We start from the raw sequence: 281,337 nt of genomic DNA, 5'->3' as shown, positions 1-281,337 counted from the left end.
AGTGTTAGTGGCCCTGTAAAGAGGCTTGCATGCCAAAGATTGGAGAGGCTACAGTTTCCAACCTTTCAGGAAAGAGGCGATCCTAGATCATGGAGACCCTCATGTCTTGGGCTGGGATCTCAGAGGGACATCACCTGTCGGCCTTCTTTGGTTCTCAGCGTAAAGCCATTCGGACTTTGTCTTCTGTAACTCTCCAGACACATAATCATGGCCCCATGGTTGTTCGCACAGCCTCGCTGGGTGTCAGTCTGAGTCATTCCTGAGGATGACTTCCATCTCTTTAAGGGATCTTACTAAGGGCAACTCATTCATGCCAGACAGCCTACACTTTCAGACAGCATCCTGATACACCCACCAAAGCCACAAACCCTCCAGCATTGTCTTCCTGTACCCTGATGGCTAAAAAGCTGGCAAACAAACAAACAATTTGATTAATTTAGAGTATATCCTTGAATACAGTGCAGTGCCTGGTGCCTTACAGTTGTCCAAGCTTGAATTTATTGAAAATGTTCTAGGCAAAGAGAAACTGAGTTCTTAGAAAGGAAACAGGTGAGGAGAAGTAATGTAATTACCTAAAGGGTCTGAAAATCCCCTGGTCCTACTACAGGAACAGAAATGAGGGAATTGCCAAGAAATCTCCTTAGCAGACCCTCTCTGTCAGTACCAAGACAGTAAGAAACGGATACTTGTTTTATACAGGCTGCCAACAACAACCTGTATTAGTAAGATACACCGTGTGTGTGTGTGTGTGTGTGTGTGTGTGTGTGTGTGTGTGTGCCTGGATTCTCTTCCTTGATCTCTCCCTACCTTATATATCGAAGCAACATCTCCCACTCGAACCCAGGGCTCAGAGATCTGGCTAGCACCTGGGATCTCCTCACAGCTTGCCATGTGGTCAGATTTCAGGCCCCAGACTCTCAGTGCTAGGGATCCGGAATCTTTCTCATGCTTGTACAGTAAAGGGCCTTCCCCACTGAGCCATCTCCCCCACCCCGCCAGGAAGAGATCTTATCTGTTCTGGTCATATATGGCCTTGTGATGGGGATGCTGTATCTCTGTGGCACAGTGCTTGTCTAGAATGCCAGAAGCTCTTGGTTTGATCCCTAACCTGTGAGAAAAAGAAAGAAACAAAGAAACAAAGAAAGAAGCAAGGAAAGATACAAAGAAACAAAGAAACAGGGAGGAGAGGTGACGGGACCTGGAAAGAAGGAAGGATATTACCTTGTTCTCTAGATACAATCAGTATTCAGCAAGCTCACACCCTGCCTGCCCCTGGCCTGCCAACATCAGGCCAGTGGCTGGAAGATCTTTGCTAAGCATTCATGTTATAATGCACCAGACACTGCACTGTACCCAAGGATACAATCCAAGTTCATCAAATTAAGTTTGTTTGTTTGCTTTGTGTCAACATTTTAGCCGTCTTATTTACACGAAGATACTAAAAGGTCTGTGGCTTTGGTGGGTGTGTCACCACAGAGCTCTGGCCTATCTCAGGGCAACGAAAGTAGGACCATGACTCTCCTCACATAGCACAGTGACCATGAGAAAAGACAGGGAAGATTCTGGAAGAATGACCAAAGCTGGCGCTGCAGAGAGGGGCCCTGTAAGCATCCGTGCACCTGATTCCTATCTAGGGCTCTTTCAAGGCTCTGCCAGCGGGGTCCTGGTGCGGGAGGGCAGGAGTTTGGTGAGAATGCTTAACATGGCAGACAGCCTGCACTTTCAGGTACAGCATCCTGACACACCCCTTGGGCTCAGGGGCCCACTCTGTTCTGTCTAGAGAATTCTTAACTAATAAAAAATTCTGTCATCTAGGTGGTGGAGGGAGGTGGCAGCACACATCTTTAATCTCAGCACTTGGGAGGCAGATGCAGGCAGATCTCTGTGAGTTCGAGACCAACCTGGACTACAGAGCAAATTTTAGGACAGTCAGGGCTACACAGAGAAATCCTGTTTCAAACAACGGCTAACAAGGGTTTCTTCATCTCCACATGCACATCTCTCTCTCTCTCTCTCTCTCTCTCTCTCTCTCTCTCTCTCTCACACACACACACACACACACAGAGAGAGAGAGAGAGAGAGAGAGAGAGAGAGAGCCTAATTTGGCTCAAAGTAAGGAGACTTTCGGAGAAGACAAGAGTTTATTTGGTCCCATTAAAAATAAGACATTCCTGACAGAGACAAATACCACATGCCAGCCACGGAGAGCAAAGCACTCTGGGAACTGCATGCCCTTTGGTAGAAACAGAGCTTTGAGTATAAGAGGAAGGTTGGGGCCGCTGGACGGGTTTTCTCTTCACAGACATGCAATGCAAAGATGTTCACAGTGAACCATGAAGCAAATACAGCATGCCAGGCAAGAGTATGTGTGGTGCGATCCCCTGCTAGGCGAGAATAGACCTGCACCTGAACATCAGCCATGAGAGCATGCAGAGAGATGGAGAATTCACCTGCCTCGAGGCTCCAGGAGCACACCTGCAATCCCAGCAGGAGAGGTCATGGGTTTCGAGCTAGCCTGAGCTACATAGTGAAGCTCTGCCTCAAAAATAAATGAAACACAGTGAAAAATAATATACACAAAACCAACAGCTTGTACTTCTGGGGAGATAAGACAGAAGGAGACAGGAGAGAGGATGGGGGACAGTCCCCACCTTTGATTCCCAATGACTTCGTATTGCTCGAATCTGCCTGCTGTAGAGAGCTCACACATTGAAATACTCTAAAGAGCTGAACAACCATAGTTGTTTTGCATAGTTACCTATTCATTCTTTATGGCATCTGGGGGATAATTGGAACATGGACTGGATATAAGATAACATTAAATGTTCTTAATTTTAACCATATATGAAAAGATTCTTGGGGCTGAAGAGATGGCTCAGCAGCTAAGAGCACTGGCTGCTCTTCCAGAAGACCTGGGTTCAATTCCCAGCACCCACATGGTAGCTCACAACTGTCTGTAACTCAAGTTCCACTGGATTCGACTCCCACATACAGACATATATGAAATGCAATTAAAAATAAAAAGATAAATACATTTTTAAAATTCTTGATTTTTCAGAAGAAATCACGATATTCCACAGAGGGCCCCTAAGCATGAGCATGAATCAGCAAAGGCTGCGTCTTAGCTAGGGTTTTACTGCTGTGAGCAGACACCGTCACCAAGGCAACTCTTATAAGGACAACATTTAATTGGGGCTGGCTTACAGGTTCAGAGGTTCAGTCCATTATCATCAAGGCAGAAACATGGCAGCATCCAGGCAGGCATGGTGCAGGAGGAGCTGAGAGTTCTACATCTTGATCTGAAGGCTGCTAGCAGAATACTGGCTTCTAGGCAGCTAGGAAGAGGGTCTTATAGCCCACACCCACTGTGACACATCTATGCCAACATGGCCACACCTTCTAATAATGCCACTCCTTGGGATGAGCATATACACACCATTACAGGTTGGAACCATTAATTTATCAGTTCTGCTGATGTATGGGTTTCTCCTGCGGTGTTCTGTGGCCTGATGACAGAAGGGGGGGTGCCTAGGAGGGTCCAAGACCAGGACTATGGGTCAGATAAAAGATCACACTATGGTTGCTGAGGATGTCTAAGCTGTATGGAGAAAAAAGGGGAGGTAAGGCAAGGAGGTCCCTGACTATAGTTCTAACGTTAGCACTCTCCTCTCTCTCTCTCTCTCTCTCTCTCTCCCTCCCCCCTCTCCTTTCTGTGTGTATGTCCTCCCCCATGTGAACCTTTAATTGACTGCATTGTGTGTATCATCATCATCTTCTTCTTCTCTTTGAGACAGGGTTTCTCCGTGTATCCCTCGGATATCCTGGAACTCACTCAGCAGATCAGGCTCTGTAAATCAGCCTGCCTCTGCCTCCCAAGTGCTGGGATCAAAGGTGTGCGCCACCACGCCCCTCTGCTTGTGTATGTACCTTGAAGGGAGGGAGGCAGAGGTTCATCCACCATAGAAGCAAAAGCCCCATTATCAACACACAGTGACTCACGTCTAGCTAGTTAATTTTTCCCACTCAGGATGATCAAGGACACAGAAATGGCTGTAAAAAAAAAAATTCAAGATGGGGCAAAGTGAAGTTGGGAACCTAGAACACATAACATTGAGTACTCAGGGGCAGGCACATCATCAGACTCCTAGCCCGGATAGCCTCGTCCAGATGACCTTGGCTGCCGTGCCCATCGTTCTGCGCACTGGCTCTCTGGCAGTTGCACAGACTCCTTGGCTAACCTAACATCCCTCCAACCTAACAACTCCCATTACTCTTTCATCTTTAGGGTAGTTGGTGTTAGTATCGGTACTCACTGCCAAGAATATTGAGTGGTATATAAATTGTATCAGATGATGGTAAGCCAAAGATTATCCGAAAGCTGGGAGAAAGAATTATTTGGCTTCGTTAGGGCTGTAGAGTTATGAGCATCCTGGAATTCTTGAATCCTTTGGATAGCCAGTAGCCTATGCCATATGATGTAAAACAATTAATTAAATTGTTGCCCTTGGTCACCTAAAATAAAGTATTCTCTGGGAACAAGGCTTCAGGAGACTACAGGTCAGAGTATCTACTACAATGCATTTTACAGAAAGTGAAAAAAAAAAAAAGCAAGCTGGAACCCTCAGCTGAAACCAACAAATTAAACCCCCAGGCCACACTGGAATTTACTTTATCATATTTTATAAGGGCTGGCACAAAAGTAAGCCAATCCCACCGCTGCTCCCCCACAGTTGAACAAACCACAGCTCTATCAAGTTCAAATGCTGGCTGGGAAAAGCAACGCCTTAGGGACATAAGGACATAAGAGAGACATTGAGAAGCTTTGGGTTGCCTTAAACCCCAGCTACCCTGTAGCTTTCCTAATAAACTCAAAGCACCCTTCACCCTTGTCTGACAATGTCCTGTTATCTGATGTTGTGATGACAACATCAGGGGGATCCCACTGAGCCTCAAGCTTCACCCTCTTCCCCAATATTCTTTTCAAATCCAGGGGAACCCAGGACACCCGCTGGAGAAGCAAACAGAGAGAAAGGACAGGCTTCCAAACCAGAGCAATCCAGGACTGAACATCTAGGGGACTTGAGAGTGTCCTCACAAGGCAAGAGTGACACATTTTAACGTTGGCTGATGTAGTGTAGGTGACCACTTTCTGAAGCTGCCGAGGTGAGCTTCTTAGCTGGACAGGAGGGAGGGGTTCTCTTTGGAAAAGTGGATAACTGGAAGAAAGCTGGGCCCCCACATCCCTAGTCTACCAAGAACATTCTACTAAAGCGCGTTCTCTCGACTGCCATTGCCTTGACAAAGCGCTTTTTAAAAGATTTTAGGAGGGAAACATCTGGGATTCTTTCTAAGGACATTGTGGCAAGGTGGTCCATGACCCACCAATGTAGGATAAATCCTGTCTTTACAAGATCTTTGGACTCTTGACATTACAACTCTAAGTCAGGCTGAATTTAGTGAACTTGGGACAAGGAAGTAGAAAGTATAGTCTCTTTGGGATGGACAGAGTCCGTTGTGTGAAACTGATCAACTACTATGTATGCTGTGATTCCTGAGTGGTGTTTGCAGATAGATCTAGTTGCTGCTGTCGATTCATGGGGACAGAACTGCTGAGAGCTGATATCCTGACAACGCAGATTGGATTTGCTCCAAAGAACTATTTCTAAACAGGCAGGTCCACATCCTCCTTTGCCCCACTAACCTTTCCTTTCCACTCCCTCTGGTGAGTGGTGGACTAGAAGAGATATTAAAACATTTCTAAACCCTTATTAAAAATAAGTTTTAGGGGTTCAATGGGTAAGAGCACTGACTACTCTTCCAAAGGTCCTGAATTCAAATCCCAGCTACCACACGGTGGCTCACAACCACCCGTAATGAGATCTGACGCCCTCTTCTGGTGCGTCTGAAGTCAACTACAGTGCACTTATGTATATTAATAAATAAATCTTTGGGCCAGAGCGAGCGAAGTTGACCCTGAGTGGGTGGGTTTGATCAGAGAGAGCAGGGGTCCTAAAAATTCAATTCCCAGCAACCACATGAAGTCTCACAACCATTTGTACAGCTACAGTGTACTCACATACATAAAATAATAAAGAAATCTTAAAAAAAAAAAACAAGTTTAAAACATCTAAGCCCACAATCTCTTGCTCTTATCTATCTATCTCTATCTCCATCTTTGCATTTTCAAGACAGGGTTATTCTGTGTAGCCCTAGATGTCCTGGAACTCTTAGACCAGGCTGGCCTTGAACTCACAGAGATCTACTTGCTTCTGTCTCCTGGGTGCTGGGATTAAAGGTGTGTGCCAAGACCAGTGGCCAGCCACTGTCATAGGGCAAAGAGTTTTAGTAACAAAGCCTAAGAAAGAGTTTCCTCTGGCCGTCAGTCCTTCACCAGGCCCTGTCAGGACCTGGCGATGCACTCCTGAGATAATGACCCAAAGGTCAAGGTGAAAGCCATGCTTGCACTTCAGCTTCACCTACAGGTCCTTCTCGTGCCCTGTGTTGTGTTTGTCAGGACATCAGTGCTGATAGTTGCTACCCAGAAATCTGGAGACTCAGCCACCTTATCCTTCCTGCCTCCAAAGACAGGAGGGCAGAGAGAGTAACCACTGTCTGAGGAGGAGAAATCAGGTTGGAATGTTGCCTCTTCCCTGTTCCAAGGGATTGAAAGGGAGTCAGCACAACATGGAGGAGGGAGGCAAGGCAGGAAGGAGACACTTAGGGCATTTTCTTTTCTTTTTTTTCTCTTTTCTTTCCTTTTCTTTTCTTTCTTTCTTTCTTTCTTTCCTTCCTTCCTTCTTTCTTTCTCTCTCTCTCTCTCTCTCTCTCTCTCTCTCTCTCTCTCTCTCTCTTTCTTTCCTTTCTTTTTTAAACAGGGTCTCTCTGTATAGCTCTTGCTGTCCTGGAACTCACTGTATACCAGGCTGGCCTCGAACTCAGAAATCTGCCTGCCTCTGCCTCCCAAGTACTGAGATTAAAGATGTGTGCCATTACCACCTGCCGCTTAGGGCATTTTCTTCTCAAGGGCAAGTAAGGGACTACATCTGAAATATGGCAGCCTTGCCCTTGCCCTTGCCTGATAGGGCAAATAAAGCAAGAAGTGGGGATAAAACTGTCCAACTCCACGGGGATCCTTGGGCACTCACCTTGGAATCAGGCCTTATTAAGCTCACCTAGAGCCATTAAAGGCACAGGATGCCATAGAGCTAGAGGGATGGATCATTGAATCCAAGGCAAAGTGTGAATTCCTCCTCCCAGATTCTCCATTGCAAACCTGGGCTCCATAGCAGGGTGAAGGCTGACCCAAAGGCCCCTGCCCACTTGCTCTCCAAGGTTTCTCTTCCTGTGGCTGAGGATGCAGGTTGTCATCTGGCTGTGTCTTGGTGTAGTGTGTAAGGTCAGGAGACCTGAGCCTTGAGCAGGAGTCTCTGCCAGGCAACTAACGTGAGCTCTAGGACCACCTCTGCAGTCACGGTCCCTATAATTCTGTCTGCAGAAAGAGAAGAAGGAGCCCACCATTAGGTGACACCCCGAAATGCAGCAGAGCCCAGAGGTGTGTGAGCTGAGCTCTGTGGTCCAGGGCTGTGGCTGAAAGGACCAGGTTTGATGGAGCTATCAAGCTGTGGCTGCTGTAGTTAGTGTCTTGTCGTCTCTGCTCCGGACATCCTGGTTCTGACAGAGTAGAGGCTCATGGGGCTCACTAGTCAGGTCCAAGCACACGGCTGCCTGGATTCCTGACAACCTCAGGGTCGTATGTTTAGGGGAATTGGTACCAGAGTTCTCCTGTTCTCCTCTCACAAGAACCAGCTTAGATACCTTCTCCCAATCATGGAGAAGTCAGATGCGGGAGGCAGGCTTCAAAATGAGAGCCCATTTCTCACCCCTCTGTGTGTTTCTGTTGAACTGTAATCTGATGTGGGTGTCTCCTAGAGGAACCCACTGCCCGGGGCCTGATGGCCTGGGACACGTGCCTCTGGATCTTCTCCATCTATTCTGACTTTTCAACACCTCGACCACTGCCAGGCAATAGTTAGGGTTAAGGCAGCCTGAATTAGAAATGAAAAATCTTTCTTTGGCCAGTGCTTTCTTTGGGGCACTACCTCCCCACCTGTACCGCCACCCCAGCACAGGCACCTGTTTGCCAGAAGATACTGACTGGAGCCTCCCTTGTTGGCCCTTGGTGTTGGGGAACTGGAAGTGATATCTACCTCCCTCTCACAGGAAAAGTCCAGGCTGCTCTGTGGAGTATCAGCAGAAACCATTCCAGAGAGAAAAGCTGAAAAATGTTGAGTGGCCTCTTTCCCTAAACTGGAGGCTGTAGATCACCTCAGTACGCATACCCACTTCCTCCGCCTTAACCTAGGAAAGAGAAGCCGGGTCTGTCTAGGCTGCTAGAGTCCCAGAGGCATGGAAATATCAGGCTTTTCCTTGGGGCTTCTCTGATGCAAACAAAGGAAACTTCCACTCCCTTGCTCCCTGTTTATCCTTGGGCAGAGAAATCACACTGCCTCTGTGAGAGCCAGGCTGGACTGGGAAGAGCTTGTCTTTGAACTTGTGGTTGGAAAAAGAAGTCTGAGCCTATGGATACAAAACCATCCATTTACAAAGCAGGACAGCCTAGAGCTAGTTCAGCCAAGCTGGAAACAAGGGGGCGGGGGTTCCTGTGGACAGCAAGTTAAAGGTGAGAAGCTGGGGGGAGGGCCCCTAAGCACTTTCCCAGTGGACTTGTGGGACTGGCCTCAGAGTCTCTGTGCATTCAGGAATGACCATGTGGGGAAAGCAGCCCTCTGTGCACGTGGGGTCCATGAACAAGGACTCTTAGTGGGAGCAAAGAGATAAATGTATGAGCATAAGTAGACTCCGGTCATCCTGAAAAAGACACAGCAGGAGCGTGCATGTGTGTGTGTGTGTGTGTGTGTGTGTGTGTGTGTGCGCGCGCGCGCGCATGCGTGTGCGCGTGCGCGTGTGCATGTGTGTGTGTGTGTGTGTGTGTGTGTGTGTGTGTGTGTGTGTGTAGATGCGGGTGGTGAGTGGTAGGCACTGCTTCTCAGCAGGTCCACGAAGCTCCTGTGAGCCTCCTAGGGCTGCATGGCTCTTGGCTAAGATAGAGCACTTCTCTTGGGTTCTCCACCCATCTCCTTCTGGGCCTTTGTAGATCTTACCACACAAACTTCCTACATCATCGGATGCTTGGGAATCAGGCGACTAGCTGACTAGACTTAGAGCACCTAACTAATGCAACCTTTGGAGTATTGGGGGGTCAGAGCCTCCAGCTGGAAAGCACTTCTTCAACCTCACCCTGCCCCCAAGAGTGGAAAACCTGGGTCTTTCCACCCCGGGGCGCTCGGAGCCATTCCTGGAGTGCCTGCAGAGAGCCAACACTTTTTACCAGAGTTATCTCCTTAATCCCCTCAGTAATCCGGAGATGGGCTGGCCCTATAATATACACAAGGAAATTGCAAGCTCCTAAAACTTAATTAACTTGCCCGAGGTTAGACAGCAGAGAAGACAGGCTCTGTGAATAGGCCGATATTCAAAGACACTTAAACTGTTGCCTGGGAGTGAGAGAGGGCTTTAGATGGAGAGCAGGTGCAGGGAAGGGACGCAGGATCAGAGGAACCTTGCAGAGAACCGGGAAAACAGCAGATCAGGACTCAAGCACGCTGGAGAGCACACTGAAACGTCCCCGTCCTGGCTGTCCGTCCCCGTCAGCCCGTCAGCCCGTCAGCCCGCCCATGTCTTTAAATAAAAAGCGCGTAGGGGAACTTGAACAAATGAACCAAAACTGGAGACTATGGTTGCCCGGCCAGTTTGAGACCTGAATCAGGACTCAGAGGTGGAAGTCACAGCCCCTGGATGCAGGCCAGCAGCTGCATTAGGTACTGTCAGCCCTCTGCCACTCAGAGTGCCGGGCCACACCCCAGCTCTCCGGCAGTGAGACTGTATTTAACAAGCTCCCTGGTGATTCTCACACACACTGGCAGTGCTTTGGACCCTGGCAGTGACCAAGCAAACTCACCTTATGCTGTGCATGAAAGAGCTCCCTAAAGACACTGTTCCACCTCCTCTGCCTCCTGCAGGAAGGGGAGAGCCTCTCCATTCATATTTTGATTGAAACTCACTCATTAGAAGGTGACCACACAGTGTGGTGGCTCATGCCTTTAATCCTAGCACTGAAGGGGCAGAAGCAGGCAGATCTCTGAGTTCAAGATCAGAATGGTCTACATAGAGAGTTCCAGGACAGTCAGAGCTACATAGTGAGACCCTGTCTCAAAAAAAAAAAACCCACCCTAAAATAATACATTATTATTATTATTTCTGTGCATCATTATTATTGTTACCATGACAATCTCTAGCCCCCTCCCTCCTGCTCTCACCATCCTGTTCACTCCCATCGCCCTCCACCCTATATCCCAGAGCGGCCTCTCCCATGCTAGCTTTGCATGAGCAGATGGAAGGGGAAGGATTTTCCTTCCTGGTTCTCCGTTCTTTTGTCTAATAAAGTATGATTCATTTGCTTCTATTTTTAACTTTCTGCTGGTTTGATCCTCCCATGTGTGAGACCCAGAGGCAGCAACAGAGGAAGGACTGTGGAAGACGGATCGGATCCTCCTTCCAATCCTAGAGGCTCCTGAAAGGAGTCAAAACCAGCTGGGCAAAGCCCAAAGCGTGGGCTCGTTTAGGTGTGTGTGTGTGGAGTCTCAGGCCTGACAGAATGGAGCCTACAAGCTCAAGAAGTGTGTGTGTGTGTGTGTGTGTGTGTGTGTGTGTACATGTATGTGTGTGCTATGTGTATCTATATATGCATGCTGTGTGTCTGTGTGCTGTGCGTCTGTGTATGTATGTGTATGCGTGTATAAGCAAGTGTGCATATGTATGTATATATGTGTCTCTGTGTATGTATATATATATATATATATATATATGATGTGTGTATGTGTGTCTGTATATGTGTGTGCTGTGTGTGTCTGTGTATGTGTGTGTTGTGTGTATATGTGTGTGCTGTGTGTGTCTGTGCATGTGTGTGTCTGTGTATCTGTGTATGTGTGTATGAGTTTTTGTATATGTATGTATGTGTATGAGTATATGTGTCTATGTGCATGTTGTGTGTGTGCATGTTGTGTGTGTGCATGTATGTGTGTGTACATGTGTGTGTACAGCAGACTGGGTTGGGCTGGAGGTGAGCTTCCCAGATCTCTAGAGGTCAAATGCCCAGCTCACTTTTCTGCTGGATGGTCCTTCCAAATTACAAGCCCCAACCCAGAGCTCGCTCACTCCAGTCCTCCTCAATCCACTGTGCCCCTGCACTTGGCCATCGCATCCAAATACCCTAGCTCCAGCGTTAGATGGACTCTGAATGCTGGAACCCTTGCCTACCAACCAAGTGCTCTCAGGCAAGGTTCTTTAACTTCTCCAGATGTATGTAAAGGAAAATAATATTTGTCTCATACGACGGTGTTTAGGAACGAACAGTATTTTTATATTCTAGTTCAGTACTCGGAACACTGCAAGTGCGCCACAATACTAAATTTTAGTACTATTTTTTATTCTTTTGTGCCTGATCCAGAAGAAGCCACTCCAGCCCTGACTCGCCTCAGAAGCTTACTCAAAGCGTCTCTCCTCCTGTGACCCCTAGAGGGCGCCGGAAACCCATTTGTCCCGAGTTTCTGAGTTTAAGCAAGGTCTAGTTCCCTTTTTAAAGCTAGAGGCCACCTTTGGATCACAAGGTGCCTTCCTCCCTGGGCGCAGGAAGAAATGTGGGGTCTGAAACCCCAGGGCTGAAAAAAAAAAAACAGCAGCAGCTCCCAGGACAGACTTCCTTTCTGAGGCGCACTGCGGCTGGGACGTTGCACCTGCCCCGATCCCCACGTCCCCTTCCACCTTCTCCCGCAAGGAGCTGGATCTCGGGCTTTGCAGGAGGTGGTAGGGGGCACTGAAAGGTCTGGGATTTTCTGGGGTCTTCTTCCAGAATTCAGGGCAGCCTGGCCTCCTCAAGACCAACCACGGGACCTCAGGGTTTCTTCCTTGCTAGGGCTGCAATAAGAAAGCTGAAGCTTGGGTTGGAGGAAGTCCCCACCCCCAGGCCCTCCTGCAAGAATTGGACCCTCCTCCCTCTGGGCTAGGGGAATCGGGGGAAGACCTAGAGAGCCTGTGGAACTAGCCAGGCACTGTGGCAGGCATCAGCTTGTGAGAGGGTAACCACAAGTCCCGGCAGTGAAACGTGCTTTCTGTGTGTGCCTGGCTCCACACACCCGCGGCTCCTCTTGTGCAACATTGCACATCCAGGATGTTGTAGGCTGTATACAGGAGTACAGGCTGGAATGAAGGAAGTGAGCACATTTATACTCATTCCCCAGCACAAGTGGGGTATCCCTAGTTCTCTATGCTTACCTGACTTCCCCATCCCCCATCCAACACCACTCCAGGTCTAGGTCACACCAGGTTTTCTCTGGGCTAATTGGAAAACCCGTCCTGGCTCCAGCCTGTTCCATCAGAATTCCCACAACCAGGAACCCAGAGGAGAGCATGGTGTGTGGGTACCTGAGAGAGGGCTTCTGCGAGCCAAACAGGCTCGAAGTAAATCAAAGCCAGTCTTGGCCAAGCTGGGATAGTGGTGGGAGCAACTGGGAGGGAGGGAAACCTTTATGAACTACACTAAAGTAGGAATGGGGAAGTTCCAGGGTGGGAGAAACCCGGGTCTGAGCTCAGGGACTCTAAGGAAAGGAGTAGCTACCTTCCAGCACTTCCAGCTGCTGAGCCCCAACTGCCTTAGCTTAGTAGCAGGCACCTGCTTAAATGTCTCAGAAGCCTACTACCTATACCAGAGTCTCTCAGCCTGTGTGGAGTCAAGATCGGGGGCTGAACTACCTTTTCAATGGAGTCACCTAAGACCATCAGAAAACACAGATATTTACATCCATGACAGTAGCAAAGTTACAGTTGAAAAGCAGCAACGAAAACATGTCTACTGAGAAACTGTATCAAAGGGTCACAGCACTACAAGGTGGAGAACCACTGACCTGTATTGTAACTCACAGGCCACAAAGGGACATTTATCTAAAGCAGGGCACCTCCCGGGAAGTCACGGGAGGACATCAATACTCATCCACCAGAGAGTGCCTGCACAGCCCCCAAGCACAGATCTGGCCACACAAAGCCTCCATTATAGTTAGCAGGTTGAGCCAGATTTTCTGTGTGTCGCCCACTGCACAACTTGGGGGCTCTTTGGTCCTCAGCTCCTCCTGGATTCCTGGGGCCACAGACTTCACAAAGTCTTAGCGGCTGCCCAGGACTCTGCGCTGGGGACTTGGTCATTGCCACAGGCTCACTCACACCTCAGAAGGAAATAGGCCTTTCTGCCTAGACAGGTTTGTTACTTCTGTTTCCTCTCTCAATGCCTTTACACACAGGTTATTATTTAGATAATTTTTCCCATTTCTGTTTTTTTTTCTTTTTTATGTGAAACAGAGTTTCTGACAGACATGATAGAAAACAGAGAGTTTCGAGTTTATTTTTTCTTGGAGCGTTTGGCCTTGACCCTCCTGAGGGGAGGGTGCAGCAGCTCTGTGCAGGCCTGGCCCGGCCACCGCCTTCCTAAGGTTGCAGCGCTTGGGAGCGCTCGGTGCACGCGGGATTCGCTGAGATTCGGGCCCAACGAATTCCCTGCGGAGAGGGAAAAGTACCGCGTTGCTTCTCGGCCTCAAGGATCCCCAAACTTCCTGAAGTCTGATACCCTTGGGAGGCCTCGCCCAGGGCCTGGGAATCCCCAAGCAGTCCCAGGAGAGAGCGAAATCCAGAGGCCCGGAGCAGGCAGGCGCTGTGGATAGTTCGTTTGGACTTCGTGCATCCGCCGCGGCGCAAGGAATGAACCCGGGATAAACTATGCTCTAGTCCCAGAACTTAGCAGAATCGAAGAGCAGCAGCGGGGCTTAAGGCTTGCATCTGCTGGTCCAATTATGAGCGCCAGGACAAAGCTATGAAGACGGAGAAAGTATCAGGCATGGGTGCCCAATTTTGTCTTCTCTCTCTTCAAGAGAAGGTGAGAATGGCTTTGGAGTCATTTGGGGGACTTTTATGTTTGGGCTCTGGGACCTCTGAGTTCCTCAGTTGGACAGCCTAGAGAGGAAATATCTATCGGGGCCCTCCAGTAAGAAAGGACTCGACCTTGTCCAGGATATCAAAAGGCACAGGTCGCACACAGAAGACTCTTCCATATTTCAAAGGTACAAACGGAGGGGATGGGAAACACCCGGGAAGAGATAAAGGTGGCGATCTAAAGCTGCAGCCCCACACCGAATTTAGAGGCAGCCAGTCTGGTCCAGTTTAGAAAAAAAAAAAAAAAAAAAAAACTCACGGCTCTGGGAAGTCACTTCTGGACTTTGCTTGGTACTGGGTGTTGCGTCTTTGAATGACTGCTCCTTAGAGATTACATGGACCCTCTCCTGGGTCTAATACAGAGCTTGCTGAAGCCAGTCCGAGAGCACCTGTGGCCAAGAAAGCCTGCCAGGGATCCTGGGTTTTCTTTTTACTCAGAACCAAGAGGCCCTTCCTTGGATGAGGGCGTCTCAGAGAAGCAAGCCCCCAGCCTACCCAGCCTCTTTTTCCTTGGGCTTTCTAGGTGGTAGACTCTTGGTCCCTGTATTACAACCTGCCATGAGTGCCAACAGCCACTGAACAGTGGCTTGGGTAAAGTTGGTGTAGGCAGTTCTGTGTGACTGTCCAGACCCCAACCACAGGAACTTCCCACCTACAAAATCCCCCCCCCCAAAGAACCAACTCCCAATCTCTTACTTAATTCCCAGTGAGTTCTTCCACCCCACTCCCACTCCCAGGCCCAAATCAGTTTCTTCTTGTTGTTTTACAGTTGGTCTGGTAGTTCAAAAAAAAAAAAAAAAAAAAACCAACCAACCAAACAAACCAAACCAAACCAAAACAAAACAAAACAAAACAAAACAAAAAAAAAAAAACAAGAGATGAGAGTGTGTGGGTATTGTAACCACTGCTCTGGCCCCAAGGTCCTTGGAAGTTCACTTTCATAGATTCCTGATAGTCCGGGCTGGTATTGAGAGTCTAGGTAGAGTACTAGGGAAGATTCTGGCTATACTTTTGACTCGGTGTCCTGTCTTGCTAGGAAAGGAACATAGCTCCTGCACTCCTTCATAGATGTGGAGCACCCTGAAGTGTACCCTGTACACTCACCTCACAACCTCAAGTGTGCACACACACACACACACACACACACACACACACACACACACCACCCCCTGCATCATCAGGGCTGACTTGCAGTTACTCACACCTAGCCACACACTCTCACCTGCAGGGCCAGCCTCCCACCACCATCCACACTTCCTGCAATTAAAATCACCATGCACAAGTACCTGCCCTACAGTGAAAACAGGGCACACAGGCACACACACGTGGTTATCCCTCGCTCTTAATTACACCTATACAATTAGAGATGATACACACTCTGAAACACATTTACCACAAAACCAGATTCACAAAGGAAAACTAATGTGTACTTCCACCATATTAACGTGATCCATATACAATCTTAAAACATGGATAATCACAAAATTACCCCCCAAATGGCTCATTCTTACATGGTCTCGCGCGCGCGCGCGCGCGCGCGCACACACACACACACACACACACCACTACTGTAAGCTCAACTTAAGGAGAAACAAACATTTTTTTACACTAGAACTTCGAACATAATCACGCCTTCAAATCTCATTACAAGCATTCACTAACACTAACAGGCTGGTTGCTCACACAAAACACACAGCTCTCGTTCCCAAAGACACCTATCCCACAGTTTCTCGAACTCTGGATGGCCTGGCTCCCCTCAGTGTCACCTTCTCCCTCTCTCTGATAATCTTGCCCACCCATCCCTTCCCCGGATCTAGGTTACTTGCTGCTGTTTCTGACGCTCCATCTTGCACCAAACCCAAGGAGCTGTAAAACGCTGGGCTCCTCGGCAGGGAGGAGACAGCCCCGAGTCCTGATCCAGAGGCTTTTATTATTTTTCCACATAAATTACACAAGCACTTTATAAAATGGTTACACAGAAAACACCTTATAAGCGCATAACTTATAAGGGCATAACTTACCCCCCTCCCCAAACAGGATCTGGAGAAATGGGCTGCATTTATGTGAAAGCCTGTCTGTGCATACCTGGGTGACCTGGGTGACCTGGGTGATGCTGGGATGTGTGGCTGAGGGCCTGACAGACCAAGTTTAGCTGTTGTGTGTGTCACAGTGTGACTATGGCCGTGTGTTTGAGGTCCGTGCTGTTTGGGTGAGTCTGAGAGTCACCCCAGACTATGCCCTACAACAAGGGTCATTTGCTGTGATCCTGTGTGTGCACTGATGCTCTGCGATAGGCCCCTGTGTGTAGCTCTGGGTGACACCAGGAGGGACAGTGGTATCACCTCTGTGTGGACCTCCGGGCTCTCCTCCCAGGAGAGGAACAGAGAGGTTTCCAGCTTTAGTACAGATGGCTGCCTGGGGATCCCAGAAGCCTTCCGGACCCTACTTCCTTTGGGTCTCTCTGTCCCATGTTAAAAATCAGTAAATTTTATGAAATAGAGGAAAACAGAGGATTCTGAACTGTTCCAGAGTGAGGGCAGGATCACACAGGCTTCTGGGAAGATGTCTCTGCCTGTATCCCCAGCCCTCTTCCACCGAAGACAGGAAGTGTCCGCAGGGGAGTGGAGGCGGTGCTTGGGAGCCTTGCTGAGAAGCCCCCCATTTCCCTCCTGCGTGCAGTCAGAAAGGGTGTCGAGAGTTCTGGTTCTCCGGAAAGTCCTCAACGGGCCTTGGGTCCTCACTCGCAGGCCGAAGCCACGGACGTGACGCTGGTGATTTTGGTGGAGTCGTCAGACCACGGCTGCAGGTTCTGCAGGGCGAAGAGCGAGGAGTTGTGCACGCACAGTGGGTCTGCAGGCAGCGGCTGGGCCAGGCTCTTCTGGAAGGCTTCCTGCTGCAGCTGCAGGAGGATGCGGTTCGCCTGCTGCCTCTCGGCCTCACGTTCCTCTGCTGTCTGTCGCCTGCGTGGGGAACAAGCAATTACTAGCCAGGACTCTAACCCTCTTCCCGCGCGCCTGCGCAGGCCCGGGAGCAAGCTCCCAGGAGACAGCCCCTTAGGCACCCCTCAGCTCTTTATGGCCCCATTAAGGCACTCTCCACTCTTGGGGGTCCTGACAAAAACATTGGAAACCCCAAAAATGGATGGAGCAGAAATGTCCCAGTCCCAGAGGAGCAATGAAAAAGCCCAAAACTCCTGGGCCTCCCCCATTAAGTCACATAGCCTACACTCTCAAGGGCACACCATGGATAAACTGGTCTATCCCAAGCCCAGATGCTATCCCAAGCCTGAAAGGCCCCAAAGACGTGCCTCTTTTTTCTCACCTCCAGCCTGGCCCAGGCCTCAGACCTCTGGTGCCAAACCCAGTGCCCCTAGGCTCTCTCCGGACTCACCAGCTTCCTCCCAGGCGGTCTAGAGAGGCTGTGACTCACTTATTCCATTTAATGCCGCCCCTCCACCCTGTCAACTGAGATCAAACGTCTGTCTCTAAGGTGGACAGACCTAATGGGAGTCCCCGGGGCCTCCAGAAGCAATTTGTAGGCGATCGATGAAACCGCTTGAAGCTCACGGCTCTTCCCGGGGCGAGGTGGACGCCCGCCTGTTCTCACAGCGCCTTTCTGACTTTTCCTTGTCTTTCTCTCTCTCTCTCATCTTCCCTGTCTCCCTGAATTTTAAACTACCCAAATGTTTTCCTCCATGCTCTGTTTTACCCCATGTTTTTTTTCTTCACCCCTTCTTTTCCTCTGAATTAGGGGAATTTGTTCGAAGTGAAAACTCACGTTTTAAGTGATCAGATCAGATACCTTCCTTCACACACAGATTTCTGGCTGCTTTCATTTTTCCCGCACCCCTCGCCCCACCTTTAAAAATATTTATTATAATTTTCTTCTAAAATGGACCATCTTTGTCCCTTCCCTTTGTGTTAAGTTCCCCTCCTCGCCTGTGGCTGGCTTTCTAAGCACCACCCCCCCTTCCACCGTCGAAAACTCGGGGGTACCAGCCACCCTCTTCAGCTAGCCCAGCTCTTCCTTTAACTAGCTTTCCAAAGGGCTGAAACCAGGTTCCCCACCCCTTCCCCAGCCACAGGAATGTTGGTGGGGGACAGAGGAGTCGCAGGGCCCGGGCTTCCTTTGTGGCCTCGAAGGCGGAATCTCGGGCAGATTCCTCGCCTTCATTCAGAAAAAGAGGAAACTCCAATTCCTTCCTCCCGCTCTAGGCCCGCCCGGAGCGGCGCCTCCGATTTTTGTTCCGACTCTTGCCACAGCACCTCCCCAGGGTCTGAGCTCAGAGACTCCCCGGAGCAAAGGGAGAATCAGAGGAGTGTGGAAAGGCTCAGGGGTGCACGGAGCTCAGGGAATAAAGCTGCTTAGAGTGTGTGGTGGCCTAATATTCGTAATAATTGGGGGGAAAGGTGAGCAGAAGATGAGGAAGGCCGAGGTGTATGCGGGGGGGGGGGGGGGGATAAAAGAAAATGAGAGCGTGGTGAGCGCTGTCGTCGGTGGATGACAGAAGGAAAATGTCTCTTTCTTCCTCCCTCACACCCATCTGCTTCTAATTGATCCTCCCCCTTTCAGTGGGACCCGAGAATCCCAGCCACAGCCGGCGCAGATTGATTTTCCCCTTCCAGGATGGGGGACGACTGCGCAGAGCTCAAGCGCCTGGGGAGGAAGCAGTAAGTAGCGGCAGCCGGCGGTCCGGGGCCCCAGACGCTCGGCGGAGAGTCCGGCTGGAGCGCGGAGACCTGGCGCGGCTCCCTCTGTCTGCACCGCTCAGGGTCAGGGGAGGTTCCACCCGGTAAAGGCAGGCTGGGCAATCAAAAGCCCCTAAAGGACTCCCTGAGTATTGAAATCCAGATCGCATAGACTGGTTTATAGGCCCATTTGCCTCAGCGGCAGAAATGAGCAGCGTCTACCCAGGGTAGACAGTGCTGTCCTGAAAGCCCTGAAGCGTCTCTTAAAACACAGGAAAGATTCTCCAACCCCACCAGGCTACTGCCCTTCGTTGTTTGTGGTCTCCAGTGACTGTAGGCGCTCACTCGTCTAAACCGATCGGAAACCAGCAAGCAGAGGGAGTGCGTGCAACCCGAGAGAGGCAGAGGAAGCCCGCTCCTCAGCCACCAGTCCGCCCCGTGAGCTCACCTCCATTTCGTCCTCCGGTTCTGGAACCAGGTTTTTACTTGCGCATCGGTCATTTTGAGCGCCTTGGCCAGAGCAGCGCGCTCCGCCGAAGCCAAGTACTTCTGGCGGTGGAAGCGCTTTTCCAGCTCACAGATCTGCAGGCGCGTGAAGGATGTGCGCGGCTTCTTCTTCTTAGGGGGCGTCCGGTTCTGATAGGGGTGACCTATACGGCGTGTTACAGTGAAGGGTGAGAGGGCCACTGGAGCGGGAGACAGACAGACGGCAGAGGCAAGCGGCAGAGCGTCAGGAGGCGTCCCAGGCCCGACACCCCGCGAGTCAGAGCGCACTGGCTGTACCCCCTAAAAGCAAGGCAGTGATCCACCCGGCAACCCTCCACCTCCAGCCCAGGATCGCAAAGGGCTCCCTCCTGCCCGCCAGGCTGACGGGTCCCCTAGCTGCCACTTAGGAAATCTCCCTAGCCCGGGGCTTCAGAGATCCCACCCGCTTCCTCTTTGACTCCCCTCTCCCTTACCTAGGGACAGCAATGCATCTCTCCTCCTCAGTCTCAGCCACTAAACTTAAAAGGGCCACCCCTTAAAGTAGGAGGCCCAGGGTGATCAGAGTTCCAGGCCGTAGGGCCTGTTCTGGTCTCAGTCACAGCCTCACCATCATACAGCGGATATAGCTACAAACTTCCAGATCTGTACTCCAACAGAAGAGAATGCACACCTAGACAAGCAACAGGACACGGGGCAACACAGGACTACAGTCACACACTCTCAGAACCTCCTTCAGGCCTGACGCTACAGTTGACTATGACTCCCCAGAGTAGGCCCATGCTGATATCTTTTGTATAGTACACACACACACACACACACACACTCAACAGTGGGCTCGTAGTGTGGGTTAAAGTCAGTCATCAACACTGACCTGGCCTTAAGTAGGGGAGACAGATAGGCTCTGGGTCCCCTACCTCCCTCAATGAGAGGACTTAGGTTGTATTACTGAACCCCCTTGACAAGAGTCCTTCCTCCACAGTAACACAGAGACTCCTTCCCATTTCTGCTGTGGCCCCAAAGTTTGGTTAGGGCCCCTAGGGACAGCCTCTCTGCCTGTGCTGTCTGTAACAGAAGCAGAGGGGCCTAGGGTAACTTTGGGTAGCTAGGACAGGTTTAGTTGCTGTAGACTGTTCTTTTCATTAGCCTGCTTCAGGAGCCCCATCCACAAGCATCGGCCTAAACCTACTACCTCCCCTCTCTAAGGCCCAGACAGCTAACTGGGGCCCAATTCCTAACAGCTGTGTGCCCATGGGGGCCTGAACCTTCCTGAGGCAGCTCAAGGTCTAAGGATCCAAGGACAACTAAAGGCAGCCAGCGGGAAGTGGGCACCGAGGAAGAGGGTACTCCAGAGCTAGGGCAGAGAGAAACGGAAGCCAGGTCAGAGGGAGCTAGGGTGGTGCAGAGAGCAAGGCCGCTGGGCCAAAGAGTTCGTCCTCCTCTCCGGGAGTTGTCCTCCAGCCAACCCTCTGGTCAGGCGGGTGCAATATTTACCACCCCCCAAATAAGAGAGCCGACCCCTGGGAGGGATACCGAGGATGAAAACGAAAATTGGCCCAGCCTTGCGCTGCCACTGACTCTGAAGAATCTCGGAGGTCCAGGAAGAAAGCTCTGCTCCTTCACCCGGGCTTGGGGCCTTTGCGGATCTGCAGCGGCCCGACCCGCACGCCACAACTCAGAGCACGTGTGTGTGTGTGTGTGTGTGTGTGTGTGTGTGTGTGTGTGTGTGTGTGTGTGTGTGTAGTAGGGGACGAGAGGTAGGAGAACCTTTTCTTATGTCTAATTATTCTGTCTAATTCTGGGGCTCTTGGCCTCCGTCAGGAAACAGCAGCCAGGACAGAAAAAAAAAATTTTTTTTCTCACACGGGCATGCAAAGCCTAGACTGTTGACAGAAGATGGTCCTGAATCTACAGTCCTCTACCTGACTGGGCCCTGGGATCCCGAGAGGGGACCAAGCTTTGCTTCCACGAATGGGGTCCTAGAGGAGAGACAGAAGAACCCAGGCTGCAAGAACTCTTGGAGCGATTCTGAGCACATAGAATCCTGAAGGCAGCTGAACTTAGGAAACGCACGGAGAGGCGCTAGGCGACCTGGCGCTCAGAAAGAGCTTCAAGGAGCCATCAAGCAGGGTAGTGGGTAGCACAGAGACCGAGCCACGGCCAGGCGGGACGCGCGCGGGCCGGACTCACCTGTGAACCTGTCCTTTGTGTATCTGCGGTTACTCTCCATCCAGGGAAAGGTGAGGCCGGTGAGGTTGTTGACACCCGGCACCGCAGGCACAGAGGGTACTGTAGGCAAGCCGGTGGCCAGGGGCTGGGGATGGGCCACAGCTCCAGCTAGCGGCCTGTGCGCGGGCACCCGGATCACCCCTGCAGCGCTCAGCGCCCCGGCGCCACCGGCACCCCCGCCACCGCCGCCGCCGCCCGGACCGGGGCCGCCCGCCAAGGCCATGTTCACGTTGTAGGAGCCGGGCAGTGGGCCCATGCTGCAGGCACCGCCGCCGCCGCCCGCCGGACCACCAGGACCACCTGGGCCACCCGCGCCGTAAGCGCCAGTGCCCCCGGCCCCCGCCCCAGCAGCGGAGCCCCCGCCGCCGTAAGTGTAGGCGCCTCCAACCAAACAGCCAAGGCCGTAGTCTCCATCCTGGAGGCGCGAAGCGGGCCCCATGCAGCCGCCCTGGTCGGGGCTGTTGAGGATCTGGTCGATACCGAAGCTGATGGGCTCCGCGTGGCCCGGGTGGAGATGGTGCGGACCCAGGTGCTCCATGCTGGCCCCGGCCCCACGCGGGGGCCCGGGCGCGGGCGATCGCTGCGCTGGACTACCCGGGCAGCGAGTCGGAGCGCGGAGGCAATCGCCACCCCAGGCTGCGCTGAGACTTGAAGGCGAAGTGCGCAGAAGGGCCAAAGTAGGGGGGAGGGGAAGGAGAGAGGGGGAGCTGTATTCTTCCCCTCTCCGGCTTCTCCTTCCCTTCTCCGGCTGCTCGCTCGCTGTTGACTCTGGGACATCAATCACCGGGCGAAAAAGCCCTGAGCGAGCGAGCCTAGCTGTTTCGGCCGGGTCTCTCCATTGGCTGTGCGTGGAGAGGAGCGGGGTGAATGACAGCGCGGGGGAGGGGTTGGGAGGGGGGAGAAGGAGGCCAGGAGCCCAGACAGATGCCGGAGCCAGAGACAGAGGGACGGAGATCAGAGCTCTGAGTAGTTCCAGTGAAGAGAAAGGAGGAGGGCTACAGAGAGAGGTTTAAATGAGAAAGAAAAAGATCAGGAAGCAGCCATTCCCAAAGACGAACAGACAGACGGACCAAAGGAGAGGGAAATCAGAACCTTTCCCAGACCTGGTAGGACCCACCCCCTCACTTTGAACAGGGCCGAAGGAGTCCAGCCCACTAGGCCCCTGGGGACAGGTGTCCTGCCCAACTGGAGAATCTCCCCAAGGGCTGAGCTGGGAAACACCTGTCACTCAACCAGGAGATTTACTGCAACTTCAAGTCCAGCTTGTTAGAAAGTAGAAGACTGTCTACTCCCCAGGTATGGAGCCCGGGCCCCGAGGCAGGACGGTGAGTTCAGGCTTGTCCTTTAAAACAGGTCCTATGAAGAGCTGGCTATATATTGTTATAAAAATTAGCAGCCACTCCAACTCAGTCTCTTTAGAGAATTTAAGGAAACGAAAGTCAATCCTGAAAAGCAGTCACAAGCCAAAGGATTACTTTGGGGCTTGTGCGAGGGTGCCCGTTCCTCAAGGTACCTCTTTCATTTTGAGTAAACAGAAGCTCGCAGAAGCAATTCCTACGACCCGACCCAAGTGAATGGCTCTGGGTTTGTGAGAGAAAGGACTTAGTTCCTTGCTTTTAGAATCTTTGGAGGGAAGCCTTGGGTCTTAAGGCTGTGGGGGCGGGGGCTGCTGGGACGAGAATCAGGGAAGTGCGTCCAGGACAAATTTAGGCCTTTTCAAAGTTATGCCTGTGGCTGCCTGGCTGAGAGCCCAAGAGAAAAGAAGGAAACTCCCTTCTTTTGCTTCCTCTCTTTCCCCTCTCCAGTCGGGAAAGGTCTGCTCCCTCCTAGGAGCCAAGTTCTGAGGGAAAAAAAAAAAGCATAGGTTATGAATTCTGATCTATTTCAGGTCCATTCACTGCTGAACCTTCTGGGAGGTCTCTAACAGGCAAAACGCTGGCCTCACTCCTCAGCAAGTCTCAGTGGAATCTAGTTGTTTTGGCCACTGTCTGACACTGTCACTTGAAGGGCCTTCCTCAAAGACAGGAAATGTCATATATATATATATGCGATGTTATATGTGCATATGTGTGATATATATGTGTGTATATATATATATATATATATATATATATATATATATATATATATTGATATATAATGTGTGTACCCCTCCTAAAACAGCCCCAACAAATCAAACATGTTCATCTTGAGTGACTAATAAATTAATGGAGACTTGACTTGCCCAACAAATATTTGTGTACTTAAAATGTACCTGGTACTTTCTAGGTACTGGGGAGACAGCCAAGTGTCTTGACCTCAGACCTGTGTTCTATACAGACAATAAACAAAGAAAAAGAAGGATAAGCCAGAAGTCAGTATTATGGATAACTATAGAAACTCAGAACTCAGTAGCATCTCTCTCAGATAAATACTCGCCCTATCTTCAGCCAGGAGAGCAAATGCTCATTCAAGAAGATAGAAAGCACGAAGCAGGTAGTTGTTCTCAACTCTTTTGTTTTGTTTTGTTTTGTTTTGTTTTGTTTTGTTTTGTTTTTCAAGACAGGGTTTTTCTGTATAGCCCTGGCTGTCCTGAAACCCACTTTGTAGACCAGGCTGGCCTCATACTCAGAAATCCGCCTGCCTCTGCCTCCCAAGTGCTAGCACTGCCCCCAGGTAGTTGTTCTCAAACCCTAAGCAAGACCAGGAGAGCAGAGCTCCAGCCTACTGCCTGGCTCTTGTTCCTCACTCGGCCTCCTCGATACCTGACTTACTTGAGAAGTTCTCTGAACCTGATGAGCCTTTTCTGCCCTTTATCTTGAAAGATCTAGAACAGAAAGCAGCCTGGGCATTTACTCCGCATACCACATCCCACACTCGTTTGAGACCCATAAATACCCTAAGAAGCTGATGGATATGGCCCGATATTTTTACCAAATAAAGCTGAGTGAACGAAAGCGCAGACCGTTCCATTTGTCCATCAACTGATGGACACATAAAATATGGCCTGTCCACGAAATGGAGCACTATTCCACCATAAGAGGGAAGTGTCTGCTTGCTCACACCACAACCTGGGAAATAGTATGCTAAGTGAGAGAAGCCAGGCGCAAAGGCATTAGATAGATAATTTAGGTAAACTGACCAAGACAGAGAACTCCATAGGACAGAACGGTAGACTTGTGGTTGCCAGGACTAGAGGAAGAGGGGAAGTGACTGCTCCTGAGTACAGAGTTTCTTTTTTAGGAACCATTAAAATTTCCCTGCAGTTTGGTAGTGGTGGTAGCTGCAAAACTCAGGCATATTCTGAAAGCCACGGACTAGTGCACCTTAAGTTTGAAAGTATGAAATGTGAGTCACATATCATTTAAAAACATTCAGATATATTTATTTTATGTGCACAGAGCGTTTTGCCTGTATGTGTACCATGTGCACATCTGGTACTCGCAGAGGCCAGAAGAGGGCATCTGATTTCCTGGGACTGGAGCTCTGGCTGGTTATGAGCTACCATGTGGGCTCTGGAAACTGAATCCTGGCCTTCTGCAAAAGCTCTAAGCTCTCTCAACCAACGCTGAGCCAACTCCCCAGCCTCTTGTATGCCATTTTAAATAAAAGGCAAATCTGTTCAAAGTTCCACAGGAAGAAGAGGATTGCACTGGGAGCTCAACACCTAAACCTTTTTCTATTTGCAGCTGAAAACCGTGGCAGTGGGCCCTGCTTGGAGCATCCTTGAGGCTGGAGACCAGTGGTCCTGCCTCTGTTAGTCTAACCACAGTCCTGCCACATTAGACCTGGGTTTGTTTTTACTTTTTGTTGGTTTGTTTGTTTGGTTTGTTTTTAGCTTTCTTCAGAGCTACATCTTTTGCCACTCTGAGGCCCTTGCTGGAAACCGGAAACCACTTCAGTCTTCTCCACCCTTCCCTCCCCCCTCCCACCAGTGCTGTACTTCTGTAGTGTTACAGACTATTCTTATCCTGCTTCTCCCAGCTCCTGACACCTGCTGGTCCACCTCCCAAACTCTTCCGAGGTAGCACCGGCTGTCCAGGGTAGCTGAGAGGACACTTCCCCATGCTGGCCCAGGCTAAGGTTGGCAGAGGTCACAACAACCCACTGAGATTGCGTGGTTAGCAAAAATCCCACAGCCAAGGAGTGCCTTGGCTTCTTCCCACTCTCCCAACCTTTCTGTTTTCTGAGTCAATTTGTATCCCAATCCAGTCTGCAAGGCTGGAGTTCTGCAAGTCCAGTATGCTTGCTGGTGCTTGTCCCAGGGTAGCTGGGATGGCCCCGTGCTTTGCTTGCATCTCAGTCTCTAGCTAGAAAGATGAGACCAGAAGATCTGGGTTTGGTGAGCTCAGCCCCCTCCCCCAACCCCCTTCTCCCTTCTCCTCCCAGTACACAGTTCATTTGGTGCTCCATCTGTGTTTCTGGAGCCCTTTCGTTTCTCTTGCCTTACAGAGTAGCCCTGTGGGGGGGGGGGAGTGGAGGGAGGGGGAGGGAGCAGCACTTAGGGGTCATCTGAGATGGCTCAGGTGCCCTTGACCACAGCAGTGAGCATTCCATCAATTCCTCACAATTCTGTGATGCCACCTTTGTCATCCATCCTGAGCAAACCCAGGCACTGCATGCTGGGAAGAGGCAGACTGAACATCAGCACTGCTTTCAGCTCCGCTTGTCACAGGGTACTTCCTCCTGATGAGCTTGATCCCTGCCTTGCACTGCGGCTAGGTGAGTTTCAGACCCTGCTCTCTCTAGTCCTCTTGAGGCCACCTGGCAACCACGCCCCGCCCCCTTAGTACAACCTCCCTCTGGCCGGCAAAATAAATTAAAAGGGGGGAGCAGCTGCAACTGAGGCTGGGTGAGGAGGTAGAGAAGCTGGAGTCCCCAGAGGGAGTCCTCTTTGGATCCCACACAGCTTCCTCTGGGAGAGACCCCAGGGGCAGGGGTTGTCCTTTAGCTCAGAGGTGTGTGGTGACTTAATTACTTTGTGTTTGTGGGAAAGTTGGATGGGAAAGTTCAACAGTGAGCACTGGGCAGGGTGTGACGATGTCCTGAGCGTGTCTTTAAGGGGCAATTTTGAGTGTTTTCTTGCGAGTGAATATTTATTGTTTGTGAAGGGTCAGGCACTGGGTCACATCGGAATGGTATCACCACAAGTGAAGCACTGGCAAGATTGTTGGAAGAGGAAGAGGGGTTCTGAGTTGTTTCTGCAGTGGTCACCTGGGGAGGTGTGCAACAGTGAGTGTGTAAGCAAGTGATGTGCTCATGGGTGCATGTGTGTGCATGAATGAGTGTGGTGATGATGTCAAGTCTGGTATCTATGGGAAAGGAGTCCTTTCCCCCCCTAATCTAAGAGTCAGGGAAATTGCCACATGTGGGCCTGAGGTGGGCCAGAAGGAGGAAAACCCATGCCTAACAGGAATTCTGCAGAGAAAGTCAGGTGGCTGAGAAGCATGTAAAGGGGGTGTAAGATGGTGAGACCATTGTCATCACGGTCAGCAAGGTAGAAGTGTCCCCTCTGTCTCAGCAAAGGGACCCGGAAAGATTCCCTTCCAGCAGACAGGGGCTGTCAGTGATGTGGGGACTCAGAGACACAGAGACGGGCACTGTGGCCTGTGGTAGGCTTGGGTGGGTGGCAGTACCTAGACTGGAAAAGAAGAGCATGAACAGGGCAGAGTGCTCCAGCTGTAAGACAGTGATTCATCCTTAGCTTTGGGGTTTGGGTTCCAGGCTCACCCCACAAGCCCCCACACAATCCTAAAATGAGAGACTATCAGCCTGTCTAGTATAAAAGATTGGCACACAGTTTCCCATCAGAGGGGGGACACTGACCTGGCAGAGGACAAAGGGACGGGGGGGGGGGTAGGCAGACACCTCACTGGTCATTGGGTCACACCCCAGTTGTCACCTGAGATTAGGTGACAGTTTTCTTTTCCCACTAGGCCTATCAAATCTGGGCAGGTAGGTGTTTTTGAGATAGTGTTCTTTCTTGGTACCCCATTCACCCTTGGGTAAATCTAACTAAAACCTCCCGCCTTTCTCTGACAAATTTCTTCCCAAAAGAATTGTGCAAAAAATGCTTTGGATATCTGTGATTCTAAGCCTCCTCCCAGCATGCCAGACTGCCAGAAAGGATAGGATTGTGTGTGGTCTGAGAAAACACTCAGGACAGAACAGACTCCCTTGGCCCTGCAGTCCTTGGAGAGCCTTCTATGCAAGAGTTCAGCTTGCCACCATTGAACCCAGAAGGGCAATTCAGCCTAGAATCCAAGATCAATTCTCCCATTCTTAGCATCCGCTCTATTGGCCGTGTAATTCTGAAGGGTGTCTATGCAGCGCATCAGAGAGCATCTGGGACCTGGACCCCAAGATAAGATGTGAAAGAAGAGGAAGGATCCTTAGGGAGCACCAGCCAGGTCCTGGCACCCCACCCGGACCCCCAGGACCAGTATCATCCTGATCTATTCCCTAGTAAGCTTCCTTTGTGTACCTCAAAGGTGAAACTTCTCAGCAAGGGCTGAGCAAGTTTTCACACTGATTCACAACCCTCATCTGCTCTACAGTATCACAGATTCCTCACCGTCTTCAGATCTGAGAGTTGACCGCTTGTGTGTCACAGCTGACCAGCTGAGGGGAGAGTGGATTGAATCCCGGGAGGCTGAGTGCCCCCTGAAGGCCCACTGTGTGGACAGGTCTAGTGGTCGGCATACCACGCCACAGGATATGGAGGTTGGAAGCCATGGCTGACTGCAGAGCTGAGTGTCTGTGCTTGGAGTGGAAAACTGGGAACACTGGCCAGGACCCACCCACTGCAGCAGGAGAGGGTTGGAGGTTGGTACATCCAAGAAGCAGACTCCAGTATAAGAGCCAAGCTGAGATTTTTGAAATTAACGCTGTAAGCTCCTTCTCCAGAAGGAAAGTACTGGGCTTGGTGAACGGGTAATGACTTAGCCCAGAAGCCTTAGCGGCTGGCAGCTGCTACTGGGAGTTAGTTGGTGGGGTAATGTGTTCCACAGTGTCTGACTGCGCAGGCAACCACAGTATATACACAAATGGAGAAACAGATCGGATTCAAACACCTGAAGCTTTGGAGATTCAGGTTGGCACCCTACATGCAGAGACACACACAGACCCTCTCTCACACCCACACAAGTGTATAGGCCCGACCTCCCAGTGTGAACATCCCAGACCCCACAAAGATTATGGTGCTGGCCAGGCTAACCTGAAATTCAGAGTAGTTCTCCTACCTCAGCATCCCAAGTGGTGGGATTACAGACCTGAGCCACTACTTGCTCTTGGTCCATACACGGGTGCCTGCAGATGCACTTTTCAGTTCAGACCAGAACAAAATTAAACTAACCCCCCTCTCCATCAACATCGCCCTGTGCACTCGGGTCACTGCACTTGGGCACGCGGGACAGTGGACGCACACAGCAGCACCCCTACAGAACCTACAGGTACCCGCAGTTCCACAGAGACCTTCCAGCTAAGATTCTTAAAAAACCAAAACAAGCAAACACCCCCACCCTTCTTGTGCGATCTCAGGCACAAATGGTCACGCTAAACGCAGATACAATTCTTACTTTCCCAACTTTCCGGGAAGGCCAAGGTCACTCGGGAGAGTCGGGAGGAGGACTGAGGCGGAGCAAGCCGCAGGTGCCAGAAGCCGGGTTGGGGGAACGAGAGGGAGGGACCGAATCCATATGCATGGGCTCTGAACACAAAGAGCAGCTGCGGGGAGCCGGAGCCCTGCGGGCCCAGAGTTACAAGGAAGCGGCGGCCGCCTAGCTAATTGAATTAGGTCGGCCTGGCCCCGCCACCCGCGCGCCACCAGCGTCCGCTCTGCCACCCGTCCCTGTCCGCCGCAGGCGCTCATAGGGTACCGAGGGACCGATTGAGGGAAGGAGGCTCCGCCGCCTGAGCCCCGGCCCGAGGCAACCTCTCCCCCCGGAAATAATCCTATTGTCCAGTAGGCTGTGTGCAGCACTGGGCGCCCCGATCCCCAACTGGACTGCGACTCGGTGATTAATGGTACTGTGGCGAGGGAGCTGACACAGGGAGAGGCCTCAGGCCTCCTTGGCATACACTTCTCTGGGGCTCTTTCGTATCCGGGTTCGGTGTCCCTACCTAGGTCTGGAAGATCTAGGGCCTCGGGAGAAGCAGGCAATTTACAGGAGTCTGGACCAGTGGGGTACCCTAATGAGTACTACTTGTGCAAGCGTGCGGAGGGGTCGGCGCCATGCTCAGCGGTCTGCTAGCTGTACAAGTTCTGTGTGTTCGTTTGAGAGATGTCCTAGGGACCTGGGAGAGGAAGACCCTACTCAAGCAGAAGAGGGCGCAGATCGGAACACAAGATCTCAGGATCAGCAGAAAGTGAGGCACCTTGGACTCTCTACGAAGAGATCTTGGCAAGAACCCTACTCAAGCAGAAGGGGGCTCCACACTAGTCCAACACCAAGAACCTGGACTAAGCCCAGAAAGACTCTGAGGCCCAGAAAGTTTCTGCCTCTATCCAAACAGACTTCTCCCAGCCTTTCCCTATGTCTCACCAGCAAGCAACTGACAGGTTTTCCCGCACTTCTTAGCCCTCTTTTTTAAAAATTGGTGACAGGAACTCCCCCATTTGTCTGTCTGTCTGTCTGTCTGTCTGTCTGTGTTTGCTTATTTGTTTGAGTTGCTCAGCTTTCCAGCCTATGGAACCCTCTGAATCAGAGCTATGGGACTATTTTCATGCAAACCGCTCTTTGTGGTTGAGATCACAGAGTCCTCTAAACACAAGGGGTGGGGATCTCACCCCCACCCCTGCCCTCCTGCCAAGATGTGACTGGGGAGTAATGCCTCTATTTTAGGTGGCCTAACACACTAGGCTCAGAGAGCCTGTCTGTGTGTCCGTCCTGTTCCTAAACACCAAATGCCTGTGTGCCAACCACAGCCCCTGTTTGTTCCCCACAAACTCTCATCTGCAAGCGCTCTTGATACTAGCAAGAGAAAGTCAGTCCCCTGGCTGGTGACCCACCCCCCAAGAGCAGCGGAGAGAACTATACTCAGGTGGGATGGGTACAAGTTACTGTAGAGAAGGGAGGCTGGAGAAGATGTTCTTTGAGAAGTGTCCTAGGCAGTTTGGAGGGGATACTGGCAGGATGGGAGATGGCTACCACCCAGGGTTCCCAAACTGCAGTAAGCTTTGAAGATCATCCCAGTGGCCAAAACTATTCTGCAAGCAGGCCCCAGGCCCCTGCTTCCCACTGTCATCCTTCTCACCGCCTGCTATGGCCCACTCCTCTCAGCTCTGCTGGTTTCCCGCCCCCCCCCCCCCATGCTTTGCAACAAAGTTCAAATCCTCTTCTCCCTTCCCTGTTCAGCTCTGAAGTACACTCACCTCTGGAGAGAGGGAAATCTGGAATGGAGGGAGAGGGAAAACTCCAACCCTGTGCCCAACAAAAAACCATGAAACATCTGAAAGCTTTGCGCTTGGTGGTGCCAAGAACCAAAACCAGGAGTTAGGCACTGTGGGAAAATAACCACTGCTTCTCCCTGTGCCCCCAGACTGCTACTCAAGCTCTTAGGAAGGTTGAGAAGAAAGCCCTGGGCTGGCAACCAGTAGGCAGGGCCACTCGGAGCCCACCAGACACCAACTGCTCGGGCCAGGCCTGGCAAGCCCCTGGCCAGGTCTCCTCAGGTCACATGGTATTTCCCGGGATTTTTACTGCAGAGCCGAGATGAACAGTGACATCCCCTCTTCCCTTTCATAAATATTGCATCTTCCCAATGCAATTACAGGAGACTGAACGGCATGAGCATTTAGTAAATGAGATTATGGGGTAATGCTAATGCAGTTTATGTCTGCGCTTTGACACCAGACAAACTCCCTATTAATAACCCTTCAATGAGGTGCAGGGCTCCAGTTGTAGAGCCCAAAGATCTAAGACTCACTGAAGTCCACACCATTACTGTCTCTTACCATGGGCTTGGAGGATCTGTGAACTCTCCCAGGACACCTGGGCATCTGGCTCTCCAGGTCACTTGCTTCCAGTCTAGACCCCTTCTAGGAAGCAGCCCCTTGAAAGAGAGAAGCTGTCCTTGTATCTTCTATTTCTATGTCCTTCAGCCCTAGCTGGCACTCTCCTCTCTCCAGTCCCCACAGACTTAAAAGCACATCTTTCCTCTCTAGAAGGCTATGCAGGACAAACCTTTCTTGCTTTAGTAATTGCATTTAGTAATCTTCACCACCCACAGAAGAGAAGCCAAAGCCTGTGCCCTTCCATTCAAGGTCCTTAACTTAGACTTTTGTGCCCTTATAGTACCAATCCCAATTGGGTGTCCACTAGCCATGATACATCCTACTGAGCACTCACACCTTTCGCCTCCATTCCTTGTATGGGAAGCCCTCACAACCCCACTTCCACTAAATAGAAAATGCCTACTGCTTCACAAGCCAGTTCAGAGTCTTACCCTCTCCAGGTATCATTCGTGAGTCTTATTGCAGGTACTCAACAGCACACAGGTTTTTAAAAGGACCTCTTTTGAAGGGTCCTGGGTTTGAAGTTGCAGGGGCATGAGTTGGAATCCTAGCCATTGCTTTTCATAAGTGAGCTCCTCGGGTCTGTGCTTGTCTGGTTTGTTAGAGAGCCATAACATCAAGAACCAATGGGAAAAGGTTTGTAACACAGTGAGCTTCCTGCTCCACTCTGTGCCTCTCAGTATGGCCAAATTTCTCATTATTGCGCAGATGTCTATGCAAAACATCGGCCATCCCTACACGTCTGAGAGCCTTTGAGAATAAACGCAGAGCAGCCCTCAGACATTGCCTCTATAGAGCTCCATGGAAAACGTGAGGCTGCAGAGAGAGGATACAGACAGAGAGGACATGGGCACTTCTCCAGGTGTCAGGTATTGCCCTGGTGAAGGCTGGATGTTAATCCAACCCCACAGTCTTCTTGACCTTCAATTAACAGAACTTCTCTGCCTGAGGACCCCTGCAGTGAGGCACTAGGAAGGGACTGGGAACGTGCAGTCTCAGCAAAAATTGCCGCCCTCCCAAGAGCTCCCTGCTCCTTTCTTCTGTGCAGCCCTCTGAAGTCAGCGAAACCTTCAAACCTTGGAAACCTTTGAGCAGCTTCTGGGAGGAAAAAAAAAAGATAATGAGGCAAAAGTGAGAGACACTGGCAAGCAAGCCAGGAGCCTACCGGAGCCCAAAAGACCAATGTCAAACTCCCTTCCATCCAGACAGGTCATAGGGTTGCTAGGACCACCTGGGACCACCATCACTGAATGGAAGAACATGGGATACTTTTATCCAATCCCTTGCTCTTAGAATTGGGGCGAGATCCCACCAGTCAGCACCTACTTACCCCCAACCCCTACCTACTGGTCTTATACTGGGCTGCAGCAGGTTCTGTTGACTGCCACACACCCCAATGCGAGTCTGTGAGTGTCTCTGGCTTGCATCCCTCTTAGTTACCAAACATCAGACCTGACTCTTTTTTATATTTCTCTTTTCACTCCACCTCACCTGTCCAGTTCCTCTTCCAAGTCTTTTCTTGATGTTCCAGCTTTAGGAAGCCTTTCTAAGCATCTTCTCATCCAATGTCTACATAGATGCACAAACATTTATACACAAACTTGCAGGGTCAGATACATGTCTCACTCCCAAAGTGAATACATAAACTCTTCTTTTTTTTTTTTCCTCTTTACTTTATACATTTTTGTGGTACTAAGGGTTGCACACTGTAGGCATGTACTCTGTCAACTGGGTTACATTCTCCAGCCCATGCAAATGTACATGTATATTGTATATGTCTCCCACAAAAGCATGTATTCAATACACACATGACCACACTAATGTGCATGTGTGTACAAGAGGATGTTCACACACACACACACACACACACACACACAAACTGAGTCAACTGGCCAGTCACAGTTTCTGAAGCCTGTGCTCCCAGATTTGCTAATGATGGGGGAGTGGCTTCTCTTATGCTTGGTGGGAATACATAATATAACATGTGCTCGGGGATTTGGAGCTTGTACAGTTGTGTGCTGGGATTGGGAAAAGCCACTCCCCAGCGGGTCCCTGAGCTATGAGTCAGTCATTCCACAGGACCCAAAGAAATAATAGGAAGCACAAAACTGAGCTGAGGGGTGTGGCCTCTTTGTTGGAATCAGAACCTCCGTACCACCTGCTTTGGTAAACTAACTGAAGATCCTCTGCAGGAAGTAGGAGCACAGTGGGCAGGTACCAAAGGGGTGTAGACTTTGAGACTGAGTAAAGGAGGGAGCTATTTGGGCCTCTCTCAAGGAGTGGCCCTTAGTTCCAGCAGGTAAATGGAAATGTTAATGCTTTGCACGGGTGATCTCTCTGTGATCGTAGCTCTGATAAAGCCAAGCTGATTGCAGCCAGGAAAAGCAGCTGAGCTAAACTAAATGATTTTATCTTCACACTTGTGTGATTTAGGAGAAATTAATCAGGACAAAGAGAAATAGACTAAGGTAAAGAATGGAGCCCTAGGGCCCCGGAAAGGGTCCAAGTGTGGATGGAAAGACCAGAGGCGCTGATAATTAATGAACGAACAGATTGAATTCTCCATGTACTTCTTCTCAAGCTGTGTGATCTTGGGCAACACACTTACCCTCTCTGATACTTAGTTGTGATGGCTGTTCCTGGTTGTCAACTTGATTATATCTGGAAGGAACTACAATCCAGAAATGGAGGGCACACCTGTGATACAGATCTTGAGGCTGGAAGACATGGGCTTCTGACCTGGATCTTGACATGGGATGACAATTTTGATATAGATTTTGAGGCGGGGTGGCCATGAAAATCTTAGGCCCAGGCAAGGTATTAAGTACATGCCTTTAAGGAGACAGAGGCAAGCAGGTCTCTGAGTTCAAGGTCAGCTTGGGACCCAGCAAGTGCCAAATCCAGGTGTGGTGGTATACACCTTTAATCTGGGCCATACCTTCTGATGGGGGCTACATAAGGACAGAGGAAGAAGGAAGGCCCTCTCTTCTTCACCTGTTCACACTTGCTTGGAACCTTCTTCTTCAGGATTCCAGCTTATGCAGAAGACCAGCTGGAACACCCAGCCTAATGGGACTGGGACTAAGCAACTACTAGATTCTTGAACTTCCCATTCACAGCTGCCCGCTGTTGGGTTAGTTGAACTGTAGTCTGTTAGACATGCCAATAAATTCCCCTAATATAGAGAGACATTCCATAAGTTCTGTGACTCTGGAGAACCCGGACTAATATGTTGGTTTTCTCCTCTGTAACCTCTACCTAATGAAAACATCAATTGACTTTGTATGATTGTGGTAAAGATTAAGAGATGAGGGAGCTGGGGAAATGGCTCAGTTGTCAAGAGAGCACTTGCTGTATCTCCAGTTCCAGGGACTCCAACGCCCTCTTCTGATCTCTGCGGGCACCCGGCATACATGTGGTACGAATATGTGTAGGCATACACGCATACATAAAATAAAAATAAACCTTAAAGAAAAGAGGGAGAGAGGGGGGGGAGAGAGAGGAGAGAGGGAGAGAGAAGAGAGAGAGGAAAGAGAGAGAGAGAGAGAGAGAGAGAGAGAGAGAGAGAGAGAGAGAGAGAAAGAACTAAGAATATGTAAAAGTGCCCAGGGCTGGAGAGATGGCTCAGTGGTTAAGAGCACTGACTGCTCTTCTGAAGGTCCTGAGTTCAAATCCCAGCAACCACATGGTGGCTCACAACCATCCGTAATGAGATATGATGCCCTCTTCTGGTGTGTCTGAAGACAGTTACAGTATACTTACATATTATAATAATAAATAAATCTTTTTTAAAAAGTGCTTAGTCCAATGGCAAGCGTGAATATATACGCTAAAGAAGTAACTGGAAGGTAGGGGTAATGTCTGAAACCCAGGACTTTAGACTTTGTAACTTAGAGTTACAGAAGTGATATATCACATGTGCTGGGACACTACACTCAGGCCCTGTGCAATCACAGCAAGTGCTCTTGACTGCTGAGCCATCTCCCTCTGTCCCCTCATCTCTCTCTTTCTTTTTTGTTTGTTTTGTTTTGTTTTGTTTTGTTGTTTTTGAGACAGGGTTTCTCTGTATAGCCCTGGCTGTCCTGGAACTCACTTTGTAGACCAGGCTGGCCTCGAACTCAGAAATCCACCTGCCTCTGACTCCCGAGTGCTGGGATTAAAGGCATGTGCCACCACGCCTGGCTTGTCCTCTCATCTCTTAATCTATCATTTGATAGAGGAGAAGGCCAACTATCAGAGAGGCTAAATGTGTTAAATCTAAATTTAAAGAAGCTTTAGATTTCCTTCCTTGGGACTGAGGCTGCCGGGACCAAGGCAGGACCAGGAAAAGAAAGGATGCCACAAGCCATACAGTATTCCCCATCCCCAGTCAGGCGATACTGTCCAGAGGTTGAGTTGAATGTCAAAGTGTCCCAAGTAGGCAGCTATGTGACAGCCAGCAAAGTCCTCCACAGTGGCTTCCTCACCTTCAGAGTGGGAATGGGAGTAAAAGGACCTGCCCTTTGAACTTACCATAAAAGGGAAACAAGTTAACATTTATAACCATGAATACCTGTCATGTAATAAGTACTACAGGAATGGATGCTAGTGGTGGTGCAGGCCTTTAATCCCAGCACTCAGGAGGCAGAGACAGGTAGACTTCTGAGTTTGAGGCCAGCCTGATCTACAGAGTGAGTTCCAGGACAGCCAAGGCTACACAGAGAAACCCTGTCTCAAAAAAACAAACAAACAAACAAACAAACAAAAAGAAAAGAAAAGAAAAGAAAGAAAGAAAAAAAGGAAGGGAGGGAGGGAGGAAGAAAGGAAGGAAGGAAGGAAGGAAGGAAGGAAGGAAGGAAGGAAGGAAGGAAGGAAGGAAGGAAGGAAGAAAAAGAAGAAAGAAAAGAGAAATCAGAAGACAGACACCCGGTCCTGGTGCACATCTTTAGTCCCAGCATTCAGGAGACAGAGGCAGGTAGATCTCTCAGAGTGTGAGGTCAGTCTGGGCTACAGAGTTCCAGGATAGCCAGTGCTATACAGACAAGCCCTGTCTCAAAACAAAACAAAACAAAACAAAACAAAACCCAAGCCAAACCAAACCCAAACCAGAGACCACAGAGGGCAGCCAGGCTTGCACACAGGTGAGTGACAGAGAATTGCTCCTGAGCCTTTCAAACCGGGATGAAGAGGGCAGCTTGCCTCTGACTGGGAGGGGCTTGCTCTCAGGCTCTTTTTTTGTCACCTCCCACAGTGGGGATTTGTTTGCCTTAGGAACAAACCACTCCTTTAGTGCTCAGGGGATTGTTAAGGGACTGGCAGTATTCTTCTTGCAGCAGCAGCTGGTGGTGGATTGGTCCCATCCTCCCTGAGTTGCATTAAAAAAAAAAAAAAAAAGAATGACATGACATGACACTGTTCATATCCTTTGATCAGATAATCCCACTTTTGGAACTATATCCCAAGGAAATAAAAAAGTAATTTGTACAAAGTATTTTTTTTCAGCAGAACTAATCATAATAGCTCAGTCTTGGAAGTTGCCCAGCGACCCAGCATTAAGGAAGGAGTGAAGCCAGCAAAGAGATATGCATGCGAACTGCTATGCAGTCACCAAAAAGATGGCATGGAGCTGTTAAATTGGCTCAGCAGGTAAAGGTGCCTGCTGCGCTGCCAAGGCTGAGGACCAACCAGTGTTCAGTCCTTGGGACCCACGTGATAGAAGGAGAGAATCCACTCCTGAAAGTTGTCCTCTCATCTCTACATGGATGTGAGGGTGCACGCACATGCGTGCCTGTGCACACCACACTCACAAATAAGTAAAATGGGATAAAAATCTTTTCTTAAAAGAATGACAGTTGTGGAGGGGGGGTGCGAAATAGGAGGTATGCATAAATACAGTGCAACGTATAAACTTTAAACTTTGTCAGTCTGGTCTCAGAGTTCAGCTTAGAGTGTGGCATGTAAGTATGTGTAAGGCCATAGGTCCAATCTCCAGCACACACACAAATGAAACATAATCTCCTGAGACAGTTTCATTTATTCTATGCCGGCATCCAGCTTGCTGTGTGGTAGAGGATGGTCTTGAACTCCTGATCCTCCTCCCTTCATTTCCAACGTAGTGAGGTTATAGGCACACAGCACTGTGCCCATTTTACACAGTGCCGGAGAGCAGACCCAGGGCTTTTGTGCATGCTAAACAAGAACTTGACTAACTTATCTATGGCATCAGCCAGAAAACTGCACTTTCTCAACTAACCACATAAGCATAAACCAAAAGAGACCTTAGCTGGTTTCACTTTATTTCCAGAGTGCTGGAAGGGGGTGTGTGTGCAGGGGGGGGGGGGCAAAGCCTTGTGTATTCTAGGCAGGCACTATATCATTCGGCTAAATCCCCAGCCCAAAGCCCAAGTCTCCACTTTGATTAAGGATCAAGGGATGCAAAATGATTGATATAAACAGTTGGTGTTCCGGATGTGTGGAGGTTTTTTGTTGTCACAAAGACAGGGTCGGGCTGGAGAGATGGCTCAGTGGTTAAGAGCACTGACTGCTCTTCCAAAGGTCCTGAGTTCAAATCCCAGCAACTACTTGGTGGCTCACAACCATCTGTGATGGGGATCCAATGCCCTCTTCTGGTGTGTCTGAAGACAGATACATTGTACTTACACATAATAAATAAATAAATCTTTAAAAAAAAAGGCAGGGGTCAACAAGATACATAAGGGTGACATTGCAGAGTTCACCTTTGCCTTGGGAGGCATCAGGGGCAAAGGGGGCCCTGATGTTGAAATTCTGGGCAGCAAGCTGTGGCTCTTCACCCCTTTCCGACTTCTGACCTGGCTTCCTAACTTGACTTTTCCTGCCCCTGAACCAGACTCAAATACCAGATAGAAGCCAGGTTTTAATCCCACTCTACCTAATAACTGACACCCTTGCACTGGTAATTTAGCAACCTGAGACCCTTGCACCAGTAACTTAGCAACCTCTTTGGGCTATAGTTCTCTCAGTTCTCTTACCTGTAAAGAGTGGGTGACATGGTGCTTTCATACAGAGCTACCATGAAGTTAAATCATGTAAGGCTAATGCCTGTCCCAGGGAAACTTCCCAGGAAAAACTGCTTACGTTTTGAGCTGGGGCCGAGGGACCTCTAAGAGGGGAAGCAGAAATAGAGTTTGATTTTCTTGATGTCCGTGTCGTCCTTCCTCATCCGTGTCTGGCTTTAAAGTTGAGCCCACCTGCCCTTCCCCTTCATCTCGGCTGACGAGACAAGAGAGACTTGGCCAAGAGGGAGCTTTTGGTATAGACCAAGAATCCTGTGCTGACACACAGGCCTCAGCTGCCTAGATTCCCCTCCCCTCCGTGGGACTCAGCTCTTCCCAAGTCTAAGATGAGTCACCATCAGTGAATTCAGGGAAAGTAGGCTTTATGCTTGAGGATGGAGCAGGGTCTGACCCTGGCCCCGTAGCTGCAGGCCACTCCTCAATGGACAGACAAGCACTGAAGCAACGAATGCCCTTACCCCAGGTTTCCTTCCGTAACACTGGGGCTCCTGCCCCAAATCTGCAAGCATGGAGACACAGATGCTTCCCGGAACTCTTCTCTCCCTCTCCCTTCTTTGGGGACAGATGTGGTTGGTGACATCTTATCATTTTCCCTGCCTGTCCATCACACAGAAAACCTAGGAGCCTCTTTATCTCTTGATGAAGATTGTGTGTGTTGCTGTATTTTATTATTATGGTATTGGCATTTTCATTTTCATATTTATTTATTTATTTTTGGGTTTTTCGAGACAGGGTTTCTCTGTGTAGCCCTGGCTGTCCTGGAACTCACTTTGTAGACCAGGCTGGCCTCAAACTCAGAAATCCACCTGCCTCTGCCTCCCAAGTGCTGGGATTAAAGGCGTACACCACCACGCCTGGCTTATTTATTTATTTTTATTTCACTTTAATTAGGATATACATAGTGGCCAGAAGAAGTTGTCAGATACCCTTGGCACTGGGGTTCCATGTGTTAGTTATCTGCCACGTGCTAGGAATTGAACCCTGCTCTTCTGGAAAAAGAAGCAGTGTTCCTAACTCCTGAGTCAGCACTCCAGCTCTAGATCTATTTTATTTTATATGCATGAGCGTTTTGCCAGCATGTTTTTGTTTGTTTGTTTGTTGTTTGTTTGTTTGTTTGTTTGTTTGGGGCAGGGTGAGGATTGAGACCTTGTATAGCCCTGGAACTCATTCTGTAAACCAAGCTGGCTTTGAACTCAGAAATCTGTCTCCCCAGTGAGTGCTGGGATCAAAGGTGCCACCTCTCAGCTTGCCCCTGTGTTTGTATGTGCATCACACTCACACCTACACATGGTTGTGAGCTACCACGCGGGTTCTGAGAGCCAAACCCAGGTCCTCAGCAAGAACAGCAAGTGCTCTTTACCACTGAGCCATCTCTCCAGTCCAAGAGTTTTCTTTTCTAGGGAACTGGACTAGATTCAAGAGCCCAGATGGCTGTTGAGCAGAGTGACTGTCAACCCTGTGAGAGGTCACCCAGAAGTCAGTTCTAAAGAAAGGGGATACCTTGAAAAGGGTACCACCAGGCCTAACTTCACAGCTGAGCAAGCCCCCTCGTGTGTACTGGCAGAGCTGGGAGGTGAATTTCCAAAACTGGTCTCATTCTTTCCCGGTTCCGGTTCCGTATTCTCTGCTTTCTCTGTCCCTCACTGCTAAGCTTTACCTTATATCTGGTGCTGAGCTGGACAGGTCCTCGAGAGAAGGGGTTTGGTGGGACCCACAGGGCTCAAGTCCAACAAGACTCATTCCTGCGTCAAAGCCAGAGCCAGCGGCTTCTCAGTCTTTCCAGGATCCGTGGAACTTGGTCTTTTCGCTGTTTTGTTAGTTTTGCTAACTCCTGTTTGCCTGTACTTCCTGGCGTCTAGAAAAGCAAGCAAAGCAAAACTCAAGCAAAGGAAGGGATGCATACTTTCTTCAGAGAGGAAGAGACCTGAAGAGGCTGCTGAGAGGGGCCCCCTCCTCTCCCCCAACCTGGGTCCTGTCCCAAGTGGCTCCTCCCTCCCTCCCACACCCCACACTCCGTTCTCAACCTGCTTCCTTTACACATCCCCACGCTCAGCTCATTGGGGAGTGGGGTTGGGGGGGTCTCAAATCGCTGGCTTCCCTTGGGAGTCTGGCCCAAGGCCTCGGGTCCTGGACAACTTGGGTTGAGCCCAAGTCCCTCTCCTTAATGAGTATTCATTCTGGGATGCGCTCTGGTCTTTAAGGGTCAGAGGTGGCAGCTTTATTTACTCACAGCTCTGCTCTCTCTGGGCCGGCCCTTTCATCATTTTTATAATGGAAACCGCCCGATGGCCACAGGCGCCCTGGGAGACCACCCCTCCGCCTCCCCTCCCTCTCAGCCCCAGACACAGCACTTGTAGCCTTCCAATAAGGGCTCGGATTTCTCAACAAAGTACAGCTTTGCTCTCAAGACAGCGTTCAGCTGTTGATTTTATCACATTCTGCTGTCTGTCCAGAGCCAGAGAATCTGGGAGTGCCAACTTGCGAAAAGAGCAACGCGCATGTGTATGAGAAGTGGGGCAACCCAGCCCGGTGCAGGAGGCTGGTTGCACGCGGCGTGAAAGTGCACATTCAGGAATGGAAATGGAAATGGAAATGGGTGTGATGTGTCTGTGTGTGAGAGAAGCTGCTTACATGTGTGTAAACACGAGTGCAGGATGCAAGTGTTTGCACACACACTAACACACATATTACATAACAGGTATACATTGCATGTATACCTGTGTGTGTGAGGACCACTCAGCATATGAGGCTGTGCTCATAAGTACTACACATGTATGGTGTGCACTGTGTGCATGGAGTGTGTGGGCCTGTATGTGTGAGAACCTGAGTGTGTTACATAAGCTTGTGTAAGCAGTGTAAGCCTGCTTGTGAAAGAGCTGTATGTATTAGACTTTCTGGGGTATGTGTTTTGGGGTTTGTTTTTCTGTTCAGTTTCTCTGACTTTTGTGTCTGCAGTGCTCTGGGTGTGAATGTTTGTAACTGTGTGTATGTCTTGTATGAATATTGTTTGAGTAACTCTAAATAACACAAACTGATTTCAGGGCTACAGATGAGTCAGAGAAGCTAGGCATGAAGGTTTTTCACTTACCCGAGTATTCAAATGGGCGGAAGTAATCTACAAGTTAGAGTAGGGTTGCACTGGAGGCTGCCATTGTGCCCAGGAAGAACGTGAAGTTCTTAGGGTGCCAATAGTGAGCTGTTCTTATGTGTGTACATCAGTATGTCTGTACAAGTTAGCTTTTATCCACTCCACACAAACTAGAGTCACCTGGGAAAAGGAACTCAACTGAGGAATTGCCTCTGTCAGATTGGCCTGTTGGTAAGTTGGTGGGACATTTTCTTAATTAATAATTGGTGTGGAAAGGCCCAGCCCACGGAGGGTAGCTCTCCTCCTGGACAGGTACATCTCGGCTGTGTAAAATAAGGTAGCAGAGAGAGCCAAAGGAAGCAAGGCAGTATGCAACATTCCTTAGTTTCTACTTCAGTTCTGCCTTGAGATCCTGTCCTGGCTTCTCCTGATGATGGTCTATAAGTTTCGAGCTGAATTAAACCCTTTCCTCAGCAGGACAGTGGTAGCACACACCTTTAATCCCAGCGCTTGGGAGGGAGAGGCAGAGGCAGAGGCAGAGGCAGAGGCAGAGGCAGAGGCAGAGGCAGAGGCAGAGGCAGAGGCAGAGGCAGAGGCAGAGGCAGAGGCAGAGGCAGAGGCAGAGGCAGAGGCAGAGGCAGAGGCAGAGGCAGAGGCAGAGGCAGAGGCAGAGGCAGAGGCAGAGGCAGAGGCAGAGGCAGAGGCAGAGGCAGAGGCAGAGGCAGAGGCAGAGGCAGAGGCAGAGGCAGAGGCAGAGGCAGATCTACCTAGTGAGCTCCAGGACAGCCAGGACTACACAAAGAAACCCTGTCTCAAAAACAAAACCAAAAATCTCTGTTCCCACGTCAGTGTTTTAACACAGTGATAGAGAAACGCTGACAACATCTACTATGGAAAACTTTGTTGAGCTCTAGACCCGTACAGCAATAAATCATGACGTGCATTTACAGTTTACACACTGTCCAACATGTTATTCAATAAAGCGTTTATCCACCAATGAGAACAGTACGGGGGAAGCAAACTAAGCCTGCACCCATTTCAGATCATGAGAAGACATTTGCCTGACATTGGCCCGAGTTGGAATTCAGAATCTCTGATTCCCGCAGTCCTCAGAGACACTCCATCTGTCTATACACGAAGGGAGCTTGCACCTGCAAATAGGAAGGGCTTATTCCCCATCTCCTGCCTTGTGGGGTGGGGGGTGGGGGGACAGGAGGAGATACCTGCTTACCCCAGGTTAGCCTTGACTGGGGACCTGGGCCCAAGTCCCTCCCCCAAGTCGGGTAGGGACCTTCCTATCTTCCAAACCTGCTCCACTTGCTTGGCAGCTCAGCCTCTCTCAAAGGTGCATCCCAGAGGCTGGGATGGATGGAAATAACTATACCACCAGAATCAGACAGCAAATGCTGGGCATAGGACAGATGAGGTCACACAGGTACTTTGGGAGGGTGTTGGGAAATTGACCGATCCTTTCGCTGGCCTTAGCTTGAAGAGCCCTATTCCCTTCTATAGCCTGAACTCTAACAATGAACTATTTCTCCTGTTCCCCATTCCCACACACATCTGGTGGGCGGCTCCCTCTTGGCTCAGCAGGCCTTTTATACCCGTGACCTAAGGGAAATAGGACGGTACTTCCACCCCTAAGAGTGTTTTAGATGCCCAGGAAGGAAGAGACCTCATGTGAATTACCTTGTCTTGCCCAAGGCTCCCTGTGAGGGTGGGCTCTAGTGGTAGAATCCCCAGCAGGACTTGTATCTTCTTCTAGTTGATGTCTTCAAACAGACTATAGAGTTCAAACAGATCCACCTCACAAACCTGGATGAAAGGCAAAACCTTTTCCAAGGAGGAGAAACGTTAATGTGTGTACACAAACACAAATAACACGCTGGTGACACGCTCCTGATGTTGTCAGGGGCCGGGTTGTTCTAAGATTTCGACATGACACGGCTAACCCTAACCAACAATGATTTGGAGCAGGCACAATGAATCTTCATCTCGAAGACAGAAAGGATAAAGCCGAGAAAGGTTAAATAAATTAGTCAAGATCATGTTTCCAGTGAGAACAGTTTTAGCCTTGAAACCTATACAACATAGCTACTGGGTCTGCTCTGCCCCAGCACCCTGAAGTATTTGCATAGCCACCCTTCAGATCAGATATAGTTATCCCCTGATGTTCAGGACCAGCTGGCTCACATATACAATGGCGCATAGACAGACCTCATTACCTAGATGTTAATCGTAACTAGCAATTATACAGTGATTTATTTACAAACCACTTCACACCTAGACACAATGCTGGGAAGGAATGATTGCTAGGAATTTAACAGATAACAATTAAGGCTACTGTTTGTTGACTCAAACAAGGCTCAACTACTTGGCTAGTAGTTCACCCTTTCTTCATTTCTTTCTCTCTTTCTTTCTTTCTTTCTTTCTTTCTTTCTTTCTTTCTTTCTTTCTTTCTTTCTTTCTATCTCTCTCTCTTCTTTCCTTCCTTCCTTCCTTCCTTCCTTCCTTCCTTAGGCAAATGTAAAATGGACTTAGCAATAAGAGTAAAGTGGTACAAGAGACAAGGAAGCGAGGAGCAAAAGGCTCCCTCCTTTCTCCAGGGATTTGCTGCTTTTGTTTCGTTTTGGTTTTGATGCTGGGCTGAGCCTTGGTCTTTGCTCCTGTGCAGTCTAAGCTGTACCACAGAGCTACACCCCCCCAACCCTGAGAGGTAACTATTGTTAGCTTTTTCTTTGCATATACTTTCTTCCAGAAGCAGTCAAAGTGCACAAAACCAAACCACATTAAGACGGAATATGTGGCTTCTAATTCTTGCAGCAAAGGCGTATTCTCCTCGTGCATTAATTAGGGAACTTCAGGGTGATGGTGATTCTCAGCTACAGTGCTTGGCTAGCGTACATGAGACCCTGGGTCTGGTCCCCAGCACAACATAAAAGCAGATGTGGCGATGCCTGTCATCCCAGCACTCAGGAGATACAAGTAGGAGGCATAGTTACATCGCAGGTTTGAGGCTGTCCTGGGTTCCATGAGATCTCAACAACAAAGAAATCTCCTTTTTTTTTTTCATGTGCTGGCTATCAAACCCAGGACCTCTGAAGAAACCTCTTAAAAATGGGATGCCTCTGAGAGGGAACAAATTAGGATTCTGACTTAAGCTTTCTTGACCTGTGCCTTCCTGCTTCCTGCACCCTCCATCCCATGATATCACCATGACAGCCCTACTTAGAGGCCCCATCTCCTCCAGGACTTGACTGATCTGTGCTCTTTAAGATGAGCTGAAGGCTAGGCTGGAGAAGTACATCCCTTCGGAAGCTCAAGCTCGGTGGAAGACTTGCTAGCCAGAGCCCTCTTGACAGGGAGTGGGGAGAGAACATGGAGATTGGTAGAGATTGCCATGGGGTACACATTAGTCAGGGGAAGGACTCCTACTCTATTCCCAGAAGGTGAGGCAGGTAGAAACCCCACCCACCCACCACCCACCCCTGCCAGCCTTTATAATGCCTCCAGGTTAAGGACTTGACTAAGCACAGAGCCAGGAAATTCCTACTTCTAGCTAGAACTCCTGAGGTGAGGAGAACTCTGCAAAGCCTGCTGCTGCAACCCTTCCCATGTAGCTTTGCAGAAGAGTCCCTGAGACCTATCTTAAACATGTCCTGGGAACAAGATCCAGTCTCTGACAGGGCCAGGGCCATAGAAGTCATTTGCCAAATCTTAGTTGTGAGTACAGCTGCTGAGATTCTTGTAGAGTTCCCCATACTGCCAACCTTAGTGTTGCTGGGGAACTGGGACCCAGGAAGCCCAAGCAGGCCATAACGGATCCTGTATGTCACAGATCAAGGGTCTAGTTCTTCTACCTCCTTGTCTTCATGGGACCTGCGGACATGTCAAGGGCAGATATTACACTATGCTGCCACTTGCCCGCCCCAGACTCAGTGCAGAGGCAGACACTCTGGGACAGGATACTTAGTGAAGTACGTCTTCCTGTCTGGCCAAGAAGGGGTTAGGCAGGGCTCATGGAGTCTGAAGCCAGGACTCTCTGGAAGTAAGAAAGCTAAGGAAAGGCTTATGGGAGGCACTCTTCAGTTTTAAGGTCACAATAACTTGTGAGACAAGGTAGGCCTGTCTGAAAGCCTACCTCACTCTCCTCTAAGCACAGCAGAGAGGCCCCAGATCTCTACTCTTTCTAGGGTCATGTCCATACACCGTACACTAAACTTGTTGCCTTTGAAGTCCCTCGGCTTCAATCACAACCAGCGTGGGCACTTGCGGGACAGTCCATCTCTCTTTTGATTGCCACAGCTCCTCCCCACTGGCTTCTGATAGACAGTTGTTGAATACAATACTTTACCGCTCTGAGCTTGGCTCTGTGGCTGAGTTGGTTCATTCATAGAAAATGAAAGTCGGGAACTACAGGAATCTGAGCTGTACTTGTGGGTGTGTCCTTGATGGGCATCGTCCTTGATGATAGGGAAGGACCACTTTTTAGGGTATATGGGTAAGGATCCTTCGTCTATCAGAGGAAGTAACCCGATGGGGAATGTAGCTTAGTGATAGAGTATTTGACTAGCATGTGCAAGGCCCTGGATTTCATCCCCAGAATAAGCGAATTAATGAATAATAAGGGAGGGTACATATGTCTATTATATGTATATATGGGCCTGGTCATAAATACATATGCTCTGTGTGTGTGTGTGCGTGTGTGCACGCACACGCGTGAACATGCACATGCATGCAGCAACAGCTAATTGATCCTTCCCTGTTTGGTGGGGGAAGGGCCATAAAGGCAGTCCCTCATTAGGAGGTACTTAATGGCCTAAATGGCCATGTCAGCAAAGACTGAGCTCAGATGAACTTCCTCTGGAAGGGGAAGAGGAGCCATGTGAAATACACAGAGGTGAGGAGAATAGGAGAGGCCAGAGGGGAAAATAAAGCTTTGCAAGGAGAAACCGTAAGGACTGCAACGTCTGGACTTTGTTTCCGTGAATAGATAGCTCTAGCTGTGAAAGTAGTAACTGCCTGACCCCAGGAGGTCAGTCCAGCGTGGAAAACTGGCAGAGAGAAGCTGAAGCACCAATACATCCCTGTGCCCACAGACATGAGTGTGCTACTCTGCATGCCTAGGGCCACACTATCCAGACTAAGACACACAGACTGCATGTGCATATACGCTCAACATGTGTCATGCATGTGCTTGTCCAGGGGCACGTTGTGGAACAGTCACCCTAGCACACAGAAGTGTGGACGCAGGTCTGCACACAGGCGCCCAAGGTTGCTGGCTTTGTATTGAGGTGTAAGAGAGACAAAATGAAGAGGACCCAATGTCTATCTCTGTGCCTTCAATGGGCTCACATTTTTGCTGGGGATAGGAGTGAGCTGAGGATAAAACCATCCATATAATGGGATATATGTTATATAGAAAAGATGGCTCATGTACCAGGTTCATGTACGCATGGCCTCTCTGGATCCCCTAGGGAAATCTCCTACCACTTGCTTTGCCTAGGATTGTCTTCATACTGAGGGGTGGGAACCAGGAACCAAGGCTAGTGTGCTGCACAGACCATCACCCAGCAAGTCCCCTCAGTCACTTGTAGGCCACAGTATGTTTCTGTCATCTCACTAACACCTGCCAGGGCTTACAAATGCTCTCACTCTAAGTGAGGAAGGCGAAGGCCTCGCTATTAACAAATCAACATCACCTTGGGTGACTGTGTGCAGACATGTGTCTGCACTTCTGCATGCTAGGACTGGCGCTGCAGGTATGCCTCTGAGCGAACACATGCATGGCACACGTTGAGCTTGTACACATGCAGTCTGTGGGCCTGCGTCTGGACAGCATGGTTGCACCCATGCAGAATAGCCTGCATATGTAGAGGGAGACCTTTGAACATTACAAATGGATTATATTGACATCACTATTCATAAAGCAGATTCTGGAAGAAATAAATAGACAGCTCTAAAAATAGTAGAAGAAAATATAAGTTAAAGTTAACCAAGTTCGGAGTAGAGAAGACTCTTTTAAACTAAGATGGTAACCATAGACGCCTTAAAGGAAACAGGGAGAACTGGCATCTACATTTAAAACTGTCATGCCTTGAGAGATCGTGAGTGACATCCACAGATAAGCAACTAAAATGTAACCGACATTTATTTCCAGCACACTAATAAGATTTTAAATTGGGCATGCTGGTTCCCAATCATGACCCCAGGAGCTGGGAGGCTGAGGCCAGATTCCAGGATCAAGGCCAGCTTAAACTGCAGATCAACACCCTGTCCTAATAAATGTGGCTCAGTGATAGAACATGTGCCTCACATGTATAAGGCCTTGATTCAGCTCCCGACATCCTCCCCCACTAAATTATAAATACCATCAAACAATGGGCACATTTATGAACAGGTAATTTATAGAAAGAGAAGTACAAAATACCCAATGGACTTAAGAAAAACCCTCTCCACAGGGGACAAATCATCACAATCAGAGATAGCAATTAAAACAAACAAACAAACAAACAAAACCTCAGGTTTGTTTTTGATCCTGGGATTAAAGTTGTGTGCCACCACCACCTGGCTCACCTGTACTTCTTTTTGTTGCCTTTCTGAGACAGGGTCTCATTATGTAGCCCTAGCTGGCCAGGACCTCGGTCTGCAGACCAGACTGGCCTTGAATTTACAGAGATCCACCTGCCTCTGCCTCCTGAGTGCTAAGATTAAAAGCATGTGCCATCAAACCCATCTCTCTCTCTCTCTCTCTCTCTCTCTCATCTTCTTTCTTTCTTTCTTTCTTTCTTTGAAGACAGAGTTTCTCTATGTAGCCTTGGTCGTCCCTCTGTACACCAGGCTGGCCTTGAACTCACAGAGATCTGCCTGCCTCTGCCTCCTGAGTGCTAGGATTAAAGATGTGTACCACCACACCAGGCCTCACCTGTATTTCTTAACAAGGACTCATGGGTGCCTCATTTCAATGTTTTAAATACACTTTAATAATTGTAAGTGTTGAATGAATAAGGCCGTGGGACTTCACACAGACAAACATGACACAGTGAGCAAGGTTTTTTTCTGCTGTGGGAAGACAAAGTTCCTCCTTAGTGGCAATCCTGTTTGCACAAACGTCACAAGAACTTTCCTTCCATCCTGCGGCTGAAATGTTAAAGTTGAGGAGCCAGGGTTCCTGGTTTTACAGAGAGAGGCAAGAGAAGATGACTGGAGCATAAGGCAGGGCGCAGACAGATCACAGGGACTAATGAAAAGCCAAATAGGAAGTGGGCTGTAGTCTTGCTTGGCTTGTTTCGTCTTGTTGTTGTTTGCTTGTTTGTTCATCAGCTCAGGGACAAATCTAAGATCCAAGCACTCCTGGCTATAACCACAGCTCCTGGCCTCACTCTCAGCAGTTCTCGATAGCTATTGAATGACTGTAAGTCCAACCGATCAAGCCCTGCCTTGTTCATCTCTTCCCTTGTTCTTCGAGTCTCATGAGGTGTAGATTCTGATGCCATACCCATGTCACAGATGAGAAAACTGAGGCTCCAAGAGATCAAGAGCTGTGATGAAATTCACTCAGATGATGACAGGCAGAGTAAGACTCAAATCTCAGTCCATTTGACCCTTGACACTTAACTCTCCACCACAGCCAAACCCCTCAGGGTTTCTGACTATCCCCCCACCTCCCCAGCCCCCAACCCCCCACCCCCACCTTCATGTTTTCTGGGCACGGCTTGACAAAGACAGTGATTTTGTCTCAGGTGCAGGACTTAATTAAGACCTTGGATCCATAGTGAAATTCATGAGAGGCACAGTAATTCAGTAAATTAGTGACAAAATAACCCCCCAAGCTGTAATATAAACCAGGGCTCCAATCCCAATCCAATCTTTATTTATTTATTTATTTATTTATTTATTTATTTATTTATTATATGTAAGTACACTGTAGCTGTCCTCAGATACAGTTGCTTCCTCCAGAAGAGGGCATCAGATCAAATCTCATTACGGATGGTTGTGAGCTGCCATGTGGTTGCTGGGATTTGAACTCAGGACCTTCGGAAGAGCCGTTAGTGCTCTTAACCGCTGAGCCATCTCTCCAGCCCCCAATCCCATCTTCTAATGCAGTGAGATTGGCAGGTTATCGAGCATCTTTGCCTTTGTTTCTTCCTTTATAAACTAGGAGTAGCAAGAGAATCTTCCTCTCTTGGGCAATGTGGTGAACATACACGAACAATACAGGTAAAGTCTTTAGTGGGTGCCTAACACATGAGTAGCTCTCAATTGGCACTGAGCCTGGGGCTGGTCAATCTAGATGATGGCGGCCCCTGGGCTTGGTGAACTCCTTTGCTGAAAACTTGCATCATGAAAGGAGATATAGTTAAAAGAAGGGATGGATCTGTCTGGAGTCTCTGAAGGACCAAAAGGATTAGAGGGAGCTGAACCGGCAGCCAGGGCAATCAGACAAATCCCGAGGAGGAAAACAGGCCAAGTATCCTCAGAGTAGATGCCAGAGAGGAAGTCAGAACTCATGCCGGAAGGGCATCTGGGGTCAAGGGTGGCACGGGCCAGTGTGCCAAGCAGAAATCCAGGAGACATCTGGAGGTCTGGGAAGGGAACTCAGGGTTTATCACAAGCAAGTTAGATAGGTGCAAGGACAAGACACTTTTCAAACCCATTGATTCCTGCATCCCGTCCTTGTTTAGACAGCATCCACAGAAGGTGGAGACTGAAGACAGTCAGAAGACCGAGTCCCTGAAGCAGTCTCCATTTTCGTGGCTGCTGGCAGGGAATCACCCCAGAAGCAGGACAGAACCCTCTAAGACAGCAGTTCTCGACCTGTGGAGACCACTTTGGGCGTTGCATATCAGACATCCTGCACATCAGATATTTACATTACAACCCACAACAGTAGCAAAACTACAGAAGCTTCCTGACCACCAACTCAGACTCTACCAAATGAGAGACAGAAAGCGGTATGGTGCCTGAGGGTGGACGTCAGAGGTTGTCTTTGATTCCATATGCACATTGCGCATGCTCACAGCTGCATCCTTATGTACATCCAGACATATATGTGCACACACACACATACACACCCACATGAATAAAACTGCAAGCATCTGGGACCCATATTAGACCTGTCCAGAGGAGGGGTATTTAACAAGCATCCCAGGTCATTATCTCTCCGGGAAAGTTTGGGAAACCCAAGCGGTACTTCCCTAACTTGGCTGCACAGGGAACCTTCAAGAACTTTAGACTTATTCTCAGATCACAGCCCAGGGATACGTCCTCAGCAGGGAACGTTTTCAGCCTTCTAAGGGCCACGAGGAGGCTCCCGTTGAAATGCAGGCAGAGTTAAGATCTACTGCATGCAGGAGGTGGTTTCGGAATACAGTGCACAATTAGTGGCACCAGACCATCCGAGAACCTCAGAGGAGATGCAGGAGTCAGTGAGATGAGGCCTGAAACCTGGAATCTTGGGGCATAGGCTATTCTGCCCTTTGGCCTCCACTCTATAAAGAAGGTAGCAGAACTCATTGCATAGCTTGGGTGAAGGAAAGGAGATACTCCTCGAATCTTGAACAAAGCAAGGAGATGCAGAGAGGCAGATACAGTTTTTTGGATCAAGATCGATCGCCCATGGAGCTGAAGGGAACAGGTACGGTGGCTACACCTCCTCACTCTCCCTGTCCCCGGATAGTCACCCTGAGCCTGGAACCCCAAGCTCTGTTGCATGAGCTGCAGTTCTAGAGCACCATTCCATCCCAGCACTTGGTGGGAACACCATGGTGATATGGTAGGGGACAGAATGGTTGCAGAGGCCAAGAGTACATTGGCCTTCTCAGGGACAGAGATTGGACACATTGTTGTTGAGGTTGGGTCTGTTGCTATGTACTGTGATACTAAATACTGGCCCTGGTTGCCTCGGGGATGAGAGAATCCTCAAGTACACTAAGTGATGCGATGTGACCTTGCTCCTTAGTTTAAAACTGTTGAATAAAGATACCCACAGCCTATAGCTGGGCAGAAGAGAGGTAGGTGGAGCTTCCGTTGGGTCCTAAAGAGGACCACAAGGGAGAAAAGAAGGGGGAGAGAAGAGAAGATGCCATGGGGTAGGTGAGTCATGAAACATGAAAACATGGATGAGGGCTAGCCAATTGGAATTGAGAGCTGCCCAGATGGAACATGGCAGGTTCTAACTCAGGCTTATTAATAGGGAAATAGACACTAATCACTTAAAGGGTGGATATCTGCCCAGCCTCAGTGCCGTCTAAGGCTGATCATAAATATAAAGGTTGTGTGTCTTTTATCTGGGAATGGAATGACCAAAGGCAGGGTGTAAACCCCTGACTGAGATTGAGATTAAATAATTACTACAACACATTAGAACGTGTTTTCCAGCACATCTGTTCAGAACCACTCTGGGAGGGGTATATCTTCCATTTTTGTTGCATGGCCTCTAGATCTTCTGAGGTTTTCCCTCTAAGACACACTGAGAGCAATCGCCCATTGCACTCTTGTTCTCACACTCATAGCCAAGCACCCTCAGTTACACTCCTAAGCCCTCATGTCCCACAGGATCACACCAGATCGCATCTGCTTGGTCACCCATTTTTTTCTTTCTCTTTTTTCCTAGATAATTTATTTCTATTTTATGTGCATTGATGTTTTGCCTGCCTGCCTGTGTCTGTGTGAGGGTCTTGGATCCCTTGGAACTGTAGTTACAGGTAGGTATGGGCTGCCATGTGGGTGCTGGGAACTGAACCCAGGTCTTCTAGAAAAGCAACAGCAAGTCCTCTTAACCACACGGCCATCTCTTCAGCCCCAGGAACCTTATTTTTCAAAGAGCCACTCTTCCACACTCTCACCGGTGCACATGGTCAACTTAGTTCCTTCATGGAGATATATCTACTCACAGTCCCTAACAACACCATCTCTCAGGTGCACCACCTCATCTACATTCGATTTCGTGAGCTCTTCCCAGAGGCTATTTTCCCTGCCTCACCTCACTGATGGCATGTGTGTGTGTTAGCGTTACCTGTGTATGCTAATCACAGGTCAATACCAGTTATCTTCCTTAACCACCCTCCTCCTTATTTTTTGAGGTAGAACCTGTCACTGAATCAGGGTTCATCAATTTGATCAGGCGAGCTGGACAGCGAGCACCAAGGACCACCACCTGCTTCCCTAGATGGCGTCCTATGAGGGTGCTGTGTTCCCAAACTCAGGTTCCCATGTCTGCACAGCAGGTAAGTTACCCACTGAGCCATCTCCCCAGTGCCAGTTATTGTTCAAGATGTTCCCAGGTATGTCTTGTGAGACAAATAGGCCAATGGGCAATCCGGCTTGGTAGGCCTTTCCAGGATACAGAGGAAAGTCCAGGGTGCGGTACATGTAAGTGCTGAATAAGAATGTGGAGGGCAGTGGTCACTAGGGAGGGGGTCTCCCACCTGGGATACAGCACAGCTAGGGGGTGCTGAGCAAGAATCCCTGATGTCCTGTCACAAATTCTAATGGACTCAGAGTCTCTTCATGATTCCTGCATGCTGGCTAACCTAGCCTCAGCAACCCTAGGAAGGCCCTGCGTGGTGGCACACAGCTTTAATCCCAGTACTCAGGAGGCAGAGGCAAGCAGATCTCTGTGAGTTCAAGGCCCAGTCTGGTGTCTACAGAGTGAGTTCTGGGCCAGCCAGAGGTACATAGTGAGACCCAGTCTCAAAAGAAACAAAAATGGAAAAGGAAAGAGAGAGAGAGAGAGAGAGGAGGAGGAGAGGAGAGGAGAGGTGAGGAGAGGAGAGGAGAGGAGAGGAGAGGAGAGGAGAGGAGAGGAGAGGAGAGGAGAGGAGAGGAGAGGAAGAGAGGGAGAGCGGGAGTGGGAGTGGGAGGGAGAGAGAGAGAGACCACTAGCTAGAAGCTGGGATGCACACATCAGGGACCCCCCCCAACTCTCCTTGTCACCTGCTGGTAGTCCCAGTGGCTCCATCCCTGCTTCCCATTGCTGCCCGGGGAATTTCCTTGTACATTCCAGAGAGCTTGGGGGCAAATCAGGATTTTTCTCCCTGTATCCATACAGTCAAAATGAGGTCAGTTTCCATCTACTGACCTACCAGTGGGAAACAGGCACAGTGCTGAAGGACCACGGTCCACAACACAAGCACTAAGCCAGCAGAGGAGCTTGGAGCTATCCCATAATGAGGGTGGACTTCCTCCCATGTCAGACCTGTGGGTCCACCCAACAGGACCCACTAAGTTTGGATGTTCACTAGCCAAAGGACGGAGCATAGCAAGGAGTAAGGGGATATGGCTGTAAGGGTGTATGCATAAGGCCCACAAGCATCCACAGCTCTGGGCTCCAGACTTTCTGGCTGTGTCCCCTGGGGAGCTGTAGAGCTCTGTACAGAGCTGAGGCAAAGTGGGAAAGAGAGCTTCCTCACTCTTCTTCTTTCCACAGACACAGACTACAGTCTGAGGATGGGGTAAATGATCTCTGTGGGCTGGCCTGGGTTCAGGAGTCAAACTTTTTGTTCTATAGAAGTGAGGCCAGCTTTTTCCAAGTCACCACACTCCCAAGCTTTTGTTTGAGGAGACCACGGGGACACTGGAAATGGCAAAGGAATCACTGAGACCAAGACACTATCCCCTCTGTGGGCTAGCCAAGGAGACCAATTACCCACGAGCCTCTAATCCCTCGGGCCCCATCACTAGGAACAGCTCTCATCACTTCCAAGCCCAGGCGGATCCCCCTTTATCAGCCCCCCTGGCACCAGCCTGTCTGAGCCTCCCCCATCTCTGACGCCCAGGCCGTTTGTTTTGGTATCTGTGGTGGCTGTGGCCAGAGCATAATTGGGGCTGAAATACACACTCGGACCCCCTGACGGATAAACAAGTTGGCCTGGGGCGGCCTTGAAGCAAATGTGAAGAAAGATGTGAAGACAGCGGGGGCTGGGTAGACAGACAAACTGGTATGGAAAGGCCAGAGGCTGGCAAAGAAGGAGGGACCCTGATGAAAGACCAGGAAGGTGCCTAGGCCCAGAGCAGCCACTGTGGGAGGTCAGCACGCTGAAGCCAGGTTCGAAAGTCTCCAGTCACAGCTCTGGGGCTGCCTTTGCAAGCTACAGTAGGTTGAGGAAGGCTTTTGCCTGGTCCCGTGGTCCTTCATGCTTTGGTTCTCAAACTCCCTTACTTCCCCTAGAGCCCAAACCCACAGTCTCAGATTTAGTAGTTTTGAAGCAGGCACAGAAATCATATCTGGAGAAATGTTGGTCTTCATTGAAGAGATGATTCAGTTGGATCTTAGCTTCAAGTAGCCCAAGAGCAGGAGAGAGCATACTGATTAGACGGAGTTCATCAAGACCCCAAAGCCCTGCTAGGAGTCAAGGGAATGCCCTATAACTCAGTTAATATGCTCAAAGAGTCCGGGGGAGAACATAGAGACTGGGTATATAGGCAAGCATGACCAAAAGACTATAAAGTTCAGCTGTTTGACCAGGATGGAGGTAGCTGGGGTTACAGGAGGTCTCCTGACTTCTTCAGAGCCAGCTATGTACTCCAAGGTCCCAGTATTTCCATAACCAGAGTATTGCATCTTGGTGGGGGAAGCAAGCTTTTGCAAGTTGACTGTGGAATGCTCTATGCACCACCAAACTGTAGTGCATACAGGGAGAAGAGCATAGCATTCAAGTGTATCCGGGAGGTGAGGGCTGGAGAAACATCAGGCTTTGGCCTTCTGGCAATCTGAAGTTGAAACAAGTCTCCTGAATCCAACGGCATCTTTGGGAAGCTCACTACTCTCCAATCATGGAAGGGATGAAGGGATGGGCCTTTGGGGTCTGTCTGGATACTCATGGGTGATGCTACTTTCTATGAGACAACTGACACTCCAGATGCTACGCTATAGGCTTTACTGGGCTCCACTGGCCACCACACTAGTAGTTCACATGGTGGCTACCTCCAGGGGTTGCCAGACCAGTAAGGAGATCTGGGAAGCAATGGAAAGAGCCTGGCAAACTGGCTGGATGCTCTACAGGAGAGGTAGGCTGGGAGGAGTGACTCCTTGATCCCACTGTCTACACAGACTGTCTGGCCCCAGATCTTCTGAGATGGTCACATTTGGTGAAGGCACTATACATGTTTTGATGTGTGAGTCATGTTTTGTCCTCTGGTCCCACTGAAACTGCTGAGATCTGTCACTTCAGTGAGACACCCCCCCCCCAATCTCCACCAGCTTCCCATTTTCCTAATCCCCCACCCCCACCCCACCCCACCCAGGAGCTGCCCTCTTCAGACACAGTTCCTACCCAGCTTCTCCTTTAGGTCTTCTGCCAGTGTCTTGGATTTTAGGACTGCCATCTGGTGGACATTGCCATAACTACTGCCACCATCTTCTGAGGCCCTTGTGGCCTTCTCCAAGGCTAACTTAGCTGGAGACAGCAATCAGTATCCCAGGGCAGGGCATTGGCATTGGACAGGAGATAGATGCATGCAGGTTTTCCAACTGCACTAGCACGCTCATATCCTGTTTCCAGGATACAGAACTCTCAGGAGCTAGGTTTGATTGGCAGGTGGAGGGCAGGAACCTGCAGAAAAAGGCTCCCCTTGCTCCATTTGCCAGAGCCTTAGAAAACCATCCAGAGCCACCCAGAAGCACACCCTCCATTCTGCCCGCACTCCTGGTCCACAGCTGGGGAATCTCTAAAAGCGTAGCCCCCACTTCCTGGAGCTGAGAACTCCTGGAAGTGCCTCTGGGCAGATGGAAACTCTTGAATATGGACACACACACACACACACACACACACACACACACACCATCAGTCATCCCTTTGCCCTTCTTCTTTCTTTGGCCAATGAGCTTCCACAGATGGGTGGATGGAGAGGCCTCAGGATCAGAGATGAGAGAACAGAAGTCATCATTACAGATTTCTCCAAGCAACCGGGCCACGGTGAATAATTTATGTACAAGGTGGAGAAGACAATAAATCAGCAGCAATGATTAACATGAGCTATTTTATGTGTGAGAAAGATCTATGGCGGGAGGCTGCCAGGTTGCTGGTGATTAATGCTGCCGGCTGTTTGCATTTGCTTCTGGGCCTTTATATTCAATTATGGACTTGGAGTGTGTGTGTGGGGTCCTTGCTGTGGCCCAGGCAAGGCTAGAAATGTGAGCAGGGAATGTTAGACGCCTATGATCAAAAGTGAGGTGACCACAGGTGGCAGCCTGGTCCTGGGGTGTGTGTGGGGGGGGGGACCTTTATCTTGAGAAGTTAAATTGCTGGGGTTGAGTAGTGGCTAATTGTGTAATGGGGGGGGGTTCATTTGATTCCTATTGTTAGCATCCTGTCTAAGCTCCGCCCCACAGTTACCTGGCAACAGCCAGGTATGCCTGACACTATTAAAAAAGGCTGCTTGCTCCCCCCCCCCCCCCCCCCCGCCTTGCTCCTTGCTCTTGCTCTGTCCCCTCAACCCTTCCCCCACACTCCCTATTCCCTTCCTCTCCTCTCTCTGCATGCTCATGGCCAACCTCTACTCCTCTATTCTCTCCCTGTCTCTGCCTTCCTCTGCCTCTACTACCCTCATAACTCCTCTCTCCATGCCCCGAATAAACTCTGTTCTATACTATACTACCATGTGGCTGGTCCCTCAGGGAGAAGGGATGCCTCAGCATGGGCTTGCCAAGGCACCCTCTTCCCCCACACCTCACCACACCTCCATAAAACATATCCCCCCTTTATCATTTTATAAACATATCACCTACTATAGCGTGTAAATGCTAGTCAAGGCTGTGCCTAGGGAAGGGAACACAGGAATAGAAGTCATTGGTTAAAGTGTGGGTTTCTGAGCCCCCCCCCCTCCACCACCCTCCCATCCTTTAACCCACCTCCATGGCTAGATGTGAAATAGCTTTGGGCAGACAGCTTGGAGGCTGAGGGCTAACCCAGTGCTGGGAAGCACTCCTGCAGGCAGCACAGCCAAGGAGAACATCCTGTCTCCACACCCCAGAGAGGGATGGCAGCTTGGGCAGGCTGGGGAAGGAGGTTCCCCCTGTTTCCCTCCTAGCTGACCTAGGAAGCTCTGGGAGGCCACCTCCCCAAATTCCCACACTGGAGCCTCTGTGTCTTCAGCCAGCTCCAGCTGGTCCCCATCAGTGCCCGGGTTCCAAAGATGAATGGTGGCTTTGGGGTTAAGTGATTTCTCCCTGCCCCTCCTTGTCCTGGCTCCCATCAGCTTCTTCTTCTTCTTCCTCCTCCTCCTCCCCCTCCTCTTTGGTGACCTCTGGGCAATGTGACTTTGTCTCCCCTCAACATCCAGGGCTGTCAGGAGGCCCAGTGTGGATATGAGAATTCTTCTGGGAACTGGGCTTATGGCTGGGCTAAAGGGACCCTCTGGTCCTGGTTGGATTGCAGGACATGGGCCACACCACTGCAGGATATGGCAGCACACCGCTAGAGACAGCCAGAGAGACTGCTCTGAGCTACCATGCGGGCACACCAGTGTTTTAGCATCCCAGGACTGGAGCTGGAAAGGAGCTGGAAGGCCTGGCTGAAGCATGGGGTGAGGAGGGGGGGGGTGGGGGGGCGGGGGACAAGAGAAGGAGCTGGTAAGAGCAGCCTGATGAGGCTTAAAAGGCTGGCGGGGGTCATCTCTCCCAAGATTATCTTTGTGTACCCAAAAGAACCGTGAAGCCAGTTCTGAGTCCCAATAAATAGTGTGCCTGTCTGGGCGAATGAGACCATACACCTCTGACCTGTACCATGAACATACCTGAGGCTGGTCTCAGCTTCCTAGCCTGATTAACCTAGCCTCCTTCACAACACTCCTCAATCTCTAATCCCCTGCTTGGTTGGCTCATCCCCTGGACTCCTCGGGCTCCATTAATGAGCCCTGGCCACCCCAGGACAAGTCCCAAATTAACCCTGCTGCTGACCCTGACATGGACACCTGTAATTAGGCCGTGAGCCGCTGCACACGGAAGCCCTGGGGGCTCAGTGGGGTGTGGGTGAGGCTTGGCTGGAACAGAGGCCTAATGCCCAGGAATGCTCTAAAAGCTGTGCCTGGCTCCAGGGCAGCCACTCGGCTCACCTCTAATTCCTCACAAAGCCTTCAGACAGGCTACCGGGGGATTACCCCAGGGGCCCTGAAAGTGTGTTAGCAGGTCTCTGGGCAGGCCCACCCTGCCAGCCCTGGGGTGGGGAGGCCTAAGGCAGCAGAAAGATGCCCCCCACCCCACCCCCTTTTGCACAGGTCCCAACAGCTGGTCGCAGGGTCCTCAGAACCTCGGAGCCTGCGCCTTGAAACCGTAGCGCCAAGCCCAGGCCAGAGGCACATCCGGCTCACAACCTAGCAGACAACGGGCTCCTACCCGCTTCCCTCCCCTCCCCCAACTTGTTTTGTTTGCTTTGCTCTGCGCGTCCCAGTAGCTCTGTCCGCATTAACCCTTGACCCCAACAGTAACTCTCCCTCCCTTCTGACAACTTTGTTTACCCGGTGGCTTTCTCTGATACATTTCCCTCCTGCCCCTCACTCCCACCCTCCAGCTCCCCCATTCCCCGGTTTTGTTCTTGCTGGTGTGCTTGAGACTCCAGTAATCTCCAAGCTGTGGCGATCAAGCCCTTATTCAGAACTCGGGGCGGCAATACCAACTTTCCAAAGCTGCCTGAAAGAAGTGCAAATTGGCTCATGATCTCTGTCTCTCATACTAGAGGTTGAAACCAGGGCCTCCAACATGCTAAGCATATGTCCTAACCATTGAGCCACACACCTAACTCCAGTCGACCAGGCTAGCCTCAAACCTGCCTCTGCCTCCCAACTGTTGGAACTAAATGTGTGCACCACCATGCCTGGCTCACATTTTGACCCGGAAGCCGCATTTCTAGGAATTTGTGTATATATTTATTGCCCCATAGTAAGGGCTAAGGGCTGGAAACAACCTAGGAGTGCAACTATGGGACAGACCAGACAAAACAGCCTCGGACAGAACACTGTGCAGCCATTTAAGAGAACAGTGCTCACCTTTAATCCCAGCACTTGGGAGACAGAGGCAGTGGGAATCTCTGAGTTCAAGGCCAGCCTGGTCTACAGAGTAAGTTCTAGGACAACCAAAGCTACACAGAGAAACCTTGTCTCTACACACCAACACATACACACACACACACACACACACACACACACACAGAGAGAGAGAGAGAGAGAGAGAGAGAGAGAGAGAGAGAATGGTTTTCTACATAGAATGATCTAGCTATGAGTCGAGACCCCTTTGGGGGGGTCAGATTTCAAATACCCTGTATTAGATATTTACATTATGATTCTTTTTTTTTTTAAGATTTATTTATTGACTATATGTAAGTACACTGTAGCTGTCTTCAGACACACCAGAAGAGGGAGTCAGATCTTGTTACGGATGGTTGTGAGCCACCATGTGGTTGCTGGGATCTAAACTCAGGACCTTTGGAAGAGCAGTCGGGTGCTCTTACCTGCTGAGCCATCTCACCAGCCCTACATTATGATTCTTAACAGTAGCAAAATTACAGTTACAAAGGAAAAACAAAATAAATTTATGGTTGGGAGTCACCTCAACGTGAGGAACAGCACTAAGATTGTTGAGGGCCACTGTTCTAGAGCAATGGCTTCAGGTTAAGATCACTTATTGCTCTTACAGAGGGCGGAAGTCCAGTGACACGGGCGGGCAAGCAGGCAGGCTGGCTGTATAGACAGCTCCAGGGAATCTGGCGCCCCCTTCTGGCTACCACAGACTCCTGCTGAGTGTGGTGTACATAAACTCATGTAGTTTTGTAATACCCATAAAAGTAACTAAATCAATAAATGCTTTTTTAAAAAAAAGATATCTAAATAGCAAAATGTAGATTAAAAAAAGATACAGGACAGAGGTCAGAATGCCACCTTTTGCGGGTAGAAAGAAAACTATGCGAAAAAAGGCACTCAAATACCTTTGATTTCTGTTATTGTTAAGCTGCTTTTTAAAAACATATTACATCCAAACAAATATAGCAGAGGACTGCCTGGTCTGGCCTCAGTGGGAGAATGCCTGGAGGGAGGGAGCACCCTCTCGGAGGCAAGGGGGAGGAGGAATGGGATGAGGAACTGTGGGAGTTGGGACCGGGAGAGGGGGGCAATGGTTGGACTGTAATAAATAAAATAATTTTTAAAATATACTATGTCTATGGTGTTTGGTTTGCATTTGTGTCTATGAAGCGCTTGCATGCAGTGCTCATGGAGGTGAGAACAGGGTGTCTGACCCTCTGGAACTGGAGTTACAGATGGTTGTGAGCCACCATGTGGGGGCTGGAAATTGAACCCTGGGTTATTTGGCTAAACGTCCAGTTCTCTTAACCTCTGTGCCAATCCCTCCAGCTGCCCACCCTCCTTCTTTTGTGACAGAGTCTTATATATCCCAAGAGGCCCTCAAATTCAGTATTTTCTCTAGGTAGCCAAAGATAACCTTGGACTCCTGATTGTCCTGGCTCCTCTTCCTGAGCACAGGTTTGTAGAGCCTCCAAGCCTGGCTTACGTGGTGCTGAGGATAGGCAAGAGCCCTACTAACTGAGCTGCATTCCCAGCCCTTGAAAATACCCTTGGGAAAATAAATCCTACCAAATATGGCAGTGGTGGCCTGTGGGAAGAAGAACTGGGGGCATGTGGTAGATGCAAGCTAAGTTCTCTGGTTCATTATATGCTTTTATACTTTATAAGGTTTGCCTTCAAAAGCAAATTCATTTTGTATACAAAAACAGACTACATACACCCGTCAACTCAACTGTTCAGTTTTCTAACTTGCGGAAATACACAGATACTCAAAGACCACACAAGAATGATGGGATGTGGCCGGGCGGTGGTGGCACACACCTTTAATCCCAGCATTTGGGAGGCAGAGGCAGGCAGATTTCTGAGTTCGAGGTCAGCCTGGTCTATAAAGTGAGTTCCAGGACAGCCAGGGCTACAGAGAAACTCTGTCTCGAAAAAAAAAAAAAAAAAAAAAGATGGGATGTCCAAGTGGGAAAATTCTGGAAGAAACTTACGTGCTTCTTCCTAGGTAACTGTTTAAATAAATGGTCGTTCATCTCTACTGTAGAACGTCAAGCGTCCAGAAGCCCAGTGTCGGGTGGGCCTGTAAGATAGCAAGGAGATCTTAAGCTCAAGTCCAGATTGGGCTACATATCAAGATCCTGTCTCAAACAAAAGCAAACAATACCAAGTGGCCAAAGACTGAGGGGGGGCTATGGTGCTCCCTAGAAAAGACTACAAAGACAAATAGAAATGAAAAGAGAAATTTATAAATCAGATAAAAAACGCCATCTTCTCTGAGAAAGGAAGGAAGGACAAAACCACATTACTCCATGTGCAAGTATATAAACGCATCTCTAAGACAAACCCCAATTCAAGAGCAGGGACTCACGGGCGGGAGTCTCTGCATGCTTCTGCCCACCCAACAGGAGGGCGTGTAGCATTCCTATGTATCCCATCCGTGTGACTACAAAGTGAAGTGTGGAAAAGCGGGAGAACAAAGGAGAGGTCTCTGGTTTGTTGCATAGTTTTCTCCCATCACAGAGCACCTGGATAACCACAGCATATCGATCTCATGTTACAGACTGGGAAACAGAGTCATGTTCTTCCTGCCTTCTGTCCACAGAGATAGGAGCTTCTTCAAGGGAGTGTCATGGGCTGGAGTGAATAACTTCCACTCAGGACGTGTGCAGGCAGTACATGTGGGCACCCTGCTTCCTGTCCACCTCGCCCACTCCAGATCCCGGAAGGTATGCTGGGGGCCCCAGCCAGGGGTTGCTCTGAAAGCCAACAGGGATCCCAGCTCTGACATCATTGCCAGCTTCCTCAGCACTTGCTCCTAACACCTTTCTGCCACCGAGAGCCCTGTGCCCACTCCCTGCTAACACCCCCTCCTCACCACGGAGTACCCCCTTAATTATACTTAATGGCAAAGACCATAAGAGCTTTATTAAGTTTATTATGGACCCAATTAGCAGCTAATGCCCCATGACTACTGCCCCCCCCCAATAATCCCATTAAACATAATGAAACAGCCTTTCCCCCTTTCCCTGCTGGGCACAAGCCAAAGGGACAGGGAAATCCATCTTCCTGGGCCTGATTCTGCCCCCTCAGGCCCATTGGACACCAGCTCGGGCCTGGAGCTTCCCAGGGACTGAAGCTGGGCATGCTGAAGACAAAGATTAATCAGCAAGCATTTTGGTGCCAGCCACTGCCTACACACACACACACACACACACACACACACACACACACACACACACACAAACACCACACACGCACACACACACACACACACACACACGTGCGGGGGGGAAAAAAACCCAGTCTGGTTGATATCCAAGTAGCTCCTCTCTCAAAACAGAGACGTGTAGCACACTCATGCCCCAAGCATACCCCACGTCCAGCACACGGATATTCTTCTTGTCCAAGAGCACCTCAGAGCAGAGAATGTTCAAGTTGAAGGTCTCTGCCTGGGCTTGCCCCAGAGTGTAGGATGGGCGATCTGGGAAGAGAGAAAAAAACACCCGAGAGAGATGAGAATGTCACCCCCCAGCCCACACCCTCCTGATACTCCAGGCGCTGCCCGATCTTGCTGATCATTACTAACAGTTATATAGCACCCAGACCTTCCCAGGCTCTTCCAGGCTCTTCCAGGCTCTTCCAGGCCTTTCCCAGGCCCTTCCCATTACCACACCCCAGCGAAGCAGGTGTCCCTTTCCCAATTTTCAGATGAAGAAACAGAGTCACACGAAGATAACCAGTCTTGTGGTTGTGTGGGGTGTATGCATGTGTTCATGCAGGCCTGTGCACATGTGCACATGAGCATTTGGAGACCGGAGGTCAACATTTGCTGTCTTCTGCAATTGCTCTTGATCGTATTTTTTGAGACAAAGACTCTCTCTCTTTTTTTAAAATGTATATGTGTGCACGTATTTGTGTGCATATGGGTTCACATGAGTGTGTATGGCCAGCAGAGGTTGATGTTGGATGTCTTTTTCAAGCGCTTTCTCCACTTGTTTTTTTAAACCTAGGCAGAGTCTCCTGATGACCCCAGAGCTCACTTAATTCAACCAGTTAATATCAGCTAGCTTGGGATTCCCAAGACAAAGCCTTTAACTGAACCTGGAGCCCCCAGCACCCCCCTCCCCGAAATTCAGTTCTACTGGCTGGTCAGTGAGCTGAAAGGATCTGCCTGTCTCCTGTCCCAGTGCAGCCATTGCAGATGCAAACAGACACAACTGTCCCCCACCCCATCCCCAGTTTACCTGGAACTTACTGCAGACCAGGCTAGCCTCCCTTTCCTGGTCTCCTGAGGGTTCTGGCTAATGGCAAGCATCAGCACACTAGACCTGCATCTGGTTTTGAAATTTTGGTTCTCGGTAGCCTAACTCAGCTCCTTAGACTTGTCCCTCAATCACTTTACCTGCTGAACCATCTTCCCAGCGCTAACAGCAAGTATCATCAAGTAGGTGCTTTCTGTGGCTTATCTGAGAGATTTCCCCTTGAGGCCGAGGTAGGTGGATCTTTGTGAATTTAAGGCTGGCCAGGGCTACATAGTGAGGCTCTGTCTAAAACAAAACAACACAACACACACACACACACACACACACACACACACCTCCCCTCTCTCTTTCCTCTGTCCTAAAAAAACAAGAGGCAGAGATAAAAATGAACTATTGCCCCTCGCCGAGATGCCAAGTTACAAATACCACGAGGACAATCGTGGGAATGTGACAAGCTCCCAGCTCTGATTCCACACCAAACCTAGAGCCATGTGCTTGCTAAGCAGGTGCTCGACCTCTGGGCTATAACCTTTTTAATCCCTGTATTTTGAGACAAGGTCCCCGGCTGATTTTGAACTCACTACGTGGTTCACTTTTGTTTTGGGCTTGAGATCATGTTGTCTCCGCCTCATGGGGCAGAAGGGTTGAAGGCCTAGGCCGCCGGGTCCATATTCCATATGAGCCTTGATGGGGATGGGGCAGAAAGCACAAGGAGCCATGGTCACTTCGGTGCCTACTATAGAGTCCTGTGTGAAAGAGAAGGCCAATGAAGCCAGTGAAAGGTAAACAGACTGGCCATCCCAGTTCAACAGTCAAACCCTTAGGACTGGAGTCTGGTAGTTCAGGGATCAGGATACTTGCCACCAAGCCAGACAACCTGAGTTACAGGACCCATATACAGGTGAAAGGAGAGACTTTTACAACCTACAAGTTGTCCTCTGAATGCCACACAACATGCCACGTGTACACACACACACATGCACTCACACATGCCAGGTATGGTGGCACATGCCTTTAATACCAGCACCCATGAGGCAAAGGCAGGCAGATCTTTGTGATTTCAAGGCCAGCTTGATCTACACAGTGAGTTCCAGGATAACCAAGGATATGTAGAGAGACCCAAACAAAACAAAACAAAAATAAATAAGTAAGTAAAATAAATAATGAATATGGGATTGGAGGGATGGCTCTGCGGCTGAGTACATACTGTTCTTCCAGAGGTCCCCAAGTTCAATTCCCAGCACCCACACCAGGTGGCTTACTGTAATTCCAGTTCCTCTGGTCTCTGCAGTTACCCGCACTCACCTGCACATACCCACCTATCCACTCACACTGCTTCCCCCATACACATAATCAAAAATAAAATTAATTAAAATGTTTTTTAAAAAGAAAGGGAACCTGAATACTGGGGCTGGGGCTGGGGTTCATCAGTAGAATCTTTGTATGGCATGAGCTGGGCCCTGGGCTTGATCCCCAGCACTGCCCAAAACAAAACAAGGCACCTTAACTCTCAGTGCTGAGCCTCTTCACCCATCTCATTTTAGGTTCAAGAACTTCCCTCTGGCCGAAGAGATGGCTCAGTGCTTAAGAACACTGTCTGTTCTTCCAGAGGTCCTGAGTTCAATTCCCAGCAACCACATGGTTACTCACAACCATCTATACTGGGATCTGATGCCCTCTTCTGGCATGCAGGTGTACATGCAATGAGTGCTCACATATATTAAATACACACACACACACACACACACACACACACACACACACACACACACACACACACATACACACACACACACATACACACACACACACACACACACACACACACCTCTTTGAAAGAAAAGAAAAAGAACTACCTTAAACAGAGCACTGGTGATCCAGAGAACATCTCCAGGAACTTGGGCCTCTTGCTTGGCTGTGGCCCTAGATAAGAAGTAAATACTAAGATTGACAGAGGAGAATCAGTGTCTGCCCTGAGCAAGGGGGCAGGCCCAGGATAGGAGACCCTTGATCCCTTGCTTGGAAAAAGACTCCATTCCCGATTCCCTTCCTCAAGCAGGACAGTCCTGGAAGAAGCCACTTGAAATGAGCCCCAGGGAGACCGGGAGAGGGGCTGGCCTGGCTCCAGCCTCCCAACTGCTACCACCTCAGCCAAGCCAACTTCTACAGCTCCCCCTCCAGTACCGTCCCAGCAGGGGGTCAGGGGTGGAAATGAGAGCTTTTTCTCTAGGCTTGTCTACATCCGGACCCAGCTGAGCCCTGACCTACAAAGAGTGGCGTCCCTCCAACCTGGAGGAGGTGGGCGATGTCAGCCCCTGCCTGCCTTTATGAAGCATCCTCTCCTTTCCCCAGAGGCCAAGGCTCAAACAGGGGTCAAATGCTCCTCCCTGGGGTGACTCTAGGGCTAGGCACTGGGAAGTCTACCCGGGAATGGCCCCCACTCCTTTCTTTGCCTAGGGTAAGTTTTTTCTGATGCTAGGTTCCCCAAGACCACCCTCCGAGCAAACAGAAGCACCCCCTACCCAACCACTGTGCCTGGAAAAGGGCGCAGATGTCTGGATAACCTTGAGTGGAGACAGAATCAAGCAGCAAGAAGCTCTGGGGCCACATGGGTGAAATTGGGGGTCCCCGGGAAAGTGAGGTTACCTTGAGACTCCAGTTGGGGAGCATATGTTGGCTCTCTGTTTTCTAACTATAGGGTTTTCCTTCAGTAGGTTTCCCAACCAAGCTGGGCCTGAGATTTTCATCTGTAAAATGGGAGTAAAAAAATAGAGTCAGCTTCACAGGGCTTTGGGGGTGGGGGTGGGGATGGGGGTGGGGTGGGATACTAACCTAGTAATAGTATTATACAGCAAGCCCTTAACAGGACTCTGACCCTTGGAACACAATCAGCTGGAGTTAGTGTTACAGAACTGCTGTCTGTTGGGAGGCAGGGGTCCCTGGATTAGTAGTAATTGTGATAATAAATTAATAAATAGCACTGTTAGGGCCTGACACTGAGGCACATGTCTCTAATCCCAGCAACCATGGCAACGCTGGGCTATGAGCCCAAGGCTAGTTTGCCTCCAAACAAATTGTTATATTTAATTTGTAAAAATACATATATAGCATTGTTAGACTATTACAGGGCCCACAGCCCTGTGCCTGGTTCTTACTGAGGAAGGAAGGGTTCATATCAGTTCACCTCGGCTCTAGCCTCATTTCTTCTCCCATCCTCCCCACCCCCAACATATGCCTATAGCCAACCACTTCAGACAGCTGACCAGGCCCTGGCCCACTCCCAAACATGTAGTCATGTTGTTTCTCAACTCATTTCTCTCCCTTCATCCCTCCCTTCCTCTCTCCCTCCTTCCCTCCTTCCCTCCTTCCCTCTCCCTCTTCCTTTCCCTGGAGCTAAAAGAGAAAGAGACATCAGCTTTGAAGGATGTGAAAATTAGCTGGAGCTGAGAGAGGTGTCAACTTCAAGGCGGCACCCCCACCCCACCCAGCCCTTCTTTGCCCTAGGGATGGTGTTTCCACAAGTCTCTGCAGGGGGACCCCCACCCCACCCCCAGGTGTGGGCTGGAATTGTCAGGCTAAAGCAGAGTGAAGTGGAGGGAGGAGGTGGCTTGCCAGGAAGAACAGGGCTGCAGTCCAGGGAATCGTGCCAGGGATGGACCCTCAGCTACCCTACCCAGAGCCTGGATGCATGGTCAGAAGTGTTAGCACCCAGAAGACTGGTTCGGACCCTCTGGACCCCAGTTTCCTTTACCGGAGCTGAGAGGCTAAGACACCTGGCTGGCAAGGAAGGCGCTGGGTGGAAACAACTCTTCCCAAGAGATCTGTGGTGTCCTTTATCCTAGAGGACCTTCCTCACCCTGTTTCTGACCTGTCTGAATGTCTCCTTGGAGTCCCCTCCTTCAAAGGGGAGCCAAGAGCTGGGGCCAGCTCTAGTTCCTGGGAGGGTCAGGTCAAGCTGAGCAAAAGATGGGAGCTTCAGGAAGGAAGGTTTCACCCTGTCTCTGTCATCGTTAACAGCCACAATTATTATTATTTAGAGAGATGGGCCAGAGGTGGTCAGGGACGCGGTTGGGGCGAGTGAAATGAAGTCCTCTGTACATGCCGTCTCGCCAGGTTAATACTCCTGCCTGTCAGCCTGACAGCTGCAAGATTGATTACCCAGGCCTCCCGCTCTTTATAACTCGATCATTCGAATTAATCTCTGGCTGTCGGCCCATCTGATGCCTGAATCACAAATTTAATTTGGAGGTGTGCGGCTCCTCCCCCATCCCGTCTCCTCCTCTTCCCCCCTCCCAGGTCCCCTCCCCTCCCCCGCACCCCGCGCATCCCATTCTTCCTCCCTCTTCCTCCCTTCTTCCGGTTCTGACCCCTGTCCTCAGTTTTCTGCCTACCCGTCTTGCTCCCGTGTTTTCTATTCTTCATGCCCTTCCTCCTTTCTAAAGTTATCAGACACCTCCAAGGGGGCAGCAATTGGAGCGGGGAGGAGGTGGGGAGGAGTGGGTGGTCCTGAGTCAGCAGCCCCTCTGCCCAGGCCCGGGAATGGGTCATGTCTCCGGTCCACCGGGTGAGATGCCCACCCTATCAAGCTCCACCCCAAACAGAGAAAGAGGCTTAGCTGACACTAAGTAAGACATATTAATGTACTAAAGACTTAATGAAGTTGGGGTGGGGGGGCTGAGGGGTGGAAAGTGCTTGCTTTATTAGTTTATGGCCGATTAATGGGGACGCCATTACGGTGATGGAGATGGATCGCTGCTGTCAGCAGCCGGGGCTGAGGGCCGTCGGCCGCAGCTCCTTCCTCGCGTGGTGGGTGCTCAGACAGAGTCGGAGAGAACTTCATTAGAAGCATCCGTGAGATCCTGCCTGAGGTAGGGACAGGAGCTCAGCTTGGGGCTTGAGGCTTGAGAGAGGCCATGTTCCAAGGTGTCAGCCCTGGGAGTTGACGTTGGTTGAGGAAGACTGGTAAGACGTTGGTTGAGGAAGGGGGGGGGGGTGCGGCCAGGGCTCTGGACCTGAGACCAGCAGGAGTCTGGCAGTCACATCTAAAACTAGACAGAAGAAAAAAAATGTCACCTTGAAGTTAATGACCCTCACCAGGGTGAAGGGAGAGAACAAGGAAGTGAGCGCTCCACTCCCATCCTTCCTCAGAGGCCATGACACCAGCTTTGCTACCCAGAGGTTGAGCAGAAGTCACCTCCAACCTTGGGATCCTAGACCCCAGGCTGAGCCTCTAAGATGGAGGTGAAACGTGTCTCACCTTAGCTGCCTCCCGGCTCCTTGATCCTAACCCTCAGAAGGCCAGGGAGGATCCCTGAGGAAGAGGAGGAGTCTGAGGGGCTGAGGGAGAGTGGAAGTTAGACAGGCTTAGCTTCTCAGCTTTCTTAGGCCGACTGGACAGGAGGTCTCTAGACGGTAAGCCAACTCAAACACTTGCTGATGGTCTCCTATCCCCTCAGCTCCTTCTTTCCTCTACACCTCTCAATTACTTTTTGTTTTTAACCACGAAATGAGAAACAGGGCTACAGTGGGTCAGTGTCAATCAGGAAGCCTGCAGATCCTCTCAGAGCCGAGGGCTTTTCATTAGCTCATGTCGCTCTTGGCAACATACGGCCTTTTGGATGCTTTGATCTAGGGACATCAGACTTAGTTCAGGGTCTTGGAAACTTACATCAGCAAGGGATGTCCGAACAGATACTCTGCTTGCCGCTCTCTAGAACCCAAACTTGTCCTAAGCTTGCTTCAGTCCAAAGCCCGTGCCAGCGAGGCAGCGGCCATGAAGAGATTCCAGATGGACTCTGAATCACAGAGGACCAAAGCACATAGTCCTAAAAAAGGCATTAACAACCTTATACATTTGAAGATGTTAAACGGAATGACCATGGGGAAGTGAGCCCAAGGATTCTCTTTAGTCTCATTGCCTACTTCTTTTTCACGTGTGTGGTTGCCCACTGTGGGTTGTGGTAGGCACGTGGTGCCATATGGTCCCAAGCTTCTAGAGGCCATCTAACCATGGATGCTTGGGTGTCCATCTGTTGGGCACTGAGGATGCTGCTCTGTGCCCCTCAAGCCAAAGCCCTGCCATCATGCCAGGGGTCATCACCCAGGCACACTCCCCAAGGTAGAAGCTACCTGCTCATCTAACTGGGAAATAAATACCCTGTTTCTGAGAGTAATTTAATTATTGGCTCCTGCGGACTAGTGGGTAATTAAATTCTGTAGCTCCCAAAGTAATTAATTGCTATGCAAATAGTAATGCCCTCTGCTTTGGAGAGGAAGATCCCGGCCTGAGTTTGCCCTGCAATTAGAAGCTAATAATTACCCTGTCAGTTCCCAGCTTCTGCTGGGTAATTGCCTACTGAAGCCCCACTGGTCACTGAGGCCACTCTTATCACCTGCTGCTATAGCTCTGACTCTGGTGGCCCCAACAACCAGAGCAAGGGGTCTTCAGAGTGCTGGTTAATTTCAGGATCCCCTCCATGACCACCAACTGGAGGAGCCCCATCAAGACACAGCCTGATTTCTGATCAAAGGAAACAAAGACCAACCCTTCTCTAGCCTCTACTCTCTAAGAGGCATCTCGGCTTCCTGCGGGAGTGGAATTCCTGACAGATGGGTTTGCGTGACCTTCACCGAATGATTCTTGCGTATCAGGAACTTTCTCAAAGACAGTCTAGTCTGCTACTGGTCACACAAAATTTCCCCTGGTGGTCTGTTGTTTTGTTTCGTTGTCAGACCAGACAAAGCTTCTAGATAAACGCAGGAGGGCAGAGACACTCTGTAGCTTACAGACATTTCCTGGTTGTGCAGTCTACACTAATCTACGTCCTCTGGAAATGGGTTTAGAAGATGTAATCTAAGTCCTTGATCAGTTGACTTTAAACTGGGGAGGCTGTTTTCCATGGGTCTGGCCCATTCAGATGAGCCCTTAAAAGGGTCTGGGCTCTTCCTCACCAAGCAAACTCCAAAGAATAGGAGGATCTACCATGGCTCTCCCTGCTAGGTTCCCAGCCTGACTGTTTGCGAACAATACCTCTGTCAGTGCCCAGGAGGTTCTATCTCGCCCCCGGTCTTTACTTTCTCATTCTCTACCCTGTGCATTTCAGAATGACTCAGCCAACAATTGAGTAAGCTAATTCTTTGAGAAGAAGATTTTGTTAGTATTTTAATAGATGTTTTTGGCAGTGCTAGAGTTTGAACCCAAGTCCTTGCATATTCTGGCAAACACCCTCTACCACAGAGCCACATCTGTAGCCCCTACAGTATGAAATACGCTTTGCTGGTTCATTGGTTGGTACCTTATATATGAGTTCTGTCCTGTGAGGCCCTCCTTCTAAGCAAGAAGGCAGAGCAACAATTATATAACTTCCATGGTCATGCTATCCTTTGTCACATAACTGCCCTGGTTCTCAGACTGACCGTTCCATTCCTATTTAGAAACTAGGAAACCAGAATCAGATCTAAGACAGATTCCATCACTAAGCAGGTTCCAGAGCTAGTGAGTGGGGAAATAAAGTTGGAAACCGGTTCACCAGTCATATCACTGCTGACTCTTCGGTGGCAAGTCCAAGGTAGGCTATACCAGGGTGATGTTTAACAATGTCAACTTAACAGGATCTAGAATCGTCAAAGAGACAAGCCTCCGGGTGTGCCGTGAGAGATTATGCAGATTAGGTTATCTTCTGAGAACATCTGTGTGGGATTATCTAGACTAAGTTAATTGTGGTGGGAAGACTTAGCCCACATGTGGAGGTACCAATTCACGGACTGGTCTCCAAATGAGTGAAAAGGAGAACACTAGCCATACGTCAGCATTGACCCCTCTGTTTTACTGCGCAAACACAGCAGTATGACCAGCCTCCTCACACCCCTGCCAACATAACCTTTTCTTTAAATTAGCTTCCCTTTTTAAAAGTTATTTTTAATTACGAGTATATAAGAGTAGGTGTGTGCACATAAGAAGTACCCTCAGGATCCAGAAGAGGGCACTGGATCCCCTGAGACTGAAGTTCCAGGCAGTTGTGAGCTGCCCAGCATGGGCACGAGGGACTGAGGTCAGGTCCTCTGCAAGAGCAGTACACATTTCTAACCACTGAGCCATCTTTCCAGCCCCCCTCAGTTTGCTTCTTGTGGGTATTGTACCATAGCCATGAGACAAGGAACATGCAGCCAGCAGGTAACTAAGTGTCCCTGTGGCTGAGGTCAGTTCTCATCTCTACTCTGGATCTCACCATTCCCAGAAGTCCTCCTGCTCTATCTCTTGCTCTTCTCTGATTCCTGTCTACAGACATGGAGCTGAGAGTGCCCAAAGCCTGTGATGTGCCTCCAAGCACTGGCTCTGCCTTTTAAAGCATACATGGTTCATTAGCTCTCAGGATCACAACTAGGATTAAAGTCCAAAGACAGGAGTACCCGGAAGTGCTGTGGACGTTGAGGGCAAAGTCTAGCCCTGTGAATGCCTGGTTTTTGGCTCAGACATACCCAAATAAAAAACGGGGTCTTGATTTTACCTTTCTCCCCAGTGCCTGACCCTGAGGTCTGCAAACAGAAGTTCCCAAAGGGCCAGGCGTGGTGGCACACACCTTTAATCCAACACTCGGGAGGCAGAGGCAGGTGGATTTCTGAGTTCGAGGCCAGCCTGGTCTACAAAGTGAGTTCCAGGACAGCCAGGGCTATACAGAGAAACCCTGTCTTGAAAAACCAAAAAAAAAAAAAGTTCCCAAAGGACCTGGTGGGAACAAAGGTGTGGGCATGGTCACGTCAGTAGGTACCCCTGCCTGGCTGCCATAGCTACCACTCCACTGACAGCTCTTTAGAATCCATTCAGAGTTTTGGCCGTGCAGTAATCTCTGGATGATGAATATTTTCTCTAATGAATGAATGGGAATTGAATTAGCTGGAATGCCCGTGTGTTTAGACTCTCACTGATTAAACCCCCATCTGCCTGAGGCCTGCCTGGGAATAGCTCATTACATCTCATTTTTACTTCTTTTTTGTCATCTTTCTATGTTTCTGTAAAACTATTCTATAGTGGATTTGTTGAGCTGGCTTAGGTTTTATCATTGGTGGATGACATTTCCTCATACGGATTTTTTTTTTTAGACTTTCACACATGAGTACTGTATTTATCTCATTTCCATCTCTCTCCCCTCTGACTCTTCTAATGTTCCGACGCTCGCTAAAATTCGTGACCTCTGCATCTTTAATTGTTACACATGTGTCCTTATAGATCCACACGTGCACATAAATACTTAGTCTACTTAGTGTTGCTCACATGTGTGTGTGTGTGTTTCTAGCTGACCATTTAGGATTTGATCATCTATGGGGGACTCATCCTTAAGGAAGACAGATTTACCCTCTCTATAGCGCTGAATCTAGGGACGGGGCCCTGTAAGATTCCACACACACACATTAAAATGTTAACTGGTATTGTCATTGTTCAGTCTTGTTTAAGCACGCATAAAATTTTTATAGGATCCAAATTAACGTTACTATTGAGTTTCTTTTGTTGCTGCTGTTTATTTACTTTTATTTTAAAGATTTATTTTATTTTTAGTTATATATATTGTCTTAGATAGGGTTTCCATGGCTGTGAAGATATACCATGACCAAGGCAACTCTTTTTTTTTTTTTTAATTTATTTTGTTTTTTTTTTTCGGGACAGGGTTTCTCTATGTAGTCCTGGCTGTCCTGGAACTCACTCTGTAGACCAGGCTGGCCTCGAACTCAGAAATCTGTCTGCCTCTGCCTCCCAAGTGCTGGGATTAAAGGCGTGCGCCACCACTGAATGCCCAGCAAGGCAACTCTTATAAAGGACAACATTTAATTGGGGATGGCTTACAGGTCCATTATCATCAAGGCAGGAAGCATGGCAGCATCCAGGCAGGCATGGCGCTGAAAGATCTAAGAGTTCTACATTTTGTTCCGAAGACAAACAGGAGAAAAATGGCTAGGCCCACACCCCCAGTGACACACTCTCTTCAACAAGGACACACCTCCTAATAGTATCACTCTCTGTGAGCCAAGCATATTCAAACTACCACATGTACACCTTTGTGTGTGTGTGTGTGTGTGTGTGTGTGTGTGTGTGCACATGTGTGAGTATGTGCACTTGTGTGTGGCTACCAGTGAAGTCCAAAAGAGGTCATCAGATCCCCTGGAGATAGAGTTGCAAGTAGTTGTGAGCCACCTGACTTGGGTACTGGGCACTGAACTCAGGTCCTCTGGAAGAACAGTGTGTTCTTTTAACTACTGAGCCATCTCTCCAGACCTGCTTTTGGTTTTTGGTTTAACATTCCCCCCCACCACCAGTGCTGGGGGGGCTGGATACAATGTCTTGTGATGACTAGGCAAGTGCTCTACCACTGAACCCAAACACTGTTGTTTGACTTATACAAAAGAATGGGAGGACAAGTCAAAGAAAAAAAAATAAAAAATAAAATGGTGTGTGTGTGTGTGTGTGTGTGTGTGTGTGTGTGTGTTGAGACAGGGTTTCACTAAACAATCTTGGCCAGCCTGGAGTTTACTTGGTAGACCAGGCTATCCTGGAACTCACAGAGACTGCCTGCTTTTGCCCACCGCCCCCTCAGTCCCCTGACTCCCAGTGCTGCCATTAAAGGCATGTGTACCACTGTTGCTTTTAGTTGGACTGGGCCAGTACTTCCCACCACAGAGCTCCACCTCCCGTTCCAATCCATTTATCTCATGAGACTACTCAGGCCGAAGTCTTCTGGGACCTGAGGAATCCTTATCTTTCTCCAGGAGCTCTGTCCAGGTTACTTTTGAGTCCACACCAGTCTGCTTTCTTCAAGGTATGTTGCTTGGACAGGGAGTTGCTTTGAGAGAAGGGAGATGGTGTAGGAGAGAAACCCAATTTGGGATTGAGTGCTCATGAGGTAGAGCTTCACACCGTTGTTCGCCTTCAAAGGAAGCCGCAGAGAGTTTGGGGGCAGGGGAGGGCGGTCCACACAGGCTGGTGTTCAGGTTCACGCATAGGACTTTGTCAGGACCAAGGACAGCGTCACGGGCAGCTCAAGGCTCTCCACTCAGCCCTCCCTCTTCCTTCTCTGAAAAACCTATTTCCCTGCTTACTAACCATCTCTTTCTCTTCTCCTTCCCGTTATTCCTCTTCCGCTTCCTCCCGCCACTCCTCTACTGGCTTCTCGTCCCTCATTCCAGGGACAGGACCTGGTCCCTTAATTTTTCACCCCAGAAACCCCTCAAGCTCAGTTAGCCAAGCTCCCCAGAAGTATCTGTTGAAAACTTTATTCCCATGACTAAATCCTCAACCTTGCAAGAACACACACATTGAAATCAAGCATTCAAGTGCTGAGCAGGAAAGAATGTTCAGGCGGCTGTTTTTTGGGGGGTTTTTGTTGTTGTTGTTGTTGTTGTTGTTGTTTTCAAAAGACCAGACAGTGCTGCCTCCAGTGAGGCCTAGGACCAGGCTACCTGGCCAGCCCCAACATGTCCAAGGCTCTAACTTCACAGTCCTCTCTTCCTCTCCGTTCCCCTCACACTCATTCCCTTCCTTTCCCCTCTCCTCCTCCCCTCCTCTCTTCGTTCCTTTGAAAAGTGGCAGCAGCTGCTGGAGAAGGCAGGCCCTTCCATGAGGCTCAGCGATTGCTGTGACTGAATGTCCTAGCCTTCTCTCCCAGTTAATCTAACTTGGGAAGACTTGAGGTGTGTTCTGGCTCTGCTGCCCGTGAAAGGCAGAGAATAAATAACAAGCCAGAGGCGTAAACAGATGTGCAGATATATGCAGCTGGTGCTCTGCTGCCAAATTACCATGGACAGAATGCTGGCAAGAGGCCAGGATGCCTCCCCCTCTGTTTGGAGTTTGGCCACCAAGACCCATCCAAGCTCGCTATCCATTTGGCAACTTCCAAGTGAGAGAAGAAATGCCAGGAAAGGAATGGAGAGGCTTCAGGTGCCCTTGGGCTGGATAAAGAACTCCAGAGTCTTGTCCTAATGACTCAAGCAGGTGGGGGCAGCTTGAGGGAAGACTAGGAATCTTGTGCCAGGCCCTCCCTGAATACCCCCCCCCGGAGTGGGCTCCCTGGGTGTGGCTGGGAGTGACTTGAGGCCAGTTTTTTACAACATTGAATGGTTCTACTTTACCTCCCCTCTCCTGATTGAAGATTGGGTGTTCCTGGATTTTGATGGCTTCTGACACTGCTCAGAGTTGGTGTGCAGTGCAAGGGACAGTCAACAGTCAAATCGAAGCCAATTGGGAAACCCCACCACCACAAAAGGATGTTGCTGGAGACTCCAGCCCTGGAACAGGGTCCGTGGAGACTGAGACTAGCTAGGAGTGTGTTGGAATCAGGGACAACGCAGATGAGCAGGAGAGAAAGCAAGGCTGGAAGGTGTACTGCCCCATCAGGCCTCTCTCTGAGGCACTTACTTCATAGCTGAATTCAGAGACACCAAGCCGCCACTCAGTGGTTAAAGATGCTTATCCATAAGGCTGATAATTTGAGTTTGACTTCGAAGTTTGATGGTAGAAGGAAAGACTCCACTCCTGCAAACTGTCCTTGACCTCCACGTGCATACCATGGCAAGTGCATACTTAGGAACTGTAGTGGCTATTCCTGGTTGTCAACTTGACAATATTTGGAATGAACTACAATCCGGAATTGGAAGGCTCACCAGTGACCCTTATCTGGAGGCTTGGAGATCCTTATCTGGATCTTGGTTTGAAGATCTTGAGCCATAGTGGCTATGGATTCCAGAAGATTGAATCTCCGAGTTAAGGAACACACCTTTAATCTGGCTATGCCTTTCATCTGGGATTAAAGGTGTGGTGGAACACACCTTTAATCTGGGCTACACCTTTTGCTGGAGACAATATAAGGACATTGGAAGAAGGGAGTCTAGCTCTTGCTCTTGCTCCTTTGCCTGCTTGCTGCGTGAGACTGAGTAACTGCTAGATCCTTGGACTTCCATTCACAGCTGCGACTGAACAATTGTTGGGAATTCGGCTGCCGACTGTAAGTCATCAATAAATTCCTTTACTATTTAGAGATTATCCATAAGTTCTGTGACTCTAGAGAACCCTGACTAATACAGAAGTTGGTACCAGGAGTGGTTCTAGAGTAACAGAAGTACAAGGATGAATCTTTTAAAATACTGGAATTGGCTTGTTGATCCACCAGCACTTTCAAATATTGAAACCTCTCCAGATTCTCTCCCTCCTGGGAGCTCAGAGAATTTTGAAGACCCATGGTTGAAACTATATTCCGAACTTAAAGAAGCTAATGCCCTTGATTTTCTTAATGAATTAGGTGATTCAGTGCACAAAGCTTTCTACAAGATGGGGAAAAAATCGAAAAATGATTTTACTGGCTGGCTGCTCTTAGTATCTGTGGAAAAAATGATGAATGAAAGGAAGGAGTTGTGTGATAAAATCGAAAGGCTCCAGACACAAGTAAACGATCTAAAAGTTGCTAAGTGTGTCCTTGAGGAGAATCTTCTCTCTTGTAGCAATAGAGCTCAAGTTGCAGAAAATCAAACAGAAACTCTCATTGTAAGGTTGGCTGAACTACAGAGAAAATTCAAGTCTCAGCCTCAGAGTGTGTCGACAGTTAAAGTAAGGGCTCTAATTGGCAAAGAATGGGATCCTACAACATGGGACGGGGATGTGTGGGAAGACCATGTTGAAGCTGAGAATTTTGAATCCTCAGATTCTCAAGGGTTTGCCCCACCTGAGGAAGTAGTACCCTCAGCCCCACCTCTTGAAATAATGCCTTCCCCACATGAGGAAATTAATTTTGCAGAGTCTGCTCACGGCCCACCAATAGTTTCTTCTAGACCTGTAACCAGACTCAAAGCAAAACAGGCTCCTAGAGGGGAGGTAGAAAGTATAGTCCATGAGGAAATTCGCTACACTACTAAGGAGCTTAATGAGTTTGCTAATTCATTCAAGCAGAAACCTGGTGAATATGTGTGGGAATGGATTTTAAGGGTGTGGGATAAGGGTGGAAGGAACATAAAACTAGAGCAGGCTGAGTTTATTGACATGGGTCCTCTGAGTAGAGATTCTAGGTTTAATACGGAAGCTCGCATAGTTAAAAAAGGTGTCAAAAGTTTGTTTGAATGGTTGGCTGAGGTGTTTATCAAAAGATGGCCTACTGGAAATGACTTGGAGATGCCTGATATTCCGTGGCTTAGTGTTGATGAAGGGATTTTAAGACTTAGGGAAATTGCAATGCTAGAGTGGATATATTGTGTAAAGCATAATTGTCCACAATGGGAAGGTCCAGAAGATATGCCTTTCACCAGCTCTATAAGACGCAAATTGGTGAGAGGGGCACCAGCACATTTGAAGGGTTTTGTTCTTTCCCTTTTCCTTGTGCCAGATCTTAGCATTGGAGATGCTTCTGCTCAATTAGATGAATTAAATTCACTGGGTTTAGTTGGATCCCGAGGTAACAAGGGCCAGGTGGCAGCATTGAATCGCCGGAGACAAGGTGATCCTAGTTATTATAATGGACAGCGTAGACAAAAGAATGTTTATAATAACATACCCAGTAATGGTCAGCACAGGAGAGGTGAAATTTATAATGGCATGACTCGCTTGGACCTTTGGTACTGGCTAATCAATCATGGTGTTTCCAGGAATGAAATACATAGGAAGCCTACTGCATATTTGTTTGATCTGTATAAGCAGAAAAATTCTCAAACAAATGAAAGAAAGGCTACATTAGATCGTGGTAAACAGCAATCTCGGCCAGTGAATCAATTTCCAGACTTGAGACAGTTTGCAGATCCGGAACCCCTTGAATGAAGGGGTGGCCAGGTTCCTCTGAGGAAGGATCTTGATAAGACACTCAAAGGTTTTGCTGTTACCCTTTCTCCAGTTCTTCCCCAGAGGGACCTACGGCCTTTTACAAGGGTAACTGTACACTGGGGAAAAGGAAATAATCAGACTTTTCGGGGTCTGCTGGATACTGGTTCTGAGTTGACACTGATCCCAGGGGATCCCAAGAAACATTGTGGCCCTCCAGTTAAAGTAGGGGCTTATGGAGGGCAGGTGATTAATGGAGTTTTGACTGATGTCCGACTCACAGTAGGTCCAGTAGGTCCCCGGACACATCCTGTGGTGATTTCCCCAGTTCCAGAATGTATAATTGGGATAGATATACTCAGAAATTGGCAGAATTCTCATATTGGTTCCCTGAACTGTAGAGTGAGGGCTATTATGGTTGGAAAGGCCAAATGGAAGCCTTTAGAGTTGCCTCTGCCAAAGAAAATAGTGAATCAAAAACAGTATCGTATTCCTGGAGGAATTGCAGAAATTACTGCCACTATCAAGGACTTGAAAGATGCAGGGGTGGTGGTTCCCACCACATCTCCATTTAACTCTCCTATCTGGCCAGTGCAGAAAACAGATGGATCATGGAGAATGACAGTTGATTACCGAAAACTAAATCAGGTAGTAACTCCAATTGCAGCTGCTGTACCAGATGTAGTTTCCTTACTTGAGCAAATTAACACATCTCCTGGCACCTGGTATGCGGCTATTGATCTGGCAAATGCCTTCTTCTCAGTACCTGTCCATAAGGACCACCAGAAGCAATTTGCTTTCAGTTGGCAAGGCCAACAGTATACCTTCACAGTTTTGCCTCAAGGATATATTAACTCTCCTGCCCTGTGTCATAATTTAGTTAGAAGGGATCTTGATCGTTTGGATCTTCCACAAAATATCACATTGGTGCACTATATTGATGACATTATGCTGATTGGACCAAGTGAGCAGGAAGTAGCAACCACTTTGGACTCATTGGTAACACATATGCGTATCAGAGGATGGGAAATAAATCCAACCAAAATTCAAGGACCATCTACCTCAGTGAAATTCTTAGGAGTCCAGTGGTGTGGGGCATGCAGAGATATTCCTTCTAAGGTGAAAGATAAGTTATTGCACCTGGCCCCTCCTACAACCAAGAAAGAAGCACAACGTTTAGTGGGTCTATTTGGATTCTGGAGACAACACATCCCTCACTTGGGTGTGTTACTTAGGCCTATTTACCAAGTGACTCGGAAAGCTGCTAGCTTTGTGTGGGGCCTGGAACAGGAGAAGGCCCTTCAACAGGTCCAGGCTGCTGTGCAGGCTGCTCTACCACTTGGACCATATGACCCAGCAGATCCGATGGTACTTGAGGTGTCTGTGGCTGATAGAGATGCTGTTTGGAGCCTCTGGCAGGCCCCTGTAGGTGAATCACAGAAAAGGCCTTTGGGATTTTGGAGCAAAGCTCTACCATCATCTGCAGACAACTATTCTCCCTTTGAAAAACAGCTCTTGGCCTGCTATTGGGCCTTAGTGGAAACTGAACGTCTGACAATAGGACACCAAGTCACTATGCGACCTGAACTACCCATCATGAGCTGGGTACTATCAGACCCTGCAAGTCATAAAGTGGGACGTGCACAGCAGCAGTCTATTATCAAATGGAAGTGGTATATACGTGATCGGGCCAGAGCAGGTCCTGAAGGCACAAGCAAGTTACATGAAGAAGTTGCTCAAATGCCTATGGTTTCTATTCCTGTTACAATGCCATCTGCTGCCAAGCATGCACCTATAGCCTCATGGGGTGTTCCCTATGATCAACTGACCGAAGAGGAGAAGATTAGAGCCTGGTTTACTGATGGCTCTGCACGTTATGCAGGCACCACCCAGAAGTGGACAGCTGCAGCATTACAACCCCTTTCTGGGACAACCTTGAAAGACACAGGTGAAGGGAAATCTTCACAGTGGGCAGAACTTCGGGCAGTACACATGGTATTACAGTTTGTTTGCAAGAAGAAATGGCCAGATGTACGATTATACACTGACTCATGGGCTGTAGCCAATGGATTGGCTGGATGGTCAGGGACTTGGAAAGATCACAATTGGAAAATTGGTGAGAAAGACATCTGGGGAAGAAGTATGTGGATAGATCTCTCCAAATGGGCAAAGGATGTGAAGATATTTGTGTCCCATGTAAATGCTCACCAAAAGGTGACTTCAGCTGAGGAGGAGTTCAATAATCAAGTGGATAAGATGACCCGTTCTGTGGACAATCAGCCTCTCTCCCCAGCCATCCCTGTCATTGCTCAATGGGCACATGAACAAAGTGGCCATGGTGGTCGAGATGGAGGTTATGCTTGGGCTCAGCAACATGGGCTTCCACTCACCAAGGCTGACCTGGCTACAGCTGCTGCTGATTGCCAGATCTGCCAACAGCAGAAACCAACACTGAGCCCCAGATATGGCACCATTCCTCGAGGTGACCAGCCAGCAACCTGGTGGCAGGTTGACTACATTGGACCACTTCCTTCGTGGAAAGGACAGCGTTTTGTTCTTACTGGAGTAGATACTTATTCTGGTTATGGATTTGCCTTTCCTGCACGTAATGCCTCTGCTAAAACCACCATTCACGGACTGACAGAATGCCTCATCTATCGTCATGGTATTCCACACAGTATTGCTTCTGACCAAGGAACTCATTTCACAGCCAGAGAAGTACGACAGTGGGCTCACGATCATGGAATTCACTGGTCTTACCACATTCCCCATCATCCTGAAGCAGCTGGGCTGATAGAAAGATGGAATGGCCTTTTGAAGACGCAGTTACAGCGCCAATTAGGTGGTAACAGCTTGGAAGGCTGGGGCAGAGTTCTTCAGAAGGCAGTATATGCTTTGAATCAGCGCTCGATATATGGTACAGTTTCACCCATAGCCAGGATTCATGGGTCCAGGAATCAAGGGGTGGAAAACGGAATAGTTCCACTTACTATCACTCCTAGTGACCCTCTAGGAAAATTTTTGCTTCCTGTCCCCATAACTCTAGGTTCTGCTGGCTTAGAAGTTTTGGCTCCAGAGAGGGGAGTGCTCCTACCAGGAGCTACAACAAACATTTCATTGAACTGGAAGCTCAGACTTCCCCCTGGTCATTTTGGGCTTCTAATGCCCTTAAACCAACAGGCTAAAAAAGGAATAACAGTGTTAGGAGGGGTGATAGATCCAGATTACCATGGGGAAATTGGATTACCTCTTCACAATGGTGGTAAGCAAGATTATGTCTGGAGTGCAGGAGATCCCTTAGGGCGTCTCTTAGTACTACCATGTCCTGTGATTAAAGTCAATGGGAAACTACAACAGCCTAATCCAAGCAGGATGACAAAGGACGCAGACCCATCAGGAATGAAGGTATGGGTCAATCCTCCAGGAAAAGAGCCAAGACCTGCTGAGGTGCTGGCTGAAGGTGAAGGAAATACAGAATGGGTAGTAGAGGAAGGTAGTTATAAATACCAATTAAGGCCACGTAACCAGTTGCAGAAACGAGGATTATAAAGTAATATGAATGCCCATTGTAAATTTACTAATGCGTTTGCGATTGTACGAGGGATAGTTATATCATGTTAGGCGTATTTACAACCTTGTTATTGTTTCATGTGAACATGAGATATTATTTGTGTCAAGTTGACAAGGGGTGGATTGTAGTGGCTATTCCTGGTTGTCAACTTGACAATATTTGGAATGAACTACAATCCGGAATTGGAAGGCTCACCAGTGACCCTTATCTGGAGGCTTGGAGATCCTTATCTGGATCTTGGTTTGAAGATCTTGAGCCATAGTGGCTATGGATTCCAGAAGATTGAATCTCCGAGTTAAGGAACACACCTTTAATCTGGCTATGCCTTTCATCTGGGATTAAAGGTGTGGTGGAACACACCTTTAATCTGGGCTACACCTTTTGCTGGAGACAATATAAGGACATTGGAAGAAGGGAGTCTAGCTCTTGCTCTTGCTCCTTTGCCTGCTTGCTGCGTGAGACTGAGTAACTGCTAGATCCTTGGACTTCCATTCACAGCTGCGACTGAACAATTGTTGGGAATTCGGCTGCCGACTGTAAGTCATCAATAAATTCCTTTACTATTTAGAGATTATCCATAAGTTCTGTGACTCTAGAGAACCCTGACTAATACAGGAACATACAGGACGTAGATAGATAGATAGATAGATAGATAGATAGATAGATAGAGATAGATAGATAATAGATAGATAGATAGATAGATAGATAGATAGATAGATAGAGAATTAAATACATGGTTTGGGTTTGGGGGGTTTTTTGTTTGCTTTGTTTGGGGTTTTGGTTTTTGTTTTGAGACAGAGTTTATCTGTGTAGCCCTGACTGTCCTTGAACTCTTTCTAGATCTGCCTGCCTCTGCCTCTTGGAGTGCCGGGATCAAAGGCATTTGCCATGACTGCCCAGCTTAACTAAATGTTTTAAAGGGGGAGAATTTGAAAAAATGGCTCAGAAATTAAGAATACTTCCTGTTAGGATGGAACACAGGGCCCCCAATGGAGGAGCTAGAGAAAGTACCCAAGGAGTTGAAGGGGTCTGCAACCCTATATGTGGAACAACAATATGAACTAACCAGTACTCCCGGAGCTCATGTCTCTAGCTGCATATGTAGCAGAAGATGGCCTAGTCGGCCATCACTGGGAAGAGAGGCCCCTTGGTCTTGCAAACTTTATATGCCTCAGTACAGAGGAATGCCAGGGCCAAGAAGTGGGAGTGGGTGGGTAGGGGAGCAGGGCAGGGGGAGGGTATAGGGAACTTTCGGGACAGCATTTGAAATGTAAATAAAGAAAATAGCTAATAGGGGGTGGGTGGATATGGGGGACTTTTGGTATAGCATTGGAAATGTAAATGAGTTAAATACCTAATAAAAAATGGAAAAAAAAAAAGAAAATAGCTAATAAAAAATACTTCCTGTTATTGTAGAAGACCTGAGTTTCAGATCCCAGCACCCAATTAGGAGGCTCACAGCCCACCTGTAATTCCAGTCCCAAGGGACCCAATGCCCTCTTCTGGCCTTCAAGGGAACCAACATGAATGGGGTGCACGTAGGAACATTCAGGCACAAACACAAGCAAACAAGATACAATGAATAAACAAATCTTTTCTCTCTAAAGAAGGTAACAGGTATGGTGCTCGGGTACCAGCAGGGAAGATGCTGGCCTGAGCAAGGAGGTGAGGTGGGAGAGATGGAGGGAAGGAGGCAATGAGCTTGCTAAAATAAATGCTTACTGACATTCACCAACAGGTAACTGGCAGGCTGCCCTCCTCCAGGAACCCACGAGTGCTTGCTTTAACATCTGTGACTCAGATACACAGTACACAGGTTTGAAACTGTCAAAGAACAAATGAAAGACATTCAGAGAGAAAGATGTGCTTAAGACTTGAAAGAGACCCTCCCTGTCTGGAAAAAAAAAAAGACTTGAAAGAGAGGCAGGCAAGTGGGGGACAGTCTTTAATCCCAGCAACTGGGAGGCAGAAGCAGGCAGATCTCTGAGATGGAGGCCAGCCTGGTCTACAGAGCAAGCTCTAGGACAGCCAGGGCTACACAGAGAAACCCTGTCTTGAAAAACAAAACAAAACAAAATTTGACAGAGGAATTGGAGTTTAGCTCAGTGCTGCTGTTTGCCTAGCAAGAGCAGGTGGACCCTTGACTCCGTCCTCAGGAGGGACAAAATCGAAACAAAGAAACAAAGTTAAAAGTCAAGTCAGGCTTAGCAAAATACTCCCCCCACCCCCCCACCCCCACCCCCGTTTTTGGTTTTTGTTTGTTTGTTTTGTTTTGTTTTTTGTTTTTTTGTTTTGTTTTGTTTTTGTGGTTTTGTGCCAAATGCTGAGCTGCCTACTCAGTCCCGGTGCCAATCCTTTGGCCCCACTAATGCCATTTCTAGGACACAGAAGCAAAGAAATATTCACCCTGTGCTAAATAACAAGCTGGGGATGCCCGAGTAGCATTGTACCACTTGGAAACAATTTAAAGGTCCATTAAAAAACAGGGATGGGGACTGGAGAGATAGCTCAGGCGTTAAGAACGCTGACTGCTCTTTCAAAGGTCCTGAGTTCAAATCCCAGCAACCACATGGTGGCTCACAACCATCCATAATGAGATCTGACACCCTCTCCTGGTGCTTTCTGAAGACAGCTACAGTGTACTTAGGTATAATAAATAAATCTTTAAAAAAGCAAAAAACAAAAACCTAGGGACCATGACAGAAGGCACAAAGGTCCTACTTCTACACACAGTTTTGAACCGTAGCAGGCATATGCTCATAAGGTACATTTTTAAAAGTAAAAGACAATTTGGTCTACAAACAGAGTTCCAAGATAGCCAGGATTACACGGAGAAACCCTGTCTCAAAGAATAAAATAAAATAAAATAAAATAAAATAAAATAAACAACAGACAATAAAAAAAAGTTAAGGACAATTAAAAAAATAATTTTTTAAAAGGCAGACTAAGAGATCATCTTGCTAAATAATGGTTAGAGGAAAAAGGCAGAGATGAAGCTCAAACCTGAGATTCGTTCTCTCTGAGGGGGAGGCTAGGAGATGTAGGTAGGCAAAAAGAAGGCCAGGACAGCCCTTAAGGCAGGAGCTATGCAAAGTCTACTCCACAAATGAAGTGACCCCACGGTTGCCTTCCTTTCCTGGGCTCCAGTTCCCCACAAGAGTCCAGCTTTATCCACAGGGTCCCAGTGTGTCCTGGATTCAACTCCAGCTGCCAGGAGAAACCCCTCCCACATATCTTCCTCATGGCCCTGAAGACTAGCTCAGTCCTAGGCTGAGTAACCCGGCACAGGTGACCCGGCTGCAGCAGAGGAAGCCCCACCCCCAGCAGCCTTAATTTCTCTCCATACCTCTCCCTGCTGCTGTCAAGAGTCCCAGGATTTCTCCAGGTGAAGAAAAGAAAATAATAGCCAGTAATGAGCTGCATCCTCAGAGAAAGCCTGCGCGTATGCGCTGGGTGGGGGATGCAGAGCTGCAAGCCTCTTCACTCAGAGCTCTTCTCCTTGGGAGATGGAACCCCGGCAGACACCACAGAGCATGAGGCTCCTTAACTGAGCTGACAGGTCTGTCAGCTCCTTTCACCCAGGCTCAGCTCTCCTCTGCAGTCCCTTGCAGTCTCTCTGGGGTTTCTTATGCCTTCTCTCTCAAGGCTGCCTCTCCCAGACTGAGTTCTCTTTGCCTTTTCTAACTGTCCTTCCCTCCACCCCTCACCGCCCCCATGGCAAGCCCTTCCCAGTGCTAGCTTCCTGTTACTCTGCCCTCTCCCAGCTCTTAGGCTATTTTCTTCATTCTATTTTAAAGAGAAGGCACGGAGTCAGCTCTCTCTGTTGGGATTCCCAGCAAATTTTCCAGATGATGGATAAGGAGCATGGATGAGGGGGAGAGAGCACTGGCGAGCTCAAGTTGGTCTAAATCTTGCTGTGATTTTGGGACATGTTTGTGTGCAGCATCTAAAGACCATATCTCATCAGCATCCCCACCTCCTCTGATCAATGAGAAACCTGAGGTCCAGAGAGGCTAAGGGAAGTATTTCCTGTAACAGAGTTAGCGAGTGGCCAAGCAAGAATTAGAACCCAAAGATCCTAGCCCCTGGGTGAGATTGTATCTACAGATCTGTTGGATTCCTTCCCCAAATATAAAGAAGACAGATTTGAATAGCAAGTTCTCAAAGAGTGGAAAAAGCTAGACGCTTGTGGTCTTCAGGCTGCGCCTGTTGGGCACGTCTCTCTACGTCTCTCTACACCTCTTCCAGCCCCCAAGGCAAGAGCACCTCTTGCCATTCTCCCCTGCAGAGAAGGACTCCTGGACCAGCTCCCTCTCTGGAGGCCACCTCAGGAAGGCTGAGAGTACTCTGCACTTGCGGTCCCATCCGTTCCTTCCAAGTCCTGGCCCATGATAAATCTGTCGTCTTCATCCGCCATTCCGAAAGTCACCTCCCAGAGGTTTGGTTTGCTTATACAGCGCCCTTTGTGTACCACCTGAGTCTGACATCGCCTTGGTCCACACTTCCCCCTTTTCTGCTTGGAAGAGACACTGGTCCTTAACACAAGCTCTAGTCACTTGCCATCAACACCAACATGGTGACCCCAAACCTCCTCTACACAAGACCGCCAATGCCAGTCTCTTTCCAGTGGTGCTGTGTACCCCTGATAAACACCTGAATGCTCTCCCTTGGCATCCACTGACCCCCATCTGCCCTCTTCAGCAAGAGCCTCTGGGAGGGAGAGTGGGAGAGTCTGGGCGTGGGCTTTCCCCAGACTTCTCCCATCTGCCATTGATTCCTCAGGACCAGCAAGGGAGAGGGGGTTAGCAGCAGTAAAGGAGTCAGGGCCTTTCCAGTGTGCTGGCTGCTCTCTGCTGCCTGAGTCCTCCCTTGCCCCTCCATCTCCTCGACTCCCTCCCTCCACCGCAGCCTGCAGACCCAGCTACAACCTGCACACAAGCAGCAGCATTTGGGGGCTGAGGCGGGAGAGGTTAATTATTGCTCCCCCGCCCCCACCCCCCCACAAGATGTATCTGACTGTCAGAAGGGGTGACAGATGAAGACAAAGTACAGGTACGGCTCCTGCGAACCCAGCCTTCCATGTACCAGCCTGGTTGAGGTGGGGGGTGGGGGTGGGCGAAGTTTTAACCCCTCTGGTGCCGGTGTGGTGCATAGTCTATGAGCATGTGGGAAGCTGGGGTTGAAACCTGGCAAGGGCCAAATGAGGCCTGGAAACCTGTAGGGCCTCTTCTTGACTGCCTCAATCATCAGGATGGACGGCAATGTACAGGAAGGACTCAGCCAAAGACTCTAGAATCAAGGCCACAAAGCCACGAAGAGAAGCTTGCTTCGGAGACTGAGCCCGGAGGTCTGGCGAAGCCTGCGTAGTTTAGTTGTCTAAGGATACACTTCTGCCTTCTCCCCTCACACAAGTCTGTCCCCAGGGGTCCTGATCAGGGTGTGTGTTTCAGAAAGAGTGTGTGGTTGTGTGGCTATGTGACTGAGCCCAGGTGTTCTTGTGGTGCTATAACTCAGTAAACATGACAATACAGAGGTAGGGGGAGAGAGAGAGAGAGAGAGAGGTAGAGTCAGAGACAGAGATGAGTGCACACTTGTGGTGTCAGTGTGGGACAGAAAACTGGTACAACCCTGAAGGTGTGTCCTTGGGAGAGTATGGAGGAAGGTTTGCAAGCATTGAGGTACCTTTAACGAGGTGGAGAGCATACCAAGTGTGTCAGCATAAGAGGGTATGTGGGTGTCGGTGTGTGAATGTGGTATGTGTGCTTGTGTGTGCTGCAGGCATGTACGCCTGTGTGCGGTACTAGTCTAAGGCTGCGACCTCTTGCCGGTGGCCCTCTTCTTCCCTGCTCTTCTCTCTCCATAAGCAAACGAGGTGAAATAATTACTTTTCCATTTAAACGCCCCATGTTCAAGCCAGAATGAAAACAAAGTGATTTAATAAAAATGTCTTTAAAAGGGAGAAGAGGAAAATGAACATCCTCTGTGCTCCCCTCCCTGGTGTTCAGGGAGTTCCCAAGCCCTTCAAAGTTAATTAAAACAGGAACTAAAAAATCACAGATTCACTTAGCAAACCCGCTTCCCATCTCTGCCTTCAAGGTAAGGCACCCCCCAGAACTCTGCCCCAGGCCTGCCCCTGCAGCTCCCCACCCCCACCCCCGTGCTTGTTATAACTTCTGCAGGAGCCACCCTCATTCCTCGTGGGCACCCTGGCTTTCTTGCACCCTCTCTTCAGAAGGGGACTTGGTTTTTCCCCTCCTCCCAAAGAGCCATCAAAGGCCTTGTCTGGCTATCTGAAGCCCTTGATAGTCACTGGCCGTCATCGGAGGTTTCCGGCCCTGCCTCCTCCCAGGATAAAACCAGCCCACGGTCCCTGCTAGGCCTCCTCAAGGGTCCCCTGAGCCCCCAGCTGCTCTGAGCTTTATCTGTCTTCACTGACCCCTGGCCCTGTCCTCAGCCCCAGCTCAGTGTAGATCTGGCAGCTTCCGCCCGGGCTGTCTCTGTTCCCCATCAGAGGCCCCATTGGAACTCAGCAGCCCAGATAAAAGAGATGGATGGATGTGAGTCTGGGGTGTTGTGTGTGCCCCTCCCCACAAGCCAGGGCTAGATCCCAGAGTTCTGACAGGGGCTCCCTACAGAGGACTGGGGTAGGAGTGACACAGTCCTTTGGAAGCTCTTTGGAAGTCAGGTTCCTGCCATCTTGCTTCCAATTGTCCCGTTCTTCTGAAGGCCCAGTTCCTAAGGACGCTTCCAGGCAGGCACAACGTTGCATTGTACTTCAAAGGAGATCCCGCGCTGGGTACCCGGCCCCTTTTCAACCAATCACAGGCCTAGAAATAATCTTGGTAAGATGGCCGAGAAGAGGAAGGTGACGAACCAGCTCTGGAGGCAGGGAGATGGCTCAGCCATTGGGAACACTTGCTGCTCTTCCAGAAGACCTCACTTCCGGATCCCAGCATCTGTGTGAAGGCTCACGACTGCCTGCCACTCCAGCTCCATGCAATCTGATACCCTCAAGGTTTTAAGAAAAAAAAAAAAAAAAGGAAGCTGTCCCAAGGCATGATCTAGAAAGGGAGCCACGCCGGCTCTTGGACCCATTCTACCAACCCTATGCCCACTTGAGAGCCCTGTCGTAGAGCCCCCAGCCCTGCGAGGTCCTGCTTTACCCTTCAGAGCCAATGTCCTTGCAGATCTTACCACTGCCTCGGATGCCAGACCCCTAACACTAGTGCACACAGTGAGGAGGCGCAGGAGATCTAGAGAAACCCACGTTAGAGTCTGATCTACTGAGAGGCCACTTCAGCCAAAGGAGACATCTGGGAACTTCTGCCTTGGTTCAGTTACCTAGGACCAGGAGAAGATGAGAGACAGGAAGCCATTAGCCCTAGAGTCCTCAACCGTCATCCCTGGAAAGTCCATGTCTTCCCTCAACCTCACCCTGTTTCTCTTTTTCTCCCAGGGGACTCTGGGTGCTCTTAAGTTCCTCAAAGTCGCTCCTCTCTCCTGTGGTGGTCTACGCTCAGTGGATGGAATGAGACCTGATGGTGGACACACTTGACCTAAAGCCTGTGTTTCACATCTATCCAACTCCATTCAGGGAGACCTAGATGGCAGAGAACACGTCAGGAATAAATTCATCCCTCCTGTGTAACCCCTCCTGACCTTTGACGGGGAAGGCCAGCTAAAATCTCAATGCTCAGTCTAAGTGGCGTGGCACCCGACTGGAACCCCAGCACTCCGAGGACAGAAGTGGACAGATCTTGATAAGTCAAGGCCAGTCAGGTCTATATAGTGAGTTCCAGGATAACCAAGGCTACATAGTGAGACCTTGTCCTCCTCCTCTTCCCTCCTCCATGCTACCCCAAAGACCTCAACCCTAGGAAGAGGGAGGACTTCAAAGAAGGGAACCAGTGAGAAGAAACTCAGCAAAGCCAGGCAAAGAGGAAGGAGACATGTCTTTTCCCACAGACAGGCTTAGGTAGTAGTCTGCAAAGTGGGCCTTAACAGCATCCGTGTAACAAAAGAAGGGAAGAGGGACGAAGTAGCCAGGGAGCACCTTTCCTGATTCCACCCTAGGAGTGTGCTCCTGGGGATTATGTTCTCCTCCAGAGCCATGCCCCACCCTCTTTTGGGTCCCCGGGACTGAGTTTAAACCAGAACTCTAATAACAGCATGGGAGAAGATGGCCCAAGAGCAGGGAACAATGTTTCATGGAACACTGGTGTTGAGCATCCGCCCCACCTTACCCACCAATGAGTCACCTAAGCTAGGCCAAGCCCTGAAGCTTTTAAAGCTCTCTTCTTCTCCCCCCCTCCAGCACATCTGGAACCCAGTTTAAACACAGAAAAGCCTAGAGAGGGTTGGAGCCCCCTAGCGAGAGAGGACGGGAAAGCGACTTGTCTGAGCCGGTTTCCGGGCTCTGACCAATCCTCATGTATCCCTGCACCAGAGCATCTGTCTGGTCCCCTAACTTAATCCCATCTGTCGTGTCCCCTAATTTAACTCTATCCCCGAACCTGGCTACATTTCTTCCCTCAGGCCCTTCTTAATTCAAACACAACATCCCAAGTGCTCCCCTCCTGGTCTGCAACTGACTCCCAGAGTTCAATGCCATTCAGACGAGACCCCTGCCAGTCTCTAAGAGACCCCTTACACTGTGGGCAAGCCTGTCTCCTTCCTGTGACCCTTTGCTTTAAGAAAAGTGGGGGCGGGGTGCTGGAGAGATGGCTCAGCAGTTAGCACTGGCTGCTCTTCTAGAGGAACTGGGTTTGATTCAGCACCCACAGTCAGCAGCAGCTCACAAGCATCTGTAAACTCCAGCTTCAGAGAATCTGATGCCCCATTTCTGACCTCCGTGGGAACCAGGCCTGTCCTAGGCCTGCGCTGGGATTAAAGGTATGCTCCACCACACCCCTAATAAAATAATCTCTTTTTAAACGTCTCTTATATAGAATTAATTTATTTTTATTTTTATTTTATGTGCGTTGGTGTTTTGCCTGCATGTATGTCTATGGAGTTACAGACAGTTGTAAACTGCCATGTGAACGCTGGGAATTTAACCCTGGTCCTCTGGAGGAGTAACTAGTGCTCTTAATCGCTGAGCCATCTCTCCAGTCCCCCTTGAGGGGATCTTTTTACAAGGGTTTTTCCAATCAAACAAAAACTCTCAAGGCCCCTTAGCCCAGGCCCGCCTGCCACTACCAGAAGTATCCACCAGATGGCAGCCTTTCCCCAGTTCCTAAGAATTGCCAGAGAGGTCGCCTTTTCCCCACTATTCTTAGTGGTTGGGGGCATAGACTCAGCCCCTCAGTATGGCGAGTGCATCCTTGGTCCCCAAAGTCTGCAATTTTGACCTCTTTAAAATCAAATCCTTCCTCTCAATCTTCAATTCTCCTTCTACTGGATGGGCAGACTCCCCCTGGGGTCTTCGGTTCTGTTCAGTCCTCAGATCGACCCCTATGGGGCGGACGTGACTTGGCTAAGCCCCACACCCTCGATTCTGACCAGCGCGGATGAAAGAATCCTAGAACCTTAAGCAGAAGTGGTCAGAAGCAGCAGCGCCCGTGTTACTACCACTCCAAAAAGGGTGATGGAGTCGGTGCCTTTAGCACATAGTGTCATGCACACTTGTACACGCAGTCCCCTTTGGTTTTCTCCACACACCCTGCTCTGAATGGAGGAGAAACGCAGCCAGGTCAGCAAGAGAGCATCCTTTCCGCAGGTCGAAGGTCAGAGGCCAGGACTACAAGTTTGGGAGAGGGTTGGTTCGTATTAATCCAGTTGGTCTTCTCTCCCTGACTGACAACCTCCGGGTGGGGCAAAAGGGAACCCTTTTGTTACATCTTACACAAACGACTTAAAGCCCCAGAGGTGGGCCCCCGGGATGGCGGTGCACAGGGAACGTCCCACCGCCAGGCCTGGGCCTCTATGGCTCTGCTCTCCAGCAAAGGAACCGCGCACCTCGGCTACGAGCCGTTTAGTGCAAAGGGCTTTAAAACCCGTGGGGATGCGGAGCCGAGAGTGCCCGCAGCCGCTCAGTTTCCCCGTCCTCCTCCCCCTCTCCTCCCTCGGGAGCGGCGGGAAATTATTTATTAAAACACCGCCCGCGCTCTCATTTATTTGCGGTGAATAATCCTAGGCCTCTCAGCGCGTTTATTAAACCTTTCCCGTCCCCGCGCCCGCATTACTTTAATAATAAATCGCGTGTCACTTTCCGGCGACATTATTAAACCCCGTCCGCTGCAGCAGAGGCGGGGTGCGGGGAGGGTGCAGGCGGTGGGCGGCAGAGCATCCTTCCACTCCAGGCTGCGGGGCCCAAACCCTCAAGGCTGCAGAGCGGGGAACTGAGGTTACTCCCCGCAGATGCGACAGATTCGGGTTTGGGCGAGAGCCAGCCTGTGCTCTGCAGGTAGGTACAAGGGGACAGGCAGGCCCCAGGACATCTTGACGCCACGGAGAACAAGCTATGATGGACACAGGGACCCGGACCTAGGTCCTCTCTCACTGGGTGGAGAGGACCTTCTTGAAAGCGTGTAGTAGGACGATCCCCACCCCCACTCGGTCCAGACCCTCCCACTGTTCTCCTTCTGCCGTTCTGCCAGCGCCCTACAATTCGCTGCCAGTACTTGGCCGCAGCACGGCTACCGGGAATCACAGTCAGAATCACACTGGAAAAGTGGCAGCAGCCAGGCAGAGGCAGTTGGAGATGCAGTTCATACAGGCAGGAGGGGTGGCCAGGCCTCGAGCATGGGGTTCCAGGCCACGCCCCTTCCAGGGGGGGCAGCAGCCCGCGATGGGTCTCACACCGCAAACACAGACGCTGAGCCAAGAGCGGTCCCTCCCCGCGGTGGCGCCAGCTCCGGGCGCAGCCCCGGCGCGTAGGAGGTTGTCGCTTTCCACACACAGCGTCTTGGCCTGGTGACTAACTCCACCCTACCCTTAAACAATTTCATAAACTCCTCAGTGTCCCCGGGCTAGGTACAAAGAGTATGTGGAGAGATCTAGGCCAAAGAGTACTTTTGTGAAAAGACCTCACTCAAGTCAGAAAAGACTGCTAACAACTGGGACAGTTAGAAACGACTTTTACATTTTTCTGGAAAATGGAAAGGAAAGGAGGGAGAAGAGGAAGGGTGTGGCTAACACAGGTGCCCCCACCACTAATTTATATTGAGGTCCCACCCACATAGACCTGGTTCCCCACTCTGCCTGGGAATCTATCCCTATACCAGCGGGGAGGGGGGTGCGGGGGGGGGGAGTGAGGGGGTCTGGGACGACTTCCTCCTCTCTCCAGTCAGATTGCTCTAGGCTCCCTCAATAGAGGACAGGAGAGGGCAGTATAGGGCCTGCAATCTGTTATGTGCAGAAGCCAGAGTCTGTTATGTGCGCATCTGTAAGAATTGTCCGCAGCAGTGTGGCTCGGTTTGTTTATATATTTTTTTATTGGTGCCCACTGTGTCTAGTCGTATGCTAGGTGGGTTTTGTCCCCTAGAGTGTATAAGACACGGAGCTACCCCACCCCTCTCCCTGTACTGAACTAAATCAGTTCCGCTGCGCTCATCTCTACCGCGGACGCTTCTGAAAGATGAGTTTTGAGGAAAGATGAGCTGAGGCTACACTGAGCATTAAACAATCCATGTAAGGACCCTGCTCGCCTTTTCCAGTCTTCTCCGGGCTTTCTAGACAGCAAGGATGCAGGGCTCTGTCCACATGCCCACACCTGCAAAGCAGAGATCTGGACCTAGTAGTAATCGCCCAACTCTTCACTTTCTGCCTCCTCCTCCTCCTCAGGAAACAAACTCCGTGATTGCAGCTGGGAGAATCCCGTGGCGTTCAGCTGCTCTGCAAACATACGTGGTGAAGGAAAAAGGGTCAGGGGAGAGACTTGGTGTATGGGAAGGCACGCGTGTGTGTCCGAATCACATGCAGCCTGTTCCTTACAGGCATCCAAGAGTCCTAATGCAGCCCATCCTGGTGCCCAGCGCTCAGGGCTCCCTTACCTGGTGTGAGCACTGTGAGGGTTGCAGAAGCTTCCGCTTGGCCCAGAGCATTCCGGGCAAGGCAACGGTAGGTGCCCTCATCACTAGGGCGCAAAGCTTGAATCTGTAGCCAGCCAGTCACCTCAAACTTCTGAGGTCCACCCCTAAACTGGAGACAGACCTTGCTGTCAGCAAGGTCATCTGCAGAAGTCCTGTTTTTTTGTTTTTGTTTTTGTTTTTTCAAGGAGTATGCCCCTGCTCCCTGTCCCCTACCTGCACAGAGATATGAGGGTCATCCCCCGGCAGCTGGATGTCCAAGCCATCTTTCCTCCACTCAATCGAGGCCATGGGGTAGGCAAACACCTCACAGCCAAAGATCACATCCTGTCCGGTCACATTCCAAATATTGTGAGGCTGCGACAGGATCTGGGGCTCTGGGGCAGGGGGATGGAAATATGAGGCTTGAGAACAGGAGGCTGTATCCAGCTCGGGGAGGACACAATTTACAAATTGATGTGGATATGTTGGGAGCGGGACACAAAGCATGCCAAGGGCAACATGCATCTGCAAACAAAATATGCCACAAGCCAGGAGACGTACAAAAGTAGGGGGGATGCACACAAGGGCACAACAGCCAAGTTCGGAGGTGCACAGGCACAGAGAGCAGTGTCCATTACACAGACGTTGCCTACAGACCCACAGCTTAGCTAGATAAACATGCTCTGTCCTGGACTGCTCCGCTGCCCTCATTCTACCCAAGGGCCCCTTTCCTGCGGGTCGTGTAACCAACACCTCCCTCCCTCCTTCCCCCTTTTCTAACTAGGCCCAGTTCCCAAAGGCTTGAAGAGCAGCCACATTCCAAATGTCGTGAGAATACGACAGGATCTGGGCTCCGAGAGGGAGGAGGTGGGAAAAACACCGCAGCAGGGGAACCTGAAACCTCCTTGTTGCACGGCAGAAAACTGTTGGGACCCCCCCCCCCGCCCCTGCTAGTGCATTTATTTCCACTGCAACTCCAGCCTAGCCAGACTATAGAGTAGGTAAAAGCTGAGGAAGTGTGGGTGGCCAAACGAAAACCACAAGCTTGAACATCCCCAACCCCAACCCAAAGGATGAGGGACAAGAGAGGCAAGAAGCTATCTTCCCTTCTCTAATTCCTAAATGCGTGAGAAAACTGATAGGCGGGAGCCAGGGTTAACAGGATGCATCTCACAGGGCTCCAGCAGTCTACGCAAAGTTTTGGGTGAAGGGGGGTCCTTTCAGTTCAGACCCAGCTATTGGCTATGTGCCTGTTCCTTCGGAGGCCAGTCCCTGCAAGGACCTGCCTGGATAGAGCTCTTAGGCACCTCAAACCTGGCAACAAATCTCAACCTGCTTTTTAGTTGGCAGCCTTTGAGGCTCATGGTCTCCCTCAACTATTCATTCTGCTGACCACAGAGCAACGCTGTCGGGGATCCGGGAGTAGTGCCTTTGGGGAGCCAGGGTTCCTGGTACTAAAAGCCCTGGACTTGCGTACCCGATTCGCAGGGCCCCGGATGCACCACAGTGAGGTTAGCGTCCAGCCGAGCGCGGGCGGCCTCCTGCAGGCGACAGATCTGCGCGTAGGTTCGGCCGTCCGAACCACAGAGCGGGCGCTGCGAGCGGCAGACACACAGCGGCTCCGGCACCTCTCCTCGACTCAGGTCACCGCCCGCGTCCAGCCTGCACTCGAGCTGCTCGCCGCAGCGCCCGTAGAAGTTAGCGCTGGGGTCCAGATCGCAGAGCTGGCCCTCCAGGTTTGCGCATTCCCAGCAGCAGCCGCACGCATCCCGCACCCGGCCTGCTAGGCATCCCCGCGGCGCAGCGCACTCTTCTGGCCGGCAGGGAGCACAACCCTCGCCCTCGGCTAGCAGCCGCAGCCAGCCTCGCCGCAGGTAATCGGGGCCTGTGGACGGCCTCGCGCTAACGGGTAGCTGGGTCCACACCACCAGCAATAATGGTAGTAGCAAGGACAGCGCCAAGGTAGGTGCAGCATAGTTAGCTGGAAGCCCTGTGAACACTCGGGGCATCGGCGCGTAGGTGGCACCCTGCCAGGAGAGGGAAGCCAGGTCTGGAGGTCAGAGATAAAGTCAAGGCTGTATAAAAGCTTGATTCTATCCTCTGCTACCCTGTAGCCAACTAGAAGCCCTAACAAAGAAGCCTGGTGATTCCCAGGGGTTTATGCCAGTTGGTAATTGATTAAGCTGGTCTTGGGGACTAGGGAATAAAGAGAGAGTGTATCGGGGAATGATCACTAACACCCATGCAGGGATGCACACACCCATACACAGACATACGCGTATACACACACACACATGCATACATATATGCACGCGCGCGCGCACACACACACCAGCATCACCTCCAGAAACCACCCAACTCTGATGCATCTTTGCCCCAGAGATAGATAAAACTACACTTGATGTAAAAACTTCAGGTTGGGGTGATGGTGCTGGGGACATACCAGCGACTCACCTAGTGCCTTGGACTAGGCCCTTAACAGCTGGGATTTCCAACCTAAAAAAAAAAAAAAAAAAAAAACGGTAGGGAACGAAGAGTCGCATGCACGGCCAGCCAGACCCGCAGGCCACCCCTGCTTCTGTCAGGGGATCGCTGGCAGCCCACAGACTTAAGATTCAAAGAGAAACTCCTCCGCCTCTTCTCCCCGCCCCCAGATGTCGAATACCCGCCTTCTTCCCTGGCCCCGAGGCCGATAATTTTATCCAGTCTCACAAGGACCCTCCTGGGCCTTTCACTTCGACCCTAGCCCAAAGTCACAATGAGTGTACAGAGCCGCGTAACCAGACGCCGCCACTGGGAAAGCAAAGGCTATGAGAAGAGAATAGGGGTGGAATGGCCGAGGAGCTCAAACTGTTGGCTGAGCCTCAGGTCCTGTCTCATCTGATTTAGGTCTGGAGAGCGGCAAACAGCTACAATATAGAAAGAAGGAAAGGCTAAGAAATTTTACTCAATGTAAAATTGACTTCAACACTATGGGCGTTTCTGGAGGCCAGGCTCGGGGCCAGCTTCCTCTGGGCACGGTTTGCAGCTGTGTTCACCCAGTCTCTCCACTGGGGCGCAGACTAGACTATAAGCTTTTCCAGCTGCCATCCACATCTGGCTACCTCCCTCCCAATATAGGGCAGGTGCTTGAACCCGCGGAGGAGCCTGGTGATTAGAGGTCGGAACTGACTAGCGGCCGCAGCAAGGCCGGCGGGTGACTCCCCATAGGGCGTCTCTGGGCTCCGGATTACAGGTTGCAAAATTCGAGCATGTCGGGGCCAAAAGTGTTCAGTCTGGAGACCTCCGCCAACGCCACGGTGGCACTTTTGGGTTAGGGGCAGGAAGCAAAGCATCCCCGGAGGCCCGCCCACCACCCCGAGAATGGCAGGCCCCGCCCCCGCCGGCCCCCAAACAGCTTCCAAAAACCGCAATCCAAGCTCCTAGGAGGAGGAGGAGCAGAAGGAAACCGGGCTTTTAGGCAAGGGAAGGGTGGGGCTTATATAGGCCCCGCCCAGAAGGCGTCAGAGGTTCTGACTGCGCGTGCGTCCGCGGCCTGCGGCGGCTCCGCTCTACCCTGCGAGGAAGAAGCACTGCAGTCACCGCGCAGTTCTGACTTTGGCCGAGCCCTCCTCAAAGGAGCGTTCAGTCAGCAGAGACGCTGCCTCTGATCAGAGGGGTTCCGACAAGGTAGAAGAGAGCTGTACACAGGCAATCCCAAACTCCGAGGAGACGGGAAGCGAATTTCACGCGAGGTTTCGGGATTGTCGCGAGAATCCCAACGGCAAGCTAGAAAAGGAAAAGCCCGCGGCTTTTAAGCCAGGAAAGAACGAGGGCAGGCAGATTCCGATGGTGGTGCTAGGCAATCCCTTGGTTGGAGGACGCGTTAACTGTTGGCCTGGGAGCAGAAGTGAAGCGAGAATTGCAGGATGTTTTGGAAAAGGCGCGAGGAGGGCTTGCCTGGTGGAGGAATGGAGACACTCTAGGGGAGGTCCCTAGCTGTAACTGGGGGCGGTGATCGTTGCCCGATGTAGAGTGGGAGCTGTCCAGGTCTAAATGAGGAACTGTGAGCTTTCAGCCCTAGGAGCCACTATCAAAATCCCCAGCGTCAGGGTCCTAGACACGCTTTCCATCTTAATCGTTGCCGGCGTTTACTGTTAGTCTTCGCGCCTCTAGTAGGAATCACTGTGTCTTCTGTCTCTGTACTCCCCACCCCCACCCCCACCCCCCGCCCGAGACCGACTGCTAAGGAAGTTCTTGGGAAGCATTTGTGCTTTAAAAGTGAAAGACTCCCTGGTTCTGAAAGATGCAGTCACTAATGAGAGGCTAGGGATTAACTCGACGGAGAACGAGCGCCCTCTGGTGGGTTTGCAGCAGCTGCGACTCGTGACAATGCATACTGTCTATACTTTGAAAACGTTCTTACAGTAGTCTTGCGTTGCTGATGATTAAACCCGGGACTTTTAGAGTTAAGCCAGAACTGTTGTCACCGAGCAGTATCTCTGACCCAATAATAATATTTTAGAAAGGAGTTTGTTCGCATAGGGCAGTTTGAAAGCCTAGCTACTCCTGTCTCCAGGTGCTTCTTGTCCGGCACTTTATCAGGTGAAGTTCTAAAACACGTTAAGCAGCAACCGTGGGCACCAGAAAAAGAGTTACTTAAACGTTTAAAACGTTGACTCGGTTTGACAAGCTTCCTTTTTTTTAATTTTTTTACTTATATGAGTACACTGCAGCTGTTCTCACACACTAGAAGAAAGCATCAGATCCCATTACAGATGGTTGTGAGCCACCCTGTGGTTGCTGGGATTTGAACTCAGAACCTCTGGCAGAGCAGTCAGTGCTCTTAACTGCTAAGCCATCTCTCCAGCCCTAGCTTCCTATTGTTGAAGCAAAGGAAATTACTTCTAGTCCACATGATGCGGTTACTGCCAGGCATATCAATGAACGAGGTGTGCTTCAGATGAACACCTGATAGTTCATCTTCTTCTAAAATATCTATTACTGGTTTGTGCCTATGGTGTGTATGTATATGAGTGTAGACATATTTGTGTTTGGAGCTCGGGATGATTTTCAGGACTCAGTCCATCTCCTTCCATCTTGAAGTCATCATCAGATTTGCATAGCAAGCACCCTTACCTGCTGAACCATCTTGCCGCCCCCGAGTATTTTTCTACATTACTTTTGTTTGCGCGTGTTTGAGTGCATTGTACACACTCTGTGCACATGAATGGGAGTTCTGTTCCACCCCATGAGCCCTAGGAATTGAATCAGGGCATCATGCTTGGTGCAAGTGTCCTGCCTTCCTATCATCTCTCCAAACCCCTAATCTTGTTTATGTGCCTTGGTGTTTAGTGTACCTGGGTGAGCACATCAGATCCCTTGCAACTGGAGTTATAGACAGTTGGGAGCTGCTGTGTGGGTGCTGGGAATTGAACCCAGGTCCTCTGGAAGGTGAACTGGTGCTCTTAACCACTGAGCCATCTCCACAGCCCCTCCCCCCCCTTTTATTTATGGTGAAAGCCAGTAATGGTGACACATACCTAGAATCCCAGAACTCAGGAGGTAGAGGCAGGAGAATCAGAAGTTCAAGGCCATCTTTGCCTAACCAGGGAGTTGAAGGTCAGCTGGGTTACACAATACCCTGTCTCCAAAAATCAGACAACAGGAAAAACCCTTAGGATGACTTGGGAGGACTCACTCTATAGCCTTTACGTCATAAACTTTGGTGGGGCACAGTTATGGAGGATGGTGGGGTGTCATTTGAGAAGGAAGTGAAACACATGGTTCACAGTGACAAAATGGATACAGATGAACCCTGCTTCCTATGAATATTAGAATCAATTAAGTCAGAAGGGCTCAAGATCGATAATTAAGATGAAATGCTTTATATTGGTCTACTATGACAAATAGATGTTCTCATTAAAGTAGAAAATAAGATTAAGATAAGTATGTAGACACCACAACTGTATAAAGATGTATCATAAATATCAGTGAGCAGAGAATTTGCAATGAGGCTGCGTGTAACTCTCACTATCCTTTATTTTGTAAAATTATTTTCATAATGAAAGAGTAGAGGCCAGTCTCCCATACCGCCCCCCCCCAAATAAATGAATAGTGACTATTCTTTAGGTAAATTAGGATGTTGAAATAAATACAGAAAGCAGGGTCAGATAGGAAGATAAATATTGTAATTTATCTACAAGTAACATTATAAAATGGAACTAGACTAGCCAGGAACTTGCTTCTGGAATACCTAGGCACTCAGGCAAGCTGAACAGATTTCAAGACATCTTAGACAGACACCAGGCCAACAGTTTCTTTATCCTCCTTCCTCCTTCTCAGGACAGTTTCTTTCTGTCACCCACACCCAACCTTTAATATCTCTTCTGCTTTTGACCACCTGATGACCAATTTTCATAAGAATAAAGTTAGAAGGAGTATCTAAAGTATTCTACATTTCCTTAAAGTTACAATTATTATGTGTAATTGGTGTCTGTAAGTGCAGATGCTAGTTGAGTAGCGGAAGCCAACGAACAACTCAGGTGGGGGCGGGGCGGGGCAGGTGGTGGTGTCCTTTCTCCTGCCATCAGATGTGGGGACTGAACTCAGCATGTCAGGTTTGCCCAGCAAGTGCTTTAACCCGATGGACCATCTGCTGTTCTAGCTCCCTTGTTCTCTTGATCCCACTATGTAGTCCTGGAACCTGTCATGTAGTACAAGCCTGCCTCAAACTCACAGAAGTGACAACTCATTCCTTAATGTACCCTTTATTTATCCCTAGCACTGAAAATTAGATTCTCTAAGTCCCCGAGAGGGAAGGAAGGGGCCATCTTCCTGAAAGCCCTACCAAGACCACACAGGGCAGTAAGAAATCCTATTCTCCACACATGTTTGTAAAATCTATTTGTAACCATCTCCAGGCTCACATCCTACCTCTAGCCTTTTCTCTGTGGATATAATGAAGTCTGGCCCCTTTCCCTTGGCTGTCAGCACACAGACTACTCAGCCCTGGAGTTATGGTAAAAGACCATAAACCGTCAGGTAGCCTTCCTCAAAGAGTCCCAGAAGACAAAAATCCCCAGATGGGTGGACGCTGTCATGCTGGCCAAATATAAAGAGCTGCTCCCTCTAATGAGCACAGGTCTGTCTACACATGTGTTGCTTTTACAGAGTGGCATCTGTACATGAAGAGGACCACAAAGGATTGACCATGACCTAGGATCTAGGGAGGATATAGGGAAATGCTGTCAGGCCAAGCCATCTCAGCAGAGGCTCGAAGACTGGCCCACAGGGTCCTTTAAGCCTTGAAGGGGCTGAAAATGGTGGGAAAAGACCATGATGGGGTGACAAACTCAAACCAGACAGATGACAGTTGCCAACAAGAAGCAAAAAGAATACTGGGTCCATAAGTCCCTCATTCAAAAAACGTGTGTGTGGTGTGTGCATGTATATACACACATACATGCACACACACACACACACACACACGAACGACTAATGTTGGCTTCTGAGGAGAGGAGAATTGGGGCATAAGTTAGCATGCAAGCTTCCTCGGCACTGCCCAGCTTGCTGAAACAAAAAGCGCCCCTGCAAACGGTACTCAGAACTCCAAACAGGAAGGGGCGGGTGCTTTCTCAAGGGCTAAGGAGAACTGATGATGTCGTCAATGGATTGTAGAATCCTGATCGCCACAGAGCATCTTACTGTAACTGTTACACCAACCAAGCACGTTCAGAAGTCTGTAAACCTTACATAAGATTATTCTCAGCCTCACACAACCCAGTGTGACTTTGTGCCTTTTCTGTCCCTTTTTCCAAAGGCAAGACATAGGAAGAAAGGTAACAGGAGGAGGCACTCGAAACAATACTCAGCAAAACTGCTTGCTGTGTCCCCTGATTGTTACCAGTCACACTTCTCTCTACAGACTTTAAAGGCAAGATGGACAGACAAGAGAGGAGGCTGCTGTGACCCCAGATCGAGTGCTTAAGAGCGCTAAGCTCCTGCAAGCCCCAGACAATGAGGCCTCGCCTCTGCACTGGGTAGAGCCAGAGGCCCCAAAGCCTGGGATGGCCTCCTAGAAGTTATTTTGACTTAGAACATGAGCTACCTTAGGGCTTCAGAGGTTGTTCAGTGGTCCCACACTTGGGGCCGTCAGAGAACCAGAGCTGGTTCCCAGTCCTCCTGTCAGGCCACTGACTCCACCCTGGGGAATCGAATGCCCTCTTCTGGCCTCCATGGACAACGGCATTCAGATACATGTGTGTGAATAAAATTAAAAACAAGTCTATGCAAAGAAAAAAAAAAAGGTCTAGGCTACCAAAGTCAGCTTTGCTAGTAACTCACTTATCGGGAATGTTTCTTTGGGAAAAAAACTGGGGTGAATTCAGCCTTCAGACACCGAATTGGTCAGTGTTTTCTTAAAATATGTCTTTTTATGACTTATTTACTTTTATCTCATTTGCATTGGTGTTTTGCCTGGGTGTATGTGTGTATGTGGGTGTTGGATCCCCTGAAGTTGGGGTTACAGACAATTGAGAGCCATCATGTTCATGCTGGGAATTGAACCCAGGTCCTCTGGAAGAATAGCCAGTGTTCTTAACTGCTGAGCCATCTCTTTAGCCCCTGCAAATCTCTTAAAGGGAATTTCCAGCTATTGTGGAGCTAGGGAGAAAGAAAAATTAGAGCTAATGCCTAAGTCTCTGATGCTGCCTGATTATTTTAAGGATAAACAACAAACAAAACTGGAGAATTGATCCTATGCAGCAACAGCAACAGTGAGTCCTAGGGGTACAGGAAGATAGCTCTGTTGGTAAATTGCTTTTTGCAAAAAAACGAGAAGATCTGAATTAAATCCCCAGCACTCAAGAAAAAGGTCAGGCACGATGGATCTCCTGGGGCTCTCTGCCATCCAACTTAGTCTAACTGGCAAGCACCAGGTGCCACGGAGAGATTCTATCTAGAGTGGGGTGGGCAAACAGAAAAAAGACAGGGATAGCTCTTGAGAAATAATACCTGAGACTGATGTCTGATCCACATGTGTACTTCCTGGCCTACAAGTCCACGTGAATACCGCATGCTCTTCTGGATAAAGCTGGCCTTCTCTAGCCTACAGTGGTCTCTTCTTGGTCTGCTTTCCTCAGTTAGGATTCCTGCCTGCTCCTGTAGCCTTACTGTTGTGTTCCTTGGGCTAGATGGTTCCCTCTGCTGTAACACTGCAATGGTAACAAAAGCTATCACTTAGCAAATAGTCCCAGGGGCCAAGCACAGAGGTTAACAAATTACATATTTTAGCTCGTCTCAGACTTGGTTTTTTTAAATATTTATTTATTTATATGAGTATACTGTAGCTGTACAGATGGCTGTGAGCCATCATGTGGTTGCTAGGATTTGAACTCAGGACCTTTGGAAGAGCAGTCGGTGCTCTCAACGCTGAGCCATCTCTTCAGCCCCTTGTCTCAGACTTGTAAAAAACAAAACAAACAAACAAAAAAACAAAACAAAAAAAAACCACCTGCAAGGTAAGATTAGCTTTAATAATTAGCTTTTTTTTTTAAATGAAAACTGAGGTCCAGCTCCTTGGATAAGTCTGCCCAGTGTCAGCACTGGTTAGTGACCAACGGAGCTCATACTTGATCTTGGAGCTGCCCAAGTCTAAGACTTAACTCTCACCATCTCACGATCCCGATATTACTTGTCAACCTGCAGTTGGAATCAAAACTGCAGTGCATTTTCAGAGTTTATTTGTTTCAGTTTGGTGTTGTCATCTGTATGGTCCCAGCTATCCTAGGGGTTACTCTGTAGACCAGGCTAGCCTCAAACTGCATCTGCCTTCAAAGTATTGGGACCAAAGGCATGGACCACCACTCTGGATTATACCGCAGTATATTTTAAATAAATGTTTATTATGTGTGGTGTGTATCTGTGTGTGGGTATGTGTATGTGAATGCAGGTATCCACAGAAGCCAGAGATGTTGGGACTCTCTGGAGCTCTCTGGAGCTGGAGTTATAGACGGTTATGGGCCTGCTGATGTGAGGGCTAGGAACCAAACTCTGGTCCTCTGGAAGAGCGGCAATACTCTTAACTTCTGTGCCATCTCTGCAGCCCAGAGTAGATGTTTATAAAGACTCCAAGCTGCCCTGCTGTGGAGATGCAGGGTTGAATGGTCCCAGATCAGCCATGCTCAGCCTGTGGAGAGCAACCCCTTTGGGGGTCGAACAACCCTTTCACGGGGGTCGCCAAAGACCATCTGAAGACGCAGATATTACATTAGGATTCGTAACAGCAAAATGAGTTATGAAGTAGGAACAGAATAACTTTATAGTGGGAGGTCACCACCACATGAGGAACTGTTTTAATGAGTCCCAGCATTAGGGAGGTGGAGAGTCGCTGGCCCAAAAGATAAAAGATGAAGGAAGGTGATAGGGAACTTTGTGGGTCACAGTCTCTCAGCCCTGAGGCTAAGGTGCTTCAGGATGGGAACCAAGAGAGGTCAGGCTGTGACTCAGTGGTACAGTTGTCTCAAGTCCTTGGATCCTCATCCTCAGACTACAAAAATTTCAAAATAAAGATTGGTAGGGAAAACAGCATTAAAAAAAAAAAGATGTATTTATTATTTTATCTATGTACACTGTATCTGTCTTCAGACACACCAGAAGAGGGTGTTAGATCTCATTAGGGATGAGTCATCATGTGGTTGCTGGGATTTGAACTCAGGACCTTCAGAAGAGCAGTCAGTGCTCTTACCAGCTGAGCCATTTAACCAGAGTGGAGAACAGCATTCTTATCTCTAGCTGGGCCTGATGATACAGGCCTCTACTCCAGCTTATTCTTCTGTAGGTGGACTCAGCCTTCTCACAGGAAAAATAGATGACTGGAGTCTTCCCTCAGACAGCAACAGCACCTAAGTAGGACCCGAGGAAGTCAACAATTTCCTTAGAGCAGGAAGCAGAAGGAACAAAGGACTTGCCCAGAGGCTGCCCATCGGGTGGGTGGCTCCTAGGCCCAAACCGATCCTTTTCTGGCATCCTTGTCGAAGGCCTGGTGTACTAAAGGTTGGCCGCACGGGCAGGTGGGGAAGCCCGCCCAGGAGCTCTAGTTGCGAGCCAGGCGGTGTGCTCCCTTTCCACCTGCGTTAGGGCACCCCACCCGGGGGGGTGAGAAGGAGGGAGTCCAAGTCGGGTCGGATTCCCAGCCAGCTCCCACCTCACAGGAGGCGGCCCATTATCCGGCGTCGTTAAAGAGCAATTAGATGGAAATTAAGCCGAGAACAAGTATTGATTATCTCATTAAGGCCAGGGGAGCCCGCTCTGTCGGAGTGAATTTACCGCAGCTCACCCCATTATCTGCAAGGTGAAAGCCTGCGGTCATCAGCGTCCAGAGAAGTATCGATCTTGCCCCAAATCCTTTCCTGACCCTCCTTTGTAGAATAAGTAGGTTCTAGTGAGATGAGACACCAGAGGTGTGACGAGATGGAGGGGAACAGTGGGCGCACACACTCACACCCATACACTCCTTAGCACGATCTCTTTAGTTTCCTTCTCGGTTTCTCCTTGATACTTCTGTGGGTCTGGGCAGCGACAGTTCACATACGTAGGGCGATGTCCAAGGTTTTACATCCAAAGGAGAGAAACCAGAGTTGAGGCTTGCTTACATACTTAACTTATTTACTTAACTACTTAGTTACTTATTTTGTTTGTTTGTTTGTTTGTTTTGAAACTGAATAGATCTGCCTTTGTTTCCCTGACTAACCTCCAACTTCTTGCTTTAAGCCATCCTCCTGCCTCATCCGGTAATGCAGACACTGGCCAACAGAGCCTGAGACTTAGTGGAAAGAATTTTCTCTAAATACAAAATGCAAGGCATTTCTGGGCCCCAAATCCCAACCTGGGGGCGGGGAGGAGAAAAAAACAATTTAGTTTTTGATGACTGTGATAGCCAAAGGATACCTGGGAACCGCCTACAGACTCCCCAAGGCTTTCCAAAATAAACAAAGAAAGAAAACTGTTGGGGATAAAGTTATTTTTAAGCTGTCTGTGGGCCTTGGGCAAGTTTGGGTGACTGAAGATAGGGCTGGAGGAGTCCTGAGGCTCTTGGCCTTGGACACTGTATAGTCTGAGTGCCTAGAACTCCTGCTTGCTGGCACTGAGATGCAGTAATGCAGCAATGTGCTTTCAAGGGCCGCTGGCCCTGCAGGAGAGAAGATACAGAGCTGATCATCACAGAAATGATGAATAAGGGGCTGGAGAGATGGCTCAGTGGTTAGGAGTACTCGCTGATCTCCCAGGGGACCCAAGTTCAGTTCTCAACACCCACACGGGGTATCTCTCAACCACTTGTAACTCCAGTTCCAGGGGTCCCAACCCCTCTTCTGGCCTCTTTGGATAGCCTTACACAGGGAGACATCCATATACATAAATTAAAAGTATATTTTTTTGGTCAGGTGATGGTGGAGCATGCCTTTAATCCCAGCACTGGAGAGGCAGAGGCAGAGGCAGGCAGATCTCTCTGAGTTCAAGGCCAGCCTAGTCTACAGAGCAAGTTCCAGGACAGCCAGGGCTACACAGAATAATCCTGTCAGGGATGGGGGTGGGAATAATTTCTTAAACAAAGGTGACTTTAAAAAAATAAATACAAAATTAACATCACAATATGAATCACAAGGCCACAGGTGCTGTGAGTGATGGGCAGGTGTGCACACGAAGCAGATGTTCTGATAAACCAGGAGCAAGCAAGCCTGCTGCCCATTCAACACCGTTTCTGATGGCACATGGTATGCAAAACCACTCTCCCTTCCACCCAAACCCCCGGTCTAATAGAGAAGACAGACACCAAAGCTCTAATGGCACAAATACAGTATCTATAATGAAAAACTGCCAGTGATAGTCAGAAATCATGATTTAAGATTTGAGTGTCTGGAAGAACTGAGGAAGTCCCTCTGGAGAGAGCCACTTTCCTCTCATCATTGGCCACCCTGTTTTTGGGCTCACCTGAGAATCTAAGATGCGCCAAGGGCTGGGGAGAAGGGGAGTGCGACCAGGTGGTGCGCCCGGCCCGCGCTGGCTTGGCCGGGAACAGATCAAGCAGCGGCGGCCCGGATTCTGGGCTCATCTCCCTGCCCCGGGGCCGGGCAACTATTAATCTTGGTTGACGGTTTCTCACGTCCTAATTGGGAGGTGGAGGGAGCGGCTCAGTCCGCCCTAAAGGTAGAAGCAGCTAATGGGCCTCTTCATCACCGCCAGGAACGGGTCCCTGGCGGAGCGCGAGGGCGCTGCAGCAGGTGAGACGGGGCGGACTGCCCTTTAATGAAGCTGCCTAGGCTGGGGTGCTCGGAGGAAGGGAGATGACGGTTCCAGCTGAGAAGGGGGTGCTCCACCCTCCAGCTCCAGAGTTCAGCTGGGAGCCTTTCATCCCAGGAGGTCTCCTTGGAGCCCCGGATGAGAGGGAAGGGATGGTGATGGCCATTGGGCGGGATTTGGGGGGGGGGGGGAAGGACCCAAGAGCAAGGTAGCCTTGCAATAAGCTAGGACTCAGCACACAGTGGGCACTCCCAAAGTCAATATAACTTACAGATCCCTAGCTCCCTGGCTCATACATTAAAGATACAAAGGCGCCGAGACTGTGCCATGACAAACAGGAAGGTAAAAATTTAAGCGTGAGCAAAAAAAATAAAATAAAATAAAATAAAGACAGGGGCATAGAAGAAAAATGACTCTCAGGGCCTGAGTCTAGAGACTGAGTCTCAAAAGAACCAGTGTCAGTCCCTGGCCTTCGGACCGCAATTGTCCCAGAGGGTCCAGTCTTCATACCTGGCCCACATCCCTATCTGAGACTCACTTTCCCTTCAGAAACACCTTTATCTCTCTGTCTGTCTGTCTGTCTGTCTGTCTCTCTCTCTCTCTCTCTCTCTCTCTCTCTCTCTCTCACACACACACACACACACACACACACACACACACACACATTCAAAGCCTTCCTTTAGCAAGCTACAATACCATCCTCTCAAAGGAGTACCACCCCCCATTCAAAGTCAAGCTTTCCTAGGGGCACGAGGAATAGCCCGCCCAGCCATTTATGCCTCTCCTTGGTCTCTCCCTTGGGACTGCTGCATCCAGGACCCCCCCCCCCAACACACACACACACTCCTCCTCTCAGAGTTTCACCTTCTCAGGCCTGCTGTCAGCCTCTCTCCCGCAGCCTCCTGCTGCATCAGAAATATATTGTATTCTCACCTAATCCTGTTCAATTGCAGCATAATAAAACACATAATAAAAACCTAATTCATTTTTCTCCCGCGCCCCCAATCTCCAGACATCTTCTTGCTCGGGATTAAAAATTTGTCTTCATGTTTGTGGCACTGCAGCCCTGGCGCCTCCGCATCTTTAATGTATGAGGCAGGGAGCTGGGGACCCGCGGGTCCTGCCGTGTTCGCGCCCTAATGGCGCCTGCTAGCCACCTGAGGATGCTGGTGGTGGAGGGAGGGAGGACCGTGGCTCTAGTGAAGCCCAGGGGTGCCCACTCTGTCCCCCTCCTCTCAGATGTCCAGTGATTGGAAGATTGCTAATCTGCCCAGCCCATCAGACAGGTTGTAGCCTCCAGGGGGCGCATTGTAAAGCAGATTGCCACGGATACCAGTACATAGAGCAGCTATGAGGGATGTGCAGAGCAGAGCCTTGCGAAGAGGGGGCCCCTTTATCTCTCTTTTCAGGTCTGAGTCTGGCGGTTGGAGGTGGCTTGGGCAGTGAAGCTCTGACTTCCAATTTCCATCACTATCCACTACTAGTGCTTAGAGCCTCTCCTCTCTCCCTATACCTTCAGATCACAATGTGGACCACCAATAAAGCAAGGATTCTATGTCCCAGATGGAGGTAAGAATCCAATGAATTGGCTGGAGGTGCAGCCCAATGAAGAGCCCTTGCCGAACGTGCAGAAAGACCCGTTGCTAGCAACACACGAAGGCAAAAGGAATCCAGTGAGGGAACAATTTTTTTTTTTTTTTTTTTGGTTTTTCGAGACAAGGTTTCTCTGTATAGCCCTGGCTGTCCTGGAACTCACTTTGTAGACCAGGCTGGCCTCGAACTCAGAAATCCACCTGCCTCTGCCTCCCGAGTGCTGGGATCAAAGGCGTGCGCCACCACGCCCGGCTGGGAACAATTTGTATAAAGACAACATTGCATGATTTCACAGATCTGAGACTAGAAAACCATTGCAGTGATGTGCCTTCCTACACTTAGGAAAGGCCCCCACATTGTCTAAAAGTTCCCTTAAATATTAAAAATATTGGCCCTTAAATAGGGCCCAAAACTCCTAAGTTCTTATACATAAATAACTCTGTAGCTGTTTGAAAAACTAATGTGGGTAGATTGGGGATTTTTGTTTGTTTGTTTTGTTTTTTCGAGACAGGGTTTTCTCTGTGTAGCCCTGGCTATCCTGGAACTCACTCTGTAGACCAGGCTGGCCATCTTCCTCCCCTACCTTTGGCTAAAAGGGAGGTTGAAGGGTTTCACAACCCTTATCAAAGCAGTTTTAAAAAAAAGTACGGGCTGGTGAGATGGCTCAGTGGGTAAGAGCACCCGACTGCTCTTCCGAAGGTCAGGAGTTCAAATCCCAGCAACCACATGGTGGCTCACAACCATCCTTAACGAGATCTGACTCCCTCTTCTGGAGTGTCTGAGGACAGCTACAGTGTACTTACATATAATAAATAAATTAAAAAAAAATACAAGCCACCACATTCTTAATCTTTGTATTAAGATTATTGTGTAACCTTGTTTCTTCAGAAAGTTGAAAAGTTCTACTCTACAGGAAGCTTTTTGAACAGGAAGATAAACAACTCAAAACAGCTTCAGGAAATCCCTGAAATTTACCAGATTCACTAGGCCCCTCCCTGCCAGAGTAAGCAACAAAAGAGTCTAAGTCACAGGAGAAAAATACCAGAGAAGATTCCGAAACCAGAGCAGCTGCCTGAAAGAAGCAGAAACCTGCTGAGCTGCCTACAAGAGGTTTCTAGGCACCTGACCTGCTGAGCTGCCTGCAGGCTGGGCAGTGAGCTCTAGAGTCCCAGCTTTGAGAGCTGTCACCCATGCCAGTACAACGTTGACAGTCCAACTGTCTCTGAATCATTTCCACTCCCATAAATAACCCCTTGCCCATATTCTTGTAAGTAACCTCAGTAAAACTCATGGTTCACCAAGGTGGGTCCTGGAGTTATGCATCCTTTGGTCCTGCCTGGTCAGCTGTGGGCTCTCTGTCTGGGCTGAGTGTAGACGTAGGTGGTGACTATTGCTGTGCTGATGGCCTTTTTTTCTGTGCTTCTGAGAACTACAAAGCAAAATTGGACTTTAAATCCTCAGGGCAGCTGAGGGTTAATTTTGAAGCCCCCTGGTTTTGTACCACTTTGGAAAACCACTCTGTCTGCCTGCTTACTTTGCAGATCACCTTCTGCTTGCTTTGCCTTTAAACGTCCCTGACTGATGTGACTGTCATCCTGAGGGATCCCGAGGCCAGGGTGCAGACTTGGTGCCAGTATATGAATAAAAGCCTCTTCTTTATTAAGATGTATTAATGGTCAGACTGGTGAATCCCTAAACAACCCAGACCGGTAACATGTGTTGCATTTCCTCAAAGTTTTTATCACCAATCAACCCTACCGATTTAACTTACTAATGCGATGTGTGCACCTATTGAGTTCAAAACCGGCACACTAACTTTTAGTATTGCCACCTCATTTCCTATTCACTGACTTTTGTTTAGCTCTTTATTTTTTTAAAAGATTTTTATTTATTTACTTAATGTAATGAGTACACTGTCACTGCCTTCAGACATACTAGAAGAGGGCATCGGATCCCATTACAGATGGTTGTGAGACACCATGTGGTTGCTGGGAATTGAACCCAGGATCTCTGGAAGAGCAGTCAATGTTCTTAACCTCTGAACCACCTCTCCAGCCCTAGCTCTTTAATTTTTTACATTTATTTTACATGCATGTACACGTGCGGTCATTTAAGATCTTCAACATAGGTAGGTGTAGAGATGAGAATTCTAATAATTTATAAGAGTTGGCGCTCTCTTTCCACCATGTGGGGCCCGAGGCTTGGCCTTAAGAGGGGAAGGGAATGGTAGAAGACAGAGATATAAACATAAAGGGATAGGATAAGGGATGAGGGGCAGAAAGGCTTTAGTGGGGATGGGGGAGGGGAAGTGGGAACAGAGGGAAAGTGATCAGAACTAAAGATGTATGAGAAGCCTTATGAAAACCCACTACTTGGTAAGCTAATTAAAAAATATAATTAAAGGGCTGACGAGATAGCTCAGCCATTTGGGACGCTTGGCCTGAAGCCTGATGACCTCGGTTTTATCCCTAGGACCAACCCATGGCTTTTCCATAGGTGATGCCCACCCCACCTTATCCTGCACTCGATTCTAGACATCTGTGAAGAGAGCGGAATTCATCCCTTTGCTGCCTGTCTCATCTAGGTATGAGCTTCATGTTGGCCAGGGGACTTCTCAAATACCACTGTCCTCCGAGAATCTGACATGCTTGCTGAAGGGAGACGCTGCTGTTCCATCCTGTAATCACCAGGGCTGTGAACCTCGCTATCTCTTATGTGTCATTCTTTTAGGTTTGCTGAGATGTGAACTAGACTGAGAACCACAGTGTTCACGACCATACCTAGAGTCAACATGTAGGTAAGGTTTGAGAGTGCTTTGGGATTCCATATTCACCTATCCCTAAAGAACAGTGGATTTCTCTGGATTTCTCTTTCATGGTAGCTCATATCTACAATCCCAGCATTTGGGGGGTAGAGGCAGGAAGATCAGGAATTCAAAGTCATCCTTAGTTGCATGTTTTGTTGAGAACAAGCAAAAGAAACTTATTCTAAGTGCTGCCATTTTGTTTTCAGATTTTTGTTGTTGTTGCTGCTGACTCCAGCTTGGCCATGGCAGGGACAGCGCATGACATGGCTCCCACCCCTAGAAAAGAGCCAGCAGGGCGTGGGCCTCTGGAAGTGTCGATGGTTGCTGTGGGCATACGGCTTGATTGTATAAAATTATATATTTTATTTATGCTCTTCCTTTACTTTATGTCCGTTCCTTTCTGCCATGGTTAACAACTCCGTGATAATCAGAGATAGCACAAGTCCAGGAAGCAAGGGTGTGGCTAATGTCTCAACAAAATGGTAGAACTCTGTGACTTTTCAGGACAGCCCTTAAGGTTGTGGGAAAGAACGCTGAAAGCATGAGTTCAAAAATATATAATGTATAATGTCTCAACTCTGCAAATTATGAGGAAGCAATATGAATTGTGTAAGGAGCTTCAGAGAACTAAAGGAACAGAGGAAGTTCTGCACTGAGCCAGCTTGTCAGAAAGAAACTAAGGAAAGAGACAGAAATTGAGGGAGTGATAATCACAGGGGAAGATCCCACGCAGCTAAGTTTTTTGTTTATGTTTAAAAAGGAAGGCAGGGGGCTGGATAGCTCAGTGCTTAAGAGCACTGACTGCTCTTCCAAAGGTCCAGAGTTCAAATCCCAGCAACCACATGGTGGCTCACAACCATCCGTAATGAGATCTGACGCCTTCTTCTGGTGTGTCTGAAGACAACTACAGTGTACTTATATATAATAAATAAATAAATCTTTAAAAAAAAAGGGGGGGGCTGGTGAGATGGCTCAGTGGGTAAGAGCACCCGACTGCTCTTCCGAAGGTCCAGAGTTCAAATCCCAGCAACCACATGGTGGCTCACAACCATCTGTAACAAGATCTGACGCCCTCTTCTGGAGTGTCTGAAGACAGCTACAGTGTACTTACATATAATAAATAAATAAATCTTTAAAAAAAAAAAAAAAAAAAAGGAAGGCAGATTCCTGAGATCAAGGTCTGCCTGGGACAGAGGGAGTTTAGGTCCAGGCTCAGGCAGAAAACACACACACACACAAACACAGCAATCTGAAAAGCTGTCTCAAGCAGAACACAGGCTGTCTGTTTGGACCCATGATTTGACTTTTGAGTCGTTAGTTTTGCCCCGCTCCCAAACACCTCTCTCAGGAACTTTTCTCTAAGCAGAGGCTAGTCCTTGGTACCTTTTAATCAATAGGGAGAAACTAAATTCTAGATCCCAGACCCTAAGAGAGCTGGGGACTACAATAGAGCTGAACAGCTTCTATGGTAAACAGTTGTCTGAATCCAGACATCTTAGGAACAACTCCATCTTGCTGGCTGGATCAAACAAGTTCAAGTTCCCAGGCCTAGGGACAAACTTCTATCCCACTTTTCCAAATGTTTTCTCTGTTAACCAGAAGAGAATATAGAAATTGCTGTTATCTAAACCAAGGTGTTTAAGTTGTAAAAATATACAGCCAATTTGCCAGTTGTGTCCTAACTACAAGCAGCAGACCACCTCTTTTTGTTTGTTTTTGCTTTTTGTCTCCGTTTCACTGAACTCCAGACTTAATATCTAGGAGAATGAATTAAGGACCTTGAAGCCAGGTGCCCTGGATACGGCCCAGTCTCCAACGGGTACTCCCTTGCTTTCCCCACAAAGTCAAAATATTATTAAAGAACACTGCTGCTCACCCAAGCCTCGCCTCTCTTGCAGTTTCGCCCTTTAGAAATGCAATACAGTCTCTTATCTGGGACGCAGGAGGTTCAGACCCAGCACTGGCCGCCTCCCTGAGCGCTCAGAAAATAAAACTTTTGTTTTTCGGCTTCCGTCTGGAACCCGAGTCCTGAAGGTCGCTACTTCTGGTTACAAGATTAACAAAGGGGATGTAGCTAGGTGCCTGGATGCCCGTCTGGTACAGGATCAATCCTCGCAGGTAGGAAGGCAGCTATTCTGCTTTCTGTGACATCACTTTCTACTTCTCACGGGGCACATAGCCACGAGGTTCAGGAAATGGTCCCGGTACTGTAGATTTCGAGGACGAGGGTGGGTGGGTGGCTGGGGAGAATGGAAAGCGGCCCGGGAGATGAAGAGTCTACAGCATCCTGGGCAGAGGAAGACAAGAGACCTCGCGTGATTCCTCGAAAACCTCGGGATTTCCGGGCAGGAAGTCAGAGGGCGGGCGCACGGTGGCTCTAGGGTTTAGAAACTGGAGAAGGAGGAGGGGGATTTGGCGGCTTGAGCGGTCCAGGATCAAGAGCAAGGGAGGAAGCAGGCTCAGAGTTCTGGCCGGAAAGGGGCCTGGCATGCTAAAGCCAGCCGTTGCCAGGGAAAACGGAAGTGGGTGGGGTCCGGCCTAATTTTTGATTGACAGGACAACATCAGGGGCGGTAGTATTTCCGGACAGGCTACGTAAAGGAGGCGTGGCTTCGCTTTGATTGATAGGTCTCGAGGGCGGAGCATGAAGCTGATTGGCTTACCTAGGAAACAAAGGGGTTTTGCTCTGGCCCTTAGGCCAGGGGTCCTGGTAGAGGTGGTGTTTTGCCCCCACTTCTTCTCCGATCACCGCGCCCCCGCTGACTGTTTAGAGCGTGTACCTAGCTAGGATTTGTCCTGAGAGCTTGTGACACGCCCTATTGCTAACTCTCTACAGCGTTTGAGAAACTGGTGTGGAAATAGAAGGGAAAGACAGGAAAGCTCCCCTCCCTCCTCAGATGACCTGCCAGTCTTTGAGAAGGCCAAGTCTTGTCTGCAGAGCACAGGTAGTTGTTATAAAACATTCTCACTAATTTTGTCGTGCACAGATTGCTTCGCTCCTCCACAAACGAGTTTATCTTTCATGGATTCGTCAGTAAAAGTTCAAGACCTCTTTTCAAGGCTGTGCCCGAAATTCCAAAGCTTAACTGCTAAAAGAAGCTAGAATTGGCCCTGGCCTCTGAGGCTTGGAAGGAGGCCTTGGTGTGATTGGCAGGGTGGAATGAAATTGAAACTGGCCACCTAAGTGTCCCATATATAATCAAGAATGGGGTTATTTGCTTATGCGTGCAAGTTATAAAGCTCAAATTTGGAAAGCCTGTAGTGGCTGCGGCTTTTTGTTTTATTTTTGATACTGTATTGAAAACTGAGTCTAGGGTTTTGCTCATGTTAGGCAAGCACTCAACCACTGAAGTATATCTCTCTGTTTACTTCAAGAAGATGTCTCATGGAGTTGCCCTGACTGACCGACCATAAAATGGCTCGTGACTCAGACTCTCCCAGGTACATGCAGAGCCAGCTCCAGGCTTCTGGCCTAGCTTTCTTAGTAGTTTTAGGAAAAGGTTTGTGTATAGTTGTGGTCCTGTCAGGTTTGCTGGTCTGTAAACAAACTGGGTAGGGGAGAAGGAGTTCCTGAGTGTCAGAGAGACTGGGTGTGGCTGGCAGCTGGCATATGAAAGGAGGCACTGTGGTGGGGTGTCACAGCTCAGCTGGAATCAGGCCCCACCATGTCCCTCTGGTCTTGTTTTTCTTGTTGCTCGCTTTCTTTCTTTCTTTCTTTCTTTCTTTCTTTCTTTCTTTCTTTCTTTCTTTCTTTGTTTATTTGTTTTTAGAGACAGAGTTTCTGTAGCTCTGACTGTACAACTCACTCTGTAGACCAGGATGGCCTTGAACACAGAGATGTGCCAGCCATGCCTCCCAAGGGCTGGGATTAAAGGGGTGCACCACTATGGCCAGCAACTTGTTGCTATTTTTGCTTGTTATTTGAAACAGGGTCTCATGTAACCCAGGACGGCCTCAAGTGTGTTATGCTGCTGAGAGTGCCCTTTCTAGCTCTCACCGCCTGTACACAAGCACTCATGTCCTACCTCATCTTCTCCGGGGCAGGAAAATATCATAAAAGTAAGGAGGCCGACTCAACAGAAAGAAAGAACTGATTCCTAAATGTTGTCTCTCTTCTCCTCAATCTCCTCTCTCTCTCTCTCTCTCTCTCTCTCTCTCTCTCTCTCTCTCACACACACACACACACACACACACACACACACAATGAAGAACCCTGGGGGTGATGGAGGGATCCTGTCGGGCCAGTTGCCACAGTGACCTGGTAAAGACAGAGGATGTCCCAATTCCCTACCAGCTTCGCTCTAATGAGCAGGCGCTTGCTGGCCTCCTCTTCCCTCTGTAAAGATTTCCTAGAGACCGAGGTCACCACCCTATGCCAGAGTCGTCAAGGAAACCAAAAGGCCATGAGCTTCAATTAATATATATGTGAGCAGTCCTCTTAGTGAAGATAGAAATGAAGCCAAGGGTATAGTTGCTAGCCAGAGGACCCATTTTGTAAGCTCAGAGAGCCCTCTACTGGGAGATGAGACTCCCTACAGACAGTAGGGGAGGGTTTGGGGAGGAGCTGAAGGCAGGAGAATCTCCTGGACACTTCCTTAGACAAGTGGGATGTGGAATAACTGAAGATCAAGAACCAGACAGGATTGCAGTTTATTGACACCATGACGTGACAGCTGTTGTCACTGGAAGAGGAGGTTAGTTTAAGTGGTCTCCGTGGATGTCACTGGGGACCCCATTCACCTTTTAGCTAGAGGTCATGGATTTGGCGTGGAGATATAATTCTATGCCCTGGAGTCAGTATCACCCACACCATTCCCGAACTCATCTTCTATTTGGTCCAGCTATTAGAGCCTGGGTCCCTCTTCCTTTTGAAATTAAGGGCAGAGGGAGTGCAGTGCCATGTCTTAAGAAAGAGACGGGCTGCTGGCAATGGTGGCACATGCCTTTTAATCCCAGCACTCACTGCCATAGGCAAGCAGATCTCTGAGTTTCAGGACAGCCAGGGCTACCCAGAGAAACCATAACTGAAAAACAAAAACAAACAAAAAAAGAAAGAAAGACAGACAGACAGAAAGACAGACAGACACATTCAGACAGAAAGGAAGGAAGGAAGGGAGAGAGAGAGAGAGAGAGAGAGAGAGAGAGAGAGAGAGAGAGAAAGAAAGAAAGGAAAGAAAGAAAGAAAGAAAGAAAGAAAGAAAGAAAGAAAGAAAGAAAGAAAGAGAGAAAGAAAGGAAAAGAGAAAGAGGGCACTGGGGATGTCGCTCAGTGGTAGAGCAGTTGCTTAGCATATATGAAGCCTTGGGTTCTTCCAGAGACGGGGTAGATGGAAAGGAAGGAGCTGAGGGGGGGGGGGTGTGTCTAAGAAGAGTCAATGAAACACAGAATTACCTGTCTTGATACTGTACGCTTGAGGCCTGTGTTTAAGCACCGGTCCCACACCAGCCCCTACAAGTGGGTACGGGTGGTGGCAGTTCCTGAAGGGAATGCTTGCTCTGCCTGTGTTGTGTGGCTTTCTGATTGGGGGAGGAATTGGAAGTGTGGGATTTCTGAATCATGACATGACTCATCAGAACAGACGAAGAATGCTCAAGATGGTCTCTAAAAGCACCCACAATGCAGTGTGGAGAGCAGTGCAGGCTACTGACACCCCCATGGTCCACCAGAAGAGAGGAGTGGAGCCATTCTAGGGTGTGGGGTCCAGCAAGCATGAGCCCCCTGCCTCCCTGATTCCACACTGCTTCCTCTACCAGCCCACGTCCTGAACCAGCTTTTAGAGCTGGTTCAAATAGCTGTATTTGAAACCTGAAGGGTTAAGCTCTGGGTGGCCTACGATGTTCTTCAGTCCCTGTTCTGGGATCCTGGGGCTTATCTTGGGCACAGAAGGCTAAGATGCTATCAGAAATGACTTAGCTAGAGGAACAGTTTAGGGAAGGAAGTCTCACCCATAACCAGGCTTGCTGTTAGGTGGGCAGGAGACTGAGAAGAGAAGACAAATAGCAGGACATCCTAGAACAGCATTTCTGCTCTTAGCTTCCAGGATGAAATGTATAAACACATGTGCTGCATATGTGGCAGTGCACACACACAAACACAGGAGGGATGGGTTTTGTGACTTGCTCTTTGAAACCAGAGAGGAGCGGAGAGGCTTATAGGAGTGCCTCCCCCAGTCTAAGGTTGCTGGTCTCAGTGGCTGCTCCCCACATCAAGCCCCCTTGCCCAGTACCCAGAAGATAAACAGGTGGTAGCATTGCAAGGTGGCATCAGAGAAGCAGCCTAAGGAGGTAAGGACAGGGACAGAGGCCGACTCCCCTCAAAGCCCCTTGTTGTAGTAAACCACATCGATGCTGGGGTTTTGTGCTTGGATCTGAGCTCTCAGCTCCGGCTCCAGCCTGGTCACATGTATGGAGCTGCAATAGAACAACACAGGCTAGGTAAATATACTCCGGGCTCAGTGTCTCAGACCCAGGAGCTGGCTTCCCTCCACTCCCCGGTGAAGAATCTTCCCTGCTTTCAGAAGGGCTGGCTCACTGTTACCCCACCCCCACCCCACCCCCCACCCCGGGCTCCCAGATGCTCCTGTCAGACCTCCCGGGAACACACTGCGGGCCTGAGATGCAGAGTCCCGGGCAGAGATTCTGGTCAGGTCCAGCGGTGTCACTCACCTTCTCTGAGGGAACAGAGCGCAGCACAGGGGTGTGGCAAATACCAAGCTAGAGAAGAAGAGCACAGGAAATGTCTGTGACACTGACTTTTGTGTCCCCTCCCTGTACCCCACCTCACAGGAATAGCCCCAGGAGTGAAGCCTTATTTGTTTGTTTGTTTGTTTGTTTGTTTGTTTGTTTGTTTTTGAGCTCTATCCCAGCCATAAAGGTTGGAAAATGGAGTCAAAGGACCATTCAGGGATGTTAAACTCAGTCCTGATATTAGATCCTGTCTGGGGAAAGAGCCTCTTGAGCATCAACCCAAAGCCCCAGGATCAGAGAGCAACAGGATCAGGGGTAAAATGGGATGCAACTCCTGGATTGTACCCTAGAGTCTACTTGTATGGGGTCCTCTGGTGAGTGAAGGCTGAACCCCTCAACTAAACTCTTGACTTTCAAAGGCAAGAACCCCTAGAGGTCCCCCCACCCTTCCAACACATGCGCGCACACAGATTTTGCACTATGGGTATCCATTGGAACTGGATATATGAACAATGTTATGTAAGCATCTCAAAGATAGTGCGCGCCCACCCACACCCAAAATGATAATGGCTTTCCCATGTGCCCCTACTGAACCCTTTGCAAACTTACCAGAAGCCTACCAGTCCCACCTGCAGGGGCGCCCCCAGCCAGGGACGGCGCTGTGGGGAGACAGAGACAACAGAATGGCTTGTGTCCCATTTTTTCCTAACTCCATCTACCTTTCTGCACCATGGTTCTAGCTCGGCAGCCCTTGTTTCTCCTCAGCCAATGAGGGGCTGGGACCTGCACAGGGCAACCCCTACCCCAACCAGACCTGCTGCCTATGCAGTTGTACACTCTTGCCTCTCAGAATCGGTTTCCATGGTACTCGCTGATCATCTTTCTCTTACCTCACTTTCTACAGGGAGCCTCCCTTGAGCCTCTTCTCACTTCCTGTCGTCCCAGTAGCATAAATATGTCCCTCTCCACACCCTCCTACATCCTCTTCAGCCATGACGACCATTACTCTGTCCTTCAAATGTATCAGGCCATCCTGTCCCTGGCCCTTTGAACTAGCTGCTCTGTCTGAAACACTCACCTCATTCCTTGGATCTCCCAAGGCCTGTGCTTGACTAAACTGTCCCCCCGGATAGTCTCAGTTACACTGCCCCACTGGATTCCTACAAAACACACATCGTAACTTACGATATGTTTGATTTTTGTTTGTTTTGTTTTGAGAAAAGTCTCACTGTGTAGCTCTGTCTGGCCTGGAACTTGCTATGTAGACCGGGCTGGCCTCAAACTCAGAGATCCACTTGCCTCTGCTTCCAGAGCACTGGGATTAAAGATGTGAGCCACCACATCCAGCCCTATTGTTGGCTCCTTTATTGGTTTCTGTACTTGACTGGAAGCCTTGTGGGGGCAGGGTCCACAGCCATGTTTGTTCTGTTTAGCATGTCTGGTGTGCAGTCAGCGCTTACTACTGACTGGTGAATAAATGACTTGATGAATGAGCTGGAGACTGTATTCCTGAGCCTTGCTTCCCAAACTCGTTGGTGCATTCATGAGTATGTGTGTGCACCTGTTAGTAGGGATACAGTGCGTGACATCATGAGTATGCCATCAAGCCTGTGGATGACAGTCATCTTGTGTATGTCAGAGACCTCTGGAGTTAATCTAGTTTCCTCCAGATGGACTCCATCTTCTTCCTTCTGTCTCCCCCTCACTGTTCCTTCCCTCCAGCCCAGTCTTTCCTAGTGAATGAATGGAGGCAGGGAAGGACCACAAGTCTTAGACTTCAGTCAGGCTGGACAAAGGACTGGGGACAGGTCATTTCTCCCTGACGACAACCGTTCTGGGACAGAATAGGTAAAAGGTGAGTTGTTTACCTTCAGGAAGTCTTTCTTCTCCAGAGTGTTCATGATCACCGGGGGAATGGCTGGGGGGAGAACAGTGCAGTGAGAGAGATCCTAGAGCAAACTGCAGGAGCCTGAGGGAAGGCCTCCTTCCCAGCTCTTCCCCTTCTCCCCAGACTTGCTGACTGAGTTATCAGGAAACCCTGAGACCCACCCCCCCCAAGCCCTCTTCTCTCCAAGCCTCCTGAGCTCCACCCAGCCATGCCTCACCCATGGCGGGAATCGCCATTCCGATTCTTGATATCACCACCTGGAAGATTCCCTGTTTGGCAGCAGTCACCGAGTGGCCAAGCCTCTGACCAGCCTCATCAGTCACTGGGATGCCCACCTGCAGCTCCCTAAGAAGAGAAAGAGGCTGGGGTCAGATTATAGGCAGCAGATCTTGGGAGCCCTTTACCTTCCCCACTCAAAGGCTGGTTCTGAACTCCCAGGGTGTAGGGTAGATCCCAGAAAGAATAGATAGATGCCTGTGCTAGCCCTGGCCAACCACGAGACAGGGGTAAGTTTTGGGTCATTTAGTTGGTTGAAGAAGAGGTATTGGAGAGGAGCCAGGGTGTAGGATAATTTCCAAGGTAGTAGGATCCAGCATGACAGGAACAAACTACCTTGAGTCCAAGATACACCAGGATGCCCCGGAGTAGCCCAGGTGGGGTTTCTCCACACGGCATCCCAAATAAACAAAACTGGGGCTGGAGAGATGGATCAGATGGCTTAGCAGTTAAAATCACTGATTGCTCTGCCAGAGATCCTGAGTTCAATTCCCAACAACCATACTGTTGCTCACAACCATCTGTAATGGGATCTGACGCCCTCTTCTGGTGTGTCTGAAGACAGAGACAGTGTACTCACATATATAAAATAACAAACAAACAAACAAACAAACAAAACTATTAAGAATATTGTGTGAGCCAAGTATTTAATCCAAGCACACAGAAGGCAAAGGCAGACAAGATCTCTGAATTCAAGGCCAGCCTGGTCTACATAGTTAGTTCTAGGCCTATACAGAGAAACCCTGTCTCAAAACAAAACAAACAAACAGGCACATAAGAGTTTTATAACCAAAACACTGATATCAATACTGCCCGAAATGTGATTTCCTTGATGGTGGCATAAGACAAGTCAGGGTACATTTGAGCTTACTGAAAGTCACCTTCAACCTGACTATCAAATGCAGTGTTCCTTCTCATTCAAGTCATAGGGAGCCGGTTTTGCTGCTGACCCACACCTTGGCCCTATCAGCAAGTTCCCGGTAAAGTGCCCTTGCTAAAACCCTGTACCCTTCAGTCTCACCTCACCTCAGGACAAATTCTCACAGAATGGGAACTGACTGTTCTCAAACACATGGTCAGTATAAGCCAGGGCCCAGCCGCTCGCATCCGCTGATGGAGAAGACTGCTCCTGCCCCCAGCTGGTCTGCAGGACCATGTATGCCCTGGACAGTCGGACCTGTGCCAGGAGCCAGGACCACTCACCTCTGCCTCATCAGGGGGATGTTGATGCAGTTGGCAGCGGCCACAGCTGCAAAGGGCACGAATCGACCGACTAGCGGGGGCAGGTGCTAGGGGAGGAAAGGGGGGTTCAGTGACTCTGGGGACCATGGGTAGAGAGGAACTCAGGATGGATATGGAGAGCCTCTTGAGAGGGCATCAAGGAGGAAGACAATGGGTAAAGGATTCATGAGAGGCCAATAGTGGTAGGGAGACTTTACCTTGGTGAGAGACTTGAGTCCCAGAGCAGTAGCCACAGCCCCAGTGGTGGCACTCACATAGGCTGTCCCCAACTGCCTGTGGAGGAAAGCCTAGGTCACAGGGAGAGATGAGTCCAGCCCGAGTTTCCTTTAGGGACATTACAGGTTTCCAGTGCAGGGGGTGTCAGAGGGTAACCTCCATTGAAAGCCCTCCCCCGCTGCAGTAAACGTCTGTGAAAGCCTTCTTCCTTCTTTAAAAGGGCAATGGATCCCCAACACAGATAAGTTAAGGACAAAATAACAAAAGGACTGAGTGCCCTCAAGGGGGGAGGTGAACAGAACTCGAAGCTGAAAGGAGAGCGGAGCCACTGGCACAGGGGTCGTGGGGACCAGGAATGGCTGGGGATGGGGGACACTCACTGCACAGTGATGGGAGCATCGCCGCTGCGATTAGAGTAATTCACAATAGCATTGAAGGACTGATTGACCCACTGCCAGAACACCACAGTCGGAGTCTTCCTGAGGGTGCAAAGATGGACTACTTATACTGTCCCTCCACAATATTCCCCCATCCTTGAACCCCCAATATTAAAACCCTCAAAATTCCTTAACTCCTCAAGTGAGACTTAGCTCATGGTCCCCAAACTGGCCCTCATCGACCTTGCGGGAACACCTTACACAGATGGAGGCTGGGTCCTGAGAAGCAGAAAGGATGCTCAAGTATTCTCCCACCCACTGTCCTTGACCGAAAAAGGTGTAGAAAGGAGACTTATAGTCACCCAGGCATGCTCTGGGCATAGCGCTCAGGAAGGGGACACAGGATAAGGTTTACCTGTAGAAGGTGAGCATGCAGCCAGTAATGGTCATGTTCATGGGCACCTGGGCTGACATACGGCCAATCAAGACCACCTTCTCCCCCGTGTCCGGATGGAATGCTGAGTCATACACGTATTTGGCTCGCCATAGCTGGTCCTCAGTGAGACCCGGGGTTGCCACACCAGCCCTGTAGAAATTGGCAAGAAACCAGGAGGCTGTGGCAGGGGTCAGACCTGCCCTTCTTGTCTCTGCTGCTTGCCTCGGGGAACTCTGGGCAAAGGATCAGGAAGTTTGGCACCCAACCTCTGAGTAAAGGACCTCTCTGTCCCCTGGGGATGTCAGAGCGTCTTGTAGGTGTGCCTACTCTATTTTCACATCCTTGGTGGCCCCACATTTTCTCCGGGGTCACAGTGATGGTGGTTTGAATGACTGGAGGACATTCCAAGAGTTAAACCTCCCAAGGAGGATTCCTTTTCTATCTGCGTGGGACTCTCTTTGTCCTTGCACAGTGAACAGCACTGGGAAGTGTCATTACTAAGGATCTGTGACCTGCAGAGCTGCCACCTACCCATAACACACAGTGCTGTCCCCTCAGCCCAAATGTCCTCAGATCCGCTGAGCTAAAGTGCTGCGTCACAGTGGCGTGATTTGAGGCAGGTTCACCTGTAATTCTGCACGATGTTCCGGGAAGCTTCCAGCTGTTCCCCGGACAGCAGCAGATTTCGGGGATCAGTGACTGTGAAGAAATGCCGGGCTCTGCCTAGAAATGTGCTTTGGTCCCACCGAGGTTCCTGGATGTTGATATTTAAGGGCAGGTCACCCATCTTCTGCAAGGTAGCAAGAATAAGGGTCAGGTCCAAGGACTTCCTTCACTTGGGAGACACTTTGGTGGCTCTGCCTTGGCCCCAGAAACTGACCAGTGCTTGCAGGTGCTCAAGGTCACTCCAGATCCATAAACAAGGGTGGGGGAGGAGTTGTTCCCTAGGTAGTGTTTTAGCCAGGAACATACAGCCACTTAAGAGCCGGAGGGAAGACCAGAACCAAGAATATAGCTTTCCTGACGCTGTGGCCTGATGCCAGATTTACGTGTGTGTGAGTGTGTGTGTGTGTGTGTGTGTGTGTGTGTGTGTGTGTGTGTGTGTGATTCCCCAGCAGCAGCTAATCTGGGGCAGCTATCTTGAGCTCCTGCTATAGGAGCACAGAACATGGATAACACACCCAAGCCCTTTCCAGCTTCAGGCCCCAGCTGCCCCAAGACTTAGATAAAAACTTCCAAGGCTGTTTGGAAAAATGACAGAAGGCAGCCCACACTCAAGCCCCTGATTGGAGGAGACATTAGGCACCTGAGGGCTGATCCGTACCAGATCTCAAACAGCACTGGAGTGGCAGCCATTTGTGAACATGTGAGCACCCACATAGCCTCCTCAAACCCACTTGCTTCCACTCCTACACAATAACTCCGGGCTCTCCCTGGTCCTGGGTTGAATAGAACTGACGCAGGCACCCACCCAACTCTCTCTGAGCCTCAGAAAAACCTCAGGAAAGGGCGAGATTCAATGGATGCCCCTCCGCCCAGCACAAAAAGGAATGCCAAGAACAGCCATCTGGCTGTGTTAGGCAAAAATCCTGCAGAGTGACTAATACCCTCCAACCCCACTTCCTCCCTCACAGTAGACACCGTCCCCACCCGACTTTCACATACTTATACACAAAGACAGGCACGCCCTCCCCAGCACACAAACAGGTTAGAGTCACACTGTATACACTAGTCAACCAACCAGAGTACCGTTACACACACACACACACACACACACACACACACACACACACACGCTCAGCCATATCTATCAGTTGCAGACATTTGAAAGCATGCCTAACACACAGCCTCAACCAACCCCTCCTTGTGCCCTACAGATCCTAACAGACCACGCAATATGGAATTCCCATAAGAGAGAGCACCTCTCTCAAGGCAAGCCTTCTGTTCTGAGCCCAAGCCCTCACCCCTCCACTTTGCTGATTCCCAAGGCAGCAGGCACTCACGCTTTCCGGGGTTTTCAGCCTCTAGAAGCTCTCAGACCCGCCTTCCTCACCGCTCTCCGCTTTCCTCCCAGCCATCACCGAGACGTCACGCGTGACGCTGAGCAGCAGGGAAGGGCGGGGGCTCCCTGAGCTCGTTCGCCTGACCCACCCCCCCTCTTGGCAGAGTTCCGAGACAGTGGATGTCCAGAGTGATTCTCCCAGACCAGGCCGTTGAGACCAAACCCGACCCAGTCCTGGGAAGCAATTCTGGCCTCCTTCCCAACCAGGGAGAAAAGGGGAGGAGCCGCCCCACTTGCCTCCTTCGCTTGCAGTCCCTTAGCTTGCCTCTGGAGGCACCCACCCCCGCAGCACCCAGTCTAGGTGCACTGGGTGCGGGTGAGCGGCGTGGAGGGCGGGCCTCTGAGGGTGCAACGCCCGGAGGGATTCGGATTACTGCTTGTTTACTTGATTGCTGCCTTGGCAATGGACTCTCCTTGCTTGCACCCTGGTCTGCTACTCCAGGTCTTAGAGGCTCCTTTTGCAGATCCTCGTCATTCGCATCTCTTTCCAGCCACATTGTTGTGGTATCTGTGCCCCTTTTGTGTTCCCAGTCCCCTTTGCCACCTAATCCCCAGCTCCACTGTGCCAGCAATTTTTTGTACCCCCAACACTTATCCGTACACAAACTGACGCCCCAGTCCTAGGGATGTGCACGGCCAAAGTTTCCCGTGATCTCTGCCTGCATCCAAGCAGGCGCATCAGAAAGATTCTTCTCCTAGTGGCCTGGGATCAGCTGCTGTATCGTGCGGCCTTTCCAGAACAGGGTGTCTCCGAAGGTGAAGAAGGCATTACACACACACATCCCTTATCCATCAGCACCCAGGGCACAGCGGCGACACAGCCATGTTCCAGCTTTCCTTCCTGCTGATCTCAGGCTCAGGTTCAGCTCTTTCGTTTGTGACATTCTCCCACAGAGACCTTAGGGATGACTACGGAAGGGATGGCAATTTCAGGAAGCTAGCGTGGCCCGGAGAAGACGTGATTCTAGTAGCCAGTGGAACCCAGCCAGTTCCAGAGCCTGGGTTCCAACGACCAGTTGGGGTTCAGAGTTGGGGCGGGCAGAGCCCAGAGGTATCAGACAGGTGAGAAGCTACAATCCGGACAGGCTACCAAAGGTGCTAGAAGAGAATGACTGGCGGTCTCAGCAGCCAATGGGATCCCAGGACCGCGCAGGGTAGCTCTATTCCAGCAGCTGCGCGGAGCGTGGGCGGGGTCCTTAGTTCACTGTATCGCGCCCGCCAGCGGGCGACAAGGGCAGCGGCGGCACACGGGACCAGGTGAGGTGGCCAAGTCCTAGAGGTAGCGAGGCAGGAGGTCCTACATGGGGGAGTCTGTTTTTTGGTTTACAGAAATGCTCTAGAGGGCGTGACCCCTGGTTTTGCACTAGCGATTTGTGGGGCTCTCTCCAGAAGATCACTCAGTCCTGGGATAGAGTCTTGCAGCGACTTTAGACTCACAACTGCAGCCTGGAGCCTGACATTCACCTGGGGGTGGCGGTGGGGGGCAAGCTCGACCGCAGCTATCCCAGGTCCTGAAGTCCAGCTCGGGAGGCTAGCCCCTACCCATATACATATACACACAGGAAAGATGCTGCAGTAAACTGTGTGGCACCCATTCTCCTCTCTCTCTTTAAAACTCAAGAGCCTGCTGTGACCCCCATCTCTACTCTCTGAGTGTCAGATGAGGACCGGAGACTGGGTGGATGACTCCATTGAGAATAGCAATGGAGGAATGGAGGGAGGAATGGAAGGAAAGTGTCCCAATGGCCTTGTAGAAACAAATCCCCAAATCCAAGATGGTGCAGAACTGGGCCGATCTCCTCTGGGCCCAGGATGGGAGAGGGGGACAGGATGTTCAAGTCAGGAGGAAGTGCAGAAGCCAGGGTAATGGGACAGCACTCATCCCTCTCCCCAAACCCTGTTCTTCCTACACAGATCTGGAAGCCCTACTCCTAAGAAGCATTCAGACTGAAATTGCATCAGAAAGATCCCTCTCTTCCAAGTGGCCTGGGATCAGCTGCTCTGTCTTGTGGACTTTCCAGAACAGGGTGGCCAGAAGAAACACTATTTTTCGACTCAGCGAGATCTGCCTTACTAAGACTCCAGCCCTACTGAGAAAGCTCATGGAGCCTGGAAGACCAAGAGCCAACCTTCGGAGGGCAGGCAGACTCTGTCCGGATCTGTAGGGCACTGCCCTAGTCTCACTACTATGGCACGTGGTTTCACGGTAGGCTTTGACCCACTGGGTCTAGGAGAACTCAGCTCTGGCTCCCTGAGCTCTGTCTCCTCCCGAGGCCACCTGGGCAGCGACTCAGGCTCCACAGCAACACGATACCTGCTGAGGAAGCAGCAGCGCCTGCTGAATGGGCCCTCCCGAGGAATTCGAGCCTCCTCGCCCATGGGCCGGGTCATCCTCATCAACTCCCCCATCGAAGGTGGGTGTGGGGCCCGGGAGTGACTTGGATGGGAGCACTGAGGACAACGGGTAACGGGATCATCTTTCATCTACCCTTGCCTATCCTGTAGCCACTATTTTAGGGCGGCAGGGCTGTAGAAGGATCAGAGGTGGGAGGTGAAACCATAGTCTAAGGAAAGCCCTTATACGTGAGCCCCTGGGATACATAGGCAGCGTGATGAATCAGCCCCCTCCATTCCTTGAACTCCGTCTTTCTCCTAACCCACCTTAGGGAGTGAAGCAGAATGGAGATCTCCCACCAAACAATTTTGTGTGACCAGTACTGTGGGGGGACGGTAGAGCGTCAGTGTCCAGGCTTCAGAATGTGGGAGAGGGGCCAAAAGACACGCAGCAAATGTCCATGAAAAGGCAGAGAGGGGGTGGGGGTGGGGTGGGGATAGGAGGAATGAGAGACAGAGGCAGAGAGTGAGAGCCCCATAGCTCGGTCGTTCAGAGAGAATGAGCTGCCTGGCACTATACCATGGCCACCAATTCTGATTCTACCCCGGTTAGGTCTTGCAGGGGACCTAGAGGGAGGAAGCTCAGTTTTCACCTCACAGGAATATGAAGCATAGTCAAAACTTCAAGACACAAACAAGAACAGCTGGTGGGGAGGTTGCAGCTACCACCCCGCAAAAGTCAGAAGTGAACAGCGGGAAGCATGGTGAGGCAGGTGCTTAGACTACAGTGACAGATGTGAGGCGACAAAGAGCCTGTGAGCAAGACAGAGCCTCAGATGCCAGGAGAGGAGCGAGGCCCTGTGGGACTGGCTCTCTGTGGACAGGACCCGATCCGTATCTCCAACCCCTCTCCTCTTTCTGAGCCAGCACGGTTCCCCTGGCTGGATCCAAGACTGGACTTTTCAGGTCTGGTGTTTCTTCCAATGCAATTACAAGTCTCTGTTCCCCTCCAAAGACAGCTGCCCGGGATATGGTTGGCTTGCTCACTTCTATCACTGTCAGTGACCACTATAGGCCCCGCCCTCGGGCAAGTATCAAGGTACTGTTGAGGTCACCAATGCCATTGACCAAGAAGCAGAAACACCCAGAGGAGCTAGAAAGCAGGACAGACAACCCTTTCTCTCTTTCTTTCTTCTTCCTTCCTTCCTTCCTTCTTTCCTTTATTCCTTCCTTCCTTCCTCCCTCCCTTCCTTCTTTCTTCCTTCCTCCCTCCTTTCCTTCTTCTTCTTTTTTTTTTTAATTTGGTTTTGTTTTTTTCAAGACAGGCTTTATCTGTGTAGGCTGTCCTGGACCTTGATCTGTAGACCAGGCTGGCTTTGAGCTCAGAGAGTCTCCCGCTTCTGCTTCAAGAGCTGGGGTTTAAAGGCATGTGACACCAATACCTGGCTGATGTGACCCTTTCTAGCCACCTCTTTCTCCTCTCCTAGTTTGTTCATTCATTTTTTCACTCATTCACTCATCTGCTCATTTATCAAAAATTACCTGTCAGATACTATGCACTGTGCAAGGACTAAAGATGTGTTGGTGGGAAAGAACTGAAAAGTCCCATGATGAAACTTGCAGACTTCCAAGCAACAGTAAACAATACACAAATAAACAATAAGACACAAGATAGAACAATTCTGCAGGAAAACTCATGGTGACTAGTAGACAGGAGAGTATTCCTAACACTTTCAAGCTAGACTCATGCCAGAATTGCCCAAGAAGACAACTAGAAGGCAGACAGGGGGTCTGGTGAGACAGTTCAGTGTGTAAGGACATCTGTGGCCAAACCTGATGACCTGAGACCCCAGACCCCACACTGTAGGAAAGAAGTGACTCTCAAAAGCTGTCCTCTGTCCTCTGTACATGTCCCATGACATACACATGTGCAGATATATACACACCTTAAATAAATAAGTAAGCACATGGAATTTTTTAGAAAATTGATTGGGAGGGAGCTGGAGAGATGGCTCAGCAGTGAAAAAGTACTGCTTGCTCTTCCAGAGGTCCTGAGTTCAATTCCCAGGACACTCATGGTGTTTCCTACCATCCATATAGAATCAGTTCCCCTCTCTGTGTGCATGCAGACAGAGCATTCATATACATAAATGACATACTTTTTTTTTTTTTTGAGATGTTTCTCTGTCTATCCCTGGCTGTCCTGGCACACACAATACGGACCAGGCTGGCCTTGAGCTCAGCGATCCTCCTGCCTCTGCCTCTGGAATGCTGGGGCCAAAAGTGTGCACCATCATATCTGGATTTTCTTATTTTATGGGCATCCAGGATTTAAGCTGTAGTGTGTGTGGTTTGGCTATTTTAGCTTGCTTTTTTTTTTCTTTAACTTTTATCGATTTGTTGTTGCTTCTTTCAAAGATAAACTCTTGAGATAAGAGTATTGGCTGGTCCAGAACCTGCTATGTAGGCCAAACCAGTCTCAAGCCTGTGGCAACCCTGCCTCAGCTCCAGAGTGTTGAGACTAATCGCCAAGGCACTACACCTGACTTGTTTGCTTTGAGACAAAGTTTCACTACAGCTGACCTTGACTTCTCCACCCACAGGTTTCAGTCTTCGAAGTGATAAGATTTTATGTCTGAGCTACTGTACTTAGCTCTTACACTTAAAACAAAAAACCAAAAACAATAAAAATTATAGCCAGACAAGGTGGTGCCACTCACAATGATCTCTTCAAAGTCTACATGGCCTACGCCCTAATACTGTCTCACAATAACTCTGCTCAGTACTGCAGAGTGCCTGCCTAACACACAAGGCCCCAAGTTCCTCACCCTCAGGACTACAAGGCTGCCCAGGAGCCCTTCAGAATTCTCCTTTTAACAAGTTTTCCAGTGATGTTGTGTCTGCTATTGGTACCATGCCCTGGGTCAAGCGCCTCTGAGAAAGTGATGTCTAGGATGAGAGGGGAAAGAGAAGCTAAGAGTCAGCCCTCATCATCCCCCCAAACAAAGTCAAAGTGACAACAGTACAGGAGGGGACAGTTTCTAGCTCGTATGAGCCACCAAAATAATAAGATAAAATAAAAATGGTCAGAATGTCTGATGGCGACTGACAGAGGAGAAAGCCCCCAGAGGTGGCAGAGAAAGACATGGAGGATCATACAGGGCCAAGGGTAGCCTAGAGTTCCCCTAAAACAGACAGAAATGGCTGGCTGATAAAGTACACACAATTCCTATATTCCAATGGAAAACAAGCAGGTTGTTAGAGAGCTGCAGGGAGGGCCAGGCCTACTCAGGTCAGATGAGGGAGAGACAATTCCATCCTGGGAGAAGCCACATCCCTGTTCTCAAAGCTCAGATGTGGCAGGGCACAGTAGCCCACACCATAGTCCCAGAACCTGGGAGGCAGACTCTGAGTTCGAGGCCAGCCTACTCTACATAGTGAGTACCAGGACAGCCAGAGATACATATTGAAACTCCGTCACACACACAAAAAAACAAAACCTAAGACAAACGAAAGCTCAGATGCGACATCCCAATGACCCAGGGCATAGGGGTCCTATTCCCAAAGAGGAACTGAGAAGGAAGTGGGCTGAGGGCAGAGAGCTAAAGGCTTTTTAGCTAAGACCTGATGGGGCCTGAGAACTGTGTGATGACAACTGGTTAGGAAGCTCCGGGATCCCTGTCTGTCCTATACCACCCTGTCCAGGCTGTCCTCGGGGATTTCAGCCCCATCTGTCCTGGCCACACATTGTAACCTGATAGACCAAATTGAAGTGTGTGTGTGTGTGTGTGTGTGTGTGTGTGTGTGTGTGTTTCCTTTCAAACACCTCTGGAGTAAAACTTGTCTGAAGGAAAAATAAATGTCCTCCTTTTATGTGGGACCTAGCACTCTCGTTAATTTTCAAAGAGCAGGTGCCTCTGAGCCTCCCACATGACCTCTCTTTCCACTGCCCAAATCTCTCCCCCTTTCATTTCTCTAAAGAACCAGCTGCCCTGCCTCTTCACTGGCCCCTATTATGGACTCTCAACTGCAGCATGCTGAATTAGAGGTTCTGTCCTCCGGTAGCCGGGTAGTTCCTACCGCTCTACCCTTTAGAATCAGAGTCTATGGGATGGAAGAGGCTTCCTCGTTCTGCCATTAGATTCTGGTCAAGAATTTACCAAGTTCCAGTTTTCATGCTTCCAGATAGAAAGCCCGCCATCTGTCCCAGCACAAAAGAAAAGCCGTCTCTGGCTAACTCCCCTGTGCTAGCTTGGTTCTGCCCTTAAGTTACACACTGAACATCTAATGCAATCGGGATAGCTCCACAGCTGTTTGGAGTTGAAGCTCATTCTGTTGCAAGCGGAGAGCCCCAGACTCCACACAATGGAATCTTGAACCTTCCTTTTTACCATCTGCCACTCAGAAGGGCAGATTTTCAGAGATTGCATGTAAGAATTCAGAAAACATCAGACACACACGCACACACGCACACACACACACACACACACACACACACACACACACACACACACACACACACACACACACACACACGCCCGCGGTGGAGGAGGTAGGCAGAGCATGGAATCTAATCAGGTCGTTCTTACCTGTTCCCACACTGACAACCAGTGGCCTATGGCTTCAGGATTACCCAAAGGGAACTTGTATACCATCTCCATTTGGGGCCCTGAGTATCATGTGGGCGGCTCCGCACAGAAGCCTAGCCTTTGCAGACAAACCAAGCTGGGGACACCCAGATGCTCAGTGTCCAGAACTAACGTGGAGGTCATTCCTCTGTGGTTATCCTCCCAGCCAACAGTGACGAAAGTGACATCATCCACGCCGTTCGCGTGGAGAAGAGCCCCTCGGGGAGGCTGGGTTTCAGCGTGAGAGGCGGCTCTGAGCATGGCTTGGGTATCTTTGTCAGCAAGGTGGAGGAGGGAAGCAGCGCAGGTGAGCAGGGGCCCCTGAAGGTGAGCGTGGGTTGGGATGTGCCTCCCTCTTTAGTGGGTAGCACAAGTTAGCTGTCCAAGGACACTAATCATTTCTGCTCAAAGGGCGGGGACTGATGGGAGGGAGAGCCTACTCTTGCTCAGTGGATTAGGGAACAGAGCCTAGTGCGCCGTCGACGGACCTGTGGATCCCACTTCGAGGATTCACCCTTCCCTGCTCCTGCGCAGAGCGGGCTGGCCTGTGTGTGGGAGACAAGATCACGGAGGTGAACGGGCTGAGCCTAGAGAGCACCACAATGGGGAGCGCTGTGAGGCTGCTGACCAGTAGCAGCTGCCTACACATGATGGTCCGGCGCATGGGCCGAGTGCCCGGCATCAAGTTCTCCAAGGAGAAGACCACATGGTGAGTAGCGCCTGGCCTTGCCCCAGACTCCCTGCCCAGTGACTTCCCTGCCCCTGCTCAAAGCCTTCCCTGCTCCTGCCCAGCGGCTCTGTTCTCTGAGGACCGAGCCATGTACCCCTCTGGGCATCTATCTCCCCTGGGGCTTTGTAAGGAGCAGAAAGGGGGCTTCGGGAGTCCGGCGGGCGCAGTATGTTGCGGCTGCTTAGTAGAGACAGGTGATGGGGTGGTTCGGATTGTTTGTGTTTGATGGAACCTACATTCCGCTGCCGATTCTGAGGCAGGAGTACGCGCCTCCTCATCCCTGACCCCCTCACACATAGGAATCATCCTTTCCCCAATTAGTTGCCAGGGTTTTTAGACGGGGTGTTCCTGGAGGAGCTGGGATCAGGGCTGTGTCTTGTGCTCTGTCAGGGTGGATGTAGTGAACCGGAGGCTGGTGGTAGAGAAGTGCAGTTCAACGCCGTCGGACCGCAGCTCGGAAGACGGTGTGCGCCGCATCGTCCATCTCTATACAACCTCGGATGACTTCTGCCTAGGCTTCAACATCAGAGGGGGCAAAGAGTTTGGCCTGGGCATCTACGTGTCCAAGTGAGTGCTGGGGTAAAAACTAGGTATGGAGCTGGGGGCGGGGCTGGAAGTGGAGTCTGGGGATGGGTCAACACATGAGGTTTGGCCAACTAATGTCGAAATGAAGGCCCCTTCAGGATAGGGCCTGGGGAGAGGGTGTTGTCAGCAGAAAAGGGCCAAGGAATGTAGGTGGGCACTGCTAAAGCCAAGGGAAGGTGTCTGGATGATGGGGAGGGAAGCAGGCCAGGGTCTTATCAACCAACACCCGTCTATCCCCAGAGTGGACCATGGGGGGCTGGCTGAAGAGAACGGCATCAAAGTGGGGGACCAGGTCCTGGCGGCCAACGGTGTCAGGTTCGATGACATCAGCCACAGCCAGGCCGTGGAGGTGCTGAAGGGACAAACGCACATCATGTTGACCATCAAGGTGCTCCAGACCACACGGGAGCAGGGGAGAGGCGGGACTAGGGGAGGGATGTCTCAGAACCCCAAGGTCTTAATTAGGCTCTTTCTTCTACCACTGCCCCCAACCCTACAGCCACATGAAGAGAGAGCAGCAACTCCTTTCATGCACGTTTGGCAAAAGAGGGACTGAGGCTCAAAGAGCTCCCTCCCGCCCCCCCGCCATCCTGCCCCCCCCCCCCCGCCCCAACCCCTGTCAGTGGCTCAGCTGTTCAACAGCCTGGCCTGGCTCCAGTCTGGATTCTCTTATTTCTAGCATAGTAGGTCCTCCTCAGCATCAGGGAAGACCTAGAGGCGAAGGACTACTGTACAGGGTGGGAGCTAGAGCTATGTGTAAGACCTGGGTTGTGGGGATCTCTGGGGCACAGGCCCAAAGAAACTGGGCTACAGCAGAGGCTGGGTTGCCTGGGAGGTGGTTGGTTTCATTATTCATGTAGCGGTCATGCCTACTTGAGGATCAGGTCTTTGTGTGCACAGGAGAAGTGACTCTTTCTTAGGGTCCACCAGGATCCCTGCTCTACCTCTGTGGCTTGTCACCCAGCTTCGTTCAGTGCTTCAGCGGCCCCTCCCTACTTCACTCACGCCTCCATTTTGCCATCTCTCTCACATCCATCTTCCCTATTCTAATTATCTTGAGCATTCTTAAAAAAAAAGATTTATTTATTTACTTATTTTATGTATATGAGTACACTGTGGCTGTACAGATGGTTGTGAGCCATCATGTGGTTGCTGGGAGTTGAGTCAGCCCTGCTCGCTCCAGTTGGCCCCGCTCACTCTGGCCCAAAGAGTTATTTATAATAATATAAATATAATATCTAAGTTCACTGTAGCTGTCTTCAGACACACCAGAAGAGGGCGTCAGATCTCATTACGGATGGTTGTGAGCCACTATGTAGTTGCTGGGATTTGAACTCAGGACCTTCAGAAAACAGTCAGTGCTCTTAATCGCTGAGCCATGTCTCATGTCTTGAGCATTCTTAACTCCAGCTCTTCCCCAATTCGTTAACTCTGTCCTCTGAGTGTGCATGCATGCATTGTTCTTGTTTTTGTAGATCCTCCCTATGTAGCCCAGGCTGGGTTTTCCTATATAGCCATGGCTGGCCTCAAACTCTAGATCCTCCTGCCTCAAGTACCCAAACACTAGAATTCTAGGTTCGAGCCACCCTGCCCAGCTGTTCAACAGTGTTTTTGAGTCCCTGTGAGGCTAGATGCTGAGATGCACAAAGACTAGGACAGACCAACAAGGCCTCTCTGTTCCTGGGGGACAGCAACCATCAGATCTTGACAAAGGCTGCCAGGAAATCAGCAAGAGAGGGGGAAACTGAGGCAGGGCCTTGTAAGTAAGGCAAGAGGGGCAGTGACAGTTAAAGCTGGGCCAAGCTGGCCATGTGACAAGCGTCAGAGCAAAGGCCTGAGCTACAGAGGAAAATAGCATGGTGAGGGAACCAGTGGAGAGCAAAGTATTCCCCTCCCCCACCCCATTCTGTCCTAGTCCTCACCTGCTCCTCCCATGCCCGCCATGTCTTCTACAGGAGACTGGCCGATACCCTGCCTACAAAGAGATGGTTTCAGAGTACTGCTGGCTGGATAGATGTGAGTCTGGAGAGATGAAAGGAAAGAGCTAAGGCCCAACGGTGGGACTGCACTTGCTGGTCGCTGGAGGGTAGGGGGGGGGGGAGCAGAGGCGCGCGCGCGCGGGGGGGGGGGGGGGAGTATCAAGATGCTCCCAGGACCTTCTCACAGCCAGTGATGCTTATAAGTAACCTCCCCTGAGGATGCCAGGGTCTTCTAGGCCTCAAGCCCCAGTGGGTGAGGAGAGAAATGACTTCCCAGGGCCTCCCCGATGTAAGTGGCAAACCCAGTAGCTGGCAGCTCTGACCTCTGCTGACACCTCTGGTTCCTCCCTCCACCCCAAAACCCAAGGGTCATCGGTGAGCACAGCACAGCAGGGCCCCAGGGGGAAGGAAGCAGACCCCTGAGCTACCCTGCCACGTCTCCCTTGCAGTGAGCAATGGGGTACTGCAGCAGCTGTCGCCAGCCTCCGAGAGCAGCTCCAGCGTCTCCTCCTATGCCTCTAGCGCCCCCTGCAGCTCGGGCTCGCTGCCCTCTGACCGCATGGATGTCTGTCTGGGGCCAGAGGAGCCCACTAGCCATGGCCCAGGCTGGGGGCGGGCAGACACGGCCATGCAGACTGAGCCTGACCTGGACAGCCGAGTGGAAACTTGGTGCAGCGTAAGGCCGACCGTCATCCTCAGGGACACGGCCATCCGCTCGGATGGTCCCTCTTCTACCCGACACCTTGATTCTGCACTTTCAGAGTCCCCCAAGACTGCTCTCCTTCTGGCCCTCAGCCGACCCAGAACTCCCATCACTCGATCCCAGAGCCACCTGACACTGTGGGGTATGTTGAGTGTGTGGGGGCGCGTGGGCCACTCTTCCCACAGGGTCTAGTCCAAACAAACCTGCCTCACACTCCAAGGAGCCTGCCTTTGTCCCAGGGCCTAGGCCAGGTCCCAGGTCCTGTCCCAGAACATCCCCAGATCCTGTTCTAAACAGGCCTGGGCTCCAAACCCATCTCGGTCCCAGGCCCCAAACTGATAAGCTCTGGGCCCCAAACCAGCCCTAACTCCAGTTCCTCCAGCTTGGGGTGTCCCAGCCTGTGTAGTTACAGATACATACGAGAGACTCCCTCCATCCCTGGAACTGTGTGGTAGAGAGAGGTGGAAGGCAGGAAGAAGACCCCACCCCACCAGCTCCCACTCCGGAATAGCGGCAGACCCCTACTGCCTCCTTTCCTTCTCTCTGCCCCTTTCTATTCCCCGCCCCCTCCTCTCTGCCCACCCTCCAGCCCTCCCGGGGGCTCCCTCATATCTGCAGAGGAGAAGAAACAACGGAAGAAGGAGAAGTCGGGATCTTCTGGGGAGAAGGGGGCCTTGCAGCGCTCCAAGACGCTGATGAACCTCTTCTTCAAGGGAGGGCGGCAGGGGCGGCCAGCAGGGGACGGGCACAGAGAGGCCTGGACACTGGACAGCAGAAGCCCCACCAAAGTCCGCCCTCGCCTGGACCTAGAGAAAGGTAGGTGTGGGGTCCGTCTGGCAGGTCCAGGTTGAAATTCCACCCTGCCCTGCCTCTCACAGGGAGTAAAAGCCACTTCCTTGGGCGTATGGGGACCAAGTGAAATGGGAGCAAAAGTCAGCACTGTGTCTAACTCCTAGACGGTGCTCTGAAAATGGGGTGGCCACTGTCACACTGTTGTCTTCCATCTCAGAAAGGCAAAGTGACAAGCTCAAGGCACAGCAAGAAGTGAGCTCAGCTTGGAGTCGTGTGCTCTTGGCAGTGCTGGCAGTGGAAGGCACCTTTGGTGGGAACCCTGGCTTCACATCCTCCATCCAGAGCTCCATGGGCCCAATGCAGTTCTAGAATTGTCCCTGAGGAAAGCCACTTCTCAATCAGAGCTCAGATGGAAGGACACAGGTGGAGACATGTGTGCACACTCGTGCATGCACACACACTCATACAAACATGCCACACACACACATAACACACCCAAACACACACCACCACACACCATACACATTCACACACACCACACATACACACTCACACACATACCACACCATACCACACTACACACATATCACACACACACACCACACCACACACCATACACACTCACACCACACAAACACACACATATACCACACACACCACACATACAACACATATCACACCTTGCTCTCTCTCTCTTTCTTTCTCTCTCTCTCTCTCACACACACATACACACACACCACACATACAACACATATCACCTTGCTCTCTCTCTCACACACACACACCACACATACATCGCATATCACCTTGCTCTCTCTCTCTCACACACACATACACACACACCACACATACATCACATATCACCTTGCTCTCTCTCTCTTTCACACACACACACACCATACCCCCACCTGTCATGATAATTGAATCTTAGGACCCCAGACATGACAGGCAAGCACTCTAGCCCTGGGTTCTAGACCCAGCCCAGCTCAGGATCCTCACAAGAAACCTGTCAACCCTGTTGAGACTCAGAAACCAGAGCCAACACGGATGCCTTGATACAATTGCATAGGACAGATGGACACTCAAGTCCATCTAGCTTTAAAGCACAGGTCTCCAGGCTCAACAAGTGACTGTTTCTACCTGTCTGAGGGCATACACAGTACCAGCAGACATACCTCCTAGAGCCTGTGCCATTATTTTAGAAGGCTTTGCCAATTTAGAGATGAGATGGCCCCAGTCTCTTAGCAACCCTGGGGGCAGAGAAGTTTTGTTGTTGTTATTTGGGGCTTTTTATTTGGTTGGTTTTTTTGTTTGTTTGTTTTTGAAACATGGTTTCATTTTGTTTGAGGCTGGCCTCAAACTCTCAGATGTGTCTCCATCTGTCTCCTGCTGGGATTAAAGGCATATGCTACCTCGCCCGGCCTAAAGGAATATTTTTAAACAGTCCCAGCTGCAGGGGTCAGTCCGGGCCCTCTGGGGTTTCTCTCTCATGCTGAACAAACGACTGTGGTGGAAGAGAAAAGCAAGGCAGGAGCCAGATATGATGGATAGGTGATTTCGAAGTTCACCTGGGCCACAGCCCAGTTAGAATGCATGGGCTAATGAGAATGGTGGGGGTGGGGGGTGAGAAGTGGGGTGGGGGTCACCCAGGAGACAAGCAGGGTGCTGCTTCCTTCCAGAAGTGGGAGCGAACTTTGGGTAGGTAGGTGGAAGCAAACAGAATGAGAGGCCCGATGTTGCTCCACCTTAAAATTGAGTGTCTAGGGCTGGTGAGATGGCTCAGCGGGTAAGAGCACCCGACTGCTCTTCCGAAGGTCCAAAGTTCAAATCCCAGCAACCACATGGTGGCTCACAACCATCCGTAACAAGATCTGACTCCCTCTTCTGGTGTGTCTGAAGATAGCTACAGTGTACTTACTATAATAATAAATAAAATCTTAAAAATAAATAAATAAATAAAAAATAAAATTGAGTGTCTGGAGGCCTCCGGTGACAGGCCAGTAGGAGAGACAGGTCTCCAGTCAGGGGTACCTCTTTCCTCAGTCTGCTTTCTCATCTCTCAGTTCCCAGGATGCTGGTTTCTCATGGGTCTCAGCCTTCTTCTCTGGCCAGGCCTCTCTCCTTCCACGATTCCTCTTTCCCTCTCTGTTTCTTGAAGGTAGGCACCGCCAAGCTGTTGCCTGGGTTCTTCCCCTCATTCATTGCCAAATAAACTCCACACGCAGTGTTCATACTGCCTCCTCTTCCACGGCCTCCACCGACTCCCCACTGCCTTTAAGGTCAGTCCCTAGCTGGATATGACCTTGAAGACCCTCGACGGCTCTCGTCCCTACCCTGACCTCTTCTAACTGGAACTCTTGATCCTGCTGAACTGAAATCTCTTTCTTCCTTACAGCGGGGAGTGTGGGGCCTGTGCAGAAGTTTGTCACCTGGAGACTAAGACGAGGTAAAGGCAGTATCCCAAGGGCCCCACGGTAAAGCGATGGGGGTCAGCTTAGCGGTTTTGAACAACACTCATTTAGAGCTGAGCCTGGGGAGTCAGACTGAGAACTTGGCTAGCTTACTGGAATGTATAAGGAGGACAGAGAACTTGGACAGAGGGCTTGTGTTGGGATCCCCAAAGGGATGTGGGGTGAGGGAGTGTGTCTATACTCCAACTGGGGGGGGGATTAATGTGACAGTGAAGGAGGCTGGAGTTGGCTCTCTGTTGGTGGCAGTTTGTTAGGGAAGGCCATGTTTGGGAACAGGGGCTCAGAGGGATTCTGCCCAGCATGTTCATTCAGTCTCTTGGCTGGCTTCTTTGGAGCCTCGCCCCCGCCAAGAGAAACTCTACCTTACCCTACCCTATTAGCTCTTGTCAGCTTTGTCACATCCTCTCGCCCCTGCCCTACAGACCGGGAGAGGGGCCGGGCCCTGCTCTCCGCCAGGTCTGGAAGCCCCTCTGGCCAGGCACCCACTGTGAATGAGCAGGTGCAGGCCTGGGAAAGTCGACGGCCCCTCATTCAGGACCTGGCCCGGAGGCTGCTGACAGACGATGAGGTACTAGCAGTCACTCGCCACTGCTCCCGGGTAAGTCTCTGCCCAAGGCCTGGCCTTCATTTCGGACTACTGTTCACTGATCAGTACCTGGGCTTGTTGCTGGGAGGGCAATGGCCAGTAAGCTCTCAGGCAGGAGGGAGACAATACCTAGAATCTAAGTCCCTCTAGTGGCCAGTCCTACAGAGCACAGTGAAAAGGCAGCCGTGGGTAACCCAGGAGATCTGAGGCCTCTCAGAGGAGGTGACATTTAAGTTAAGGGAGAGGAAATCAGGTGACAAACAGGAGGGGAATGTCCTTGTAGGCAAGCGACTGTGTTCTCTCCTGCCCCCAGTCTTGTCTCCCATCTCCCCCGCTGTGTGCCTGGGACAGCCAGCAGACATGGCTTTATGCCAAGGGCCTGTTCCTGTTTCTCAAGTCTGTGAGCCTTTGCTCCCATCTCAACCGTCCCCAATACCCATACTATTCTCTCTCTTTTCTCTTCGACCAGTACCAGAGGGAGTCAGTTTTGGAGGGATCCCTGGAGCCTAAGTGTTGGGGAGGCTGCGGGGCACTGTTGATCTCTCCAGGAGAACTGTAAAATCCTTTACTATCATTTTGTCTCCAGGACTCCCAGGGTCCTGTGGTGGGTTTCCTGGAGGGCCATGCATCTGTTGCACATGGGGGGCAATCTGGGCAGTTTCAGAAAGCCACTTGTTCCTAACTTTACCTGGACTGTGACGGGGCTGTGTGTTGTTATTGTGATGTGTACACTGTCATGTCTGTGAAGTGTTGTGTTGACATGCCACACATGTTCGTATGTGCATAGCATGCATGTATGTACCCATATATGATGAAGTATCACTCAAAGGCTAAGATGGGGTCATTCACACATTCTCTTTCCTAAGATCTGGTTTACAATAGAAATGCAGATGGAGGGCCCTATCATGGGCTCTGAGCTAAATTCTGTCCTCAGTTCTGAACTTTAAGTGAGCGGTGTGCTCCAGCTCTGGTGAGCCTGCAACTCCGAGATATGGCCACTAGGAGGGGCTCTGTGTCTGTATCTTTGACCAGCCCCTTTTCCCACACCCATCCTTTGCCCAGCCTTCTTCAAACCAGGACTTCATTCACTGTGGTTCTATTTACCCTGTAGGCTGAACCTACTGCTCACAGCCAACCCAATGCCCCACCCATACCCTCTGAAACAGAGCCCGGGTCTGAGAGAGAGGCAAAGTTCCCTAGTGATTAAGGCGGCATGCCTGAATCTCCTCTCTCTCCCCTGAGCTGTCCATCCACATCCCTCAGGCCAGGAACTTAAAGACCTCTCTTACTGATGCAGAGGTATTCTTCCCTCATGAGGCAGAACAGAGTACAAGTTGCTTTCTCCCACATTCTAGGCCTTACCTGGTGTGACACCCCAATCTGCCATCCCCAACTTTTCTGGGATCTTCCAGGGCCACCACATAGCTGATGTCAATTATGAGCCGCATAGCTTTAGGGGGTGCTAGTCCCATGTTCTCAACCTGTGCAGCCCTGCCGGAGGGTCTCCATGAGCCCTTGATGCCACATGAAACCTTTGTTACCTCGCTATCCTGCCTGCCCTCAGAGCTTCTGTGCTGCCCCTTGTGTCCACCCTGGAAGCGTTGGCGGAGTGGTCCCTTGCTTACGATCCTTCACCCTTCTCAGAAACTCATAATGTCTCATTGCGGTCCGTGGCTTACGGATGACTGCCACGTGAGGCCATCTGTCCCTGTTCCCACCAGAGTCCCTGACGCTCTGGGAGAGGGTCTTATCATTGTGTCTCTTTTGCCACCCAGCTGCTGATCTTGTGTTTGTGGACTTTAGGGATATGCACATATATGGTAGTGTATTGTTGATGTGAGTCCTGTAAGCATATGTGTAGGTTAGGGACACACACACTTTTTCATTTATTCCTAAATATTTATTGATGATTCATGCTAATGGCCAGAGGGCCAGCTATTTCTGTGTCTATGTCCATACGTGGTAACAATCCAAGGAGCTCTCTGAAGTTGTCTTCCTTTCACCACCAGGGGGCAGTGTGCTGCCCAAGTAACTTGGCTGCCAGTATTTCGTTTTCTAGAATCCAAGGGGTGTGGCATCCCGGCCGGTGGCATCCAGGCCGTACCAGGCAGAAGGGTACTGACTAGAGAGGCTGTAGAGCCATCCGCTTGCCAAGATCACCATTCTAACCCTGAACAAAGGGTGGGAACCGCCAGGACCACAGCCTAGTGTTGGGCTCGCATTCATTCCTTCTGCCTGGGCAAAAGCGTTGGGGGTGGGGGTGGGGGTAGAGGTGGGAGTGGAGGTGGGGGAGTCCAGCACCTGAACATTCTTTTCCTGCCCCAGGGCAAGCAATAGGAAGATGTCTTGGGTTCTTGCTTTTCCTTTACGTCTTTATCTGTGTGGCTTTGAGCAAATTCTCCCTGAGCTTCGGTTCCTCATCTGTAAAACAGGAATCATCTCAGAGTGGCCGCGAAGTGAAAGACTGCATGTAAAAGGCTTAGAATTGCCTGTCCAGATGCCATTATTGATGTTGGTACTTGTTGCAGATCTGTGGATCACTCCAGGCATTCACAAGGTCATGCATCCACAAGGTCACTGACACACCAACTTGTGGACCTTGGATAGGGCGACTCTGTCCTAGAGCGAAGATGGCCGATGGGCTCCAGGGTCTCTGTGTGCCCTGGTGTTTCCCCACACCCAGCTCTAGCTAGAGTTGCTGCTGCTGTCTGACCTGTGATGTCTCTAAATGCAGTATGTCCATGAGGGTGGTGTGGAGGATCTGGTGCGCCCCCTGCTGGCCATCCTAGACAGGCCCACGAAGCTGCTGTTGCTGAGGGACATCAGGTTGGGAGAGGCTGGGGGTGGGGGGGTACGACCCGGGGGAACGGAATGACCCTAGGACTGAAGCTTCTCCATGACTGCACCCCCTAGAACCAAGCCCTGCTTACCCCACATCCCTGCCTTCCCCAGGAGCGTGGTGGCCCCCACAGACCTTGGCCGCTTCGATAGCATGGTGATGCCTGTGGAGCTGGAGGCTTTTGAGGCTCTTAAGAGCAGGGCAGGTCAGCAGTGTGTGCAGCGGGGGTGGGGGGTTGGGGGGGCGGGCGGGGACTTCTGGCTCCTGAGCTCTAGTTGTGGGTGGGGTGGGAGTGGAGGGTGGCTCATTGGCAAAGCTATCTGCGAGCCTGGCAGGGGTGTCTGACCTCTGACCTGCTCTCTTCTCCAACCAGTGGGGCCTTCTGCTTTGAGACCTACCAGGCAAGACACGCCACCCAAACGTCACCTCATCACCCCTGTGCCTGGTCAGTCAGAGTCCTATAACCTGGGGAAAGGGGACAACCCTGGGGACATTGGAACAGGGAGAACAGGTCTTCCATCCTTGCCTCCGAGCAGGGTCACTGACTGTAGTCAGGAAAGAAAGCGCTGTCCTCCAGGCCATGTTACTCACACATCCCCGTACAGGACATTTCAAAACTACGTGTTTTTAAATCTGGTCTCTTGGCTCTGCCAAAGTAGAACTGTATTACAATACAAAATACTATTAATAATAGGTCATGTTTGTCCACCTGACCCAGTGCCCCTTTACCATGGGGCACCTAACTCTGAGCAAATCTAGACCTTGTTTGCACACACTCGGGCATCCTACAGGAAACAGTAAGCAGCAGGGTCTGCAAGGGATGGTCAAGAAAAGCCAGTTAGCCTTGACCATGTTCCGCAGATAGCCGTGGGGGCTTTTACCTGCTACCAGTGAACAGCTCAGAGGATGAAGACGGAGAGATAAGGGAGAAGCTTGGGGTCCTTAAGGTCTCCCTCGGTGCCTCTGCTCCTCACCACAAGGGAATCCCCCCTCTACAAGACGTGCCAGTTGATGCCTTTTCGCTACGCCGAGGCGCATGCGCACCTCCTCCCCAGCCACCTCCTGTGGCTCCCCGACCTCCCAGGCCTAACTGGCTACTGACAGAACCCCTAAGCAGAGAGGACACTCAGCAGAACCAGAGCCAGACCCCAGCCCAAAGCTGCAGCCGCAGTCGCAGCCGCAGCCGCAGTCGCAGCCACAGCCGAGGTCAAGGCAAGTCTCCTGGGCGCAGGCGCTCCCCTTCCCCGGCACCCATCGCCACTGCTGCCACAGCCAACGGGCGTTACCACAGGCCTCGGAAAGCAAGGCCCCTGCTTCCACGACTTCTGGATGGGCAGGTGGCCAAAGTGGGAGCCAGGCAAGGGCCCTTGGAGAATGGTCGGATAGCTGAGGAAGCAGTCGGGAATGTCTCCACTGGAGCGCTGAGGACCATCACACTATCCAAGATGAAGCAGTCTTTGGGTGAGTCCTGGGAGCACTATTAAGCAGGGTAGACTCCTTGGGTTTGAGGGAGGTTGGTGGGCCAGGGAAGGAATCTGAGTACTAAGGTATATCGTTGGAGAATCTGTTTGGAGGTTGAGACTTGAGACAGAAGCCAGAGATGGGAAGAAGGCGGGACTGGACTTGGGGCTGGGATTCTAGGATCCTCCCGGGAGCTCAAGGTTTAGGGTAAGACTGTAGTCACTCTGCTTTGGATCTTGCCCAGGCATTAGCATCTCTGGGGGCATCGAGTCCAAGGTGCAGCCCATGGTGAAGATAGAGAAGATCTTTCCCGGAGGTGCAGCTTTCCTCTGCGGGGATCTACAGGTGCGTGAAGCGCTAAGCCTCTCTAGGCCTGCGACTTAAGTATAGCAGGGTTCAAGACCGCTCCACACTTCCAACTGGGCATGTTCAGACCAGGTCATAGGAGGTGGCTTGGGAGTATGGGGGTCAGGCCGGTAAGATGGGCAGTCCTAGAGAAGAATGTGTCCCCTCATGCAAGCCTTGGCCTGAGAATGGCCCATCCTGTTCTACCTCCTCCCAAGGGACAAAGGGCCATTGTCTGTGCCCCACCCTGCCCCCAACAGCTGCAGGCACAAAAGTCCTATTGTCCACTCCCTGCACCCAGATGGGGTAGGAGTGTCCTGGCTGGTGGAGGTGAAAGGCCGCTGCCTTCAGGTTGGGTGGTGGGTGGGAATGACTCAGAACTGAATATTCCATCTCTGTGCCAGGCTGGCTTTGAGCTGGTGGCAGTGGATGGCGAAAGCCTGGAGCAGGTAACCCACCAGCGAGCAGTGGACACCATCCGCAGGGCTTACCGAAACAAGGCTCGGGAACCTATGGAACTTGTGGTCAGGGTCCCTGGGCCTGGCCTGCTGCCCCTAGCCTCTGACCTACGAGTTGTTAAGGACCAGAGCCTTGCTCCTGACTGTCCCTCCGCCCTTGGACCTGTTGATGATGCTCGGATTCTCACCCAGCTACCTCCCCCTGAGGCTAGGCAACTCCAGCAGTCTCTCAGCTCAGCTCTAAAGGTCCCTCAAAGTATCCCTAAACTCTCCCCTATACTTAAGGATCCCCATGACCCTTCCTAGTGACCTCAAGTCCTCCTGCTGCCTCTGGGTTCTGTGTACCTCTATCCTATCCATTTGACTACTGAGAGCACCACCACACTGGTGGCTCTGATCCACCCCGGCTGTCAAAAGGGCTCTGGCCTTTCAGGACAAGCTGGATGTCCAAGAACACCGTGTGCTAGTGGGCAACCCATGTCATGTGCATTCCCTAATCCTGGACTGCTTCCCAGTAAGGAGACAGACAGACTCAAGTCTGGAGCCTGTGACTAGTGTGAGGTTTTTCACGATGGACCTGGCTCACCATAATCTGAGGGTCGTAAACTGAGAGTCCTCAAGTGGGGGGAGGGTGTCACTGCAATCATCCCCCAGCCTCAAGCAGGGTTCAGTGTAGAGGACAGGATGGGAAGGCTTTTCTAGTTCCTCAAAACTCATGGTGTGGTCCAGTAGGACCCAGGATTCTACTAGATTAGTCCTAAGAATTCCATCATAGGTAGGCGAGCAGCCAGCAAGCAGAGATGGATGTCAAACAAATTCCCCTGCAGTTTCTTTATCCATTGCACTTTTTTTTTTTAAAACAAAACTTTTTTTTTTTTTTAAATTTTTTTCCCCTTTGGGTTTGTACAAGAAATTTACAGTGTGAAAAATATACAAGTGGAAATGAGGCCGTAACCCTGGAACTAGGGAGGACGGCTTGGTCACAAACACAAATAAACAAGACATTGCTGGGTTCTTCCTTTGGTCTGACTTCAGCCCCCTCAGCCCAGAAGAGGCTTGCAGAGCTCAACATGGGGATCAGCCCCATGCCCGGCCCTGCCCCTCCACGTGGACATGTTGAGGGCAGGCACATCTGGAGCAGCTGGTTGCCCTCGGGCTCTCTCTGGCTTCAGGCAGGTAGATGCGGAGACAGGGAAGCAGCCTCTTTCCCTTCCCAGCTGGAGTGGGCTGGCAGTGGCGACAGTGAGGGAGTGAAATGGCAGAGTAGGCAGGAGCCTCTGGGTGACGGTGACACAGAGGGTTGATTCTGCTGCTTCTCCAAGTTACGGAGCCACCCGAATGCTCGGCCGAGGCCCTTTGGCTCTGAGACCTGGAGCGCGTGCTCAGTGGATCCCCGGGCAGGTGGGCCTCTGTGGCTCAGACCCCTTGCAGAGCCCTAGATCTCAGTGGCAGTGATCTCCTCCAGACAGATGCAAGGGGCCGACTCCGCCAGGCCCAAATCCGCAAGCTCGCGGGCCTCCAGCTCCAGGCTCAGTTGCTGCAGTTCCTGCTCCAGCTGCCGGTTACGCCGGTACATCTGGATATAGTTGTGCTGCAGCTGCTTCTGGTAGCGGATCACCTGTTCCTTCTCTGCCTGCCAGGCCAGCCGCTCCCCCTCAAAGCTGTCCCGTTGCTCGTCCCCTCGCCGCTGCTCCCGCTGCAGTTCTTGGCGCAGCCGTTCCACCTGAGCCCGCAGGCTACCCCCTGCCCCAGCCGCTGCCCGCTGCACCTTGGCCTCATCACTCTCTGCCAGGAGGAACGGGTCGGTGGTGGCAGGGGGTACAGGGGGATCCCGGAGTCCCGATGCTTCGGCATCCAAATGCCCGGCCTTCTCCCGGAGCCGCTCAGCCTCCTGGCGGTACCGCTGAAGCTCCTGCGAGCAGGCCTCCAGCTCCTGCTCCCGAGCTCGGGCTGCCTCCTGCAGGCCCCTGGCACGGCCCTCACTGACCCGCAAGGTGGCCCGGGCCTCACGGAGGGCCACCCGCAGCGCCACCAGCTCACTGCCCTTCTGGACCAGCTCTGCCTGAGATTCCTTCAGTTGCTGCTTCAGCAGGGAGATCTCACCTGATTTCTGACACACCTGTGGGTGCAAAGTATTGAGGAAAGATGGTGAGGCCTCTAGGTACTGGGCACTGGGCGGTATGCTGGGTATTCCAGAAAATGCAGTTTCGGGAGTTTACGCATGGACGCACAGCAGGAGGCGAGCCTAGTGATGCCTCCATGGTTATACTTCTAGTAAGAGGCGAAAGGAGAACAAAGACCCAGATCTTTTCCTTTCAATGCCAGGATTCTTATGCCAGGATTCTTTATAAAGACTGCCCAGGCCTGGGGATGGTGGCACAGACTGCAGGAGTGGAGTGCGGCAGTCCAGGGCAATTCTCACATGTCAGGTGAAAGGCAAGCATCCTGGATTAAGAGAGGACATCAAAAACAAACTGCCTGGTCAGGTGGTGGTGGCACACGCCTTTAATCCCAGCACTTGGGAGGCAGAGGCAGGCAGATTTCTAAGTTTGGGGGCAGCCTGGTCTATAGAGTGAGTTCCAGGACAGCCAGGGCTGTCAGAGAAACCCTGTCTTGAAAAAAAAAAAAAAAAAAAAAAAACCAAAACAAACAAAAACAAAAGCTGCCTGGGTTTGTATCTCAGCCCAGCCACCGCTACTTTAATTCAAGGCTCTAGCTCAATTTTCCTCATTCATGAAACGGAGGTATTAACAGTACCCATCTAACAGAGAAGGAAACGCCACTAGCTGTGAGGTCACTAGATCACAACCGTGAGATCCAACAGAGGCACAAGGAATGCTCCAACCCTGACAAGGAAGGACAGACCCGGAACGGTAGCTACTGTGGGCCAGCTGTGCAGAGCGTGACCCCCTTCATCCTGCCCGGCGTCCATCATGCATACCTCCCATTTGGTCTCCTCCAGCCGTGGCCCGAGTTCCCGCTGCTCCCGTTCAAAAGTGGCACAGCGGCGCTCCAGCTGTTCCCGCTCCTGTAGCAGCTGGGCAAAGTCATCCTGCAACTGGCGCTTCTCTTGCTGCAGCTGGAACACCTGCAGCTGCAGCAGCTGTTGGGCCCGCTGGACGCGCTGCGTGGCCTGCTGCGCCTGGGCTGCACAGTCCTCCCCTCGCTCCCGTGGCCAGCGCCGCTGCCGTGCCCCGAATGCCTAGGGAAAGACTTCAGGCTAGAAATGGTCCGGTCCAGTCCCTCCGCCGCCGCCGCCGCCGCCGCCGCCGCCGCCGCCGCCCCCCTCCCCCCCCGATCATGAGCTCTACCATCTCCTGCTTGGGTAGCTCCCTGCCTGGCCTGAATCCAGTGAATTATGACAATTATAAAAGCAGGCACTTATATGGCCTTTCCTAGGTATCAGGTGTTAGTCTAAGGACTTTATCCTTTTTGTCTTATTTAATCTTCATCACCCCCTTAGGGAGTCACAGTTATCTCCATTTACACAGGGAGACTGCGGCCCGGTGAGATTGATTAACTTGCTCAAACCTAACACCCTACAAAACAGTGCTGGGTCCAATTCCTATATACCCTGCCTCCTCACCGCTTTGAAGGTTAAGCTAACCAACCTTGGGGGGGAGGGGTGTCACACCAGGAGTCTTGACCCTCTCCCTCCCCAACAGCAACGCTCTGGGTATTCAGCCCCACGGCCCCAGGACTGCCATTGGCCGCACCTGACACACTGTGGCCTCACTCTCATCCATACTGTCCCGCAGCTGCTGCAGCTCTGCCTCGCGGTCTCTGAGCTTCCCTTCCAGGACACAGTGTAGCAAGGCCTCATCCGAAGGGGGTGGAGGTGGTGGAGGGGGTGGAGAGCGGTCTCCACCAGAACTGCTGCCAGGGGAGGCCCGGGCACCACTGCCCAAGAGCCCCCCAGCTACACGACCCCCCAAGGAGCCCGTGCTTTTGCTGGAGGAGGACCGGCCACTGTCTGAATGGGAGGGCCCAGTAGGGACCCCTCGGGCTGGACCAGGCAGTGCCCCTCGGCCAGGGCCGTGGGAGGGCAGGTGCCCACCTGGGGAGTTGGTGGTTGGCTCGGCACCTCCAGTGCTGTAGGTGGGCAAGCTGGATAAAGAATTTCGGCCAGAGTCTGACAGCGTTCCTGAAGGGCAGCCACTGGCCCAACCACTCAGTGCCAAGGGTTTGTCAGCAGCAGAGGAGGAAGAGGAAGAGGAGGAGGAAGAGGCTGGCCCCCCAAACAGCTGTGTCAGGCTGCCCTGGCTCCCAGATAGCCCAGCAGCTCGAGGACCAAGGAAGCCGGGTAGGGATGGCGCCCCCCGAGGTTTGGGTAGCACTGGCTTGAAGGCTGTTGGCCGGATCAGGATCTTCTCCATATTCTGAAATGAGGCACCAGTTGACACTGTGAGGGTGATCTGCCCAGTCCCTTGCCCTTTTTAAAATGTTATTTCTGTTGCTTTTCTGAGACAGGGTTTTACTTTACTGGCCCGAGCTCACTCACTTTGTATCCCCAAGCTAGGCTTGATCACAAGCAAGGTTTCTCTGCCTTTTAAGATTACAGGGGTGGGTGGGGGGTGGGTGGGGGGTGGCTCAGCGGTTAAGAGCACTGACTGTTCTTCTGAAGGTCCTGAGTTCAAATCCCAGCAACCACATGGTGGCTCACAACCACCCGTAATGAGATCTGGTGCCCTCTTCTGGTGTGTTCAAAGACAGCTACAGTGTACTTATGTATAATAATAAATAAATCTTTAAAAACAAAACAAAAACAAACAAACAAAAAAAGATTACAGGGTGTGTGCCGGGCAGTGGTGGTGCACGCCTTTAATCTCAGCACTTGGGAGGCAGAGGCAGAGGCAGGCAGATTTCTGAGTTCGAGGCCAGCCTGGTCTACAGAGTGAGCTCCAGGACAGCCAGGATTATACAGAGAAACTCTGTCTCCAAAAACCAAAAACCAAACCAAACCAAACCAAACAAAAACCAAGATTACAGGTGTGTCATACCAAGCCCAGTTTGCTTGCTTGATCTTTCAAAACACTAACGTGTGTAAGTTTGTGTGTGTGTGTGGTGTATATGTATGTTTTATGTGCATGAGTGTGCACGTGTGCACACACTGGTGACTGGTGACTGCGTGTGAAGAGACCAAATGTCAAAGTCAGGTGTTTTCCTCAATTACTTTCCACCTAATTTGTTATACAGCCTCTGAACCTGGAGTTCACCAACCCAGCCAGCCTGACTGGCCAGCCAGCCCCAGGGATCTGCCTGTCTCTGCCCGTCAAGTGCTGAGATTCCAGTCCTTTGCCACAATGGCCAACTTCTTACAGGGTACTGGGGATCTGAACTCAGGTTCTTGTGTTTATGCAGCAAGCATCTCACCCACTTTGCTATCTCTTCAAGCCTCAAACCTTGATCTTTCAAAACTGTCACACTACTCGATTCCCCATACAGGGTCCTCAAGTCCTATAAATTAAAAACAACTCTTCCCTCTAGCAGCAAGTTTCTAATTGCCTACTTACATTAAGTAATTCAAAATGCTCATTTTTTAATCATAATAGCTACACAAACAAAACATGATCCTCTTCTCATATTAAAAACAAGGATGTAGAGGCCCATAGTAAAGTTAAAGGTTTTGCCCAAGGACACATACACACACCTCTGAATAATTGAAGCAACTAGGCTGGAGGTGGTAACAAATGCCTTTAATCCTAGCCCTCGGGAGGCAGAAGCAAGCAGATCTCTGTGAGTTCGAGGCCAGCCTGGTCTGCACAGTGAGTTCCAGGACAGCCAAGGCTACAGAGAGAAACCATGTCTCAAAAAACAAAATAAAACTAACTCAGACAATTACTATATTGTTCATTTGAGGTTGCTGGGTACTTTACTATGTATTAATTCTAACAGGAACCTACAAAGATTAGCCTCTAACCGTAACCATAAAGACACAGAAAACGGGGCTCAGACAGGTTATTTCACTGTCTGAGTGGTAAGACAGAACCCATATTCTTTGCTCTACTGACGCTTCCAAATTCTAGCTTCCCTGAGGGGCTCCTGGCTTCCCACCCAGGTCCTCCCAAAAGGGCTGCCCGTTACCTTCTCCAGCTTTCCAGAGACAGGGATGAGCTTTGGTGGGGGCCCACGGAGGTGGGCATTGTGTGCCTGATGTTCCCGGGGATCTTCAACATCACTGCTGGGGCTGGGAGGAGACTCTGTCCGGAAGTCCTCATTGACATAGGTAAAGCTATTGCCTGGGACAGCCTTCCTCGGTGGCACAGCCGGGCAGAGCGGTTCCTGTGCCTCGTAGCCACCCGGTAGCAGCCCATCCTGCTGGCGGAAGAAGGTGGGCCCAGGGACACCATGATGTCGTTGAGGAGCAGGTCCCCCGGGGCAGGGCCGGCCTGAGATAAGACTGCTCACGCTGCCCATTGCTGGAGTTTTGGGGGCAGTGGCTGTCTCACGTGCGGGCTCCAGAGGCACTGGCAGAGTGTGCACAATGGCCATGGTGGCAGAGGCTCAGGTCTGGCCAGGGGCCTCCGGGGCAACCTGTGAGCAGGGCATTGGTGTCAGAGTCCCTGCACCTTGAGGATCCTCCCCCTATAAGCCTTCTCCTGACCCCCTCCTCCAGATAGAACATTCCCCATTTAGGAAAAAGGCTTCCCTTCCAAGAACTGGCATGAACCTCGAGTTCCTCTGGGCCTCAACTCTAGTCTGGAACAAGGCTAAGGAATAACTTGACCACACAGAGAGGAAGGAATGGGAGATCTAAACATTTATACAGGGTTCCTTGGCAGAGAAGACCTAGTTTAAGCCCCAACCTGTATCCCCTATATAGCCAAAGACTCAGATTGGGCAGAGATCCCTAACTCTAGCTCCCAGTACAGGTCCCTACTCTCCTGGGACAGGTGGCCTCATTACTGGGCTGTTTGGGCAGAGGACACGTCAGGGATGCAATCAGCAACTCAGATGGTAATTAGGGAACAAAGAGTCAAAGCCAGGCGCTGTCCAGCCTCCCACCACTGGGCCTCAGTTTCTCCCAGACACTCAGGCGGCTTCGAGGGTGGAGCTGGCCAAACAGGAAACCTTACAGGTCTTAGGAATCCACAGGTGCCCTCTGGGGTCTCTCCTACCTCCCAGAGGTTGATGCAGGCTGTGCTTGTTTCCATGTCACTCTTAGCTTCTGCCATCACTCGGGACTAAGGGAGCCTACCCAGGCCCTGTCCCACTGCCAACCTTTATAAACCTTCCTGCTTTAGTTGATCTTCAGAATAACCCCTATGGAATTTGAGCAGGAGCCCATTACCACGTCTAGTAGGAGCTCAAGTAAGATGGCTGGCTCCGCCTCCCCTAGTCTTACTCCTTCCTGGAAAGAACAGCAAGCCTGCACCCAGAACGGAACTCCCGCCCAGTCCCAAGGCTGCCGATGACCAAGACTTAGGCATCTGCTGAAGTCATCACAGAGCAAAGGGGCCAAAAAGTGGACTGAGGATCCATGAGAAAGAAGAATGTGTGTGTGTGTGTATGTGTGTGTGTGTGTATGTGTGTGTGTGTGTACATTTACTTGTGGGTGTGAGTACATAGACAGGGTCATAAAAAAATGAACAGTATCTGTGAGAATATGCATGAAACTGTGCAGTCCATGTGGGTTTAGACAGATGTCAGTACGTTCATACATGTGTGTATATGTGTGTGTGTGATGTAGGGGACATGACAAAACCAAACAGGGTTGTGCTATGTACCATAGGTGGGCCTCAAACTCAGATCCTCCTGCCTCAGAGAGCTGGGATTCTAACCTTGTGCAAATATGCCGAGCTGTATGTGTGGTTTTTTTTGTTTTTGGTTTTGGTTTTGGTTTTTCGAGACAGGTTCTCTCTGTATAGCCCTGGCTATCCTGGAACTCACTCTGTAGACCAGGCTGGCCCTGAAATCAGAAATCGGCCTGCTTCTGCCTCTGCTTCTAAAGTGCTGGGATTAAAGGTGTGCGCCACCACTGCCCACTGTGAATTCTTTTTTGCTGTTTTGTTTGTTTTTTGTTTGTTTGTTTTTCCAAGACAGGGTTTCTCTGTGTAGCCCTGGCTGCCCTGGAACTTGCTCTGTAGAGCAGGCTGGCCTTGAATTCAGAGATCCACCTCTTACTGCCTTCTGAGGGCTGGAATTAAAGGCGTGTGTGTTACCACCACCAGGCTGTATGTGTGAATTCTTATGTTTTACAAAGTTATGAGTTTCGTAACTTAGAAAGCACACCACACAGTTATTAATGTGTATAAAACAAATGAATCTGTGGGCTCTGGATGTCACTATATGGCAAAAAGAGAAATGTTTGGATAGATATACCAGTTTGTGCACACATATGTGAGGTTTGTGTAAATACCACTAAATCTTCCAGTCACCTATCCTCAGTAAGCCATTCTGCTTCTTCTCCTAGCATGAAATTCTAGGGAAAATCCTCCTTTCTTTGGGTCCATTGAGTCAAGTCTCTCATAGACTGAGACACACAAATCTCTACAGGACGCCTGCAGTTCTCCTGGGACAGTTACATGGATTCCTACTGTACACAAGAAAAGTGTGTGAAAGCTCCCCAGGACCAATCTGTATAAGTGAGCGTTCTGGGAGTGCATGAGGACCTGGGTGACATTCAAAGCCACCAATGTGAATGGGGACTCCTCCTCCCTAAAACTTTTTTTTAACTTAAGAGTTTGAGGAAAGGTGAGATCACAGTGCCTGACGCCCTTGCCCCATCTTATCTTTGTATATTGTTCTCCACTAAGTGCCTCTAAGTGTTAAGACCAGAGACTCACAGGAGTCCAGCGTGAGGAAGGAGTTGCTAAGAGCTAGGGTAGGAACTGAAGTGTAGCAACTTCTCTGTAGGGTAGGTACTGAGATCGCCCCCAAAAGGTCCAGCCTAGGGATGGAGACTGCTCCACAGTATAGTGAGGAGTGAGAAGGGGCTGGCACTCCTGTCCCTACTCCAGAGGACACAGAAAGTGAGACCCAGAAGGAAGGGCAAGGGCCGGGGTAGACACTCAGAGAGACAGGAGCCAGAAGACAGAAGAGACAAAGGCCAAGAGGCTCAGACACGAGGAGCCAGAGGCAGACCCATGAGTTAGGGTCGCTGAAGCTACACAGGCAAGGACCCCTAAAGCCAGAGGAGCCACAGAGCTGAGCTCTGAGGGCCAGGCGTCAGGAAAGCCAGGCCTAGCCAGCCTGGCTCCCGCTTTTGAGGCCCAAGAGAGAAGGAGGGGCAAGCGGCTCCATTTTGAGAAATGCGTTTGTAGCTGTGGGAAAAAGAAAGCCCTGGTTCTCCCCAGCACTCCCTGACCTATCACTATGGTACACAGACCCCTGCGCCCCCACCCCAGCAAGTAAGCTGGGGGTTCTAGAGTCTGGGGCCGCGCCAGGGCCTGAGATGAGTCTGGCCCACGTCCCAACTCTCTGACCTCAGGGCTGGGGTTGGAGAGTTGGGGAAAGTCCCCCCAAACACACACACTCAAACTCCAGAGACCAGTCAAGCAGGATCCAGTCTGGGATCACGAGTTGCCATTCCGAGACTGAAAGCCCAGAGTCGTCGTGTCCCCCCACCCCCCCCCCCGCCACCCACAATAGTCCGCTCCTTCCATAAACTGGGGGCGTCTATGGAATGCCACCTCCCCACCGGACCGCATCGCTTAGAAGTTGGGGCACCCTCAGCCCTGGACCCCTCACCTCCGCCGCGCTGCTCCATGCTCAGCCCCGGGCCGCCCCAGCACTCCACAGGCGCGCCGCCCGCTCCAGCCCGCGCGCGGCCACTCGGAGCTGCCCGGCTCGGCCCCGCCTCCGCCCAGCCGGCGCCCCCGGCCCTGACCGGCCCCCGCCCGGCCCGAGTGGGCGGTGCGCACTGATGGGGGGAGGGGTCCGAGGGGCGTTCCCGCCCCGGGGAGCGGACACGCGCAAGTAACCCACGTCACGCGTGCCAGCCAGGGCGCACGCGGGGGCTGCTCGGCGGCGCTCGGGATTCCTCCCAGAGTGGCCTAGCAACTGTGTGTGTGTGTGTGTGTTGTGTGTGTGTGTGTGTGTGTGTGTGTGTGTGTGTGTGTGTGTGTGTGTGTGTGTGTGTGTGTGTTAAGTGTGGTGTGTGTGTGTGCTCGGTAGCGCTCGGGATTCCTCCCAGAGTGGCCTAGCGACTCTGTGTGTGTGTGTGTGTGTGTGTGTGTGTGTGTGTGTGTGTGTGTGTGTTAGGAGGCTCGGCCGGCTCGAGACTCATCGAGCCGGGTCACCATCGCCTATCCCTGCCGGAGCCCAAGGGCCAGCGGCAGCTGGTCATTGTTCCAGCACAAAGAGCCAAGGCGCGGCGCCAGCCCCGCCCCTCCCCCTCCGCTCCTCTAGGAGAAGCTTCCCTCCTCAGTCTCCAGCTTCCCGGTCCATGGGGAGGCCGAGGGGGTCAGCCATCCCTCTCCAGTTGCCGGCTCCTGGGCACAAGTTGAGGGACTGGCTCGGTCGCTGTCTGTCCCACCCCCAGCAGGCTGGAGGTCACACGCTTGGATTTTCCAAATCGGCGCCACCTGGTGGCCCTTTCCAGCAACTTACCAGCCCCCCCCCCCCAAGACCCCCACCAATCCCACTCCCTTTCCAGCACAGCACCCTCGGGCCGCGAGCCCAGGCTTGTCCCTGGCATGGCTCCAGCCTCCCTAGCCGAACCTCGGGGGTCATTTGCTATGAGAAGGGTCGCTGCTCAAAGGGGGTGGGAGGGATACCTGACCCCCAATAATCTCAAGAACGAACAGCTCAAACCTACACTGGCTCCGCAGCAGACATCCCAAAGTCTCTCTTGGGGTCACAAATATTTTTACCCTCTCGAAAACAACAGTCTTAACACCCACACGACCTTTCCCACATTCAGTCTCGGGCAGCCACAGTCAGTCTCATCCATCACGTGGCTCCATAGATCTTCATTCCATAATCCTTCAGGCCAACTCACAGAAGGCTTGGTGTTTCGTGCACGGGAGAGTGCACAACAGTCCTTTGCATCCAGTCACATTCTTTAAATACACTCAGCCTCCCAACCCTCTTCCACGCAATGACAGCCGGATTCAGCCACTCTGGAAACTTCTTACATCATATTCACAAACTACCCACTTTCCCTGAGGGGTCTCTGTGACCTGCTCAGGTCAGCCGACCTCACATGTTCTGGCAAGGCCATCCTCCCTTCCCCGATCCCCCCCGCCCCCCCCCCCAAGGTCTGCCAGAGCTGGGCTCAGCCCCAGGAAGAAGCACCCCCCCCCCTTCCAGGCCACAGCCTGGCCGGCTCTCAGCTCTATTTTTAGCTCCATGGAAAGGGTTGTTTTTCTTTCTTTTTCCCTGGAAAGGAAAACACAGCCTAGCCACCCTCAGGCTCACTCCAGCCCCTCAGCTTCACAAGAACATACCGAACCCCTCTCCCTAACAGAAACCCCCTCCTCTGGCCTTGCCCTGATCCCTGCCTCCTGGGGCACCGAGAACCTCCTCCCCTTTCTGGCCTCCAGCCCAGAAGCTCAGGCAGCAGCTGGGCTCAGCATGTGGCCGGGTGAGGGGTGGGGGGAATGAAGGATGGGGGCCGGAGGGGGAAGAGGCTGCAGCCCCCTCTTTCACTTTCAGAGAGGGGACTCTGATCTTTCTTCCACCTAGAGGAGACACACTCCCCTTAGGTTTAAGGATATATTTACTCTTGGTGCGTTCCCTTTGAGGAGGGGTGAGGGGAGACTCTTCTCGCTTGAGTGGGCTATTTGTGCCCAGTCCTGCAAGGGGTGGAGGTGGCGGTAGGAAGAGGACGTAAAGACAGAGCTGTATGAGACCGGGGCAGCTGTCTGGGGCCATCAAGGTCCTTTCGGATACCTTTCAAGGATACGGGTTCCAAGAACGTGCTAGTGAGCTCCAAGGCAAGGAGCCCAAGTTAGCCCCAACCCTCTCCAGGTCTCCGGGTCACCCAGGCCCCCAGGGGCGTTGAGCTCCCATTCTGGGTGAGAGGATTTATCATCATTCCAGGTGAAGTGTGGAATAAAGCTCCATACAGGGCGAAACAAACATGCTAGGACCAGCGGAGAGGTAGATGAGAGGGGTGTCCCTGCCTAGACAGGAGTTGGGGAGCACTACCCACCCGGCTGCGAAGCAATCACGTGCTCAACGCCTGTTTACGTCTTGGTCTTCACCTGCAGGCAGCCGGCTGGGAAGCAGGAACCGCCTGGTGCGACAAACCCCGCCCGCCCCCGCCGATAGTCTCAGGGCGTCCCCTTTCTCTCACTCAGCCTTGGGCAGAAAAACTCAGCGTCCAGGTCGCAGGGTGGGGTGGGGAGTCGCGCGAGCTAGTGGTACTGCCATTGGGACAGCTAGGGTACCTCGCTGTGTTTGTCCTTTCCTGAGCACACGTGTGTTCGCGTCCTAAGTGAATGCATGGGTGTGTGTGTGTGTGTGTGTGTGTGTGTGTGTGTGTGTGTGTGTCGGCGCGTGTGTGTAAGTTTTCTTACTCCTTTGCTGTTGTTTCGCCTGCGGTCCACAGAGTGCGGACCCTTTCCTCATCCCAAGACGCGTAAAGTTCTCTCCAAAGTGAGGACCTGCGGGAAGCCGGAGCTCCTGCACCCCGTCCGCCCCACCACTCACCCAGCGTCACCTGCGCCGCTGCTCCCTTTTTGGCCCGGCTCCCGCTCCAGCGTGCCTATTTCTTCGCCGTGATAGAACTCTACTTCTCCAGCCGGCTCCGGGCTCAGCGCTCCCGGCTCCCCGCTCCCGCCAGGCCAGCCCTGGAAGAGTGGGGCGGGGCGGCTGAAGCCGCGCCCCCCCCCAGAGGGGAGTGGTCTGCCCCGCACCTCCAAATAGCTAACCTAGTACCCAACCCAAAAGTAGCCTGACCCAGTACCCAGTCCAAAAGTAGCCTGGTGGTGGCCTAAGGCTGTCTCTCTGGCCTTTTGACTGCACAGCATACTGACTTTTGACCTAAGGGGAGGGCAGGCGTAACTGACGTTTTAGCTACCTGGCAGCCTTAACTAAGGCACGGTAGAGATTGCCTCTCTCCTGCTCTGTGGGGAACTCAGTCCGGTCCACTCTGCTCACAACCAGAAGAGGGAAAATCCCTAGGAAGCAGACAAAGAAGTATCGAGTTTCATAAAACACACACACACACACACACACACACACACACACACACACACACACACACACTCATTAGGGCTGGGGCTGGCTGGGGGCTGTCCTGGCAGACCTAGTACCGCCTCTTTCCCTAGAGTAGTTAGCAACCCAGGTGAGAAAGCTGCTAGTCCTGGCCCCCCATAGGGCACAGCTAGGCTTCCCTTAGATCCATAAAGTCCCACCCACAGGAGCAAACAGGAAGTTGGCCTGTATTTCAGGGACGTACCAAAGGCTCCTTTCCTCCCTGACTTACCAGGTATATTGTGGAAAGGCTTAAGTTTACAGCTCTCTGAGCCAGGCCCACTGCCTGAGTAGTTGGTTCAGGAGACCAAGGTGAGTTTGGTCTCAGACTCGCCCACATTACAGCTGTTGAAGACCTAAAGCCGCCCCCTCACGGTCACGTGAGACCCAATGTAAGTCTGAAAGCAGGGCTGCAGATCTAATCTGACCCTGCTAGGCCAGACCTTTCCAGGAGGTCTCTGGGACATGGAGTAAGTGGGACACAGGGTGACACGACTCATCCCAGGTGATTTGCTTCAAGCCACTTTGAGTATGTGGATAGAAAGTGCCTCCTCGGAACTTTATATTAAAGATATAGGAATGACCTTACCTGGCTTCCGGGCTCCAATGGCTACTGAGCATATTTTGTGCTAGAGCTTGCTGTGGGGAGTTTAGGGCAGGTACGAAGAGGAATGTGTTTGTGTAGGGGGTGTGTTAGCTAGCCTTCCTCCTCCTCCTCTTCCTCATTCTGGTTTGTGAAGTGTGGGGGTGTGCGCCAGCCAGGAGGGTGGAGCTGTCTCTCTCTCTCTCTGCTGATTTACAGCCCTCACAAACTCCAAAGGAGAAACTACAGGATTGTCTGAGGACACGCCAGGCATTTTAGGGAGAGTAGAATACAGAATCCATACTCTGATAGGTAGGAGTGATCTCTCTCTCTGTACATCTGGAAGGCATGGCTGACTTAAATATTTCAGACCCTGGTTGAGGCCTAGAGCAGCCAACTGCTGGTAATGATTACTGCAGGATTAGAGAGGCCTGGCTCCAGCCAGTCTGGGAGAGACCCCCAAGAAGGCAGGCCCTGGAGGAGCTACCCCCACCCCTAGGTTCTTCCCCACCACCAACAGCTTTGCAAGCAATTGTTTCAGGTCTTTGTGGCTAGAGTTCTCAGAAACCCTGGACTCTACCATCCGGTTCTAAAAGCTTCCTCTTGGGTTGATTTGAAAAGGTTGCTCTTCCTCTAGGGAGTAAAAAAACCACCCCTCTACCTAGAGCAGAGGCTTGCTAATACCCCCAATCTTGAAATCGCTACTTCAGGGCATCACACCAATCGAAATGAAAAGGTCATTTAGCAATATGCCTGGCAGTCTGTGAATCATTTCTTCTAAAACCTTCTGTAGCGCCTGGTAAACTGAGGTATCCAGACCCCATGTCAAACTCCAAATCTCAGAGGATGTAAAGGCAGGGGAGAGAGACTGCCCTAAGCTCAGAGTTTTTAACAAATTCCCAGCTCGAGCACATGTTAAGGAGAGATGAGAGGACTCCAGAGGGAATGAATGAGGGTAAGGGGAAAGAGATAATGAGCTATTTTTGAGGTAAAGTTTTGAGTAGCCCAGTCTGGCCTAGACTTAGGATACTTGGAACTCCTGATCTTCTGCCCTCTACCTCCCAGGTGTTGGAATTAAAAGCATTCACCACCACGCCCAGCTAGGGCTGACTCTTGAGTCTACACTGAGATATGTGAATGGTTCACCTCACAGGTGAAGAGCGACAGCTGGTCAGGCAAGGCCTGGGTATGTGACCCACACCTGTCAGGAATTTTATGGGGTCCTCAACACAGCACCCTGTTTCCCCTATTCCAAGGACGGTGTATCTCTAGGGGGTGAGATGTGAAGGCCCTGTACTGCTCCCTGCTATTTGGGAGCTTCCGGCTCAGAGGTTGAAGTGGGGAAAAGGACCCATTTACTCCCAAGTCAGAGAAGAAATCCAATTAGTGTGGGGAGACACCTGGTGGACAAGTAAGAAAAAACGCACAGAAACAAAGGCAATAGAAATGTTTCATTCAAACTGGAAAAGGCTCTACAAAAGAGTCCTAGCTCCAGCTGTCAGAGGCAGCAGTGAAATCGGCACCCACGGGGCAGGCACTGCAGGCTTACAGCTTCTTTCCATGGTCCAGTGGGAAGCAGCTTCCATCTTTGAAGCCCTAAGAGTACAGGATCAGCACCTCAGATCAATTCTTCTGCCTGGCTCTACAAAGCAGAGCAGAGAGGCTCGGTGCCTACCGCATCAGCCTTCGGCTCTGGAGCTTCAGCAAACCTCCTGTTTCACGGCAGCTTCAGGGGCCTGGCCTCTTCATCTGCCTTGCTCATTCCCACCTGAGGGTCTGGCGTGTTTCCATCTGGATCCCTTTCTGCAGAGGTTCACAGGCCCATGTCTAGTTCTCCCATGCACTCTGTTCAGACACCTTTTCAGACTGACTAATCAAAACAAGCTGACGAGGCAGGCGGATTTCTGAGTTCGAGGCCAGCCTGGTCTACAAAGTGAGTTCCAAGACAGCCAGGGCTATACAGAGAAGAAACCCTATCTGGAAAAACAAAAAACAAAAACCCAAAACGAGCTGAGTCTAGCATCCTTCCCTTTGCTTCGTTCCTTTCACCAAAACGCTGGTTCTTTGGAAACAGCCTTTGTCTTTCCAGTGCTATACAGAAAACCTATGGGGAAAAAACAAACACAAACCAGCATACAGGAGATTCCCCAGTAGCTGCTCAATTAAAAATTTTCACCATGGAGTCCAGCCCTGGGCTGGGAAGGGTTCTGTAGCTCAGGACTATATGGAAGAGCCCCAGCAGAAGGCCTGCTCCACCAGGCTCATTTCAGCGAGCAGCAGTGCACTGCTTTCACCCTGAGGACTTGGAGGTATCTGGCTGGGCGGGGCTGGGGTCCTGGCCTAAGCAAATCTCAGGGTTCTGGTGCGCAGCCCCTTTTTTGCCAGAAGAGGATTTTTTGGCCACTAGTCCATTGTCGTCCTTGATCTTCTTGAGTCGGGCTTTGCTCTTGGGTGGGATGGAGAAGGTAAGGGAATTCTTGTTGAACTCCAGTGGGAAGACACCTACGTCTCCATCAAAGCGATTCTTGGACACCTGCAGATACCGTTTCCCAGGCCCAGTCACCAGTTTCCTATCCTGTAAGATCAGAACATTGTCTGCTTCTTGGCTTGCCTAAAGGAGAGGGGGCAGGAGAAAAAAAAGACATGAGTGAAAGGCTGAGGGTGCAGGAAGGAGTGGAAAGAGTGGGAAAAATGAGGGGCTCAAGAGATGGCCCAGCAGTTAAGAGTACTGGCTGCTCTTTCAGAGGACCTACGTTCAATTCCCAGCACCTCCATGGTAGCTTACAAATGTCTGTAACTCCAGTCCCAGGGAATTCAATGCTTTCTTCTGGCCTTTGTGGATACCAATATGCATGGTGGTGCACAGACATACATGCAGGTAAAACACCCATACACATTAAATACATTTTATTTTTAAAAAAGGAAACAGTACCCCCTTGTCACCAAGCTCTTTAAACATCTAATCATATCAGATGCTGGAGCTGCTGAGTCTCCCAGCTGTAACTAACTCGCCCGTCTCAGACTCTGTGCTGTGGCTCCTGCTTTCCATGCCTCTCCTCATGGTGGTCCGTCTTACCTGCCCACCTTACTCTCACTATTCATGTGTCACTTCCGTAGGGCCTCCTTTGACCCCCTACGGTGCCTTCTGCATTACTCTAGTTCCATGTTTGTTTCAGAGTAATACAGTTTTTGCAACTCAGCCTCCACTCTGCTTGCCTAGCTGAGACCTTGCATGGAAAAAGAATTGAGCAGACCGCTGGAGACCTCAGGACAGGGCTGGCCCTGTGGCTCAGAGGCCTCCCCATGTGTTTGATAACCTGACACTTACTGTCTGGAATGTTAGCATGACTTTGGTTGGGAAGTCTCCCCGAGGTCACAGGATGACTCACTGTCCACTCCTCAAGAACCTGTGCTGCCTATCTCAGCTCAATCCACGGAGCTGCAACCACCAGCTCTCACTCTCTGCTGCTAGCAAAGTGAATCCTAGGCCTCAAGGAACCAACTACCATCCCTGGTATCCCTCACCCATGGCCCCAGAGCCCACGTCTTTCTTCTGTTCAGGGCAGTCATGAGCCTCTCAGGCCGAAGAGGACTGTTTCTGGCTACACCTCTCTAACTCCTCAGAGCCAACTCACTTTGGCTGAGCCGAAAATGGATGCTGTCTGCAGTTCCTTGTCGTCGTCTTCTTTCCGAGGGTGAATGACCAGAGTCACGTGGCAACTGTTGTCTGTAGCAAACTTCCGAAAGGCTCCAACAATGTAGTCTTGAGCTGCAATCCTGCGGCAACGAAGTTCAGCCACAGAAGAGGTTATCGGGTGGAGTATACAAACCCTTGAGCAAGGCACTCCACACAAACTGTCCCAGCCATTACACTCGCTACCTAAGGGTTTCCCACTCGAGTCTGCACAGCTTCAAGAGAAGACAAGTGTGTTTCAGTTAGACAAGAAGAACTCACCTGTCAGAGGAGAGCTGCTCGTGACCCATCATGAACTGCAAGTTGTCAATGACTACATGACAGACGTCATAGACGTAGACAGCATGTTGCATTGTGTCTATGACGGACCTGGGGAAGAGAAGCGGCCATTTAAATAGTCTTCAAGTAGCCTCAGGACACTCCAGAGGAAAGAGCTTGCATCCTGAAAACACTGATGAAGACCCGCTCTTCTGACCTCCTGTTCTCTGAAAACCCCAAGCCTGTCTAAAAAGACTGGCTGGGAGTCTCACTGAAGCTGGAAAAGGAATCAAAGATATGATGTGATCTCTCAAAATGAAAGGCAAGGCTAGGAATGGTGACACACACCAGTTAATCCCAGCACTCTGAAGACAGAGGCAGGTGGAGCTCTGTGAACTCAAGGGCAGCCTGGTCTACATAATGAAATCCAGGACAGCCAGAGCTATCAAGAGAGACCTGTCTCTAATTAATTAATTATCTCCTTAAAAAGTAACTGGGTGGGCTGGTGAGATGGCTCAGTGGGTAAGAGCACCCGACTGCTCTTCCGAAGGTCCGGAGTTCAAATCCCAGCAACCACATGGTGGCTCACAACCATCTGTAACAAGATCTGACGCCCTCTTCTGGTGTGTCTGAAGACAGCTACAGTGTACTTACATATAATAAATAAATAAATTTAAAAAAAAAAAAAAAAAAAAAAAGTAACTGGGCTCTGAGGGTCTTACCTGATGCTCTGTTGTCCGTGGAAAGTCATGAAGTAGAGAGGCAGGTCCTCAAAACGGTCTGCCCACTCTTCATACTTGTCCAGTTGCTCTTCCAGCCGTGTCACAGCAAACTGGGTCAGCATGACCCGGGCTAGTCTCACGTTGCTGATCTCAAAGCTACCCCACAGTGTGTTCACTCCCTGGGTACACAAGTCCAGGGCATACTCACTGATGAATGTTGTCTTGCCACTGCCTGTTGGCCCTATAGGGGGACGGACAAAGCTCTGAGTTAAGAGGAGAGTCTGGCAGCACATGAGAGGCAGAAGCAGGAGCGTCTCTTAGTTCAAGACCAGCCTCGTCTATAGAGTTCCAGAACAGCCAGGGCTACACAGAGAGACCCTGTCTCAAACAACCAAAAACAAAAACAGAGGGCTGGAGAGATGGCTCAGCAGTTAAGCATGCTGACTGCTTTTCCAGAGGTCCTGAATTCAATTCCCAGCAACCATGCAGTGACTCACACAACCATCTGTATTGAAATCTGATGCTCTCTTCTGGTGTGTCTGAAAACAGTTACAGCGTAACCATATATATATAATAAATACATCTTTAAAACAAGAAACAAACAAAAAAGGAGATGAAAGTCTGGTCTTTGAACCAAGATTCCAGTCAAAGTTGAGAGGGGAAGCCTCCTTTTAACACTGCCAGCAGGGAGCTGGAGAGATGAAGCGGTAATTGAGAGCACTTGTTGCTCTTGCAGAAGACCTGGATTTGATTCCCAGCGCCCACGTGGTGGCTCACAACCATCTGCAAGTCCAGTTCCAAGTGATATACACACATAAGCGAAGCATTCATGCACATAGACACTGCCAATGGCCAAACCCCACATACTTTGTCACCATCTTGTCTAATCCTTTACCTAAGTCACTGATATTTTTATAATACTACTTTATGGATATGGGTGTTTTAGCTGCATGTGTGTCTATGGATTACAGGTACGCTTGGTGTCCTTAGAAGGCATCAAATCCCCCCAGAACTGGAGCTGCAGACAGTTGTGAGCCACTATATGGGTGATGGAAATATAACTCCAAGTCCTCTGCAAAAGCAGCCAGTACTCTTAATCACTGAGCCGTCTCTCCAGCTCCGAAGCAGTGATCTTATAGAGTCACCTGTAAAGACCGTCAACTCGCCCTTCCGATGTCCCTTCAGCAGACGATTCAGGTCTGGGAAGCGGCTCCAACGGACACCAGCCGCTTGCTCTACATTTGACAGTTCTCCTAAAACCTCCTCTCGGAGCTGCCGAAAAGACACAATAGACTTGTGCCAGGCAGGTAGGGCGGTACGAAGAATACGGGGAAGACTTAAGCCTTGGTTTAAGGCCTCCAGGGGACGAGGCTGTTGGTTCCCAGGCCTCACCAGAGAGCATCGCTTGGGGTTGAGTTTTCGAGCAAACAGTTTGGCAGCTTCCCAGGATCGAAGGTCATCTCCTAACCAGAACACAATCCGACGGAACTGTTCAAGGTAAGGCAGTAAGGCTGGGGGTAAGCAGACTGTCCCTCGGGGTAGGGAAAGGGTTGGCAGCCCCGTCGACTGGCTCAAGGCCAGGCTGTCCAGTTCACGACTTGTCACAACCACCTCAGTATCTCTCCGGCTGATCAGTGGTAATCCAAATAGGTTGTGATAGACACCAGGCCGGGGGATGGTGGTCTCTACATACTGTACTCCATTTTCCTGACCCTCAGCCCCTAGTAGCTTCAGGCCACGTAATCCTGAGCTCCCAGGGGTGAACCAAGGGAAGACCAGACTTCGAGCAGATCGAAGATAGCGGACACTGAATCGCCTGAGTGTGTCATCTGTCACCTTGGTAAGGCCAAACATCACACGAGCTAGCTGGGCTTCCTCAGGGTCTGGAAGCTCCCAAAGAGGTATGGCTCGGTTCCAGATCCTCAAGACCTCCTCCCTAACCTCAGCTTCTGGGCCTTCCCTAAGTAGGACACCCTCTTTGGCCCCATCCCCTCGTCCCTCCACACTGGCCTGCAAGTCTTCCCAGCTCCCTTCTGCTAGGCTGGTCATGCAAAGAAAGTGTCCTGTGGTCTTGTCAATGAAGAGGCAGAAGGAAGTGGGAGCGTCCTTTTTCTCATTTTTGATGTCTGAGGACACCACAAAGGGACTTGGTGCTCGAAGGCAGCTGTGGCCATCCTGGAAGGGGATCCCATGTGCACGTAAATACTGGCGGATTTCAGTCGTAGTCACCGGCGACACTGGCATCTCTAAGGCTGGGAGCGCTTCTTTTCTGTACCTTCTGCGGGGAGGGCCTGGCGCCAAGCTTCTGGGCAGGCCCCTCCTACCCACCCACTCGCCACGCAGTGGCAGCAAGATCCGGAGGGGATATGCACGTCGGAGAAGAAGCCACATTCCTAATGGAGTGGGACGCCACTACTGCAAAAGCTTTTGTTGTCTGGTTCAGTGCCTTCACTAAACCAGACCCTAGGAAACCTTCTACAAGGCACTCGCAGAAATCACTCCTACTGGCTTTTCTCTTTATCCCTCCTCAAACTTCTTCACGAACACAGTTCTTACTCCCCTCGGTTGCCTGTGTATTGCTACTTCATCCCTACACACCTACACTGCCCTTTCGCGTCTACGCCTCTCTCTGAGGATTCTCCTATCTCTAGGTCCTTTACGGATTTCTCTCCACCAGCTCACTTCTAGATCCTTCTACGGTCCCTCGATCTAAACGGCTTCTCTGTATCATCTCTTCACGTCTACTACCCCTCTACGGACTCTCCTGGCTAACCTCATCTCTACCGCTTTCTGCATCCCGTCTGAACCCCAACTCCAGGCGCTCCGAGCCCCCAGCGCTCACAGGCACTCTCCACACTGCTGGAGGTCACGCGCTCCGGCCCGGCTTCCTCACTGGCTCCCTTGCTCTGCCCTCCACTTCAAAGCTCCACGCTCCCGCCCCCAGCTTCGCGTCACCACTCTCCTTTCTAGTGTTCTGTCCGCAACGTGGGTCGCCCGCTCGCACGCGCTACTCGCGGTGACTCCGGAAGCAAAACTCTCCAGGGCGCCCATGCCACAACCCCGGAACCGGAAGTCACCGGTTAGTCCCGCCCCCCGGCTCCGCGTCCTGGCTCTCTAACCGTAGCCATGACCGGTCGCGGGACTTCGAGCCGCTTTCTGACCAGCGTCCTCCATAATGGGCTAGGGCGTTACGTGCAGCAGCTGCAGCGCCTCAGCCTCAGCCTCAGCCGGGATGCGCCCTCGTCCCGCGGCGCCAGGTGAGGCACGCGGAAGCGGGAGCGCCGGAAAGGGAGGCGGGGAGCTATGGGGCTGGGTTCGGGCCACCGTACTCACCTTCGCCGGGTCTCGCAGGGAGTTCGTGGAACGCGAGGTGACCGACTTCGCCCGACGGAACCCAGGAGTCGTAGTATACGTGAACCCGCGCCCGTGCGCCATGCCACGAATAGTGGCCGAATACCGTGAGTGGGGCCGAGCTAGGGCGGGGGTGGGCGGCGCGGGATCCCGGCTTGCCCGCTGCGTTCTGTTTGTCTGATTTCCGACCTGGCGCCTTCCACTCATCCCCTCCACGTCCCTCTCCCAGTTAATGGGGCTGTGCGCGAGGAAAACGTCAACAGCAAGTCGGTGGAGGAGATCAAGTCGTTGGTGCAGAAGCTGGCAGACCAGTCCGGCTTGGATGTGATCCGCATCCGCAAGCCCTTCCACACGGACAACCCGAGCATCCAGGGCCAGTGGCACCCCTTCACCAACAAACGGACTGCCCTCCACGGGCTGCGGCCCAGAGAACTCCGGGATTCTGCTCCAGCTTCGATGCAAGCACAGTAAAGAACCAGGCGCTTTGGACCGTGAGAGGGATAGGATTGGTTCCTCTTTTGGATTTCAAGCTCAGGCCGAGTAGGTGGGTGGAGCCTACCAGCCGGGGCGTGGCCTGAGATAAAGAAGAACCTTTTCCTTTGCCCACTTGTAGCTAGGTGCAGTGACCTTGTGAATACCCTAATTCTGATTCAATTGGCCTCCTTGCAAGCTGAGATGTGAGAAGTGTACAACACTTGTACAAGGACCGTGTTTTCTGAAATACGAATAATAATGACTTCAAAACACATGAAAGAGTCTGGAGGCTGTCTTCTGAAGGACACGGGATGCCCTGTTGCTCTTGCTGGTATGGCATTGGGCAAGGCACCTTATATCCGTGTTTGTGTGCAGTTTAGGAAGTTGAAGATGAGCCTGGCGTTGGTAGTGCATAACCTTTAATCCCAGCATTTGGTTGGCAGAGGCAGATGAATCTCTGCGTTTAAGGCCAGCTTGGTCTACAGAGTGAGTTCCAGGACAACCCAGTCTCAAAAACTAAAAATGAAATAAAAAAGAAAAAGAAAACTGAAGTCATTAAGACTATATTTGAAGGGGCTGGTGAGATGGCTCAGCAGGTAAGAGCACCCGACTGCTCTTCCAAAGGTCCTTAGTTCAAGTCCCGGCAACCACATGGTGGCTCACAACCATCTGTAAGAAGATCTGATTCCCTCTTCTGGTGTGTCTGAAGACAGCTGCAGTGTACTTACATATAATAAATAAATCTTTAAAAAAAAAAGCAGTGTTTAAAAAAAAAAGACTATATTTGAAGATTGATTATCTATCATGTGTATAAATACATGCCTGCATGTATTTCTGTGCACGGTGCGCATGCAGTGTCCATGGAGGCCAGAAGACAGTGTAGGGTCCCCTGGAACTGGAGTTACAGGCAGTTGTGAGCCACCATGTTGGTGCTGGGAATTGCACTTGTGTCTTTTAAAAGAACAGTCAGTCTTTTATCCACCTGAGCCATCTCTCTAGCCTCTCAAAGTCACAATTCAAAAATTTGTACTTTTTCTCAAGATGTAGATCTCACTATGTAGCTCTGGTTGTCCAGGATCACTATGTAGACCAGGCTGGCTTCAAACTCACAGAGACCTGTCTGCCTCTGCTTCCCAAGTGCTGGGACTAACGGTGTGCGCCACTGTGCTCGGCTCACGGTGTAGGCGTAGTTTCAGCATAAGCCAGTCTTTTAACTCCAAACTAGAAGCAGAACATAAAACCTTTCAATGGTTAGTGTCAAAGGCAGTGTGACTCAGCATCTCAGAGCAGGTCCCCTCACAGAACGGAGCCATGTCTCTCCCTGGATGGAGGAGTGGGACGTGCTGAAAAGCTTGGGGAGGAGCACAGCCAGCAGGAAGCGGCTTCCAGACTTACGGTAATCAAGGCAAGGGCTGCAAGGTGGCTCAGGGGTTAAAACCACTTGCTGCTCTTCTGGAGGCCTGGGGTTCAATGCTCAGCAACCACACAGCAATCAGTGACCGTCTGTTATGGTTCTGGGGACCTGGATGGTTCCAGGGTTCATGGTGTTTAAGGGTATCAGGCAGTGGGGAGTCAGAGAGGGAAGGGAAAGGCCTTCATGTGGTGGTACAGCTTTTAATCACCAACACTTGAAAGGCAGAGGCAGCCAGATAGATGAGTTCAAGGCCAACCTAGTCTACATAGAGGGTTCTAAGCCAGTGAGGACTACACAGTAAGACCATGTCTTTTTAAAAAAAAAAAAAAAAAAAAGGCAGAGCTGGGTAGATGGCTCAGGATATAAAGGCAGAGCTGGGTAGATGGCTCGATATATAAAGGCAATCCCTGGCCACTTGAGTTTGGTCCCCCTAGATCTCACATAGTGAGAGAAGCAGCAAACAGGTTCTCTGGCCTTGTCCTCTGACCTGCACATATGCACCCTGGCATGGTCAAGCATATGTGCACACACACAACAAGGAGCTGTTATTGTGCATCAGTAGTTGCACAGATCTAGGAGCTGGCAACAGCTCAAATAACAGTGAGATTCCCTGTCTGCAAAGATACAGGAGGGGGGCCAGGAGCAAACGCTGGGAATCCTTGTGACTTCTTGAGCCGCTCTGATTTTGTCCCCCTTAACATCATCATCAGGGAGTAAAATGAGCCCCTAACTCATGGTCCCTGTACCTGCCCGACTCAGCAAAGGCAGAAGCAGATCTCATTCCCAAAGCTACCCCTAGATGAAGAAATCTCTGGAGCACCTTCTCCATAAGCCAGAAATCTGTTTCTGGTAAAGCCAGTCTAGACCAAGCAGACACTCAAAGCTGTGGGGAAAGAGGGCATTTATTAGCCAATGTCAGGAGGAGCAGAGCCCAGGCTCCCCATTCCATCACATGCCTGTTCCACCCACCTGGGTGATGAGTGGGGGCATTCCTGAAGAAGTACAGCCATTCTCACAATAAATACATTCATTGTGGGGTGGAGGTGGGAGAGGTATGGGTGAAGGACAGTAAAAACTCGTGGGGTTCCACGTTCTCAGCTACAAAAATAACAGTCATCCTCACCCAAGAGGAATGGGGGGCTCAGTCAGGGTTGATTGTCCCATGTGGGCCTGGAGACATCTGAGGCCCTTGGACCTTGAAAGTGCCCTGGTGAGGTAGGACAGGGATGGGAGCCAAGCATCCACACGCCCAGCCTCTGCCCTTTGCATAGTTCCAGGAGTGGGCTTCATGTGCCAGGTGAGATAGCAGATCACTTCCTCCTGCTCTGGCCTAGGAGAAGCAATCACTTGGTCCCTAAGAGGGAAGCTGGCTCATTGAGTGCAGTGTTGGCCACTTGTCCTAGTTCAGTGAGGACCGATAAATGGGAAGGGAAATCTTCCTTTGAAATATCCATGGACCAAACCTAGTAGACACAGGTCTGACGGAGGCAGCAAGGGGGAAGTTCAGAATGTACATGTGGGTGGAAATGTAAGCACTTGATCTGGGAAAGGCCATGCCTGGAGCCCTGGCAGCCTTACATGTGAATGAGAGGAGGAGGGAGGCTGACTCCAGGGCTGCGGAGGAAGGAGAGCACTGATGCTTCTCCTCCCAGTCTCCTGCCAGGGGGTTACCACACGGGGCTGGGGCTGGAAAGAGATAGCAAGGTGGCAATTGAGAGGGTGCCCTGAATCTAGGATAGGTGAGACAAGGGTGCCCCAGGAGGAAGAGTGGGACACTGCAGCCCAGCTGATAAACATTCTTCCATGTGCACATGTGAATGGAAGCAGGACTCAGGTGGCTGGTAGAGAGAGGTCTTGTCTGAATTCAGGACTACTCAGCACACAGCTGTGCAGAGGGTGGTGACATTGAGGCCATCTGGACCTGCAGAGCCCTACCTGAGAAGAAGAGGAAGGTTGGGCAGATAACGGGATAAGAAGACAATTCTCTCCTCCCAAGTCTTTAGGTCAAGGGATAGAAACTGGGCCTGGGTTTGCCGAGTACTTGGTTCTGGGGGAGCACCTACCTTTGAGGAGCACCGGTGGGCCTGGGCTGCTCACATGTGTCTTGGAGACTGAAGAGGGGACTTTGGCTAACCATGACTTTGGCCAGCCCTACAGAGACATCAAAAAGTTGGAAGGAAATGGAATTGGGAGGATGGAGGAGGGTGGAGGTGTTGGGGAGGCAGTGGCCCAGCCTAGGGCAGCCAGGCTGGCTTGGAAGAGCATTTGTTTGGCGGGGCTAGACTCAGACAGAGCTCTCGTCTAGTTGCTCTACAAGCTGTGTGTGCTTCCTCTTCTCCAGGATGCGGCTGAGCTCCTCTGCAAAGGAGCAGGGTCCTGCTGGCACTCCATTGTTGCTCTGCCTCAGGAGCACATAACTGTTGCCATTCATCCTTCGCAGCCGGCTGGGCAGTGCCACCAGCCCATTGGTCAGCTCAGCGGGTGGGGGTGGGGGTGGTGGGGGTGGTGGGGCTGGGGCTCCTTCCCCGGGAATGATCTGGAGGCAGCCACTCTCCAGACCCCCAGTTCCTTCTCCATCATCACCTTCATCTTCCTCTCCAGGACACTGGCCTGAGACAGTCTGCAGCTGCACGGCCGAGCCCCCTGCCCGGCCAGCCCGACCCAATGAGTATTTTCGTCTTCGACCTCGTCTGCCTCCCTTCAGACAAGCCACATAGAGGAGGGAAGATGCCAAGATGAGGCAGAGGCCACCAAGTATAGCAATGGCTACCACATAGAACATCCTCATGTCATGTGCCAGCTGTGCCCCAGGTGTGGCAGGGGCTTGTGGAGCTGGAGCAGGGGTGGCTGGCCGGACTGTGAGGCTGTAGGACGCCAGCAGCATACGGAGGCCATTCTCCTCGGCATAGCAGCCATAGTTGCCACTGTGCTCCAGTTGTGTGTCAGTTACCAGCAGCCCATCCACTCCCACGCGGTAGCCATCCTGCCCATCGCTCAGGCTCTTGCTCCCATTGAGTAGCCACAAAGCCCGGGCCAGGTTAGACGGCTGGTCACAGGGCAGGAGGACATCATCACCCCGGAGCACAGATCGGGTCTTGAGTGGTGGTGGTGGTCCTGGGGAAGAAGGATCAATACCTGCCGATCCCAGACAGCATTGGAAGATAGACTGTAGACAGCTGTCTAGAGGCACAGAGTCCAGAATGGGGGACACCTGAGCAAGCCTGTGTACGCATGCCTCCCGGGATGCCCATTGGCCCATCCTTCATGGGGAGTAAGCAGTGTCTTGGGCCCTTCTTTCCTCCTCTGGCAGCTCCTCTGCCCTGTGCTTTCAGTTCCTACCATTTACCGCAGGCCTCCAGATCTTACCTTCAGCACAGCTTCTCTTTCCCGAACACCAGACTTGACTGTTTACCATGTGCTGGGCATCTCATAAGGCCAACGTCACCCACACCAGGTCCTTTCTTTGCATCGCTACCGCCAGCTGCTCTGTAGTTTGCATCAGGAACCTGGGAGGCTCCCTCGCATCTCTCCCTCGTCTCTATGTCTACCCTCATGAGACTCTCAGACCTATTCCTTTCTCTCCTTCCATGGCGGCATGCCCTCTAGGGCCCTTGTTTAATCTCTTGCAACTAAAGGTGATCCCTCGAAAACCCAAATCTAGACTGAGCAGAGAGGGCAGCGAGTGTGGGGGCTAGCTGCTAAGCTTGACTGCTGATTTCAGTCCCTGGGAAGGAGAAAACCGACTCCTGTAAGCTGTCTTACACATGCGCATCCACATCATACATGCCTGTGAGCAAAATAAATACAGTTTTAAAATTCTGAGGGACAAGAGCTAGAGAGCTGGCTCAGTGGTTAAGAGCAGTTGTTGCCCTGGCAGAGGACCTGAGTTTGGCTCCCAGCATTTATGGGGTGGTTCACAAGCATCCAATTCCAGGGACTACAACACTCTCACTTCCACGGACACGACGCATGCACGTGGTGCACATACATTCATGGAGGCAAAATGCACTCATAATATATATATATTTTAAATATAGGGCGGGGAGTCCTTTAATCTCAGCACTTGAGAGGCAGAGGTACGCAGACCTCTGGGTTCAAGGTCAGCCTGGTCTACAGTACTAGTTAGGGGACAGCCAGAGCTACACAGAGAAACCCTAAAAAAATCTGATCATACTGCTTGTTGGTGTAAAACTCTCAAGAGGTTTCCTGTAAGGACCAACACTGTGAACATGGTCCCTGCTCACCTTGCCAGCCTCTTCCTCCTACGCTCGCTGACCCCCGGCTTGGTGCCAGTGCCCTCCTCATGCCCTCCCCCTGCCTGATGAGCTCGGACATGGCACTCCTTAGTGATCAAAAGCACAAACTTGCATCTGACTGCTTGAGGCCAGGCTGCTTCTGCACCTGCCATGTAGTAGCTGAGTAACCATGAACAGTTTCCTCACATGGCCCATGCCTCAGAGGGGCTGTCCCTCAGGGGGATGCTAATGGTGCCGCTCACACGGAGTGTTGTGAAAATAAATGCACGCAGCAGGATTTAGACCAGTGCTGTCACCTGAGTGCTCAGTCCATGTCAGCTCTGACAGCTGACTCCTCTTCCTTCAGATATCAGCTCTGCTACGTGGTGATTTTGTTTGAGAGAAACACATTAACCTTCTGCATCTTGTTGTAGTTGCAACTATTAATAATCATAGTTATTTGTGCTTATACCTCCCCACTTAGACATATACTTTAGATGTGATCATATAAACATAACTAACTCATTAGTTCCCCTGTCCCCCCACCCCGTGTATGTGTGTGTGTGTGTGTGTGTATGTGTGTGTGTGTGTGTTATGGCGCTAGAGAGCAAACCCAGGGCCTTTACACAGTAAGTCAAGGAGAGTTATCTACCAATGAGCCACACCCCCACCTGTCTCCAAGTCTTGAGCCTATTTCCTCATTTATACTTGGGGAATAAATATCTGCCCAGCACTCACTCACTCACCAGAACCACTCAAGCACACCAAGTCAGAAACATCGACCCAAGTCCATGAGTTCCACTTACCTGCATCCCTGCTGCCCTCACAGCCTCGATTTCCTCTCTCTATGTCCTGTATCAATTCTGTCCTGCAGAAAGAAAATCAAGAGTCATGAACACTGGGAAATGGGCATCAGGCTCACCAACAATACCTTAGAGGCTGGTGGGCTTTCTTCCTCCACTTAAGGCACATCTACCCCATCCCTATGTCCAACCTCTACCCTGGGACCTGTTGGCTACGGTGGTGGCCACCATGCAGGCATGGATGCTGGAGTCCCAGCCACAGTAGGGGTCCCGTGCCAGGATGCAGTCATAGCAGGACTGGTAGCGTGAGCAGCTGGACAGAGGAAACTGGAGGACTCCACTTGCAGCCCCCACGTAGAGGCTGTGCTGGATTCAGAGAGGACAGTCAGTCAGCAACCCCTGTCTCTGCCCAGCCTCCCCAGTCTCTTTTCCTGTTAGCATAGTGAGGCCAGACTACCTGCATTGGTGAGATAACTAGATTGTCCACAGACTGGGGCTCCCTGAACACTTGTATCTCTTCAATTATGTGCATCCCAGAGCCCAGGACTACGGCCTTGTGGATCCAGCCATCAGCTGATGTGAAAAGGGCAGAAGTCAGAATCCAACAGTGTGATATGCTCTCAGTACCCAACAGGAGGCCTAATGGGGACAGCTCAGGAATCACAAGGTTAGAGACAAGGAATCAGCCACCAGCAGTGGTCCCTCGGGACATGGGGTACTCCAAGCTAATGTGGCAGGAACATCAGTAACCAAGGCCATTTAGGGATCAGGGATTTGAGTCAGAAGCACCTGTGCCCAGAAAGAGCAGGTCATAGGTGGGTCCAGCAGGTGTGCTGACGTGTGTTCCTGTGAGATGTGTGTAGCGTACATTGCGCTTCAGCAGCAAGGGCCGCCCACGTGTGGGCACCACAGGCCGAGCCATCAGGGGATGCAACTTCACAAAGTCCAGAACCAGGGATGGCAAGTCTTGGGATGAGTTGTAGCCTCGGCTGCGCAATGAATCTGTGATGCACTGGGTTGGGGGATGGGTGGTGAGACTCAGGACTCCACCACCTGCCTCCCTCGTATAAGGCTGAACCCCACCCCGCCCCTGAGCTTTGTCCACTTAACGTAGGGTCCAGGCCTGAGTGCTCACCGAGCCAGGCCGGGGTTCAGGCACCCCACCCTCATAGCGGCCCCAGCGCCGGGCACCATCCTGGTACTCCATAAAAGGGCCTGTGAAGACAGCCTGAATCTCAGCCAGGTCATAGCGGCAGATGGCTGAAGCCTCCAGCGTCTTCCTAAGAATGAGACATAGTGGATGATTGAGTGGAGCCTGCCCCAGCCCTGTGCTCCATCTGGAACCACTTTACCACGGTCCAGCTCCACTGTAGGCCTATGGACCCATCTTGTGCATCAGTGGACCACAATGTCCTCTGGCCCTAGGCTAGCTTGACATGCCTGCCTGACCTCATTTTGCAGCCTGCCTGCCCTCTCCCCAGCTCATCAGTGACGTCAGTTCCTTTCCTTTCCCACCACCTCTGTGCTCACCACTGTTGTGCTTACCACTGTGTTGTCAGTGTGAAGACGGCATAGAAATGTGTGTGGGATGATGTATCAGCATTCAGGCTGCAGACCCCACGTAGTGTCTCATACTGTGGGATGTGGCAGATGAGACGAGCCTTCAGGAAGGATGTCCACTTCTTCTGTAGGATCTTCTTCCCTCCCAGATCTCCCTGGAGAGGTAGGGACACAGGATCAGGATCAGAGGTCTAGCCTTTCCCCATACCCTGACTGCATCATATGCACCTTGCACACACGGGCTACTCTAGCCACACGGTGGCTGCTGCGACTCTGTGTGAAGCTGCTGGAGCCTTCCTCACGCTCCATGAAGAAGAAATAAATCTTGTCATCATCACCCACTGCGCTTGTCTTGCTCTCCCGCACCAGCACAGAGAACACAAACTCAGCATCTGTGGGGTGAGTATTTATTTGGGTGGCTTATGAAACAGGTCAAGCTCTCTCCCACACTCTCGACTTCAAGCCACGCCCCCTAGCCACCCACTCCCTCCTTCCCTCAGCAGCCTTCTTCCATAATACACAGGTGTGGAATGGACAGGCTCACCTGCAGACTTGGAAATGGGATGGTTGGCTGCCCAAACAAACAGTAAGAAATGGACTCCTCCCTCCCCCCCAACCCCTTGTCATCCTGCACCTCACTCTCTCCTAACCATTGAGCCAGTGCATGGGTGCCTCCTCAGTTCTCAGAGAGTGTGGGTGGCGGCTCCGGCGGATATCAGGAATGCTCCGGAATTCATACCGGGTGGCTGTGTAGAGGCCTCCATCTGGGGCAGGGACATCCAGGCATGAGATATATGGCATGTGCAATCGGGAACATGGCATGCACAAACGTTAAGTCCTTAGCAACAGGATCCACATTCAGATCATAGAATCCTGGGACTGAGGGCTGGCTGCAGGCGTGTCTGCTCACCAATGATAAGGCCTGTGAAGCCCCGGGCCGGGTCATAAGGACATTTCTCCTTTCCCTCCTCGAAACTAGTAGGCAAGATGAAGGTTTCAGCATCCTGGAGAAGAAGGGTCCCAATCGGTCAATGGTCCTGAGGACAGGCAAGGGCTGCAGCTCAAGGTCAGGCCAGTCTGGGGTTAGAAGTCAGGGCAAGGGGCAGGCGTACTCACAATAGCTGCACAGAGGGGCTGGAAGGCGTGGGTCCCACATGCATAGAAGTGGGTGGCATTGAGCCGCTGTAGAAATCGCACGTGGTTGAAACACTCGGTCTACAGACAGAGGGAGGCAGTGATAGAACTCATCAACCCAGAGACAAGCCACCTCCATTAGTCTAGCTTATCAGATATACTTTCCAAGATGCCGCTGATTACCTGACACCACTCTTCCAGTGACTCCTGTGTCTGTCTCCTGCTATCCCCTCCACCTAACTTTCAGGCACCATCAGAGCTCAAAGATAGAGGAGCATTTCAGGAGAATGGGGGCTTGACATGAGCTCAAAAGTGACTTCTGAGGGGCTGGAGAGATGGCTCAGCAGTTAACATTGTTCTTCCAGAGGACCCAGGCTCAATTCCCAGCACCCACATGGCAGCTCACAACTGTCTGTAACTCTATGATATGACATCCTCAAACACACACACACACACCACACACACACACCACACACACACACCACACATACACACACACACACACACACACACACACACACACACACACACACACACGTAGGGCAAACATGAGTGAACATCGGGAAAAAAGTTACTTCTGAGCAATGTCCCCCCCCCCCCCCAACCCTGGAGCTCCCACAATCCTCTCTGTTATCTCACAAGCAACATCAATCTCACGTTATCCTAAAGGAAGCTCCATTTCCCCTGGCCCACATCATCCCTCTTAAACCTGTTTATCCAGTCTTTCCCTCCTCCAGCTCCACCCACCCCACCTTGCTCTGGTTCAGGAGCATCTTGGCTGCAGCCCACTCTCTCATCCCCACATTCGGTCCCGCTCCATGAGTCACTGGGCCAAGTGGTGCTTGAACTAGACCACTATTCTCATCCGGTCCAGACAACCATTACCTCTTCCTTTGGCCTAGCAGTCACCCAACATGCTCCTAACCTATGCTACTCTTCATAACAACCATTTACTCTGTGAGTGAAAGGTATTCACAGTGTAAAATTCAGACAAGGGGATCTGTTGTCAACAGCCTGTCATGTATTCCTGTCTCCCAGGTGGCCTGAGAAGGGGATCGTAGATACCATGTGCAAAGTTTCCCTCCAGAGATGGTCCATCTGTCAGTGCCCTCTTGTGCCCGTCCAACCCACTCTCCAAAGCAGCCACAGATGTAATTTTTAATTTGTATTTTTTTAGAATTATTTATTTATTTGTTATATGTAAGTACACTGTAGCTGTCTGCAGACACTCCAGAAGAGGGTGTCAGATCTCATTACAGATGGTTGTGAGCCACCATGTGGCTGCTGGGATTTGAACTCAGGATCTCTGGAAGAGCAGTCAGTGCTCTTAACTGCTGAGCCATCTCTCCAGCCCCAGCAGCACAGATGTAAAAACAGACCATGGCATGGCCGCTGCTCACCAATGCTCTGAACACACTGGACCACACAGGGCAACACAGGCCCACATGCCCCTGTCTTCCCTGTCCGCTCACTCCATCTACTCCAGCCACACTGGCCTCCTCTGTCCCTCAGGTGCCCTAGGCTGCTGTCCAGCTTTCTCTGCTCATCCTCTTGTCTGTTACCCAGAGCTGGAGTCCATGGAAGACTTCTCTCCACTTATACGCCGTCACCTGCTGTCACCCATGTCTGTTCCTTTTATCAGCCTGCTCAGGCCTTTTCCTCAGCCCTAGGATGCCCCCATTCCACCATTCTTCCTGCCTCTAGACTCATCTATTTTAATTCATCTGGCATGCAGGGTGAATGTGGGGCGAGACAGACATTCCTTGAGTAGCTCCCTGAGACAGAAAAAAAGGCAGTTTGGGAAGAATTCTGTAGTCAACGAGCCTGAGAAGCAGTCACATCTGTCTTTACTGGGTGACTTCTCAGAGCCTTAAGGATGTCACTGTGTGGGATGGGAATGTCAACCCTTTCCAAACAAATTAGAGCACTTCAGTCCCTCTTTTGAAAATGAGTATCCTTCAGGACAATGCTTTGGGAAATGTTCTCTGATACCTTGCTGCTTAAAGAGGTCTGGGAACCAGAGATAGCAGCTTTAGTTGGCTTTCAAGGGCAGCAAGCAACTTAGGGCCTTTTCAGACCAACTGATGCGCAACCTGTGATTCACATGAGGGCCTCTAAGGCATCAAACAGTATGAGTATCATTGTCACAATAAAGTCTAAACCCTCCACTGGGCATTTATGAGACCTTGTGACCTGGGTTCACCTGTCCCACTAGCTCTGTTTATTACCCACAATGCACTGAGGGAGTCTCTCCTAGAAAATTTTAGAGGGACATACCACAGACTTGTTGAATCAGAATTTCTACATTGGTGGAACTTGGGATGTATACTGCTTTTAGTTTGAGACAAAAATCTGATATAGCCCAGGCTAGCCTCAAACTTGTTTGAGGACAAGGCTTTCTTTGAACTTCTAATCCTCTTGCCTCTAACTCCCAACTGCTGGGGTCATAGGCACATGCCACCATCATGTCCAGTGTGAATGTGTACTTTTTGTTTCATACACACACACACACACACACCCCATACATATACATATACATATGCATATACATATGCATATGCATATATTTATCCTCAAGGGCTGGAATTACAGACATATGCTACTATAACTAGCTTAGAATATGTATTTTTTTTTGTTTTATATCTATTTATTTTGTGTGTCTATGTGTGTGCCTATGCTGAGCCATGCCATTCTTTCCAAAGTGTAGTCTTAAAAATCTCTCCAAGCCAGGAGCGGTGTTACACACCTTTAATTCAGCACTCAGAAGGCACAGGCCGGCAAATCGCTTGTGAGTTGGAGGCCAGCCTGGTCTACAGAGTGAGTTGTAGGCCAGCCAAGGATATACAGTAAGACTCTGTCCCAAAAACTCCAAAGTAAATAAGTAAGTACAAAAAAACCTAAAAAGCTCTCTAAATGGTTGTTACCTAACCAGACATGATCCCCACCCCCAACCCAGACACTCTGCCTTTTAGTTAGAAAGGACTAATATTTGACTAATGTCTTTCCATGAACACCAGGTAGACTAGGGGTCCGGCAAAGTCTCATTTTTCCTAGCTGTAAAATGGGTATAACAATGCGTCATCAGATTATTTTAGAACTAGGTCTAGTTGTCGCTTATTAGCAGTTACTTAGTGTTATGATTATACTTTGAGATCTCCCGGGAAAGGGATTAAGTTTCTGTGACAGGCCAAGCTATCGACCACAGATAGTTGGAGTCCAAGGGTTACCCTAAGGCCAGCCACTCATACTACTCATTGCAGTTGTGCACTTGAATGCACATCTGTCCCACTCCGTCTGTGTCCCTCCAACTCTGTCACCCCTGGTTGAGGAGGAAGAAAGGAGAGCTGGGGACAGGGAGATCACATACCTGGTTGTTTTTCCCTTTCTGATGACACTTGCTTTGCATCTCTGGGGAGGCCTCCCAGTGGATCTAGTGAGAGGAAAGGGACAGACTGCTATGTTGACCTCAATATCTACTACCCAGAGAATCAAACAGTGCTGCTCCAGAGTACTGGGGAAAACTGAAGTGAGGTGGATTTCAGAATGAGCCCTGGGATGGAAAGGACAGTGCTGTCCAGAGGTCGGGAAGGCTGGGGGCGGGTCACCAGGTAATTGAGGTCCCAGGAAGCTGGAGACCCTGTGGTCAGACCAAATGCCAGGGGCTGACCTCTTTGTGAGTCCTATCTCTTATGTCACGGGCACTGAGAGAGAACAGGGCGCCTCGAGCCCCCACCAGCAGCCTCTCAGAAGCCTCCTCCAGCAGCAGTGTTGAATAGTTCTGGGTTTGGCCCTTGAAGTGCCGAATCTGGGAGAGCTCTAGAAACGAGAGGGGCAGTGAGCCACCTGGGGACTACTTCCTGTCCCCAGCTCTGGCAGCCATAGTGTTTCAAGGTTGGGGGAGGGGTCCTAACCTTCATAGGAGATGGTCAGCCGTGGGGTGGCATCTAGCTCTCGGGATGGTCTCCGCAGTGAGGGTCCAGGCACTGCTGTTACTGTGAGAAAGCTGAAGAGGAGGGGCCAGAGCCTCCCCCACATCTTCCTGCGGAAGTTCAGACCAACAAGACCCCGAGGGCAGCCCAGGAGAGTCACAGGAGGGGAGGGGAAGAGCAGTCACTGGGTTCAAAGTCCAGGGTGTGATCTCATGGGGGTCAGGGGTCATGAGGTCATGGGGGTCAAGTAGTCATGGGGCCATGGAGGATCATGGAATGGGGGGGACATGGAGCCACAGGGTTGTGTGGCCATGGAATCACAGGTAAGAAGTCAGAGGGAAGGGCGGGTCACCACGTGCCTTTCTGTATCAAATGCAAATTCCATGGAGAGTGAGCAGTGTAGGGTCCCAGGAGGACTGTAGGGTTCTGAAGGGGTCACCTTGCCCCCAGTCTCAGGGCAAGTTCCAGGTCTCTGTCTGTTCTCTGAAGGAGGAAAAAAAAAAAAAAAACCACCAAAACAATAAATAAATATATAATCCCTCCAAAATGGAAAACCTTTGATTTGTGTGTGAATTAAGAGGGACGATACCACCCACACTTCAGGCGGCCCTGAAAGCCAGAGGCCGGACATCCACAGAACTCCCACACCAGGAAAGACTCACGGCATCCTGCCCAGCTCTGCTCGGGGCAGAGGCTGTGGCAAACTCGCTGTCTTCATAAGACCCTAGACTACTGTTAACCTATGCCATGGTAACAGCTCTCTTCCAGTCAGGAGACTGCTTGGGCCCATGTTGCTGGAGAGGCCCGATCCTCCAACAATGCTGCCTGCTGCGGGGGTGCCTTCTGCGGGAAGGCCTGGGCAGTCAGTTAATGGGTCTTTGTTGATTTTGTTCTGTTTCCCCTTTGTTTTTTCTTTCCCTCGGCCTAAGAGCTCCCTCTGGAATTTCTCTTTAATTAGACACTTCTCTCTGGCATTTTTCTCTAAGGGGTACACATCTCTGCCTTGCCCGTGCGAGTCCATACTGCACCCTCTGGCTGGGTATCTACACGAGTCCCCGCCTGCTAGACCTACCTCCTGGCAGGGAGCAAAGGCTTGAGGGGCTGGGGGGGTGGGGAGGTGCAGGGAGTTGGGTCCCTGAGCTGCACAAGTGTAATTTCTGCTGTGCAGGAGACTGCGGTGTGAAAGACCAGTTAAGACTTAAACAATATGGAGACAGTGACCTACGGGATCCTGACACTTGCAGCCACCTTTCGTGACACACCTTAAAGACTAGAACCGCGCCTGAGGTGGAGGCCATTGATAGGCCAGGGAACTTCCGGAGATTTCCTTGGCTGGGCCAGATGTGGAGGCTGCCTGATCTACCCAATGTCATCAGACAGCCATAGGCAGGGTCAGAGGGTGTCACTGGCCTCTCCTTTTCCTTCTGGGTCAAATATTAACCATCCGGCTGTAAAGAGAGGGGAGGGACCTGGAGCTAGTCAGAGGAATAGCAAGAATTTGGAGGGTTTGTTCAAGAGGTAAAGGTTAGCACTGTCACACGAGGGAGAGCGAGAGGGTCTCTGAGCCACAGAAAGGGCATCAAGTTCTTGTTTTGAGGGCTAGGGCAGCTGGAGGTTTCAGGCTGCCCAAGCCGTACCCTCCATGTGAAAGCACACCTGTTTACACTGGGGGGCCTCCTGTTTCCTCAGCACTGAAGGGTGAGTCCTCCCACTAGGGAAGTGTGTCCAGGCGGAGACAGGAGGAAGACATCCTAGGTCAGAGGAACCGCTCAGTGCGGAGTAAGGGGCATTCGTGGGTCTCAAAGACGGTGACACACTTGTACACAGTGTAGGGCCAAGAACACAGGCATTTATAGGAGTCATGTGCATGCACACACACATATACAGAGAGAAAGAGACAGAGACAGAGTCAGAGACAGAGAGAGAGCGCACAAAGGGCCAAGGCCACATAAGGTTGTTTACCTGTCATCCATCCAGTGGATCATATATCCTCAGAGGTGAACAAGCAGGGCTAGATATTCAATAGGACGGTCTTGTTCACACACATTTGTAAAGGGGGCATTCACACAGAATTGTTGCTATTGGGCCAGGCATAGTGCACACATGTATTCTGAGTCCTCAAACACAGTTACATTCGGGCAGAGACAAGTAAGTACTCATGACATGCATAAAGGGGTCTGACTTGGGCTGCAGGCTTGGTGGCTGACAGTGTCTGCTGGGGTCAGATGCACGGCTGAATCCTGTCTCCTTTCCTGAAAGTCCTGCTCTCTCTCTCTCTCTCTCTCTCTCTCTCCCTCTGCCACCCCAAGGGGTGTGTGTGTGTGTGTGTGTGTGTGGTGTGTGTGTGTCTTCTGACCTGGAGTGAATGCCTGTAATGGAGAATGGCTAACCCAGGGAGGTGGAGGAGGAGGAGGAGAGGAGATCCTCGAGTTTAGCAAATGGAAGGTGAAATGCTATCTTAGCAGCCCTCTTCCTGCCCCGCTCCACACGCCCCCCTCCCCATCTCCCCCAGATTGCATTTCTAGATCTGGAGAACTGGGCTAAAGCGTCCAGCTCCATTTAACCTGTTGGGAGGGCCGAGTTAATGGCCAGGGGGTGGAGCATGCCACCCCTCCCCCCAGTACTAAGCGGGTTCAAGGTCTCCAGTTCACACCCCAGACTTCACTCCAAGTTTGGGTTCCTTCCCAGGGTTTGCCCGCTGAACTCTGATCATCTTCTGTTAGATCCTAGGGTGGAGAAAACTGGGGAGGGGAGGACCCCTCCCACAGGATCAATAGGCTTTCAACCTTCATCCCTGATGTCCGTCTGCCTGGGGTTAGCGGTATTTGCCTCTGTCCACTAAGATGGAGATCTCTTCAGATTTGAGGGTGCCTCTCCCTTGTCTTCCCCACCCTCCACCATCCTGGACAGTTCGAGGTTTTCTCCTTTGAACAGATCTAACCTCAGTATCTACTGCTGCGGCTCGAGGACAAGCTCTCCTTCGATCCCGCCGGACGCCAGGAGACATGACCCAGATCCTGGGGAACACTGTTCTCCACGCGGGTCCCGGGCACGCTGGGCGCCCCCGACTCCGAGAAGGCCGGTCTGCGCCCTGCGCGACCCGAGGCCTGGCCCGCGCCCCTCTAAACCCTTTTATGCGGGATTGGGGGTCTCGGCGGTGAAAAAGGCCTGGCTTAGCTTGGAGGGTGGAATGGATGCGGACAAGGCTTTGCCCGGCCGCAGCCCCCCGCACCGCCACCGCCCGCACTCCCCGCCTCCCTCACCTTTGCGCTGGGATCCGGGTCCATAGAGACAGCGACGTGCGGCTCGCGGCCCCACAGCACCAGCTGCAGGAGGAAGGGGCTGCGGCCGGAGCGAGGCGGGGTGGAGGCGGAGCCGGGGGTGGGGCGGGGGCCGGAGGCGGGCCAGAGGCGGGGGCGGGGAAGGGTGCCCGCCCTCCTTTGCGACCCCCACCACGCACAATAGACCCGATTTGTGGGAGATGCTCGAGGCCCACGGCTCCTGGCGTCCCCTTTCTTCCAGGCTCAGTCAGTCTGAGTATCGCCCGCCCCCTGGTGGGGGGGGGGCTACCACCGCGTGCGCCCTAAAACAGGCTGGTCCTACGGATCTGCTTTGGTCCTAAGACCCCTCCCATTTACCTACTGCAGGGACGCGTAACCCCCGGGTCCCGGAGTCTTGTACTCTGCTCTCTAACCTGTATCTCACTTCTTGCAAAACATGTTTGCCATGCCCTCCTGCCTTTGGTCTATGGAGCGGGTGTGCTGATGGGGACGACAGTATCAGATTTCTGCGTAGCTCTTGGTTCCCAGTTCAAGGTGTGATTCCTCACTCCCTGCTCCCTCCAGGCTATTCAGTTTGAGGTCAGAGTAGGTGAGATGGGGCCCTGAAGGGATGAAAAGACAGCATACAGAGAATGCTCTTTATGCACAAGAAAGCCATGCCACTACGTATGGATCACTCAACAAATCTCAGTCCAAACCCGGGCTCACCTCAAGGGATTGCGTTTATCATTTTCCATCGTCATTTTACCTCCAAACTTTCAGTGTTCCCAGGTATCCAAAAATTCTGTGCTTGCCAGGTTCAGCCTTCTTCCCTAACTCCTTTACGATGGTCTTCTCTGAAAACTCCGGCTCTCCTTTCCAAGTGCTATTTAGAGCGAATCGAGGGCTGGGGTTGGGGCTCAAGGGCACAGTGTTTGCCTAGCATGTAGGACACTCTGGTTTCATCTCCAGCATCACAGAAAAGCAAAAACAAAAGCAACAATGAACTCGGCTTTAAATCCTAGTGAATCCTGACCTCTGGCCTTGACCTCTCCACCTTTCAAAAAGAAAAAAAAAAAATCCGTGACGATAATGATGGGCAAAGAGGACCAAAATACGAGTCTAAAAAGCAGACTCTTGCATGTGCCTAGGAATTTAAGTCGTCTTCTAGTGGCGTATGAAACTGATGAGAGCCTGGGAAGAAACTTTCCTCTTTCAAGATTCCCCAGAGCTCATACAGTTTGGCACTCAATCTCATACAATCTCAGAATTTGGACTGTGTGTGTGGCTGCAGACTGCTAGACAGAAGGGCCCAGATCACACTTCCACCCCCCTGTTAGAATATCTCCTGGCACTCTGCAAACAGGATAGTGTGTGGTGCAGCGGGGGAGACTGGGAGAAATGTTTTCATTAAAAAGTGCACACACACTTTAAACGTTTATTATATTCATTGTGTATGAAAGCGCATGCATGCATGTGGGACCCCCCACCCCATGTGTGATATCCTAGAGGATAAATTGCAGGGAGTCTGCTCTTTTTCCACCATGTGGGGCCTAGGTATCAAACTCAGAGGTTGTCAGGGTTGGTGACAGACACCTTGTCTGCCAGACCATCTCACCTGCCCAAGCCAAGCACACACTCTATACACACGTTGCTCTGGTCCACTTCTTTTTCTGTGCCCCCACCCCATGCTGAGGAAGTAGTAGTTTCATTTTATAGCTGGGGAAACAGGTTCTAAGCAGATTGTAACTTGTTTTGAACTCTGTTTATGGAGGACAGGATTGGAGAAGTCTAAGAAGGGTGGGCCAGGCAAGTCTGGGGAAGAGGACTAGAATAGACAGGCTCGTCTGATGGAAGGAGAAGGGACATACAAAAGGTTGGTGGGTTTGATCTGGCAAGAAAGGGGAGTTTTTAGTGGAAGACAGAGGGGAGAGAAGTTAGCTAATGGCTTGGAAAAACATCAGAAAAGCTGAGAGCTTCCGTATAGGTTGAATCGTGGCTGAAGGACACCTGTAGGCTTTGTGAGAAAGTGAATTGGAAGGAAGAGGGCTAAAGACGGCCAGACCTGGTACCTGGCATTGTGGAGAAACTGCAGGGACCACTAGGCTACAAAGCCGGGCTTGCCAAGTCAGCACTTGCTGTGCTGATTGCACTTCCCTCAGGAGGAAGCAAGTAGGCCAGTGTGGCAGGTTCTGCAGCTCACTGAGCTAGAGGGAGCAGAGGAAGCCTCCAGTGAACGTGTAAAGTACAGACCAAGTCTTGAGTGAATGTGGAGGGACCCCAATACCTCAGATGTCTTTGGGTGGCCTGATCCTTCTGTTGGTCCCGTGCAGATGTTGGGAGCTTGTGCAAGTACAATAGTGTGTGCCATGAAGACTAATTGACCAGTGTGTGCAAAATCTAGCAACTTCAGCTCCCTCCTCCTGCATGACTGTGATCTGAGTTTGCTCCCCAGTAGAGACAGCCTACAGAGATGAGCTCACTCCCCTCTGTGCTGTCCATGATACACCCCACCGAGGATCCAGTTGCTGGTGTCTGAGTGCTGCTCCATCACAGTGAGCACGGCCCACCCTGTCCCAGCTCTTCCCTATGAGTGTGCATATCCTTTCTTCATCCTTTCTCTACCCGAGTCCAAGGCATGCGAAACACAGCACTGGGTTTCCTTTATAATAATTCAAATGTGTGATTTCGAAGCCAAGTTCTACGATGGCACTTGTGAAACTGCCATGGGCGTTTCCATCAGTACTGCTGGTAAGACAGACTCAGTACACAATCCATTCCTTTCTCTTCTCTTCCTACGTGAGCTCAGCATCCCACCTTTCTATAGGAAACTCCCTTAACTGACAACTCTTACTCTGTGCCACAAGCTGATAAAAGGAAAATTCCTTTCTGTCAAAGAGATAAGACTTGAAGCCAAAACCAATAAGCTAGCACTAATTTAAACAAGTTTGGTGGGACACGCCTGATCTCAGCTGTGGAGGCAGGAGGGCCAGTTCAAGGTCATCCTTAGCTATACAATTTCATGACCAGCCTCAGCCTGGGCTTGAAGATCTTATCTAAAAAGTAAAACAAAACAAAATTTAAAAAATTAGTTCTAATAGAGTAGTGACTTTCTTCCCTGGGACACAAGGCAGATCATTTGTTAAGTGGGGTGTTACCTATCCTCCACGTCACTGCCAGCTGCTTCACAGGGGAGCTGTGTAAGGATGCCATTCAAAATCCTTTGGAGAACACAAATGAACTTCACTTTTGCTAATGTATTTTTCCCAGTTCTGCTGTAAAATAAAGCACCTGAGTGTGTCTGACACTGGTGTCCACACACACACACACACACACACACACACACACACACACACACACACACACACACAGAGCTCAGGACTGGCACACAAAAGTCACATTGTATTGGTGACACAGGAAGAGGAAGGACCTCAGATAGAGGTCCCTGAGGCATGAGAAACCTGCCCTAGTCAAGATGCCCTGTCTCCTGTTCACTGTGGTGGCCTTTGCTCCTGCTTTGCCATTGTTGTTCAGCACTCTCCTTATGGAGAGTGTGATCTTTTGGCCACGTGGTACTTCCTTAGTAGCGACTGACACCTATCCAACAATGCTGTAATCTTACTGTGCCCCAGAAGCCTGTTTTGCCAGTTAAAGTTTTCCAGAATCCTAGCCACTTGTCTTGGAGTTAGATCCAAAGCTGGACCTTCTGGTTTGCCTTCTCCTGATTTCCAGGCCTGGTTAGCTAGAAGGAAGTGTCAGAACATGTCTGCAGATGCTGGGAAACCATCCACCACCGTCAAGCATGCTGGGTGATTAAAACTGTGTCTGAGTGCAGGATGGCCTCAAAATCTGTGATCCTCCTGCCTCTGCCTCCCATGTGCTGGGATCATCGGTATTAGTGATTGCACCAGGCCAACATGCATGGTTTATTTATTTAACATATTTTTGGCAGCAGGAACAGGGAAGTATCCAGAGTTCCCAGAGTCTGAAGGTACAATACTCTCCAGCTATCACTGTTGGAAGATAAGACCTGATTTACAAGTAAGCACACCCACAGATGGCTGCTTCTGGTCAATTTTCTTTTAAAAATTAACTATTTTATGTGCATGGGTGTTTTGCCTGTAAAGGCTAGAAGAGGGCATAGGAGGCTTTGGAACTAGAGTTACATTCGTTAGCCATCACATGGGTGATGGGCTTTGAACCCAGAGCCTCTGGAAGAGCAATCTCCAGTTAACTGTTGATCTTCTCCAGCTCCATTAAATTTGTCTTTGAGACAGGGTTTCTCCATGTAGCCCTGGCTGTCCTTGAACTCAGAGCTCTGCCTGCCTCTGCCTCCTCCGTGCTGGGATAAAGGTGATTACAATCTTAGTCTCCATCTTGCCTCCCTTTGTTCTGTTCATGTTGCATGCCAGGCATTGTGCTGAGTTACTGCCATGTATGTGAATCCTCACAAAACATGAAATAGAGTTATTCCTTTCAATAGAAGAAACTCAGATGCCAACAAAGGTCAAATGGCCAGTATGGTGAACCTTGGGACCTGAGGCCAAGCCTAGGTCTTTTCCTCAAACACCGCGACTATCCCTAGTATTTGCACCTGTCTACTTCTACCTGGGCTGTCAGCATCCATCTTTCCAACCTAGTTTACCCTAAAGGAGAAAACAGCTGCAGCACTGGGGGCCTGGCAACTATGCCTAAGCCTTCTATGAGGTACTAGGTTTGTTATGAGTGTCAGCCTTTCCACAGCTGGCATGTCATAAACCCACCTGCCAGGTCACAAGTGGCTCTGCACTGTATGGCATCACCTTTCTTGATTCTGGGTTCTAGAATTTTAGAGACACCCAGATGAAGGGTATTTCTTCCTCTCCTGTTTCCCCCGATACCATCAGGTAAGAGCCATGATTTTGTGTTGTTCACCACCAAACCCTAACACGTAGGTAGGCAAGAGCAGCCAAACGGATGTGCAGGATGAGCTAAGAATGAGATTATTAAATTCCTGACTGCAATCCAGGAGTGGTGGCGCACGCCTTTAATCCCAGCATTTTGGAAGCAGAGGCAGGCGGATTTCTGAGTTTGAGGCCAGCCTGGTCTACAAAGTGAGTTAGTTCCAGGACAGCCAGGGCTATACAGAGAAACCCTACCTCAAAAACCAAAAAAAAAAAAAAAAAAAAAAAAAAACCCAAAACAAAAAACAAAAAACCCTGCCTGTAAAGCACACAGCACATTATTAATTGGGTTTTGTAAACATAAACTGTGGAGAGCTGTGCCCGTTTCCGTTTCCCACAGATTAAAAGAAGGCATCAAGCTAAAAACAAGTTTGTTTGTTTTTTTAAGATTTATTATTATATGTAAGTACTCTGTAGCTGTCTTCAGACACACCAGAAGAGGGCATCAGACCCCATTACGATGGTTGTGAGCTACCATGTGGTTGCTGGGATTTGAACTCAGGACCTTTGGAAGAACAGTCAGTGCTTTTAACCACTGAGCCATTTCTCCAGCCCCCTAAAAACAAGTTTAAAGCAGGGTATTTTAGATACTCAACCACCTCTACTACTCAATCAAAAGTTGCCAGACACGTTTAAGCTGAGAAAAAAGTTTTAATAACACATACACATACATTCAGAAGACTTTAAACAAGACAGTATAAAATTTTAAAGGAAAAAAAAAAACCAAACCACAACACATTGCATTTACTGCCTAAGAGCTAGTAGATTAACTGGCTGACAAGAATGCCCCGGGGAAACTGAGGCACAGATGAGGTGCGCCTGCACCATAGAGTAGGCATAGCCACGAGATGGGATTGTGCTGACTCACGCCCCCACCACCTGTAGCAGACCCTTGCCTCCTGAGAGACAAGCCAAGAAAGTTCTCCAACCCAGCCGCTTGGCGATGAGTCAGTTTGTAAATGGAAAAACACTCCTGGTTTCAAGACTCCACACATTACTGTCCCCACCAACTGTGTCTGTTCTGATTGGGGGGAAAGGGGAAGAAAACAAAACAAAACAAAAAGCCAAACAAACAAAAAACAGAGCCTGGGTGGTAACTTATCTATCATTACTGGGGATATATATATATATTTCACTTTTCTTTTTTTTTTTTTTTTTGTGAAGTCGAAGCAAGCTATTACTTGCATTAAAAAAAAAAAAAAGCCAACCTTCTGAAAGGTGACAAAGGCACCGTTGCCATCAGGACAGAGACAAAACAATGCACAACACTGACTGCAGAGCTACACAGGTGATCTTGAGCATGGAAAACCTTTTCACTTGACATGTGTTACAGAACTGTACTTTCAGGTAACAAGAAAAGCAGGTCAGGAAAGGCAAACAGTTACACACAAAAGCATAAACACAAGTACTTTAATGTTCAGCTTGCAGTAAGGGTAAAAAGTTTGACATCACACATCCAGAAAATGAGACAAGGATTATTTTTGGCACAGTAATATTGCCAAACACACCACCGCTCAGTGCAAGCTCGTTTGCCCAGTCCCAAGTATGGCCTGACAGTCTCTGTGCAGCGAGCACTTCCTCCCTCGCTACCATCCCACTTTCTGGGCAACAACAGACAGAGGGAGACAACGCACAGGGACTCAGAAGATGGAAAATACTTGATTTGGGATTAAAAACCATGAGCTACTTGTGCTAAAATAGAACCACAACATTTCCACAAGAACCCAAATGTAAATACTGACTGGACTCTGACCCGGAGACTGAAGGCTGCTACCAGAGTCATAAATTCAGAGGCCGAAACTGATGTCTGGCCATTTATTTTAAAGGGACAGATAAAGTATTTTTCTCTAGTGGAGAAAGACAATTGAAAATAGAGATTTTATTCTTATAGGACCTGCTAAATAAGAATGTATCAAAGTGGTTTTAAATTTGATGGGTGGTTATTGGTTGAAACTGCAATATAAAAGGATCACTTAAAAACCTGAATAACCCACTTGTCCCCGTCAATGTACACAATAGAAAATATTTACACACTGTAATTACAAGCAATATAAGCAGATTTTTATACTTTGAGATTTTGTACACTTTACACAATGCAAAATGAGAAAAATATGAACACTTATAAAATTACACACAAACAATGTATCTACAAGGATTAAATTACAGAGTGAGAGCCCCACCGTTGGGCAGATAGATGCCAGAGTTTCAAGCTTCAGTCAAATATAGCTCTTCGTATCTATCTCTTTAACCATAGTGGCATTTGTAACAATACCCTTGAGAGGTAGCATCAAGACAATATTCTTACCAGTAAACTCAACACAGAATAAAACTTGTTGGTCTGACTCTTGGAGCCTCGATCAGCCTCAATTCTTGAAAATGTGATTTGTGTAGTCTTCTCTATAAAATCTCTAACTGCCCAATGCTTGACAGGAGCTATAAAGTCGCTAATGCTAATTTAAATGATGAATTTAAGATACAATGGTTTTTATTCCTAAGCCTCAGTTTAGAGGTAGAAAGAGTTAGCTCTCAGAACTTATTTTCTCCTCTCAAACCTTAACACTGAGCCCAGTTCCCTTTTCCACCACCTGACCTGGACCCACACACACATTAGCATGCTCAAGAGGGAGCAAGCCACTTGCTCCAGCCAATAGTCAAAGAATAAGCAGTTGGCATCCTTTTTAGGAAGCAAACCTCCCCAAACTGACACCTGTCAACAGGAGTGTCACTACCAAAGTTTTCAAAGGGCCTAAGGCTCAATCTAGCATGTGCACCTCTGCTAACCCTCGACCATCTAAACTAAAGGATGGCTTTCCAGTGTTTAAAAGAATTTAGAGCAGCTGTGGTTTTCAAGTGCAACAACTTCAAGATACAAACTTGAGTGTGCGTGTACATGTGCGCGAACGCGCGCGTGCACACACACACACACACACACACACACACACACACACACACACACACACACACACTCACATGCATGTCCCCAAAATAAACACCATCAAGGCCTCTGCTAAATGATACTTGTGGAAACAAGGATTTTGGAAACTTCCAGATTTTGAAGCCTTTTTACACAGACTTCTGTAATAGAGTTACCAATGGCCAGAATTCTAGCTTAGCTGAGATTTTATGATTAAATCAGTATTTAAAAATATATGCATTACAAGAAACCCTAAACAAACTGCCTATGAATGTTCTGGCATTTTAAAAACAGTCACTATTTTATAGCTTAATCTCTTCCTCTAAGGGCAGTCTGACAACATACCAGATGTCTATTCCTTGATTTTAAATATATTTAAAAATCTCAGATTTATAATTTTGAATACTAAGGGATATATATGGGCTGAAACTGCCTATGGTTTATGGGTTATAGAAGAGACCAACACTTCTAATTACAGGGCTCTATTCTAAGCCTTCCCTTTGTACCCTAAAATAACCAGAAGGGAACTGAAAACCAGCTGGACTTAGGCCTTCATTTCAATGTCCAACTCAAGCTGGTCCACACTTTTCTTCTTCTTTTCTGTGATGATCCAAGTGTTATGAAGCCACCTTACAAGGTAACTGCTGAAAACGTAGCAAGGAGGGGAGGGGCAGCCTGGATCTGTAGCTACCAGCAGCTTCCCTCGCCTTCTTTCCTCGGCCCCTGGTCTTCCCTCTAGCATCGGCTGCAGATGGCATATCTTCATCTCTGCTTCAGAAATGGGAAAGTCTTCACCAGCAGCCTCACACCACGCATGCGAGCAGCACACAGCCGTGCCCCTCAGCATCTCTGCATCCCACAGTAATCCTCTCGGAGAGGCCCTTGTTTGTATTTCTGCTGCTCTAACTTCTGTTAAGAATCTGGCACCCAGAAGTCATGAAGCTGCCCCTTAGAGAAGGGGAAAAAAAAAGAAAAAAGGAAAAATTTAACCAGATTAGAAATTAATCCTTCTAAAACTAGTCACTGGACAGCAGGCTTTGATAATAAAAGTTAAAAAAAAATAATTATATATACCCATTTCTGAAAACAAATCTTTCTTTTTTTGGGACAGGGCCTTACTATGTAGCTCTAGCTCACCTTGAACTTATAGACACCTGCCTGCATCTGTCTTTCAAGTGCTGGGACTAAAAGCACAAAGCAACCATGTGCAGCCTGGTTTACAGAGTGAGTTCCAGGACAGCCAGGGCTACACAGAGAAACCCTGTCTCAACAAAACAAAACAAAAAGCACTGATGAGTCTTCCAGAGGACCTGAATTTAATCCCCAGGACCGAATTACAGCCAACAAATATAACTCCAATCCTACCTAGATCTGATGAACTATTCTGGTCACCAAGGTTACTGGGCATAGAAGTGGTACATAGACAAACATGAACATAAAACACCCATACATACAAACTAAAATATTTAAAAAACTCCAACCAAAGGCCCCACACTGCACAAAGGGAGCCTGAGGAGATCTTCAAGCTCAGCTGATCATCTTCCTAGCATGCACAGGGTTTGCTCCTTAGTTCAGAATGCACAGGGGAGGCGGTGCACACCCCTGATGCTAGCAGTGGAGGAAGAGACAACACTGTGTGCTACTATTATACCCGGCTAGAGAGCACACTGTAAGCACACAAACACTGACCACTGAAATGTGGTAAAACACAGGATTCTACCAAACAATATGCTCAAGATGTTTTCCTTTGAAAACATACTCACAAAAACTTGAAATAAATGTTCATGGAGATGTTATTCTTAATGGTTAGAAAGCAGAACAACTCATGCTTGCTTTGTAAGTGGGTAAATTAAATGTCATACATATGTCATTTAGCAATAGAAAGGATATACATTTATAACATGGATTTATCATTGTCAGGTGCAAGAAGCTGATCATGAACAGACCACATACTTTATTCATGTGTAGGAAATATCTACAAGTGGAAAATTTCCACAGAAAGCAGATAGGCATCTTAAGGGGAGCAAAGAGAGGCCTGAACATGGTGGAGGACTGGGGGGTGGGGGGTGCGGCCTGCGGAAGAGTGTGGTGAATGCACTGTGCATCTTAGCTGGACAAGTAAGTACCTGTGAGCTCCTGATAAAACTATGACACTTTAAATGGGGGCAAGCTATTTCTAAAAATAATGGACAGAGAGGAAACAAACTCTAAAATTCAGACACAAATATACATCATGCAGGAGTTTTCATAAATAAAACTTAAATAAAGTGACACCTGAGTAGGCCGACAGTTCTGAATTATTTCCTGCCATTTTCCATGTATTCTGGCAACCAAGTCTTTCACCTTAATAACAAAAAGAGAAAGAAAAATCAGATCAAAGTATCCTCACTTAAATCAATTTAGCATGATAGAAAGCATTCACAGCTACTACTATGGAGGTGCACACTGTGCACCTAGCACTCAGGAAGACTGCTCAAAGTCCAAGGGCAGTCTGAGATGCTGGGAGATCCTGCTTCAACAAAACTAGTCACAACAGAATGAAACACCCCCCCCCCCCTGCAATCTCATAGCTATCACAGGCCTATACTTAATAACAACAACAAAGCAGCTATTCATCTTCTCATCTTTTGGGGATGCTTTCAAATTATAACATATTTTCTTTTATTACAATAATTAATTTTTTATTATCTAAAATGTACAATGATTATGACTTATATTTATTTGCTTTTAGAGACAGGGCCTCTTAATATAATTGTGGCTATTCTGGAACTCCCTATGTAGACCAGGCTGGCTTCAAACTCAAGAGATCCACCTGCCCCTGCCTCCTGAGTGTTAGGATCAAAGACTTGAGCCATCACACCTATCCTTAATTTTCTTTTCTTTTATGTGTATGGTATGGGTGCTTTACCCCCATTTGCATCTGTTCATTGCTCACTGAGGCCAGGAGAGCCTCCGACGCCCTGGATCTGGAGTTGTCGCGTACGGACACTTGTGAGCCGCTACGCCAGTGCTAGAGATCGAACCCGGGTCCCTGGAAGGCCGGTCACTTCTCTTAATAGGAAGCCATCTCTCCAGTCCTCAATTTCCTTTTTAAAATTTATTTTATGAGGTGGATTGCTCTATGTAGCCTTGGTTAACATTATATTTAAAAAGTATTATTTAATGTATATGAGTACACTGTACACACACCAGAAGCGGGAAATGGATCCCATTACAGATGGTTGTGAGCCACCATGTGTTTGCTGGGAATGGAGCTCAGAACCTCTGGAAGAGCAGTCAGTACTCTTAACTGCTGAGCCATCTCTCCAGACCAATTAACATTAAATTTAAAGCAATTTTTTGCCCCCGCCTCTTGAGTACAGGGGTTACAGCAATGTACCACCATGCCTGATTTCCTGTTACTAAATATGATCCAGAGAACCACAACTCTGCCTTCAAAGGAATTTCTACTTTTGCCTGTGTAGCTGTGGTTGACTGACTTTCCCCCATTACCTTCACTTGTCAGGGGCTGGAATTGCAGGCTGCCCTACCACACCTAGAATAAGATATTTAAAGCCAGAACAATTTTTAGAGACATAATTTCACTATGTAGCTCTGAGGCCTAAAACTGGTTCATGTAGACCAGGCTGGCCTTGAACTCACTGAGATCTGGTTACCTGTCTCCCAGGTGTTGAGATTAAAGAATCGACCCACCATTTCTGGCTCTAAGTCAGGAAGACACAGGAGGCAGAATCAAGTGGATCTCTGAATTTGAGGCCAGCCAGGGCTACACAGGAGTGCTTGAGATAGCCAGGGCTACACAGAGAAACTCTATGTCAAAAACAAACAAAGTTAAAATTTCCATGTTTTCCCACTCTGTAAAGTTTAGAAAACTGTCTCAATGACAACCACCACCTGTCTACAGAAGTTCTGGGGAAGCAGAAAGCTACTAATCCATTTCAAGTAGATCATGCCCTGCAGCAGTTTATAGGGCCAGTGTTCTACTCTGGAAGGAGGCTCTGGTGACAGCCTTGCTGGGCCAGCTTTAACAATCAAAGCCCAGGTCAGTGAAATGGCTCAGTGGCTAAAAGCACTTGCTGTGTAAGTATGGTGGCCTGAGTTCACTTCTGGAACCGACATCATGGAAACAGTGAACCCATTCTTGTGAGTTGTCCTATGACCCTCAGATGAGCAATGTGGCTTACACAGTCATCTCCCAAATAGGAAACTAAATGTAAGGGGGGGGGGAGAGCCGGGCGTGGTGGCGCACGCCTTTAATCCCAGCACTTGGAAGGCAGAGGCAGGCGGAGTTTGAGGCCACCTGGTCTACAGAGTGAGTTCCAGGACAGCCAGGGCTATACAGAAACCCTGTCTTGAAAAAAACCCAACCCCCCATCCCCCCCAAAAAAGAGAATGAAATCTAAACCTTAGTGGTCCCTTCTAGGATATCTGCCAGCAACAGCCAAAAGTAGTGCATGTACAGGTTAGTAACTAGTCCCACTGCAGAATATACTTCTGAGGCTAAGGCTTTGTGTACGGAGGACAGAGTCTTCACTCTTCTTAACCTCAGCTGTGAGACAGGGTCACTCATTGAATAACTTACTGTTTGCAGCCCGGCTAGATGCTGATTGGTGAGCACGGGGCCCCACTTGTCTCTGCCCCTCCCTCCCCCAACACAGGGCTACGGCTGTGTGCTACCACTCCTGTTTACGTGGGTACTGAGATCCAGGCTCAGTGCTCATGCTTGTACAGCAGGCACTTAACTTACCCTGTGTAAGGGCTTTACGTTGTATAATGACAAGAACAAAATGTCCCAATAGTGATAGAGAATTTTTCTCTTTGGGTGTCAGAAGTTTCAGAACAAACAGTAAAGTGAAAAAATATATTTGCTCTGAGATTACTTTTTACTTGTACTTTCAACATAACAAGCAAAGCACTTGGTAGAAGCTGCCTTGTTATCCAAGTCCTAACCCAGAGTGGTGAGTAACATTCCTGGTACTGGAGGCTGAGGCAAGAGGACCAAATGTGACCTCTATACCCCAACCAATACCCATATACTGGAATTTGTGCATACCCACCCCCACCCAAGAAATTAATGAATGTAAACTAAATGTAAACTAACCCCTAAAAGCTTGAGGAAAGCCAGGCATAGTGGTGTATGCCTATGATAAACACTCGGAAGGCAGAGGCAGGTAGGTGGATTTGTGAGTTCAAAGATAGCCTGCTCTAAACAAAAAATTCTAGGCCAGCAGGGCTACAAAGTAAGACCCTGTAAACTGTCTTTACTTTAAAAGTCCTTTTTATGTTCTCTGAAATGAGTATATAACTGAGTATCCAATTAAGTAGCCTTAAGAACAGCAACATAAGCTATACCCACACGCCTACACACACACACACACACACACACACCCCCTCATCTCACCCCGAGAACAGCTTGTGTATTTCTCTTGCTTATATTTCCTTTTCTTCCTATAGGGCCTCATTGTGTTGCACAAGAAGACCTAGAACCCAGGTTCTCCTGCTTTAGACTCCCAAGTGCTGGCATTACCAACAACACATAAAAACAGGAGGCAGGGCACTCAGTGGGTAAAGTGCTTACTGTGTATGTAAGCCTGAGGCTGGAGCTCAAATCCCCATAACAAGTGTAGCCAGCTGTAGCAGTACACATATGTAATAACTGGAAGCTCTAAGGCCAACTAGACTGTTGTTTTAAATCGGGTATAAAGAAAACAAGGATTGACACTCACAACTGTCCCTAGACCAAAAATCATGGATATGCTTACACACCCACCATAAACAATATACTTACTTTAGTTCTGTAGAAAAGTCTTGCATCTTCCCTAATATCACACTTAACATGCTTTTCCAAAGCCCCACAAAGCAGCACGAAGTGTTTCTATACAAAACAAAACAAACACAACAGATGAAATCAATCCTGAAGTCTTACAAAACAACAAACAACGAACGCAGTTTTAAAAAACCCGAAATTGCTTAAAACTTACTTGATGGAGTCCCACCTATGAAAGGTGTTGGCTTCCATAAGAGCACAATAGTTATAATTCGTTGCTAGTTAACTTAAACCCTGAGCCCCCATAAGGTGGAATGAGCACTGACTGCCACTTGGGCTTTAGCACTTGTGTACACACAATTTAATTCATAGTAACTTTCCCCCCCCCTCGTGACTGCAGAGAATGATGTATCCACAGGCGTGTGCCAGTACTCTCTGCTCTTACTTTAAAAGAAAACCAGCATCCTTGGCCTTTACTGGGTTTGGAGAGATGGTTCAGTAGATTTTAGCTCTAGAACCCATATTAGGCATCTTATCATCTGTTAACTATAACTTCAACAGATCTGGGGGTCTTAGGCCTTCAAGGGCACCCGCACTCAAGTGTGCACACTTCCATGAAGGAACATATGTGTGTGCATGGGTGTACAAACCGCGGTACTTTATAGAGCTGCTTCTGTCCTCCCTTTCCATGGATTCTGGGAAGTAAACTCAGGTTAACAGGCTTGCCTATTTCGCAAGCCCTTTACCTGCTAAAACACCTTGCCAGTCTCATGCTTTTAAACTGCATTATTTTAGAAACAGACTCTCACTATATAGCCTTGGCTAGCTTGGAACTCATTATGTAGAGCAGGCAGGGCTCAAACTCATGAGATATGCCTGCATCTGCTGAGATGAAAGATAAGCAAACCACACCCAACCCACACCTGGTTTTATGGAATTTGTTTTGTTTCTATTTCTGAAGACAGGATATGACTCTAGAGCAGCCACTTCTCAACCTGACCCCTTGGGGGTATCCTGCATATCAGATATTTGCATTACAATTCAAAGAACGGTAGCAAAGTTATGGTTATGATTTAGTAGCAACAAAATAGTTTTATAGTTGGGGTCACCACAGCATGAGGAACTGTATTAAAGTGTCCTGTGTTAGGAAGGCTGAGAATCACTGCTCTGTAGTCTAGCCTGGAACTTACTATACAGTCCAGGCACAAACTCATGCTATTACTCCTTTCTCAGCCTCAAAATTCTGGATTATAGGTATAAGCCAGTTTGGTCAGCAAACGTAGGTTTTTATTAATAGAGAATCAAATGTCTGCAAGGTAGTGCATGCCTTTAATCCCAGCACTCACATGCAGGTATATGTGCAGATAGAGCACTTATATACATAAAATTCATAATTTTTTTTGTTTTTGTTTTTTGAGACAGGGTTTCTGTGTGTAGCCCTGGCTGTCCTGGAACTCACTCTGTAGACCAGGCTGGCCTTGAACTCAGAAATTCGCTTGCCTCTGCCTCCCAAGTGCTGAGATTAAAGGCATGAGCCACCACGCCCAGCTTATAAATCTTAAAAAAAAAAAAATATGTGTGTGGCAGTCAAGACACATGCATAGGTTGGCTTTCTCCTTCTACCGCGTCAGCCTTGGGGATTGAGCTCAGGTTGTCAATCCTGGCAGCAAGCACCTTACACCACCAAGCATCTCCCTGGTCCCTCTAAATAAGCATTTTTAAAGGCATTTTAATTTTTCTAAAGGAAAACAAAAGTGAGTGGAGGAGGTTCAAAGGAAGAAAGTGGGGACAAACCATCTAGGAGCTAGTCCGTTTGGTGCCCCTGGTATCTTATGAATCATTACACTATTGCCAGGCTATGATCATGGAGCTCTACTCCAACAAAACTGTTGTCAAGTCATTCTTGTCACTAGGATACAGTTGTAGGGCACCATGACTTCCCATCTTCCAGAGCACACTCTCATTTTTAGAGCAAAACCAGTAAGTTTTTTTTCCTACACACACATAGGAAATGGAAACACCAATTTACAATAACACTAAATATTACCTACCCGTTGTCCAGAAGAAAGAGAATGAGAGCAACTAACTTCCCCAACTAAATGAAGAAGGATGTAGGTCAGGTAATATGCCTGTTAGAGAGATGAACAAAGTTACTACCCATGAAAAAGCCAGTATAAACACCATTCCAGTCTACAGACTACAGAGCTGCCCAGGAGAGAGAGGATTTCACGTAGTCTGTGAGGAAGGAAAGCTGTGTACTTAAACCTGACTTTCTCATTTCTAAACTAAGTAGTGCTTCTTACTCCCTTACAACTGCTTAGCGCTGGGCCACAGGAGAGCCTATTACATCACTAACAATGAGCCTCCACCCCAACTCTCTGTTTTGAAAACCTTCCAGAAAGCAATGAACTATAAAACTTGATCTACTGAATGTCCTGTGTGTTTATTCTCTCAGCTCTAGCTCTGGATACCTGCTTTTCAAGTTCTAAATGAAGACTGTCATCAATAGTTTCATTTGGCTGTTCGGCCCTTTTCTTCAAGACCATTTTCTTCAACAAATCAGAAGGCTTCATCTGCACAAGATATCGATGCAGGACCGAGATCTGTCAAGAGAAGAGAGACTGGTCAAGTCTGAGCAGTGCATTCCTTGAGCTAATTCCAGTGTGCCCATCCCCATCCCCCAGTTCTCTGCTACCCATTTTTCTGTTTCCTCCAAAGTCCTCAAATGCTTCAGGTATTTTATGTTACCATTTAGTAATCTAGGATAACTGCTTAGGACAAGATTAAGAGATATTACAACAGAGGTCACTGAATTCTAAAAAAGAAGCACTATCCAATGTGGTGGCTTATAGTTGCAATCCCAACTCTTGAGGCTGAAGTAGGACGCATCACTGAGAGTTCAAGGCGGACTGGGCTATTAGTGAGTGGCACGTATGGCTGACACTGAGCACTAAGCCTGATGGGAAATTATATTCATTCGGTCCACTTTTATACAGATATAAAGGAAAAATGTATTAGACAACACAGACATTAGTAAGACCAACAGCAGAAATCTATCCTGGATCCTTTGGTGGCTATAAATATAACTAAATGCATTGAGGGCTTTAAATTATCCTAATGGCTCAGGAATGGAGCTGACCTATCTATAATCAAATCCATGTCCACTTGACTATAGAGCGGGAGTCAGTTCTGTCCAGTAGCATCCTGTGCACATTCTTACATGTTGGTTTATACAACTAAATTACATCTCCCAGAGTAGAGTATCACTTTTATTTATTCCTAGGATATAACTTATTACCTTATAGAGAATTGCAATTCAAACAATACAGACACATCCAGATGAAGTTTTGTGATTTTTTTTTCAGATCCAACAAAAGGCAGTCCTATAAGTGCTACCACTGTTTACAAAGTCACCAGAACTCATCGTGGTGTTCCTATATATGCATATTCATATGTCTCTACTGACAAGAATTGGAGGCAAACCACATTAAGTTCTATTATCTATAAAGACCACGTGTATTAAAATAAGTATAAGATGTGGTTAATAGCTCTGAAACTTCTAATCCTATCATCACACTGCTAGTCTTGGGAAACTGAATAAATTCTCAATGTCGTAACTGTTAATGGCAATTGTAGTTTATTTAATTCATCGGTCTGTAACTGTCCTATGGGGTAGAGGCTATACTATCTTCATTACAGATTTTAAAAAACCTGAATCTTTTTTATTAGGTATCATGCTAAAGATTGTATCAACAGTATCATGCTTGAAAGTTGAATTTAATAAGGACTTTTTTGTTTTGTTTGAGTCAGTTTCTCTGTGTAGCACTAGCTTCCTAGAATTGTGTAGACCAGGTTGCCCTTGAACTTGGGAGGTCCAGCTGCTTCTGCCTTCAGAGTGCTAGGATTAAAGGCATGAGCTACCATACCCAGCTAATCAGGACATCTGATTTAGAATTCATAAATATTTCCCAAATTCTGACTTAGAACTCATAAATTTATATTTCTTAACATCTAACTCTCCCACTTATTAGAAACAAAAACCTATTTTTACCTGAAGGTTATTGGCATTAGGAATATCTTCATGCTTTTCATCCAAAAGCTTTGACATCATCACCAGACTGAGGCACTGCCTCAGCTGCCTGGAATTAAAAATAAAAAGCATTTATAATGTGTTTAAACAATACTGCTTGACAGGCAAGCAAATGTGCCCAAAGAAGTCTCAGTCTCTCTCCCAGGGCTGTAGAAGAAACAACTGTTACAGAGCCACAAGTTATTCATGTAAAAAAACCACACACATAAAGTTAGAACTGCTGGGGGCTGGAGAGATGGCTCAGCAGTTAAGAGCACTGACTGTTCTTCCAGAGGTCCTGAGTTCAAATCCCAACAACCACATGGTGGCTCACAACCATCCGTATCTGGTGCCCTCTTCTGGAGTGTCTGAAGACAGCTACAGTGTACTTACATAAAATAATAAATAAATCTTAAAAAGAAAAAGAAAGTTAGAACTGCTGGGGGCTGGGATAGTGTTCAGTTGGCAGTGCCTACCTAGCATGCACTCAGTGATATGGCAGTGCACACCTATAATCTTACTGTTCAGCAGGAACATCAGGAGTTCAAGACCATTCACTACCACATGCTGAGTCCAGACTTAGCCTGAGCTACAAAGAACTTGTCTCAAAAGAAAAAAAAAAGTAGAAAAGAAGGTTGAGCATGATGGCTCAGAAAACACTTTCCAGAGTTCACCTCAGTGATGTTGGTCTCTTCTTTTTATTTATTTATTTTTAAAGATTATTTATTTATTTATTTATTTATTTATTTATTTATTTATTTATTTATTATATGTAAGTGCACTGTAGCTAGCTGGTCTCTTCTTTTTATTTATTTATCTTTAAAGATTTATTTATTTATTTATTTATTTATTTATTTATTTATTTATTTATTTATTTATTATATGTAAGTACACTGTAGCTGTCCTCAGACACTCCAGAAGAGGGAGTCAGATCTCGTTACGGATGGTTATGATCCACCATGTGGTTGCTGGGATTTGAACTCCTGACCTTTGGAAGAGCAGTCGGGTGCTCTTACCCACTGAGCCATCTCACCAGCCCTTCTTTTTATTTTTAAAAAAGATTTATTTATTTTATGTATATGAGCATACTACCCACTGCCCTCAGACTCACCAGAAGAGGGCATCAGATCCCATTATAGATGGTTGTGAGCCACCATGTGGTTGCTGGGAATTGAACTCAGGACCTCTGAAAAAACAGTCAGTACTCTTAACTGCTAAGCCATCTCTCCAGTCCACTGATTTCTTCTTAATCACCACTAATTTCTTAGCTCCAGCTAACCAGCATCCATTGTCCCAGTAGTTCCTTCTATTTTGGATTCTAAAGCTAGAGCCATCTGGCTAAAGCTGTCACGTTTTGCTGCTTGCTGGGGCTAGTACATTATTACTTTCTGTTTTCCAATTCTTTCACTGCCTAAACCTGGCTGTCCTGGAACTTGCTTTGTAGACTGACTTTGAACTCAGAGATCTGCAGGACTGTCTTCTAAGCCCTGGGATTAAAGGTGTGGTCTACCAAGCCTAGATTTAAGGTTTTTTTTTACCTAGAATTTGCTCTGTTCTAGGCTGGTCTTGAACTCAAATTTGCATGAATGGATCTAAACTTAGCTGGGTAGGATCTTGCCCCAAGGTCACTACTCCCTCAATTCAATTTAATATCCTTGGACACAGGCTCAGCTCCATTTCACTTCCTGGTGCTCCTTTAATACTTGAACCATATATTTTATATCTTTCCTTTCTTAGCTTGCTATGTATGCTTGTTTAAAATGCTCTTTATGAGACTTAACCAGAGAACAAAGTCTATGATGGGAATTTCTGAGACTTCCGTTGTCAATGCAATTAGTCTTCACCTTAGCCTCAGGGAGATTCTTTGGACAATGGCAAAAAGCAGCCATATTTTTCAAAGAATTCTTCAGGCACAAGAACAGTTTCTCAGCCACATACTAAAATTTTTCTCCTCTGAAACCTATAAATCAGGCTTTCACAGTTCAAACCACTCTCAGAAACAAAGTCTTCCTTATTCCTACTAGGATGTCCCACTAAACCCCACTTAAAGCATTCTACTGCTTTCCAAATCCAAAGTCCCAAAGTCCACATTCTTCCAAACAAAAGCATGGTCAGGCCTATCACTGCAATACCCCAGTCCCTGGTACCAACTTCTGTTTGAAGGGTGCTAGTAGATGAGGGTCTTTAAGGCCACACACACAAAGACACACCTCCACCAACAAGGCCACACCTCCTAATAGTGCCACTCCCTGGGCTGAGCATTATACAAACCATCCCAATCAGGATTTCTACACTTTTCTCCTCAATAAAAGAACATTCAAAGAAATGATGAATAGAAACAAAAGTCCCAAGGTGGGCATGGTGGCCTAGGCTGGTAAACTTAACATTCAGGAGAGGCTGAGGCAGAAAGACTGCTGAGTTTGAGGACAGCTTGGGCTACATAGTAAGACCTTGTTTCAAAATAAGAACTCCAAAGCATTTAACAAGTGTCAGCATTATAAAGCAGCTTGGTGTTTATCTCACTTTTCAATACCTTCCACGAGATGTCCAGTTAGGGACTAGCTGTACCAACCAAAGAAGGTTATGGGGATGACTGGAGAGTTCATTTATGCCCAGACAGAGTTCATGAACCTGAAAAAGAGAGAACCAGCTCAGAATCAGATCTACATAACTTCTTGCCTAACATAAATCACTAAAAAAGATTTCTGAATTTAAAAAACACTTGTCATTTAGAACCCACTACAGTGAACGTAATACAAATTTCGGTTTTTGTAAAGTACTGTGAAATAGTAATACATTCTACTAGCACATCACATCACTCTCATGTTGTTGCTCACCTTGTCTTTATTTACACTTGGTGGTGAGTCTTGAAAGAATACAGTATTCTAAATCCCAGTCTCCCCAAGTGTATATAATAACATACACAAGACCACATATATTCACGACCTGAAAATTCTTGCACTCTTAGATTCTGTTACAGTATTTTTCTTTTCTTCTGGTGACAAAGCCCAGTCTTATACTTGCCAGGCAAGTGTACAACCATGAACTATGCCTCTAGCTCTCTATCTTAATCATATTAAACACTAACCTGCTGATGAGCTGATGTGTACGGGAAGGAAGTGTTGGGTATTATCAGTCAAGGAGGATTATCTCTTGGTAATTTCTGGAACTTGGTGACAGTTTATTATACTTTTCTGTGCTCCAGTGTAACCAAAAGTTTTGTCTGAAAAATGTACCTACAATAAAGGCTTAATAAAATTATCCCTGCACAGCCTGAGCTCAGATAGCTACTGCAGTCCACCTTAACCCTGGCTGCATGTATGATGATCACGTTGGTTATGCTCAGAGGCTGTCACTGCAGCCCTGGTCATCTGTCTTCATCTGCAACACTTCACTACAACCCGAAGTGTTAAGGCATCTGCAGTGAATTAGAAGGCAGCCCAGCAAGGGCAAAGGTACTGACTGGATTGCTAGGATCTGTAAATGCTGAGACACAGTAAATCCCCAACAAAATGTAAGTAATGTAATGACAGCTTACTTGATAAGCCGTGGTGACTCACACCTTTAATCCCAGCACTTGGGAGGTAGAGGCAGGTGGGTCTCTGTGAGTTCAAGGCTAGCCTGGTCTACAGAGTGAGTACCAGGACAGCCAGGACTGCACAGAGAAACCCTGTCTCGAAAACAAAAACAGCTGCTTTTAGAAAAAAAAAAAAAAATCAGTTAACCTAATAACAGTTCCAGCACACAGGGCCTTCCTCTCATCATCAGCCGTAACTGAGCTTAGAATCCTTGAACTCTGAATGCATATGAACCACTGTGATGCTGCATACAGCCCTAACACCCAGAGCTTTGCAGACTGTCCGGCAGCCACTGCAGCTGAAGGTGACCCTATTAGCTCTTCAACTTCCTGCCTTTATTCCTAAATGCTAGAATCTAAGGTATGCACCCCTGTCCTTGGCTGCAGCACCTAAATTTTAAGAGAAATTACCTTTGTGTTCCAATCTCTGATGTTTTTCATGAGATTTATCAGGAGGCTCTGAAAGTCTACTAATGGAATCTGTTTAAGCTCTTTTTCCAAACTCATTTTAAACAGCATTAAAATCAGCAGCATTAATTCTCCATCTTGGTAACCTTCTGGATGTATAGATGTGCACAGACCTAGGAACTGCCAGAAATGGACAAAGAAAAAAATTACCTCAAGAGTTATATTATATTCTTGACAAAAGATTTAAAAAAAAGGATGACACAGATAACAAGGATCAGATGGGTACAAAAGGCAAGAATGTAACACAAATAAGAGAATGAAAGGATAAGTGTTCTCTTCTTCATTCTCAGGATTATTGACTGGAGTCAGCAACTAAAAGGTTTCAGGCTGCAGTTACTTGGTCATTAAATTATATTGTAACATTTTAACCATAAAATTCTGACCTGAACGTCCCTTTTGTTTTATTAAAACAAAAATAAAAGAAAAAAATGTATTTATAATGGAAAAATAATTGCTAAGACATTTCATCTGGTAAGAAATCAGTGGAGTTTTAAACAATTAACCACAAAACCGATTCTGGCTCTTTGCTAAGTATATACAAAGTCTTTCCTACCTTAACCACATTTAAAATGTTGGTTTCAGGAAGAGCTGAAAATACTGGACTATAAGGTGAATCTTCACTTTCTTTTCCCCCCAGTGTTTTCTGTGTTTCAGAACTATTGAGAAGAAAAAAAAAGCACGTGTTTCAGAATCATGAGAAAGCAGTACGGAATCAGTACTCACTGCAGGACACTCAACAGCTACACTCTGAGTCAGGGTCTAACTATGCTGCCCAAGCAAGCCCCGAATGTACACTCACCCTGCCTCAGCCTCCTGAGAAGCTGGAATTACAGATGCATGCCACTGTACCTAGCTTACTTGTCATTTCAAATGGTTATTTTCCTTAATGCTCCTGGTATCAGAAACTGGGTGAATATAATAAGGCCCTGTGAGTGACCTAAATAAACTACCAAACTGATATAGGGAAACAATTTTAGAGGCTAAGGAAACGGCTCAGTGCTATGGCAGAGGACCTGAGTTCGAATCGCCAAAAACCATGTAAATAAGTAACCATGTAAATAACATGCTATAAGTATCCGAAATTCCAACACTGAGAGATGGAAACAGGCATATCCCAAGAGCTCACTAGCCAGCCTAGCTGAAGGATAAGCTTCTGGGTCAGTGAGGACCCTTCCTCGAGGCAATAGGGTAGGAAGTCATAGAGGAAGACACTCAATCTCCTGTTCTAGCCTCTGCATGTATATGCACAGAGGAGTAGGTACAGGCACATGTATGTATATGTATACATGAAGAATACACATACATGTTAGTACACACACATACCAATTTTAAGCATCCGGATATTTAAAGGTTCATGAAAAAAGAAAATGCATGAACTTGGCTTTTATATTTTACTTATTTGTGTATGTGTGGGTTTGTACACACAGGTGCAATGCCAATGGAGGCCAGAGGTGGCATAGGAACTCCTGAAGATAAAATTACATACTATAAGGAACCAAACTCAGGCTTCTATAAGAGCATTATGTGTTCTTTCTTAACCACTGAGCCATCTCTGTAGACTCTGCATTTGACTTACACAACATATTTTTTATAAAAAACAAAAACAAAAACTCCCAACAACCATCATCACTACTCAACAACATTCATTTGGTGAAAGAAAGAAAGAAAGAAAGAAAGAAAGAAAGAAAGAAAGAAAGAAAGAAAGAAAGAAGAAAGAAAGAGGGAGGGAGGAAGACAGACAGACAGACAGACAGACAGACAGACATCAAAACATATTAAAAGTTTTAACCTCCCAACTGGGCTCTTTGGGCCTCTTGCTTCCTCTTTCCATAGCTACTAGCTATACTGTGGAAGGACTAACCAGTCCTTCCCCCCACGAGCACTTTACATATAAAAAGCAAATGCTAACATAGAACCCTGTGCTTTGAGAACATGTATTTGGTCTTTGTGACCAAGTCCCAGCCAGTGCTCTTAACAGCTGAAAACTCCCTTCATGCAGATAGGGTGACTCATGAAGACAACCGTATTTATGTAACCTGTGATTAGAGGTTTAAAAATTAAGTTCCACCCAGAGGGTCTAGAGGTCAAATTGATCATCAAATGGCCAATGTTTTTATCCACCATCCGTGTGTAAAACCTTGAAGTCTTAAGTTGGACTGGAGAGGTGGCTTGATGGTTAAGAGTGCATACTGGGCTTGAAGAGATGGCTCAGCCTTTAAGAGCACTAACTACTCTTCCAGAGGTCCTGAGTTTAATTCCCAGAAGCCACATAGTGGTTCATAACCATCTGTAAACGGGATCTGATGCTCCTCTTTTGGTGTGTCTGAAGAGAGCTACAGTGTACTCATATAAACAAAATAAGTAAATAAATTAAAAAAAAAAGTGTATACTGCTCTTGGAAGGGACTGGAGTTTGCTTCCCAGCACCTACCACCTCTAACTCCAGCTCCAGGAGAGCAGACACCCTATCCAGGCCTCTGTGTAGGTGGCAAACTCACATATCTGGTCTCTGAATAGTGTTCAGCCTTTCACAACACCCTCTGCATCCACTTTACCACAATCAGTGGCATACCATGTTCTGTTCTTAGCAATGTACCTTGAATACCCTTGCACACCTGAATGCAAGCAATTTCTTCTTCTAATTCTCTCTCTCTTTTTTTTTGGTGCCCCTTTAAAGGTATCGCCTTTAATGGAGCTACTTGCATGAGTTTGAGTGGGGTTTGCTTCTCGGGCAAAGCTGTTACCAGTGGCCACACAAGGAGAGGAGTCTCCTGGGTCATGCACTGCCTACCACTCTTCAAGGAGGGCAGGCCCTCCTGAGTCTTGCACAGGTAAGCAGCACTGCTAAGTTTCAGCTACAACAGCCACAGCACGCTCAGAAGACAGCACTCAACAAACAGCTGTCCCATCTCCCATGCCATTTGTCCTCTATCTGACTGCGATAGTGCACTGTGTTCCTGAGACAGCTGTACCGTGTAGTTCGGGCTGGCTTGGAACCACATAGCCCAAGCGAGCCTCTACTTTTGGTTCCTCCTCCCTTACCCTCTCACAGGCTGGACTTTCAAACATAAAGCACTAAAGAAAGATACTGGATCAAACCCTCAGCTGTGTCTGACACACAGCAAGTATGATATAAAACTTCCCAGGTGTAATGTGATGATGTGAAAAACTAAGACAGATCAATTTGGTAAAGGACAAAATAAAAAATTGGTCAGAGGCCTAATATTTCCAAACTCTTAAATTTAAGGTGAAATACCTCAGCCTGAGGTAACATAGTGATTGTTGTCTCAATAGGGGAAAAAAAATAGGAAAAATAAAAATAGATCAGTAAAATTGTAAACTCAAATATATGATGTATATTTCTTCTAACAGTGAAGAATTTTGGAGAAAAATGCTAGAAAAAAAAGATTTTTGGCAGGTATGCATGGAAAGAGGATCTTAAGACTGATACTAGGCATATACAGGAATAGCTAAGAGACAATAAACTGAAAATGACAGATTCTCCCCTACCCCCCCAAAGAGGTCAGCCTTGGCTATCCTGGAGCTAGCTCTGCAGACCAGGGTGGCCTTGAACTCAGAGATCTGCCTGCCTGTCTCCCAAATGCTCGGATTAAAGGTGTTCAAACAGTTTAAACTGTTCGTGGTAGAATGTTTTTAAGACTCAAATTTTAAGTCTGTGTATCTAGAAGTCACAGTCAATACTGTGCCAGCTATTGAAAGTCCTCTCTGAACACCATGTTTATTCTTCAAGACACTGCATACTTATTTACCTGCTTCCATCTTCCCTGCACCATTGTCTAGTTACTCATCTAGAGTTAAATAATAAAGATTGTAATTTTGAGTTATTTTACTTTTAGTTATGTGTACATGTGGGTGCGGTGGCCAAAGTCCATAGAGAGCATTGGGTCCTGTGGAGCTGGAGTTACAGGGAGTTGTAAAGAGCCTGATGTGGTTGTTGGCCACAAAACCTAGGACCCCTGGAAGAGCAGCAAGTGCTCTTAACCACAGAGCCAGATCTCCAGAAACCCTCCAAATTATATGGCTAAGTAGTATTCACATTTTTGTATTAATGCAATTATTCAATTGTATATGCTTACTACAATCATTTAAAAAAATTAAAATATACAAAATTATGACATACTATTGAGTTCATAAAAACCAATGTAGTTGATATTTTAAATGTTTATATTTATTGTGTGGATGAGTATATCCCTGTGTCACAGGGATGAGATACATTGATTCCCTCTGAGCTGGAGTTACAGGCAGTTGTCAACCAATGGCCATGGGTCCTGGGAACCAAACCTGGATCCTCTATCAGAGTACAAACAACTGCTGAAACATCACTTCAGCCCTTTAATTGTGTTACTGAGAAGGATGAGGTCTTTTTCAATGGGTAGCTACTTGGGTACGGTGATGGTGAATGTCTTTGATCCCCGCACTTGGGAAGCAGAGACAAGCAAACCTCTTGTGACTTCAAGGCCAGCTGGTCTGCTTAACAAGTTCCAGGCTAGCCAGGGCCCAGAGAGTGAAACCCTGTCTCGGGAGGTTGGTGGTGAAGTGGTGGAAAGAGGTATTTAGCTCGCTGGGTGTAGCGGCACATACCTGAAATCCCATACTCAGGAATCAAAGGCAGGATCTGTTCAAGTTCAGGACAGCTAGCCCTAGTGTTTTAAACCACAAATAGAACGTTCTAATAATGTAAGGAGATTTTTGGATAGGGGAGGAAGGCACTGTTTTGTCTATTTAAATTATTAGAGCAGGTCTAAAATTTTGCTGTTGAACATATTTTTTGATATTAAGTTCACCTAAGTAGCAAGGGGGTCCAGTTTTGGTGAAAAGAAAACTGTAGAAATGAATTGGATTTTAGACACACCATGTTATAACAATTTGCATATTTTAATGAGCTTGTAATTTAAGATTTGTTTTTGCTTCTTTTTCTGCAATCAGTTCATTCTTTTGCCCTTTGGTAGTGAATTGTTGATCTTTTTCATTCATATCTGAATCTAGCCCTTGTCTGTGACCAGCCAGGCTCTGGCTCTCTCTTGTGCTCCCACCCCATAACTTTGTTCCCCTTTATTTTGAAGGTTTTCTTTGACATTACTTAAAATAATCTTTGCCATCAAGACTTCAAAAAAATGTAATCAAATTCACTTTTCTTTTCATGGAGGGTTTTACTTTACACATAAAACTATCTTCTCCTCTTCTAGAATAAAACAATTCTGCCAGTTTCTTCTATTACTTATTTTCTCTGTATATGTTGAAATCCATGATCTGTCAACTTGAAGTATGAGTCCATTTCCCCCCTAAATGGCTACTGTGCTCTGAAAGGCCCCGGAGAACACTCTCTCCTAACCTATACCATTAGTGTATACTAAGCACCGGTGTGTATCTGGGACTCCTTTAGATCTTTACCACTGGTGAAATCGGCTGAGGCTAGTTTTTCCTCATATTTCAGATTTTTATGAATTTCAAATCAGCTGTGTGGTCCAACTCCTTCCTGCACCCCCAGTCCTGCTGACACTGCCCCAGATCTGAGTGCCCTTGCTAGAGTTCCAAGTTGGAATGCACAGGAGGCTTCCTGCTTACCATCTTTTTGCCTTTAATAATTTATATACACACATTTCTAGCTAAGTTTATTTCTAGATTTTTTCCCCTCCTGTCACTAGGAAAGTTCCTTCCTGTGGCATACTTTTGGTGTTTTTAGATTTATTATTATACATAAGTACACTGTAGCTGTCTTCAATCACACCAGAAGAGGGCGTCAGATCTCATTTATGGGTGGTTGTGAGCCACCATGTGGTTGCTGGGATTTGAATTCAGGACCTTCAGAAGAGCAGTCAGTGCTCTTACCTGCTGAGCCATCTCACCAGTCCCCTGTGGCATACTTTTAACTAGTTGCTGAGCAGATACATAAAGGTTACTGGCTTCTATTTCTCAATTTTATACCCAGGCATCCATACAAAATCTATTTGTTATAGTCTCTCAGCTAATTCTTAGGCCTTTATGCATAGACTTAATCATTTATCAAGTTATTTTTTTACCAAGTTCTTTCCAATTTTTATGACTTTCCTCCTCTTAACTGTTTCGCCCAGTAAATATCTACATATGATTTTAAAAAACTAAATGTATTGAGGGTGCGGTAGGGTATGTAGGTGGGCAGTGTTTGGGTTTGGATGTATGTCCCAAGGACAGAGGACATCTTTTGGGAGTCAAGTTATCTCCTTCTCCTAGGGGTAGGTTATAGACTAGGGCAAGGTTATCAGGCTTGCATGGCAATTACCTGTTGAGTGATCTTACTGGCCTAGCAGAAACAATGTTAAATAACAATGACAAGACTTTAAAATCCTGTATAGGATTGTTTATACTATTTACTCTTTAAACATGATGGTAACTTTTACATTAGGGCAGATATTAAGAATGTAAGTATTTTAAGACTGATTTTAGCTTTGAATGAATACTGAACTTAATAAATTATAATGACAATGAAAGAATAGCAACCATTAAAAATTTTTTTGAGCCCAGTTTTGTGGCATACACCTTTAATCTCAGCAAGGCTGGGGCGCAGAGGCCAGGGCTGCAGAGAGGCAGAGGCAGGTGGATTTCTGTTAATTTAAGGCCAACCTGTTCTACACAGTTCCAGGCCAGGTAGGGCTACAGAGTAAGATACTATCTCAAAAAAATAAGAACAACAACATCAACAACACCCCAAAAAGATCTTTTAGGTATTTACAATGTGAAGAAAACTTACATTAGATTTTCTTCATTAAAGTCAGGCTGAAGAGTCTCCAGAGGAAACAAAGATCCAAAACCAACGCCCATGTTGAAGAATACAGCTGCTATATCAGACAAAGATGGGATCCAGGGCCAAACTGGAGAGTCACTGAAAGTATCTGGTTAACACAAGAAATTATTTTAATTCAAATCACTCTTTCACAAAACCACCTTGAGTAGTGATAATCCATCTAAAGTGGTTTGAATATGCTTGTCCTATGGAGTGACACTATTAGGAGGTGAGGCCTTGTTGGAGTAGGTGTGGCCATGTTGGAGGAATGTATTACTGTGGGCATGGGCTTTAAGATCCTCCTCCTAACCGTGTCAGTCTTCTCCCAGGGGCCTTCAGATGAACATGTAGAACTCTCAGCCCTTCCTGTATCATGCCTACCTGGACACTGCCATGCTCCCACCTTGATGATAATGGTCTGAACCACTGAACCAGTATCAGTCAGCCTCAATTACATGTTGTCCTTATAAGAGTTGCCTTGGTCATGGTGTCTGTTCACAGCAGTAAAACCCTAAGACACTATCTGTGAAACAGATTACTTTTGTAATATAGTTAAGCTATGGATCATCAAAAGTATAACTTCTCAGACTGTGAACACAGTACAAGATATCCAAGTGATCCATCATAAAGTGTAAACAGTAAGGAGGTAACGTGTTTTGAAATGACCAGACACGGGCGTGGTGGTGCACGCCTTTAATCCCAGCACTTGGGAGGCAGAGGCAGGTGGATTTCTGAGTTCGAGGCCAGCCTGGTCTACAGAGTGAGTTCCAGGACAGCCAGGGCTACACAGAGAAACCCTGTCTCGAAAAACCAAAAAAAACAAAAAACAAAAACAAACAAACAAAAAAAAACTGACTGGTTAAACCATAGTGCTTATTTTAGTAAAAGGGCTTTCAAAGGCGAGAAAGTACTCAAGACTTAGAACTAACTGATGGTTTTGTCTGCCTTAATGCAGTATGTGCAGACATCAACACAATACTGTTGCTCATCTGAATGTCAATTAGCATCAGTTGGTTCAGAATGAGCCCACTGGTATACCCTTGTCATCCTAGCAGCACTTGGAGGGGTGAGGCAAGAGGATCAAGAGTTCAGGGCCAGGGCTGGAAAGATGGCTCAGCTCTGACTGCTCTTCCAGAGGTCCTGAGTTTAATTCCCAGCAAACACATGGTGGCCCGCTGTAATGGGATCCAATGCCCTCTTCTGGTGTGTCTGAAAACAGCTACAGTGTATTCACATACATAAGTAAATAAATCTTTAAAAAATAAAAAAAAAAAAGAAAAAAAAGAATTCATGGCCAGCCAAGGTTACAAAGTTAGAGAACAGCCTGAGCTACAGGAGACTATGTCAAACAATAAGAACACTTAAGTCTAAATAATAATAATTTTTTAATTGGGAGATTTAACACATAGATAAGTTTCAACTGTTTCTACTGACCCTATAAAAAACTCCTGTTATATATTTTTTTAAGATTTAGGACATGAATGCCTGGTGCCATGGATCCCCAGCAACTAGAGTTTCAGACAGCTGAGTTGCCATGTGCAATTGAACCCAAGTCCTCTGCAAGAGCAGCCAATGCTCTTAACCACTGAGCAGTTTCTCCAATCTTCATGTGTTAAATAGTAAGGGTTGTCATCTGTTAAGGCCATGTTTAATTCCTAGTACCAGCAAAAATCAAAGCAAACAGAACCACGACTTTAACATCAAGCAGTATGAAAGAGAGTATGGTTACGCAACAGCACACACTACAGAAACTTATCCTTACCATTTCTAATGGTTATTTCCATCAATGTACTTAAAATCTGCACCGACACAATACAATCTGTGTGAACCGACATCATCTGTCAAAAACAGATAAATATTAGAAAGAAAGGAAAGTTTAGTGTTTGCTAGGTCCATATGAAGCTATTTTGAGTCTGGTCATGAGAAGAATTTTCCTCATTCATTCATTTCTTTATTCATTCATTCATTTATTTATTTATTTATTTATTTATTTTTGGTCTTTCCTTCTTTTCTTCCTTCCATTTTTGATTTTTCAAAACAAGGTTTTTTCCTCTGTGTAACTCTAGCTGTCCTGGTACTCACGTTTAGACCAGGATCCAGCTGCCTCTACCTCCCAAGTGCTGGGATTAAGGCATGTGCCACCACACGCAGTTGTAAATAGTTTTTTTTTTTTTTTTTTTTTTTGGTTTTTCAAGACAGGGTTTCTCTGTGCAGTCCTGGCTGTCCTGGAACTCACTCTGTAGACCAGGCTGGCCTCGAACTCAGAAATCCGCCTGCCTCTGCCTCCCAAGTGCTGGGATTAAAGACGTGTGCCACCACACCCGGCGTAAATAATGTTTTTAATCCTAGCTCCTTAGGAGCCTAAGACAGAAAGATTGTGAATTCCAGTCCAGTAATGGCAAAGCAGTGACATCCCACTTCCCAAAGGGTTTCACATACACTTCACTAAAAGGGGCTTTCATTACATGTGTAAACAAGCAGACCAATCCCTTACCAATGGGTATACAAAACAGATACATAGGAGGTGGAGAAAAAACACAGGTCTAGTTTCAGGTCAGGCCTTTTTCTGCTCTAACAGGCTACTTAGTTTCTGTTGTTTCCTATTTTTACAACTTCTACCTATAATTTATAAGTAAATAACACTTGAAACAATAGCACTACTCCAAATTAAATGAAAAAGCAGGGCTGGACAGATGACGTAGTGTTTGCAGTGTTAATGAACAGGAGTGAGGACCTGAGGTTCATCCTTAGTATCCAACCCAAGTACGGCTGCTTGGGGTGTATGTGCCTTTAATCCCAGAATTTGGGAGACAAAGGTGGGCAGATCTCTTCGGAGTTGAGCCAGCCTGGTTTACAGAGTTTAGACCTTCTAGGGCTATATAGTGAAACCTCATCTCAAAACACAAACAAATCCAAGTTTTGTTTTTTGTTGTTGTTATTTTTCTGTGTATGAGTGTTTTGTTTGCATTCATGTTTGTGCATGACACATGTGGTTCCATGAAAGCCAAGAGAGCGTCTCCTCTCCTGGGACCTGAATTGCATACGTTGTTGAGTGTTGCCATGTGGGTGGGTCCTGTAGAGGAGCACCCAGTGAGCTGTCTCTCTCGGCAGGCCGTGCACATTTGTAATTCCCAGCTTTGGGGAAACAGACAGAAGGAGCCCTGGAGCTCACACTGGATAATAGGTGTAAAAGACTGACTCAAAAAATTAAGTGGAGAGCAACTGAGGACACCCTTGTCAACCCCGAGCCAACACAGGCAGACACACACAGCCTCTACAACTGCACCCTCCATCAGTCCCACTAGACCCCCAAAAGCAAACATAAAGAAAAAGAGTGCTTCTAAGATGATCAATAGGCAAAAAGCACACAGGGTGAGAAAGTTTAGTTAGTAAAGTGTTTGCTGTTCAAGAAGAAAAGCTGCGTTCAATCACCAGAACTTATGTTTAAAAAAAAAAAAAAAAAAAGCCAGGTGCCGTGTTGTGTGTATTTAATCATGGTGCTAGTAAGGCCGAGAGAGGTGACTTCTCTGACTTGCTGGTATGGTGATTTGAATGAAAATGGCCCCCAAGGCTCACAGGGAGCAGTAGCACTAATAGGAGGTGTAGCCTGGTTGGAGTGGGGATGGGCTTTGAGCTTTCAGAAGCTCAAGTCAGGTCCAGTGTCACTCTCTTCCAAATGCCTGCCAATTCAAATATAAAATTCCCAATTTAGATGTAGGGATTGCTCCTTCTCCAGTGAGCTGCCATGCTTCCCGCCATGATGGACTAGACCTCTGAACTTAAGTCAGCCCCAACTAAATGTTTTCCTTTATAAGAGCTGTCATCATCATGGTGTTTCCTCACAGGAAAAAAAAAAAAAAAAAAAAAAAAAAGCCCTAACTAAGACGCTGGCCTGTAGTCCAGCCCACAAAGCAAGCCCAAGCCTAAAACAAGAACATCCCAGGTTTACCCCTGGCCTCTACACTTAAGCATACATTTTTCATACAGAAAAAAAATCAAACCACAAATTAGTAATTGAAGTTACAAATAAATAATATACCCATACATTTTTAATTAGGTGAGGGGACTTGAATCTAGGTACATGTAGCCCCAGCAGGACTCAAACTAGCTATGCATCTAAAACTGACTTTAACTCTGAGTCTCCTGCTTCCATCTCCTAAGGCTATGTTTATAGGTGGCACTACCATACCTAGCCACTCTCCAATTTTCTTTTTAAGGGCGTATCCTGGCTTTTAGGAGACCATCCCATCATAGTAGAGAAGGCACGGAAGCAAGCCAGCTGCTTGGTCACACTGCACCTGCAGTCATGAAACAGCACTCATTCATTTTTGAGACAGGGTCTTACGTCTTCTAGTTCAAATTATCCTAATGAGAGACCACAGAGTCTCTCACTGAAGCAGGAACACACTATTTTGCCTAGATCGAGTAGCCAGCCATTTACTGGCCGCTACCCTTCTCCTGACACTGCTGGGATTACAGATACACAGTGACTGCTGGGATAATCTGAACTCAGGTCTTCATGTTTGTGAAGGAAGCACTTTACCCACTAAACCATCTTCCCAGGCCCAACTAAGGTACCAAAGATGTTCAGTTGTCACCAGAGACAAATGACGAACAGTATGTAGGTATTAGCTACCTTCATGGACAGGATAGAATAGCCAGGTGATAGTGGTGCACTCATTTAAACACAGCACTCTGGAGGCAGAGACAGGTGGACCTCCGAGTTTAAAGCTAGCCTGGTGTACAGAGTAATTTCTAGGGACAGCCAGTATTACACAGCCCCCCCCCCCCATGACAGGACAATCTGTGTTCATTAATATTACATTAGTATTATACATTGGTGCTCCTCTAGCCTGTCTTTCAGCGGCAGGAGCTGATGTCATCACCCAATGGCTGCCAGGTACAGTGCATTTGGTGCATTTCCACTATTGCTACAAAAGTCCTTCTGGACATCAAGGCGTGCTCCCTCTCATTCCCTTCTAACTCTCTGATGCCCCCACTCTGAGATGGCCTTTTGCTCTTCCTTCCCCTGTTCTAGGTATGTTGCACAGTGTGACTGTGGCGTTCCTCGGCTCCAACCAGCCAAGGCACCTTTCACTGCTTTACCCTAACCATCAGGGTATTAGGAAAGCAAAGAGTCTGATGTCCAGTATGACAAGTCGACCAATACCTAGGTGAAATCACTGCACTTTTTATCTAGTCCAGTGCTTCTCAACTTTCCTAATGCTGCGACCCCTTAATACAATTCCCCATGTTTGGTGATTCCCAATCATAAAATTATTTTGTTGCTACTTGTAGTGGCTATTCCTGGTTGTCAACTTGACTATATTTGGAATGAACTACAATCCAGAATTGGAAGGCTCACCAGTGACCCTTATCTGGAGGCTTGGAGATCCTTATCTGGATCTTGGTTTGGAGATCTTGAGCCATCGTGGCTATGGATTCCAGAAGATTGAATCTCAGAGTTTAAGGAACACGCCTTTAATCTGGGCTACACCTTCTGCTGGAGACAGTATAAGGACATTGGAAGAAGGGAGTCTAGCTCTAGCTCTTGCTCCTTCGCCTGCTTGCTGCGTGAGACTGAGTAATTGCTAGATCCTTGGACTTCCATTCACAGCTGCGACTGAACCATTGTTGGGAATTGGGCTGCCGACTGTAAGTCATCAATAAATTCCTTTACTATCTAGAGACTATCCATAAGTTCTGTGACTCTAGAGAACCCTAACTAATACACTACTTTATAACTATAATTTTGCTGTTATGAATCCTGATGTAAATATGATATGCAGATGGTTGTAGTCAACGACCTCTGTGAAAAGGGCCCCTAAGGGGTCATAACCCACAGGTTAAGAACCATTGGTCTAGTCAACCTTTTAACAAGATATAGGAATTTAGATCCAGAGACAAATAATCCAAGCTAAAAAAAAACCCCTTTGTCTGGGAATAGTGGTACACACCCATGAGCTCAGCCCCAGTACTGAGGGCAGCCTAGGCTGTGTAGTGAAACTCTTGTCTAAAAAATTCACTAGGACCTAACTGGATCTCTGGAACTTAGATGGTAGAGTGAGAGAACCAAGTCCTAGAAGGTGTATGTGTGTGGAAAAAAAAAAAACAAAAAAACAAAAAAACAAAAACCCAACTGTAAAAATATATGTAGAACACACACTACTTCAACTGCTATCCTTTTCTTCTACCCAGAACTATAAATCGTAACCACAATAAATTTAAATCTAAACTATAAGGAATAAACCCAAATTCTGCTCAGCCAGGTACAAAGCTTAAGCCAATTTAAAAAATAATCTTTTACATAGAAACCTTGTCTCGAAAAACCAAAAAACCAAACAAAAAAACCCAACCATCTTTGCTGTGTCTGGTTAAGCTCTCCTACCAGGAGAAAGTAACACCCAAAGACATGTTCTAACATTTTCTTTCTACCTCTTCTGTGTTAGAATGTAGGCTTCCAGTGGTGTTCCATCTAGTACCTCATACAGTGACACTAAAAATGCCAACCACTAGCTGGGCATGGTGGCACACACCTTTAATCCCAGCACTTAGAAGGCAGAGGCAGAGGCAGAGGCAGGCAGATCTCTGTGAATTTGAGGCCACCCTGGTCTCAAATTCTAGGACAGCCAGGGCTGTTATACACAGAACCAGTCTTGAAAAAACAAAAAACACCCCCCACCTGCTGCCAACTACATGAAAATAATGAAGAGTATACTAGCATGTCTATAAAGTCTTGCCAAATAGGAGATTTCCTTACATGCTCCCAAAGTCCAGAGTAGAAATGCCATTAGTTTTCCCTAAATCTTAGTTCACAAGTGTGATGGTCCCCACAGGCTCACAGGGAGTAGCACTATTAGGTGTGACCTTGGTGGAGAAGGTATGCCTTTGTTGGAGAAAATGTGTCACTGGGGGTGGGGTTTTGAGGTTTCATATGCTCTAGCCAGGCCCAGTGTCACTCTCTCTCCCTGCTGCCTGCGAATCCAGATGCAGAACTCGTAGCTACCTCTCTATCATCATATATGCCTGCATGCTGCCATACTCTACATCATGACGACAATGGACTAAGACTTTGAACTGTAAGCAAGTCCCAGTTAAACATTCTCCTTTATAAGAGTTGCTGTAGCTATGGTATTTCCTCACAGCAAAACACCACTGACTGAGACAACATGCAATAGAGTTTTCTGATTCCAACAACACCTGGGCCCTCTGCAAAAGCAGCTGGTGCTCTTAACTGTGAGTCATCTACCCAGCCATCTAAGAATAGGTTGGTAGGTCTTTGAGGGTTGGTCTACACAGCAAGTTCCAGGCCAGTAAGGGCTACATGAGACTGTCTTTAGAGGGGACAGGATTTCCATGGCAAGACTCTTGTATGCATGTACACAAAGGCATAATCACCCACACATGCCCCTCTTAAGGCAAAGGTAAATAAATACTGGTAGTCTTCTTGTATCACTCTAACCTTATTTGCTTACTGGGGCTGGAAGGGAGCACGGGTATGCCATGGCAGGCCAGGGGAGGTCAGAGGACAACCTCAGGAGTCTGCTGTCCCCTACCATATGGCTCCTGGAGACAAGCACTTTGACCAACTGGGACCTCTTGGCTAGCCCATTTTATCTTTTTTTTTTAAAGTTTTCGAGACAGGGTTTCTCTGTGTAGCCTTGGCTGTCCTGGAACTCACTCTGTAGACCAGGCTGTCCTTGAACTCAGAGATCCACCTGCCTCTGCTTCCCAAGTGCTGGGATTAAAGGCATGTGCCACCAGAGACACTTTGATCTTTTTGAGTTGGAGGACAACCAGGTCTAGAGTTCCAGGCTGGCCAGGGCTACACAGAGAAACCCCGTCTTCAAAAACCAAAACGAAACAAAGCAAGAAAAGTTGCCATGAATCTTGACCTTGGAAGAATTCTTCCTTAACTGGGCACTATGGAAAATAGTGATCCTAGCATTACATTGAAAGACATCTCCATGGCCTTCCAGCTCTGCCAAAATCCACTATATTAAATACTAAATTACCAAATACTAAATTACCATCTTCTTGATATGTCCAGAGCAATAAACATCTACATTCATATCTAACATATTTAGAGGAACACCAAAGCAATATATATTTTCTTCATCATTTAAACAGAAACAAAGACATATAAATGAATTTAAGTATTAAATACAGACATGGAAGAGAAACATTCAGTTGACTTTGCATAAAAATATAAATGCATGGGGGTTGTCAACATGGCTAAGAGGTTAAGAGTAAGATCTTGTACTGCTCTCATAGAGAACTAGAATTCAGTTCTTGGCATTCATGTCTGGTGACTCAGTCACCTGTAATGCCAGCTTCAAGGGATCTGACACCTCTGGCCTCCATAGGTGCCCGTGCTCACACACATTCTCACACTTAGACATGTACGAATAGGGAGTACCAGGACATTCATAAACGTCATTTCTCTATCTATTTGGTGTGTATGGGGACGTGCATGATCTAAGCGGAGACCACAGCCTAACTTTCTTAAGGTGGTTCTTACCTTGTACCATGTGGGGCCTGGGCATTGAACTGAGGTTGTGAGGCTTGGTGGTAAATTCCTTCACTCCTGAGCCATTTTGCTAGACCTTAGGAGTTTACGGAGTAGAGAATACAGTAGGTACCTGCTATAAGCCCCAAATAATTCTCTTACCCGAAACAGCCACTTTAACACAGGTACAGGACATTGGACGTAGTGATATGCAGTGGTAAGGAAGCCTTGTGTTGTCAAAAAAATCTGATCTGTTTTTCCTGATCTGGAAACAGAAAATCAGTGATTGTTACCCATGGAAACAAAACCTCTAGCACAAACACATTCGACATAATCAGAGAAATGAGTAAGCAAACTTCAGTCGATGGAAATGGATTCCACACTAACATGGAACAGGTTTCACATAACTGATGGTGATCTGATTCACTCTGTGGGCCCTACACCCCTCTGTGGGTAAAGTCACATTTGTATGCAGTACTCAGAGGACATGAGCTTTCGTCAGCTTAGGGCTGAACTTCCTACAGCTCAGCACCAGAATCCACACGGTCTTCATACACCTGAAATGCCGCACCCCCAGAACAATGATCCTAGTCTAGAATGACTAGAGCCTAAGAGCTGTCCACCTCAGCATCTCTTTTTATCTTTCTCAATCTTTCTCAACCTAAATTCTGACTTTTAGCCGGGCAAACAAAATCACTTGCTCTACGTGGCACTGCTGACAGAAGTCCACCCAATCAGCCACAAGCTCAAGCAAGCCCAGGCCGCCTGTTCTTTCTTAACAGGAAGCTAGCACTGCCGTACAACAAGTGGCAAAAACAACAGACCAGAGCCAGGACTCCTTAGCCATGAAGTAAAACAAACCCTGGTCAAGCCCAGCGATTCTGACAGCCACTGTTATTACTGTTGTCACCACTGTCCCTTTCCTTTTGCGGTACTGAGAATATGTTTTTGGAGAAAAGGCCCTGCTCTGTAGGCTCAGGGGGACTCCAAACTTGTGATCTTCCTGCCCTAGCAACTCTAGGGTTACAGTGAACTTTCGCGGCTGGATTTACATACTCAGCTCTCCACTTTGAGCTGGTATCTCTTGTAGCACAGGCAGGCCTCAGAACTGAAGATGACCTGGAAAGTTTCTTTTCACTTCTACTGACCCAGTGTGTGCCCCCACATCTGGTTTACGTGGCGCTGAAGGACAAACCCAGGGCTCTGCATGTCTACATAATCACTACCAACCAAGCTGCAGCCCCAGAAATCCCACCTGAATTTAATCCTAGCTGAGAAAAGTATGGGACGTATACGCTTAAGGCCTTTGGTTTTATTTCTAGCACTGTAAAGAGCAGGAAAATCTAAGCTGACACCTGGAAGGCAGCGGCAGATTTTTACTGGGCCCTAATCAAAAACTTTTTTTTTTTTTTGGGGGGGGTGGGGTTCAAGACAGGGTTTCTCTGTGTAGCCCTGGCTGTCCTGGAACTCACTCTGTAGACCAGGCTGGCCTCAAACTCAGAAATCCGCCTGCCTCTTCCTCCTAAGTGCTGGAATTAAAGGTGTGAGCCACCACACCTGGCTCTCTCTCTCTCTCTCTCTTTTTTTTTTTTAAAGATTTATTCATTTCATGTATGTGAGTACACTGTCACTGTCTTCAGACACTCCAGAAGGCATTGGATCTTTGTTACAGATGGTTGTGAGCCACCATGTGGTTGCTGGGATTTGAACTCAGAACCTCTGGAAGAGCAGTCAGTGCTCTTAACTGCTGAGCCATCTCTCCAGCCCAATCAAATACTTTTAAAGAGCAACTTTTGGAAAAAAAGATTTTATGTGTTTAAGTATTTTGCCTCTGTGATGGTTGTCAGTTTGACTATACATGGAATTAACTAAAACCCAAATGACTGGGCATACCCATGAGGGTTTTTTTATGTTTGTTTGTTTTGTTTGTTTTCGAGATAGGGTTTTTCTATATAGCCCTGGCTGTCCTGGAACTCACTTTGTAGACCAGGCTGGCCTCGAACTCAGAAATCCACCTGCCTCTGCCTCCCAAGTGCTGGGATTAAAGGCGTGTGCCACCACTGCCCGGCACGTTTTGTTTTTTAAAGACTTATTTATTTTCATGTGCACTGGTGTTTTACCTACATGAATATGTCTATGTACGGGTGCCAGATCTCCTAGAACTAGAGTTAAGACAGTTGGGAGCTGCTACATGGGTACTGGGAATTGAACCTGGGTTCTCTGGAAGAACAGCCAATGAATTCTCTTAGCTGCTGAGCCATCTTTCCAGCCCCATTTGGAATCCCCCCCCCCCCCCAATAAGATCATTTGAAGTAGGAAGACCTATTTCTTTTTCTTGCTTGAAAAAGGATTTCTCTGTGCAACCCTGCCTGACTTGCACCTCATTCTGTAGATGACACCAGCCTCCACCTCAGAGATTCGCCTGCCTCTGCCTCCCCAGCGCTGGGATTAGATAAAGGTTTGGGTTCTCCCTCCCTCCCGGCCTCTATAAAGGACATAGAGGAAGAATGATTACACCTCCCCTGCCTCCGCCGCCCACCCCCGGTCGTGTTTTCCTAGGAAGGTCTTTCACTCACTGGCATTAAAGCTTACTGCTTTGGAATTCCAGAGTATGCTGAAGACCAGCTGAGACATCCAACCTCTTGGATTGAATAACTGGACTTCTGAACCTTCCTTTTGTAGACAGCCATTGTTGGAGTAGCCAGATCATAGCCTGTAAACCATTTTACCAAATCCCCTTTCTATACCTACAGATTCACGTTACAAGTTCTGTTCCTCTAGACCAATGGTTCTCAACCTTCCTAGTGCTGTGACCTTTTAATACAGTCCCCCAAGGTATAGTGACCCCAACCATAAAGTCACCCTTGTAGCTACTCATAACTCTAGTTTTACTACCTGTGTTATCCAATGGTCTTAGGTGATTCCTAAAGGGGTCACGCCTCACAGGCTACACCACTCTAGGGCACCTGACTAGTATACCTGCATGCATGTCTGGTGTCTGCAGGGTCAGAACAATGTCAATCCTTGGGAACTGGAGTTATGTAGCGTTGTGAGCTACCATGCAGGTGTGGGGAATTGAACCTGGGTCCTCTGCAAGAGCAGTTAAGTGCTCTTAACCATTGAGCTATCTTTCCAGCCCTTAGAACAAATTTTTATACAGGGAAAAAAAATCCAAACATTTATGATTTACTTACTTGAGAATAAGCTTTTCCACAGCACTTTCTCCAATAAAACCAGAGTCTCTTAAATCTAAGGTATACTGATTGAAAATTTTTCCAGAATTGAGGAAATTAAATATTTCTTCACCTGGATGATGATCAGGAATAGCATCAACTGTAACTGAAAATTTCTTTAGAAATTCCCTGAAATACAAGGATCATTGAATATCAAAGAGTTAGGACACACATGATTTTGTACTTAAAATATGAAGGCAAAACACTTGGCAAACTCTGAAGAATCAGCATTTGTGTGAGCTTTTTTTCCCCCCCCCATTTATCTATTTATTTTATGTATATGAGTACACTGTTGCTGTCTTCAGACACACCAGAAGAAGGCATCAGATCCCATTACAGATGGTTGTGAGCCACCATGTAGTTGCTGGGAATTAAACTCAGGACCTCTGGAAGAGCAGTCAGTGCTCTGAACCGCTGAGCCATCTCTCCAGCCCTTGTGTGTGCTTTTTTTTGAGACAGAGTTTCTCTGTGCAGTCCTGTCCTGAAACTTGCTCTGTAGACCAGACTGGCCTCAAATTCAGAGATCTGTCTGTCTCTGCCTCCCGGGCGCTGGAATTAATGACATTTGCTAACAGGACAGGCCCAGTGAAAATTTTAGCATATTATACACTTTAAAGATGGATTAACTCAGGCTGAGGAGATGGCTCAGCAGGTAAAGTGTTAATTTCCAACTGTACGACTGACTTAGTATTTTAGCCAGGTATGGTGCTGCATGACTTTGGTCCCAGCATTCTAGAGGCAGAGGCAAGTGGATCTCTGGTCTGAAGAGAATTCCAGGCCAGCCAGGGTTCTTATACAGAAGAATCCTGTCTCAGAGAGTGTTTTGCGCTTCTTATGGCTACACATTTCACACTTTCAGTAGTGAAAATCACTGAGTCTCTCAGTGCTAACACTTAGGCTGTAACTTGGTTTTAATGTTGGCCTTTCAGCAAAACGCAAGTGTATCTCAGTCACTAAGCAGCCAGCCAAAGGTCAGCTGTTTTATAAAATCAAATTTAAGAAATGGCAAAACAGTACCAGAAGATTATATAATTTAAAAAGACACTACCTGTGTTCTTCCAAGAGGCCATCACCATCATCTGTACTATCCTGATCGCCAGTTCTGAGAGGAGATTTAATGCCACGGCCTTGTCTTATGTCTTCCTGTAGCTTCTTCTGTAGTTCATCTAGCCTGAAAATTGAAAAGAATGTCACAATAAACAATCCATATTTATTTATTCATTCATTCTTGAGACAGGGTCTCTCTATATAGTTCTAGAACTCTCTATATAGACCAGCCTGGCCTTAATTCAGAGATCCATCTGCCTTCTGAGTACTGGGAGTAAAGGCATGCACACTAGACCAGGCCTATGATTTATTTAAAAATAGACAGCTTTTGCTGTGATCTAAAAGCTGCACCAAGAAAAACTCTCACCAAGTACTGTTATATAACAAGTTATGTTATAATATAGGGTAAATCACATACCCAAAATATATTACGTTATTTTTTTTTAAGTTTTATTTTATGTGTTTTGCCTAAATGCATGTTTGTGCAGTACCCACAGAGGCCAGCAAAGGGTGTTGGATTTCCTGGCACTAGAGTCACAAATGATTGTGAGCAATCATGGGTGCTGAGAATCAAACATGGGACCTCTGGAAGAGGAACCAGTGCTCTTAATCACTGAGCCATCTCTCCAGCCCTTCGGGTATTTCTTTACAACTAGAAATTTAAGAATGACCTATCCAAACCAGAAATAGAAAAAAAAAAAAAAAAAAAAGACCAAATTTGATTATGTTCTCTAATCTTTAATACTCACTGACATCTTGTAGACTAACGCCCTGATAATGTTAGGTTTTTGTTTTCATCATGGTCACATGATTATTATCAGTACCACATGTAACACTTATTGAGCACTTACTATGGAACACCAAACCACAACTCTTGGTGAGATTAAAGGGAAATAAATGATCAATAAACTTGAGATCTTCATGCCTCAATTTAAGTGTTGGTGTGTGTTTGTGTGTGTGACCACATGTAGCAATGCTTAATTTTAAACAATTTCTCTAAATTCAGAGGGAAAAAACTTTTAACCTAAACATCTGAAGATTTCCTATAGTCATGTTTAACAAGGTTAAAATTTGTAACTTCTATGTAATTCAGTTATCTAAACTTCCTTTTAAAGTTACTTAAAAATTGATTTTTTTACTGGTTGTGGGCGTGGCTGTGGTGGCTAGAAAAACATGTCAGATACCCCTGGAGCTGGAGCTATAAAAAGAGTTGTCCAATGTGGATGCTGGCAACTCAATGGTAGTCCTCTGCAAGAACAGCAAGTATTCTTTATCAAGGAGCCATTTCTCCAGCCCCCTGACCAGCTTTTTAAAGAAACATTTATTTGCTTACCAACTTATTTATGTGTTATGGTCATGGAGGTTGTTGACAACTATGTCTCACTGTATGCTTGAAGGCCAGAGGTCAACCTACAGGGATCTGTTCCTCCTTCTACCATGGGGATTCTCAAGACTGAACTCACGTCATCAGGTTTCGGTGGCAAGTGCTTTTACCCACTGAACCATCTCAGCGGCTCCAGTCAACAGCTAAACTTTAAATGAAGTTTTCTGGGTCGGTACATGACTAGATGTACTGTTCTGGTATCATTAACAGTAAGTCTGCAACCACACACATAATTTTTTAACTCAAAGCTTAATTTATGTGTATGTGTGATTATGTGTCCCACCTATGTGTGTGTGTTTCCATGGAAGCCAGAAGAGGGTGTTGAAGCTCCCAGAGCTGCAGGCACAGACGGTTGGTTGTGAGACACCAGACTTGGGTTTTGGGAAATAAACTCAGGCCCTTTTGAAGCACAGCAATTATTCTTAGTCACTGAGCCATATCTCTAGGCCCATTGTTTAAAACTTTTATTTGTGTTTTAATTATTATAATTATATTTAAGCTAGGCACAGTGGAGCATGCCTTTAACCCCAGAACTCAGGAGGCAGAGGAAGGTAGAGTTTGAGCAGGATCTACATGGTGAGTTCTAAGACAGCCAGAGCTACATAGTGAGACCCTACTTCAAAAAACTAAAAGTAAACAAACAAAATTACATTTACTTCCATGTGCACATGAGCATGCGTGTGTGCGTGTGTGTGCACACGCACTCTCGTGTATGAGTGTAAGCCAGAGGATGACTCAAGAGTCAGTTCTTTCCTTTCTCCATCCAAGTCTTAGGGACTGAGCTCTGGATGTTAAGCTCAGCGAGTGCTTTTACCCACTGAACCGTCTCTCTGGCCATTTATTTATTGAGATAAGACACTGAATTCGTGGCACTCTTCCTGACTCAGATTCCCAAGTCCCTGAGTTACAACGGACAATACATTCAGCTAGTCACATGACTGTCACTGGGAAATCATGACCCTCAATTTCTTGACGTGTATCAAGTCGGCTGCTTATCATTTTGAACTATTTCCTCCAAAGATTAACATGACACAAAAAACATGGTTATCTTGGTTTCAAACTTGTTCTTAGTGTTAGGCATGGTGGTAGACACCTGTAATCCCAAAATTTGGGGAGACTGAGCAGAAGAATCCAATCTTTGAGCCCAGCCATAACAATCCACTGAGAGCATACTTAATTAAGCAAATAACCCTTCCCCCAGCCTAAGAAAACAGTACAAAATGTCTGAAATTGGTAAACATTAAAAAAAAAATGTAGCCGGGCAGTGGTGGCACACGCCTGTAATCCCAGCACTTGGGAGGCAGAGGCAGGTGGATTTCTGAGTTCAAGGCCAGCCTGGACTACAAAGTGAGTTCCAGGACAGCCAGGGCTACACAGAGAAACCCTGTCGGGGTGGGGGTAGGGGGGAGTTTGGATTTTAAAATGTTTAAGTGAAATCAATTTATTTATAAAAAAGATTAAATAACCATGGTTCCTTAGAGCAGTTTATATCCATATTCTATGAAAACTGAGTTTTTTGAGAGTTAAATGTAGCTAATTTTTAAATTATGGAATGCTTCATGAGTCTGCTTATCATCCTTGTACAGGGGGTCAAGCTAATCTTCCTGTATTGTTCCAATTTTAATATACATGCTGCTGAAGTGAGCAAACATAAACACCAAGGTCCTACTTCTGTGCTAACAATAAAAACCCGGCAAAGGCTCTCAATAGACATTACTCCAAAATGAAGAGCAAGTGCTGAAAGAAATGTGGAGAACAGAGACCCCCATGCACTGCAGACGGTCATGTACAATGTTGCTCTTGCTGCAAAAGTCAGCGTGGCGTTTGTCCCAAACCCCAACAATCACCTCAAGTTCAGTAAGTCCTGGTGTGGGCCCAGACTCAAAATATACAAATCACCATAGCATTTTTTCCTATAACAGCTGAAAAGTAGACACTGCCCAAGTGGCCACTAATGTATAAATGAACAAAATGTGGCATGTAAGATGGAACAGTCAACCTCAAGAAGGAAACTCTGACCCAACCTTCACTACAAACAATGAAGATATTATGCTAATTACAATGCTCTAGATATAATAAGGAAACCAATAAATGATCTCACATGAAATATCTAGAGTAGTCAACTTCATAGGAACAGGAAGAAAAATACAAATGGTGATTTGCCAAAGGCAAGGAGGCAGAGCAGAATGGGAATAGGCATGGGAATCAGTTTGAGAAAATGAAGAACTCTGGAGCTAGGTGATGGTAATGCCAGTGTGCTAATACAACCTGAACTACTGAGAATAAGTAGGGCTAGGTGATGGCTCAGTGCATAAAGTATTCGCTGCACAGAATCAGGCCCTGAGTTTGAATTCTCAGAACCCACATATAAGCTGCATGCATATACCAGATGTGTTGGTGCACACCCTTAGTTCTAAAACCCTGTAGGCAGAGGCAGGCAGAATTCTGTAAGTGTGAGGCCAGCCAGAGTGATACAGCAAGAGCCTATCTTAAAAAAAAAAAAAAAAAGGCATTGGATACATAGCACAAGTGTCTGTAATCCCAGTGCTCCCATAAGAAAATGGGAGGCAGAGAAAGGGGACTCCTTGATGAAGCTCATGGGTCTGGCATACACAGCAGTTTGAGCCTGCCTCAAACACTACAGGTGAGGACTGACACCAAAGCTGTCCTCAGATCTTTACACGCATGCTACAGCAAACATGCACTAGCACTCTCATGCACACACTGTACGTGCACACATATAATGAAAATAAATTCTACTCATGCTTTTCATTAAGGATACAGTAAGATACTGATATAACAAGCAAAGAGAAGTCTATATTAATAATGAATGTAATAGATAGCATACTGTAAAAACCTGTATCTTTTGATGTCTCTTGAACAAGAGAACATACCTTATTTCTAAAACAGTTGACAAAAGAGAATTAGAATAATGGTACTCCTACAAAATGAATGTTAATATCTAGTTCTCTTGGGACTCTTGGTGGACTGGGGACCAAAGTTATGGCTTTGTACTTGCTTGGCAATCAATCACTTTCCCACTGAGCTAAATCCCAACCCTATCTATACTAATGTACCATTCTAAGGTAAACTAAAGCCAACTCCATAGTAAAGCAGTTGTTAAATGAAACAGCTTATGATTTAACCAACCTCTGCGTGTCTTCCATCTCCTTTACTAGTCGCTCTAAGGTATTTGTGTAAGTTCCGCTCTGAGCATATTCCTAAAACAAAAAGAAAGTTTAAAAAATACTTTATAACTTACCTTAGTAGAAAAACTGGAATATTTTAACGTTGTTGAGAGTACTAACCACTATTTCCTATGTCAGTAACCTGGGTCTGGATGACACCCTTCTTAAAGGAAAAGTTTCACCACCATGCTTTAAATCTAGTTATCTACACTGCAGGCAATGCGATCTCAGTATCCATTAGGAGGAGGGACACTGCCTGCAAAACCCTGACGGCCTCAGGATCTGAGTGAAAACACCCAAGGGCTCTGTGCTGACACTAGCTTTGCTTCTGCATTCTATTTTACCGAAGTCAATTTACTTCTAGTTGACTTCTACTTACTTCTAATTACTACTACTAATTTTTAGGTTTTACCATGGCATATTACACCTTCCCCACCAAACTTTACAGAAATCTTAAATTAATACAGTTTACTCCCAAGATAGAATGAAGCACTTTATAAATAAAATTGCACACCACAATTAACAACATTTCTACACTCTACCTTCATTTACAGCAGTGGTCTCCAAAGCAGGGGGTGTGCAAGGTGATCCATTGGGGTGCAGGAAGAAAATAATAGAACTTCTATTTATATGGAACGTCTATAGAAACTCCAGTAGAACTTAATCTATAGTAACTTCTATGTAACTGCCACAGGAAATACTTATTTTCTTTTTCTTTCTAAATCTGTTTTCTGTATATACTTTATTTCAAAAGTACACAGTATTATAGTGGTACATGTATAGAATATATAAGTTACATATATATACTGGGGTACATGCTTAAAAGTTTCCTTTTAATAAAAAAGTACATGTGATCAAAAAAGTTTGGAGACCACTGATTAACAATAAAATTGAAGATATGGGGAACTCAGTTACCAAACAAGAATTCACACTCATGTCAATCTAACGATGAGCTGTAGTAAACACTGAATTTTAAAGTAAGTTAACAATCTATCTTCTTTAGTTAATCCAACTTTCCCCGTCAAGTGAAGACAAGTTATCATAGAACTTCTTACCATGTAGTCTGACGACTGGGATCTAAGCCCCTTGGAAACCGCAGGAGGCTTTCCTGAAGTTGTAGGAGTCCGACTGAAGTTCAGAGCCATTATTTCTTCCAGTGATTTTAGTGTTTCCTCTTCCTCATCACTCTCTAAGGTGTAACCTAAACTTTCTTCATCACTATCAAAATCACCCCTGAATTTCCTTTTCAGTGCATTGCTACCTGCATTGGAATTTCCTGAACTCTCTTTATCTGAAGGTGCTGCAGGGCTTGGGACACTCGGCACGACTTCCAAGGCAGCTGGGGGAGATGCTGTTGGAGGGGCATACTCTGAATGCAAAGATCCCCCAGAATTTTTCCCTGACGATTCATTAGAAACAGCCTTAATAGTCTTTGCTCTGTGTTCCTTGTGTTTGGAGGATTCTGTAGAATGCCCAGAACGTTCTTTTGAGGAGGAACGCTCTTTATCTTTTTTAGGAACTGGAAGAGTGCAATTTTTAGCATTTAGTGGTACTCGAGAGGAAACAGCACTTGGAACATGGGAAAGTAAAGGTAGCTTTGTCTCTTTTGATGTCACAGAGCCAGCCGGTTTGTTTTTCTGAAGGTTGCTAGCTCTTTTAATTGTAGATTTTTCCTGAGGTAAAGGTAAGTGGGGTTTCTGTATTTTAGTCTCTTTGGTACTTGCTGAGTGGACTTGGTCACTATTCCTGGAAGAATGGTGGCCAGCATTTGAAGGTGCCGAGTCTGCAGAAGAGCGATCTGTCTCGTCCTCAGGCTCCTTGGCTATGTCTTCCAAGCGCAGAACACCACCAGGAGTCTTCAGTGCAATGTGTCTGATAAACTTTTCTCTCTGATGGGATGTGTCTGGGCGCTTCTCTAGAAAGGACTCTCTTGCTTTTGGTATGATAGGTTCTTTTGTGCTTTTCAGGTCTGAGTCCACAGAGTTCCTCTTTCTTTTGTCGGAGAATTTATTCTGTTTAGAGCCTAAAATTAATTTTTGTTATATCAGTGAAAAGTATACTCTTCTGTCTGGGTCAAGCTTATTCACAGAACACGCTGAAGAAATGTGAAATTCTAAGGTTAGGCTGAGATTACTCACTATTTAATGAAGAAAAAACTAATGCTGTCATTTTATACCAACTAACAGTGATGTTCAAGAAATTTAAAGCTAATGACATATGCTCATTTTTATTGCTAATCTATTAGATTAGTAGCTTACCAAAGGTATCAATCCCTAAAACACTAGATACTGACATTATACATTGGAATACCTGGTTCTAGAAATAAAATACTTTTACATCCATAGGTATCAAGAATTTAGATGATAATCAAATATAGGGGGAAAAAAAGGCAGATAAATGACTTATTTAAAAATAAATTCATCTCAGTCATCTATTGATGGAACATAGGACCCCCCAATGGAGGAGCTAGAGAAAGTACCCAAAGAGCTGAAGGGGTCTGCAACCCTATAGGAAGAACAACAATATGAACTAACCAGTACCCCAGAGCTCACGTCTCTAGCAGCATATGTAGCAGAAGATGGCCTAGTTGGCCATCATTGGGAGGAGAGGCCCTTGGTCTTAGGAAGATTATATGCCCCAGTACAGGGGAATGCCAGGGCCAGGAAGCGGGAGTGGGTGGGTTGGGGAGCAGGGCGGGGGAGGGTATAGGGGACCTTTGGGATAGCATTTGAAATGTAAATGAAGAAAATATGTAATTAAAAAAAATAAATAAATTCATTGGGCTAGGTGGCGGTAACACGTCTTCAATCCGAGCCCTCGGCAGAGAGACATGGGGATCTTTTTAATTCAAAGCCAGCCTGGTCTACATAGAGAGTTCCAGGACAGCCAGGGCTACACAGAGAGATCCAATCTCTAAATTAATAGTAAGTAAGTAAATTCTACCTCCCATCATGGTGCATAACTATAATCACAGTAGTCAGGAGTCTGAGGCAGGAGGATCATGAATACAAGCCTAGCCTGGCCAGGAAGAGGATAGGAAGGTTGGACAATACAGTCTCAAAACCACCAAAACCACCAAAACCACCACCACCACCACATCACCTCCTCCTCCTCCTCCTCAGCCAACCAACCAAAACCAAAAATAAGTAAATAAACCCCCCAAATCAATAAGTAAATAGACTTACCCAAGTATATCCATCTAGTGATTACCACTGATTTTTATATGTGTCTCTAGTTTTCAGCTGTGATGGTTTAACTAACTGGGTCTTCACAAATACGCTCAAGTACTAACCTTCAGCATTACAGGATGAGATACCACGTGACTGAGTGGTGTGGTTGGTTACAAGTCAAAGAATGCTGAAGACTGCAAGCAAACACTTGAATCTACGATGGAAAGAAGCGTTTCTCCCCTAGAGTTATCAGGAGGGCCTTAACAATGCACTTATTTTAGACTTCAGCTTTCAGCCTTTCATTTCCTCAGGAATAAAATTCTGTAGTGTTAATTTTTAATATTTTAATTCTGGATGCCTATTTTAAATCTTTTTATTCATAGTTGACACCTCAAGTTGCTTCAGATCTTTCTGTGGACAAGAGAGACTTAACATATGAACTATGTTCCCAGACTCCTGAACAACAATAAACCAGGCTTTCCTAGGCTCACTTGCAGTGTTCAGAGTTTAATGTTCTATTTTTTGATTAAGAAAAGATACCTTAAAGCTGGGCGTGGTGGTGCACGCCTTTAAGCCCAGCACTCGGGAGGCAGAGGCAGGTGGATTTCTGAGTTCGAGGCCAGCCTGGTCTACAAAGTGAGTTCCAGGACAGCCAGGGCTATACAGAGAAACCCTGTCTCGAAAATGACAAAACAAAACAAAACAACAACAACAACAAAAAAAAAAAAAAAAAGGAAAGAAAAGAAACCTTAAAGAAATGAGGAAATGAGTTAGCTGATTGTAGTTGTGCATGCCTTTAATCCCAGTATTGGGGAGACAAGCAGAGGCAGATGTATTTTGTTGAGTTTGAGGCCACCTGGGCTACATAGGGTTCCAGGACAGCCAGGGCTATAAAAAGAGACCCTGTCTCAAACAAACAAACAAACAAAAAAAACAAAACAAAAAAAACCCAAAAACCAAACAAATAAAAACAAAACAAAGACTTCCTGAGCTAACAGCTATCTGTGGTTAAAGTATCAACTAAATCTTATAGATATTCCTTGAGATGTAATATTATAAAAGCACTTTTGTATTTGGAATATTTGGACCTTGTTTTAACTTAATACAAAGCATCTTTAACAGTACACCAAGAATACAAGATTATGCTCATCTGTTCTAGGGCAGCATCCCACTGTAGCCCAAGCAAGCCCCAAACTTGCAACCCTCTTCTCACAGACACTACTGAGTGATAGGATCATGGATTTGTGCCGTCACGGCTAACATCAGGTTACGTTTCTTGATGTAGACCAGGATTCAGAAATGAAACAATACCAGTGTAAGGACTACACTGTTAAAACACTGTTAGGAAGGAGCTCCTGAAGAAGGCAGAGAGAAGTCAAGAAAACATTAATTATGCAGAATAAATTCAAGCATTTATTTTTTTGTGGTCAGGTATTATTCTATGTAGTTCAGGTTGACTTCAATCTCTAGAGCCTCCTGTCTGGGCTTCTCAAGCACTTGAGATTACAGATGTGTGTCACCATACCTAGCTCTGAATAGTATTCTTTTGGGATGTAATTTTATCAAACTCTTAACTCTTTGAGACATTTACTTCTAGGAAGGGAACTGAATATTTGAACAAATTTATTTTTAAAAACTAGTATGGGCCGGGCAGTGGTGGCGCCTGCCTTTAATCCCAGCACTTGGGAGGCAGAGGCAGGCGGATTTCTGAGTTCCAGGCCAGCCTGGTCTACAGAGTGAGTTCCAGGCCAGCCAGGGTTATACAGAGAAATGTGTCTTGAAAAAACAAAAAACAAATCTAAACAAACAAACAAACAACAATAACAAAAAATTGGTATAAAAAAGATACGAACTCACTTAGAAATTCTATGTTTAAGTCTGATGCTACCTACCTGAAAGTTCCCACGAGTCTGAAGATGATCTTTTTCTTGAGAGATGTCCATTTTCCTATAAGGAAAAGGAGAAGAAAATGGAATTTTGAGAAGTAAAGAATATGAATTTACACGTGAACAGACTTCTAGACAAATAAAGCAAGCACTTATATTCAGAGGTAGCTTAAAAAAAAAAAAAACCACAACTTTATAAAGTTCTTAAAATGAAGAGTATGGGCTGGAGATATAACTCAAGGGTAAACTGCTTGTCCAGACACACAGGCCCAAATGCAATACCTAATTGTAGGGAGACACACATACATACATACACACACACACACACACACACACACACACACACACACTCACTCATGGGGCCATCTGTATCATAAAAAAAAAAAAAAATCAAGTCCTTGTTTCATAAGTTAACAATGACTTATAACTCAAAAATTAATACAACAGGGCTGGAGAGATGGATCAGCAGTTAAGAGCACTGACTGCTTTTCCAGAGGGCCTGAGTTCAATTCCCAGCAACCACAGGGTAGCTCACAAACATCTGTAATGGGATCTGATGCCCTCTTCTGGCATCTGTGTCTGAAGACAGCCACAGTGTACTCACATAAAATAAATAAATAAATCTTAAAAAAATTTAATACAATGGAAGACTTGCTATATGAACCAAATATTACATCTATTATCATCAGCAACCTCAGAAGGTACAACTTTATTACAAACACGCCTCTAGATTCACAAATACCTTCTATTAATATACAATGTTGAGATTTACTTTTTTTTTTTGAGATTTCTTTTTACTTACACCTAGAACATTATAGTTTATTTTTTGTTTCTGTGATTTGAAATTTTCATAGTAACTTAGAAAACGTAGCGCTTCTCTGCAGTGCTGGGCACTCGACCCAGGCTTCTCCATGCTTGGCAAGTGCTCAACCAGTTAGGTGCATTCCCAGCTTTGAGCTTTTTGTTTTTGAGACAGGAGTAGGCTATGTAGGCCAGGATAGTCTCTAACTCATAATCCTTTACCTTAGCCTCTTAAGTATTATAAGTATGTACTTTGTTTATATCTGACGTTATTTGTTCTTTATGTAGATACAATTTAAAATTAATAACTTGACGTTCTAGGGAAGAAGAAAAGCTTTAATGCTAGTCTGATTCTGAATTCTGAAAAGAAAAATGTGATAGGTAGGACTAAAATATATGTATAGTTTTCTAAGTCATCAGGCATGTTTCTAAGACCCATACCTAATCAATGATCTAAGATTTATATATGAGGCTGGAGAGTTCATCGGTTAAGAGTTACTGTGCTCTTGTAGAACTTGAGACTGATTCTTAGCACACACACGGCACAGCTCACAACCACCTGTAACCCTAATCCAGGGGATCTGGCAGTTTCTTTTGGCCTCCACATATACGTTCAAATAAAGCAAATAAATCGAAGATTTACATATAATCTGAAACAGTGGCTCTTCAACTTTCAGAGGGCAGATATCTGGAGGCTTTTAACTGAAGACTGCTGTGCTCTGACTCCACTGTTTCTTACTGGGATAGAGAGTGCATTTAGACAAATTTCCAAGGGCCATTGCTGCTACTGCTCTGAGGACATTTTGAGAAGCACTAGTCTAAGTTGTTTCCTACTCTTCTGTATTTGCCATTCCTTAAGCACCTCCCTTTGGCAAATCTTTAAAAAAAATTACAATATCTGCCTGAAAGAATGTTTCATTCTAATGTTTCATCAGAAAACATCTTTGTGGGACTGGAGAGATAGCTCAGAGGACCTGGGTTCAATTTCCAGCACCCACATGGCATTTACAATCTGTAATTCCAGTTCCAGGGTATCTGACACCCGCCAACAGACATACATGCAGGCAAAACACCAATGCATATAAAAAATGAAGAGGGAGCTGGGCATGGTGGCGCCTGCCTTTAATCCCAGCACTCGGGAGGCAGAGGCAGGCCGATTTCTGAGTTCGAGGCCAGCCTGGTCTACAAAGTGAGTTCCAGGACAGCCAGGGCTATATAGAGAAACCCTGTCCTGGGGGGGGGGGGGGAGGGGGAGAAGAGGAACCATTAAAAAAAAATGTTAAGGAGCTGGCTCAATGGGTAAGAGCACTAGCTGCTCTTCTGAAGGTCCTGAGTTCAAATCCCAGCAACGACATGGTGGCTCACAACCACCTGTAATGAGATCTGACGCCCTCTTCTGGTGTGTCTGAAGTCAGCTACAGTGAACTTATGTATAATAATAAATGAAGCTTTGGGCTGGAACAAGCAGGGACTGAGCAAGCTGAGTTGACCAGAGCGAGCAGAAGGTCCTAAAATTCAATCCCCAACAACCACATCAGCTACAGTGTACTCACATACATAGAATCAATTAAAAAAAAAAAAGTTAAAAAAAAAAAACAAACAAACGTTGATCCTGGTCTGTAAAAATTAGGGTTAAGAATGAATTTAGCTGGCCGTGGTGGTGCAAGGCTTTAATCTCAGCACTCAGGAGCAGAGGCAAGTGGAGCTCTGAGAATTTAAAGCCAGTCTGGTCCATGAAGGGAGATCCAGGAAAACAAGGGCTACACAGAGAAACCCTATCTTGAAAAAAACCAAAATAAATAAAATAAACATATAGAATTCAATGAAGAGTAGAGATAACCTAATGAAACCAGCATCAGCCCAAGTTGTGCACCTCTATTTCCTTAACTATGTTATGGGTTAATAAGTATCTGTAGACTTAGGTCTGAGCATGGTACAGCAGTAGTTACTGTACATACCAGAGTTGAGAGATTACTCTTCCCAGGTACAGCCTCAGTGTGCTTGCTATGCTCATGCCTCGGCTTACAGTTTTTCCCTACACCAGACGACTTTAAGGAAAGGTTGCTTGCTTCTGAGAAAGAATTTTCCGAGTTGATTCTCTGCTCCATTTGTTCCTTTCTCAACTTCTTCTGTTCTCGCTCTCGGCAGTAAGAAGCTAATGACAGCTGGAACCTAGCCCCCAGTGTGCTTTCTCCTGGATGGTGCCTGGACAGGCTGCTTCTGCTACTAATACTTCTGGAGCTATGCTTGAAGATGTCACCTTCTGTGGCTGTGGCCTGTTTTCTGGAGTCTTCACTGTTCTTGCCTCGATCTCTGTCATTCTTCTCCCTGTTACTTTCATGAATGAACAGTGACTTCCTTCTCTCAGGAGACTGGTGTTTTTTCTTCTGTGCCTTGATCTCTTTGGGCAATCGATAAGAGGAAGGAGCATAGATGCCAGCTCCTTTGGGTAAATATTTGCTTAGAGACATACAAGGCCGCCGTGACTCATGGACACCACGATCTTTGTGGTGCTCCTTCCCACCTTTCATGAAAGCCTCTAAAATAGGACTTTCTTCTGATGACATCCTCTTAGGTTTAAGTTTTTTTGGTGAAGATAATTTCCTTTCAAATTGCTCTGTCCCAGTGATGGATAATCCATTTCCTCTGTATTTGATGTTTGATTTTTGAGGCGAATCCAACATATGTTTGTCTAAAACAGCCACAATTAAAACACATATAAATCACACATTATTAAAAATAAACTGATGTGTCTATTAATGTTTATATTAGCTATTAACTGTACTGAAGCTACTAAAAAATTCAATCCAATTAATATGTGGTGATAAAATATATTTTGGGGGAATGAGAGAAACTAAGAAATAGGGTTATCTTTTATGAAGTTTCATGAATCCCTTCTGCTACATCAACTAAGCTCACTATAGCTTTTTTTGTGAGCTTTTTACTAGAGAACACAAATAATATAAGCACTATAAGCTGGAATTTTTTTAATGTTAAGAATGTAGAGGGCTGTTGAGATGGCTCAGCAGGTAAGAACACTGACTGCTCTTCTGAAGGTCCTGAGTTCAAATCCCAGCAACCACATGGTGGCTCACAACCATCCGTAATGAGATCTGATGCCCTCTTCTGGTGCATCTGAAGACAGCTACGGTGTACTTATGTAGAATAATAAATAAATCTTTGAGCCAAAGCGAGCAGGGACTGAGCAGGTGGGGTTGACTGGAGTGGGAGTGAACAGAGGTCCTAAATTCAATTCCCAACAATCAGATGAAGGCTCACAACCATATGTACAGCTATAGTGTGTACTCATATACATAAAGTAAATCTTAAAAAAAAAAAGACTATAGAAGAGATGGTTTACTGTTGAGCACATTTTCATTATAACAAACATTTCTTAATCCTGAACAGTATAATCAAAAGTCTGGAGGCTCTCTAAGACAACCCATCAAAAATACATTACCATGCATACCTTGTTTTGCAGCTGGCTTGAAGAAATCTATGATTGACTGTTTCCTGAAAATAAAAGCACAGCTAATATGACATCACAACACCAAATATTCAAACCTCAATACTTTAGATCAAGTCGTGAGTGTTAGATATATAATACGGGCTGAATTCCACTTTCTTATTTAACTAATCAAGTACTGAAAATGTCAATCATAGTTTGCTAAGCCACAAGGGAAAATTTAAAAAAATATATAGCCATTTTTTTGCTAAGTTTATAAACACAATTGAGACTTAAACAGAAACCTGATAAATACTAGAGATCACAGACCTGTCTAACAGAGACTTGCAACATGAGCAGAACAGCAGATGGGAAAGAGAACAATTGGGTTGATCTGAAAAGGAACATGCAAGGCAAAGGTAGAGAGGATCAGCCGTGACTCTTACACTGATCTCTTATGTTTTATAAGATCCTAAACTAACAGCAAAAGCTAGGATGAGCCACAACTTGTGTTTCAAACTTTCTTCTTAAAGATCTAAGATTCCTTAAGATTAGCCAGGAGCAGTAGCACACACCTTTTAATTCCAGTACTCAGGAGACAAGGCAGATGTATCTATGTAAATGTGAGACCAGTCTGGTCTATGGAGTGAATTCTAGGCCTGGTAAGGGCTACACAATGAGACCTTTTCTTGAAAAGCAAATCAAACAAAACAAAATAAAACAGAACAAAAAAGCAAAGATTCAAGGGGCGAAGAGATGGCTCAGTGGTTAAGAACATGTGTTGCTCTTGCAAAGAAGCCAGGGCTCCCCACACCCAGATGGCTATTCACAAATGACTAACTCCAGTTCCAGGGGTATGTGATGCCATCTTCTGGTCTCCTAGCACCAGGCACACACATGGTGCAAATATACATGCAGCCAAAACCACTCATTCACATAAAAAATAAGTAAAATACTTAAAACAAAACAAAACTTAAGATACTTTTACAAAAGCATCATACTACCTAAGTAAAATAAAAAGGAAATTGGACAGTTAACAAGTAAAAAAAAAAATCAAACAGCTTTAATAATATGTACGGGTTACTACACACTAACATGGGCATACAATTATTTCCTGAACCTATACTCTGATCTGTTCATGCATGTTTGAAAGAGAGCCAACAAGCAGTATCCCTGAACATTCCTCCACTGAGCCAGTACTCAAGACGGCAGCCTGAGCAATCCAAACCCAAGGCTGATCTCCTTCTCTAGTGTACATTTTACTGGTAGCATTAGAAGAGCAGTGACCATCTTTCCTGGTTTACCTAGACTCCACCAGTATGTTGAGAGAACCTAAATGATGAGTGACAGGTTATGGGAGAATACATGCATTTGTTTACAGAAAGTCAATTACATTAGGTAAATTAACTCTACCACTGAGTAAAGGAAGAAATACTAGTGAAGACACATGATGTGCCTATTTCTGGCAGTGGAGAGGTGCAAAAGAACCCAGAAGCAGCAAATTAAAACCAAGATATACTTATATTTTTACTAAAAATTAACATCATACCCTTCCCCTAAAGTATTAAATCTAATACTACTCTCCAATACACCTGAATGGAAAAATGACTTTTGGTAAACCATGAAACTATAAACGAACTCTGTAGAGGTAAAATAATTGTTTCCTAAGTTCAAGCACACAGAAATATCCATTACTTATGTATAACTGGTTAAAAAAAATTATGACAGTTTTACAAGCCTTTAATCTGAAAGTGCTGGAACCAAACGTGTTAGAATTCTCAATTTATTGGATTTTGGAGGGGAAATAACTTGAATGTATTATGTGCAGCCCCCAGCAGGATCTGGCGCTGCAACCTGTAGCCAAAATATTACTATTTCTCCAGCAAAGCTTATCAACACTCACACTCAGTACCACCCACAAACCTTATATTAGCTCTGATCAACCTGGCTTGGCTGCCAAGGCGGCTGTGGTAGGAAGCAATGAAAATAGTTGTTTTTCACAGCCTTCTGTCCTTCAGAATTAAGATAAAGGATTGTGAATCTGTGCTACAATATTAAAGCATAAACTTAAAACGTCTGTTACCAATTCTTAAAAAAAAAAAAAAAAAGACAGTACCAAGTTCGTAGATAATTTGAATGTTTTATTGTCAGAGGATGTCATATGATGAAATTCTCCATCATTACATAGCTCCCAGAAAATCCTTACCATATAAAAAAAGAAAGGAAGAAAAAGGAAATAGAAAAAGAAAGGTCTGTTGGTGAGGGAGAAAGTCACTCAAAGAGAAAACAGGCGCATTCCAAAAATGTTTTTAGTATGAATGGTCGTGTACACTGTACTATTAAGTAATTCGTGGGTTTTCCTTATCACATCTTACATAATTAAACTCAAGAAACCACCAGGATCAGAACGATCTAAATAGAGGCTTCGAGAAGGGAGGGCCCCAGGGCAAGCGCTCGAAAAGGAGAAAAACAACCTTCTACCTAAAGCGGGCTCTCCGCAGCCATCTAGGCTGGTGGTCACTAGACCAAAAGCAACACCTCAACTACAGAAAAGGAGACTTCAACTCCCAGAAGCCCCCGCGCGGAGGCGGGGCGAGGGCTTGCAGGCCCCAGAACATCAAGGCCTGAGCTCGCTGAGGATGGCGGGAACTGAAGAGCAGCCGTCCGTAGTCCTCCCCTATACCCGTGCCCCCGCGACCCGGCCCCTTCTCAAGCCCTCTGCACTGTACCTGTCCCCAGGACTCTCTGTTCTTTTTCCCGCTGCAGCAGGGGCGGTACTACCGGGTCTCAGATGGCAGCGCGGGGGCGACGACCCCGGGGCTGGGGATGAGGGGAAACCTGGCCTAGCGGGCATGCAGCGCCTTGTCATGTCGGCGCCGCTGGCGACGGCGGCATGAGCTGTGGCTGGAGAAGCTGGGTGCGTGGTTGCCGTCTTGCTGCTGGGACTCGGGGAGGCTGTCGGTGCAGAGGTGGGCGGCACCCCCTACTCTCTTCATGGCGGTTCTCTCTTCGGAAGTGACTCCGGTGTGAGCGGGAAGGAACCTGAGGACCATCAGGGGGCGGGCCTTTCTTGAGGTGCCGCGTCGCGATTGGCTGACCTGAGGGTCACTCTGGTGGTAGCGCAATAGAAAGCCTCCGCCTGCCGGGAGAGGGCGGGTTTTTTGGAAGGGGGAGGGGAGATTGAAAACTGCCCTCCCCGGGCCCGTCACGTGCGCCTGGGGCGCGCGCCTCCTCGTCGGGGCCGCGGCGGCCTTGGCCGGTGCGTGGGAGTGGGAAAGAAGAGGCAGTGGCGGGTGTTACGACAGCTGGCGACAGCCGCCTGATCGAGGGCTAGGGGTGAGATTTGCAGAAGTAAAACCGAGCCTGCAGCTGTCTGTAGTGAAGATGGCCAACATTTGTGACGATTGTGCTACAGCTGCCCTAATATTTCATAGTCACTTTGGCATCTTAGGCCAAAATGCTGTCACCATTTCCTTTCTGTTCCTTCTCTTATAATGTGATTTGACCGTTCTGTGAGGGATCTTCTATACTGTGATATAGTTGTTCCGTTTTTTTGTTTTGTTTTGTTTTGTTTTGTAAGGGAGGGGGCGGGGGAGCACTCAGTCATTGAATTAGACATTTTTATTCTGTCAAAGCGTTTTGTCTCTAATGGGTTTCCCCATGAAGTCGCAGCACATAGACTTCTTTTCCTTATCAGTAAAGGACTTGTGCTTTGAAGAGGCTGTTAGGTTGGATTTCTTTAAGTTTTTATTTATGTATATGGTGCTCAATTTGCATGTATGCCTGAATGACAATAGAGCATGAGGTTGTGAGCCACCTTAGGGTTGGTGGAATTGAACTCAGGACCTCTGGAAGTAGCAACTAGTACTCTTAACCACTGAGCTATCTCTCCAGCTGGGTTTTTTTGCAGACCGAGGAACTGGTCAGAGTAATTTAAAACTTCACTTCCCATGTGTATAGAATGGGTATAGTTACTCACTTCTCTGGGTAATTTCCCTTGTCCCCCCCACTTCCCCCCCCCCCCCCCACACACACAGGGTTTCTCTGTATAGCCCTGGCTGTCCTGGAACTGACTGTAGACCAGGCTGGCCTTGAACTCAGAAAAATGGCCGGTCTCTGCCTCCCAAATGCTGGGATTAAAGGCGTGGGCCACCACTGCCCATCTTCTCTGGGTAATTTTAAGTAATAAAACCCAGCAATGTAAACAGGTTTAGATTCTCTCGTGTAATTGGTACAAATACAAGATTCTCTTTCCTTTGGGCTTCAGATTTCCTGCAGTACCCGGCCAGTTTTTTTTTTTTTTTTAGGGAAGGCTTGTAATCCTATTGTAATCCTAGTACTTGGGAGACGGAGGTGGAGGGTCAAGAGAGAAGGCCGCGGCTGTGCTGATAGTTCATGGTATAAAGGAACTTGCTTTCATGACCCAGGACCACATGGCAGAAGGAGAGAACTGATTCAGTGCGGTGAGCTATCCTATGACGTCTGTCAGCGTATACACACACGAAATGAATGCAATAAAAGATATCTTTTTAAAGAGAGAAAGAAATAGACATTGAGTCCAGCCTTGACTATGTAGCAAGATCCTGTCTCAAAGGAACTAAAAAAAAAAAAAAAGAAAAGAAAACAAATCCTATCAATCTCAAAAATGTCCAGGCTCTAACTGAGAGGAATGTTCCCTCACTTGGCTGGAGCAAATTCCTAAATGACACACACAAAAAAATTGAACAGGTCTTCCAAATTTATTGTACTGAGATTGAATTGCTTCTGTTGCTAAGCACACTAGACTGACCTGAAATTCACCCCTTTTCTCTTTCCTGGTATCCCTCAAGAGGAAGAATTAACGAGAATAAAGTGACCAATAGGCTGGCAGGTAGGAGGTAAAGAGGAACCACGGGTCTCTCCAGAACTCGCAGCTGTATACCAGGTAGTAACAATGTGAGAGAAGAAACACTCAAACCCAGGGCAGCTTGCAACTGAGAATTCACTACACTGCTTTTAGTCCTTACATTTGAAAAGAACACAGTAAGTGACAAAACTATGTTGAATATGTTTATGCCTTTTAGTGCAGATTATTTCCTGGCCCTTCGATGACTTTGTGCTGGCTATTTCTACACTAGGAACTCCCAAACAGTCCTAGCCACAAAACTTTTAATCTGATTTGTTCCATTCCACACTCAGCGCATAAAAAGAATAAAGAAAGCATAAGAACATGGTCTGCATGATCAATTAGTCACTCTTCTTGAATTATAGTATCTGAGTCTCCCGCCTCTCAAGTGTCACTTTTAGGTCTCTGCTCCTGCTGCCAAACAATAGTTTTCACATTTTCTTAATCTGATCAGCAGATTACAGAGTTAAGTGAGGCAAGAAATCCCTTGATCAATAAACGGAGATGGAGTCATAATGAAAGCACGATTTAAAAAAAAAAAAATCTCTTCTTAACTGGGAGGTAGTTGCCCAAATCCTCAATATCCATCAAGGCTTCTCTTTGTTTGAGCTGCACGGGGAGAACATATAGATTTGAGTTGCCGGCTGAGCTGCACTGAACATAGAGATGGCTGGAGCCTCAGACTCCCCTTTCCTTCAAAGAGAGTTGAACCCCTGCTTTGTGTTTAGACTCAGGTTTTCACTTTAAGTGTGTACGTATACACTACGCACAAACACTTATACTCTAACCTATAGTCAGTATCTCTTTGAGGCACTGGGGCTGGAATTCTGGGTCTCATGCATGCATGTGAGGCAAGCACATGCTCCTAAGCTATTCCTGGCTTCGTGGGAGCTTGTCAGTTTTGGCTTTCTTCCTCCTTTACTTCTTATCGGACTGGAAATAGGTGGCCAGGAAACCGTAAAAGCTGCCAGAAGAGCTCCTGTGCACTCTCATGGGGTGAGAAGACAGGAGAGAAAAGCCGAGGTACTGCTAGGGGACATGATGATAAACAGTGTCCTGGAGTCTAGGTGAGAGAGCGAAAGCAAATCCCCAGGCAGCGCTGGAAGAAGAAGCTGGGGAAAGGAAGACTTGTCTGTAAAAGGCTGCTTTGGTGAGATTTCTGAGCAACGGAAAGGAAGCCAAGTCCTGGGACCTGGAGTGGCTTTTTAAAAATTACTTACTTTATATGTGTGGGTATTCTGTCTGTGCGTTCACTTGCAAGGCTGGTGCTTATAGAGGCAAGAAGGCAGCACTGGATCCCCTAGAACTGGAGTTAGCGACAGTTGTGAGCTACCTTGTGGGTTCTGGGAATTGAACTCTGAAAGAGCAGCTAGTACTCTGAACCAAATCGCTAGCCCCGCCCACCCAGGGGCTTCTTCTGTACAGAAAGTATTTTGAGCTACAATTCAGCCCACTGTACCTGCATTACAGGAAGCCAGCAGGCTCTGATATTGATGAGAGGGAATGAACGGGAGAGATACCAAGGGCAACACTGTTGCGTGAACAATGGAACAACTCCTTAGGACAGGCAGGCTCAGGGTGGGAGTCCTGAGAGGATGCCTGAGACCTCCAACAGGGCAAGATCTCTCATAGTACCTCAGACTCAGGCATTAAGAGACTAGAGACTATTGGGACATAACAAAGACTTGCTAAAAAGCTGAAAACCTGGGACACAACTTCTGGCTTTTACAAGAAAGGCATGTTTTTGTGTTGAGATTGCTATACTTCGAAATTAACTCCAAGACTCTCAGAGGGTACTCAAGGGCAGGCCAAGAGACAAAGGCCCATGTGCTGGGGAATGGATGGGGGTAGGAATGTGTGGAGGGTGGTCTGAGAGGTGGGATAAGGAACAGACTCACAGAAACAGGAAATAATTAACTTGAAAGCCTGACAGAGAAAAAACAGACCACAGAAGGGAAGGTGAGCTCACCATGGCTCAAGTCTCAGTCAAAAAGAGAGAGAGAAAGAAAGAAAGAGGGAGAGAGAGAGAGAGAGAGAGAGAGAGAGAGAGAGAGAGAGAGAGAAAGAAAGAAAGAAAGAAAGAAAGAGAGAGAGAAAGAAAGGAAGAAAGAGAGAGAGAAAGGAAGAAAGAGAGAAAGACAGAAAGGAAGGAAGGAAGAAAGGGAAAAACCACCTTTGTAAACAGATGTTGAACTCAGCAGGGCTGAGCAAACGTGTTGGAAAAGCACCAGTTTAGCTTCAGGGGCTACCTGGGAGATGCCAAATTTAATATAATGCCAAGCAATGCAAACTTCCTAGGAACTGAGTAGCAAAACCGCAAAACCTGAAGCCAAGGACCCCTACGTCATCTTACTCCACCGTGGAATGTTTCAAAACCCAGATATTAGAAGCAGGCTTGTAATTTTCGACATAGCTAACAGTTTCTGCCATTGTTAAATTCACTAGATAGATCATCTCCTCAATCCTTCCGCCTCTACCTCTTAAGAACCAGGATTGTGAGTCATCACAGCTATTCTGGCTTTAACATGTAACTACACAGCACACGTATGCACACACGCACACACTTTCTATGGGCTTTTTCCCCTTTGTAATATATATACCTATGTTTGTGTGTATGCATATAGGAAGGAGGAGTAGAGTTCAGATTTCTACAGTGCTAGTCTATTTGTCCATCTAAAAACGTAAAACAAAGTCGGGGGAATAATTGGTTTTAGAGATGCCAGCCTGCAGGCAGGCATTTCTCACGCATGCTTAGCGAGCCATTAGAGGATTTGAAAACTAAGTGATGAGTCACAGACTACATTAAAACAATAACGACTGCTACCTGAGGATGGGGTAGAGAATGCCGGTGCAGTACACATGGTTCATGAGCTCAGAGCTGATTGTCTTTCCTGAAGAACTGAATGCTGACTTGCGGACAGGGAGAAAGCCCTGTACGTTTCACTGAATATACTGGGAGAGACTGGTTCTGTCTTGTGTTTGTTTTCTGATAGTGTGTCTTCTCCTTCCTGTATTATAACATTCTAGACAGATGGGAGGCGGATGTAACCTGTCTTGGGTCGTCAGTAATCTAGTGACTACAAGAAAGATATGGATGAGAAGGGAAAATGACAGACAGAGAGAGATCTTCCATCCCTTGCTCAGACTGTCCTTCATGAAGAACGTGACTCCCCTGGAGCTGTAGAGAGCCTTTGGGGATAATAATTTGCTCTCAGTCTTTTGCAATGCCCTTCAACTCACTGCGATGTTGTTATGTGCATGTGCACGTGCAAGGGTATTTTACCCGTATGTATGTCTGCACCACAAATATGCAGAGTCCAGAAGAAGGTGCTAGATCCCCTGGAGTTTAAATTACAGATGGTTATGAGCTACTCTGTGGGTGCTAGGACTTAAATTCATGATCACAAACTGTTGGGATTATAGCCCTGTATTACTTTATCAAGCCCTAAGTAATTTTTTTAAAGACATGGAACACTATTTAAAATTCAAGGGATTCCAAACAAACATCTAGATTTTGTTCTGTGTAGCACGATCAAGGTTCTTAACACTTAGCCCTGCAGGGACTAGGTAAGTAATGACATTTCCTGGGCAGCTGCCTCTAATCTCAGCACTGCAGAGGTAGAAGCAGGCAGAGCTTTGTGAGTTCAAGGCCACTTTGCTCTACCGAGTGAGTTCCAAGGCAGCTAGAACCACACAGTGAGACTCTGTCTCAAAAAAATTTTTAATAAATAAACAAATAAATAAACAAATAAACAAATAAATGGAATTAAAAGAAAATCAGCTTTGTGAGTTCAAGGCCACTTTGCTCTACCGAGTGAGTTCCAAGGCAGCTAGAACCTCACAGTGAGGCTCTGTCTCAAAAATTTTTTTAATAAATAAATAAATAAATGGAATTAAAAGAAAATCAAATCAGATCTATTTTCCTACCTTATGGAGTCCCAGAATATTCCCCCCCACCATCACCTTTTGTTTTGTTTTGGTTTTTCGAGACAGGGTTTCTCCATGTAGCTCTGGCTGTCCTGGAACTCACTCTGTAGACCAGGCTGGCCTCGAACTCAAAAATCCGCTTGCCTGTGCCTCCCAAGTGCTGGGATTAAAGGCGTGCGCCACCACGCCTGGCTCAGAATATCCCTTAATACTAGTGATGCCCGCACCAAGCACTCACTGGACCTGTTGTGGATCAGATCCTGCTCTAAGCAGTCTCTGGATTCTGACCCATCTAATGTCCACATTCCTACAGATTAGAAAAGGTGTCCTTTTCCAGTGTCCCTATCAGCATGGTGATAAATGGTAACTGGTATTCAGCTTCGGAGTGGAAGGAGGTGGGACGGGGGCATTGGAGGGCACATTCCTAACTAAATGAGGACGGTGTCTCCAGAGCATAATTCCCACATGGGAATGTGGGTCTGGTGCCTCTCCTCTCAGCGCAAAACCCTGGGGAACCGTGAGTGAGACATGACAGGCCTGCTGTCAAAGCAGGCAATTAGCAGTGATTTCATTTATGCCCCAATACTTGTTTATTTCTATGAGATCATGTTCACCCTCCCACATACACCTCACTGTTTAGCCCAGGCCAAAAGAAGAAGAAATAATGAGTGCTTCTGGCTCCTAGAGGAATGCTCCAGGGTGCAGGCAATATTCTTACTCAAGAATATACATATAGCCGGGCGTGGTGGAGCACGCCTTTAATCCCAGCACTCGGGAGGCAGAGGCAGGCGGATTTCTGAGTTCGAGGCCAGCCTGGTCTACAAAGTGAGTTCCAGGACAGCCAGGGCTATTCAGAGAAACCCTGTCTTGAAAAACCAAAAAAAAAAAAAAAACCCAAAAAAACCAAAAAAAAAAAAAACTATATATATATATATATATAGTTTTTTTTTGTTTTTGTTTTTTGGTTTTTTGGGTTTTTTTGGTTTTTTTAAGGCAAGGCCTCGTGGATCCCAGGCTGGTCTTGAACGCCTATGTAAACAAAGGTGACATGCATTCCCCACACCAGGTTTGTACTTGGAAACCACAGTGTTTTCTATGCTAGGCAAGCATTCTACTAACTGACTCCATCCCCATTCTTCAAGAGTTCTTATTTAAAGAAAGTACCACATATACCAATACCTATGGTCATCTATAAGGACCACTGACCAATATCCATCAAAATTATAAAATGTTCACGTTCTCTGACCCACTTTAGATTGGAACATTCATAATGATGAATGTATGAAGGCGTTTCTTGCCATACTATCAGTAGCAAAATGTTGAAAGGAAACTGACTAGTTAAACAAATGAAGATAGAGCTCTCTAGTACACTACCAGGCAGCGGGTTACATGCACAGGGGGTGTTATGGTTAACGTGTAAATGGCTTCCTAGCTTCCTTTCTCTGTCTTAGTCTTCTTGAGTCACCAGTCAGCAAGTCTTACTGATTTGTCACCTCAAGTATCTTTATAAACTCTTTACAAATGTAAAATAGATAGACACACACAAATAATATAAGTATACTTCCATTAGTTTTCATTCCCAACTGTTAATCATTTCTCTAGCTACTTCTTTTCTGGTCCCTTTGTTTGTTTGTTTTTAAACTGCCACCCTGTTTTAATTCCCCTCTTTCCCACTCTTGTGGCTTTGACATCAACTGAAAGGCACTCTCTCATTCATTTAGTCAACAAGAATGTATACGGCTACTTCCTGTACATCTTTAAAAAATATGCACATGTCCATTTGAATTATATGTCAAGAGCCTGCATTTTTATTTGCCCATGACAGACCCTGCTGCTGTGGACATGTCTGTTCACAAGTCTTTTTGTCTATGTGCAAGAACCACTATGGGTTGAGTAACCAGAAGGGAAATTCCTAGACTATGGTGGGGTAGTTGTATTGCAAGTTTACTGTATGTTTCCAAATTGCTTTCCATAAATGGCTGAACTAATTTACTGTTCCAAGACAGATCAGAGTATCACTTTTCCAAGTGCAGCCACCAATGTTTCAGTATTTTATTTTACATTAACCTTAATTACTTGGTTTAATATCTATTTATATCCTGGGGGGACAACTTTAATATTTTGTTAATTACATATTTTTATTTTTGCCCATGCTCTTTTAAATGGTTTATATTTTAATTTTCTTTAGAAGAATCCATATTTTGAATACTCAAAAATTCTATCTCTTAGCTGTCCCCCTACAGGTCAACCAGTCCCCAGAGTTTCTTGTAACAGCGTCCATGGTGGCCTCTTTGACTCTCGCTTGGCTTTAATCCACTTTCCACATTGAAGCCTCCACTGTCTCTAAGAGGCCATTGTGACCATGACATTCATGTACAGCAACTCATCACATATATTCACCGAACTCAAGAAAACAAAAAGAAATATCATACAAGACATGACTCTCCTCTACCTCCCTGCCAACTTTTAAGATTTGCCATGCCAGATATGATACCATGTGATTGATCCCTTGTTATCTTCTGTGTAGAGCATCATTCTTCCTGGTGCTCCCTACACTGAGCCAGTCACAGGGACGGTATTGAACACCCTTGAGCATGTCACCCTCACACTTGCTCCTGGGCCTTTGTGCAAGCTGTTTGTGCTGCAGATTGTCCTATCCCTAAAGAGATCCAGTTGTTCCTTGCTCCGGCCTTACAAGCCCTGGGTTCACTGTTCTGTGTGAGGCTTTACACTGAAATAGTTTCTCTAGGTTAAACACTTCAGGAGGACAGGGCTCTGATTGGCTCAAGAGGCAGAATGGCAGGGTGTCTAGAAGTGTACACTCTGAAGCCAGCCTCCCTGGGTTTGAAACACCTTTCTTACTCTGGAAGTCACTTAACCCCTCCAATGCCCCAGAGTTCTCGCTTGTGAAGTGGACATAGCAGTAATGCCAGTTTCATTGGTTTGTATTAATTGAGTTAATACATATAAAGGGCTCGTAATAGCGCCTGGCAGCATCTAGTAAGTACTCAATAAATCTTCATTCAGATGATCACTGTTATTAACTAGTTACTAATAGCTATCATTTATTTATATCATTATGGATGACACTTGGCAGGAAGATGTCCCAAGGCAGAAGCTATGCTAGTCTAGGAAACACCTGGGCCTCCCCAGCTGAAGGTCCAGGAGTCACCCAGTAGTCACTTACTCTTAGCTGGGGTTCCTGACAGGGATGATTTTGTTCTTTGCCTGTGTCCCTTGATCCTCCATCCCAGTCACTTAGCTTTCTATCAGGAACAGGCAGAGGCACAGGAACAGAACACACTGTATCTAAGGAGCCTGGGAACATTCTTTGTATTTGAAAAACCCTGCTCAGCCACTCTGGACTGTCTCCATCCCAGTCTTCTCCATCCCACTCACCAAGTCTGCCTTCACTCTTGAAGCAGACTTCAAGTCTGAGCTCTGGAGACGTGACAAGCTCCAAGCATCTGGGCTAACATTCCTCCAAAATCCAGCTTCCCATCCCAGAGCCTCACATGTCCCATACCATAATATTCTCTTTAGGAACTCTCCCAAGCACAAAATTTTGACTTTGTGTTCTTATGACCTGGGCAGAAAGCAGCCTTCTGAGCTGCCAGGGGCAGAAAAATTAGCTTAATGTTTGTGTGGTAGAGCAGAGCCAAGAAGTGCTATGCCTGATTTTCTAGAGGCCTTGGCTGCTGGCTTCAATCACAACAAAACACTTAGACACAGACAGATGTGCAAGTCAAGAGATCAGCCTGGGGGGATTCTGAGCAGCTCTGGTTGTACAGAGCAAATGGGGAAACAACAGGTGTCCACAGATGTACCAACCCTTGGGATACTTGCACCCACAGCTCACTTTGAGACTGAATTCTCATGAAATTGGTTCCTTCTTTGTGACACCCTCCCCCACCTGGGCTCATGCTGCTTCTACACAGGGTTCCAGAAATTCTGCATCCTGAGAACTGTACCTCTGCCAGCCTTGGTCACGGGTACTGGGAGGGTAGGTGTGGGCTATCTGTTGGTCACAGAACACTGCAGCCATCTAGTTGCACAGTAATTAAGAGGGACTCGTTGGCTTGAACACATGGTTAGAGCCAACAGAACTGACAGGAAGGGCCTAGGCCCCTTGAATGGAGATCCCACATCTAGGGTGCTCAGTCACTGAGACTACTCTGAAAATACAGTACTATCCCGATTTACAAGCAGGCATATTATGGGAGGAAGAATTAATCTGATCGTCCCAATACTGGAGGTGGAAATTGAGTTGATGAACTCTGCAAAAGAGACATTTCCCTTACTCTTGCCCAAGGTGGACAGGAACCAGAGCCTACCAGGCAAATTGTACTTTATGAGTTTTGCCGTCCCTGCTTACATAGTGGAGTGACAGCAAAGACCACTTAAGACTGAAATGCCCTCTTCCTGTCCTTCGTCTTGATCATCAGGCAGGAGAGCTTAGGGACAGAAGGTTGCTCTTTAGTGAGGCTCAGAGGAAGACAACCTCAAAGGACAAAAGGACTAAAGGGAAGGAATTAGGTTGGATACCTTGGTCTACAGCAGAGTGGAAGAAGAAAGGTTTAGATGAGGATCACTCTAGGAGACAACTGAAGAGAGGCGGTACGCAGCCACGAAATTCGTATGAGAAGGAAAGCTGCCTATGGCGGTAGTACTCCTAACTGCCAACTGGGAATACTTCAAGTGTCCATCAAAGGATGATCATTAAGTACCTCACGGAACAGTTTTATCTACCCACACATCCATTAAAAACACTGGAGAAGATACAAGTGTGTTGATACAAAAAAGATACCTTGAGAAAAGGGGTTGAAAAGGCACAGTATACCAAAGTATGCATATAGTGAAATTTCTTCTATGCTGTAGATTATCTCTTAAAGATCAGACACGTAATATTTACTAACATGTTCTTTATGTTCATAGGTAATGTCTACAAGGAAATAAAGTAATGTCTTTGACTGACAGAGGTGGTCAGCTAAACTCAGGGTAAATTGAAACCAGTGAAGGTGGGGATGCATTTCATATATCACAGTCTGGCAACACAGTCCACTGCAGAGCGCTGCTTGTGTCTCCTGGCCAATAGGGAGCTGCAGCTCACAGCCCCTGCCCAGCTCCTGCCAGAGAGTACTGTGTAGTGTATTGCTAGGCCAGGAAAAGATTAAAATCCCAATGAGCACGGAATGTGTGTTGCTTTGACACTGTCAAAGTATAAAACGATAATAAAAGGCCTGTACTCCCTTGCCTGGGCCGGAACTTTTCATAGCCACCATGCCTCAAGATCTCCAAGTCAAGATCCAGGTCAGAAACTTGTATCTTCCAACCTCAAGGTCTGGATCACAGATGTGCCCTCCATTTCTGGATTGTAGTTTATTCCAGATGTAGTCAAGCTGACAGCCAGGAACAGCCATCAGAAGTAGCTGGTGCTTTTAACCACTGAGCTGACTCCCCAGCCCCTTGGATTGACAAATTTAAACAACAGTTTTACTGTTTAAGAAAATTCTGTTTTAAAGGGGCTTTGATGATTTTGGCAAGGTGAATTTCAGGATGTCCAATATAGTGGGCCATCCATATCAGTTGATTTAATTGTATGAAGTTGGGACTAGAGAGATGACTCCAGGGTTAAGAGCACAGGCTGCTCTTCCTGATATCCTCATGGTGGCTCACAACCAGCTGTAATTCCAGTTCTAGGGGGCCCAGAACACCGTCTGGCCTCTTTGAGCATTAGTTATGCATACAGTACACATACATGAAGGCAAAATACTTTACACACATCAGATAAAAAGAAATAACAATTTAAATTCTATGAGGCTTGAAAATATCTAAGGAAAAAGAAGCCTATGTTCAGGATGTATGCAGACTTTTTGTTGTCTTCTAAACTATATTACAACTGTATACCATTTACATTGTATTATGTGTTACAAATAATCTAGAAGTGACTTAAAGTGTTATGTGCAAATAATAACAAGAGACTTGAACAACTTTACATGTAGTTTCTGAGGGAATCCAGAGTAACCACCCACCTTGAAATAATTCCTGCTGTTCCTTCTTTTCTTCCTCCTTCCCTTTCTCTATCTGTCTGTCTGTCTGTCTGTCTATCTATCTTCTGTCTGTCTATCATGTATCTTCCATCCATCTCCCTGTCTATCATCTATCTTCTATCTGTCTGTCTATCTTCCTACCTATCATCCATCCATCTATCTCCTCTCTGCAGTGCTGAGACTGGAACCCAGAGTCTCTCACACATGCTAGCTAAATGAATGTTCCAGCCCTGAGCTGCTACCCTAGCTTGAGATGTTGACCTAGCCCTGAGCTGCTACCCTAGTTGAGATGTTGACCGTAACTAGGGAGGCTACACTTTTCTCTTCTGATTTCTTCCTTCACTGAGGATGGTAGAAAAAACTGCAGTGCTAATTTACATTCTTTTCAAATATATACAGAATATTTGCAAAAAAAAAAAATAATAACAAGATTCAGAGAGAACCCAAAGATGATAGCATGCAAAGAACGCTCTGTCTATTCTATAATGTAAAAGATTTAGTAATTAGACAAATGAATCACATTAAGTAATAGTTAAATAACGAGTGTATAAGTACATTTTTAACAGAGGTAAGAAAGGAAAAACTTGTAAATTTCTCTGTTCCTTTTTTTTTAAACCTTCACTTCTAATTATGATGGCAGAACTCATCGCTCCTGTGTTAAAATATCTCTGGTATCTCTGAATAGATGATCAAGTAGTCAATTTATATCTCACCTCTTTCTGTGAAGGATTGAAGGCAGTTCGGGTGCTTGTGAGCGCGATTCAGAATCTGAAGAAACCCTCCTCGCTGGTAGTCGTAATGTGCATTTACTAAAGCATAAAAATCCCCCCAGGATCCTAATGCGTGCCTACAGGCTCTCACATCTGAAGAATCTTGTTTTTCTCTGGAGAGGTTCCACACTTGCCAGTCACAATAATGTGTAGATATTGACAGGGACAGATGTCTAAGATATCTTATGTGAAGGGGGAAAAAAAACAAGAAACAAAACCCCAAGCCCAGAAACCACAGCCAACTCCAGGGTAATGTATATTGTGTGCTTTGGTAGATTATCCACTTTGCATGTAATTTAGACAAGAAAGGCGGGAGGAGCCACAACTTTTGCTGTTACTTATTTGTGATGCTGGAGATAAATCCAGGCCTTGCACCAGACAGGCTACCATTTGGAGGAAGAACAATAATCATTTTGAGAGAATGCGTCTTCTAAAAGAGCACTGAGGTCACCATTAGAGGAAAAGTGGAAACTTGAGCATTTTGCTTGCTTATTGTTTAGAATTTAAAAAAAAAAGACGTATTCCTTTTTATTTTATAGTTTTGCCTGTGTACCATGTATACGCAGTGTCAGAGGAGGTCAGAAGAGGGTGTCATATTCCCTGGAACTGGAGTTGCTGAGCCACCACGTGGTTGCTGGGAACTTGGGTCCTCTGGAAGAGCAGTAAACACCTTAAATCTCAGAGCTGTCTCTCCAGCCTACGTCTTTAATGCATATGTAGGTAAGATGAGGGAACACAGTTAACTGCAGGCATAAGACTGCTTAACTCAGCCGGGTGTGGTGGGAGGCAGAGGCAGGCGGATTTCTGAGTTCAAGGCCAGCCAGGGCTGCACAGAAAAACCCTGTCTCGAAAAACCAAAAAAAAAAAAAAAAAAAAGGCTGCTTAACTCTACAACAGTGCCTCTCAGCCTTCCTAATGCTGCAACTCTTTAATATACTTCTTATGTTTTGGTGACTTCCAACCATAAAATTATTTCATGGCTACTTTATAACTGTAATTTTGCTGCTGTTATGAGTCATACTGTAAATATCTGTGTTATCTGATGGTCTTAGATGACCCCTGTGAAAGGGTTATTAACCCCTAAAGGGGTTGCAACTCACAGGTTGAGAACTCCTGCTCTAAGTGGCCACAGGTTCTACTATAAGAATTTTGTAACAATTTACAGTTTACAAATCTATGCATAAAATGTGTCCATTTCTGCAGAGAAACGAATCTGGCCACATGTACTTGAACACCATTGTAGTTACTCCTCTGAGGGCTGGGAAGTCCACTTTTACTTTGCCTACTTCTCTTTTTGATATGCTTACAAATGAGCATTTGTAGCCAGGAACAGTGAAGATTAAAATCAAAACAAATTGCCAGCAGCGGGTAGTTAGGCCTTGTCCAGGGATAGCTGACTCTATAGTGATGTGTGATGCATAGTCTTAACCTCCACTTTAGGCTTCGAGTGCAGGAATAGCATCTTTTTCTCCCCACCTGCCGCCTCTGACCTCTGGCCCCATTGCTGCCTCACCCCCACCCTCAGCCCAGTCCGTCTGGGTTCAGTTGGCATTCTGGTTATTAAGACTAAACTTGCTGGGCAGTGGCGGTGCACGCCTTTAATCCCAGCACTTGGGAGGCAGAGGCAGGTGGATTTCTGAGTTGGAGGCCAGTCTGGTCTACAGAGTGAGTTCCAGGACAGCCAGGGCTACACAGAGAAAACCCCCCCCAAAAAAAAAAAAAAAAAAAAAAAAAAGACTCTAAACTCTGAGTTGAAAAAAAAATGTCCACAGTTGCAAGTACTCAGGAAGCAGAGGCAGGAGGATTGCTTGGTGTGCTAAGCACTGTAGAGACCCCCATCTCAAAAGAAGACAAAGAGCCGGGCGTGCAGCACTCGGGGGGTAGAGGCAGGCAGATTTCTGAGTTCGAGGCCAGCCTGGTCTACAAAGTGGGTTCCAGGATAGCCAGGGCTATACAGAGAAACCCTGTCTCGAAAAACCAAAAAAAAAAAAAAAAAAAAAAGAAAGAAAGGAAAATGGAAAGGAAAGACGTGAAAAACGTACATTCTCCATTTTACATTTTCAGCTTACTGATCCATGGAATTGATATTGGATCTACTAATGAAACTATGTCCTTTGCCTCTGTAAGCAATCCTTCTGCCAGGCGGAGGTGGTGCACACTTTAAATTTCAGCACTTGGGAAGCAGAGGCAGGAAGATCTCTTGAGCTCGAGGCTAGCCTGGACTACAGAGTTCTAGGACAGCCAAGGCTATACAGGGAAACCCTGTCTTGGGGGAACAGAAAAACCACAGCAACAATCCTTCTGGATGTTTTCTTGTGCAATTTAGTACTTTATATAAATGCCTGAAGAAGCTTGAAGCTAGATAAATGTAAAAAATTGGATATAATCAATGAAATATGTATAACAGTGAGTTAAAACAAAACAAAACAAAGCTGAGTCTGACACATGAGGTAAAAGCGTGTGTCTCCAAAACTTGATGACCTGAATTTAATCCTGAGAACCCATGTAAAACACTGACCCAGAGTAGGCATCGCGATCCTATACTCCGACAGTGAGGCAGGTTGCAGAAACAGGAAAGTTGCCTGGAAGTCCAGGTAGCCTAAAGTACCCTGTGAAGTAGCAGAAATGAGAGACCCTGCCCAACAAGGTGGAAGGCAAGAACCCTCCCAGGAAAGCTGTCCTCTGACTTCTACAGACATACTGTGTGTGGAGTGTGCATCCCCCAACCCCAAACCACAGTGCCATGATTAACTTTGAGGTAACAGCCAGGCATTGTCGTGCTTGCTTCTGATCCCAGCACTCTTGAAGCAGAGGCAAGAGAATCAGCAGTTCAAGGCCAGCCCTTACTACATCTTAAGTGTGAGGTTAGCCTGAGCTATATGAGACTGTCTCAAAAACAAAAAAGGGACTGCAGAGACGAATCAGCAGTAAGACCTTAGTTCGGTTCCCAGCACCCACACAGCAGCTCACAGCCAGTTTCAGGTGATCCAACACCCTCTTTTTGCCTACTTGGGCATTGCATGCATGTGGGACATATATAAACAAAACACCCATATAAATAAAAGAAAAACAAATAAGTCTTAAAACAAGACGGCTCAGTATGGTAGCACAGGCCTTTAATCCCAGCACTCAGGAGTCAGAGGCAGATTGATGTCTATGAGTCTGAGGCCAGCCTGGTCTACATAGCAAGTTCCAAGCCAGCTACAGCTACATCATGAGACCATGTCTCAAAACACAGGCTAAACAAAAACGACGAATAATAATAAACAAATTAATAATAAACAAAATAAATTATTTAATTATTATTAAAAAATAATAAACAAATAAAACCGTGGAGGTAAGCTACCCTTTCTCTGGCCAATGATGCTCACCAGTTTTGTGACTGCAGTGAGGTAGCCCCTACTAGCCATAAGGAGACTACAGTTCTCAGGTGGTAGAGCTATGCATTGGCGGGAGGAATTTTCACCAGCTGAGAGGCCTCTCTGGGAGGAACATTCCTTAGGGGCTGGGACTTCCTGGAGAAAGGCTGCTGGGGCCAACTGGGATTTACAGGGATTTAGCTAATAACCCTGGCTCGGAGACACAGATTGCTGTCTGCCTCCTCCCGCCCCCCTTGTGCTATCTCAAGACAAAAACCTCAGTGAAAGACAGGCCTAGAAGAACTGAGCCTCCTTGAAGTAATAGATCTTCCCCTAGGTTACCCAAGGAGAGGGAAAATGGGGAGGAAAATGGGGCTCTGGGACAGATGGGTAGTACCCAGAGAAGCCTTCCGGGAGCCATGCTGGAAAGGAAGAGCCGGTCCCCAGAACCAAGCCTTGTATCACCGGGAAAATTCTTTACTCGGTGTGGCTTCCTGTTTCTTCTTCACATTTTCTACCCCCGTTTCCATGGTGATTAGCAGTAAATCAGTTACCAAGTAAAACAGTAAAAGCTGAAAGATATCTTTAGGGACAGGCAGGGTACAGGGAGCTAAAGAGGCCTGCAAGGTCATTCCTTCATGAGAAGAAAGTGGGTCCAACCTAGAGCAGTTTTCTGGAAGTGGGGGTGTCTGTCCAGGCAGCGAACTTGGGCCAAAGAAGGCTTAAGGAGGAGCAGTGTGCTTAGTTTTTGTAAAATGTCCACCTTTATTTTATTTGTCCCTATATTGTATTTAGTTCACACCAAATTACAGATAATACATTTCCTTGTATTGGCTTTTACATTTCTATCTGAACCAAAGGATGGAACTATGTCTCACACGTTCCTATATTCCAAAGGGTCTGCTATCCACAGCCTGATAAGGAACTGGGCAGATGTAAGAGGCTCAATATAATTCATTTCTTTCTTTCTTAGCTGACAATATTTCTATATAGGACAAGTATGGTGGTGCATGCCCTTAATTCCCGCACAGCAGAGGAGAGGCAGAGGCGGAGAGGCAGAGGAGGCAGAGGCAGAGAGGCAGAGGAGAGGCAGAGGCAGAGGCAGAGGCAGAGGCAGAGGCAGAGGCAGAGGCAGAGGCAGAGGCAGAGGCAGAGGCAGAGGCAGAGGCAGAGGCAGAGGCAGAGGCGGAGAGGCAGAGGAGAGGCAGAGGCAGAGGCAGAGGCAGAGGCAGAGGCAGAGGCAGAGGCAGAGGCAGAGGCAGAGGCAGAGGCAGAGGCAGAGGCAGAGGCAGAGGCAGAGGGGCAGAGGGGCAGAGGCAGAGAGGCAGAGAGGCAGAGAGGCAGAGAGGCAGAGAGGCAGAGAGGCAGAGAGGCAGAGAGGCAGAGAGGCAGAGAGGCAGAGAGGCAGAGAGGCAGAGAGGCAGAGAGGCAGAGAGGCAGAGAGGCAGAGAGGCAGAGAGAGAGGCAGAGAGGCAGAGAGGCAGAGAGGCAGAGAGGCAGAGAGGCAGAGGCAGAGAGGCAGAGAAGCAGAGAGGCAGAGAGGCAGAGAGGCAGAGAGAGAGGCAGAGAGGCAGAGGCAGAGAGGCAGAGAGAGGCAGAGAGGCAGAGAGGCAGAGGCAGAGAGGCAGAGGCAGAGAGAGGCAGAGAGGCAGAGAGAGGCAGAGAGGCAGAGGCAGAGAGGCAGAGGCAGAGAGGCAGAGAGGCAGAGGCAGAGAGGCAGAGGCAGAGAGAGGCAGAGAGGCAGAGGCAGAGAGAGGCAGAGAGGCAGAGGCAGAGAGAGGCAGAGGCAGAGAGGCAGAGGCAGAGGCAGAGAGGCAGAGAGGCAGAGAGGCAGAGAGGCAGAGAGGCAGAGAGGCAGAGAGGCAGAGGCAGAGAGAGGCAGAGAGGCAGAGAGGCAGAGGCAGAGCGAGGCAGAGAGGCAGAGGTAGAGGCAGAGGCAGAGGCAGAGGCAGAGGCAGAGGCAGAGAGGCAGAGGGGCAGAGGGGCAGAGGGGCAGAGAGGCAGAGGGGCAAAGGGGCAGAGGGGTAGAGGCAGAGGCAGAGAGGCAGAGGCAGAGGCAGAGGAGAGGCAGAGGCAGAGAGGCAGAGAGGCAGAGGGGCAGAGGGGCAGAGGGGCAGAGGGGCAGAGGGGCAGAGGCAGGCAGATCTTCATGATGGTCTATATAACCAGTTCCAGGCCATCAAGGGCTATATAGTGAAACCCTCTCTAAATTTTTTTTAAATACATATACCCGTGTATTACATAACTATGGGCTTATTTAACTTTTCTCTTAGCTCCTCTTTAATTCATATAATCGTGCAATTAGAATATGTACACAAATACAAATTTTATCAATATATGTTTTATGTTTTTTCCACTCAACAGACCCCTTGAAAATTAACTAAGAAGACTTCTGAAGGACTGTCTCATTGTTCTCAGTGCCTCACCAACAGCTATGCAGCTGGGGTAGAATTTATCCACAGGATGGGTATGTTGGAGTCTCAGTTCTCTAGGACTGATTGTCATGTCTGTCTTAACCTGTTGGTTTCGTTTTTTGCTTTTTTGTTGTTTTTGTTTTTGTTTTTAGGGACACTGGGCAAATGGGAGGCTTTACACCATAGAAATCTCTAGATGTTGAAGTTGGCCCTTTGGGACCTGCAGAGGTGGGGCTGCAGTTAAGACCTCGTACTCCCTTCCCAGTTCCCAGCACCCACATGGCAGTTCATAACCATCTGTACCCCAGTTCCAGGGCATCTGACACCCACTTCTGGCCCCTGTGTGTGCTGTGTCCACAAAGTACACAAACATGCAGGCAAAACACCCATGGATAAAAAATAATAAATCTTTAAAGGGAACTTTCTTCTAACTTTAAATACAGATTATATAGTCCCTATTAGTGTTCCATCCCTGCCCCACCCTACCCCCACCCCCGGTTGTGAGACAATGACGAGTGCAAATAACACTGATTCTGGGTATGTGTGTGTGTGTGTGTGTGTGTGTGTGTGTGTGTGTGTGTGTGCTCGCGCATGCACACGGGCAAAACCCAGATGTACATATGTTCCTACATAGACTTACATACCAGTGCTTTCATTTCTAGGTACCTAAGAGTGGGATTGATGGATCAAAAAGAATACATATTTTCAGTTTCTGAAGCTGTTACCAGTTTACAAAGGGTTATCGAAATGTCCGTCTAGTATCAGTGTGAGAACTGTGTGTCCTTCATCCTGGCAATGGAAACCACCCTCGGTTTAATTTCAGTCCGAAACAGATGAAATAACGTCTCACTTTGATTTGCATTTCCCTGTGTATTAACAGTTGTGAGCTCCTCCTCCCACGCGCACTGACCACCTGAGTGCTCTTTCAGGATGCTCGTGTTGCTGTCGCTGTTGCCAGTTGCTCCCTTTTCGGTTGGGTTGTTGGTTTGATTGCCTTTTGTCTACTTATAAAACCTCCTTCGTTATTGCTTTTAATTATTCACCTCTCCTTACAAGTTTGTCATTTGTCTGTCTAAAACATCATTTTATTTGACTTGATGTGTGTGGATGTTCTCTGCCTGTATGTCTGTCTGCGCACCATGTGCATGCAGTGCCCACAGAAGCCAAAAGCCAGAAGCCAGAAGGCATCAATGTCTTGGAGGTGGAGTTACAGATGGTGGTGAACCACCATGTGGATGCTGGGAATCAAACCCTGGTCCTCTGGAAGAGCGGCCAGGGCTCTTAACCTCTGAGCCGTCTCTCCAGACCTTTGTCTATTGTTTTTATTTTTATTTTACCATATAAAACTTAAAAAAAAATGTTACGAGGTAAAATACGTCTTTTTTTTTTTTTTTTTTATATAGCTTCTGGGTTTTCCGTCTTGGTTTATTAAGTACACCTTCCTGTCTCCGTATCGAGCTTGTAGCTTCCTAAATTTTTAAGATTGTTATTGTCTTTTATTTTTTCACATTTGTCTTTAATCCATACAGAGTTCATACTTGTAAGTAGTATAAAATAGGAATCCAGTTTTATTTTCTTCTAGGTGGAAGTTGACTTGGCACCATTTATTAAATAATCCATTCTTTTTCATGGAATTGAAATACCAACTTTGTCATATAGTAAATTCTCATATGTATACTTGGTCTATTTCTGGGCTCTCTATTTTATTCCACAGATCCATTTATCTATTCCCAAGCCAATACCAAATTGATTTAATCACAGAGGTTTTATAGTTCAGTCTGGTGTCTGAGAAGACAAGTCTCACTCTTCTCTTTTTATTTTTAACGTTTTTATTTGCCTTTCTCAAGCATTTATTCAGCTATGTAACTTTGAAATCATTTAATTCATTTTCTCCTCCAAATAAAAATCTTCTCATCCAATTAAAATCACATCAAATATATACATTAATTCTGGTAAAATTGATTTTTCTATCAGTATTCTTTTATTATTTCCAAAGATATTTGCTGAGTACTTACTTCATGAATACATATATATATGTGTGTGTATATATGTATATATGTATATATACATATATATATATTCATAATATTCAGTAGGAATGAGTTCTGACATCCACCACAAGATAGTACAAGAACACTCATAGCAGCTTTATGCAATAAACAAAAACACTACTAACCCAATAGAAGCAGGAATAGATAGTAGTATATTTATTATACTGTGGGATACCATACAGCCATGGAAAGGAATGAACTTTAGATACCTGCAGCCACATATATGAGCCTCACAAGTAGGCTGGGCACAGGAAGGCAGATAGAAGAGAAGCTAGTAACTACCCTTATATGATTTCAAAGTCAGGCCTGCTATGTGTCGGGTAGACCAGTTCCTCCTTTGGCGAGGTGTCTTAGTCAGGGTTTCTATTCCTGCACAAACATCATGACCAAGAAGCAAGTTGGGGAGAAAAGGGTTTATTGGGTTTACAGTAAAGAACATCCCTCCATGGCTTCTGCATCAGCTTCTGCTTCCTGACCTGCTTGAGTTCCAGTCCTGACTTCCTTTGGTGATGAACAGCAGTATGGAAGTGTAAGCCGAATAAACCCTTTCTTCCCCAACTTGCTTCTTGGTCATGATGTTTGTGCAGGAATAGAAACCTGACTAAGACAGGGAGGTGAGTACATATTGGCCACAAGGGGACAAGGGGCCCTTCTGGGATGGCTTATGCTATGTTTTTCTCCTGACCAAGGATTGTATGAATTCACATACCTATTTTTTAACTCTTATACTTGAGAATTTTTTGTTTTACTGTTCTAAGCAGTATTTCAATCAAGATAAATAAGAATAAAACAGCAACCCACCATCACAAAGGCTTTCTCCCCCTCCTGCATGCACAGGATGACGAGTGGTCTGTGTGGTCTCTGCCATCTTCTTTCCCTCTCTGAAAAAAGAAATGATTTTCTAGTGCTTTCTAGACTGGGCTTTTGCAATCTTGAAGCTTCTGCAGCTGTTAATCACATGATATTTTCTAAGCCCTTCTCCCTTAATAAATTTATTAAAAGCATCTCTGTGTGGACTGCTCTGTGTGGAGAAGCAACAGACTTGGGCCAGCCAGCTTAGACTCCCTCTCCCCAACTGGTCAATAAGAAACTATGGGTTTTTTTCTGCCTTACCCCCAAAAGAGTTATAAAAGTTCAGTAAGTGCCTGGAAAGCAGGCAAGACTCCACAATGCAATCTGGATCACCCATTACCAATTTGCTTTGCTCACCCACCGTAGTGGCTGGGCCTTATGCTTCCTAGGGGAAAATGAGCAGTTTGGATGCCTGCTCCCTCCTTCTCCTTCTCCCATCTCATCCGCTCTCCTTTGTTCTCCATCAGTGTGTTCCCTAATGGGGGGCTTTGCTCTGTATTTGTGGCTCTTTGGGGAGAAAACTTGGAGCCCAACTTGGGGTCTCACACGTAACCCCAAGACTGCAAGCGTTGAGATGTTGCCTGCAGCCGTTATAAAATGCTGCTTGCCATGTGGCGCTGCTGAGTTGCAGTTATTTCCTGCCATTTTGTATTTCGGATCTCTGGGGTAGTGAGTGACTCATGCTTTCCAGTTCAATGTGAGGACATGTCCCACCGAGTTGACGGCCTGATGCTCCTGGAGGACATTCCTAACCCACCACTCACCAAGTTATTAGAAGTCTAACTCCTGAAATCACTAATCCCCAAATAGCCTCTATTCTCTCAACTGCTGGCTTCCATTCTTTGATTTTATGCACAGTAGTTCCCAACTCAAGGCCAAAAATTCCACCCCATGCCGAGCCACTTTCAAAGGAGAACCAATATGCTAAGACTGGAGGGGGATTTTCAATAGCGGCTAATTGTCAGTTTGTCTAGTGAAAAGAGCTTCCTCTCTCCCCCAGCAGCCGGGTTATTTGTTAAGGTTTTCTGGGGGTTTGGAGAACCTCACTGTTAGGGGCAGTTCAAACTCAGCGGTTTTAATTATTAATCAGGTCAAAGGCTGATGACAATTTTTCTCTTCGGGGGAGGGTCTTGAGTTCACAGTGGGGCATGTCCAGCCCCTTGTCCTGTGATGGATAGGCAAAAGTGGGCAAATGATTGAAGCCAGACCAGCTTCGGGTTTTCTTAATGGTTCCTTACTAGACAGACTGTTTGGAAAGTCCTTTAGGCTGCCTGTGGGCTCATTGTAAGGAATGTAGGTCTTTATCCTTTCTGAGGACGTGCGGTTTCCTGAGTTGAACAATTCCAGGTCAGCAGCGCACGTGAACATGCTGTATGCGCCCTTGCAAACCAGAGCACAGGAGAGGTGGAGACTCTTCATATGTGTCCACACTGGGATGTCAGCTTCCTAGCTTCCTCCTGGTAGCAGTTCGAAGGCCACCTTTTTTCTGAGCAAACCGGGGGTGGGGGTGGGTGTGGGGGAACATGAGGCCTTTTCTAGCCTGGGTCTGTAACATCTCCAGACATGCTGACTTTGTGTTTGCCCCGCCTCCCCCACGGCTCTTTGGATCCCTAGAGATCTCCCTTCTCTTCTTGGCTTGAGACTCCCCAGCTTGACAAAATCCAGGAAAAGTCTTTCCCCTCTGCCTATTCGTCAGCCATTCCAAACAGTTCCAGCAGAGGCTGCCTCACACCCTCGTTGCTAGGCAGATTCCCTGGTTGCTAGGCCACTGCTGCTTCTTCCCAGCCTGGGAAAGACATACAAATTTCCAGTGACCCACTGAATCATGTAGCCCCCCGCCCAGCAGCATGGGGAGTAGATCCTAGACTTCATTATGTGTGAACTCTGTACCCAGTGTAGATCAGTTCCAAATGGGCGAACAGGCAACAATTCCCGGATGTTCCTTATAGAGGAGACCAAGTATGTCATATGGATGGTGGCCAGGCCATCTGTGAAGGTTCTCTGGACAAGGGCCTGGACTTACCTTCCTGTGAACTCTCAAGATAGTCCCTCGAAGAGAAGAAAAATTGTTATCAGCCTTGACATGAACTTAGAGAATTTTCTCTGGTTCAAGTTCTGACACCCTCCACCTTAAGCTCAGAAAACATCTTTATGGGCAACAAGAAACAGTCCCTGGTCCTAAGAGTAAAAGAGTGCAATCAAGTTTGAAAGACTGAGTTTCCTGATCTATAATGAGACTATCACACGGATCTCAATGATTCTATGAGGATATTGCTTTCAATGATTCTATGAGGATATTGCTTTTGCTCTGTGGTAACAGAGTTTTCAGGAAACAGGAAATATAAGTGAGCTTCAGTGGACACCAGTTTGTTTAAGAAAGATTTATGGCCAGGTTTGGTGGCACACACCTTTAATCTCAGCTTTCTAGAGTCAAAGGCAGGTGGATCTCTGAGTCTGAGGCCAGTCTGGTCTATAAAGAGAGTTCTAGGACATCCATGGCTGTTATAGAGAGAAACCCTGTTTCGGGAAAAAAAAAGTGTATCAACTTTTTTTTTTTTTTTTTAAATCTTCCTATTATGTGTTAGGCAAAATGCTAGGTAACTTACAAGATGACATTTAAGCTCCCACATCAATTCCGAGAAAGACAAAACACTTAAGCACATTCCATTAACATACGAGTTCAGGGGCACCGGGATAGCTCGGGGTAAGTAAGGGAGCTTGCCTGCAAGCAGACAACCTGAGTCTGATCACAGGAGCCCACGTGGAGAAAGGAAAGAAATGACTTTTCTTTTAAGCGGTTTAGGTTAAATTGCTAGGGTCCACTTTTCGAGGTCAGCCTGGTCTAGGATAGCCAGGACCACACAGAGAAACTCTATCTCACTCCCCAATCCCCATATTAAAAGGCATAAAAACTCCGGAATACAACAGGTGGCAGTGGGGAAAAAAAATCTCAGACACAACACAGAATCAGCGTTTGAAAAAAGTCTTTGTTAGGAACAAAGAAACACAGACAGTAAGGCACACAGGAAGAGCCACTGAAAAGCAGGGGGGGCGGGGATCCTAAAATCTGGTCTCTCCTCAAGGGTTGGGGACTTTAGATGGTCTTTGAGGGGGTCTTTGTCACCTAAGTTAGGTGTGTTCAATTTAAACAAAGACAGGGAGCCTGATACAACTTTTGGATAAACACGTGCTGGTCTGGCCTTGAACTTATTAGCCCAGTCTGCCAGCAAGGGGGCCTAGAAGAGAAAAAGCCAGGCAGGCTTTTGTCTTAAGCTGTTGGGCCTTTGTTGAAAGTCAAGAAGAAACCAGAAGTTTGTCATCTTATCTTTATTGTCTATCTGGGGCCCATCTCCCTGTCTGCTCATTTGGGATCTGTTTAACTCTTATTCCCTCAAAATGATCTGACTGAGGCCATTCAGCTAAGACATCAGAGAACTAGGGTTTGACCCCAAAGTTGGCTTAGTAGATCCTAGTTGTCTGGAAATGTGCAGGTGGTAGATTAGAGGAAATTTGGCTAGTGGAGACTGAGGTGCTGGTGGGCCAGCCAAGGAGTTTCCTAGGAATAAGGGGCCACGGGAAAGTAGACCTTGGCTGAGCCTCGATCTAGAGATGACAGAGTTATCACCCGGCATGTCTCACTCTTCTCTGAGAGAAGGGCTTTGGATTCTTGTTGGCAGTGGTATTTACTGGTGTCCAATAGAGTGACAGAATATAGGAAGCTCAGTCTGGCTCAGTAGGCATTTGAATGCGATAGGACAAGCATTTTAAAGGGGCTGCCTTTAAAGTACCCAAGCAGACCACGAACCCAAGATCTTAATTGGAAGAAACTGTAGATAAATCCTTGAGGCCAGTGTAGTTGGATTAGGTCCACTGAACTCCGGAAGAGAGACAGAAGCCAGTAGGGAAGCGGGACAAGGAAATACCTTTCTGTCCAGAGGCCTAGAGAGTACCCCCATCCGCGGTACAGAGCAGGCTTGTCACAAATCCCAGATCTGGGGACCAGGTCCTCAGAAGAGCCTGCATGGTAGGTTCTGGCAATGGAGTTGACCTCTAGCTGAAGCTAACACATGAGCGTGCTCTGTAGCCAAGCGGCAAGGAACTGAAAGTGGGGAGCCAGGAATTCTGGGTATCCAAAAGAGACCTGGTACTGGGAATTGTGGGGAGGCTCATCTGGGTTGCCAGATGACAATCAGGGAACTCGGGGTCTCCCCCTTAAGGTTCTTATTAATAAAATAACAGAACAGACTCAGACAGAAGCTTGAGGACAAAAGACAAGCCCGGGGCAGGCAAGTTGTAATCTCAGCAGTTGCCAGGAAGAGGAGACCGGAGGAGAGAAGAGGGAGGGCAGAGGCCATGCTCCTGCAGACAGCAGAGGTCAGCCAGACAGTTAGCCACAGGGCAGGGAGGAGGCTTTAGGGTAAGGAAACCCAGGGCAGACAGAGAAGAAAAGAAATTATACTTCTTTCCCCGCTGAGTAATTTCAAACAGCAGGCAAATTAACACAGCCTCATGATTGTGGCCCTGCATAAGCTACTATGGTAGAGGTTAGAGATCCTGGGAAGGAAAAGTATGTTATTTCATTGAAATGGCAAATTAGTTCACCTATGTCTTAGCATGACCTGCCTTCCTGGGCAATGGTCCCTTAGCCAGGCCAGAGATTTTAAGTTTCTTGACAAGTTTTCCTTCAATGGGCCGAAGATGCCACTCTGACAGATCTACCTTTCTTTTTTCTCCTTTCCTACCCTTCCATTTTTTTTCTTTCCTTCCTTCTTTTCCTCCCTCCTTTTCTGGGGTAGGGCGGGGAGGTTGGCTGCAGAGACTGAACCTAGTGTTCTGCACGTGCCAGCCAATTGCTTTACTGCTGAGCTCTAAATCCAGTCCTCTTTTACATTTTGAGGAAAAAAAAAAATCTAAGTGTCCCAGGATGTTGTCCTTGAACTCAATCTACAGCCCAGACAGGCCTTCAATTTGTGTTCTTCCTGCTTCAGCCCTCCGAGTAACCAGGATATCAGACCTGCACCAACGCTCTTGGAGTCCAGCCTCCTTTTTCTCGCAACAAACTTTTCTGGGACTCGATGAGAGTTATTCAGAAGAATTATCTGTGCTGTCCATCATCTGTTTCTCTCCTTTTGTAATTCAGGTTTTTTGGCTTTCCCCTCAGTTTCCTACTGAAGTACTTTCTGAACAGTCTCAACCTTGTCTGGACGCCAGAGATTTGCCCAGCTTTGGGCCAAGACAGGGGGCTCCAGGGCCCCTGCACATTTAGCAGGATGGGGCTAGCAGCTGTCTCAGCTGGATTTGCATGAAACAGCTGGTGGAGCCAGGGCAGAGAGAGGTGAACTCTCCAGAGAGGAAGAAAGTTGAGAAAGAAAAAGATGGAAGCAGCTGCAGTTGATAAGGTCTTCCCACCTGGACCCTTCCACGAAGAGGCTGCTGGGGCCTTTCCATGGTAGGGGTGGCTGATCTCTTCCATCACATAAGATGCTGGGGCCCTTCCAGTGCAGGGGCTGCTGGGGCTCCAGCTCTCTCTGCCTGGCTTTAAGCAGAGAATAAGCGAGCAAATAAGTTAAAGTGAAGCACTGTGGGCCTTAAACAGTGGCTGGGGACGGCGTCAGAAGTGAGGCTCTCAACTGGAGGCAGGGCAGATTTGCAAGGCTTAACAGCACCTGGGGTGTGTCTGGGTGTGAGGGGGGTGGTGGATTACACCCCTGCCTCTAGACCACGACTGTTTGGGGGGTTAGATCCAATCAGGGTACATGACATTCAGCTGAAACAGGAGAGAAGTAGAGGAATTTGGGCCTCCTCTGTTACTTCAGTAACCTGGAAGTATCTCAGAAATTTGTGAGTGGTTCTGGTTGTGCCCACTTGGAGCCTCCTTCCCCATTTCTACCTGTCTTACATGGGTGAGCAGTCATCTTTATTTTTTTCCACTTTAGAGGTGACATGGTAATCATGGGGAGACAATGAGGACTTAGCTTGTTGCTAGCTCGCCCTTTGGAAGGAAGGTTTGGAGGGTGTCAGTTTCCTCAGAAGTTCGGTGGGAGGACCTCTCTCATGTCCCACTAATACTCTGCAGTCTCAGGCCTGGTTCCTAGGCAGCGGTGGTTAAAGTGAAATCTTGATTCTCTTAGTAACTTGATGGCTTAGTTTAGGCCTCAGGTTGCTGTTCCATGAACTGCCTTGAAATTTAATCACCCAAATTTATTTCCTAGTGTGTTTTTCACAGTCTCCTCCTCTAAGCCCATTAGTCACCATCCTGAGACCTGACAGAGCAGTTATTGAAGGCCCCTGTAGTTCTTCACACTAGATTTAGGGGTGTTGGGCACTCTGCAGGCCGGCTCAAACTTGAGTCATGGTTGGGTGGTCTTCCCCTCAATCGACTGTGAATCTTTTCCGGGTCATCCTAGAGGCCCACAGGGAGAATACCTATCTCCTATCCTTCCTTCAACAGAGAGGTGGCAACTACTTCTAGGACCAGTGTTCCCAGGCTGGGAATTATGTTGTCTTCTGTTCCTGGTTATATCTCTTACATTGCCATCTTCAGTGTCCCTTTTAATAAAATGGAGAGAATATACACTTAAAAAAAAAAGTCTTACTTCTATTTTGAGACAAGGTCTCCTATATCCAAGGCTGTCCTCAAATTCCCTACGTAGCCAAGAAAGACCTTGAACTTCTGGTCTTCCTGCTGGGAAGTGCTGGGAATCCCAAGTGCTAGGATTCAGGCCACCCCACCATATATGGTTTATGTAGTCCTGGGGATCAAACTCAGGCTATATGAATATTATGTAAGCTCTCTACCAACTGAGCTACATCCCTAGCCCAAGAAAATATACTTTTTTCTTAAAAAGTGGGGTACAGAGACCAGCAAGATAACCCAGCAGGCAAAGATACTCACAAGCCTAGAGAACCAAGTTTGATACCTGGGACCCACAAAAAGGTGGAAGAAGAGAACCATCCCTTCAGAATTGTCTTGTGACCTCCATATATGCATGCCAACACACACTCCACACCAATCATAAATAAAAATTTTAATAAAGGGGTGCAAAACTAAACCAAACAAAAAGGGTGGTAGCATAGAGCCTAGCATGGCAGAACAGGATACCACAAATGTTAGCTCTCTGCTCTTTCACTTGGACAAGACCTTTCTCCTGGGATCTTGGACATCTTATTCATCTGTTTGGAAACATCTCTATAAACATTCATTTCAAGAATAGCTCCATAAATCAAGCGTTTGGCTGTCTCCTTCCAAGTGAGGTCTCTCCAGAGTAGAAGCTGGGAAGCAGCACGGTTGCAGGCACTAAGCAACAGATGGAAATACACAGCCAGCTGACAGGGACTCTGTAGAAGAGTCCTGACTGTGTGGCCTCCCCAGTCTGTCCCCTCCCTCACCCTGGTCTGGACACTCCTGCTCTGTGCCTGGCTGGCCTCCAGTAGGGCGTGACTCCATAGGGCTTGCTCCTCTCCCGCAGCTATGCTGGACCAGTTAAAGTTTATTCTGTAGAAACCTCCACCAAGAAGTCAAAAGATGAGTTTCCTGCTCTTAATAGATAATTTTTATTGGTTTTGCAATAAACGTATGAAATAGAAACAATAGCAATAAACCATCCCAACAAGAAATCGAAAGGCTCAGGCCTCCAAAGCCCTTCCTGCCTCTTCTTAATGAGTCTCTAATTTATAGAGCGGCCAGTGGGCCTACTTTTCTTTCCCGAAGCTTTGCAAAGTCTTCCATCTTGGAGGCCGGGGTGCTCTGGGTCTGGGTAGACTCATTTCCATAGGATTGCTGTAATGAAAGCTGAGACCTAGCAGAGCCAGAAGAGAGGATGTGGCACTGTCCCAGGCTGGATCTAGTCCTGTTTCTTCTGACATAGAGGGCCTCTCCTCTTTGGCTTCATGTTTGTCCCCAGAGAGTAGAATGGGAGAACAATTAAGTTAGGGTAGGAACTCGTATGGAAATAGCCAAGGGCCACAATTTAATTTAAATAAAAATGACATCTATTTAGTTTTTAATGTGTACGTGTGTACACTCACTCATGTACACACACACACACACACACACACACACACACACACACACACACATATATACATCTCTCTCTCTCTCTGTGTGTCTTGAGGAGGTACACAGTGCAGGTGTAGAAGTCAGAGAATAGCTTGTGGGAGTTGGACCTCTTCTACTGTGTGGGTCCTGGGGAGCAAACTCAGGTCATCGGGCTTGGCAGCGGGAGCGGTTACCCAGTGTGCCATCTCTTCAGGCACCACAGTTTAACTTCCAGAGAGCAGAGTGATGGGGGTAGGCATAAAAGACACCCAGAGGCTTAGCCAGGGGTTTTCACCTTTGAAGCCTGTACCTTTTGGAATGTGTAGAATATTTTCAGTTCAAGGTGTGAGTCTCTTCTCTCAAATCAGCATGCTGAACAGCACCAAGAAGAGGAAATATATTGATGTCTTTGTAGCTACTAATGAGACCTCCTCCGGGCATTTTTGGGGGGCGGGTGTGTGTGTGGGGGGTAGCTCAAGCAAGCTGGGAACCCTGGGTCTCTGCCCCACGGGGAGTTTACTTACTGGGTCACTGGCAGTGTCCAATGAGTGATAGCTAAAGTCAGGACTGTTTGCCCTGGGGCCTGAAGCTCAGGGAACAGGTTGCTTGTGTTCCTGATCATGCCTCAGAGGAGGTACAGGCCTCCTCAGGGCTCATGAAGAGAGGAGGGGAGGGGGAAAGGGAGGGAGAAGGAGAGGGAGGGAGGGAGGGAGGGAGCTAAGTGGGGTTTCCAATCCCACCCTTCAGGGACTGGATAGCTCAGGGTCTGGGTGGGTGGGAAAGACCCTGGCAGTCCGTGATGATGAGAGGGCACAGATGGTCTTAACTGGAAATAGTAATGCTTTCATTAATCATGGCTAGATTGATACTCCAAATTCCTTCCTGCTTGTCATCCTCTTCCGGTCCCTTCTTGCACTCTGGGCTCCTTCTGCCATGCTTTTGGGAGGTTGGAGTTGGGGGTGAACCTTTTCCGGGAATCTGTAGCTGCACCCCAGCTCACCCCCCTCACCCCACTTCCCCCCTCCTCAGTGGGCTCGAAGGAAAGACCGCTGACTTTGCAACCCACAGGCCCAGAATGTCCCCATCTATGGCACGCTGTTATGCTTCGAGGACACAGGACTATGAACTCGAAATTGTCTCGCCTTTGTCTCCTCCTGGCAGGTCTTTAGAGCTCGGGGAAACAGTGGAGCGGTACAAATCGCAGTGGCGTGGTAAAGCCCCCCTTACTCCTGATGGGCCTGCCTGACTCATATCCGTTTCCCTGGCAAAAAATAAGTTTTTGTTATTGCTGGCTTGGCAGAAGCACGGAAGAGTGCGCGAGGATCTACTGCCCCATGCATCACTGGCCAAATTGCCTGAGAAATCCCAGCTCCAGAACTTTTCATCGTTGGCTGTGATGTACTGAGCAGAACGGCAGCTCCATTTCCCCAGCGTGGCTCAGCGACGCTGGCACTTAGCAGATCCGCTCTGCTTGCAACTCCCAGCAAATATGGCCTTTCCTCTCCCTTCCCCTCCCCGTGGCCCTTTTTGCCCCTCACCCTTTATCTTTCCCATCCCCCTGTCTGCTCATCAACCCCCTCCCTGCTTCTACCCAACAGAGCCATAGCTGGAGAATCAGGAGGAGGCCCACAATGTCATTTCCCCATCACTCTGCAGACGATTCCACACTAATGTTCTTTTAATGCTGTGATGCTGCACTAATTAATAAGCATCCTGCACAGAGGCCTCGCTCAACTCTCCTCCCCTCTCCTCCTCTCCCCTCCCCGCCCTTCCCCAGCAGCCAAGGAGAAGGCCTCCTGCCTGACATCCTGGCAGGCTGGCAGCAGAGAAAGGATTTCACTCCTCTACCTGAGCTGCCTGATATTGCTATGAGAGATAACTGTATACGAACCAATAATCTAGCCTGACAATCCAATTTACTGACCAATAGCGCACAATCCACCATGTCATCGGCCGTGGGGAGGCCCATAAATTAGTTCCTAGTAATTTATTCTGATCAATAGAATGGGCAAAGTCACTTGTCTCTTTAATCAAAGGCCTCAGAGATGTCAGTGCGGGCTGCTGTGTGGGAGGGAGCCAGGGGGCCGTGGGTTCTTGGCACCACACCCCTCACCCCTAGCTCCCAGAGCCCGGCAGAAAGCCTCTAAATAGGGATGGTATGGGAGCTATCTGTGGTCCGGGCTGCCTATCTCAAGCAGAAACATGCTCTTCAAAGAAGCCAAGGGCAGGGGTGACCCAGATTGTGGTAAACAAGAGTTGTGCTGACTCAAAGGACATCATATCTCTTTGGAATGTTTAGAATCTTCCTCCCTATCACAGGAAGCCCCCAGTCCTTGTACTGGCTGTAAAGAGAAGATTCCCAGGCCGTGGGAATGTGCCTTTCCAAAGCCTGCTATGTAGATATTTTCCCACCAGGCCTTTGGAGGCTTAGCAGGACAGAAAACGAACTCTGAACTTCAGTCTTTCTCTGGGGCACTTTGCATCGAGAGAGGAAATCCACAGAACACAAGTTATCTGCCTTATCTGGCCCTAAGAGAGGTCGAGGTTCACACTCCAGCCCCAGGATGTCACACATTCTTGAGAGGGCTATTACCTGAGACATTCTTACTTGCCTGTTAGAGCAACAGCTTTCAGCGCCCACCCCCCCTCTTGGATAGCTCATGCTGTCATCAGCCAGGAGCCTCAAGCCCCCTCCCCCCCATTCTTTCATGTGAGGTCTAAAAATTTCACAAAGGCATGGGGGAGGGGGAGCACTCTTGTGAAATCTGATCAGTAGGGAGGCTGAGACAGGAGGATTGAGATTAAATATTAATTTATAAAGTAATTCTATATCATTTGATTAAGTTACTAAAGCCTCGTACTCTTCTGAAGTAGATACTGTTATTAGTCCCACTGAGTCAGAGTGTAAACAGCTTGCCCCAGGCCTCACAGCTAGGATCTGGTTGAGCAGGAACTGAAAGCCAAACCCTCTGGCTCTTATCCATCAGGCTAACGTGGAGGCAGAGGGAATTTCCCTCACCCCATCTCTGCAGGGTCAATATTTTAGTCTAGGAAGCAAACTGACAATAAACACCCACGGAAGAGATGCAAATGTATTCCAGGCACAAGAACAAGAGGCAAAGAGAATCTAAGGTTAAAAGAGGGGGCCAGATTGGGTTGGGGAGACTGATGGTTTCAAATATGCAGAACCCACAGGAAAAAAGCCACCCATAGCACCGATGCAACCCCAGCACCCCAGGTATGTGTATGGGGAAGAAACAGGAAGATTGCGGAGGTGTGCTTGTGTGAGCGATTGCCTGCGAGGATGACCATGCACCATGTTCCTGCCTGCGGAGAGCAGCTGAAGACTCTGAAGCAGGTGAAGACATCCAACCCAGAGGCATCAGAGCCCCTGAAATTGAACTACATTTGTGGGTGCTGCAAATTGAACCCTGCAAAAGTAGAAAGCACTCTCCTCTCCTGAGGTAGCTCTCCAGGCCCTCACTGGGGCTTTCTGGCCCCCAGCCCAGCAGTTAGTCTCAGTGAGAGAGAGAGATCCTGTCTCAGGGAGTAAGTTAGAGAGTGATAGAATAGGAGGCCTGTCATTGTCCTCTGTCCCCAGCCCCCTTCACAGGCCCACACACACTGAGTTCCAGGGGACAGAATGGTTTGATGCACACATACTAGTTATTTCTGCCATGGGGCCAGGGTTGGCCTGGGACTTCCTAGGTAGTTTAAGGCATACCTTGAACTCCTGACACTCCTGCCTCTGCCTCCTATATGATAGTATTACAGACATGTGCCACCATGCCCAGCTTACATTTACATAAAATATAATTAGCAAATGAATCCGTAATATGCTTAGAAGAATACTGACACAGAGTAAAGGTTATTTGAAGTGTTTTTGGTATAAACACATTCACAGCGATCAAGGGACAACATTACTGGGACTCTCTGAAGATACAGCAAGTCCTTGAGATGCTCTGCCTCCCCTTCACTCCTTGTCCTCCAAATAGATAAAGAATGGTCAGCCTCTGCTATCTCCCTGGAGTAGAAGAGAAAGTTCAAATGCTTCTCCCAACGTGTATTCCCTCTTCCAGGCCCTGGGGGAGCGCCAGTGCATTGGCCTTGGGGAAAGAGACCAATCTTGCTCTAGAGAGAACAAGCTTGTCCTCCTTGGTGGGAGGGAAGGTCAGCCTGGGGGCTGTGGTGGCTGCAGCGACTTGGCGAAGGACACCATACTCTTTGACATAAGCGGGATGTAGAAGATAGCAGAGTTTTGTAAAGAACCAGGAGTCAAAGGCTGGTTACCTTGGGTCCCCCTTCTAGCTCTGCCACTGACTATGGGACCTTGGCCAAGTCACTTCAGGTCTGACCTTGGTTCTGTATTTGAGGCAGAAAAGAATGGGGGACAAAGACCTTACAAGTCTCCCACCTGACATTGTGGAGTTCTGTGTGAGGCTGTGCAGATCTTTTAGGTTTTCCCTGAGCCTCCTCTATCCTGCCCCACTCCCCGCACCGTAACATCAGCAATACAGGGAAAGCCAGGATGTGTCAGACTATTATAGTCACCAAGTGCAACAGATATCATTTCTGAAACTGGAGTATGGGGAAAACCAATTGCCTTAGGACAGAGGTCCTCTTCTCTTCTCTTCTCTTCTCTTCTCTTCTCTTCTCTTCTCTTCTCTTCTCTTCTCTTCTCTCTCGCTCTCTCGCTTTCTCTTTTTGAGACAGGGTTTGTGTTTCTCTGTGTAGCTCTGGGTATCCTGAACTTGCTCTGTAGACCAGGATGCCTCTGCCTCTGCCTCCTGAGAACTGGGATTAAAGGCGTGCTTCACTACGGCTTGGCTCAGCTGAGGGTTTCTATCTCTGTTATCTTAATTTCGACTTGGATGACTTTGGTTCTGTCAAGGTCAAAGCTGGGGCTTCTGACCTTAGGGAACGTCTGCAGGCCTTCCTGCTAATCCCACTAGTTTTCAAGGATACGCATGCTTCAGGTTCACCGAGGCACAGTGTGGAAACAGCAAAATTCCACGTGAAATTCTAAGCTCCCGTGACTGTCCTTGGATCCTGTTCTGGCCTCCCATCCCCTTTTAACTGAGCTGAGCTGGAGGGCTGGGGTACACAGTCCTTGGTGTGATGGGGCCAGGTTGGAGGCCGGAGGCTAGCCTAGGGTGGCTTCATGGCAGGTGGACACAGTTTCTGGTGAGGAGGAATCTGGCACCCTCTGCTGACCCCGCGGCAGGAGACAGCTGGTCAACCAGGCTAGAGCTGCAGCCATTGGGAAGGGGGAAGGCTGGGGTCTACTACTAAGTGGCAGCTTACTAGTCAAAAGAGCAGTTCCCCTCTCGGAATAGATCATTTTTATTGGTTTTGCAATAAGCTTATGAGACAGGAACAATTGCAATAAACAAACTGAACAAGAAATCGAAAAGATGGCCCCCGAAAGCTGTTACTGAGCCCTTCACACCTTCTCTTAATGAGTCTGTAATTTATAACAAACTCATCACCCCAGCACCTCCAGGGTTCTGCGGCTGGGAACTCATGGCCTTTGCCCGTGTGTGGTTTGTTACTTTTTAGGTGCCCGGGACTTGGTTTAAGAGGTGGTAGGTGTGTCTGGGGAATAGGAGGAGGCACGGGTTCTGGAGTCCCTGGTCAGACCTTGCTCCAGTCATGGCTACCTCTGTCCCTACTTTAGATCTCCGCTGAATGGAGGAGGCTGGCTCCAGGGAACCTACTGACTCCAGCTTTCTGCCTCAGCTCTCTCACCAGCCTTAGGCTGGCGATGGAAGCCAGCTTCCCTTTAGACTTCCAGACTAGTGCTTTGAATGGAAGGCTGTGATAACTGGCAGCTTCCATTGTTCCTAGGGATGAAGCACTGGCAAGGAGCTGAATCTTCTTGTTTCTCAAGGGTAGAGGCTCTGTCAGGACGAAGACATGCCTTCCTGTCTCACTCTGCAACAGGTTAGGGTTGAAAGCAGAGTAAATACTCCCCTGCAGTGTGGACATGGATGGAGAAGCCAGGGCTGGGTCTCTTCTTTCTGGCAAGATTACCTAGGGAAAGCCACATCTACCCGCTCAGCTTCAGCTCCTGGCGCAGTGTCAGGTGGAGGCTACAGAAGGTCACAGTTCTGTCTCTGCCATAGATTGAAGTTCCCTTAAGCACCCACTTTCTCTGGCCCTTTTTGCTATCAAGTGAAGCCTTTCCGCATGGTAGCCTCCAGACCTGTCACCTGAATCTCCAGGAGGTACTTGCCAGCCTCCTGTGTATTTTCTGGCAGCTAAGCATGGGGGAAAGCTTCCAGGGATGGGACCTGTAGTCCTGACCAAGCTCTCCTCTGTACCGGACCAAGTACCTCATTGAGATGCCTGCAATCCTTACGGGTGGCCACAAGATGTCAGTGCCAGGCCATACAAATGGCTCTTGTCCTGCAAAGGCTGGAAGGAAGCAGGGAGATTGGCGCCGACCTCAGCTTCAACTTCTCCCTCTCCAAACTCTTGACTTTGTATCTCTTACATGCTCCTGACTTTTTTGAGCCAGATGGGGAGTGGGGGTGGCTGGGAGGATTGGGGGGGTGGAGGTGAGTTTCTGAGACTCCTTGGCATCTTGCTCTGGGAAAGGTAGGGAGCTTGAGGAAAAGTATTCTTTACCCCACTGTGTGTGTGCGTATCTCTGTGTGTACATTCACACATGCATGTGTGTCTTCAGGCCATCCTAAAAGGTTAAGGAGAATACCAATAATAATTACATATACATATATACATATACATATACATATACATATACATATACATATACATATACATATACATATACATATATATACATACATGTACATATAGCCCATTTAAAAACTAGAACACTTTTTACACTTTTTCATTATATAGAATTGATAACTTTTTGAGAAAATAAACATGCATTTAAACATTTTTTTTTTGCAGCACATTCATGTACTGAACACTAATACCGCACATTAATAGGTACAACGTTTATGTTTTAGTCTACCACTTAAATTAAAAAAAAAAAAAAGAAACCAAACAAAACTCAAAATGCCAGCTTTGGGGTTACCTGTATTTGTGGCTGATGTTTTGAGTATTTGTGTCTGCATAGACAAATTCAGATCTGGAAGGCCTTAGAACTGTTCTTGCTCTAGTTGGCACTGTTGACTTATGCCCATGATCCTATAATCCCTTCACTCAAGAGGCTGAGGCAGGAGGATCACCTGAAGTTTGAGTTCAGCCTGGACTACATAGGGAGCTCCAGGCTAGCCTGGAGTTACATGAGACTTTTTAAAATGGTAGAGAGAGGCCGAGAGGAGTGGGCGAAGAAACGACTCAGTCAAACCTCTATTGGTGGGGAAATAGGTCTGCAACGGAGCTGTCCGGTGGAGTTGGCTCCCCTGCCTTCACCTCAGCATATGAGCGTCTGTCCAGATGCCTTGGTCTTCCCAGTTTTCTTCTTAGGAAGGTCTCCAATTTCCCATCAACCAGCAGCTTTCTGAACAACATCAGAAGGAAACACAAAGAAGGCAGAGATAGAAGAAAGAGAAGGAAGACAAGGCCGTACTGTGTGGGTATTTGCCATCTTGGTGTCTCTCCCTTATCAGAAGTGGATGCCTCTGAGGGAGTGTGTCTCCCTGCAGCAGATCTGCCTGTGTTTGAGTGAGTCTGAGACCCCGTGTGAGTGTCCCCCTCAGAGCCAAGGACTCCTTAAGAAGGTTTCTGTGCTTTGGGCTGGCACTGTGGGAGCCAAGGTGTATCCAGGGCTGGTGTGCATGCCTGAACGTGATGGAGTAACCGTGAGGGGAGGCTGCCCCCTCTCCAGCTTCTTTGCCCCCACCAGACTGTCCTCTCACAACCCCAAGGGTTTTGATGTCCCTGCCCCAGTGGCAATGAAATCCTTTATCGGTTGAGGCACCAGCCCCCGTGTTGGGATCTCAAGGTTCCTGTCGGTTCCATCCATCTTCCGGGGCCTCCCGGTATTAGCATTGATCTACAGGGGAAATGGAGAGTGCGGCTGGGTTATTACGCACCCGCCCGCCTTCCCTGGGCTGTGATTGAGTGCACACAGAGAATTTTTGAAACATGGCCACCCTAACTTATTCTGTCTTCCTGCCAATAGCGTGGCGTGGGTCCAAATTACGGGTCGATACCAGCTGATCTTTTTATGTTAAACTGTGATGACGTTGCTTCTGTGTGGAGATGGGATTAGGCCCTGGGCCCTCATTTAATGGAGAACTTTTGGGGTGGGAGAGGGGGGAAATCCCAGAGTGGGCAAGGGGAGTGGTCAGCGAGGCATAATGTTGGGCGGGGTGGCCGAGGGCACACAGTTAAGCGGTCTGCGCAGGCTTGGCTCTGGGCCTGGACTGCTCGCATGCTTGAGGAGCATCGGAGCCAGCAGCCCCAAGGCCCCTAGGCTCCCTGCTCCTGCTTAGTTTCTTCCCTCGTGGTCCTCTCCATGCCAGGGACCCTCAGCTCCCCCGTCAGACCTTGCAGGCCAGTCAGCCAGTCTGCCCCTACAGAGGCCCCTCCTTGCTCCCCTCCAAGGATAGAATTCCATTTCCCTCCAGCCCTTTCCACTCTTCTTCCCCACCCCCACATCTACACACCTGCACCATCAAACGGGTTTGTCTTTAACCTCCAAACAGGGAACTTTAATTAAAGAGACAGTGACCCCTTTTATGAGTTTGGCCGAGTTGGGTTTCAGGGCCCTTGTCACTAGCGGCTCACATAACGCTAACAAAAGCTTGCAGGCCCCAAGAGGAACTGTCTCCCTTATGGACACTGTGGTGGGGGCACAGGGTAGTTATGGGGGGGCATGGGAAGAGGGAGCCATCTTAGGGTCAGGAGCCCCAGTGACTGAATCTGTGAGATTGGAGTTGAAGGAGAACGGGCTAGGATCCCCAAAGGGGAACATGGACTGTGTAATTCCTTTGGAGCTTGATCGCACAAAAGGACACCATGTGGATCCTAGCACTATGCTGGGAGCTCCTTGTGTCATGGATCAACTTCCAGCAGGGCCTCCTGTCGGTGTCCAGGGCTCTTAGATCATGTACTTGTGTTGTCTTACTCTCTCGTGCTACAAAACTGGAAATAATTTCCCAGGAGAATAGGCTGGCTAGAATTCACTCTGAAGAATAGCCATTTTTTTCTTACATATTTAAGGAAAAGTGACTTTATGATAAGACGTGATTGCTAATAACTATAATAACACACCACTCAGCACACAGCAGAGAATGTGAATTCTGCTCTGTGTCTGGAGGTTCCAATGCTGATAGCACGCACACACACACACACACACACACACACACACACACACACACACACCACTAGATAGGGAGTTGTTCAATTCTGAGCCTACATGTGCCTGTGGTTCACTATCTCACCCCCATGTCCCCTAAAGACCCCCGAGTGCAGGCCACTGCTCTTGGGCTGCTGTTATGAGTTCAGGCCCTTATCTTATGTTTAATCGCCTCTCGACTGTTGATTTTTAACCAAGGGCTTTCCCAGGTCCTGTAAGGGATGTTTGTTCACCCTTTGATCTGCTTCTTTGATATCCTTTGTGAAGTCTTTAACCTGGAGCGGGTGCCCAGCCCGCCACACTTATTCATTCAACAAACTTGGGCTGTTAAAAGGAACCAGCGCATAATTGATGATTTCCGTAAGGGAGGGTTTTCCCAAAGTAGGGTACACTCCCATTAACCAGAGGCTGATAAATTTCTAGTTATCTGCCTAGAGAATTAGTCACCTAAATGGCTTGATCCAGGGCTAAGCCCAGAGTAGATTTGTGGGGGAGAGACTCCCCACTCCTCACATTTTTTTGCACCATGGTTCCCTGGCTGATCTTGTGACACATGGTCTGGCCAGACAAAGACACTTAGGGGATATATGGGGACAACATTGAGGAATCAACTGATGTAGATACAAAAGTGTGTGTGTGTGTGTGTGTGTGTAGACGACACACAAACTAATACTAACAACATCCTTATGTTCGTTCCTATCAGAGGTTTGCCCCCGTGCACACTCAACATAACCTACCCACGTGAGCGGCGTGTCCATGCGTGCGGCAGGGAGCGCACACACCCACAGAGAGAGGTCACAGCCTCTTCCCAGCTCTCTGAAGGAGGGATCTGGAGGCCAGAAGGGTCGGGCCATAATTGGGTTTGGCATTTCCTACCTCCGCTGCCCGGGAAGCTCTCTCTGTTTCATCCACAGCCTGATCAACCCCTGTCATGTGCCTTTCC

At 48.2% G+C, this 281,337-nt stretch overlaps 9 protein-coding genes, 4 long non-coding RNA genes and 1 other non-coding gene across 69 annotated transcripts; 5 read left to right on the top strand and 9 right to left on the bottom strand.

Moving 5' to 3' along the window:
- Positions 1-16,004: 16,004 nt before the first annotated feature.
- On the bottom strand, positions 16,005-22,856 carry Tlx1 (T cell leukemia, homeobox 1). 2 transcript variants are annotated; one of them, XM_006526915.4, is made up of 3 exons: positions 21,456-22,856; positions 19,231-19,468; positions 16,005-17,054 (listed from the first exon to the last, which is right to left on the bottom strand). In XM_006526915.4, exons 1-3 carry the CDS (start codon positions 22,030-22,032, stop codon positions 16,832-16,834), a joined length of 1,038 nt encoding a protein of 345 aa, XP_006526978.1. In that variant the 5' UTR covers positions 22,033-22,856; the 3' UTR covers positions 16,005-16,831. The 2 variants fall into 2 exon arrangements, with proteins under 2 accessions (XP_006526978.1, NP_068701.1); NM_021901.3 differs by having other exon boundaries at positions 19,231-19,432; positions 21,456-22,233.
- A 3,137-nt stretch (positions 22,857-25,993) lies between these two features.
- Gm35923 lies at positions 25,994-28,205 on the top strand. Its single transcript, XR_386750.3, has 3 exons — positions 25,994-26,195; positions 27,760-27,938; positions 28,031-28,205. It is a non-coding gene; the product is annotated as a predicted gene, 35923 (long non-coding RNA).
- Positions 28,206-66,543: 38,338 nt separating this feature from the next.
- Positions 66,544-69,836, bottom strand: Gm35867. Its single transcript, XR_386749.3, has 3 exons — positions 69,559-69,836; positions 68,625-68,938; positions 66,544-66,637 (listed from the first exon to the last, which is right to left on the bottom strand). It is a non-coding gene; the product is annotated as a predicted gene, 35867 (long non-coding RNA).
- A 23,822-nt stretch (positions 69,837-93,658) lies between these two features.
- On the bottom strand, positions 93,659-97,986 carry Kazald1 (Kazal-type serine peptidase inhibitor domain 1). 8 transcript variants are annotated; one of them, XM_006526567.3, is made up of 6 exons: positions 97,813-97,986; positions 96,712-96,753; positions 95,735-96,284; positions 94,492-94,652; positions 94,240-94,387; positions 93,659-94,081 (listed from the first exon to the last, which is right to left on the bottom strand). In XM_006526567.3, the coding sequence occupies exons 3-6, from the start codon at positions 96,264-96,266 to the stop codon at positions 93,981-93,983; spliced, it is 942 nt and encodes a 313-aa protein (XP_006526630.1). In that variant the 5' UTR covers positions 96,267-96,284; positions 96,712-96,753; positions 97,813-97,986; the 3' UTR covers positions 93,659-93,980. The 8 variants fall into 8 exon arrangements, with proteins under 8 accessions (XP_006526630.1, XP_030106546.1, XP_006526629.1 ...); XM_030250686.1 differs by having other exon boundaries at positions 97,854-97,986; XM_006526566.3 differs by lacking the exon at positions 97,813-97,986 and adding an exon at positions 97,430-97,722.
- Gm35782 lies at positions 97,839-112,316 on the top strand. 8 transcript variants are annotated; one of them, XR_877887.1, is made up of 5 exons: positions 97,854-97,926; positions 109,055-109,104; positions 111,625-111,712; positions 111,859-111,925; positions 112,141-112,316. It is a non-coding gene; the product is annotated as a predicted gene, 35782 (long non-coding RNA). The 8 variants fall into 8 exon arrangements; XR_877886.1 differs by having other exon boundaries at positions 111,601-111,712; XR_877884.1 differs by having other exon boundaries at positions 109,055-109,208; positions 111,601-111,712.
- Positions 112,317-114,314: 1,998 nt separating this feature from the next.
- On the top strand, positions 114,315-146,041 carry Pdzd7 (PDZ domain containing 7). Of its 14 annotated transcripts, none has more exons than XR_877655.2 (18): positions 126,269-126,373; positions 127,031-127,530; positions 132,245-132,385; positions 132,613-132,787; positions 133,199-133,375; positions 133,634-133,781; positions 135,349-135,409; positions 135,822-136,217; positions 136,694-136,891; positions 138,931-139,025; positions 139,263-139,313; positions 139,761-139,936; positions 142,659-142,750; positions 142,877-142,968; positions 143,137-143,208; positions 143,625-144,224; positions 144,469-144,569; positions 144,974-145,333. XR_877655.2 is itself a non-coding variant. In XM_006526538.2 (18 exons), exons 2-18 carry the CDS (start codon positions 127,305-127,307, stop codon positions 145,331-145,333), a joined length of 3,066 nt encoding a protein of 1,021 aa, XP_006526601.1. In that variant the 5' UTR covers positions 126,271-126,373; positions 127,031-127,304; the 3' UTR covers positions 145,334-146,041. The 14 variants fall into 14 exon arrangements, 8 of the variants coding, with proteins under 8 accessions (XP_006526600.1, XP_006526605.1, XP_006526602.1 ...); XR_003952734.1 differs by having other exon boundaries at positions 136,789-136,891; positions 138,931-139,146; positions 144,974-145,322; XR_003952733.1 differs by lacking the exon at positions 138,931-139,025 and adding an exon at positions 139,026-139,146 and having other exon boundaries at positions 144,974-145,322.
- Positions 116,565-126,175, bottom strand: Sfxn3 (sideroflexin 3). 8 transcript variants are annotated; one of them, NR_155547.1, is made up of 11 exons: positions 125,058-125,372; positions 123,681-123,844; positions 123,034-123,204; positions 122,622-122,716; positions 122,223-122,298; positions 121,987-122,072; positions 120,725-120,852; positions 120,488-120,537; positions 119,229-119,278; positions 118,599-118,646; positions 116,565-118,343 (listed from the first exon to the last, which is right to left on the bottom strand). NR_155547.1 is itself a non-coding variant. In XM_006527493.3 (11 exons), the coding sequence occupies exons 2-11, from the start codon at positions 123,839-123,841 to the stop codon at positions 118,247-118,249; spliced, it is 966 nt and encodes a 321-aa protein (XP_006527556.1). In that variant the 5' UTR covers positions 123,842-123,844; positions 125,019-126,175; the 3' UTR covers positions 116,565-118,246. The 8 variants fall into 8 exon arrangements, 7 of the variants coding, with proteins under 7 accessions (XP_006527556.1, NP_001349308.1, NP_001349309.1 ...); XM_006527493.3 differs by having other exon boundaries at positions 122,622-122,720; positions 125,019-126,175; NM_001362379.1 differs by having other exon boundaries at positions 122,622-122,720; positions 123,586-123,844.
- On the bottom strand, positions 145,833-157,772 carry Lzts2 (leucine zipper, putative tumor suppressor 2). Of its 8 annotated transcripts, none has more exons than XM_006527004.4 (5): positions 157,125-157,602; positions 151,112-151,561; positions 148,744-149,406; positions 147,969-148,229; positions 145,833-147,146 (listed from the first exon to the last, which is right to left on the bottom strand). In XM_006527004.4, the coding sequence occupies exons 2-5, from the start codon at positions 151,517-151,519 to the stop codon at positions 146,463-146,465; spliced, it is 2,016 nt and encodes a 671-aa protein (XP_006527067.1). In that variant the 5' UTR covers positions 151,520-151,561; positions 157,125-157,602; the 3' UTR covers positions 145,833-146,462. The 8 variants fall into 8 exon arrangements, with proteins under 8 accessions (XP_006527067.1, XP_030106759.1, XP_030106758.1 ...); XM_030250899.1 differs by lacking the exon at positions 157,125-157,602 and adding an exon at positions 155,877-156,151; XM_030250898.1 differs by lacking the exon at positions 157,125-157,602 and adding an exon at positions 155,787-155,818.
- Positions 157,773-160,183: 2,411 nt separating this feature from the next.
- Twnk (twinkle mtDNA helicase) lies at positions 160,184-167,285 on the bottom strand. 3 transcript variants are annotated; one of them, NM_001348254.1, is made up of 5 exons: positions 166,761-167,285; positions 163,428-163,668; positions 162,709-162,816; positions 162,389-162,530; positions 160,184-161,364 (listed from the first exon to the last, which is right to left on the bottom strand). In NM_001348254.1, exons 2-5 carry the CDS (start codon positions 163,547-163,549, stop codon positions 161,044-161,046), a joined length of 693 nt encoding a protein of 230 aa, NP_001335183.1. In that variant the 5' UTR covers positions 163,550-163,668; positions 166,761-167,285; the 3' UTR covers positions 160,184-161,043. The 3 variants fall into 3 exon arrangements, with proteins under 3 accessions (NP_001335183.1, NP_722491.2, NP_001335188.1); NM_153796.4 differs by lacking the exon at positions 166,761-167,285 and adding an exon at positions 164,573-166,390; NM_001348259.1 differs by lacking the exon at positions 166,761-167,285 and having other exon boundaries at positions 163,428-163,831.
- Mrpl43 (mitochondrial ribosomal protein L43) lies at positions 166,506-167,934 on the top strand. Its single transcript, NM_053164.3, has 3 exons — positions 166,506-166,684; positions 166,779-166,885; positions 167,008-167,934. The coding sequence occupies exons 1-3, from the start codon at positions 166,554-166,556 to the stop codon at positions 167,247-167,249; spliced, it is 480 nt and encodes a 159-aa protein (NP_444394.1). The 5' UTR covers positions 166,506-166,553; the 3' UTR covers positions 167,250-167,934.
- Positions 167,935-169,550: 1,616 nt separating this feature from the next.
- Positions 169,551-184,205, bottom strand: Sema4g (sema domain, immunoglobulin domain (Ig), transmembrane domain (TM) and short cytoplasmic domain, (semaphorin) 4G). Of its 6 annotated transcripts, none has more exons than XR_386478.2 (18): positions 183,591-184,205; positions 181,984-182,338; positions 181,590-181,775; positions 180,310-180,810; positions 180,066-180,214; positions 179,766-179,828; positions 176,381-176,479; positions 176,175-176,268; positions 175,915-176,028; positions 175,493-175,656; positions 175,250-175,419; positions 174,840-174,984; positions 174,494-174,716; positions 174,162-174,277; positions 173,910-174,070; positions 173,708-173,769; positions 170,730-171,780; positions 169,551-170,601 (listed from the first exon to the last, which is right to left on the bottom strand). XR_386478.2 is itself a non-coding variant. In NM_011976.1 (15 exons), exons 2-15 carry the CDS (start codon positions 180,431-180,433, stop codon positions 170,951-170,953), a joined length of 2,514 nt encoding a protein of 837 aa, NP_036106.1. In that variant the 5' UTR covers positions 180,434-180,810; positions 183,591-183,604; the 3' UTR covers positions 169,553-170,950. The 6 variants fall into 6 exon arrangements, 1 of the variants encoding a protein (NP_036106.1); XR_003952792.1 differs by having other exon boundaries at positions 182,290-182,338; XR_386477.2 differs by lacking the exon at positions 181,984-182,338 and having other exon boundaries at positions 183,591-183,835.
- A 4,192-nt stretch (positions 184,206-188,397) lies between these two features.
- 4930414N06Rik (RIKEN cDNA 4930414N06 gene) lies at positions 188,398-200,831 on the top strand. The gene is made up of 3 exons (NR_040294.1): positions 188,398-188,473; positions 199,667-199,945; positions 200,577-200,831. It is a non-coding gene; the product is annotated as an RIKEN cDNA 4930414N06 gene (long non-coding RNA).
- Slf2 (SMC5-SMC6 complex localization factor 2) lies at positions 189,162-254,442 on the bottom strand. 7 transcript variants are annotated; one of them, XR_001782585.2, is made up of 21 exons: positions 241,498-241,822; positions 238,793-238,836; positions 237,282-238,015; positions 234,529-234,583; positions 230,522-231,489; positions 230,009-230,066; positions 229,429-229,499; positions 224,896-225,018; positions 223,809-223,976; positions 220,777-220,879; positions 213,868-213,943; positions 212,073-212,214; positions 205,879-205,981; positions 205,269-205,445; positions 203,814-203,911; positions 201,263-201,350; positions 199,683-199,814; positions 199,263-199,340; positions 197,233-197,319; positions 193,719-193,787; positions 189,162-192,392 (listed from the first exon to the last, which is right to left on the bottom strand). XR_001782585.2 is itself a non-coding variant. In NM_172638.2 (20 exons), the coding sequence occupies exons 5-20, from the start codon at positions 230,012-230,014 to the stop codon at positions 192,357-192,359; spliced, it is 1,557 nt and encodes a 518-aa protein (NP_766226.2). In that variant the 5' UTR covers positions 230,015-231,489; positions 234,529-234,583; positions 237,282-238,015; positions 238,793-238,836; positions 241,498-241,829; the 3' UTR covers positions 189,162-192,356. The 7 variants fall into 7 exon arrangements, 5 of the variants coding, with proteins under 5 accessions (NP_766226.2, NP_001074694.1, XP_006527063.1 ...); XR_386468.4 differs by lacking the exon at positions 230,009-230,066 and having other exon boundaries at positions 223,921-223,976; NM_172638.2 differs by having other exon boundaries at positions 230,009-231,489; positions 241,498-241,829.
- On the bottom strand, positions 227,820-227,926 carry Gm25482. Its single transcript, XR_003952967.1, has one exon. It is a non-coding gene; the product is annotated as a U6 spliceosomal RNA (small nuclear RNA).
- Positions 254,443-281,337: the final 26,895 nt, after the last annotated feature.

The sequence above is a fragment of the Mus musculus genome, chromosome 19 (genome assembly GCF_000001635.26).
Source record: "Mus musculus strain C57BL/6J chromosome 19, GRCm38.p6 C57BL/6J".
Lineage (NCBI taxonomy): Eukaryota > Metazoa > Chordata > Mammalia > Rodentia > Muridae > Mus > Mus musculus.
This window is presented reverse-complemented; position numbering and strand designations above follow the sequence as displayed.

Coding starts and splice junctions, on each gene's coding strand:
- Tlx1 (XM_006526915.4), bottom strand. CDS start 22,032: ATGGAGCACCTGGGTCCGCACCATCTCCACCCGGGCCACGCGGAGCCC. Junction 19,469..21,455: donor CACAAAGGACAGGTTCACAG/GTGAGTCCGGCC, acceptor CTCCCGCTCCAG/TGGCCCTCTCACCCTTCACT. Junction 17,055..19,230: donor AACCGGAGGACGAAATGGAG/GTGAGCTCACGG, acceptor TTCCCCACGCAG/GCGACAGACAGCAGAGGAAC.
- Kazald1 (XM_006526567.3), bottom strand. CDS start 96,266: ATGCCCCGAGTGTTCACAGGGCTTCCAGCTAACTATGCTGCACCTACC. Junction 94,388..94,491: donor ACCCTCATATCTCTGTGCAG/GTAGGGGACAGG, acceptor GTCTGTCTCCAG/TTTAGGGGTGGACCTCAGAA. Junction 94,082..94,239: donor CCTCACAGTGCTCACACCAG/GTAAGGGAGCCC, acceptor GTATGTTTGCAG/AGCAGCTGAACGCCACGGGA.
- Sfxn3 (XM_006527493.3), bottom strand. CDS start 123,841: ATGGGTGACCTGCCCTTAAATATCAACATCCAGGAACCTCGGTGGGAC. Junction 122,299..122,621: donor GATGCTCCCATCACTGTGCA/GTGAGTGTCCCC, acceptor TTTCCTCCACAG/GCAGTTGGGGACAGCCTATG. Junction 118,647..119,228: donor GTGGGACTGGTAGGCTTCTG/GTAAGTTTGCAA, acceptor CTTCTTCTCTAG/CTTGGTATTTGCCACACCCC.
- Pdzd7 (XM_006526537.4), top strand. CDS start 127,305: ATGGCACGTGGTTTCACGGTAGGCTTTGACCCACTGGGTCTAGGAGAA. Junction 133,376..133,633: donor CTGGGCATCTACGTGTCCAA/GTGAGTGCTGGG, acceptor GTCTATCCCCAG/AGTGGACCATGGGGGGCTGG. Junction 133,782..135,348: donor ACATCATGTTGACCATCAAG/GTGCTCCAGACC, acceptor TGTCTTCTACAG/GAGACTGGCCGATACCCTGC.
- Lzts2 (NM_145503.2), bottom strand. CDS start 151,519: ATGGCCATTGTGCACACTCTGCCAGTGCCTCTGGAGCCCGCACGTGAG. Junction 149,407..151,111: donor TCTCTGGAAAGCTGGAGAAG/GTAACGGGCAGC, acceptor GCCTCATTTCAG/AATATGGAGAAGATCCTGAT. Junction 148,230..148,743: donor GTGAGGCCACAGTGTGTCAG/GTGCGGCCAATG, acceptor GTCTTTCCCTAG/GCATTCGGGGCACGGCAGCG.
- Twnk (NM_153796.4), bottom strand. CDS start 165,818: ATGTGGCTTCTTCTCCGACGTGCATATCCCCTCCGGATCTTGCTGCCA. Junction 163,669..164,572: donor CGAGTTGACGGTCTTTACAG/GTGACTCTATAA, acceptor GTCCCCCTATAG/GGCCAACAGGCAGTGGCAAG. Junction 162,817..163,427: donor CACGGACAACAGAGCATCAG/GTAAGACCCTCA, acceptor TCTCTTCCCCAG/GTCCGTCATAGACACAATGC.
- Mrpl43 (NM_053164.3), top strand. CDS start 166,554: ATGACCGGTCGCGGGACTTCGAGCCGCTTTCTGACCAGCGTCCTCCAT. Junction 166,685..166,778: donor CCCTCGTCCCGCGGCGCCAG/GTGAGGCACGCG, acceptor CGGGTCTCGCAG/GGAGTTCGTGGAACGCGAGG. Junction 166,886..167,007: donor ACGAATAGTGGCCGAATACC/GTGAGTGGGGCC, acceptor TCCCTCTCCCAG/TTAATGGGGCTGTGCGCGAG.
- Sema4g (NM_011976.1), bottom strand. CDS start 180,433: ATGTGGGGGAGGCTCTGGCCCCTCCTCTTCAGCTTTCTCACAGTAACA. Junction 176,269..176,380: donor AGCCCCTCTGTGCAGCTATT/GTGAGTACGCCT, acceptor CTTCTTCTCCAG/GATGCTGAAACCTTCATCTT. Junction 174,071..174,161: donor TAGTTATCTCACCAATGCAG/GTAGTCTGGCCT, acceptor CTCTGAATCCAG/CACAGCCTCTACGTGGGGGC.
- Slf2 (NM_001081225.2), bottom strand. CDS start 241,637: ATGACAAGGCGCTGCATGCCCGCTAGGCCAGGTTTCCCCTCATCCCCA. Junction 231,490..234,528: donor AGACTCGTGGGAACTTTCAG/GTAGGTAGCATC, acceptor AATTAATTTTAG/GCTCTAAACAGAATAAATTC. Junction 197,320..199,262: donor CTCTTTCTTCTGGACAACGG/GTAGGTAATATT, acceptor TGTTTTGTATAG/AAACACTTCGTGCTGCTTTG.